This window comes from Biomphalaria glabrata, chromosome 12 (genome assembly GCF_947242115.1).
Source record: "Biomphalaria glabrata chromosome 12, xgBioGlab47.1, whole genome shotgun sequence".
In the NCBI taxonomy this organism is placed as follows: domain Eukaryota; kingdom Metazoa; phylum Mollusca; class Gastropoda; family Planorbidae; genus Biomphalaria; species Biomphalaria glabrata.
This window is the reverse complement of record NC_074722.1, coordinates 22517050-22783423: the sequence shown is the minus strand read 5'-3', so window position 1 is coordinate 22783423 and position 266374 is coordinate 22517050. Positions and strand designations below refer to the sequence as shown.

Sequence of the window (266374 nt, the reverse complement as noted above, 5' to 3'; positions counted from 1 at the left end):
ACTTAAAATTCAGGCTTAAGTAGCCTATATATTTCTTCTTCTTTTAGGCATTTTACCTTCTTTTCTGAAACTGATAGTTGACTCTTGGCGTATTGCCACCCCACGTATGTTTCTGTTTTATATTTTCTTGAATATTTTTTTACTTTCCCCTTCAAGTCATTGAAGATGTTGGAGAACATCGATGTTCAACAGGGACCTAGGGGCAGAGTTCAACAGGGACCTAAGGGCAGAGTTCCCGTTAACATAAAAGGCAGGAGGAATCAACAACGGCAGTGGAGTGCAATGTATGAAATGTGGATCATAGTTTTCTGTCGAATATGTGGTGGACGATAATTTGCCAATAATCTCAGAGAATAGCACAGTCCACAGCAGCCCTTTCAAAGCGTAAAATAATATGGAAAGACAAAGGCTTAGCTCTCGGCACCTAAATCATCATGGCCATGGCCACATTTTTATATGCTTGCGAGTCGTGGACGTTGAATGCAGATCTAGAGAGGAGGATCCTAGCAATGGAATTGAGGTGCTACAGAAGGATCCTAGGCATCACATTCAAAGACCGCATCACAAACCAAGAAATCAGAGACAGGGTTACTGCAGCGATCGGAGCCCATGACGACCTGCTAACTATTGTAAAAAGACGAAAGCTTAAAACCTATGGCCACATTACAAGATCTACGGGGCTCGCAAAGACCTTCCTTCAGGGAACAGTGCCAGTAAAAAGAAGAAGAGGCAGACAGAAAAAGCGATGGGAGGACAACATTAAAGAATGGACGGGCCTGCCTTTGAGAGAGGTTCTAAACAAGGCAAAAAAAAAAAAAAGGGACAAGCCTTGCTTGGTGCCTCAACGGTCCAACAGACTAAGGGATAGGTAAAGATAAAGGTAAAGGTAAAAGGTGATCTCAGAGAAAGAAGCGGCTAATTCAACAGCATTATAGCTTTCAGATGTTTTACATGTTTCGGATGTTACTTCAGAGTTGAAGATAGTTTCCTTCCTAATCCAAACCTCCCGCAGGACGACGGGGGATTGAATCGGGCAGGGTTTTAACCCGGGACCATCGATAAATCCGAACGATAGTCCAGCACGCAAACCGCACGACCATGCAACCATCAGAAAGATGATGCATACATGGCATACGTTTAGAAAGATTGCAATTATTATTGGGTTAAAACGTGTTCCTATGTCTATTGATGATGAGCTATTGGGGACAAAATTAGCTATGTGCCAAAGTTCGCCTCCTCAAAGAGGATAAAGATCGATGCTCGTTGGTTTGAAATATTTCTTCATTTCCATAAGAAGTCTTTGACTTAAAAATATATAACCTATAATATCGCTGAAATCCATTTTGTGCTAATCAGAAAATTCCAGAAATCGTTGGTAAAAAATGAATGACACTATATTGCAAGAACCACAACTTTTCTAGGACCTAACAGGCGGCTTTAAAACGTGACAGCCGGAGATATCCCTTACAAAAGGCCAAGGAAACACATTGGAGACCAAAAGAAAATCCACTTCCGAGGACAAAAGTAGACGGACAAAGGTTATGTCTGCATTAGATGTGGCAAAATATGTAGGTCGCAGATGAAGTTGCGTAGCGACATTTATCTATGTACTTGAAGATAAGCCTTAGTATTATTTGTATGTATTTTGTTTTGCATTTAATGTACTTTAAGCTTTCAAAGGTTTTGTATTTTTTTTATATGCTTGCTTTGTTGTACATGTTTCTTCAGAATACAGGTAATTACATCGATGGGCGTAGCCAGAGTTAAATAAATTATATAAAATTTGGGAGGGGGGGGGAAGAGGATATTTTGTGTGTGTGTGTGTGTGTTGTGTGTGTACGTAATTACTTTTTATTACATCCCGACCCTAGCCCAATAAAACTTTAATTGCCAAACCATTTAAGACAGCATGGGAACAGTAATGGTTATCTTAATAGAGCAGTTTTAAAATTTTCATTTATAAGTACTAGCATTATATATTTTTTTAAACTGAACTCCAATGCTATTTTAATAACTTAACCATTTGGGCTTGGTATTGAAATGATAACACATATTTGTGGGTTTTTTTTTTTAATACTGTTACGAATCTCACTATCCAGGCTCTCTGAAAACTGCACCATACACCACCAACTTAAAGAACTTGACAACTCAGGGCTCCAAAATAACGTAAAGGTTTAATGTCCATAAATAACAGCCAATACTGTACAATTGGCAGCACGTAGAACAGTACAAATAGCTCTCCGATAACAAATATCTTTCCGTTAATAGCCGTACCGACGTACCAACTCTTGCACTGGCCTCTCCGTCTCGTTCCGGGCTTGCACTGGGTTCAACAGTTCGGGACTGACTTCACACACTAGGCTCGTTGTGTCGGACTCGATCGCAGACCAAGATCAAGACGCAAGCCGTCTCAACTGTACTTGACAGTACTTCGCACTGAACCGTCGTAATGCTCTGTACAGAACCACACCGTTGAACTGTGCTGTAGTCGACCGTGTTCTGAGCCCCTGTCGTGAACCTCGTTTCTGAACCGTCTTGACTGCGACACTCCGCTAGGATCCCTACTGGCCTTCTAGAACCGGACAGAACGTCGCTCGACCATTCTGGGTGTCAGATGACTACAACTCTCGTGACGCTCCTGAGCTCTGTTCACGACGTCGATCGTCGTAACTCGTCACGGTTGACCGCTCGTCTAGCGCTGGCCTGGGGCGATTTGCGTCGGCTTACTACACACACACCACTACCCCCATCTGTGTTACCACCAGGTTTATAACAATACCATTTTAGAAAACAAAAAAATCATAAAGGCAGATCTGGATCTTTAAGCACCAAAAAGTTGCTTAGATCTAGTAGGTCTGTATGTCTCAGCAATTTGTTTTTTTAAGTCAATTTCAATAATTGAAATAAGATCCTGGAAATTATGTGTTGACTAAAACAATTTCTTTCATTTTTGTTTTTCTGAACTAAAGAACAGCTGTGAGATAAGTGTCACTAGCATTCATTTTGTTATACATTTCTTAAAATATATCTACAAAGTGTAAATAAAAAAAATGAAGTAATAACAAAACAGGCATTCTTTAATTTGGCAGCAAGTTTTATGAGTAGTAGTTAAGTCACATACACAGACTAACACATACACACAAATAATGCCATACATTCTTGCAACATTGATATGATTATTTGATCTGAATCAATACAGTAAATAGGAAATGCTTTACAAAAATATTCCAAGCTTGTCTTTTCTTATCAAATGTAAATGTTTGTAATGAAAACCATGAATGTAAACAACAAGTCTGGGGACTTGTATAACAAACAAGTGAACTTATTATGCAGGATTGAAAAGATTAACATCTTTTATCATAAATGCAGGGATAACAGAAGAAAATACAACTCCAACTATCTTAACAGTACAGCATGTTAATTGAGACAATAATCACACAATAAATAATAAGAACTGAACATTCAACGTTATGTATATGACCCTGAGATGAGTAAATGCACTATACAAACATATTTTACATATAAACATAGAAAGTTTAGCAGTGAAACAAATGTGCAATTGAAATAACAAATTTCAATTTAAAAACAAAATCATCAAATGAAATAGAAATTATTTAAGATCTCCAGGATCTATGTGACCAGTTCAACACAGTTTGATTAAACAATGAATTGGATTATTCCTAAGTAAGACAAACATGGAAATATAAATTACAAGGCAGAGAGAACTTGTCCAAAACTCAAAAAACTTTGGTGCCACCGGGTAAGGATGTGGCCCTGGACAGACGATAGGAGATGGTAAAAAAAAAAAATCTTGAAGAAACAGAACAATAAGGTATAAGAAAATATAAGATCCATAGAAATATACACTTTCAAAACTTAGCTACTGCTATGAAAAGAAAAATCTGAAATAATTGCACAATGTTATTACATTTGTATTGAACACTGTTTAGAACATATCTTGTAGATTATTAACATCAACACAACAACCTTTTAATGTAAATAAAAGTTGAGTCAAAATTTAAATGATTTGATCTAATACTGATTGCATTTTAGTGCTGCAGTTATTATAACTGGGATTTCTGTAAAGCATTCATAGAAAAAGGAATAGGTTCTATTAAAACACACATATACAAATCATCTGGTTATATTTAGAGACCCTTTACAATTTTCCCAGAATTCACTGAGCCTATTCTCATCATTAGCACAAAATTTTCTAAAGTCAGCTAGCATCCTATCTTGAAAGATCTCATCACCAGTGCTGGGAGAGCGCCACCGACGAGACGACATGTAGTTCCAGGACCATAGAAAGCCCACACCATTGGGAGCAGCCTCTGGCCGTCCAAGGCGAGAAATGTACAATTGGTGAAGCTCAGAGGATGATTTTTTCAGTAAGGCAGGATTTTCTGAGAGATTGTGCCTATTATTAGAAGACAGTTCTGGTTTAGCAGGCGTGCTCTCTGGAATAAGTATAAACATCCCAGCAGTACAGTGAACATACTGATGATTGATGTTGGCCTTCTCACCAGATAAAACTTCAGGATCTTCTGGCACTTTGACACTGGCAGGAAGAAACCCAAACCTAAACAGAAACAGCAAGAAAAATATGAGTCTATTTATTTCTACTTTATAGAAAAATTAACAAATTTTAAACATTAAAAAAAATATATATACAAACATGAAATTTTTTAGGTAAAATAGCCCTAAACATTTGTTTATATTTGTGATAATATATTTAGGTCAATATATCCAAAAGATTTAATAATGGCTATGTCCTCACTTCTGAAGATTAAGGATGAATGCAGTGTTTCACATATGAGAACACAAACCTGGTTGGGACCTGTATATTTTTTCACATCTGAAGCATAGTTTTAAATATTCACTAAACAACAGCTAATATTTTCTCTGGTTACTTAACTAAATATTTCAACCATTAAAATTCATGTAAACTATCATAGCTAATAAATAGTAAGAAAAATGAAGTACTGGTATGAAAAGTCATTTCCTTGTTTATTTTTCTTTATATTATGTTAGAAGTGCTGAATTTAAAATACATATTTCTTATTTACAAGATGAAAGATCATGGATTTTTAAACAAATTTTAAATACAAAGTTTAATTTTTATTTTTTCATAAAATTTTAAGAAAATGATTAAAAACTAATGACCAAAAATATTCAGACATAGCTAAATATCAAAAACTGTTTAACCATTGGAGAGTTTTTTGTTTACTTTGAAATATGTTTATAGTGATATCCATAATAATAATAATACAACAAAAGTAAAAACAGTTTGCCATCTTAATACTAGAATTACTTTCCACAAGTCTGTTAAGTCTCAAGAATTTTTTTTTTAAAATATGTAGACAGTAAGACTATGTATGTAGCAAACCTCTTGATCATAGCATCTTGGATGATAAACAACATCTCCTGTCTTCTCTCATTAGAAATATCTGGAGAAAAACATAGTAAAGGAAAATAATAGTTCTACCCAGGGTGATGACATTACATAATTCTAGTACAGAGGTTCTCAAACTTTACATAGTCAAAACATGCCATGGACCCCTAAGTGAAAACGCTACAAAAATGTATATTATATATGTAACAAATGTAATAAACAACATTTTGTTGAAGGAGTGTTTATTGAGATTATAACTTTTGTAAATCTCGACAACAACAGCAAGGTAACATTTCTCCAACGGTTCACAGGCCACATTGAATAAGAAGGCATTTAAAAACAGACTTATTGGCCAAAGATAGGAGAATGAATAAACATTCTGAAAACCCTCTCTACCCGGAAGAAATGAAAAAAAGAAAAATGAAATTGAAGAAACAAGAAATGGGCCAGCTCTCACCAAAAGTTCAAGAAAAAAAGAAGCCAAGCTGTCCTTGTACTTCAAAGCTGCATACTTTAATCAGATGTCTAAACAAGACACTAGCCCCAAACGTCACCCCCCTTTCCCTATAGAATAAAGATTAAATGGAGAGCTACCAGATCAGGAAACCTCTGTGCAGTTCATCGTATATATAGGACTACTTGTCTGAACCTTCCAGCATGTGAACAAAGAGGAAAAAGAATCTGTGATTGGGATCTGAGTTTGCTCATGTGTAAAAAGGTTCAATGCCAGAATGTTTTCAAATCTTTAGTTTAGGGTGTCATTTAATAGTGTTGTGACCTAGTTTAGCTTAGAGAGTATGTATGTAAATAAATATATTGAACATCATATTTAGGGACAGTAAAAAGTAGTGACATAGCCAGACAGATGAATGACGTTGCAGAATAGGGGTACATAAAACGGAGAATATCACTTGAAGCAAGTAGCATGGTGAAGGAACTGCTAGTCAAAACAGACGTATTTACAGACATGACAATCATCCCCATTTTGTAAATAACATCATTAGAATACCTCATAGCTGCTATCAAAAATTGTTGTTATCAAGTGTAATGTGCTTATTCTTGTGTCGAACTCATGGTTTAAATCTAAGTAATGGTATCAAGTCATCTGAGTCAGTTAACTTATGAGATCAAGTCAAGAGCAGTGAACAAACACATGCATGTATCCAGTATGAGACAAGAGTTGATTATTATTCAAATTATCCGCTCAGACAAACTGGCCTTTAACAAAGAAATTATTTAAATTGTACACAAATTTCATCCTTCTATAGACCCCTTAGGTCATCTCCTGGACCATTTGTGGTCTATGGATGCCAGTTTGAGAACCACTATTCTAGTATATTTTCTACAAAATAAATATAAATGTAATATATAGGTTGAGGTACTAAACATCAATAAATCATGTCAAATTTTTTAAAAAAGCATTGCAAGCATACATTTTTTTTTAACAAGTTTATATCAACCCACTCTATTTGTCTTGTAAAAAAGTTTGTACATGTTATTTCTCCCACAACCATTCTCAGATCACGTTGAAACTTTGCCCAATTATTCATTGGCATAGACAAGATTTGAATCAATAAAAAAAAATTAACCCATTAGTCAACTATTGTTATTTAATTACTTATATCCTGTCCAGTTGTTACCCCCCTTTTTTCTTAGTGTGACAATTGAACAATCAATATATTAAAAAATCCTGTTTTAAAAAACAAAGCTTATCTAAAGGGAGGATATTTTTGCCTTTAAATATTTTTTACTGTCTATACAGACAATTAAAATATTAACATTCTAAAAAAAAAATGATGACCCTTCATTGGGGATTTTATTAAATTTTAGTTTACAAAAATACTGTCCAGATAAAGTCATACCTAAAGTTGATTTATTTATTGTATACCCCAGACATGACTAAATAAACAGATTAATTTCAAATTATTATTCCAACAAAATATAAGCATAGTAAGTGTATATTATAAAGAAATTTAATGGCATTAGAGCTTTTTATATTACTATATATCAGTATATACATTTTGTTCAAGTAGTTTATTTTGGCATAAATTTCTGTTACACAGTTGAAGTACTACTGACTTTTGCTACATTACATTTGTATGGTGGTTTAGGTACTAAAGTATAAAAAAGAAGCTCAAACAATACCTTGAAACAAGTTGGAGTCAAATGCCTTCATGTTCAATGGAACAAAGATTGGTCCTCTAAGAGGGTCTGAGTTCTCAGTGTAGGGTAAGGCAAATGGATCACATGGTACAGGGATAAGATGAAAACCACATGAGGTGGCCCTTCTGGCATAGGTTTGGACCTGATGTAAACACAGACAGAATACTGAATGATATCTTATTCGGAGGCACAACTTTAACTATGGATAAATAATTTGCAATGCATACAGCAAGGTTAAAAATATTTCTTATTGAAATAAAGGAAGAGATGTTTCTGTGTCATAAAGAGGCTGGCACTATAGCAGATGCTGCTAGATGAACTCTGATAGCAGCTCTTTTACATGATCAGAAACTTGGTATATCTTGTGCAATCTCTCAGGCAATGGTTCAATTTCCATGAAGTGAGTGTGAGCACAGACAAATACTTATCCATACCGGTATTTGACCAGTTTGTGAAATAAATGGATAATAATAAGTTGAAGAAGTTGTTTCCAACAGGACAGGGCAAAGCAAACTTTAAGCCTGCAGCTTCTATCATTGACAGTGACATTTTACAGGGGGGGGGATCAAGTTTTACATTTTTCTTATCACCATGCACCTTTATTGCCAGTAATTTATAAATTAAGAAAATTGTTGACTACAATTACTAACATCTGTACTTTTCCCTGGGTTAATAGGTTACACCTATCTTTCCTGTCATACACACCTACACATTTAATCATTCAAATTATCAGCTTTGACAATCTGCAAGTGTATGAGTGATTTTAAACAAAATTATTGACCAACTAATGACAGCCATTCTCTTTGTCATATATCTTGTTTGCTTAAATTCCTGGATACAATAAATATGCCAACTTCATTTGGATATAAAATTCTCTCAGAACCCAACAATATATTATTTTCATACCAAGTCCCCCATAATGCAACCTGTGGCAACCATCCACTGCAGCTGGAGTTCAAAGGCACACTTGGGACTGTAATAGGCATGGTACCTGGCAATGGCGTACTCATTTCTGTCACTTTTCTTGCCTGGGTCCACCTCAACATTGGTGTATTTATGCAACAGGGTGGCTTTACAAGGAAAAGAAAAGAACTAATATTAATCAAAATGCAGAGACAACAAAACTTGTTATGATGTCACAGGAAGTAAGGACCAGTTTTTGGTATGAGCCCAATTCAATTACAGGGCAAGGGGAGTCCGATTTTCTGTTTCATTTAACTAATGTTTATTAGGGTGACAAAGGAAAGATAAAAAAACAGATGTCCCCAATACATTCTGGGTCAGCTCAAGAACTTGTAAGCTACAAGTCCTATCCTTGTCAAGGAAATAATGGACATGAGCAGCTAAATAGCTACATCACTTAAACCATTGATAATGAATTAGATGTATTATACATGCATTTTATGTGTCTATTTATGTGTACATTATAGGTGCAATATGTACTAGTAAATGGTATGTACTGTTATCAGTATAGCATTGACTATGATAAGTGATGGGATATTTAAATTCCAGATAAATACTAATTAAACATAGTTATCATTAAAAAGAAAACTTTAAAAAAAAATGACATGCTGCATCTATATTAGATACCGGTATAAATAATAAAAATTCCTTCAGTATAGAATTTCAATGAAGGTCCATAAATGATGTTGCATTAAATCCTACTAAGCATGATTCGATACAATGGACATTCAGTAACAGAGAGTAAAAAGTAAATAAATATATAGATATATAAGTATGTATGTTCAAATGTATTTGAGCAGCAATATAAGAAAGCATTTGTTTAAAAGGTAGCATGTTAGTTGTCAAAAGATTCAACCATACGATCCACCAGTCTATGACATCTATAAATCTCTATTTCTCTAGAACATGGCCAGTGGGTACAAAGCATGCCATCCTTTATGTTTCCACAATAAAAACTTCAAAACAAAATTTAAAAAAAAAACAAAGTGAAAAAATAAAAAAAATATCAGCCTAAAATCTTTAAAAAAAAAAAAATTTCAGTCTGCTATTGATTTTAGCATTTCAATGTAAATATTTAATAATACTATTAGGGGAAGATCTACAGATAAGATAAATATGAAGATTATATAAAATCAAATCAAGCCTGTTAGAACTTAGTATGTTTATAAACTAATTGTTGGATCTATCAAATTAAATTTATCTCCAATAAAACTTAATAAGAATGTCAGTGTGTTTGGGTTATCAAGACACTTAAATTAGTGTTGTTGTTTTTTACCATGACAATTAACAACCAGAATTATTAATGGCAACAAGATTTCATATACACAGTGAACAATGATCTCAGATATTTTAATGTTCAATCACCCCTCCTTCTCCAACCAAACAAAAACCATTTCTTTCTTTTTTTTTTTATAAATTAATTTTCATAAATTAATTGATGTTGAATTCAATCATTGAATGAAGAAAATGTGAAATTTATTATTAATTATTGATAACAAGCTAATCATTAGCAAATAGATATTATATATAAAAAATATTTTTGTCTCATGAAATAATAACCAAAGTAATAGCTGCAACAGAATTCCAAAAATGGACACACACATAATACTACATTAACTTTATAACCAGACAGAAGTATGAAGAGTTTTCTAATTAACTGTTGGTAAGACTCAAAGCAAGATGATGAAAATAAGTAAACTCTTCTACACCTTTGCAAGTTAACAGAATATAAACAAGTCATAACAATGTAAAATACAAATAAACTAAATCAACAGTTGAGTCTATATATAGATATTTGAACACAACATTTAGAAGCCAAGAATGTTAGAGTCAGTCTCTAAACTTAATTAACTTAGTTTTTAGTAAACAAAATGTGATGTTATGTTGCATAAAATTCAGTTTATATTATTATAAAAAAATGTTTAATTGTAATAAAATAGTTTAAATATTTTCCGAAACCAGCACCCAATTAAAATATACTTGATGAGTCTGCATAGTCCTATGAGCTACTGGTATTCAACTCTTCCCAAGACTTTGGACTCAAAGACAATTCCTCATTATTTTTATCTATACAGACTTTTTTTCAACTGATAAGCAATAGAAGCCAACTTTTTAGTCTCTAAAAGTATTTGACATAATATAGACACAATTTTGTTTTGTAATGATTATTCAGATGTTTTCTGAATCACAAGCACACGTAATTAAATGTTAAAATAACAAAGCATGCTACCACCATGTTTGCAAACAGATGTTTATGTCAGCAAATTTTAAAATAATTATATAAAATAAAGGATAGGTCTCCATTATTGACAAATCAAGAACATGTTAACAAAGTCATTTACAATATTTACAAGCCTGGTGGAAGCAGTTATCTCAACCACTGCACATAATTCAAAACAATACCAAAAAAAACAAACAAAAAAAACATGCATCCTATTCTTAAAATCTCTATTTAAAAATAATATTTGATGATCAATACGAAATCCAAAGCAATACTACTTTCTATAGAGGTTACAAAATACAATTGTTAATGGCCATCAGCAAGTATAAGTAATCAAAGCAACTAATGCAAACAATAAAAAAGCAAACTAAACAAAAAAATAAACCAGAGAGTGGCTGAAAAACATCTTAAGAATTTGTTACCTTTGTAGTAATCATTAATGCGAACACCGCCAGTATAGTAAGGGTCTCCATATCCTGTATATATAGTTTGGTGCATCAACAAAAACAAATATGATTCCAAACAACAAACATTAAAAAATGCAAAACCTTGTTCAGAAATAAAGAACCAGAACAAACAATTCCACTAAAAATGGTAGTAAAAATTAGCTGTTAGACTTCTATACAAGATTGGGGAATTCTCTTAGATGTTTACTTTTTGTACAAAATAATGACAAATTTAATACATTTGAAAGTCCTTTAAAAATAATTATAATGAACAACCACAATAAACAACAGTGAACAGCAGAGAGAGACAAATATCTTTACCAAAGAACAATAGACCTCATATTCAAAGTCCTATATAGCTAGGATGCCCCACTTTGGTGTTCTAACAGCAACAACAGGCTTTGTATTACTGGTGTATCATTGATGGAAATAGTTTGAAGGGCACAAACATCCAATAAGCTCTCTTGGCCAAAGATTCAATAATGAAGATAGCCTACTGAAGCTTAATTAGTGATTTCTAATTCCCAGCAACCCAATTTCTTATCAATGATTGCAAAAGTCATCGACTACAGATTTATTCAAAATATAATGACTGTGACACTGAGCATTGAACAGTTATTCTCCAAGTGATTGAGAAACTAAATAAAGAGCTAACTATGCAGTAATGTAGGATTTTATGTGCAGACAAGAGATCAGCAGAGCTACAACAGCTTGGGCTTCAGCAGAAAGACAAAATGGAAAGGTCTTTGACAAAGGAAGAAAAATCTTCACGTCCTGTAACATCACTGGATTATAAAAAGACTAAAACAAGACATATGTTTTTAAACAGTGAAAAAATCAAATGTAAATTTCATTGTAAGGAGAGCGGTAAAAATGAAAGTGTACTAATATTGTTCTTGTGATAAGTGAATTCATCCCTAATCTTTAGTTGTACACATGCTGAACACCCATGCTTAAGACAAACAATGCTCAACAGATTCATTAGAAATTATTAGAGCAAAACCATTACAAAGGGAAGATTAGTAAATCATTTGTATTTCTCATACACTAAATCTCACATCTCAAAATGGACCACAAAAAACAAAGATACAGGCCAATCCCAGGTGGTATCATACTGCTAATTTTACACAACAAAAGGAAGTAAATATTTGGAAAGCTGTCGATAATAACATTTTAGTAACAATTTTGTAAACTTGAAAGAAACTTTTGATATTAAAGATAGCTGTAAGTTGTCTGATGCAATTTTTAAAATGCATTCTTTGTCAATAAATGGCAGCATTAGTTATTATATGAATGAGTCCCTGATAAAGAGAAATGGTCAAGGAATGAAGCTCACCTGGTTGCTGTCCAGGTCCTTCTCTATGCCCAGTCAAAACTCTCCAATCTTCTAGCTCAGGCTGCAGCATAGAATCTGATCGCCTTCGACTCGTTTCCATCTGCACAAAGAAATGGCTCCTGCCTGGCTCCTCTCCATTTTTATTTTCTTCCAGAGCAAGGCCTACGTTGAGATAATAAGAATATCTTCATTCATAGAACAATAAATGGAGACTATACAAAAGTTAAACTTTAGATATTATTGTCTAAAGGTATATGTGGTGAAATTGTTGTAACTTGTTTATGTTTGTGTAATGTCAGTGTGAATGTGTTAAAGAAGCTGATGTAGTGTATTACTGTCTGAATATCTTTCTTCAATTCATGTAGTAACTTAATTAAATAAGTATTATGTTTCTCTTAATTCTTATTGAAATAAATTGCAAAGGCAAGAAGCTTGTTGCTTTGGAATCTGGTCCAAATATTCACTCAGTAGAAAGAAAAGATCATGTAAAGGTCAAAGATCACATAAAGTTCAAAAAGAAGATAGTGTAGGTGACACTGTATAAAATGTTTTCAGGTAGTCAATGTGTTTTTTTTGTTTGACAGTAATGTTATTCTAATGTACCAGCAAACTCATCTATGTTGACATTTTAATGTAGGGAGCAAAGTTAGTTGAGAGGGGAGACATTGAAAGTATGGTAGGCCTACTGAATGGACCAATACAAGAATAAACTTATTAATTTCATGAAACATAGTGTTTGTTAGTAACAGGGAGTAAAGCAGACAACAAAAACAATGGGAAGACAACATCAAGGAATCGATGGGCTGGTCTATGGCAAAAGACACAGAGAAACTGAGAAACACTGGTGACAATTTATGTGTGGTGTCCAATGGTCAAACAGACTAAAGGGCAGGTGAAGGTGAGTGTATATACTAGCTGACTAATACAGGCATGAATGAAAGTTATTTTAAAATGTTCTTGTGATGTTAAAAACAATCTATTTTTAAAAGGAGCATCTCTGAGTTACAGAAAACAAAATGAAATTAAATATTATTCTCTTCTATATCACAGTGTACGAAAATGTTAATATTTCTGCATAAATTATTTACTGCATTAGAATAGTGCATACAACAGAAATAAATCTAAGTAACTATACCACTGTCTTCCTCATGTATGGGTAAGATAGAAACCTCACACCACTCATTCTGAAACAGATAGTTGAATGTGGAGCCAGGAGTGCTGAAATGTAGGGCAGGGTGAGTGTTACCATCACTTGGCTGGGCTGAAGAGGGAAAGTCAATGATTTAGTCATGAAGATGCAGTAGCTACAATGTCATACAAGTCAAAATGCTTTTTAGTAAGCCAACCCATTACCACCGAAGCAAAAGCCACCTTAACCTGCACTATCTGTGGACGGGAGTGTCTCTCCAAAATAGGGCTCCACAGCCACACGAGGAAGTGTGCTCTGAGATGAACCATAGTCCTTCTACGATTGAAGGAGGCCAATGACTATAGGGCTGACAAATAAGCATTATCTTAGTAAAGTTGCTGAAATCTTAGTGTAAATTCAAGTATATTACTCAAACTGAGACAGAATTTAAAAAAAACAGTGTTTTGAAAATTTCTTTTAAAGAATGAGATTTGCATTGTTAGGGTTATCTAGATGATAAATTTAAATGATGTTTCTTTTTTCAAGAGATTTATCTTATCTTCTTATCAAATAAATCACAGACATTTCCTCAAAAGAGAAGATAATTATGTCCTGAGCATATCCACGTGTTAGTCTCTGCTAGGCCAATGTTTTTTTTTATTGCTGATTCAGACAACCTATTCAATGCTCTAATGGTACTAAGGAAGAAAGAGCACTTGTATGACTTTGTCCTAGCATATAAAATAAGAAAAAGTAATTTTACTTTTTTCTTTCTGAATATTTTATTAGGTTGTGTTTTTTTATTATTCTGTCCTGAAGTGTCTCTCAATTTAGTGATTTTACTCATGGTTTTACTATAGTCAAATGTGAATATTCATTTGTTATAAATCTCATGGTTGTATTTTGTGCCTATTCTAGTTTGTTTATGTTTTCTTGAGATGAGGAGTGCCAAACTGATGATAATATTCAAATATTGGTCTAGCCAAGGTTAAAATAGGTTATTTGTACCAATAAGAAATCCTGGAGTCATTAGATTTTAATTGTTTTCAGGAGACCAAAATGTAGAGAAATCAAATAAATGTTCAAGGTTGTAGATGTTACACTAACTTGTATTCACAAGGAGCGTGCAGAAATGTGATTTCAAAACTCTTGATTAGCTGACGGAACACTGGGAGGGATTCTAAATCTGAGCATTTCTTAAACTGAATAAATAAACTTCTTTAACAAGTAAAAGTACTGTACATAGAAACAACTTGTGTAAGATTTCATTTTTACCAATAGGAAAGCCTTAATTCATTTGATTTTAAGTTTTAAGGAGGCCGATATGGTGGGCTCTGGCAAAAATTTTTAAGAATTCCAATAAATGCATGTATTTAAATCATGAATAATAAATTAATGGTTTTGAATATTTTGAATTTAGAGCATTTGTAAAAAGTTGGATGTGGGAAAAAAATGATAAAAAAGTATATATGTCTGTGTGTGTGTGGGGGGGGGGGGGGGGTAATGTGTAAATCCTAGGTCCAGCACAAACATTATTTTACTTCAAGTTATTTTTGTATTCTAATCCAATTACAAGCATTTCGTTTGTCAAAGTATGATGACTAAGTGTAGAGATTAAAACTGTGAAGCAACTCACCTGCTTTAACTTTAGGTAAAATATAGAACAGATAGAAGCCATAAATAAATTTATGTCTGACATTTCCTGAGCAATGAAGAATATATTGATCATCAAGTAATCTCTGGAAATATAATGTATCAATAGCAGACAATAATATATGCTGGTCAATACATCACATAGAAAATATTGCTACAAAATAGATGCAAACTTTTTGTTCCTTATAATAAGTATATAGCTTAAAGATAAGATAAGATCATGATCATTTTTATTGATCCAATCAAATTCAGTTTGACTACAATTGTAAAGTGTAAAACTTTACAACTGAAAATACACTATGAAAGATATAAACTAAAATCAGAATACAATTATTTATTGAAGAAACCTCTTTTACCTGCATTAGATCTACTGCTGAAGACACTGTCTCAGCACCCACCACATTCCTTTGGCACCAATCAACAGCCTCAGCAGATATGAAGGTGTTAAGTGGTAGTCCAGCCTGACCTTGTATGAAGTTCAACCCATGGCTAAAAATACATTTATTACATTACATTAAATCCATATAAAATGTAAAACATTTCTCAAATGTTCAATGTCTAGTATGTATAGATTTATATAAAACTAAAGTGAAAGGAAGAAAAACAAAATTCATTTTTAACTTAAAACTAAATTACTTTTAGAATTTGTTATTTTAAGTTTACTTTAGATCAACTGCATGAAGACAGCACATCAAAATGTAATGAATAAAAACATACTTACACAGTATCCACTAGACCTTCCACGATTTTGACAGATGATGATGAGATACTGAGCCTGTCTTCTGTATCTTTGGTACGGAAGCTAATTTAAAAAAAAATATGTAAGATTAAAAATACAGGTTTGAAGTAAATCAATCATGTGCTTCCAAATTTAGCATTTTTCTATATATTTAATTTATACTTAAAAACATTACATTGATTTTTTTTTCCTTCTTTCAATATATTGCTAACCTTTCCTGTTCAGATTTTTTAGAACTCAAGTCCATAGGGCCACTAAAAGAAGTCAATTGAGCTCCACTTCCACTAGCTCCTGCTGAAGCACCTGAGGCAGGTACCTCACCTTTTGACTTGCGCTGAGTAGCTGCCCTTTTCAGTTTGTTCATAGTCTCTAGGAATCTTATGAATCCAGATATGAGCTGAGACAACTCTTTTGGTGATTTCTCTTCATATATGTCACACCTTGACAAATAAAGTACAGTATTATTACCATACTGTAAAGCCTAATGTAAAATAAACTTGATTCAATTCTTCTGGTAATAAGCTTTGCATAATTTATTACAAGGTCCTCAGGGCTCACAAAGAACCTCCTTCAGGGAACAGTACCAGGAAACATAAAAGAATGGACAGGTATGCCATTGAAAGAGATTCTATCAAATGCAAAAGACAGGGAGGAATGTAGAAAGAGAGTCAACAGATCTTGTGTGGAGCCTCAACCATCCAACAGACTAAGGGATAGTTGAAGGATATAAGGATAACAAATGCATCACCAAGAAATGAATTGTGAGTCTTAACAGAGTAATTTACACTCACTATTGTAATTTATAGTATTTTTTCTTTTCTTATTTTTCATCACACTTTTTATTACATGGAGTCATTATGTTGGGTGCATTACATAAAGAGTATTTTATCAAATTCATTCTCATGAGGTGATGGGGGTGCCATTGAAAGAGATTCTTCTATCAAATGCAAAAGACAGGGACAGCTCTTTAAGAGCTTAGCTCAAAATTCAAGTCAATGTGGTGGAAAACTGAAGTTTTTAGTGGCTCTTGAAAGGGGACTAGCCACTATTAGTTTTGTGTGGTATGTCTGTCTGTCTCATTTAGATCTCAAAAACTAGAAAAGATAATGAAAATCTGATATCATGATATTTTAGATCTTACAAAGTTCTGACGTAATTAATACTTTTTTTTTCTAAAAGCAAAACCGTTAAATTTTAAAATTAAATATGCAAGAAGTTTTTTCATAAAAATTCACATTTTTTTATCAAATACTTTATTATTATATTATTATTATAGTTCACAGACTTCTTGTTTAATAAATCTGGTTTCACACATTGGTACAAAGAAATGTGAATCGAAGATCACAATAACAAAAAATATTAATGGCTCATTAACAAATATTTTTTCCCTTTGTTAACAAACTTATTGAATAAAATATTCATTGGAATGTGTGTTTTTTTCAATGATTGGTTCAGTTGTAAGTATTTGAAAAACTGATTATTTTGATAATGTGCAGTCAAGACATGTTCTCATTATTCACCTGACAACATTCAAAATTAGTTGAGCATTTAATAATTTTAAGATTAAACGTGCCAGAGACACATTATAGTGATGTTATCAATCATCTGCATTCACCAAAAAACAAAACATCTTCTTCTGCTGTTAGACTTAGATTAGATCTAGAATTCTAGATAAATTCAAAAATATTACTATTTTTAATGTTACTTTCAGTTTATTTATAAGCCTTGCTTATATGTAGATCTAGTCAAGATTATATCTAGAACTAGATCTCTAGAAAAGTTCTAGATCAAATCTAGATCTTGTTACTAGACATTTTAGCATGTAACTATGGAATAGTTATTGATACAAGTATATTTGTTTTGAAAAATACAGAGGATTAGTTAGACTTCACACTAGTCGTTTAATATCTGTTTTGATGGTACAGAGATGGTTCAGAAAATGGGGTTTGTGGTTTAGTGGCATGAACTGCTTGCCTACCTATCAATGGGCTCAAGTTTGAAACCTTGCTCAAGTTGTTTGCTTTTTAATGCATTACAAAAACAAAAGTTGTATGATTAGATCAATTCAACTTATACCACTACATCTGTCAAGTACAATTTCTTTCCCTTGTTCTATACCAAAGAACTAAAAAATTACAAATAGTTAATAGACTAACAGATTTTTGTTTTAAAATTGATTCTTGTTTTGTTAGGTATAAGAAATAATTGTGCAAAATTTCAATTTGATCCGAGATTGGAAGTGACAGAAATAATGTGTACAAACTTTATATCAAACATACAGACAGAGTTAATATAAGCTTTGTATAAAATTCACCCTTTATGAATGGTATCACTACTCTTATTAGTTTATTAGAGCTTTTATCCAGCAAACTCTTAGTTTGTACAGAAATGTTCACCTGGTTTTTTCATCCTCAATGATCTTCTTGGTGGCTGGGTTGTTCAGTGGAAGAAGGAAAAACCTAGACCGCCAATATTTTAATGCCTGCATTATAGAAACAAGAAAAACATATAACATGAAATTATGTGTAAAATGTAGACGAAAAAAAACAAAAAAAACAAATAGCAATTACAAGTATTCAACAAATATTTTCAGAATTTAAAGCAATCAATATCAAACAACCTAATAATCTCAACAAAAAAAAATGCCTGCAAACCCAAAAATTACAGAAAATCATAATGAAGAAAGGAGTTTGTATTACACAAACTTGTAGGTGGCCCTATATGTCAACAACTCTCACGCATTACATCAAACACAAATCTAATTCCCAAAACAAGAGTGATCATGAATTCGTCAATGAAACTCTTTCTCAACTTAATTTTATGGACATGTTTCGGTAAATCATAAGGAGCCATTCATCAATTTTGAGCACAACGAAAATAAAAATGAAAGCAGAATTTCAACACCGAATAACCATTTCAAGATAATACTGCAAAAAAACATTTAACTGCATGTTCATTTTTTTTAAATTTAATATATGCTTATTTAATTTTATAACAGAATCACTGTTGCATGATGGCAATAGGGAAACAGACTGTTCAGCTCTAAATGTGACAGACATCCACAATGTATTTTTTGGCTTCTCCCAATGAGGGCCACTAAAAAGAAGTTCAAAATGAATATAAACATGAGATAAATAAACTTTAGTACATCAATCAAACCATATTCCCAGTCTCCTTGAGTGCAAATGTACTGATCCAAGTGGTTCCAGTTGTAGTTTTCCAGTTTTTCATTGGAGAAATTAGTCCAAGACACATCATAACTGTTAGAGTCTGGAGCCTGAAATCGATACTTGTAGCCATAGTGAAGCTGAGGTTGGGGGTGACTGAAACAAGGAAGAAAAAAAAATTTAAAAGCCAGCCTGATATGTAGTTCTGTCCCTTGTTTCTGGAGCTGAGGGACATACTGGGTGTCACACAATAAATAACCAACAGCTTTACCAGCATTTTTGGAATGTTGGTTGCTCATTGGTCTGGCTACACTCAGAGATGTCTGATAAAAAAAGAATTAAAATGCAAAGAGTTTTCTTTTTATATATTTATAGTGTCAATAAAAAAATATCTTTAATTGAATTTTAGATATTAATGTTTATCACAAATATTTGAAGAGTCCTACCGTGGCCAAAAACGCATGACCTTGATAGTCTGTCCACTTAGCGTCAGTCTGTGATATATTCTTCCAATACTCATATAGTATTCTTCCTGTGTACACATAGAAACATGAAATGAACAATTAAATATACTCTAGAGTCAACATGATGCAAACAAATTATGTTGATATAAAATATTTTCAACAATTAGAAATATTAAAGCAACTTTAAAAAAAAAAATGCTTTCCATTCAATAGTAGAAATTATGTTGTATAGATATTTACTTTAGGATCTCTGGCTAGAGTTCTCATAAACTGACTTGATGGTGACTGAGCAGATGATTCCTTAGAATCTGCTGGATTTCTGGATTTCTTTTTGGTTATGATTTGGAAGCCCTTTAAAAAGAAAATTTAAATATATAAACATAATTTTTAGCAGCTATTAAACTGCTATTGAGCTATATGTGTTGTCTTGAAAGTAATTAACTGACATTTAAATTATTTCAAACAAATCTGAAATCAAGTAATTAGATAAAAAGTTAAGAAATGAAAAAAAAAAAAACACCTTCTGACTTTCAGTATATTCTGCCCTTTTTAATACAAGTGGCATATAAATTTGGTGTGAAGGCTTTACATTAAATCTGATCTAGTTCTATCTAAATGGATAATATAGATTTTAAAAAATGTTTTAAAAATTCTATTTAGCAAGTTTAACAATTCTGTTTTATAGAAAGACTTCATTTATTTTTCATCCTTTAGTTTAATTTGTATGATTAGTGTCTACTTCTGTAAATGTCAAGAAAGAATATTTTCTGTTAACTTTTTGACTCCAGAATTATTTTCCACAGTTGGAAGGAATTAATGTTTTCGCCCTTTCGGAGTGTCAAAAATTTCTTCGATTAAACTATTTTGTTAGAAATGATATATTTGGTATAGAATATGCCCTTTTTCTGTAACACAAATTAGTACTTATAAAGCAAAAAATAATTTTAATATTAATTTATGAAAATTAGAATTGAAAACTAACCAAGTGCGCAAAAGTCTCAAAGATCTAAATCTTGACCAGATCTAGGAAAACGTTTATTATAATCCAGATTGAAAAAAAAAAAAATTTAAATCATATTTATCTATATTGTCACAAAACTTTATATATGCAACATATTTAAAACATGCAAAATGGAAATCTTGAGCTAATTATCCATGTCATAATTATAGAAACAATGAAAACTGACCAACTGTGGACAAGTGAGCTCAAGGAAATATATGTTCTAAACTGATAAAAATTATTTTATTTCATGACATTTATTCGTATTTTTACAAACTTTATACATAACAGGTTTAAAAACATAAAATAATCTAAAGAAAAATAGAGACTTTTCATGCCCCCACTCTTTACAGATATCTTTCTAGGTAAAAACAAGTGAATCATGGCTAAGAGCATCATTACAGAGACAAAAAGTTTTTAAAAATTGTTAAAAACTATTTCACAAAAAAAAAGGGAAAAAAAATAATAACAAAATGTTAACAATCAATTGAAATTTCGTAAGCTTTTCATTCAAACTTGATTTTCACTATCTATCCCTGTAAATGAACTTTAAATTGTGTCCTACTTTTAAGTCTGTCAGTGCTTGCTTAGAGTTTTTACATTACTAACCTCTCCAAGTCTTTGAGATATTAGCTCCAAGAAAACTTGACGATTGGTTAAGGGATGTCTGCGGTAGACCAGAAGTGTTTTGTCCTCAGCAGTAGGAGACCTGTCATCAGAAACACTTCATAGGGGAACAAGGTTGGTATACAGTGTGATCATTTTCATGAGCATGTTATCTACCAATTGTCTCTTCTTAGTTTATTTTTTCCTTAAATACGAAACATTATACACAGGAAAATAGAGACATTTGCTAGATAAAATAAATATATAATTTGTATACACTTATTTCTTGATGCATTTCAGAACTGAGCCTTACTCTGGAAAGTTAAAAAAAATGGAAAATAACAAGTGTGGGCAAGTATTATGAAGACACCATTTCCATGGCTACCTACAAAATGACCCATAAACTAGTTTAACTCATTATGACGATCACTCAAAACCAAATATCCTGCTGGGCTAAGAAATGCATGAACCCTGCTTCACTGGCCTCATTAACTGTCATTAATTGTCAACCTACCAACAAACAAGCTTTACATCATCTATCTGTTGTTAATTGTCAACCTATCAACACACAAGCTTTACATCATCTATCCCAAAAACCACAAGTTCTGTAAGGAGACCTTTACTTTTTACATAAGGACATTCTTTAAGAGTAAATAATTTTCATTCAGCTTAAGTTGAGTGTAATCTATTGAAAACAAGTATTTGGATAACATTAAGAAAATGAAAATCAGCTTGAGATCATCTAAAACTTTTTTCCTTTAGAAAGAATACTTTCAAATAGCCACCATTACTACCTAGGCCAAGATGACCAGATCTCTGCATTGACACATTCTGGTAACAGTTCATACTCGGCCATGACATAATCATACTGTAGACTTCTGCGGTCAGGAAAATAGTCTGTAGTTACTGGCAAGGTGGCTGGAATGGTCAATGACTTCCAATCCACAGCTGGAGAAAAAAAAATATTGCTAGTCATTAACAACAATAACAAAAAAATGAATATGAAACATTTAAGGACTTGTCCTATACAAAAATTTAAACTAAAAAATGAAATACCAAATGTTGAATTTTTTAAAATATATTTTCATTACCTAAAATAGTAAATTACCTGTATAAAATTTAAATTCTATTAACTTGGCCCACAAGTTTTAAAAGTCATTACAATTTATTTTACAATATGCAATGAATAAGAATTATTATAGACTAGTTTGTAGCTCTGCCACAGAATAAAACATAAACAGATGAAAAAAAAATGTTTTAAGAGATCATGAGATTTGAGAGGTTTTAATTACTTCTAAAATTTGTTCTTTATTTAACCATTTTTAATGGTATTTTTTTTTATTCAGCTAGATCACAAATTACAAGTTAAAGTCTTTATCATATAATACAATTTACCCAAGCATTTTTAAGTTTATTACATTTTTGGTTTTGGAATCAATCAAAAATATGTTTCCTCTGTTTAAATCTAGGGATAAATACAAAACTAGAAAAGAAAAAAAAATCTACTCCTATAAAATCATTCTGATATGACAAGAGCCAGATTTAGCCTATTTGTCTTTATTCTGGGAATGTGAATTTAATAAGCAGTTAACAACTAGCAGAATAATTTCTAGCTGACATTGCATCCACTTTTTTTCTTTTTTCATAATGCAAAGCTCAAGAACTTTGTTAAGAAATGTTTTTACTTAAATAAATACAACTGCCAATTTCATGGACTAATGCTAACCATTTCAAATTTAAATCCTATGGATAGTGTACAAGCTACCAAGCGAACATCTAAATATAATGAAAGAATAGTATTAAACAAAAATATCAAAATACTTGAAAAGTTCTAAGCATTCATGTATTGAAAAGAAAATGCTGAAAGAATGAAGTGCCCATTGTAAACGAATTTGAAATTATTGCCAAAAAAAAAGAAAAGTGTTTAAAAAAATTAGCATGTTACTAATGACTTGCATAAAGCAAAGTTAATTTAATTTAATACGATATTTAAAATTTGAAAAAAATAAGTTCAAAGTTCTTTACACTTCTTCCTATGGATTTGCAATACACAGTTATAATGATAAGCAAGCTAGACTTATGCACTAAGAGACAAAATGTCTAAATACAGACTAATATTGTTTGTGAGAACGGACCAGTGTGATGATATTATTAAAAATTAACAGTGTAGTAATTTTTAGTTCCCATTAGTTGCAGCAAGAGGAATTTAGTAACAGAAACAAAACTTAATGGACTAGGATGTGTTCCTTGGTTGAGTGAATAAAGTACATGTAACTTTTCAGTGAGCTATCATTATAACAAGCCCAAACAAAAAGCATCCTGTATTAGATAATAATAATGGCAATGTCTTCGATTCTGAAGATTAAGGATGAGTGCAGATTTTCTAATCAGTCAAATATTTAGTATAGTGAGCATTAGATTAAGAAAGGGTTTCAAAGATTTCTAAATGTATTGATGTCATATTCTTGTTGGCAGAACAAGAGAACAAGTCTAACTAGCAATACCCACTTCAAAAGAAAGTTGCTTCATTTTAGTGCTAAGTACAAAACAACCTCTTTAGCAATTCTCCCTTAAATTAAGAGGCAAACATTTAAGAGAATTTTACTAAGTACATATAAATTATATATATCATAAATCATTATATATATCATAAATCAAAGACAACTTTCTAACAAATAACCAGCTTTAGAATCTTTAAGCCATTATTATAAGAAGTGAAAAAAAATGATAAAACTGAATTGATCAAATGAACAACACAGTTAGAAATTGCTAAGTTTTTTTTTTTTAGACATTTTCATGATCAGCTCAGTGCAGACATCCCACTGTTAAATATTGATACAGTACACATGTGATTCACTACACTATAGAGCATGCCTCACACTGAGTATTAGTAGTTCAAGCTAAAGTTAGAGCTATGTGTTTGATTATATATGCAATGAACAACATTGTATTGAATACAGACAAAAGTGAATGAATGAAACAGGCAGAACTGAATGACATAGATACACAAACATACAACAAACAAAGAAACTAGTACTTGTTTCAAAAGCATTTAAAAACAAACAAACAAAAGAAGTCTTCGCCATAAATAAATAATTCAATAAATATTGTTTTCTTAGATATAGATCGAGAGAATTCAATATTCCTATTTTAGATGTGCATATCAGTGCCAAAAAATATACTATAAAGTAGAAAGTATGGCGTCTGTATGTATGTTAGGAATAGAAATAAAAACCGCTTGACCAATCTTGATAAAACTTGGCAGAAATGTTTCTTGGGTACTAACTTAGACCATAGTGTATGTATTGTAGCCCTAAAACAAACTTGAGACCCTCAAAAAAAAAAAAAAGTTGACCGACTCTATTAAAGCTATAGTATTATATGAATCTAGGCTTTGTTTACAATGTTGACATGAGAAAAGATCGAAAGGATTTAGATCTAGATCTAATTTTAAGAACTACACTTTGCACATATAGTTTTTTACTTTGACACATGAAAATACAAAATATTGATTTCATTATTTAATAAAAGTAACCTTCAAATTTGTGTTTCAGAAGCATTTTTACATAAATTCCTTCCATATATCTGCGAATTCAGAACGTCCTGATTTACTTATAATCCCATTCATTTAACAAATCGGGTAAACCCATTTTAATTGTACTTTATATCCTATTCATCTATCCCTCCTTTCGTTTTTAATATATATGAATGTATCGGCTTTGGGTAAACCCATTTTCGCAAAACTTGAAAGGATCATTAGCTAAGTTTAACATACATCTAAATCCAATCCACTAGATTAGTAAATACAAACTAAGACCGGCAGGTCGCAGGTTATGTCAGGCTAGTATATATATATATATATATATATATATATATATATATATATATATATATATATATATTACTATTCCAACCATCACAAGCCCTTATTATTTGTGTAAAGATTTCTATTAACTATGTGCTTTATTGCTTAGCACCAAGTAGGTTAGTCTTGGTCTCAGCTACTCCGTATTTATATGCAGCTTTGAAGTTCAACATAGCAGAGTTAGTGTCTGGACACAGAAAAAAAAGAGGGGGGGAGAGAGAATTTACAATGTGGAGAGTCTGTAGTTCAGGCTACCGGGTATATGAAAGTCATTGGGAACTCCATTTTTAGCGGCCCCAAAAGGGGAAAAGACGCTATTAGTTTTGTGTGAAATGTTTGTCCGTCCGTCCCGTTTAGATCTCGTAAACTAGAAAAGAAAGTGAAAATCCGACATCACAATATTTTAGACCATTCAAAGTTCTGATGCAACAGCTACTTTTTTTTTTCTGAAAGTGAAAAATCTAATTTTTAAAATCACTTATGCAAGCAGTTTTTTAAAGACAAAAAGCTATTTAGTATGCATTATAAGTTAGAACTAATTTAAAACGAATAGCAATCTTGTAAACTTTATTTTCTTGAACATTTTTTTTATTTTTCGGAATTTTTTTTTTTTTTTTTTGAGGATTCAAATAAGAGATTGAGCCTTTTCAAAACAATCCTGGTGAAGACTGGGATTTTCAACTTCGGAATCTTTGGGCCCCTCTGAGTCCACCCAGGTCTAATGGGGAAAAGTAAAGGTGGTTGGTCGTTGTGCTGGCTACATGACATCCTCGTTAACCGTAGGCCACAAAAACAGATGAACTTTACATCATCTGCCCTATAGACCTATTGGTCTATATGTCTGAAAGGGGAACTAGTTAGGCCAGGTTCACATCTAACTTTGCATTCACTTGCACCTATCCTTTGATCTGCTGTACCGTTTTGGCACTACACAAGATCTGTCAACCTTCTTTCTCCATTCTTATCTCTCATTTGTCATTGATATAATTTCATTTGAATGTTCTTTCCGAAAATATTGAAGCCTGCCTCAGTGGACCACTTTGGGGACCGATTTTGAGTTTGTGTTTCCACACAAACTATCTTTGTAGCCTTGTTAGATTATTTGACCCATTTTTTTTTCAATGCATTATATAAAGAAAAAAATTTAATTCTTTCATAACATTAAAACACAACAAACGAAAGCCACAAAAAAAAATAACAACTACAAAACAAAAGACAACAAACTATGATCTGGTGTCAATACAGAGTGAACTGATTACTGTTTGAAATAAAAAGGGTTAGCAGACCAATGCAAGACACACATAAAAATACTAAAGTTACAAAAAAAAATAAATCACTACATCAACCAAGATAAGAAGCAAAGAGCTGCTGAGTAAAGAGAAATAAAACCAGTGGGCGGGGCTTTCTTACTTATCCCTTCAACAAATGCATTGGATTGGATATCACCTCGAAAAATAGATTTTATCAACCTTGACCCCTTTTTATTTTGGAGGTCAGAGGTGATTGGACGCCAGTCATAGCCTGTTGAAAGTACAACATCCAAACATTTTAATTCATTGACAAATAAAATACATACATTGTAGAAATATGAGCAATGCAAAAATTGAAACATTTTCAAATTGAAACTGAGCAAATAGTATGGAATCTAAACACAAGTTTACTTTTTTTTATCATTATCAAATACAAATAAAATTATAGGACAAAAAAAAAAGATTAAAAACAAAAAACAAAAAAAAAAACCACAAGTTATCAGCTGCTCAAGTCTTCAGAATTAACCCCAGCTCCTTATCATAGAGATATCTTTCTACCACTTGCTGTGAGTGTTGTATTACAGATATCTTTTCAGTATTTTTAATGAAATCAAATCCTTAATGGCAAGAACAAACTTAAAATCTAGAATGTATAATTTATTGTTGCATTGTGGGCCATGCCACTATGATTTCATACTTTAATATAAATGTATTTTAAAATTTCAACAGACCTAGTTTCAGATGTAACACATAAGAATGCTATTTATATATTGTCACTAGTAAAATAGTAACCTAATTGTACATTATTATATAAATATGAATTTTTTATAATATAGAGCATGAAAGTATGCCTGTGTCAACATTATTTATGAATGACCTGATCTATGGGAGAGCAAGATTTTAATCAGTTAACCCTTTAACTCTAAAAGGCGCTCCTGCCATTGATTTTACCCAGCTATAAAGCTGGCAACATCGTTGTTTGAAAATTTCTTCTTTCTTTTTTTTTCCTGTATATGTTTTTAATTGCTTAAAATATTATCCCGAATAGTTTCCCTTTGCTAAACATCCAGAATTTCTTTTTTAAATGTGTTATTTTCAATATGGACCAAAAATTTTTTCCTAGATCAGGTCTAGATCTAGAACAGTGTTTCTCAAACTTTTTTGTCTGCCGGCACAGTAAACAAACTACAAAAATTTTGCAGCACAGTTGTTTTATAATTTAAAAAAAAAAGATTTTACCTGTTTTTAAGTATTATATTTAATGTGAAGGGTGTGCCCGTTTTTGAGAGCAAATGCGATCTAATCGAGGCTCCAAAGTCGACAAACAAACTCGCTTTTCATCGTCTATTGTAAGAAGTCTCTCTCTTTTCTTAGATTTGATTTCAGTCAATGCTGAAAATCCAAACTCACAAAACCATGAAGATGCAAATGGAAGAATTATTTTGAATGCTTTTAAACTGATTGCAGGATATAATTGTTGATTGAAATTCAAAACACATCCAGGCTTTTCTCGGCAAAACTTGACTTAAGATTTGCATCATTTTTTAAATCAATGAGCTGCTCTTTTTCTTCAGTTGTAAGATTTGTAGCTTCATTGTTTCCAAATGTAGAGCTGACCCATCCATAGTCATGACTTCCAACTGTTGGAAAGTAATGCTGCAATGCTGACTGCAGGTGTTTCAAAGTGTCCAGAATTTCGGGGGTGATTTCTTTATTTGAAGCACATTCATTGTAAGTAGGAAAGCAGTCATTTCGAGATCTTACTTTGCCACAAAGACAATCAATTTTTCACCAAATGATTTCAGTTTTGATGATGCAATGATGATGGTTTCTGATGGTCCTTGAAGACAAATTCAATGAATTTAATTTGTCAAATAAATCAGAGAGAAATGTCACCTTAACCCACCAGATCTCGTCATGAATAGAAAATCCAAAGTCTTTTTTTTCAGCCTCCAAGAATGAAATCAGCTCAGCCTTGAGTTGGATGACACGCTTTAACACTTTTCCCCTGGAGAGCCAACGAATGCTGGTGTAATACAGGAGACATTTGTAGTCTGAATCCATAGCTTCATAAAGTTCTGAGAAAAGTTGGGATGCAAGCGGTCGAGATTTGAGGAAGTTTACAACTTCAATCACTTGATCCAGAACAGACATCAAATATTTTGGCAAAGATTTGAAGGCAAGAGCTCTGTGGATCATGCAGTGAACAACTAATACATTTGGATTTTCTTGACGCACAAGAGTGACGAATCCCTTTCTATTTCCCAGCATGGAAGGACAGCCATCGGTGCAAACGCTGACACAGTTTTTCCGCTGTAGTTTGAATAGCAAAATGTTTTCGTTCACCACTTTTAAATATCTTCGCCTTTGGTCGTAGTTGGTAAGTCTTTGCAAAATAAGAATTCGTTGACACATTTTTCATCCTTTATGAACCGAATAAAAGCTAGCAGCTGGGCTTTACCGCTAACGTTAGTGGATTCATCAACTTGAAGAGACCACAGCAGAGACACTTCATCGTCACTCACGTCGAAGGGTTCACAGATTTGATCTTGTAAATCTGACAATAAGTCTTCAATTCTGTGCAAAATAGTACCATTTGACAAAGGAACTTTTTTTTTAACTTTTTCGGCGCATCGGGTCCAAGCATAGTTTCAACAACTATTGCTAAAGCTAGTGCAATGACTGATTTAGCCTCAGTGTGTGCTTTCTTGCATTTTGCTAACAACTGAGCAACCTTATAACTTACAATCAATCCCTTTTCTGGCAGATTTAGGTAGTTCGTAAGTTTCTTAGCTTGTTTATTTTGTTGAGCCATGATGTTTTCAAAGAATTCCTTCGGTTGCGCTTTTACAGCTGGATATTTTGTTTCCAAGTGTCTCTTCAATTTGATTGGAACAAGCGCCTCATTCGAAAGAGTTGCATTGCAGATCAGACAGAATGGCAATGGAGCATCTTCAGGTCCAGAAGATATAAAACCATATTCGATGTAATCTTCTTTGTACCTTCCTTTGGTTCCTTGCTTTTCATTTAAAGCTTTCTCAGTTTCATTCTTGCTAACGTATTTCTCCATGGATAACAATGAATGATGCTTATTGATAATTTGTTACTATTAGTATACACCTACACAATTTACACGAAACACATCGCTTATTATTATCGTTACCAATTCAAGAACTGCTGTTGTCTGCTAAGGCGGCCTACATTTGAGTCATTATAATAATATATGTATAAAAGAATATTTCCATAACCTGAAGAGCTAACACCCCTTTCCGTGACTATGGAGTGCTCCACTTCTATTACTGGTCATTGCAAGTGGGAATGTATGTCATCGGAACGTAAAATAAACATTTAATAGTAGGCAGACCTGTGTAACGCTGCACGTGTGGCGTTCTGAAAACTCCCACGGCACACCTGCAAATCTTCGGCGGCACACAGTTTGAGAAACACTGATCTAGATCCTGGAGGCTTTTTCGCAGTCTGTAAGTTTTTATTTTTAAATTGCAAACATTAATATAAAAATAATTTTTTGTTTTATAAAAAATTGCTGTCTGCTATATAAAAAGGGCATGCATTCCTTTTTAATTCTATACTAAATATATTATTTTCTAATAAAAAACAAAATACTATAAAAGCTTAATCAAAGCATTCTTTTCACTCCGAAAGGCAAAAAAAAAATTTATTCCGTCCAAACATAGAAAATAATTCCAGAATCAAAGAGTTAAGAAAAGTCAGTCAATCAAATAGTCATCTAGTAGTATGGCAGTCAACTTAAGAGAGAAGCCAGTAAGTTAACAAACAGTCGATCTAAAAGAGTAGAGAAGTCATATTTGAAGTTTAGGCTCAAGTCTGTATCAAGTAATTAAATCTAGTTGGATATAAATAAAATAAATATAATAATAAATTTTAAAATTATGTAATTGATGTGCACATTGTGTATTGCAAGTTGTGTGAATTTTATTTATCTATTGTATTATGTTCAAAGTGATTGGATTTACCTTACATCATTGATTCTATTTCATCCTATGTATAGCATCTAAATAAATGTGGTATTCAACATTGAGGAGTTAAGTTACTGTATACAAATAGTTCCGAATAACACTCTAAGAAGACTTACACTCCATCCTGCAATTTATCTTATGTCAACTCATTCATTGACATATATAAATGGCAAGGCATTCTGTTTAAATTTTATACAATATAAAATAGTAAGAGACACACAGTATGAAAACTATATGATTCAAATTCAAGGTCCTTTTTAGTTCTCTAATTTTAATACCTGAGAAAACAAAAAAACAGTGGTCCAACCAATAAACCAAACATACATGGAAGAAGAATGCTGGTAGCAATGCCTTATAAAAAAAAGGCCTATTACTTTCTCTCCCTTAAATTGAAAGCCTATAGTTACTGCTTTCAAATTTGTAAAACAAACAATTAAATCCATTTCTAAATCTACATTTCTAAATAAATTGGCCACCAAAAAAATCTACTAAATCCTTTGAAAAATGTATCTAAATATTCTAATATGATAAATAATAATGACACTGCAATACCATCCTAAATCTAAATTATCAGTGAACTTCCGACCAAACACACCTATATCTTTGAAAACCAAAGACTTCTAAAAAATAAATAAATGCATGCAAGTAATAGAAATTAAACACAAATATTACAACTCATAATTATGAAAAGACAAATGTTTTCTTGGTGATTTCATTTTATAGTTTATTTCATATGTTTAAAAAAAAGATTCCTGTTCAAAGTGTCAGAAAAAAAAAAAGGTTGCTATTTGCCTTCAAATGAAATAAAAAATGAGATACAACAAATACTAAACTGTGAGAAAATTTCCTTCAGCAAGTATGTCACAAAATCTGTTTATGATTTGATTCCCTCAGACACAATTCTTTCAAACTTTGATTTGATTCACTCAGACACACCTCTTTCAAACTTTGATTTGATTCCCTCAGACACACCTCTTTCAAACTATGATTTGATTCATTCAGACACACCTCTTTCAAACTTTGATTTGATTCCCTCAGACACACCTCTTTCAAACTATGATTTGATTCATTCAGACACTCAAACTTTTATTTCTTCATATGCTAGAGTTAGTCATTTAGTCTTCAAATGGATTGAGTGACAACATTGACTATATGAACCAGTAGCAATGTTTAAGATGAAAGAATGTTTGTGAATCATGAAGAAGTAAAGATAGTATTAGACGACAGAGGAAATGGGAAATGGATTTTCCTACTTTCATATTAGATCTAAACAATTTAACCACAAAAAAAAAAAGTAGGTATTAATTTAAATATCATTTCATATGTTTCTTGTTCCAAAATGTACTGTAATAAAGTTCAACTGCATGATAATGATCAAACCAATCCAACATGTATAATCATTAGAAAGCAAGGGACAAAATCCAGAAGGCTATTTGATAACAAGACAGTCACATGCTAATAAGGAACTATAAAACAAGAACTCATTGCAAACTTAAATAAAACATTTTTTTAAGTAAGGAATGCATTATTGTAAGTTTAAATTAAAATCAATAATGAACTGAAATGATTTTAGAAAACTAATATTCAAAATGAAAAGTAACACTATAAATGTGGTGTATAAAAATAAGACTAATGGTTATAAACTAAATTGAACAGCACAATTTATTATCTGTTTGGATTTTTTTCCTCCCTAAATCCTCAGGTTCTTCTCATTGTCTGGATTAAACTCATGCAAGATAACACAATGTGTTTAGTTAGACCTAGCACAATTCATTATAGCTTTCAATTACTGGATTAGTAACCATTCAGAATTTAAAGCACATTAAAATATGTGGACTTACCTGTAGTCATATCTGATGACCACTCCTGCTCACCACCCTTAGATGAGCCAAATATCTGTATTTTGTTACTCAGAGTTGACTTAGAACTTTGCTGGCGGCGCACTGAGAATGTAGAAGTCATCAGAAATGTCAACATGTAGGTGAAAGCCGTTAATTAGTTTTGTTCATTCTATCTGTCCATCTGTCATGTTAAAATCTTAAAAAGTAAAAGACCTATAAAAAATCCAATTTAACTATATTTTGTGGTATGCAAAGTTTTGCAAAGTTAGGAAGATACTTTTCAGGGAACTCCTGTAGCTGTTGATGCAGCTATTGTGACTGACTCTGATACTCAGCTTCACTTCCTGGTTGACAAACTATCTACTGCTTGACAGAAGTTTGGCTTAAATATTAGTCAAAGAAAGACTAAGATACTAGTTCAGAACACAAATACTGCACCTAACATAACTATTAATGGTCAACCACTAGAAATTGTTGACCATTTTTGCTATCTTGGCTCCAATGATATCCAATGATGCTCTACTGGATAAAGACATTAACCAAAGCCAAAGCAATGGAAACCATGTCACAGTTGCAGAAAAGAGTGTGGGACAACATCTTGCTGACTAACAATACTAAAGCCTTAGTCTACCGGACCTGTGTGATGAGCACTTGGCTCCACGGAACTGAAACATGGTCAACCTACTCATGGCAGGAAAAATAGCTGAATGTCTTCCACCTCCGATGCCTAAGTAGGATCTTTAAAAAAAGGTGACAAGGTAAAATTACCAATGAGGAAGTGCTACAAAGAGCAGGGTGTGTTAGGACATCCACTGTGTTATCAGCAGCAGATACCTTGGCTGGCTTAACCACGTTCATAGAATGCCAATAGGTCGACTCCCACAAGAATATCTGTATGACAATCTAACAGAAGGCAGGAGAGCCGCTGGTTGCCCACTTTTACCATATAGAGATGTAAAAAAATCGACACTAGAAGCTGAGAAAATGTGGCACTGGCTAGATCCACATGGAGAAAAAGAATATAAAGAAAGGGTTCCAAATAACAGATGCCATACAAAACAGTGGTAGAAAGAAGGTTGAAAATGCAATGATGCCTGGTGATTACATATGCCCAACCTGTGACTGCAACCATGTATCAAGGATTGGCCTCTTTAGTCACAAAAGAAGTCTCTCGAGACATAAAATGCCACAGTTAAGTTTTGGTGAAATGGCTACTGTCTTTACGTTTTATTTTAAAAACTAAGTATGCAAGCCATGTTTATCATAAAAATACACCTCTTTTAAAAAAATAGTATAAATTTAATTTTTAATAAAAAATAATATACAATTTGCTTATTGTAAAAAGAAAAATGCTATAAATAAGTTTATATATATATATTTTTTTTTGTTTTCTGGTAAAATAACAACTTGAAGTGGAAATAAATGTTTACTTTTTTATAAAGGCTAAGAATGCACATTGTATGTAAATATCTCACATATTTTGAAATATATTGAAAATTTTTTAGAATTGAGTTTTTAGAGTTTTTATACACCCTGGTCTGAGCAGTGGCCTGCAGTGTGTGGAGAAGGAGAACTATTTAGTTACCAAAGAGTGTCAATTTAAGAAAAGCTATGGCCTATAAGTCAGGTCTGTCAATCCATCTGTCATGTTTTTATCACAAAATACAGAAAACATAAAAATCTGATTTCACCATATTTTAAGGCTGGAAAGGTTTAGGTACAATGGCTACTTTTTAATCATGCTATTCTCATAATTGATAATAAATTGCCCCAGATTTTTTTCAATGAAAAACAAATTTACGCCACATGATTATTTAAAATCCCTCTTCTACTATATATATCAACAGTTTTTTTATGCAAAAACTTCAAAAAATTTTGAAATCAAAATAGGTTGTTCCTGTTTTGTTTTCAAAATGGCTCTTCTGCATTTCTTTTTTACATTTAATTTTCTAGTTAAAACATCACCAAGTCTCATAATCAAAAAAAAAAACTGTCTCTGATTTTTTATGAAAATCAAATTATACCAAACGATTGACTTATTTTACATTTGATTTTATTTCTAAAATGTAAAAAAAATAAAAACAACTTATTCTCAATAACAGATTGTTCCAGATTTTTTAAAGGAAAAATTCATCAACACCAAATAATTATTTGAAATTGCACTTGACACTTATATTTAATTTTCTCGCCAAAACATCCAGAAATCTCATTAACAATCATATTTTGTTCTGGATTTTTTATTTTAAAAAATCAAGTTAAAAACAAATTAACCTGAAAAAATTCCAGAAGTCTAATTATCAATAAGAACTTTGATTTCTCCCTTGTTTAAAGGATTTATTTCAAAAGCTTGAGAGATGATATTTTCAAGTTTCATAAGTTGCTTTTAGATACAATGGGGTAAAATGCTGCAAGAAATCATGTACTAATGTTTTTTTAGCCCTCATTACTCGCACTAGTTTACAGATGTTTTGGTCAAAGCAGAGCGACTTTAGCAAAATGTTTTTTCTGCATTTAATTACATAGACCCTGACAATTTCAAGAAAATAAATAAATGTCATTTTCAAAATAAAATTTATATATATCATAATAATAAGGCTTGTGTTCCAGTCCAAAGATAAAGGTGGAGTGCATTATTTCATGTGACTACACAATCCTAGCTAAGATCTACATAGTTTGCCACATCCATCACAGACATAACTGTTTGCTAGTGGTTAGTTTAAGTTCTCTTTTTACCTTCTATGTCTGCCCTCTGCAGTAAATTGCTTTTGTTGGTCTCATATTAGTAGTCCGCAGCCCACATTCAAATATATAAATATAAGTATAAAATAGGTTGTTCTGTTTGTTTTTAAGGGAATAACAAATTAATACCAAATGATTGTTTGAAATCTCTTTTCTGAATTACATATTGCATTTACTTATGGTCTAGAAGTCTCATTATCTATTCTAATTTATAAAGGCTAAGAATGTAAATGGTAAATACATACCATGCACATTTTTAGAATCTAATTGTGGTTCACCTTAGAAAAGATCTAGGACTATGTATGTTTTCATTTTTTTTCAAGCAAAACAACATTAGCTAGAATATTTCTTATCCATATCTATATATACTGCCTCTGAGTTTGTGTGATAACACAAACTGTCTTTCTAATCTTCTTCTAGCAGCTTACACAATGGTTTAAGTTTCACTAATCCATGGGAGATTTGATGACTGTATTGTAATGTCACCTACAAATGCATGAACATTATCCAAACCTTCACATTTCTATTTAGCTATACTAAATCATGGGAAATAGGCAGTATAAATACTTGACCAACTAAATAAAACAAGTGTAGTTGACAACATACAGTTCGAGTCCATGATATTTCTCCTCACATTGCTGCTGGTACCATGATCTGACCTTGACACTGGTGACTCTGGAACACTTTCCCCACTGAGAAAATAAATACATTCACTGAAAACAATCAATGGACATCAAAAATAACAGAGAAGAAACTTGTTAAGTTTTACATTTAAAAAACCATTACTTAATTTGTTGAAATAAACTAAATACTTACGCATGACCAGGTTCAGAAGAGTCCTGGCGAAGATTTTGTTTCTTTAGGCTGGTGGTCACTGTGATGACTGGACTCTTAGAGAATAAATATTTAAAAAAAAACAACAACTTTATTCTAATAGTTAAATAGGAAAAACAAAAGACCAAGATTTTATTTAATAATAATAATAATCTTTATTGTCCGTAAGGAAATTTGTCTTACAATTTGTGCATTACACCAGACAAAACATTATAACTATAAAAAAACAAAATGTACATTCACACAAGACTCACTCATAATTTACATGTGAATATATCAGATTGTTTCTATTTAATGATTTGATTGCCAGGGGAACAAAAGAGTGTTTGTTTTTACTATTGGTGTCTTGTATCTCTTTTGTGATGGTAAAATCACGAAATCCTGACCCAAAGGGTTATTTTTTATTTCTATTACTATTTTGACAGTGTCTATAATTATATATTTAATACAAAGCCAACTTGTAAATGAAGCTAATGAAATTACCTTGACCATTCCTTTCTCAGACCAAGGGAAATCATTTTCTTGCTCATTGTGTTCTACTGAATGAATGTGCCGAGCTTGCATGGCCATTCCTTTTTGATCTGTGCATGCAAAGATTGACAAGATTTTGAGGCAAATTACAAGAAAGAAAATAATTAGAGAGAAAAAAACAAACCAGTTAAAAAATTCAAAAGAAAAAAAAAGTTTTACTCATAAAGGATTGTAGGAGGTCAGAAAGAAAACCTAGCTCACTTGGAGGAAAAAAGCTGAATAAAACCTAATTTTCGTTACTTAAAGATGTCCTATCTTAAGATCTAAGTATTTATTGTCAGAAGCACCAAATACAAAAATGTATCCAAAATATCTAGTTGACCAAATTTTGATCAAGTAGAATAACCTCTAAAATATATTTTTTTTAGAATAAGAATAAGATAAAGATTTTTAGGTTTGGAAAATTAAAGTACTTTATTCAGGCAACACATCATTCTTAGGCAGCAGTTACAGTTATGAAAGGATTCTCTTAAAAGATATTAAATTGATCTACAACACAACTATCATAAGAAACAAGTCACTAACCAACAGGAAAAGCATGAGCCCATCTCCTACGATTGCTAGTCATCTTAAACTGAAGCCTCGATGGGGCAAAAGGATTAATTAGGGCTCTGTGGGGGCGATAGTTTTGGAGATGACGTGAGTGGCCCACTGGTGAACCTGCACTTCCAACAACTGGTCGCTGCAGAAGAAGCTCATCATTTTCTGAAGATTCATATGAACTTTTGCTTGCTTCCCTTCCTTTAGAATGAAACAATAAATATACAAATGTCAAACTGAAAGTACCTGGAGCAAATAAGGCTAATAGAAATAATAAAAATATTTTTAGAATATAATTTTTTCTAAAGATTTTTTAAAAAATAAATGGCATTCATCAAACCTGTTTATTGTGTCTGTCAAAATTTGTAAGTTTGCATTTAGAGAAATTGTTTCAATCCATTTTATTCAAAAACTGATTTGTCTTTTAATTAATATGAAATATGCTAGTCTAATTTTTTTTTTTTTTTTTTTTAAACGTAAAAACCAAACAAAATTTTATGGAAAAGAATTTAATAGTTTCAAGAATTATGAAGATGTGAGTTGAACTATAATTTGATTGATTACAGAACTTGCTCTATTAAAGTTACACAGCAATTAACAATATGGGGGCATGAATCTGAAAACCAACCAAAAAAAAAGGACATATCCTCAAAGGAGCTTCTTGCACTGGGAATAGTAATAGGTGGAGAGGAAGGTGGATGGTCACAAAAGTAAACAGACACATCATCTGACTGATGCCTGTCTCTTGGCTTCAACCTCTGCCTTGCTTCTTCAAAGGTCTTTGGGATGGTGCCACGCCCACTGCTATGTGAAGATGCACCTCTTTTTAAACTAACGCTAGACAAAAAAAAAAGAAAAAAGTAGAATTACAGATTAGACAAGTGTTTATATTTACTATCAAGAGTATTTAGCTATAATATAAGCTCATACAAATATTGTTGGAATGACATATTAATAGAGATTTTTAATCACAAGAACAAAGTAAAATAACTTGTACAAAATGGCTGAGTAAAAATTGGCATGGAATTCCAAGCATCACTTTTGTACTTGATTGTTAGATATTAAGTATATTAAATCTATTAAGTGAAGCCATAACAAAAAACTCCATTATAGAAGTACTGATTGTTTTGGGAGCATAAATGGTGGTTGGAAAGGATCCCCCGTAAGTTTATGTGTGTGCCAGATGCCACTAGAAATTTAGGCACACCTTAAAAACTAAAAACAAGGAGATAAAATATTGACATGGTGTATAAAAAGACACATAAGCCCCCAAGGAAAGAAGGATTTCAGATTTGATTAAAACCAACAATTTTATATAAGACAGGTTGAAGTCTACTTTTAATAAAATTGAGGATTGCTTTTTTTGTTTTGTTTTTTTCAGATATGAAAAAAATGTCTGGTAAAACAAGTTTGAAACTTAACATCTGTTGAATGAAATTAATGGAGTATGATAATAACATTTCAAGAGGAAAAGTCTAAACACCATCCAATCCTATTTCACAATATAAAATAGAATCTTAACATCAGGAGATTCTGATAAGCATTAAAACTGATGTTAACATGTTCTAAGACATTTGTGTACATTCATTAGAATGTCTGTGTATGGAAAAGACCAGACTTATTCAAGGACAAATATTTTATGTTAAGACCTCATTCTGCAAAAAGGAATTTAAAGCTTTGAATGAAGTTAGGAGAAGATGTATTATTGAGTATTAAATGAAGTAAAAATGTTGTAAGTTTTTAGAGAGTAGTGAGTGCATCTCAATCAATTAATCCATTAAGCTCTAAGAAAGATGTTTAAAAATACCTTTTCTAACTAGCTGAGGATTGAAACTAGCACTTTTCTTTAGCTGTGGCATGATACTCTAATAAAATGAAAATAATTGTGTAATTATTGTAAGCAGCTTACGTGTTTCTGGAGGCCATTCCAGATGGCAACTTGAAAACCTGAGCATCATATTCATCGTAGTCTACAAAAGGAATGTTATCATCTGAACTTTCTCTTGGTGAGAAGCAACCTTAACAAAGGTAGGAAGAGGATTAAATTAATTAAACATTTCAATAAGTCAAGAATTGTGTGCACAAAAAAAGCTTAACTCTTTATCTCCCAAGCGACGATAATAGCGTCGGTTGTTTTTGTAAAAGCCGATTAAGCGACGATTTTGGCGTCGGTGCAGTTAAACATCTTTGTTTCGTTCCTATTCTTGGTTAATAATTTTAAATGCTTATATTCTAAATCTACGTGATTTCCGCTTGCAGAAGAGTTCACTGTTTACTTCCTTCAACATGGTTTTAATATTACAGAGCGTTTTGAAAGTCATCTTTTTTTTTGTTTATGCTTGTAATGGACCCGGCCCCACCTGGAGGTCGATCTACTAAAACTTGTAGATCTAAATTATATTCGAATCAACATGTAAAAGACCTTATTGATTCAGTTAACAGTGATTTTGTTTTATCTGTTCTTAGTGATAGTTTTACTATTTAGTGTCAGTGTTAGATCTAGATTAATCTAGATCTAGATTTTAGATCTGAATCTGATAGTTCATAAGCTGATGAACGTGCCACGCCCACTCCTAAAAACTAGATGTATTAGCACAAAGAATACATCTAGATCTAGGCCTGTTTAAACTAATTTGAAAAAAGCAGAGATAAGTACTAAAACAGAAAACAATTTTAGATTTATTCCTTCCAATAAGTCTAGATCTACTTCAGCCAATGTGGTATATAGAGGTGTCAACATGAGCTTACTCAATTCTGAGTCAACTGAGCTTTACTCTACTAGATTCCGCAATTGTTGATAATCTTGTTGATGCAATAAATAGTTATGCAGTCTACATAATAAAAATAAACACTCCAGCATGCAGGGCATCCATTTTTACAAAATGGAAACCAGTTTCTAACTATGAAATTGATAAATTTCTGGCCACGACTACAATGATGGGATTTTAGAATTCTACATTATTGTAAATATTTGCTTTTAATGAGCAACCAGAATCATAGGTGTAATATAAAAAAAAACACTTACTTTTTAATGAGAAACCTTGCATATCTTCTAGCTCCTTCATCTACAAAATAATATAGTGACCAAATGTAAACAATGTTAATGGAAATCACAATAGCTGGTTTTTAAATTGAAGGTAAAAGGATGTAAAAAGTCTCATTATGAGATAAATTTAGATATTTTACCAGTGCTGGTGGCGGTTTAATCCGAGGAACAAAGGCATAGGTGGTATGTTCATGGATTTGAGGTTTGGACATGTAGAAGCTGGGGAAAAAAATGGTCTTTAAAAGAAGTCAACCAAGAAGTCAATTTACAATCAATTTAATACTGAACATTAAGACTCTCTGGTCATGTTTTAGCCCTATCCTGTTGTAACTTTCTCCAACCTGGCACAGAGACAATATGATTGTCTTTGAAAAGCTCTGGGTCTAATGAAACTCATTCCATGTTTTCATTTTAGCTTCAACAAACCCCAAAATGATTGAAGATGGGTGAGAGGAAAATGATCAATAATTACTTTGACAGGATTGGTGACAGTATGACTCAGCCAATATGGTACTGTTTATGAGTAATAAAACCAACATTAGTGAGCACAAAGACCAAGAGTTGAGCAGTGCTAAATAGCATCAATAGCTGATCTTTATGAATAATTAAATAACATGGTCTTGTTATTGATACGATGCTGTTGCAAAAATAATAATAAATACATTTAGTTTTAATCTTTTAGAGTAACAAAGCTGAGCTTACGATATATACTTTCTACTAGATAGAATGAATTAATAGATTAAACAAGAAAAACATAAAAAATACTTTGTTTAACAACAAAGCTTATACGAACTGTAGTTGTATCAATTAGTTTGGATCAGTCGTGTAATTAAATTTGTAATAGAGCTAGACAAACAACAATAAATCTGTGATTAGAAATATTTTTACCAATTGTTTTTGTTTAGAACTATTTGATGCTTTTAGTTTTCTCAATACACTATGATCCTATCACTTATCTGAACCAGTTAAGATAATGGGTAAAGGGAGGGGGGGGGGGGGAGAAAGAAAGGGATATCTGGGTGAATTTTACAATCATCGTTTTTTAAACAAATGTATTTTATTTAGAAAAAAAAAAAAGGGGGGGGGGAATATAAAGTCATGACACAAGCCTCCTCAAGCCGACATTCTAACCCCTGTTTCCAGTAATATATAAAGGGGACTAATTCAGCTTATATCACAATCTCAGTCAAGTACAATTTTTTCCCTCATTTGAGATACAAAACAAAATAAAAGTTAATTAAAAATTGGTTAACTTTTTTATTGATTCTTGAGTTGTCCAGTAAAAAAAAAAAAACAAGCAAAATTTCAGCTTGATCCAAGATTGGGTGTCGGAGAAATAATATGTACAAACTTTTTTACGAGACAGACTGATAGAGTGAAATGATATAAGCTTTGTAAAAATCTAAGCAGTATACTAACCTTACACTTAAATAATAACACTATAAAACAACACTTATTTTAAAAATTAAACTGCTTTTATCATACATTATTATCCAACATTACATGAAGCTGTTAACAGATCTGGTGATACAACACAGTTCTAAGCCAGTGCAGGCAAAAGCATTTACCTGTGATTCATCCAGTGTGGAATATTGTAGTCATCTCCTACTTCAATAGACATGTGAGTCATCTTGCTGTGAAACTGTAATACAAACACACAAAATAATCAGAGTTGTGATATTAATCAGTGTCAGATATTAAAGATTTTTTTTCCAATTAACTATGTAACTTTGGATATCAATACTTTTTTTTTTCTTTATATCTGAGAAGAAATTTTGTTTATAAAAATTGCTAAAAATTGTGTCTTCTGCTTTGGAAGATAAGAAGAAGGAAATCAAGAAGAAATAGTAAACATGAATATAACTACTGAATGTTTTATTGTATAACTAGTGCTTGTAAAAATAATTTAGCTTACAAAATATGCATCAGTGTTATTATAAATATAAACCATGAAAATGTTACTTTTTGTACAGTGCCCATACCTTAAACAAAGGGGCTGCATGTAATGGCTGCTCACCCATACACACCAAATCACTACCTACACCTTGAGAGCAAAAAAAAAGTAAATTTATTTACAATACGTTTCTATTGTGCATACCATAATATGTAAAATAATTAAAAGTTTATAATTAGAGTCTTTTTGTGTGTGACCAGCAACCACTCATTCTGAAATTGTTCATACCAAGTATACAAGAGGGCCCTATGAGAGTCCATGAAAAGATCTTTAGCTTCTTACAGAGTTATCTTTGGTTTAAAATATTATTTAAAAAAAAAGCATCAAACAAAATTGTGACAGTTGTTACTGCAGCTTACAATACGTATGCGATGAGTAGTCCACATTAACAGACAAGAAGAAATTTTTTAAGCAAAAAAATGAGAGGTGGTCAGTGAATCACTGAACACAATATTTTAGCTGCACCTGGAATAATCTAGAAGAGATGTCTTTTGTCTAGATAAGAAAAGTTTATTTATTTACCACAGTCAATGGTTCTCTGCTTGGTGATGTTGGCCAGCTGTCTATCCACCTCAAAGACCCCAGGACCAGGTGTGACCACCACAGACACCTTGCCAGTTCTGTCAAAGTTTCTATCCATATAGTAATTTTCAAATACTGCAACAAATATTTTGTTGAGTTAATTAATTAAAAAGAAATAAATACAAGTTTGAGATTTTAACTAATGTACTCAATGTACATTACAGCACAATCATATGTAGAATACATTCAATGCCTAGGTGGCAGTTTTTCAAAACATTCAATTTCCTATTGCTATAGAATACACAGATGTCTACACTGACATAGAATATGTTTGTTATAAGGTTGAAATGTTTATTTTAGAGTACAAACTATAACAGAACATTTTTAGTAGAATGCAAGACATGTACCCTGACTGGAAACTAGGGAGTTATAATTTCTTACAATTAAGTGACATGTTGAGAGTCTCCAAAAAATTTCCCTGGGCAGCAACAGAAAGACTTGCATTGGGCATTTTCCACTCTGGGAATCTCTCCTTGTGGTAGTTGAGTACCAAATCCCTGTAGCAATTACACAACGTCCGAATCTGTCTGAGTACCGACTGCCACTCTTCATAGCGCTCATTCTGTACAATAACCCTAAGAAACAATAGATCAGTATTAACACATCAGACAAGCTCAACAAAATGTATCAAGCTATTATCCACATAACAGCATTTATTACTCAACACCAAGTTTATAATGATATAAGGTGTTTAATACCACATCAAAAAATGAAATGCATTCGAATTACTCCTAAAAACTATAAGGTAGAGAAATTGCCCATTTAAACTGCAGGTTATTTTTACAACTGATAAAAAGTGTAGGGTATCTTAACTATCCATATTAAAATGGTTTTACTTTTTAAGAAATGAGATGTGCACCTATAATAGTCTTCATAGATCCTGCCTTTGTAATCTATGAAAAGACACTCTCTGATAGCTGGAGGAAATTCATCTGTTAGAATAAATAAAAATAAATTTTGACTTCATGAAAATATTTGTTAAAAAAAAAAGATAAAATTTAAAAACCTAATCATGCAACATATTTTTTTTTTATTTACACTTGAATTTGTATCAGATATTTTTTCATTTAGTCATGGGGATAATATATTATAATTTTGTTTAATTAATTTAAGAAAAGTAAACAATGTCATTAACCAATAGTAGACCATATAATTATTATATAGTTTTAAATATTAAATGAGTAATGAATGTATATTATATATATTATGTATATTAATGCACATAAACTTTAAGCTATGTACACTTGAAGGCATATTTTTCAGTCAATATTGCAGAGCAGAAGCAAGATTAATTCAATGCTGTTCAATGTGAAAGGAAGTTAATAACATTTTTTAAAAACTTGAATAAGAAGAGAGCTTTTCAAGTCTCATTAAAGTTAGAAGATCAACTTGGCTAATCTTTTTAGTTAACTGTGAAAACTGGGTAACTTTTTTTTTAATTTATTTGGTATTATAACAATTAAACACAAAAACCTCCTTTTGCTTAGAAGTAAGATTTTTAAAGCTTGAAATGCTAGTTATTGGGTAAGCCTAGCATACATCTTCAAATCTATTATAATAGTAAAAAAAATAATTACCAATAGATTTGGCATCATAAAATGTCCTGGAAAACAATACTATAGTGACATCATGTACACAGTTTTGTTCCTAAAAAAAAATGAATTCAAATTAAATGTTTAGTTTCATTGGCTATATAGTAGTTATAAAATAAATCTATTGTAAAAGTGAGCTTTAGAAATATATATGTCTTCATTTTGAAACAGCCTTTTCTAATGAAACAATTTCAATAACTCTCATATCAAAAGCCCAAACTTGAACACTCATGACCAAAGTGATAGATATTTTAGGTTGTAGAAAAAACTATAATGAGGCTAAAAGAATAACTGAGCCATTTCAAACACACTTTTAGTCTATCCATCCCTTATTAGTATTTAAAGGAAAATGTTAATTTTCAACTGGGTGCCATAGCTTTACATGTACCACCATACTTTTCATGTCAGAAGAATTGGCAAAGTTGTCAAAGATTCTGTAATGTTAGATCTGTCGTAAAGAATGAAAACCTATCTTCATGGTAATTTACTACTTACCTTCCACTTATCAAACAAATCAGTTAAGAACCCATTGACAGCCTTCTCAAGATACAAATCTCCATGGAGATCAAAGTCCCACATTTCAGTGCTCATCTGGATGAAAATCTGCACAACAGCAGTGGGAGAGCGAAACACAAACTAGAAAGGATAAAAGAGAAATGATGAAACTTTATCTAGACTCATCAGGCTTAATGTTATTAGGAGATTCTTAACTCTTTCTCTCCTAATTGACGACACCATTGTTGATTTGAGTTCATAAAATTAAATCAACATTTGATTTTAAAAACTTTATTTTGTCTTATTTAAAAAGAGCATGCATTCTTCTTTAATTCTATACCACATAAAACATTTTCTGATGAACGAAAATGTTATTGAAGCTTAATTAAAAAAGGGTAGTGAAATACTACTGAGGAAAATGAATTCCGTTGGAATGTTGAAAATAATTACGGAGAGAAAGAGTTAAACCCTCAAAAGTTGTAGACTGTACTGAGTAAGTTGTTATTATGCCCAGCCTACCCCCTCACACAATGACAAAAAATGAACAGCTAAAGGGCTAATAGATTTGAAGCTACTAAATCTCTTCACTTTAGCTTATGTGCAGTGTAAAACATTACATACCCTTGTGTCCTCAGTGATCACACCACAAGTGACATTATCTCCCCTGGCCCACAGTTCATTAATATGAACTCTTAAAAAAAAAATTAATGGTTCATTTTATTAACAAAAATACAGACGTAGTTTATTCAGTGCACATTCAGAAAAGTAATTCTTCTTTCAATCACTATTTTTATGTATTGCTAATTTAAATTCTTATTGAAAAAGTTTTTTTTTTTTTAATCTTTATGAAATGGATTTGATTAAAATTGTAAAAAAAAATTATAGCAAAATATTTCCAAAGAAAGCAGTGAAAAGTATCTTAACAATTACAACATTGTATATATAAAATATGCACATGAGGGCAATAAATAACATAGTATTATACCAACAAGTATCGGTGATAATATTTATTTAAAAAGATTTTACTATTAAGCATTTCAATGGGTATCAAGAAGGACAAAAAGAAATGAATTAAATTTGAATTAAATGTGTAACATCATTAAGTAATAGTTCAACTCTTAATACAAAGATAATACTTCTTCTTCTTCTAGCCAGCTTTATTGCTGCTGAGCTGTGAGCTCTTTGCAGACTGTGCCAGGAAAAAAAGTGTGCTGTTTTCTTCAGTTGTTCAGCACTGCCGTACAGGGTTCCAAAGGACTGTCAATGCCGGGGGTGAAAGTGGGGATAAGCACCCACTTTCCAAGAAATGCTCCCATGGCTTGCGTCTGTAAATGCCTCTGACAGTCAAATCCAGCTCCTGGCCTTCACGTGTGATTTTCCCAAAAATCCGGCAGAACCTGTTCTTACAAACTGACAGGAGAAGGGATGAAAGGCGGAACACTGGCGCCTCAAAACCAGTTTAGCTTCGTGTTGATGGGGCACGTCAGCCTAAATAACGCAACCCATCTAGGAGAGGGAAAACTCAAACTCCAAACCTCCACTCTGTGGCGATACTCCCCCATGTGGGTATTGGGGCTTGGAAATGACCAAGAGAAATAAATAACCCCACTGCCTTTCCATTTGCATTTCACTAAGTGAATAATAGTGGACCTTCCCCCCCTCTAGGTCCTTTTTGACGGAGGTCTGGATTGCACTACACCAGATGGAGGTCCTTGTCTCACTACATTCTAATACTAGATATAAACCCATCATGAAGTGTTTTTTTTCTGGATCTGGTGAATGTGATATCGTGAAGGGGCCTGGATCCAGGATGTGACAATTCCACAGGGCATACCCAGGGCACAGTCCACTTTAAGCTTTCTACTGCAGAAAAGTTCCATTTGGAGAGTTCTATGGATGGCGGAGAATGGACCATTGACCAACCCCACCTTGTCCAATGGATATTCCGGTTACAGTCTTCAGACCTAGATGTTTCTTTTTATGTCAGTATTAGAGAAAATTGCCAAGACCGAAAACTCCCTTAAAATGCGGGGACTATATATTTTTTTAAAAGCCTGAGGAAACACCCAGCCTACACTAAATGCCAAGGAATTTAACAAAGATAATACTGCTACAAACCTTTTCTCAACAAAGTCAATCTGTTTTTTAAGGTAAACACATGTGTTGGTCTGGAAAAATTAAAACATAGAATGAAACATTTTCTGATGCAACAAGAACATTAACTCTGATCATATTTACCACATTTTAGAAATGTAAAAAAAAAAAAGTGTTTGTTTCCGTAGATACATTTTGCCTTCACACTCACCAGTGCTTTACAAAGTCTCCACATATCACTACGGCCAAAGTAAAGCTCTTTGAAAAGAAGTTCAACTAGGTCCAGTCGAACTGTCTAAAGATCAATAACAGAAAAAAATGTATAAAGTGAATTTAAATGTCAAATGTTATAAATAAAAAATAACAACAACCAAACAGTAAAAATTCCAATGTCTGGTCAACAGAGAGAGTACTTTTGAATCTGTGAAATTGGACACACACACATGAACAATGATTTTCTGAGACTATAATCTGAAAAGCAAAATTTAGATGTAAAACATGAATAGAAATGAAATGATAAACCTAAATAGTAGCTAGAACAGCAGACCTTTACATAGGTTATAACTAGATGGAAGAGAAGTCGCAGTAATAATACTGTGAAGTAGCAATCAGATTTAAGATCAAGGGTTTATTTCATTGTTATAGTTTTTTTTTATCAAACCAAAAATACAATAAGAACAAACTATATTGCTGCTATGGATTATGAATAGAATGACTAAAATATTTTCTGTTATCTATTTCTCCTAAAAATAATATTTCTACTTTAGCTATAGAAAATAAATCTTTACAAATATAAACTGAACAAAAGAAAAAAAAAGAATTTTTCTTCACTCACTTCTGTCTCCACTTTATTAACCACTACATTGTGATACTGACGAAGACTGAATGCATTGGCTATAGCAGGTTCAATTATCACTGTCTCTAATTAGAAGAAATTTTTAAAAAAATTTATATTGGATTATGTTATAAGTAAATTTTATAAGTAACCATAAAATAAAATGTATTTGGATTAGGCAACTAGTTTGCAAGGAGTATGGATCAATTATGCTCCTTAAGTATAACTGTACCAAGATTTTTCTAGACCCTTTACTTTATCAATCATAGATTTTACCAGCTTCTATATTTTGACCCCACATTATGTTTATGCAAATCAAGGCTATCTGGTAGGGTCTTATAAAATCCCAGGCACAGGTCATGTGACCTGAATAATAGAGACAGTTGACTTTCTGGTGGTCCAGCAATTGTGTGCTCTCAAATGTGACATAGCTCGTTTCTTCTCTTTTGGTTTACACACCGAAGTGTGACAGTATGTGTAGATAACTTCTTTTTCTAAATAATGTCTGTAATCTATAAGATAAGAAGATATTTTTATAAATGTGTACCTTTTTGCTGAGAGTCATCTGGCAAACTTTTCACTTGTAAAAGAACACGGCTGTGAAAAACAAATATATTGTGTTTTAATGATTCTGTAGCAATCATGTTGTGAAGAATGCATCTAGTGAAATTCCACTCAAGAGTAAAGCAAAGTATATATATATATATATAATATAAAATAATGTTCAATCAAATGTTTCACTAGGATGACCTTCATTAAATTAAACAAATGAATCTTCTTGAATTTGTTTTGTTCCTTTTTTTATAATATTTTTTCATCTCAGCGCTGTTGTATAATTTCAACTAGACATGAACTGGAATTTCCTTAAATATTTTTAGACATTCTAAAAATGACTAAAAAGTAAACGATGTCATAATCATAATCTGTATCAATGTTTACAAATTCTTTGAATTTGTATTTAGTCCAGCCAAGCTGGCCAGTGAGTAAATTACATTTTCTAAAAATAATTTCGGCCACCCATTATTAATTTTAAAATTATAGATTGGAAGCATAAATCTATTATTATTATGTATCAAAAGGAATCAGTTTCATAAAAAACATCCAACATCAGCAAACAAACAGGCCTAAACTACAGCCTCTTACTTCCACTCATCTTCAGGGTGGTAGACTTCTAAGACATCACCAACTCTTACATCTGGGAAATCCTTAGCAGAAATCAAAATATCTTGATCTATAATTCACAAAAATAAAAGATTATAATTAGTTTGAATAATCTAGATGCTTATAAAATGTTGGTTATATGTTAACAAAGCATTTCATTTTCAATCAGTTAAAACAATGTAGGTGTTGCAATGCTATCATGTTATAATTAAAGAGGTGACTAGTTTTGACTAAAGATCTAGATAGATTTTTAGAGTCTAGATTCAATTTTAGAATTCAGACCTTATAAATTACAGATGCTACTTCAAAAGAGAAGACTTAGAAGGTAGACAGAATATTGCAAAGATCTGTATAATTTCAAGATAGATCTCAACTATAGTCTAATTAACAAAACACCTTGGGACAACAGAGAACTTTGCGAGGCTCTGATTCTATAGAGTCAGAAGTAGAGAAAGCAATAAATTCACTTAAAGGTGCAAGTCGCCTGGAATTGATAACATACCTACAGAACAAAAAGAATGGACCCAATTTAATTATTCCACTGCCCAAGAAAGGAAACACTTGAGTTAATGCCAAAACTATAAAACGATTAGTCAGACACCTGAGCAAGATAATGATAAGAATAATTCTCAACAGACAGAAAAGAGGCTGAGGAAATCCTTTCTGTAGAACAGACAAACTTTAGAGAAAGTAGAAGCACTATTGAAGAAACATTTTACATCATACTGTTAAATGAAAAATGTCTTCAAGACCAAAAAAATTGGTACACAACTTCATTGACTTCAAAAAAAGCTTTTGACTGGGTTTGGCATGATGGCAAGTGCTGAGAGAGTTCAACATAGATAAAAAACATCAAAGCCCTTTATAAATCAAAATGCTAATAGCACAGTTCTTCTGAACAACCAAATAGGGGACAATTTTAGGAAATCTATAGAAGTGCTGCAAGGATGCGTTCTCTCCTCAGCTCTTTTTTTACATATTTCTGGAGCATATCATGATCAAAACTCTAGAAGGATTTACTCCTAGCTGCACTAAGCCCATAACCCTTCTCCAGGAGGTAAAAAAAACATCCACACCTCTTAATATGAGTTTGACCTCATCGTGAACTTTGCGTTTAGATCTCAAGGAAAAGGAAGCAACTTGTGTTGGAAGTGAAGAAAATAGTTTTATGTCTATGTATGTGCAATGGCAGTACTTTTGTAAACATTCAAATAAAGGAAGTTTTGTTAATAATAGTTGTGAGCTGATCAAGAGCATAATACACCCTACACTTTACTTAAATTAGTCTAAGTCTAGTATCTACTGATTGATCTAGTTCTAAATTCTAGATTAGATCGTAGTCCTAGTGACTAGAATACTAGAATGACTAAGAATGACTAGATCTAGATCTACTCTAGTCCTAGACTAGTCAGCAAGTCAAAATATAACTTATACTTATACTAGTTATACTATACTTATAATATATTATAAGAACCTCCTCTACGACTAGTGTGACTTACTTTTGGGACTTTTACTGGTGTGAAATAAAAGCTTGAAAGTTTTCATGATAGCATTTCATATGCTTACTCTGACTAGAGTCTAGAAGAGCAGTCAGTTAGCAGAGCTGACCAGCTGACCAGTAAACAAATATTTACTATCAGCTGATAGTCTATAGACATAGATCTATATAGGTCTATATATATGAACTGATAAAAGTTTGTTAAGAGTCTCATCACAGGTAAAGCAGTAAAAAAACAAATCGACTATCCGAATCACAGACCTATACACTATACAGATCTTTGATCCGTTTCTATTTTAGAGATCATTACTAAATTACCTTCACCTTCAATCGGATCTAGCCATTGGTCTGTTTAACAGTTGAAGTACCAGTATGAACAGTCGAGCGTTTTTCTCCATTCCTCCCTGTCTTTTACCTTGAATAGAATCTCTTTCAATGACAGACCCATTCATTCTTTTATGTTGTCTTAGAACCCATCACTTTCTCTGTTGCCTTGAAGGATTATAAGTTACTACGTCTTTGTGAGCCATGCGAGACCTTGTGTTTATGGCACATATGGCCATACATTTTTTTTTTGACAGTGATTAGTAAGTCCTAATGGGGCCCAATCACTGGCGGATCCAAAGGAGGGGGGCGGTAGGGGTGATCACCCCCTACTCGTCTGACCCCCCAACCCTTTTTTTGGGGGGTGGGGGGGTGGCGAATTTTAGTGGAGAAATCGCATAATTACTTATGTTTATAATTAATATATAGGCCTACTAATTATTTATATTTTACCCAATTTTTAGATTATGCCCCCCCCCAGTATGTTGACCGATTCGGCGGGGTGGGGGCGATTTTATCAATCCTCCCGCCAGTCCCTATTTCGAGTGGGGGGGGGGGCGGTCCAATGTTTTTGTAGAAATCATTTTTTTTTTACAGTATTAGTTACATATCTGAAGTCGTGGGATACTGCAGTAAACCAAATAGAGACTGGTTTGATGAGAACAAAATATACCGCAATTCAAGAACTGTTAAAGAAAAAGCACAGCCACTATCGCTCTGTTCTTGCGAACCCTAATGACAACATAGCCAGAACTCTCTATAAAGCTTCTTGTCACACTCTGCAGACAAAGACCAGAGAACTAAAAAAAAAAAAAAATTGGTGGATAGAGCTGTCTGTAAACATGCAGAGACATGCTGACACTGGCGACACACGCTCTTTCTATGAGTCGCTTCGATGTGCCTATGGCCCAACTTAACAGACTATAGTGCCGCTAATTTAGATCCTCCGATGGTTCCACCATATTAACTAGCAATACAGATGTAGGCCTACTTAATCGCTGGACAGAACACTACAAAAGGCACATATCAGAGGAATCGCTTGCAAATGTTCCTCAGAAAATTATGAGAGAGGAGCTCGACACTCGCCGACTTTGAGGAAGTTGAGAGATCAATTAATAAAATCAAAAAACACTATAAGCACCTGAAATATTTAAAAAGGGTGGTGTCGCCCTAACCGAGAGGCTAACATACTTGTTCGCTCTATACTGGGAGAAGTGCGAGGTCCCACCTGACCTTCGAGACTCCGTACACGCGTACTATCGAGGTATTACACTTCTGTCAGTAGCAGGAAAGATCTTTGCACGAGTCTTGCTCGACCGACTTACCCACTCTTTAGTGGACGAGGTCTTATCTGAGAGCCAATGTGGCTTCAAAGCCGGTATAGGTACATCTAACATGCGACAATTACAAGAAAAATGCAAAGAGCAGAACCAAAACCTATACGCTGCCTTTTTGGACCTCACGGTCAGTCGCGATGGTTTGTGGAGGATTTTTGCTAGGCTCGGATGCCCACCTACGTTCCTAACCATTCTAAAGCAGTTTCATGTGGGACAAAAAGGCGAGATTAGACACAATGGTGACCTGTCTGATCAATTCCAAATAGAAAATGGCGCGAAGCAATGCTGTATACTTGCTACTACTCTATTCGCTATCTTCTTTGGCGTAATGCATTTTTGTATAATGATAATATTGGTATTGCCTTCGATTCTGAAGAATACGACTGAGTCCAGTGTTTCACATAACTACGTAAACCCAGTTTTGACCTGCATATTTTCCAGAATTTTGTGCAATCTGCTGGAGGTCTATTTAAATTTTCTTTCCGTCTTTTGCGCCTGTCTTCAATAATGGCTTTTCTTTGTCTCAAATGTTTGTTCCGTTTGTGAGAGCTCTCCAACTGTCTCTCTCAGAGGCCATACTGCTGCCAGAGAATGCTGCCAGTTAATTTCCTCTATGCCAATGAGGGCATCTTTATAGCGCTTACGGGGCATCTCTGTAACTCCGTCCTACTCTAAGCTCACCAAAGAAGATCGCCTTTGGCATGCGGTCGTCTCCTATGCGGGATAAGTGTTATTGACAGCATAAAAATTAATTAATAAATAAATGATATTTTGTTCAAATTCGCCTTCTCACGCTTCTTTATAAGTGTTTTTCTTAAAGGGGGCGCTGGCAGATTTTTTTAAAGAAAAAATACGAAAAGCTAGGGGGCCAAAAAAAGGTTGAAGACCACTGGTCTAGTCAGATGTGAATATTCCTTTGTTATGAATCTCTCTGCTCTATTTTGTGTCTGTTCCAGTTTCTTAATGTTTTCTTGAGTTGAGGGGTCTCAAACAGAGGATGCATAGGCCTATTCTATTATTGGCCTAACCAAAGTTAAATAACATTTTAGTTTTATGTTCTTATTTGATTTATAGAAATTTCTTTTAATAAACCATAATGCTTTGTTTGATTTTTTGATAGTTTCATCAATAGGGGGAGTCACTCCCTATTCTTTAATCATTAGCAATAATTATAAAATGGAGAGTAGACTTATACAATTAATTAATAGTTTTCACTCTACCGCCTCGTATAATTCCATTGCTATAGTGTCAAGATGGTGTTTGTAGAGAAAGCACGACGAGCTGTGTTGTATTTTCTCAACAATCATCTGACATATGCTGATTCAGAGGTGCCGTTAACATATAATAGTTCAATCACTCTACTTACACAATGTAAAGTCACAGTGCAGATATAATTTTCTTGAGTGTCATGTCTTCAACTCTAACATGAATTTAAGCATTTGCGAAATGTAGATACAGCGTACATATATATCCTAAAACATATTTTAAAAAACTTAAAAAAATAAAAGACAATACCACCTTTATACAATTTATATAGCTATATTATTTTTTTCTGTTAATAACTAATGAATGTTAAATGTTTAAAAAGATTGACCCCCCCCCCCCCCCCGGGAGAAAGAATCCTGGTTAAATGTATAATATTTTACCTCTACTAGTCTGTACGATGTGGCGAGCTATTGGTCTAAACTGCCCACAAACTGTGACGTTGCAGGTCAGTGTTCAGGCCTAGTCTATAATGCATGGTCTCTATACCTACCCTTAAAGTATGACAGCTAGGATCCTCCTCCCCCAGCTCCGCATTATCATCTAAGGAGACAGAAGGCTAAATACTCTATTGGGCTGCAGTCCTTGGTTCCTCCGGTCTACATAAACATATCTATCAACAATTTCAACCCTAGCGTAGCACGTTCAAAAACATCCTATTTTAAGACCTCATCACAAACGAAATTAGGATCAGGGTTACTACAGCCTTCAATCTTCTTACATGATAATGCCCCACAAATACACACATGGGCGTTGTTAATTCGATATAAAATGTATTGGACCCCACGATGACCTGCTAACTATTGTAAAAAAAAAACAACGGCCATATTACAAGATCCTCTGGACTTGCAAAGACCTTCCTCTTTAGTAACACCTTTAGTAAAATTACTAAACTTAGAAACCCTTCAGGATAGAAGACTTAAAAGTAAAGTAGCAATTATACATAAAACACTGAACCATAATATCTTGAAATAAAAAACCTAATAAAATTCTCAGAAAGACACAAAGATAAAGGCACAATCTTGTTCCATAGGCTAGGACAAATTCATACAAATGCTCCTTCTTCCCTAGTGCTATTAGAGCATAGAATGGGTTGCCTGAGTCCGTCAGAAGAACAAAATGTCTTGGCTAAATTTGTCATGGATTAAATATGCATTACTAGATTGACCTAGGACACGGGTGGGCAAATTATGAGCCGCGGGCCAAATGCGGCCCGCCGGAGTGTTTTAAGCGGTCCACGGACACTTACAGAAATCATGTGCACATAGTATACACATAAATACCACCAGCTCATCATTTAGCGCAGAAGCTGATTCAGTTCCAGAGGAAGTAACTCCAAGCAAATTATGACCTAAAAGTGAAGTTCTAGTCAGTACTTCCTACGGAGCTGTATAGCGGCCAGAAGCTGTAGTTCAGCACTTAAAAAAAAAAATTGGCCGCTAAATGTTCACATTTTTTGGGTACACATACATCTGTGAACAAACATTTCTTTTTGTGAGAACTAAACAAGTATAACCAGAGGCGCATACATATATATATATATATATGTTTGCAGTCCCCCATTCCCCAAATTTGTTAAATGCGACCCTCAATACGAACAGGTTGCCCACCCATGACCTAGGAACATGCGTAGGATGTAGTTTTCTTTTTTTGAAGTAACATCTGTATTTTATAAGATGATTAAGAATTAAGCATATTTAACTCCCACCTATTTTTGAGACTAAAAAAATAAAATAAAATAACAAACTTAGTCTCTCCCTAATGTACTCTATATTCTTTGTTCTGAGATAGAAAAATATTAGATAGGCTACAAAAGTACATTTAATCTGTAATAAAAAATCACCATATCTTGCTATGTCTAAAAGAAATAGCATATTAAGTCAAGACTTTGTTCTTGTAGTAGTTTCCTTGACTGGCCGTCGTGAAAGAATGATATATATGTGGAGGTTCTGAAAAGTTTTGGACCTAACAAGGAAAGCTGTAGGTTTTTCTTCAAAATAATGTTTATTTTTTTCTATATAATATTTGTAAAATATCTGTTCACTTCTTCCAGCAATGCACCCACTTCCAACCTATCTAAATAGAAGGACTAGGTAACTTCTTTCCTAAAATAAATGTTGCGCTCGGAGGACATCTTTTCTGTATGTTGATGCTGGTATAACCTTTGTAAACAGCATTATTTAAAGAGAAAGTCGCTTAATACTATTTAGGTATCTATTTAGGTATCATCCATAAAAAGGAATCAATAAAACATAATTAAAATTTGTTTCAAAATGCTTAATCTTCATTGGGGCAAATTGTCACAACTGTGACATATTACCCCAACCTGTGTGACAACTTGCCCCACAACAATTTTCAGAACATTTATTTTAATAACATTTTATTGGGTCGAGCTTTAAGAAAAAAACTAATTTCAATGTGTAATTAATACACAGAGACATGAAACAATGTAATGTTGGACAAACATTTCACAGTATAAGTGTTTTACAACAAAATTAAGCAAAAATAAAATTCCACTTTCAAAACAGTCAAAAACAATGATTGCTGATAACTTTGAAATATGAAAAGGTATCAGCTTCATTTTATAACTATTTGTATATGTTTCCGTAAACATCTCAAATGTAGTTTCGCATTTTTGATAGCGCATCAAATTATACCGATATAGTGTTTGTGACAACTTACTTTAGTGACATTTCACCCCATCTTCCCCTACATTCATTATGCATATAAACACTATGCAAATACAAGAATTATAACATTTGATACCACACAGACACAACTACCATCTCTAAGAAAAGTATGTTAAGGCAGAAAACTCAAAATAATTGCTCGAATTCTCAATAATACTCTACACCAGATCTAATTTGATTTCAGTGATGGTGTCAGTCCTTTCTACTGGGCTTAAAACAGTACGAGTATATGAAGTTTAAGCTTTTTTTTTGTGCAACTATATATTGTAGAAGTGTTCAAACTGTTTAGTTTAAATTTTTTTTCTTTGTACATTTTTACTATAGTATCATATAAAAAAATCAAATCAGACTATAATTTCTCATTTATTAGCATCAATAACATTCTTTCCATGTTTTATTAGGACTTCAATAATGACTTATTGTGAAAAAAAAAAAGATTACAAATTATTTAGTTTCATACTATAAATATGGTAATCATGAACAATCTATTGAATTGTTTCAACATAGCATAGTAATGAACCATTAATACATTAAATATGACAAGATCTATAAATATATAGTATTTTATGTTTACATATAATATATATATGATACACACAGAAAAACAAAAAAGCTATTTCTTTCTGCATGCTTAGGCACTGAAAGAAATGATATAAAAGAATTAAATTGCAAAATAAAAAAGTCTTAATATATAAATTTTCTGTGTAATATAAAGAAAGTATATAATATAAGAAAATGTATAATGATTACCCCTTCAGTTTCAGAAAACACAAATAAACATGCATACTCAAATGCATGGAATAAGAAATAAAAATATAAAGTATAATAGGTAATTGAAAACAAATATTCCACATGTGTTGACTACAATTATGAGTGTATAATAGTAAAATAATACTAGTGAGTTCATGCAATAAATATTACATATCACCTAAAACTTGAACACTAAAAAAATATTCGCTCAAAATCTCATTGAGTGGGATCAAAAGATTATAAGCAATACTGAATGTTTATTCTTCTTCTTCTGGGGTGAATGTGATCACAATAAAATTGAGAGTTAAAATTAAAAAATAAAATTTCTAGTTTCCGGCAAGTCAATTCTGTAAACAAATTCAGCAACACTAAAATATGCCAGATAGGCAGCATCGTCTGGAGTTGTGTCATAATGGTAATGCCCACCTTGGCCATGATGACTGAAACAATGAAAGTGTTCCTGTCGGAGATGAAGTTTCTTTGAAAGAAAAGAAAAAGTCTGAATGTAATTATAGTTTGCAATTTTAAGGTTTCTAATGACTTTTTGATAACTTAAGGTATTCTTAGTTCTTATGATAACAATAAAATGACAACAACAGGATGACTAGCCATATGTTAATTGAAATCCAATTTTTCACTTCTTACAATATAGCACTCTTTGAATTGAAATAGTGGGTACATACTACAATGTGTGATTTAGAAGTTATTAAAAAGCATTAAAATTTAAGACTAAGAAATTTTTTTTTCTAAATTTTTTTAAAATCCTGAAATAGATTTTATAAAGTGTAAATTAATGCATTCTACGTTTTTCTAGTTGTCTTTTTTTTTTCTCTCAGGTAATTCTCAACTAGACCTCTGTATTGAATTTTCCATATTTATTTATATCCTTATTATAATACTCCTCTATTAGATTTAGTGTTCGCCAATTAAAAAAAATATGTTTAAGATGTTCCTTTAGATTTGAAAATGATGGCATCTTAGCCCAAACTTCCTGTAGGGCGATGAGAGATGGCAGCGGGCAGGGTTCAAACCCAGGATCATTGAGACCAATGAATGACAACCCAGTCCAGAATGACAGAAACTCGACCAGGCAACCTTAATTTTAAAACTACCCCAGAGACACTGGGTAACAAAAAAAAGTATTGACTGTTATTCCCCCCTTCCTCTTTGTAAAGTATACTCTTAAGTACCTGAGGATCAGCAGAAACAATTTCTCCAACATGAATAAGTGGTGCATCCATTTCAAAAAATTTGAGCCAGGCATTTGTTTGTTCATCTGTGATTAAAGGTTCATCTAAAAAATCTGGCTGTAATAATATGAGAGAAGAATTTGTTCATTTTGTGGTTTTAATGCAAAGACATTTTTTGTTTAAATCAGTAGCACAATGACAATATTAATAATATAATAATAATTATAATTATTATAATAATCATCTTTATTATCCATGAGGAAACTTGTCTAACAATTTGTGAATTACACCAAACAAAATATTATAACTATAGAAAACAAAATATATGTTATCACTAGTTTCAAAAAAACAATTATATGTGAAATGTTTGTATCAGATACTAGGATTATATTTTAATGGTTTCATTGCTAGGGAAACAAATGAGTTATTGTGTCTGTCTGTTTTATGATCGGTGTCTTGATTCTCCTTTTTGATGGTGAAATATCAAAATCCTGACACAGGAATAATCTAACAGTTTTAACCTTTTCCCATGGAAAGGCTATAAAAAACACAAACTAATTCGCAGGAGCCTTTAAAAGAAATGCCATAGCAAGAAGGGTTTCACTCCTGATGTAAAAATCCACCTTTATCTAGTCAGTAAAAGCTATAAAAAGGGCAATTATGACTCCATTATACTTTGAAATGAAAGTTTAAAGACGTAAAAAAAAATACCATGACGTGTATATTGGCTTTTCCAGTTTGAAGCAAAAAGGTGCCACCTAGTCCAACTGCCTTGTCACCATAGTGAGCCGTCAATGTTTTGTGAATGCAAGAAACAAAGTTCTCAATTCCAATGCGGTTTTTGGCTTTAATCTGTAAAACCTGATTTTTTTTTTAAATGAAATTTTAATGCATGAACAATTGCTTGTTTGTTAAAAAAATTATCAATTAACATAACTTAAGAGATGCAAATTAGGTTTAATAGGATTCTTTCCTGGACAAAATATCTTTTGTTTAAACAATGTTGGCTTGAATCCGAAGGAACAAAAAAGGACATGAGAATGAAAGAAAATTTAAAGTGGTGGTTCATAAAGGAGTCTAACAGGCTGTCATGAGAGTTGCACAAAGGTGGCAAGGTATGGCTGTGACCTTTAACTCATCAGACAGTATAAGTAACACATTTTAAGCTTTTTTATTGTACAAACTAAATCGAACACTTTCAGTAAGCCATATAAATTATAATCAAGAACTTATAAGGTATATCAACAATAACATATGACAATTATTTATAAATCATTCACTAATCTATAATTTTGGATGAACTTTAAAATATAAGCTTCATTGATGATATGGCTGATTAGCAAATCAAAAAAAAAAAAAAAAGCAATACTACACCAATAGCACTAAAAATAAATGATAATCATCAGTATATTAAAAGATGATTTTTACAAAGCTTATATCAACTCACTTTGTCTGTCTAATAAAAAGTTTAACATATTTTTTCTCCCATTTCTAATTCTGGGATCAACTTTGCACAATTATTCATTGTACCTGACAAGAATCAATAAAAAAAAACTAACCAATCAGCTAATTAATTATTGGTGATTAATTCTTTTGTTTGATATCAAAATAAGGAGAATAACTGCTACTTAATAAGAGATGTGGAAATTCTAACACTTTTATTTCCCACTTTCCATTCTTGAATCATTCTTGAAATTTGGCACATTTATTCACAGACAATGACAATACATGAATCAATCCAAAAATTTAAAAAAATTGGTTAATCATTAGTACTAATCAATTAATTATGTTTTATATGGCAGAAAGGGAGCTAATTTCAGATAAATGGCAGTAATTATAGCAATTCATTCCTTTGCATAAGCTTTTTTTTTTTTCTTTTTTTTTTCTTTTGCTTGTTATTTTGTAAAATAATATTTAGTCAAGATCATTAAACTTAAAATAGAAAATATTTTAACAGAATAAAAATTTGATTACCTTTCCCTGCTTTCCTTCACTTACAAGGAAATTTCCCATCAGACTAAACTCACCAGATGTTTCTTCTTCCAGAACATAGGAACCAGTCTGAAAAGGGAAAAATGTTTTTAAAGGCTGATAATAAATATCAGAAAGTATATTTTCTTCTAATCATTTGAGTGTTTAAATCCAGTGACCTTCTCAACATAGCAAATGTACAATGATCCCCTACCATACATCTTGATAATAGTCCAAAGTTTTCTGTTCAGAAGTAATGACTGGACTTTAGATGGAACTCTTTATACTTGTTAACATTTAGCACTGCTCAACAAAGATTATGTTCTTTACAGAGAATTAAAATAAATGATCTTTGAAGCTTTGTATCATATGGTGGCCAGCAATGTCTTTACTTTCCCTTGGTATTCTTAATTTTAAAATGGAGGATCTCAAGAGCTTGAGATTATGCCTCCATCCAAAGGTATAGTCTGACTTTTTGGGATTCAAAAAGATCATTAATCTGTTTTTGAAGCTAGACTTAACAATCTGCAACAAAAGTTCCTTTCATTAAAAAAGTACTAATTAATATTTTTAAAAAAGTCTAACAGTGTTCTTAAAATCCTTTTGACATCTATAACTAGTTTAATAGAATGATTATTTTTCTTCATTTTTTAAAATTTTAAAAATCTTTTGTTACTAATGCAAAATGTTAGTCGGGGGAAACTCTAAAAGCAAATTTTCTGTATAAAACCTGTCATCATTCAGTCAGGGCTAAAAATGTACTTTGAAAAAAAAAAGTTTGGTAAATATAAATCACAACGGGAAAAGATTTGATTTTCAAAACATTCTTTATGAAAAAAGCATTGACTTATTTTTTATATTACTGACCGTTTCATCTATTTTTGCAATTCTGGTTTTATTAATAGCTCCTTCTCCAACTTTGACATTGCATATCAGCTCACAGTTAATCCCCACTTTGTGGTTAGGTCCAGCACCAGCACCTACCATCAAACAATTTGGTAGGTCAGATAATTCAGCTACTGTTTTAAAATCATAGTTCTGAGGAAGCCAATTATAAACATGCAATTATTTTTTTTTATTATAGCTTTTATATTGCGCTACTTTCATGCTTATAGCAAGCTCAGAGCGCTATAGTCCAATCTCTTTTGTGGACCAGAGGGATGAGGGGGTATCTGGGAGAAGGTTTTTCCGTGCTGCCTTTAGGCAGTAAACACAACTCTGCTCGAGTTAAGCCCCCTTCATTGGTAGCCAAGACAAGCCAAGTTCAAGCGTACTTAGCCTCTCGACCACGCTTCAATTATATAACAACATAATACTAATATTTGTTTTAACTGTTTAAAGCCTAAATAAAATTATTTTTAAACTGCTGTAGGTTTTGTCTTTTTTTTTTTTATTACAAAAATGAACATATAGCTTTACAAAATCTGAGTTGAATACTTGTTGGTGCTTGTGAAAACCCTCAATAAAGTTAACTTTATAAATGTAGAGGAACATAAAGTACCTTTTTTTTCTGAGCAAAAGGTTTAAGGTAGTCTGGCCCTCCAAGATCCACAATACGAGGTTGACCACTAATACCTTGAAAAAGCAATCAAGCAAAAGATGTTTAGTTTACAAAGTCATTGGAATGTTCATACATGTCATTGAAAAGATACTGAGTAAACTCATATATATATATTTCGTCCATCATGGTTTGATGATAACCTTTTTTGTCATCCAGTGGCTGAGGTCTTTGCACTAGGGTTTTGTGCCTTCTTATGTGACTGGTGAGATCTATGTAAGCATAGAATGTTCGACTTCAGCAATTAGTGCGTGTGCTTGTCTGCCAGGTGGCAGGGTCAATGCTGAAGATTTTTGGAGAAGCTCAAATTTTAAGGGTGTCACTGAAGTGCTTTTTATGTTCACCTTGTGATCACTTCCCTTCCCTTAATTGGCCATAAAGATTCTTCCATTCAGCAGATGTGGCCTGCTCATTGCTGCATCAGGATTGTGTGGATGCTTTGCAGGCCTGCTCTTTGAAGGACTTCAGTATCAGGTATTTTTTCTTGCCATTTAACATTCAGAATCAACTCATAACCTTATAACAAGGCTTTACTTCATTAAAACACAACAAAGACGCGTACAAAGACCAGCACAAATACAAGCACAAGAAACAGTTAAGTTCATGATCACTCCTTTCACCCATCCTTTATGTTTTCCTAGGTCATAGTCTATTCGCATGCGTAGGGCAGGGAGGATTTGGAGGAACCATAAGTGTCTGTTCATCTTCAAGCTGTCACTATCCTTTGTAACGGACTTAGTGAGTCACTGATAGCTTTAGGCAGGTTGCAGCTTTCTGGTTCCAGATTTTCATCTACTCTTGATATAGGATAAGCATCTAGATAAGTTTGTTTATAGTTTGGCTATAATCAACCATTCACTTTTTGTGCAGCTCATTGGTTGTGACCTCTAAGATGATTTTGATGGTTCAATGATACTGGTTTTTTTTTATCTTGGAAGGAGTGAGTGTGAGATTTTGTTGCATTAGGTCTGCAATCAGGAGATAAATGTGCCAACAGTAAAGGTGCCTCTACTTTAACACCATGAAGCGAACAAACATGAAATTCATTCACGACAACCGTTGAATGAATTATAAGTTCTTTGTGTAATGCGGGGAAATTGAGCTCAAGCACTTATAATCTAATAATGAAAGCTTAAATTCATTGTAATCTTCCCTTTTGTATTTTAGTAATGCAAACATGTGTCCTCCTGTGATACGTGACAGTTAAGATAACGCCAAGAAATTTTGAACTTGCCACTGACCAATTATGTTCTGTTGGTATGTTTGAAGAGATGTAGCTTTCCCAACTACCTTTGTCAATAAGGGCTTTTAAGTTCATTTACAGAGATGTTTAATGTTGATTTAGTTAAAACATGCACAGCTGAAGTAGCAATTAGTGATGTTAAATAGCTATCTTTTAGTTTGATTGCTAAGAGATGTTTAGGCTTTTGTTTTGGTTATTAGTGTGTCACTAGACCTGCATACCTTTGAAAAATTAAATTTTTTTCCCACATTAAGGCCACTGTCTTTTGCCAGGCATTTCGCTCAGAGATGACGACCATTTTATTACTCAATGTTGACTCAGAGTTCACCATTTCTTCAGTCAAGATTGCCAATGACTCTGTAATGTAAATTGAGAAGAAACCATATTGAGTGTCTTGGCCATATTACGTGTCTTGACTCTATTGAGTGTCTTGGCTATATTGAGTATCTTGGCTATATTGAGTGTCCTCTGTCTAATGACACAGGAAGGCTTTAAGTAAACAAAGGTATCACATATGGTAACCTCTTTATTTTGTCAGCACTAAAAGATGGAAGCTGAAAATCTCTGGCCATCACTCTCAGCTTGTGTACATATTGGTCAAGACTTTGATCCCCTTCTTGCTTGAATATTGTAAGCAACTGTCTGGCCAAGGTTTCTCTTCTGTGTATGTAGTTAGAAAAATACTGATATAAGGAGGGTGGCACAGAGTTGCAAAAATCATCAAACTGTTTGCTTTCACTAGCTCCTACCTTGTTAATGAAACTGTCAAAACAAGAAATCCAATGTTTCCTTGTTACAGAAGCATTAGTCGAGCTTAGATCAACATCCAGTCTATTAGGATGCAAAAACTTTTCCATTTAAAAATAGTTTTATTAGAATAGCTGATATACACTGAATCAAGTCATAAACTTATAAAAAGGCTTTATTTCAATAAAACATGAAAGAGCCTACATTAAAAAAGGTAAAGATCCCCTTTCAGACCTTGCAACCTATAGAGCAGATGATATACAGGTAATCTGTTTCTGAGTCACATGGTCAACAACATGTCATTTAGCCAGCACAACAACCAACCGCCTTTACTTTTCCTCAACTAATGTCAGGTACCCATTAGAGCTGGGTGGACTCAGAGGCGCCCAAAGATCCAGAAATAAACTGTCTCACTATTCACCAGGATTTAAACCCAGGTTTTCTGGTTCAGGCGCCAAACACTTTAATGCTCAGCCACAGCACCTCCTAATCATTATTATCAATGGACTTACTAAAACCTTCCCAATTTTATGTTCAGACAGCCATGATAAAAGCTAAGCTACTGATTGTAGCCAGCAGTAGTTAGTAAAACATTTAGATTTAGAGGTACATTAGATGTAAAAACAAAATTAAAATATTTGCTATTCACCAAGACATAAGAGTGTTTAATTATGTGGCCAACATAAGATATAAATCTACTTTCTAAATTACTTTTAAATGCCTACATTCGGAGCTAAGTAAAAACAGAATATATGATATCAAATTTCAGCTGACAGCTTATAATACTCTTTGTGGCAAAGACTCTATCCAAAAGCCATCACTATAACCCATAACTACCAGTCCTTATGAGGTTGCGTGTCAATGTGTTATGTGCCAGGTGGCCCATTGACTCCGACTTCAGCCTGCTTTTCTTTTTGGGTGTGCTCCCATAGCCTTTGATCATCCAAGATCATCTGCAAGGTAGCTGGTTTTTATTTTCGGATTTTTCTCTCCTATATGAACTGCTATCCCTAGCTAACGAGCTTTATCTACCAGGGTTTAGAGTTAGAGCACCCTATACACCCCAATAGAAAGAAAACTATATGGAGAGATCCCTGATTTGGAAACCACAGCGCAGTTCATCTCATGTATTGGTCTAGTCATCTGAACGCTCCAACATAAAAATGAGAAAGAAGAAGAAGAAACCAGTCCTTAAATATTGCTATAAAAAAATATGAATTCCTAATGTGCTTTATCTATGTTTAGATCAAGATACTTAAGTTACACTAAGCCTATATTAATTATTGTGTGCCTTATCAATGTAATAGCATTAGTGTTATAACTAGGCTATTCAAATAGCTTTCATATATTCAGTTAATAATCTTTTGGGCTGCTTTTTTCCCCATTTAAACTTGGTGTAAATATTTTTGTATAAAATAAGTGTAATAAATCTTTAAAAAGACATAACAGTTTAGCAAAATATCACATAATTATTAGATTATTCATGAACTCATTTTTTTTTTTACTAATTCCATGCAGCATAATCTGTCTATGTGAATGGAACTAAACGAAAAGGCCAATGTAATGACCTGTGTTACATGTCATTGTACCACCTATGAGTCATTGAAGAAGATTGCTATGACATTCATGCTCTTATATTTTGCAGGCTACCTGATACAAAATTGCAGTGAATTGATAACAGCACTGCATGAATAATTCTATGCAAGACAAGGTAAAATTCTGCTGATGCTCTCCTGCTTACATTCCAGACTCCTGTGAGTGCAATGATTAATTACACTGAAGTCACACTTTAATGAAATGTCTTCTACCTTTGTAAACTGATCTCTTCACATGTCCTCAAGAGAGTCACATTCTTTATACACCCATTTCCCTTGTCTCTAAAAACTTACAACCTTGCGGAATTTTCAAAACATATATGAAAGTCAAGGTTTGGAATTGCATTTCAACTTAGTCTGACTACATGCTTCACCATGCTCAAGAAGAATATTAAGATCTACCTGTTCAAAACTTATTGAAATTAGTTTGCCTTTTAAACTAGCTCTTCTGTGTTATGTATTATGTTTTTTAAAATGCCATGAGCCTACATCATGCCTGTTAAAAGCACTTTATAATGTAAACCAATATTATTTTCAATTAATAGTTATGAATGAAATTTGATTAATTCATTTTGACTTTTTGATTATCTTAAAATTATTTATTTATATTTCTAGCAATTTAGAAATAAAATCTACAAGAAACACAGATTTTCACAGTAACTATTTAGTACAACAAATGTAAAGTAAAAAAAAAGAAAAAAAAAAGATTACAATTAAAGGCCCAACAACATCCCATATCAGTCATTAAAATTATAAAGTACCGGTACCTTTATCTGCTAAATGAAATGGATCCTTAGAAAGGTCTGGACAATCAACAACATTTACTTCTGCAAAGCTGAAATTCTTTGCAAGTCCAGTCCTCAGAACTAAAAATAAAAAAGGTAATCAAAATATGTGAGCAATTAAAAATTATATTAAAAAAAAAAGATTTAGGAGCCTTTAGTAACTTTCTTCAAGTCATTCCAGGGTTAATATTTGGATTACATTAGTACAAACAAGTATGAGGATTTTCTAACTAGCACTTAGGCCTACAACTATGTTTTTCTATAGAACTGTTAGTAAATGAAGTCATCTGTTATTTTTTATCCCAGAACTACTTCCGTCCAAATAAAGTGCTATTTAAAGTCACGTTGCTCAAAGGAAATCCCTGATTAAACTAATCCCATTCTTAACCTATAACAAGATATATAATAGTATAAATATATATAATTATTAATTAATAATGCTAGGTTACCTTCTGAGACTTCCTCCAAAGGAGGCTGATGCAGTAACATTTTTTGCACAGGAAGCATTTTGTTTAGGCACTTTAAATAAAATAAAATAAAAATAATAAAGTAGTCTTTTTTTATATAAAGTACAAATTAAAAAAAAAACGACCTTGGTATGGCCTCCTTCAGTAATGAAGTGACTATGGATCATCTCATAGAAATGAGATGAATGCCTGGGGGTTAGCTATGGTCAGAATTATGTTGCCCACAGTTCCCCCCTGTCCCACACAGCTGATCTTTCCAAAGGAACAGCAAGTGCCAATACATTTGGAGTCAGTGGTGTTACAGGTTCTGCCAGTGTAGTACTGTTGTGCTGCAAACTGCCTAAGGGTCGTTGGCTCATGATTTTTCCTCAGTGTTGACTCCTGCTGCCTTTCCGATAGTTGGGTATAGGCCGTATAGCTGCTATTTGAATTCAGAGTTATACTACATTAGGGTTACAAAACATCTGGCAAAAAAAGACATGTCCTGAATTTAGAAGGTATTGGCCGAAAGTGCAAAAATGTCTGGCTTTCATTGTGTGATTTACTGCAAATGTATCCATCAATCGAAGTCATCCCTTCTAATCATCTAGTTTAACTACCCAAATCACTCATAGCAGAAAGGAACATACATTTGTTTATAGAAGGCTACTCACAAGCAAACTGTTACTCAGATCTAGAGCTACTAAAGATCTTGATTTTCTTTTACATTTTCAAGGATTTTGTTAGCACTGCCAGAGCAATTTCTATTATCAACACAAAGATTAAAGGAAAAAAATATATTTTCCATTGACTCGCAGCGTTCAATCAGAAGAAATTATAGTGCTTAAAGTTTCTACACTAAATTCTTTGCATGATAGATAAACCCTGCAAAAAGTCAATTTGTCTGAGAAACATGATGTATATACTTAATATAGCCCAGCAGTTGTATATCAACTTTGATTAACTGGCATGTTTCACTATATGTAAGTCTAATTTAGAAGTTAACATATTTATTTGTTCTCCATTGTAAGTTTTTTTCTTTTTTGTTCCCCTAAAACTGTATCTATGCAGGTGTCTGGTAAAAACTTAAATTATATATTTATATATTATTATAAGTTCTTCAATATCTTGATAGTATATCCCATATAGTAGCTATATTGCCTACAATATATACAAATATATTTATATTTTAATACAATATAATACACTTAATGTTGGACAAATTAATAATTGTATCAATGAATCATATTAAAGGTTTGATTACAATAGGGATCTCTAACTAAAACTTAATTAAGTTTATAAATCTTTTATGCAATGTTATACATTTAATAAAGTTAATAATAGCTAAATTACACAAATATATATATATATATATATATATATATATATATATATATATATATATATATATATATATATATATGCACTTACCAAACACACTTTTTTAGACCTATATAGATTATAGATCTATATTCTTTAACCTAATACAGTCACAGTTTATACTATAACTATAATAATCTCACTGAATAATTCTCAGCTGTCTCAGCCAGGCCTATATCATTATATGCAAAGCTTGATCTAGTCTTTATGATAATCTAAACTCTAGTAGTAGGACTAATAATTAATCTATCATTTAGTATCTCTAGATATACATAGGCCTATATATAGATAGATTTAGATCTTGACTATGTGTATATCATAGTGAATAGTGTATGATACTATTTAAAATAATATGTCAGTACAAGGTTCTTATTTGACTTTTGTAAGAAAATTGAAAAATGCAATAACTTTATATAGGCTATTAATTTTAGTAGAGGCAGTTAAAAATTACTAGGTCTAGAATAGTCTAGATAAGCATTTATATTATTTTATATATATATATATATATATATATATATAGAGAGAGAGAGAGAGAGAGAGAGATCTATATAATATGAGGCTTACACTTCTTAAATTTTAATGGCTAATGGCCGAATGAATGACCATGTGTTCCTTTGAATACCTTAAATTTATCTAGACTATATACTCTAGCCTAATGTTAGGCTGCTGATAGTACTGATAGTGACTAATGTGGTTTAAAAAATGGGACAAGTAAAATCAAGAAGGTCAAGGAACTTTAGTTTTATATTCTTGAGTCAAGACAAGACCTTAATTTAACTGCCTAACCCTACAGTAACAGCCCTAAGTCTCTAGTAGAGTCTAGATTATATTATATTTATTTATATTGGTATATTAACTAAGGTATATTCTAGAGCTGCTAATTTAAATCATTAAATTGATTAAATCTACACTTGACTATTCTACACTACAACTATCAATGTAGTCTATGATAGTACATTCATGATCACTACTTCACTACATGTCATGACTACACTAAAAACTACACTACAGTTCTACAAGTACAGTTGAGTCTACATCTATTTCTAGCTAGGGCCTAGATTATAGATCTATATAATTTAAATTTAGATTTATATAAATTATAATTGTACATTTTAGGTCGTCGCAAATTTATAAGTCTAGACTATTCAACTAGATCTAATTCAAGCCAAGGATTTCAACATTAGTGTCAGGTTAAATAAGTGACTAGACCATACAGCAAAAAATTCTGTACAGAAAAATTGTAAACAACGTTGACCTTTGACCGCAATTATTGTCACCGACCTAAGCAAAAGAGAAATTGAAATCATAGACTATATATGTATATGTAGTCTATGATTGAAATATAGATCTAGGCCTACAGCTCCTCCTTCGTGATCTCAATACCTAAGTCTTATCCTATGGACTCGAAATTACTGTAAAGTCCAATCCTCGCTTTGAAAGGCCAGCCGCATACTTGGTATGGTAGGTTAGGTCAGTTGCAGATAGGCCTGTTTCTTCTCTCACCTTTTTGTTGGTTTGGCGCTCTTTCACGCTGGCCACTCAGAGCATCACGCCACCAGGAGCGATCGATAGCTAGTGCGTCCTAGCCGTGATTGTCAATATCCCACTCCTTGAAAGAGCTCTTAAGGGCGTCTTTATAGCGCTTGTATTGACCCCCTCCCCCAGGAGGTTGCAAAATAATAACACTACTGTCTGTACATCCCCTCCTCTCTCTCCCTCAATTCTAATATACAGTAAGTTTTTTAACAAACCTAAAAAAAAAAAAAAAAAAAGAAATTGATAGTTTTAATTAAATCTTATTTTATAATTTAATTGATTGATTGAATAGCCGCTAATAGTTCTGCGTTCTCCGTCTTACCGTCCGTCTGTCCCGTTACATCTACAAAACTAAAAAAATATTGAAAATCCGATTTCAAGAGTTCAGACGCAATTTACTTTTTTTACAAAGCTTATATCAACTCACTCTGTCCCTCTGTCTGTGTGTTTGACTGTCTGGTCAAAAGTTAAAAGGATTAAGCTGAAATTTTGCACAATTAGCTCTTTTACCGGACATCACAAGAATCAATTTAAAAAAACCAATTAGTTAATTAACTACTGGTAATTATTTATTTTGTTTGGTATCTCAAACAAGGGAAAGAAATAGTACTTGACTGGGGTGGTCGCTGATTTAAAGTAACTTTGAAACAAACAATAGAGAACTATACAATCTTCTGTTTTCATACACACACTCACTAGTAGAGTGGTTAGCATGTCGGCTTGAGGTAACTCGAGTCATGAGTTCGAATTCAGGTGGATCCTTTTTTTTTTATATAAATGCTTTAAAAAAAAAACGAATACGCTGAGATTCACCAGATATACCTTTCTCTCCCCCCACCCCACCCATTTTCCCAACTGCTCCAGTTAAGTGATAGGATCATAGCGTATTGAGAAAGCTAAAAGCATGAAATTGTACTAAACAAAAACAATTGATAAAAATATTTATAATCGCACAGATTTATTGTTGTTGGCCTAGATCAGTGGTTCCCAAAATTTTTTGTCACGTGGACCCCTTGGCGTGTTTTACAGTTTTTGGTAGACCCCCTGTTCATCTAATTAGGCCTATGTATGTTGGAAAATTCATCAACTTCAAACGTGTTGTTTTTTTTCACTGATTGCTATGTCATATATAAATAAAATTCTAATTAAATCGAAGCAAAAAAAAATTAATATTTATTACATGAAAAACAATCCCTAGCTATTAGTGGGCTGCTTTGATGATAAAATTTCACATTTGGGCTTCAATCTATTTAGGTTTAATATTAGGACTTCTCGTTAGTGATTTTTCTTATTAGTATATATGTCAACCTTGTAAAAACTTTTCCATAATTTAGAAATTAAAATGGAAAGACACTTAGAAACTTTCTGGTGATATTCAATAATATCTAAGTATCAAGTATAATCTCTTGAAGCCAGAAGACTTGATTTCCATCTTTTAAATTGATTTTCATGAGTATTTATTCCATAGGTTTTTTAATTCTTGTAATGTTACTTCTGTCTTTTCCTGTATCACCATCACATTGATAATTAATTAATTAATCATTAATTGAGGTACTGCCATATTCAGAATATCTCAAACTCTAGCCGAAAGTTGGGATAAAGGAGGACTTTAAATGTTCACCATAAGTCAAAACATCAGCTTTCTGACACTTTAAATGTTCACCATATGTCAAAACATCAGCTTTCTGATACTTTAAATGTTCACCATATGTCAAAACATCAGCTTTCTGACACTTTAAATGTTCACCATATGTCAAAACATCAGCTTTCTGACACTTTGAATGTTCACCATAAGTCAAAACATCAGCTTTGTGACACTTTGAATGTTCACCATAAGTCAAATCATCAGCTTTCTGACACTTTGATTGTTCTAATTTGGAAATTTGAAAATTTCGCCCTGTTCAATAATTTTGATTAATTCGTTAAATTGTTACAAGAAATGATGAGATTATAATTATCAAATTTAGGTTACCACATTGTAGCCGAAATTTAATCTCATTAAATTTATAAAACAATCTGCTCCATAGACAATGATTTCAAATTAATTACTAATTTATTTTAAATTTGGATCTTAAGCATCCAAGAACTCCAAAACAGTGTTTAAAACAAACATCGTACTTCAGTGGGAAGAAGCAACTGATATAAGTTTTCGGCAAAAAGCAGTTCCTTGTGGATTGCTTGATTCATACAAAACAAAAATATACCAATAATAATGGTTCATTACCAGGCAATGTTAACTTGACCAGATTAATAGAGAAATATGTTGTTTGCAGCTTTCAAGGTCATTATTCATTTTACCAATATGCCTTTGAAATGTATTGTTGCTTACAGGAATTCGTTTTATGATATCAGATGCAGATTTGTGTAAAACAGTTCTTAAAATATTTTCAATGACTAGCAAATTCAATGTTTGCCTATGGTGTGCGGTGTTCCAGATTTTGCTATAGGTAGAGATAGTGTACGAGACTCGCAAATAGCCCGTCCCATCTTATAATGTTGAAGCAAAGATTCTGTCCCCTGTGGGTCTATTATGAGCGTTAAGTGTTCAAACGTATTTCAAATCTTCAGGCCTATGTATCTCATCAAGGTATTATCGTCTCAAATGATCCTCCAGCTGGTTTCATGACGTCTTTACTTAAAACTTTGTTGCGTATAACAGAGGAAGAAATGAAGGCCAACAATCAACACTGAACTATCTATATTTCTTTTTGGATTGTGTTTAATATTAGTTCCATGTTAATACAATGAAGATATTTAAATATTATGTTAAAATTAATAAATTAAAAAAATTCATTCAAGGTTGAAATTCATTGATTAATAAGAAAAAAATTGAGAGATTTGATCTTCTTAGTTCATCATAGACCCCATTTAAATCTGAGGTCTATGTAGACCACTTTGGGAATCACTGGCCTATATCTTAAACTTAATTGCATCCACTGATCCAAACTAAGTGACACAACTACACTTCATATAAGCTTAGTTGTTTGTTTTTTTTAAAGTATTTTTCTATGTTTGTTTTAGAAATGATTAAGAAAGAAATAGGAGGCGCGGTGGCTGAGCGGTAAAGCGCTTGACTTCCAAATCGGGGTTACCGGGTTCGAATTCTGGTGAAGAATTTTAATTTTGGAATCTTTGGATGCCTCAGAGTCCAAACAGGTCTAATGGGTACCTGACATTAGTTGGGAAAAAATAAAGGTGGCTGGTCGCTGTGCTGGCCATATGACACCCTCGTTAATCGTAGGCCACAAAAAAAAACAACAACAGATGACCTTTATATCCTCTGCCCTATAGACCACAAGATCTGAAAGAGGAATAACTTTTTTACTATACATAAATATTTGGCTATATGTGCAACCTTAAGATAGAAATATGTGGCTATATGTACAGCCTGCAACGTAAAATGCATGGTAGATATTATTCAAACATTAAATGCTTGTTCCCATTTAAAAGTTCTTATTGAGTGATCAAGCGCGTCTGATGTTATTTTTTTTTTCAACTTATTTTCAAATATGGATAATGTCGACCTGTAGTCAGGCTAGAAGACAAGTGTAAAGGCTAACGTTTTCAACATGCGGTAGGTGTTAGTCTTAGATAGGCTTCAATGAAATGTTACTGGCAATCAAGACTTCTAAAAATGTGTCTGTATTGGGGAAATACTAATGGATAGAGGAGGGATTCAGAATTGCAATTGCCAGGGGTTTATGGGAGTTAAAAATTTAGAGACGCTCTGAATGAAGTCTTTATTAAAGGATAATATTCAAATTCAACGCGCATTAATTTATGTATTGCAATTTTCAATACGCCTACTTCTGACTCATATGCATGCAAATTTTGATGTTTCTCTTTTGCCCGTTGAAGCCTACATTTTAATGTTACTTTAAACCAGCCAGACTTTGTAGCCAGTGAAGATTTAGGAACGAACATTCACAGAGGAGAAATCGTTTTGAGGTAATGTATTCATATTTTTTTTGTATATGGAAACAAAATCATTGTGTCTTTCTTTTTTTCTCAAAGTTTGCTCAATGTTTTTTTTATATTCGTAATGTGTTTAAAAAAAACAACAAGTTTGCAAATAGGCGGCCCCCCGATGGCGCTACATGAGAAATATTCTGAATGACATCCAAGGAAACATTTTTCACACAGTTTAGTTAGACTAAAAATGTCTTTTTAAATACGAGACAGTTTACAAGGGTTAATAAAATTTTTACACGTGTTCTTATAGAATTTCATTTAATGAAACAATCCGAATAACGTCAAAGGAAAAAAATCCACATCACACAGCCTAATAAATAAATTATGTCTTTTATAAAGCGCTACTTTCATTCTTATAGCATGCTCAGAGCGCTATGGTCCAATCTCATTTGTGGACCAGTTTGGGGGGGGGGGTATCTGGGAGTAGGTTTTCTGTGCTGCCTTTAGGTGCTCAGTAAGCACAACTCCGCTCGAGTCGGGTGTCGAACCTCGAGCCCCCTTCATATGTAGCGAAGCCAATCAAAGTTCAAGCATACTTGGCCTCTCGACCACGCTTCCTAATTGTAATAATAATAGCAAAGTCTTCATTTCAGAGGAAAGCATAGTTGTTGTTTTTTTCTTTGACGCCATTCGGAATATATTCTTTAAATGAAATACTACTAGAACATGTGCACCTATGTGTATTAACCCTCGACAACTCTCTCATGTTGAAAATTATTTTTTTTTACTCAAGCCTGGCCGTGTGACGTATTGGATTTTTTTTCCTTTGACGTTCATTAAATGAAATGCTATAAGAACTCGTGCGCCAACTTTAACCCTTTAGCTATCTCTTGTTGAAAAAGACATTTTTAGTCTAACTAGGCCATGGGGACAACGGCTTAGTTTGCACGATATACGTAAAAAAAAAGTACGGTTTGCTTAGTCATGCGAAACTGCACTTATCCTTAATCTTTGGAATCGAAGACACAAGTATTATTAATAGGCCGTTAAATGTAGTGGATTTTTTTCCTTAGTCGTCATTCGGAATATTTCTTATGTTTCGTCTATTGAGGGCCACCCCTGAGTTTGTGTGATAACACAAACTCTATTTGTAATTTTGTTTCTTTTGTTATTTTTAAACACAATTCACTTTCTTATATTAATTTCTGTTCTCATTGAGTTTTGCATTCCTCCAGGCATCAAATGTAGGTCGCAGAAAGAACATGACAATCTGAAGTTTAGTTAAATTTTAATTAATTCCATTTTATTCTGTAAAAAATAACGTTGAAAAGTATATCTCAGGCTATTACTTTGAGTTTCTTTTCTACACTAAACATTTATTATTATTATTATTAATGTTATTTTTATTATTGTTATCATTATTTACCAGGGGCGGACTGGCTATATGGAAAAAAGGGGCCAACGGGCTAATGCCCGGTGGGCCGGTACCAAATGAGCCGGTCTGGTCGCGACCAAAGAAAAAAAAAAATTCAATGCAGACAACTTAAAAAAAAAAGTGACAGCAGCAAGCTGGGCCTAAATTCTTATTACAATTAATTTTGTTTGAAATTCAATAAGAATGTCACTGTACGTATTATCATTTGCAAAACGTTAGACCGTACTTTCTGCTATGCACGAGCGCATGGACTGCTTTGATGTCTTCGTGATTGTGTTTGGCCTAATCATTTTGCTGGTTGGCATGGCACTCCCATTTTTTTTTTATCCTTCCCTCCCCCGTCTTTTAATTAAATTCATTCAGAAATAATTTTAGATTTAGATCCTAATAAAAACAGCAGTTTTCAACACATATGATTTTTGTTTTTAGATAAAAATGATAAATGATAAAAACCTTCAAATATTTCATTTTGTTTTCTTCAGTATTTAAGGTATTTAGTGAAAAACGAATTTTCAAAATGAATGAACACCTGGAATCTCTTACAGATAAACAAGCATCTATTTTGGTACAGGTAAGATATCTTGGTGCAATTTGTTTGTCTGTTTATAATAGGTAAAGATATGTATGTATCTATATATATATATATAATTCTCTTCTTCCCTCAACGATTTAAACGAGTAGTAAGGAGTAAAGGAAAGATCACTCTGCGGATAGTCCACGAGAAAACAAGAGGGGGGGGGGGGGAGAACACGTAGTCACAAAATAGCAGGGCAGGACCGTTGTAATATCACTCTTTTTATTTCTACCTCACGTTAAAAAAAAAGGGGGTGGGGTGTGAGTAATATACTCTGTAGTAACTATCGAAGCGACAGAGCACGCTCAAGAGTTTGGACTCAATGGAAAGATCACTCTTTTATTTTTTTTATTATTGCAACTCGGACGGAGAGAGTTATCCTAAGTAACCAAAGAGTGAAAAAAAAAAAAAAGACAATTTTCGTCTGTATATTTCAGGAGATTTGTATGAGTTTTCATTTTTTTTTTATAATTTCCGGATATTTCCAGGACTTTTTCGTTTATTTTGCAATTTCAGGAGATTTCCAGGACCTCCTGTTAAATCGACAGGAGGCCGCGGGAAATCTGTTATAAGTTATAAAATGGTTTAATTCAATAATTTATACACCTAAAATTAGCGCAGGTCCTATAAAAGTGCTGGGCCCACTGCAGTCGCATAGGTTGCAGTGGCCCTGCAAACTATCGGGGTATGCTACGCCGCCGGTCGACTAGTTCGCTATATTTTTTTAAATTTTTGTTTTGTTGAAGAGAATGGAGCTTTTTCCACTTAAAGTTGATTGCACAATGAAGTTGAAAACACAGATATAAATCTGTAGAGATGCCAAATGGATCGTAATAAAATCTTTAATTGAAACATTTGAACTATGTAACATTGATGAAGGAAGCTAAACAACAATGATGTTTTTTTTTTGTTTTTTTTTTAGTTCCGGCAAAATGTCTGCGACTTATTAAAACATCATCACAATGACAACTTCCTGTTGAGATGGTTACGAGGTCAGATTTACTTTTTACAAAGCTTCTATCAACTCACTCTGTCTGTCTATATGTCTGTCTGACTAGTCAAAAGTTTGTACACGTTACTTCTCCTATACTCAATCTCGGATCAAGTTGAAATTTCGCACATTTATTTCTTGTGCCTGACAAAACAAGAATCCATAAAAAAAAACCACAATTATTTCATTAACTATTGGTAATTAATTATATTGTTTGGTATCGAACTAGGGAAAGAAATCGTACTTGACATTTGGTGGTATAAGTTGAATTAGTTTAGACCTCTTGAGCCCTGAGCTCAAATTGAAGTCGTATATTTTTTTTTATGCATTTATTATATCCTATACTCTAATCTAAGCAATTTTTGTATGTATGTATGTATTTATGTCTATTCATGAATGCATATATTTATATAGGCCTACACATTTTATTTCGAAACGGATGTAAAGATTTTCTTGAAAATTACAAGGTCTATGCATATCTATGAGAAAAAAAAATCTTTTCTTTTTTGGCCACATTGAGAAATTTGGAGGTCAACCGTAATATTGGTTTTCAAATCTTTTAGTATCGTAAAATTAATTTTGGCTAGAATATTTTATAATGAAACATTTTCCGAATTACGTCAAAGGGAAAAGCCATGACACAGTTTACGTCACTCGGCTTACATCACTACACTTAAACATTTCTTTGCAAGCACGAAACAAATTTAATGAATCAGTAGGCCCAATTAAACATTTGCGCACCATCTTATTGTAGGTTCTATTAGACTTATCATTATAGTAAAAGTCACCGACGCGGCTCTTCGCTATTAAAATGTAAAAAAAAAAAAAAAAAAAATAATCAAAACACTTTAATCAAAAATATCTCGGCAAATTTTATTACATTATATATATTTTCTTCCCTAGAAAATCATTAAACATGAACGTCTGTAATAGCGGTGCTCGTTTAATAGAACTAAAATAATAATGCTTGTAATTATTTCTAGGTAGAAGGAGATGTGTGTAGATTTGGAAGAGTAATTCTAATCTTACTTTTTTTTATTAGAGTTTTAAAAAAGACCCACATGTTTATGAATTGCATTTACTTTCATCATGAATATCTTTTTTTACAAAGCTGATATCAACTTACGCTGTCTGTCTCTTTTTTTGTCTCCGACAATCGAGCTGAAATTTTGGAAAATGACTTCTTTTACCTGACAAAACAAGAATCAATAATAACAAAAATTCGCTTATTAGTTAATTAACTATTGGTAATTAATTATTTTGTTCGGTATCGAACAAGAGAAAGAAATCGTACTTGACTGAAGTGGTAAAATAAGCTAAATTAATCCTCTTAATAGGTCACTGCTTTAAAGTTTGAAACTAATAATTGTTAACTAAAAAAACTTTTATTTTCATAAGCACTTCACTAGTACAGTGGTTAGTAGCACTATGTCGGTTTGAGGAGATTTGAGCCCTGAGTTCAAATTCAGGTCGTTCCCCCTTTTTTAAAAAATGCTTTTAAAAAGCGATTACGGTAACATTCATCCAGATACTTCTCCTTTCTCTCCCCCCCCCCCCCTTTTTTTCTTTCCCAACTGGATAAACAAGTGATAGGATCATAGAGTATTTTATACGAACTTCGCTTTAAAAAAAACAAAACATTTTAATAGCGCGCAGTTTTTACATATCTTCATTATACGCTTGGCAACAATACAAAGTAGACTATACATAGAGGCCTGATGTAAATCTAGATTTATATTTAAATGTATTAATAATTTGAACAAAATTTACATTTGTATCTAGATTCTATATCTAGATCCTAGATCTATTCTATATCTAGTCTTGATTCTAGATCTAGTCTGGATTTTACATTTAGTTCTAAATCTAGTCTAGACCTAAATTGTCCTAAATCTAGTCTATTTTCTAGTTCTAGATCTAAATATAGTCTAGATCTTGATAGAAAGAGATATAGATTAGGGGAAAAAAAGAAAGAGAAAAAAGTAAAATATTTTTAGATGATGCCTAGAAGGATGTCTGCCTGGTCGTGCGGTTTGCGCGCTGGACTGTCGTTCGGATTTATCGACGGTCGAGGGTTCAAACCCTACCCGCTCCCATCCCCAGTCGTCCCGCGGGAGGTTTGGACTAGGAAGTAAACTATCTTCAACTCTGAAGGAACATCCGAAACATGTAAAACATTTTACAAGTCTCTACAAAAGGCTTATCTCCCCTTAGCTAGTACTGTCTCTATCTCTATCTCTATTTACAGACTGCTATAACGAAGACATGTTTATTTACAAACTGCTATGACGAAGACAGGTTTATTTACAGAGTGCTATGACGAAGACATGTTTATTTACAGACTGCTATGACGAAGACATGTTTATTTACAGACTGCTATGACGAAGACAGGTTTATTTACAGACTGCTATGACGAAGACAGGTTTATTTACAGAGTGCTATGACGAAGACAGGTTTATTTACAGACTGCTATGACGAAGACATGTTTATTTACAGACTGCTATGACGAAGACATGTTTATTTACAGACTGCTATGACGAAGACAGGTTTATTTACAGACTGCTATGACGAAGACAGGTTTATTTACAGAGTGGTTTCACTAAGACAGGTTTATTTACAGAAAACAAAAGCCAACAATAATGAATAAATGAAGTGTAAGAGTTTGTTAAATTTATGCCAAACTATTCATTGCCATTATTGCACACGTAGGCCTACATGTGTGTATCAATATTTACAATTCAGATTTTTTTTAGGAACCAACAAAATATATTGGTCTTGATTTGTCATTTGTATGCTATCACAATCCAATTCAGACTAGCCTGTTCGTCTTCTGCCCAATAAAAAAAAGTGACAAAAGACAATCACATGAATGTTTATTAAAATCTAGACCATTTGTTAAGAGACCGACACATTTATTTAGGTAACTTCAGCAGCCTCGAAGTTGTACATTGCAAGCTAAAGTAAATAGTTTGACAAGACTATCAAAAGGTGTTTTTGCTGTATGTGTATAAGACGATGATTAGATACGTATGAAGGACCTGTGGAAGTTTTTGTTAGTAACATTAACAGATACAAGAGAAATTATATCTTTTGATTAATGTATTTCATTCCATTGTCCTTTTTATTTGTTTTCGGAGATTACAAATAATATGACTGTGCTCTATTCCAAGACTTTCTAAAGTCTCTTTAAAAAATCTTTTTTTTTTTAATCAATAATGGTATTTGCATATCTCTGCATTCATCAAGAATGACAAGTCCCCCTGCACTCTGTTCGAGCAGACGAAAGACGAGTCAGAAATAGAGACTCTATGCACACTATGGTCCATGTGTTTAGTTTCAGAGTTCAGAGAGATCAATTGCCTCCTTTATTTCATGGCAGATGACCCTGTGACCCACGAGGAGCCACTATATTCCAGTTCCATTGCAGATACTGGTATTCTCCAGAGCTGAAGATTAACTTGAGAACTGTACTTACAATAAGCAAGCCTACTTGGCTGCCTTCACCAGTTCTATTGAACCCTAAAATGTGTCAAAACTGTCGCGACTCAAAACAGAGCAATAAAATGATCAACAATAATGGACCTTCACGGCAGTGGGCTTTAAAAGTAGATATTTAAATAGAATCGGAGACCAACATTACTTACGTAGGGCATCATGCACTAATCACCGTACGAGTTTGTTGAAGGTTGCACAAATTGAAACATGCAACATTATCTCCCTTCTTTAATTGATATTTAAATATTTTTTGTAGCCACAAAGTTTGATGTGAAACAGTCAGAAGCTTTGCTGAGAACAGTGAGTACATTGACTTTAATGAAACATATGTAGTCGAAATAAAAGTAGTATTTATCTATTTATTTGTCAAGGGTTAGCAATACACATAGCCCTACATTATTGGCCTCCTTCAGTCGTAGAACGATTATGGTTCATCTCAGAGCACACTTCCTCATGTAGCTGTGGAGCCCTATTTCGGAGAGACACTCCCGTTCACAGATATCACAGGTTAAGGTGGCTTTTGCTTCGGTGGTAGAGGAGCTGGCCGTTTTTCGGATTGTACGTTTTTCTTCCTGAGCTGAGACCCATGTATTTTCACTGTCCATAGCTTTCTTGGTCACTGTCTCTCTCCATCTGTTGCAGTCTAGAGCTATGTCTTCCCAATTGTCAGTATTGATGTTCACTGATTTAAGGACACGTTTTATTACATCTATGTAACGGAGTTGGGGGCGACAAGTTTTTCTTGTGCCTGTCGCGAGTTATCCATATAGGATGACTTTCGGGATGCGCTTGTCCTCCATCCGGCGAACATGTCCAAGCCACGGCGTTGTCTGAGGGCTGTAAAGATGCAGGGAATACCTGATCGCGCAAGGATCTCAGCATTGCACACTTTTTCTTTCCATGTGACATTCAAGATCCTACGGAGATATCTCAAATGGAATGAGTTCAGTTTTCTCTTTTGCTTTGCGTAGGTGGTCCATGATTCACTGCCATACAGCAGTGTACTCATAACGCATGCCTTGTAGACTTCCATTTTGGTCACCGTAGTTAGCTTATGATTTTCCCAAACTCTTGGCCTGAGTCTAGCGAAGGTCGAGGCAGCCTTCCCTATGCGATTTTTTTTTATCTCCGCTTCTAGAGACAGGTCATCTTTACTTGTGGATCCCAGATAGCAGAATTCGTTTACGGCGTCCAGCTTGTTATCGTCTATGAGGATGGAGGGTGGTGCTGTAGCAGGTGGTCCCATAACATTTGTTTTCTTCGTGCTAATAGTCAAGGCATATTCTTTACTGGCCTGAGAGAAGCGGGACATTAGTGACTGAATTAACCCTACATAACACAACATATATATAAAATGAAAAAGTATAAAAAAAAGTTTGTCTCGTGGGCGTAGTAAGGATTTTTTTCGGGGCCAAAGAATTTTATATATATATCTATTATCTCTATATCAGGGGCGGACTGGGTATCAAAATCGGCCCGGGCATTACCATATAAACCGGCCCATAAATAGCATGTCATATATTTTCGGTGTGGCGGGGGGATTTGAAACCCCCTCCGCAATTTATATATATATATTAGTGTGTGGGTGTATGTAATTAATCTTCATTACATTCTTATCTTTCATTCTTTTAAACGTTTTTTCTACCCTAGAATACTCTCTTCCTATAAAAAGTGAAAGGCAGTACACATCGCCAAGGGACAGCTAGGGAGTCTGGGGGAGCGCTCTAAGCCCCAGATCCAAGCATTATTTCCGTTATTTTAAGCTTTACAAAATGCATTTTCTGAGGTATCTACAGTGCAATTAGCCAGCGACTCTTCCGCTAAAAAAAATCAAAAACTAAATCTTCTATTAACTGGAGTCCAGCGACTGGTAGAAAATGGTAAAATGCTTTAGTTTTGTATTAAAACGGGGGGGGGGGACCACATACCCCTTTTGGCTACGCTCATGAAATTTGGTGACTGTAGTTTGCTTAAGTTGGCTGCACTGAGGAAGTAAGTAAAGTTTCCCTTTCAGACAATGAGGTCTGAGGCCAGTGATGGTTTGAACTCCTCCCCTCTCGTCTACGCCCATGTGTTTTATCATAGGTGTAAGCCTAATTCTATTCAAAATATATAAAGTTTGATAACGCATCGAAAACTGGATGTATGCTTTCGTAGGCTTATATAATGTATTCTATTTATACATGTATGTAGTCTCAAAACTATCAACACTACAATAGCAGCCTTAATGAGTTTCAAACTTTTTGGTATTACTTATAGATTACAGACGTTTCTTCAAAAAAAAAAAAATAATTAGGTCCTACATATTTCACTATGCCGATCTAGTCCTGTATGTTGATCTGTGACTTAAAATATGCTAAATCATTGGTTTTCCTGGCTGACTCAGGCAACCCATTCCTTTAAAGGGATATCACCACAAATACAAAACTAGGGGTCTATCGAGCCGTCATCCTCCCTACATTGCTCTATGCCTCAGAAACATGGATAGTGTACAGTTAACATGCAAAGAAACTGAATCACTTCCACATGACGTCTGTGAAAAATACTGAATGTCAAATGGCAAGACAAAATACCAGATACTCAAGTCCTTCAAAGAGCGGGTCTGCAAAGCATCCACACAATGCTGATGCTGTCACAGCTGCGATGGGCAGGATACGTATGCAGAATGAAAGATCACCGCATCCCTAAACGACTCTTGTATGGCCAACTAAGCGAAGGAAAGCGCTCGCAAGGTGGTCAAAGAATGCGCTTCAGGGACACCCTCAAAGCTTCTCTGAAGGCGTTCAGCATTGACCCAGCCACCTGGGAGACAGAAGCACATGACAGAGAATCATGACGTCGCGCTGTGAAAACCGGCGCACAGGTTGCTGAGGAAAAGAGAACAATGCTGGCAGAAGAAAAACGCCAGAGAAGAAAAGCAAGGCCAATGACAATAGCTCCAGCTGGAATAACCTGCCTAGTGTGCGGCCGAACATTCCGGGCTCACATAGGTCTCACCAGCCACACGAGGAGACATAAAACCCAATGCAAAGCCCTCAGCCCCCTGGATGACAAAGTGGTCATAATCGAACTACGATGGACGAACTAAATATATATATATATATATATATATATATATATATATATATATATATATATATATATATATATATATATATATATTCCTTTAAAAGGTAAGAGAAAGCAGAACGGTTAGAGAGGTACTTCTAAATGTGAAAAGCTCTTGCTTCGTCCTAGTACAGTCTCAAAAACGCGATTTGTATATGAATATATTATTTAAAATATAAATGATTCTAAATCTTCTTTCATTAAATATCGGACGTGACAGCGCTATATAAATTATTTTAATTACTGTAATAATTTTCGTTATTAATGACTTCATACTAAGCATAAGTTAGCCATTAATCATAACGGTATTGGATTGATTTAGATGTAGATTTATATTTTAATTAAATAATATTTTTTTTGTAAGCTTTAAGTGTAGTATTTTTAGATCTATGTTATTAAAAATAAACAAATAGAAACTTACTTTTTCTTTTCAAATCGCAGAAAGTAGAGCTTTATACCCATATTGAGCTATGAATAAGTTGGGTGGTTTGCAATTTCGCGGCTGTGTGTCTATTAAGTTTTGTTAAAGAGCTAATTGACTCCCCTTTTGCCGCGTTAAATCAATGTTTTCTAACTTAACCTCTCCCATCCCTCTTTTTCGTTAACTTTCATGGAACCATTAAAAAACGGGGGAGGGAAGGAGCAAAACAAAAATAGGAGTGCCATGAAAGGCCCAAGCCGACCAGCAAAATGATCAGGCCAAACACAGTCTCGAAGACATCAAAGTAGTGTTGAAGGTCATGCCGCTCGTGCATAGCAGAAAGTACGGTCTAACGTTTTAAAAATGATAATAGTTAAATACGTACACTGTATTGTGTAATTCTTAAAATTATATTCTTGTTGAATTTCAAACAAAATTAATTTTAATAATAATTTACAAAAAAAGAAAACATATTCAGGCCTTTGTGTCTTGTTACTGTCACTTTTGTTTTTAAGTTGTCTGCATTGAATTTTTTTTCTTTGGTCGCGACCAGACCGGCCCATTCGGTACCGGCCCACCGGGCATTTGCCCGTTTGCCCATATAGCCAGTCCGCCCCTGCTCTATATATAATTCTCTTCATGGCTCAACAGATTGGACATCAAGAATTACAGGAAAGATCACTCTCTTATTTCTACAAGTTGGAATAGTTACCCCACGTATTTTTAGCGGCGAAAAAAAAGAGGGGGGGGGGGGGGAAACAAGTAATCTACTCTGCATTCACCCGTCACTAAATAGCAGGGCCGGACTTAATCATTGTGGGACCTATGCCAAACCAATTTCGCGCGGCCCAGTTTGGGTAGGGATACGGATAATTAGTGAAAATTAAAAGTTTGTATTAAAATTAAATTCGTTTTTGCATTTTATTTATTCTTTACTACGTAAAGAATTACTTTACGAGCCTTACGTGTAGCGAAGTAATACAGTATGCCATAAAAAAATTTTGTCCTGTATAGATCACGCTCAATAGCAAGAATTACCAAATGTTTCAATCTGTCTTCGAGAATTATTGACTTCAAGTAATTCTTCATTGGTTTGAGGCGCGAGAAGCTTCTTTTACCAGATTCCACAATTACTGGTGTTAATTATGATCTAGGTTCACAGTCAGCAATAAACAAACAACAACCAATAGTGTCATGGCGGAGAATGATACTTTATTATATTGAACGCGTGCACCTTTGCGCACCATATCAACATCCCCTTTTCTTTAAAAAAAAATAAAAAAAAATAAAACATTTCGGGGAGTATCATAGAAAAAAAATAAAACAAAACCACAACATAAACAACTAAACATAACATACATGTATACGCTTCAATCAATATGAAACATATCACATTTAAAAATCAACATTCAATAGTTCATTAAGACACATAGTCATTGAATCTTGTCGGTTTCTTCAACTGATCCCTTGGTCGCAGGGAATGATGAGTTGATGAGTGGCGAACGTGTTGATCCTGAGTTCTATTGTCCTGTATGTTGTTATCAGTATCGGGAAATATATCTTCTTCTGTTTCTCTGTTCGGGTTAATATGCACTCTGTTTCTTTGATACACTGCACCATTGTCACCTCGAATAATGTAAGCTCTCTGATTGACTTGAGACTGGATTCTTCCACGTCTCCATGTAGGGTCATTAGGAGATTGGAAATAGACCATCTGTCCAGTTTTCAGCTGACTTAAATTTCTTGACCTCTTATCATAAGATGTTTTTACACTCATCTGACGTTTTTCTTTCCTTCTCATAATGTTCTCTTGACATGTAGAAATCTTAATGTTACTCCTTTTGTTTGGTATCAGTGTTCGAGTCATCCGACCAAAAAACATCTGAACTGGGCTTAGATTTGTGTCTTGCCTTGGAGTATTTCTAAATTCCAGAAGAGCTTCATAAGCATCTGACTTTGATTCTCTAGATTTCTTCATTATGTTCTTCAAAATTTTAACTGCTGACTCAGCCTTTCCATTGGATTGATGGTGTCCTGGAGAAGATTTCAAATGAGTCACTCCCCATTCCATCATAAATTTGGAAAAATATTCCGATGTGAACTGAGGTCCGCTATCAGATATACAAACTTTGGGCACCCCATATCTTGCAAATAAAACTTTCAGTTTCTTTATAATTGCGTGTGTTGTTGTCAACTGCATGTTTTCTACCTCTATGAAATTTGAATAATAGTCCACTATGGCTAGATATTGTTGGTCACACATTTGAAATAAATCAATTCCAATCTTGTCCCACGGATTAGAACCTATTTCGTGCTGTATTAATTCTTCTCTCTGATTTGCTGGTTTATTTTTCTGACAAATGTAGCATGAGTTGGCTATTTCCTGTATTCGAGCTGATAATCCAGGCCAGAAAACTGTTTCTTTTGCTCTTCTTTTCATTGAGTCTACTCCCAGATGTGCTGCATGGAGTTTTTCTTCTATTTCCTTGCGAAGTGATATCGGTATGATTATTTGTTCTCCTTTCAACAAGAGTCCGTCTTCGTATGTTAACATGTCTCTAAGTGAAAAATATTGTTTGAGTTCAGGTAAACTATTATGTTTGTCTGGCCATCCATTTAGGATATACTGAATAAGTGTTTGCAATGTTCTATCTTTCTCTGTCTCGATTCTGACTTTCTCCAGCACTGCATCTGGTATTGCCAGTCCCACTGTATTGACACAAACATCAGGGATATCACTCTTTTCCTCTGATGGGTCTCTACTCAAAGTATCAGCTATGAACAAATTTTTGCCTTTGACATATTGAAACTGGATATCGTAACGATAAAGACGCATCATTAGACTTTGTAGCCTTCTCGGAGAAGAACTGAGTGGTTTTTGAAGGATGTTTTCCAGTGGTTTATTGTCATTCTGAACTATAACTGTCCTGCCATACGTATACTGGTCAAAACGTTCCAAACCAACAACCACTGCTAACAATTCTTTTTCAATCTGTGCCCATCTTTTCTGAGTATCAGTTAATGATCTAGAAGCATATGCTATTGGACTGCCATCTTGTAATAACGCTGCTCCTAACCCATTTTGGCTACTATCTGCTTGTAATGTAAGCTCTTTGTTAGGGTCAAAATATATCAATGTGCCATGAGTCGATATTTTCTGTTTTATCTTGTTGAAAGCTCGTGTGCATTGATCAGACCAAACAAATGGTGTGTTCTTTCTGACCAACTCTGTTATGGGCTGTAAATCTGTCGACAAGTCTGGAACAAATCTTGCAAGATATTGAACCATGCCACAGAATCTTCGGACTGATGAAATATCTTTTGGAGCATTCAAACTCAAAATCGCAGATACTTTGTTCGGGTCTGGTTTTATTCCTGCTTCTGTAATAAAATTAATTTCAGCTGTTCTAAAAACAGACTTTTTATGGTTCAGTTTAATCTTCTTTTCTTGACATCTCTTCATCAGCTCTCTTAGGTTAATATCATGATTTCTGAGTGCTTCTTCTTTCGTTCTTCCTCTTCCTACCACTATAATATCATCAACGTAATTGAAACAGCCTTTCAGTCCTTCTAGTGCTAGATTTAATCGTCTCTGAAAAATTTCTGAACTCACTTTCAGTCCAAATGGTAATCGTTTCCATTTGTATCTACCAAAAGGGGTTATCATTGCTGTCAAATTAGATGACGCTGTGTCTAGTCTGACATGCCAGAAAGCTTCTTGCACATCCAATTTGCTGAATATTTTGGCATCGTTCAAATCTGCCAATATGTCATCTAAAGTAGCAAGATTATAGAATTCCCTTAGTAAAACTTTATTCAGGGCTTGTGGATCTCTATGCAGATCCTAATTTTTCCATTAGCTTTTTCCACAATTGCCATCTGACTCACCCACTCTGTAGGCTCTATCACTGGTTCTATGATTCCTCTCTGCACTAGGGTCTTTAACTCCTCCTTAACTCTTTCTTGTAAAGCAATAGGGATCTTTCTACACGGCAGAACCTTGGGCTTAATGCTGCTATCAATCTTTAAAGACACTTCTCCTAAGTCACCCAAATCACCAGTAAACTTTGGACTACGGTCTTCTTCTTGGTTATTCACTACTGATGCTATGAACCTATCTTTATTGACTTTGATTAACTTCATTCTTGTTAAAGTTTCATGACCTAGAAGGCATGCTAGATTATTTGGTACAACTATATATTCCACCTCAAATGTTTCGTTAGTTTTCTCATTTCTCGTCGTTAGAGTGGCTTTCCCTAAGGGTCTCATTTCAGTCTTATTCCACATTAGTAATCTTTGCGTTGCCTTTTCTAGCTGATTCTCGTCCCGAGACATGACGTTAAACTGCGCTCCTCTTTCCTTAGCACTTTTGGAGCTCAAAAGTGCCCTACTTCTTTTCTATCATTGTGTCTGCCTCCTCTTTTCCTAAGTCTGCCTTCATTGATCATCACACTGTCTCCTTAACTTTAAATTCTCACTACGTCCTAGACCAGTCCGTTTGCCGTGGACTGCGACGGGTAAGGGGGGATAAAGAGATCCTGGTGTTTGAGTGGTGGCTATCTGAGGACAAACCACAACAACACAATACTTTGGCTCCAAGTTCCCCTAGACCTGAGACCCAGATGGCCCGCTCTGGGTCAACCGGCTGGTCATGCCGAGCTACCAGCATAGGTCGTTGACCTATGCTGGAGGGCGGTGGCTGGAGGGTCAATCAGGGAGCTGCTGTATCGGACACATGTCCGATGTAGCAGCTGACTGAGTATAGCACCTGTGTAGCCCTGGCGGGCTCATTCTGGACATCCGAATGGCCCGTCCCCTTGTTGGACTCGATGGCGGGTGGGGAGCACAGGTGCCGAATTAACCAAAATATATATGGACAAAAAAACACACACAAAACTACTTGCCCCAGACCTATGTCTGGGCAAGAAACGACGAATTGACGATAAAAAAGAGGAGGTCCCAAAAAGCTGTGCCACCTGGCCATCATTTCTGGTGGTTAGATGCACAGAGGAGGGAAAAAGCCTGACCAAGTTGAGCCCTTTTATTATCTATAAGGGACTCAAGTCAGTAGTGGGAGAGCCCAAGAGTGTGTCTAAGCTACACAAAACAATGGAACTCCTTGTAGAAGTAGACAGCAAGACACACTCTGATGGGCTTTTAAGATGCAGAAGACTCTGTGATCTCCAAGTGGAAGTCATGCCACACAAGAGTCTGAACACCAGCAGAGGTGTAATCAGCTCTAGGGACCTACTGGAATGTTCCGAGAAGGAAATAGTGGAGGGCATTGAAGGAGTCACCCATGCCCGGCGCATTACCAGGCGCAGGGAGGGTGAGGAGGTCAAAACCGCCACTATTATCCTCACATTCGGAACTAGGACACCGCCAGAGTATGTGAAGGCAGGATACCTACGAGTTCCAGTGAGGCCCTACATACCTAACCCCATGAGGTGCTTCAAGTGCCAGGGTTATGGACACGGCGCGGCAGTCTGTAAGAGGAACACTGTGTGTGCCAGATGTGCTGGAGAGGGTCATGAGGACAAGGGCTGCACAGCCCAGTTCAAATGCCCAAACTGTCAAGCTGGCCACTCAGCCTACTCCAAGGACTGCCCTGTGTGGAAACAGGAGGTTGCCGTGCAGGAGTACAAGGCAAGAAACGGATGTACCTTTAGCCAGGCGAAATCGGCTGTACTGGCCCTACCCAAGGGCCAATTCGGCTTGACAAAGACCTACGCCCAGGCTGTTGCTAAGAAAGGAAGATCCATAGCCACACAGACGGACACATTGACCCCACCACCCCCTCCTCCTCCCCCAACTCAGAAGAAAACACCGCCAAAGAACACACCTCTGAAGAAACAAGAAAGCCCTGTTGTCATGCTAAAGAACAGGTTCTCTGTGCTCGCTGATGAGAGCATGGAGACTGAGCAGCATGTCAAAACCAATACTCCGGGAGAACCCGGAGACATCATGTCTGACACAGGTTCTCCTCAGAGAACCCAGCCAGACACCCCAACCTCTACTGAGTTAGAGGTTGACCAACTCCCTAAGGGGAGAAATCAAAGCGGAGAGGATGCCCGAGGTGAGAGAGGAGGAAATAACCTCCGCTCTAACCAGAGGGATCTCCCCTCTCCAGAGAGAAAGACTTCCCCCAAAAGGGGGTTGTCCTCCTCTCCATCCAAACCCAAGAATAAAAATACCAAGGTCACTGGAATAAAGGGAAACCCCTCCGGGGGCCTCCCAAGGCCAAATAGCTCCAAGTAGGTCATCTAGAATAAGCCATGGATTCCAGAATTGTACAGTGGAATTGTAGAGGCCTCAAGGCCAATTACGAGGAAATGCAGCTACTGATGGACTCTGAGACTCCTGTAGCTGTCTGCTTACAGGAAACATTTCTAAAAGATTGCATCAGCTTCCGAAGCTACCGTGCTTACACCAAGAATGTTGAGGATGCAGAGAGAGCATCAGGTGGAGTCTGTATCCTTGTGAAGGATAGCATCCCCCATGAGAGGGTAGAACTACAGACCACACTACAGGCCGTAGCAGCTAGGATAACCCTTCACAAGGTTATCACTTGCTGCAGCCTGTATTTACCACCAGGCGCTCCATTAAACCGAACAGACATGGAGGACCTATTGAAACAACTCCCCCGGCCTTATTTAATCCTTGGGGATTTCAATGCCCATAACACCATGTGGGGATCCAACAATACCGACACAAGAGGTCGTATGCTGGAGGATATCTTCCTCCAACATGATTTATGCATACTTAATGATGCATCACCGACCTACTTGCACCCAGGAACTGGATCATTCACATGCATTGACCTCACCGTATGCGTCCCCGGACTTCTGGACGATTTTAAATGGTCAGTTAGCAATGATCTACGGGGAAGTGATCACTTCCCAATCATCATTACTAACAATCTCCCTTCATTGGGACGACCTCAGCGGTGGAAACTGAATAAGGCTGATTGGGAACAATTCCAAAAAAGATGCTCTGAGGATATCACAGAAAATATCCTCCATGAACAGAACCCAGCTGATACCTTTGCTAGCAAGCTACTAAGTATAGCCAGGAAAGTTGTACCCCTAACCTCTGCAAATCCAAAACGGCCTAGCAAACCATGGTTTGATACAGCTTGCAAAAGTGCTATTGGTGATAGGAAAAAACGACTGGCTGCATTTATAAAGAATCCTTCCCAGGAAAACCTAAAGCTATTCAGGATAGCTAGAGCAAAGGCTAGACAAACCATACGGTCAGCCAAAAGGAATTCCTGGAGAAGTTTTGTCGGCAGTCTGGATGCCAAAACTTCTGCTAGAGCGGTTTGGAAGGCAGTAAGGCGAATCAAAGGGAAAGAATCAAATGCAATAGGGCATTTGAAAAACCAAGGACGAACTGTCACGTCCCCCAGAGAAATAGCTGACTGCCTTGCATCCTCAATAGCAGAAAAATCATCCACTGCACACTACACGCCAGAGTTCCAAAAAGTCAAAACCAGGGAGGAAAGACACCCCATTGATTTCAGGTCAGAGAACAATGAAGACTACAACAAACCGTTCTCGCTTGAGGAACTGAGGGAATCGCTGGACAAGTCACATGACACAGCGCCTGGAGAAGACGAAATCCATTACCAGTTCCTCAAGCACCTTCCCGAGCCCTCATTGGCAGTCCTGCTAGGGGTCTATAACTGTGTGTGGCAAACAGGCGCTTTCCCAAACAGCTGGAGGATCTCAAACTACCAGTGCGGATTCCGGCAGGGGCGGACAACAACTGACCACCTGGTAAGGCTGGAAGCTTATATTAGAAATGCATTACTCAGAAGAGAACATCTAGTAGCTGTATTCTTCGATATAGAAAAGGCCTATGACACAACCTGGAAACATGGCATTCTACGTGACCTGGCGCTTATGGGGCTTAAGGGACTCCTCCCCCGTTTTGTGGAGGAATTCCTGAAAGATCGAAAATTTCAGGTCCGAGTGGGCAACTCCGCTTCTGACACTCATGACCAGGAAATGGGTGTACCCCAGGGCAGCATTCTGTCAGTCACCCTGTTTAACATTAAAATAAATAGCATCATAAATGCGCTGTCCCCTGGCATAGAGTGCTCTTTGTATGTTGATGACTTTGTCATTCTTACTTATGGGAAAAACATGAACACCTTAGAAAGGAAATTACAGTTATGTTTAAACAAAATTCAGGGTTGGGCAAACTATAATGGTTTCAAATTCTCTGACTCCAAAACAGTTAGTATGCATTTTTGTAATCTTAGGGGGCTCCACCCAGACCCTGAACTATTTATACACAAAAAGAAGATCCCTGTCGTGAAAACTACAAAATTTTTAGGCCTCACCTTAGATTCCAAATTTAATTTTCTCCCCCACATTAAGGAACTTAAGAAGAAATGCCAAAAGTCATTAAACATACTAAGAGTACTCAGCCATACGGACTGGGGAGCTGACAGAGATACCTTGCTGCTGCTCTATCGGAGTCTAATTCGATCCAAGCTAGACTACGGATCCATAATATATGGAGCAGCAAGGAAGTCGTACCTAAAAATACTGGAACCAATACAAAATGCTGCCCTGCGTCTCTGTCTCGGCGCGTTTCGTACATCACCTATCCCAAGTCTCCATGTGGAGGCTGGAGAACTCCCCATGGATATAAGAATGAAAAAGCTTGCAATGCAGTATATAGTCAAGCTAAAATCCAACCCCACGAACCCTGCTTTTGACTCCATATTTAACCCCACAGAGGTAGAATTATACAATCGAAGGCCTAACGTCATACAGCCGTTGGGCCTTCGAATGAGAGAACCCATCCAAAATTTAACCCCACCCATTGACCAAATCTCTAAAATAGAAACCCCTCAGAATCCTCCTTGGCTAATGAATAAACCCAAATTAAATTTATCCCTCCTTAATTTCAAAAAAGAAAATACAGACCCAAGCATACTACAAGTCCACTTTAGGGAACTGCAGGAGAGCTACGGAAATTGTGGCACCATCTACACAGACGGATCCAAAATGGAGGGAAAGGTCGCGTGTGCCTGCTCCTTTCGGAACAAAACAATCTCCCGTAGACTCCCCGATGGCTGCTCCATCTTTACGGCCGAATTGCATGCAATATTGCTTGCACTTATGGCCGTAAAAGCATCAGAAAGGAGTAAATTTATAATCTGCTCCGACTCCAAATCTGCATTGCAAGCTTTGGGGCGGATGAAGACTGACATCCCATTGGTACATAAGAGCCTGAAGCTGTTGGACCTAATAACAGCCGACCGTAGGGATGTCACCTTCATCTGGGTCCCCTCCCATGTTGGCATTGAGGGAAACGAAGCCGCAGACAGAGAAGCAAAGAGAGCCCTAAATCATGCGGTGTCAGGAACCCAAATTCCCTACTCGGACCTGAGACAAAGTATTGCCTCTGCCACCTATCGAGAGTGGCAGAACCGATGGGAGGCTGAGACTCACAGTAAACTCAGGCAGATTGTGGCGGATGTCAGGTGGCGGCCCACATCTAAGGGTCTGACAAGGCGTGGTAGCACAACCATGTCCAGACTTAGGATTGGCCACACCTACATCACGCACTCTTTTGTACTGAAGAGAGAGGAGCCCCCACTTTGCGAGTACTGTGACTCTCGCCTCACCGTGGAACATATCCTCGTTGATTGCCCCAGATACCAGGATGTCAGGGCGAAACATTTTAGAGCCACTAATCTAAAAACACTATTTAATAATGTCGACCCTGGGAAGGTACTGGGCTTTATTCGGGAAGTGGGGCTATCTACGAAGATCTGATTTCTGAATTTGTGAACATGCACTATTTACATTAGATTTTTACCAAATATTTAAATTTTTACTACCTTTACTATTTTAACTGTGAATAGACCTTAATTTTAATTATATTACTGTATAGAATCTGGCCCTTGTTGTTTAGAGAGAGAGTAGTCCTTAGGGGACTGCAGGCACGACATGGCCTAAATTGTGCCGATGTGCCTCAAATCAACAAATCAACAAAAATCTATCTGATTCTTATTTACGTATTTTTCCTGGATGGTATTTACATCAGCTCCACTATCCATTTGAAACCTTACACGGTGACCATTTACTGTCATAACTGCTGTCATCCTTTTCGTTTTGTGGTTCTCCAAAGACATCACCCATTCATTTTTTACCATCATGACATCATCTCTTGTGTCCGACTGTATCTGTCTTTCATCGTTAGACATATCATCTGACACCTGCTGAATTTTCTTTTTGCACATTACAGCAAAATGATGTCTCCCCTTGCATGCTAGGCACATTTTACCCCATGCAGGGCACTTTTCTTTAATGTATTCGTGAATCTTTCCACAATACCTGCATTTACCTTTCTGAATGTTTGTTCTTGAAGGTGTTGATACTTTCTCTATGATTGGAGGGTCGGCTTGCATTTGTCTCAACTGTTTGTTGGCGGTCTCGTACGCTCTGCAAATGTCTCTTCACCTTTGCAATGTGAGACTACTATCTTGTAGCAATTTCATTTTGAGGCATTCATGTCTAATACCAAGAACTACTCTGTCTCTAATCAAGCTATCTTCCAGGCGTTCAAAACAACACGTTTTTGCTAGTCTTCTCAGATTTGTTATGTACTTTTCAATGTCCTCGCCTTCTTGCTGTTCACGCGTATTGAACACATAGCGCTCATAAGTTTCATTAGTTTTTCCAATGCAAAAACTTTCAAATTTGTTCACTATTTCTTCCATCTTTCTTTCTTTTCCCTTCTCAATTTCAAGACCTTCATATATGTCCATCGCTTTTGTCCCTATAATTGTTAGAAAGGTGGCCACTCTGACCTCCTCTGATTCTTCCGACAATTTAGTGGCTAACTCATAGTTTCGCCAGCTCCGGTGAAACTTTTGCCAATTAGCGGCCATGTTTCCTTCTACCTCGAGCGGCTCGGGTACAGGAAGGAAATTTCTAGCTGCCATTGCACGGCGTAGCCTTGAATTGTTGCCTATTTATTATTGCAAACAATAAACCTTTATATACTGATTAATGATTACCTCTGATCATTAATATACCGCTGCCACCATGTTAATTATGATCTAGGTTCACAGTCAGCAATAAACAAACAACAACCAATAGTGTCATGGCGGAGAATGATACTTTATTATATTGAACGCGTGCACCTTTGCGCACCATATCAACAACTGGTATTGCATAATGCCGTGTTTTTTTTAATCGCGCGTAGGATTGGGGTTTTCCATATTGAATGAAGTCCCAAAATGACAATTTTCGTCTATATATTTCAGGAGATTTGTATGAGTTTACAAAAGATTTTAATAATTTCCGGAGCTTTCCATGACTTTTTTGTATATCTGGGAACTTTTGGAGATTTCAAGGAGCTCTTGGTAAATCAGGAGGCTGCGGGAAATTTGTATATATATTCTTACTTACTTAGATACTCAGGCGCTGTTCGGCGCATTGGGCGGCAAACTGCTTCCACAAAAATCTGTCACTGGCAATGTCTGAAGCCTGCTCTGAGGTCCTCCACGAAAGTGTGGCGCCACGTTATACTAGGATGTAGGCTACCTGTTTGCGCTTTCCTCGTAATGGCCTCACAACTCTTATGCGAAGTTCATTTTGTCTAAGAACATGTCCTGCAAACCTAATGCGACGCTCTGTCACAACCTTACTAAGGGGTCGACTCCCAGTTTGGCATAGAATTTCCTTGATTGAGACCCGATCTCTATAACTGACTCCTAAAATCTGTCCTAGCCATCTTTGTTAAGCCACATTTAGTCTTTCTAAATTTCAGGAGATGACTATTCACTGCACTTTATTAATGGAGCCCAGTCACTGCTAGAAATTTTTATTGGAATTAGGTGACTGTAGTTTGCTTTAGATTTTATAGATTTTATATCGAAAAGGAAAGTTTTATCGTCAAAATCATTTGTTGGTGGGTTTTAAACTAAAAAATCTCTTGTGATTTTTTTTACTAAATTCAAAACCACTTTAGTTACGCTTATAGCATTTGGTGACTGTAGTTTGCTTTAGAATAAAATTGAAGAGAGAAGTTTTCAACCTCAAAACTCTCTGTATGGGTGTATTTAAATTCAAAACCATCTGGAGGTGTTTTAAACTTTAAAAAAAGCCCTCTGGAGGAGGGGGTTTAACTCAAACCCCCCCCCCTTGGCCTGGCTACGCTAATAGAATTTTGAGTATGTAATATATGTGCTTTTTTTTATATTGAAGAGGCATTTTTTAGCTTTAAACCCCGCTGAACGGGAGTTTAAACTCAAAACCCCTTTGGCTATACTCATAGATTTTTGAGTGTGAAGATTTTGAATTATAATTCACAAGTACAATGCAATACAAGGAAATAGTCAGAAAGACACAAAGATAAAGACACATTTCTTATTCAATATGCTAATATAAATTCGTGCAATTGCTCTTTCTTCCCTGGTGAAGGCTCGCAAGCTTTACCAACGTGTCTATATTCTCGAAGGCAGTGCTATATATATAATATATATGACATGGGCTTAGCCAAGGGGTGCTGCGGTGTTCAAATTCCCTCCCCCGAAATGAGATCCCCTCATTTAATTTTGATTTTAGGTGAGATTTTAAAGAGTTCACTTACCCCAGCACAGCCACAGGAGGGGGGGGGATTAAAACCTCCCCTTTAATGAAACAAAAAATGAATCAAACGACAGTCACCAAATTCAATGAGCGTAGCCAATGGGATTTTAGAGTTTGTTTTATTTTTGACGTTAGAAAAACCCTCTTCAATATAAAACTAAAACAAACTACAGTCACCAAATTCTATGAGTGTAGCCAAGGGAGATTTTGAGTTTACCCACCCCACTTTTAGATGATTTTCAGTTTACCCACCCCCACCCCAACAGATGGTTTTGACGATAAAACTCCCCTTTTCGATAACAAAAATATTTATCAAACTACTGTCACCAATTTCCATGTGAGTAGCCATGATGAGTTTTGAGGTTAACCCTTTCTCCCCTTACACGTCTGTGATTGTTGATAGTTTGTACATTGTGTCGGATATTCCTGTTGAAAATATCGAAGCTTGCCATTTTTTTTACATGCATTGCTTACCAAACAGATAACTAATTGGTCACATCTGAGTCTGTGCCATCTCTTTCCAGTTGTACTTAGTTTTTTTTTTCACAAAGGTTATGTCAATTCACTATTTCTGTCTGTCTGGTAAAAAATTTGTTCACGTGATTTCTCCGACATCTAATCTCGGATCAAGCTGAAATTTTGTTCAATTATTTCTTTTACCTGACAACACAAGAATCCATTTTTTTTAAATCAACCAAATAGTTAATTAAATATTGGTAATTAATTATTATTTTTCGTTTGGGAACGAAATTTACTTGACTGAGGTGGTGGTGTAAGCTGAATTAGTCCCTTTTATATGTCACCACTATAAAATAACTTTGAAACAATCTACAGATAACTATACTATCTTCTATTTTCAGACGCACCTCACTAACAGAGTGGTTAGAATATCGGCTTGTAGAGGCTTGAGTCATGAATTCGAATTCAGCTCGTTCCTCCTTTTTTTATAAATGCTTTTAAAAAACGATGACGGTAAAATTCTCCCAGATATCCCCTTCTGTCTCTCCCCAGTTTCCCAACTGGTCCAGTCACGTGATAGAATCTTGTCGTAGTGAGAAATCTAAAATCATAAAATAGCGTTAAACAAAAACATTTGTTACAAATATTTCTAATCGCAAAGATGTATTGTTGTTGGTCTACCTGTATTACAAACTGAATGACAGGACTGATTCGAACTCATTGATACTATGACACTTCGTAACCTTTTTTTTTTAGAAAGTATTTTTAAAAAATGTTTTTCTTGTTTAACTCTTAGCACCTCAAATGGCGTGAAGAAAATAATATCGACAGCCTTTTCACAGAATATCAACCCCCTGAAGTAATGACTAAATATTGTCCTGGTAGTTTTTATGGTCAGGATAAAGAAGGATCCATAATTTGGATTGACCCAGTTGGTGATATAGACATTCATGGTAAGTAGAAAATAAAACGTTAAAATGTTGAATTTTGTTATTTCTCTAACAAATATATAATTTTGTAAGGTAACACTTGACTTTCAACTACCCCTTAGTCTGTTGGGACACCACATATGCTGATACTATTTACTTGACTGGCTTCACTAAGAATAAAAAAAATTGATGCGTCGTAGTGGTGATGTAGTGGTGATGTAGTGGTGTAACCAAATCCCTCCACTTTTTTTCCGGTCAGCAGCGGTTCTTAGCAAGATATTAAGAGAGAGAGGCTGGTCTATTCTTTTACGTTATCCATCCAGCTTTTCTTGGGACGACCGTTTCTTTGTGCTTCCTCCACTGTACCTTGAAGAATGACTTTTGATAGTGAGTCATGTCTTACAATATGACCAACAATATCAACTATTATTTCATTCTGCGACCAATTTTGTTTAAATACTCATATTTATTTAAGGCTTGTTGATGTCTGCCAAAAGAGAGGGCTTTGTAAAATACATGATATGGAATATGGAGAAATCGTGTCAATTGTTTGAAGTTTATTCCAAAGAGGTAAAAATGAGTATGTGTTTGTGTGTATACTATATATTTTTTACAGTGAATATGTTCTTTAATTAGTTTCACTATTATAGGGGAACTACGTGGAGTTTGTGCCGATGCAAGAAAAAAGATTTTGATAACAATTGATTATTGTGACGTGTAATGCAATAGGAAATATTAAAAAATAGAAGATAGAAAAGTATCAATGTTAGGTGGTTGAGTGCAAAAGGTCTAGACTAGTGATTTGCAAACTCAAGATAAGTGAAAGGCCCAATTCGCCAATAACAATTCATAAATAAGATTTTTAAAAAAGTTTTGTATACGAGTTTATCGCTGTCAAAAGAACGGATGCAATGTTAAGATACAAAGAAAGAGTCAATTTCTTGACAATGTGTGAGACCAGCTAAAATTACTTCTCACAAATCATTCCAGGAAGCTTTAGTGCGAATTAGAAAGACTTCAAGATTGGGATATTTTGATCATAAAGTATTAAAGTTAGACCTGCAGCCTCAATTCAACTTGAAGCTAATAGTGTTGTTGGCCTCCTTCAGTCGTAGGACGACTATGGTTTATCTCACACACTTTCTCATGTGGCTGTGGAGCCCTATTTTGGAGAGACACTCCCGTCCACAAATATCGCAGGTTAAGGTGGCTTTTGCTTCGGTGGTAGAGGAGCTGGCCATTTTTCGTATTGTACGTTTTTCTTCCTGAGCTGAGACCCATGTTCTTTCACTGTCCATAGCTTTCTTGGTCACTGTCTCTCTCTATCTGGTGCGGTCTAGAGCTATGTCTTTCCATGGTCAGTATTGATGTTCACTGATTTGAGTTCCCGTTATATTACATCTATTTAACGGAGGTGGGGACGACCAGTTTTTTCTTGAGCCAGTCGAGAGTTGTCCGTAGAGGATGACTTTCGGGATGCGATTTTCCTCCATCCTGCGAACATGTCCAAGCCAGCGTAAGCGGCTTTGTCTGAGGGATCTCAGTATTGCACATTTTTTCTTTCCTTGTGATTTTCTAGATCCTATGGAGACATCGCAATCCACAACGCGTTTGACAAATCCACCGAAGGCATCTATCTCCATTCCAGATTTGATGGCAAACTCCTAAATATTGCCAGACTGAGGGCCAAAACTAAAATCAAAACCACCCTCGTAAGAGATATGTTATTCGCGGATGACGCAGTGGTAGTGGCACACACACACACACAAGAGGTGCTTCAGTCACTAATGTCTCCCAGGCCTGTAAAGAAAATGGCTTAACTATTAGCACGAAGAAAACAAATGTTATGGGACCACCTGCTACAGCATCCCCCTCCATTCTCATAGATGATAACAAGCTGGACGCCGTAAAGGAATTCTGCTACCTGCTCCACAATTCAAGATGACTTATCTCTAGAAGAGGAGATAAAAAAAAAAAAACGCATAGGGAAGGCTGCCTCGACCTTCGCTAGACTCAGGTCAAGACTCAGGTCAAGAGTTTCGGAAAACCAGAAGCTCACTACAGTGACCAAAATGGAAGTCTACAAGGCATGCGTTATGAGTACACTACTGTATGGTAGTGAATCATGGACCACCTACGCAAAGCAAGAGAGAAAATTCCATTTGCTAATCTAATAATCATCTCAAATAATATTTCTAAACAAAACCTAACTAGAAGTCAACAAAGGCTTATATAAATCCTGTTCCCCAAATTGAGTCTCTCCAGCTCAGTGAATTCGGGCAATGTTTGAATTTTCATCTAATTATACGAAATATTAGTCGACTTGGCATCGGGCGTAAACTGCCGACAGTTCGTGGGTCTAGGGCTGGGCGTCTTATTCGCCTATGGTTTAACCTAACGCAATTCAACTCAACGGATACATATCATACAGTTTCCAGGACTCTTATCTGTGTTGTTACCCCCCCCCCAACCCCAGTCATTTCTTCTACTACAGAGTTCAGCAGTTCCCTACAAAACTGTGTTCTTAACCACTCCTCACACAACAGAGGTCAGATGTCCCCATTAAAAACCTATAATTCGTGATATTACTCCTCCGGTGTCTTCAAAATGTGCTACGCCTCTGGTGACTACTTCCTCCAGTTTGCCTAAAATAATGCATTTTAACGCCAAGTCATGCAGTAACAAAGCTCTTGAGCTTACAGACACCATCACTGATAATAGCTACGACATCGCTTTCCTTTAGAGAGACATCGTTTAAAGAAGTTGGTGATGAGTCAAAAAACCATTGAGCTAACGCCACCAGGCTTTATTTTAAAGAGTCTACCTCGAAAAACAGGCAGCGGAGGGGGTCTAGCAATACTGTACAAAGATAGTATAGCCAAGTATGTAAAAATAAGACCTAACAGCTCAACGTACACCACCTTTGAGATGAGCGAGTTTCGCCTCTCCCACCGCAGTAGAACATTGACTTTTACTTTCTTGTACCGCCCACCACCAAGCAAGAGAAATAAATTGCAAACAAAAGTTTTCATCGAAGAATTTCAAGACCTCCTTGACAGTCACATAGCAACAAAAGATCTATTTGTCATAGGCGATGCGAACTTGCATTTTGACAGTGAAAATGAGACATACGCGGTGTCGCTGAAAAATGCGCTAAAGGATCGCAACTTAGACCAACTGATAAATGTTCCGACACACGTTAAAGGCCATACTCTTGACTGGATTGTTACAAATGCAAGTGAGCTTATAGCCAAACTCAATGTCTTAGACTGTGGCTTGTCAGATCATTTTCTTGTACACTTTGAAATGCGCCTATCAAAAGCAAAAAGGCCAAAGTAAAACGTGACTTCCCGTAAACTTTAAGCCTTAGATATTGCCTCCTTCAAAATGGACGTGACCTCTTTGTTGTTGCAACAGAACAACACAGACGTTCTCAGCAATTATAATTCTTGCTTGAAAAAGTTGCTGGATAGCCATGCACCTTTTATCACTCGTACAGTCTCAGTTAGGCCATCTGCACCCTGGATGACGGAAGACATAAAGACTGCCAAACTTATTCGCCGACGTGACGAACGTGGTCTGGGTACTAAACGACTTAATTCACAATTCCGACATAGGCCACATTCAATTCTTTCCATGCTGGACTTGTTCGCAGCCTTTGATACGCTAGAGCGGCTAGACCATGAAATTATGATGGCCAGATTCTCTGCCACTTTTGGTGTAGGTGGAATCGTCTAAAGTGGCTTGTATCCTACCTGACTGAACGCACCTAAAATGTCGTTGTTAACGGTACAGAATCAACAAGCTTACTCTTGAAGTACCGAGTACCCCAAGGATCAGTTCTAGGTCCAGTACTGTTCACTATGAATACATATCCACTCAGCGGTGTCATACGGCCAACCGGCATCTTATACCATTTCTTTGCCGATGACTCACAGTTATACGATTCCTCAGTACCCTCAGAGGTATCGCATCTGGCAGAGAAAATCAGTGGTACCGTTGTAAGGGTGAGCGATTGGATGGTTGAGAATAAACTCAACATGAACAGAAATAAGTCAGAAATAATTAAGATTTGCACTCGGAAGAACGTCTCAAAAGTCAAGAGCACAGATTCTTTTTTTATCACTAACTGTAAGGTTCATTATGTCCTTGTAGTGCGGAATCTTGGAGTTTTCTTCGATTCAACACTATCTTTCGACCCACACATAAGTCAGCTCTGCAAGGGTCTTTATCTGCAGCTGCGCAGATTAGGCCAGATCCGACTTATATTTAACAACGGACTCACTCCCCATTGATCTCGGACAGACGACATGCTACACCACTTTTAAGAAGAACATTAAGACCTATCTGTTTAAAACTTTTTTAGATTAATTGTCATTGTAGCTGTCGTGTTTGTGTTTGTAATGTTATTACAGCGCCTTGAGCCTACATTTTGTTTGTTAACAGCGCTTTATAAATAAAATTATTATTATTATTATTGTCTATTTGGAAAATAGATTTAGTTCAATAATGAAACTAAATACTTCGTTCACTCGAATACTACACGTAAATGAGAATTATGATAGATATTGTATTTTACATTACAAATCTCCCACTCTCTGTACGGTGTATATATATATATATATATATATATATATATATATATATATATATGTATAACTAGTCGACCGCGGCGTAGCATACGCCATTATTTTGCATGACTGTCTTAGGCCACTGCAACCAATGCGACCGCATTCAAAGGATCCGCACTTTCTTAGGACCCACGCTAATTCAAGGTGTATAAATTATTAAATTAAACCATTTTATAACTTAAAACAGATTTCTCGCGCTCTCCTGTCGATTTACCAGGAGCTCCTGGAAATCTCCGGAAATTGTGTAATCAGGTGAAAGAAGCTTCTCGCGCCTCAAACTAATGAAGAATTACTTGAGGTCAACAATTCTCAAAGATAGATTGAAACATTTGGTAATTCTTGCTATTGAGCGTGACCTATGTAGGAAACAGAATTATTATGATATACTGTATGTCTTTGCTACACGCAAGGCTCGTAAAGTAATTCTGTACGTAGTAAAGAATGAATAAAATGCATAGACGAATTGATTTTCTAATTCAAACTCTTAAATTTCACTTATTGTCCTCTTCCCTACCCAAACTTGGCCCCGCGAATTCTGTTTCGAATACTTTTTAGTCCAAACCTCCCGCATGACGAAAGGGGATGGGAGCGGGCAGGGTTTGACAGTCCAGCGCGCAGCCATCCGTAGAGACGTGTGGATGTTCTCCCCTCTTTCCCTCTTGTTATTTCGTGGGGTGACTCCGCAGAAATAAGAGAGTGAGCTTTCCTTTACTTCTTGATTCTCGTCCAAACTTTTGCGGGAAGAAGATAATTATATATATATATAGATTCTCTTCATTTGGACGAGAAAGAAGTAAGAAAAAGTAAAGGAAAGATCACTATTATTTCTGCGGATAGTCACCCCACGAAAAAACAAGAGGGGGGGGGGGGGGGAAGGACAAGTATTCACCGGTCACTACGGATGGCTGCCTGGTCGTGCGGTTTGCACGCTGGAATGTCGTTTGGATTTATCGATAGTCCCGGGTTCAAACCCTGCCCGCTCCCATCCCCCTTCGTCCTGCGGGAGGTTTGAACTAGGAAGTAAACTATCGTTTAGGAACATCCGAAACATGTAAAACATTTTACAAGCAAACATTTTGCAAACACTAAATAGCAGTGCTGGACTTAACCATTGTGACCAAGAAGTCATGGAAAGAGAACAAGTAATCTACTATGTATATTTACTGGTCACTAAATAGCAGGGCCGGACTTAACAATTGTGGGGCCCTATGCGAAACGGATTTTGGGGGCCAAGTTTGGGTAGGGAAGCGGATAATAAGTGAAATTTAGGAGTTTGAATTAGAAACTAAATTCGTCTATGCATTTTATTCAGCCTTGCGTGTAGTCATAGAGTATATCATAATAATTCTGTTTCCTACATAGATCACGCTCAATAGCAAGAATTACCAAATGTTTCAATCTATCTTTGAGAATTGTTGACCTCAAGTAATTCTTATTTGGTTTGAGGTGCGAGAAGCTTCTTTCACCAGATTACACAATTACGGCTAATGCATAATGCCGTTTTTATTTATTGCGCGTAGGATTGGCGTTTTCCATATTGAATTACACCCCAAACTGACAAATTTTGTCTATATATTCCATATATTTTAAGGACTTTTTCGTTATCTTTTGCAATTTCGGGAGATTTGAAGGAGCTCCTGGTAAATCGACAGGAGGGCGAGAGAAATCTGTTTTAAGTTATAAAATGGTTTAATTTAATAATTTATACACCTTGAATTAGCGCGGGTCCTATAAAAGTGCGGGGCCCACTGCGGTCGCATAGGTTGCAGTGGCCTAAGGTCGGCGCTGCAAAATAGCGGTGTATGCTACGCCGCCGGTCGACTAGTTTTTTTATATACTGAAAAACTATGGCCAGTCAAATTGTGCCCTTATCGGTCCGCTCTTAAAAAAGTTTGCCATTTCTGGTCTAGACAATAACATTGTAAGACAGCTTTAGCTTGCTACATCGCGATATACGTCCCTAGTGCGTGTAACCAGTGGCGTCACTAGGTGGATGCGTGGGTTCGCACCGGGTGACACCCATCAGAGCGGTGACACCCGAATGAAAAAAAAAAAGATTATTGTCAATAAGTAGAAACTAAAAAGGAACAAATGAATATCGGCAAAAACTAGCAGATTCAAAATAATAAATCTCAAGATAAATACCCAAATATGTCTAGGCATATCTACTGTACTAATCTAGATCTACATAATTTATTTTAGGCCTTAGTGTATATATTTTAATTTCTTTGGTAAACATATTCAAAAAGTTACGTGATAACAAGGGGGACGCAGTGGCAGTTTTTTTTTAAAGAACAAAAATTGTTTGTATTTGAATTGTAGATATTTTATATTTTAGTATTAATTAGGCGAAAGAGTCTTTATTACTAATTCTTAAGAAAAATTAAATTATTAATTATGTGACGTCGTTTTATCATCCAAGAAAACTTGTCTACGTTAGCAGCAAGATCGATTCAACAGGTTCTTCATGATCTAGAGTCGACCCAGATTTTACGGCAGTACGGAAGATCTGAGGACAACAAGCCCATTACACACTCGCATGAACTACTGTAGCTTTACTCAAACTGTGGTGGGGTGGCACCCCATAGGAGGGGGCCGACGTTCTCTCGTGAGGGCGCGACATCCTGAGCAATGGGGAGAGGGTGAGGCAATTGAAATTATTTTACGAGTAAAATTAACGGGCCCATCAAATTTTGAATATTAAACAAGTGAAATGACATTATCCATGTTTAAAAAGTTAAAGTAGTGTAAGATAAAGACTTCGTATCATCTACTAATAAGAATCTTTTAAAATGTATACCGTTTTGTGTGAGGCGTCTGCAAAAAATATCGATTTAAAACGTTTTGAAGAAAATTTTTACGAATGTCATTACTAACGTGGCACTTTTTGGATGGTCAGAATGGTCAAATTTCTCTCAAGTGTTTAACATCGTTAAGTTGACGACCTTTGTGGGACAAAAACTAAGAAGTCGCGGCAAGGCTTCTTACTGAACATGAAGATGATCTTAAGACATACGTGCGCTATATGTACTTCGAACATCCCTCGTATAGTATAGCATCCCAGTATTGGCCAATGCTGCCTCCTTCTTTAATAGACTTAGTTGGAGCTTTTTTTAACTAGTATAAACAGTGCTCTCAGATTCCAAGAAAATATTTCTATATCGGAACGTCCCACTTCATTTTAATTTAACATTGACATGGGCTCTTGTTACTACGGGAAGAAAAACGCGTTGAAGAAGACACAAGCAGATAACGAAGGAAAACGCCTAAAGGAGCTAACGGCGCTTCAACAGACCACCTTGCTGGATGGATAGGAAACATGACGCCTCTCTAATACTAAAATAAATATTTAGCAGGCGGGGGGTGAAAAACATTGCCTCTAATGCCTCTAAAAATGTTATAGACAATGGGATTTTCAAAAAGAATAGCCTTATTTTAATTTGTGCAAAAAACATCGATGAAATAGGTAACTAGCTTACCGTATTGGTTCAACAAAGTGAGTTTTTATTGGAAAAAGTGGATAAAGTTGATACGGGGCTTGGGGTGACACCCTGAGATAACCGCACCAGGTGACACCGACCCTAGTGACGCCACTGCTTGTAACGACGCTGCCTAACAAAGTGAACTATTCTATTTGTTTGAAATGGTCAGGGGGCAATCCGCCGACCTGTAGCTAATACAGCACATTACAATGGTTTATTTTCTTACAGCAAGACAGAAGAGTGGACCAAGTGATCATGATTTATGACTTGGAAAACTTAGGACTACGTCACCTCTGGAAACCTGGTAACTACATGAGCACCATTAAATAGATAAAGGGAAGTTACCTTAAGAAAATACTTCTGAAGAGATTATTACTTACCTGTTCTATGGATAGCGCCTCCCCCATCCAAAATATATTGTGATTTTCTATTTGTTCGTTTACTGATGCCCCAAAATTGTTATTGGTTGCAACAGTTGATTATCTTCCTTGGCTATGTATCCGTTGTGATTTACAGCCAGGCTTTTATTATTTTATTATGAACATTAGAAACTCATCAACTTTCCTCTCTGTAGGTAAGATCAGGTTGAAGCGTTAACTCTTTTAATAAGCATATAGGTGAGATAAGATAGAAGATATATATATATATATATATATATATATATATATATATATATATATATATACATATATATATATATATATATATATATATATATTGTTATAAACCTGGTGGTGGCACAGATGGGGGTAGTGGTGTGAGTGTAGTCAGCCGACGCAAATCGCCCCAGGCCAGCGCTAGACGAGCGGTCAACCGTGACGAGCTACGACGGTAAGCCGAGACGAGTGTCAACACGGCGGTTCGGGAAGGATCGACGGCGGTCCGGGAAGGATCGACGTCTTGAACAGAGCTCAGGAGCGTCACGAGAGTTGTAGTCATCTGACCACCTAGAAACGTCGAGCGGCGCTGTGTCCGGTTCGAGAAGGCCAGTAGGGACCCTATATAAGAGCGGAGGTGTCAAGTGGGTTCACGGCAGGGGTTTAGAGCCCGGTTCACTACAGTCCGGTCGACTACAGCACAGTTCAGCGGTGTGGTTCTGTACGGAGCATTACGACGGTTCAGTGCGGAGTACTATCAAGTACAGTTGAGACGAACGGCGTCTTGATCTTGGTCTGTGATCGAGTCCGACACAACGAGCCTAGTGTGTGAAGTCAGTCCTGAACTGTTGAACCCAGTGCAAGCCCGGAACGAGACGGAGAGGCCAGTGCAAGAGTTGATACGGCGGTACTTTGTTATCGGAGAGATATCTGTATAGTGTACGTGTTGCCAATTGTACAGTATTGGCTGTTATTTATTCAACTATTAAAGTGTTACGTTACTTTGGAGCCCTGAGTTGTCAAGTTCTTTAAGTTGGTGGTGTATGGTGCAGTTTGTAGAGAGCCTGGATAGTGAGATTCGTAACAACTGGTGTCAGAAGTGGGATCGGATCGGAATCGGATTGGATCGGATCTACTATGGCTCGTCTGAAACTGCTGTACGAACTTGAATTTAGAGAACTGAAGCAAGAACTCCGTGATCGAGATCTGAAAACGAGCGGAAATAAAGAAACCTTACAAGCACGCCTCCGAGAATGCATAGTTGAATAAGAGGAAGATCCAGACACGTATCTGTTTGAAGTCGCACCAGATTTTGGAGAGTTCATTCGGGCTATGAGTATGACATTGAAGAAGTCCACCGAGGAGTACTGTAGAGAGATTAAAAAGATGTGTACCTCAGTGAAAGAAGTGACGAGCCCCGTGGTGAAAACGATGGACGTGATGGAAGAAACCTTGTTCGACCAAGGAGACTTGAAAGATGAAGGAGATTCACCATCGTTGGACATTGAACTATTACCCACCCAATGCTGTGAAGCAATAAGCAGTAACAATGGCAATGCTGATGAACGTGGTGAGGCCTGTGAATCCAAAAACAAGGAGTACAAATCTGGGGAGCCGAAAGAGACAGATGAAGAGCCAAGAAAAGCTGCCTATAGTTTAACAGAAGCTTGTGCTGCCGACGTACCTAATATGAGAAGCTCAAACAGCAAGACAGGTCAAGAGAATCCAAGGAAGCCTGACGTTGGTCCAGCTGCCAAGACTGGAGAGGAAAGTCCTGATGGTGGTAAAGAGAATCCAAGGCAGTCTGACGTTGACGTTGATGGACATTTGAAAGACGAAAGTCATCGACAGGGTCTGAAACCAACAAGCGATTGGCCCGATACTGAGACGAGAGAGAGAGGTCCTGATGGTGGTGAAGAAAGTCGAATGGAGCCTGAAGCCGAAGACGAGGGACCTTTGCACGAGAAGTGTTACCAACCTGCCTGCGACGCATAATGTGCGTCTCCTGGAGGTATCGTGTCACCAACCAGGAAGTTTTGAAATGGGCCAATATGCATAGCATCTTTGCTCTCCTTCAACAGAGAAGACTACGCTGGCTCGGTCATGTCACTCTCATGCCAAATGGAAGAATCCCTAAAGACATCCTATACGCTGAACTTGCAGAAAGAGTCAGACCCAAGGCCGCCCAAGACTAACATACTGAGATGTCTGCAAGCAAGACATGAGAGCCACGGTCATCGACCAAAGTATGTGGGAGGAGAAAGCCCAAGACCGGACAGCATGGAGACAGACTGTACGTGACGGTACGAACTTCGCCGAATGCAAAAGAAACGAAGCTGCCTCAGCCAAGAGAAAGAAAAAGAAAGCTGCCCTGCTAGCTAGCCCAAACACAGATACAAATACATGCACGAACTGTTGCAGACTCCAGAATTGGCTTGATCAGTCACGCCAGATTCTGCCCCACCTCAGGACGTAACCAAAGCCAGTGACTCATCTGGGCGCATCTTTTGTCTTCCGAGACAGAAGGGTTTTGTGGTTAACCTCCCCTCCAATAAAAAACTAAAGCTAAACTCTAGTTACCAATTTCTATCAGTCACTGGGTTCCTTAATAAAGTGCAGTGAATAGCAGATTTTGTATTGGACCTATAATTTTTAAATAGAAGAGTAGCAGGTTAATATGCATTTTTAAAAAAATAAAATACCGGAAATAATGCTTATGGACCCCACTAGGGGATCTCACTTCGCTCCCCCAGTTCCCCAGCTGGCAAGGGAGGGGTGTATACTATCGTTCCACTAACCTATTCTGGGGCACAAAAAAACATCCGCACGAATGAAGGGTCAATCAGAATGTAATGAATATTAATTACACACACACACTGCTTGGTCGTGCGGTTTTCGCTCTGGACTGTCGATTGGACTTTTCGATGGTCCCGGGTTCAAAGCCTATCTGCTCCCATCCCCCGTCGTCTTGTGGGAGGTTTGGACTAGGAACTAAATTATCTTTAACTCTGAAGGAACATCAGAAACATTTAAATCATTTTATACCATATTTAAAAAATTCTCAAAATAAGCTTTTAACTTTAGTATGCACTTCATTTTAATGTTTGTTAGGGAAACCTAGAGGATCTTACATTTTTCAGAAGATGTAAGGAATTCGTGGACATAAGTGTCAATCTAGGTCACAATTGTGTTTGGATAGCTGTCAGCATTTGTTGGGGTCATGAATGGAAGTCCAGAAATCTAATGTGAAAACACAAAAGATTTATCCAAATTATTTTCCAAAATTAAATCTAATGTTAATTTTTTTTTTTAAATAGACTGACACGATCTTTTATGTCCTCTGAAGATCACAATTAGTTGAGCTCGGGGTATTTTCTAATAAAGACTTTAAAAAATACACTGTTATTCATTATGATTCGCAATAAGAAACTCGACAGAGTGGTCAAAATAGAGTGATCTTTTAATATTGTGTTTAAAATTGCCTCCATATTTTTTTTTGAAGCTCTTCTTAAAACGTAACTTGTTCACTATATAATTTTTTTTTTCAAGGGATACAAGCATTTTCAGAGGTTGTGCAAATATTTGAAGAACATTACTCTGACACAATAAAGACAATTTATATTCTTAATGGTTAGTAGTGTTTTTCATCTATGTTCCAATCAAGTTACGTAATTATGTCATGTTAACACAATTTGTTTGTCCATCCTATCTCGTTTTGTTTTTGTTTGTTTTTGTTGGTAGTTGCTTGTTGTAATTAATGAGATGAACGGGTTGGGGGGGGGGGAGAGTGTCTAGGTCAGAAAGAGTTTTGTCTATTTTAGCACCACTAAACTCTATTACGAATAAACCTTCAAAGATATACCAGTTAAACGCAATGTTTACTATAAGCTGCAAGTAAAAAAGCATTTTTATATGGCAAAAGCCTTTTTATAAAATGTATAGATAGTTAGATACATAGATAAATACATAGATAGATAAGAGCAGATATAAATAGTATTTATAGATAGATACATAGGCTAGATACAGACAAGCAGATATAAATAGATAGATAGATAGATAGATAGATAGATAGATAGATAGATAGATAGATAGATAGATAGATAGATAGATAGATAGACAGAGTTAACTTGAACAAATGTTTAAAATGTACAGAAAATAAAAGAATGACAACTTTAACCTTCATCAGTTTTACTATTTTTATCACTGACATTTATAAATTATTTTTATTTGCAGACTCTTCAGTTTTTCCATTGACATATTTCTCTCCCTATTTCAGCTCCAAAAATATTCTCAGTGATATTTAATGTGTTAAAGCGATTCTTGAGGGAAGAAACTGTTGGGAAAATCAAGTTTCTTGGCGGTCAGTTTCATTTCACATTCGAAAGAATAACCTAGTAATAAACATTATGCACTTCATTGGTTTGAGTTACATGAGAATAGAATAAAAGAATATTTCTAAAATGTATGTCTGACCATGGTCTGACGCAAAAATTTAGGCCTACATTGGAGAAAAGAAACAACTATTGTGTAGACTAAAACTATTTTTGCTGTCCGTTCGATATTAAAAGCGCTATTGAAAATCTGATTTTTTCAATCGCCTGTTTCGTGCTAAAAATAGGTGCAGGGTGCAACATGTACTTTTTGAAAGGGAAAAAGTGTTCATCATGGATTATATTTTTAAAATAAGTTATTCTTATAGGCTATCTTAATACTACTGTAAATTGGTATCAGTGATGTGACAGAAGAAAAAATAAGCATAATAATTGTTTAAACATATATGTAATGTGTAGGCGATTTTTCAAATAAATGTAATAAATAAAATAAATTAAATTATGTTTTTTATAAAGCGCTACTTTCATGTTTATAGCATGCTCAGAGCGCTATGGTCCAATCTCATTTGTGGACCAGTGGCTGGAGGGGGTATCTGGGAGAAGTTTTTCCGTGCTGCCTTAAGCAGCTCAGTAAACACAACTCTTCTCGAGTCGGGTGTCGAAACTTGAGCCCCCTTCATACGTAGCCAAGCCAAGTTTAAGCGTACTTGGCCTCTCGACCACGTTTCTTAAATATAGAGCTTTTGGTGATACAGCTACTAATGGTCCTATGAAATTGTCCTCTAATTATAAATATTGCATTCAAATATTGATAGATATGTTAATGCACGTAAAATGTGAAAGATAGTTTACTCTAATCCGAAGCCACAAGAATCGATGCACGCATCTTTATTTGCAATGACATGCATGCGTATAAGGGATCCGCAAGGTCGCCCACCAGTTTCTACGTAACGCCTTAATTATCTTGTTTTTAAATAGTTATTGTTGTAGATTGATATATTTTATTTCACAGGCTTTTGTGAAATATTTTTTCAATAAATAAGCTATTTTCCATTTTAGCCAATTATATCTGTCCAAAAGCTATTAATACACAGTCTAGCAATTAGTTTTTGCCTCTTTCATAAAAATGATAAAATAGATTGTGAACGAGATGTGCAGATCTTTCTCTCTGCTTGCTAGGTTTCCTCTTTGTAAGATACTTCTCAAACCCAAACTCTAAATTTCTGACTTTAAATTTCCATTCACATGAAGGTGCTTGGTCTTGGGGATGTAGATTGATAGAGATATTTTCTTCATCATTTAGTCAGGGTATTGATTTGTTTTGTAACTCTCCAAAGAGTGCAGATTTCTCTAGATCACTTGATCCAAATTTATTCGCTTACTTCTTGGTTGGCTGAAAGTATAGGCCTTGTTAAGAAATTTGACCTTGCCCATCACTAGCGAATGGTTAGTTACGATCCGCGCTATGGGTGTGAATCACACTTTTCAGATCCATCCTGCGAGTGATGCACATTGCAAGCTGATGCCAACTTTTTGAGCATGCGAGTCGCCAAGAGACTTTGTGACATTCTTGGCCAGAGAAGTAGGCCTATGTATTTGTTTCACACTTCATGAGAGCTACACAACTCAAGGACCCTTTGGCAGTTGTCATTTCTCTTGCCAGCACCATAAAGACCCAATTATTTAGACGTAGTTGTCATCACCATCTCGGGCATTGAAATCTCCATTCCTATGAAGGTGCTTGGTCATTGGGATGTTTTAAGTACGTCCTTCATGTTAGTCAAAGTAAGACCAAACAAACAAGCATTGCACAACATATGATAGAAGTAGTTGATCATTTTTTGGTATTTTGGCTCTATCATCTCCAACGATGTGCTACTGGATGAAGACAGCAACAACAGGATAGTCAATGCGATGGACACCATGTCACGACTTTATAAGGAGTGTGGGACAATATCTTGCTGACTCCCAATATAAAGAGTGTGGGACAATATCTTGATGACTCCCAATATAAAGAGTGTGGGACAACATCTTGCTGACTCCCAATATAAGGAGTGTGGGACAATATCTTGCTGACTCCCAATATAAAGAGTGTGGGACTATATCTTGCTGACTACTAATACCTAAGCCCTAGACTACCGGATCTGTGTGATGAGCACTCTGCTATATGGTAGTGAAACACGGTACATCTACTCTTGGTAGAGAAGCCGTTGCTTAAGGTGGATTCTTAAAATAAGGAGACAAGCTAAAATAAATAACTAGAAAGTGCTGCGAAGAGCAGGCTGCCAAGATATCGGCGCTGTTATCAGTAGCAGACGCCTTGGCTCGCTTGGACATGTTCAAATAAGGCCACAAGGTTGGCTCCCACAAGACTAAGGAGAGCTACAGTCTGCCACTTTTTAGCTATACTGATGTATGCAATCACGACATGAAGCTCTTCAAAGTCGACACCAGTAGTCAAGAAAAAGAGGCACTGGATAGATTCACATGGAGAGCAAGCATTAAAGAAGGGTCCTGTATTGCAGAAGTATAGAGAAGGGTGTAAATGCTGCAGCGACTGGTGATTAAAGCTGCCCAACTTGTTAACGCAGTTGTGTATCAAGCATTAACCTCTTAGATGAGAAGTTGTAAAGGGGAAAGATCGTTTCTTCAGACATTAGCAACAGGATAGCCAAGGCAATAGGCACCATGTCACTGCAATGAGATCTATGTATGTATATTACAAAGCCGCTCGCCCACGAGCCTCTGTGTAATGCTTTAATCATCTTGTTTTATACGGTTATTGTCGTAGATTGCCATATTTTATTTCTATAAGGCTACTAGCATTATCCACCGGCTACCCCATTGAATTGTTTCCAGGTTGTATAGTTTTTATCCTTTTTTTTTCTCTCATAACAATAATACTGCAAATGCCCATAACTAAAAGGCTCCTTTGGCTAGTGAATTCTATTATCTATTACGTTGAATTAGACCGTCCAGTAAATTCGAGTATTACTTCTCTCCCCCCCCCCCCTTTCTTTACTCTCCGCTTGAGTATATTGTCTTATTTAAACTATCTGACTATTCTTCTGCTTGTCAGTTCTTATTCGAAATATTTGATTGGCTCTTTGACATGAATTCTCCCCACCCGTTCCCTCCCCCTTTGAATGTTACTTGAATGCTAGTATCTGTTACGTGTAATAGACACGGCCCGCTTTATAAAACTCCCCTAACATAATTTTACTCCAGTAATTATTGTATATGTTTTGTTGAATTAAACCGGCCCACTTCTATTGACCACAAACACATATTTCTGGCCTGAGAATTCCAGTATCACTCTTCTCACTCTCCCCCTCCTCAGCAGCCATAAAGATTAATTCTACATACAATCACTGACGTTTCTTCAACTACTTAATTCAATATTAAAGTATTTCATAAGCTCTGTGTCTCTTTTTGGTCGGGCTCCTTTTTGTTATCACTCTGACGTCGTGACGATCTCTCACCAAGACTTCCATTCTCTCTTTTTTTACCTCCACCTTCAACAACAACAACAAGTTATAGGCCTACTTACATTTCATTATCTCTGTATACATTTGTACACACATAGATACGTATTCGACTTAAAAACAAAAAGATATACTTACATTTCATTATCTCTGTATACATTTGTACACACATAGATACGTATTCGACTTAAAAACAAAAAGATATACTTACATTTCATTATCTCTGTATACATTTGTACACACATAGATACGTATTCGACTTAAAAACAAAAAGATATACTTACATTTCATTATCTCTGTATACATTTGAACACACATAGATACGTATTTGACTTCATGTGGGCCTCTATAGTATTGTTGTTGACAAAACAAAAAGATCCTTTTATAGCAAGATGCGCTGTTGATAGGTGTACACAAAAAGAGTTTCAATAGTGCTTAAAAACGGAAGTATTATCTTGTACTTTTTGCCATGTTTAATAAAGTAAAAGAAAACCATAGACATAAATAAATGTGGACTGGCCGATTAAAGAGTTTTATGAAACGAAAATGTGTGACTTGCAATTTTGTATACTTTATTATACAGCATTTATGAGCAGTATAAAAGTTAAGTATTCATATCTATTTCAGCCACACACCCATATAAGTATTACATTATTTTCACTAGTGTTTTTTTTTAAATCTCTAAGAATAAAGATCATGTAATTTTTCATAATTCGGAAATCCGAATACAATAGATATACATGTTTTCAAGTTACATGAAGTTACTTCCTTCGACCAGTCTATATTTATTTATGTCTATGAAGAAAACATATAGTATCGAAATCGAGTAAATTTAACCGCTGCGGTTTCGATTGTGAAAAAGGCTTAGTTGTTCGAGACGCAAGGGAACTAATAACAGGTTCAAGTTTTCTTTTCTTTTTTTTTTTCGTTCACCGCAAGTGGGAGAATTAGTGTTATGTGTGTAAATGAGTGTGTAAATGAGTCAGAGCCCTTGCGTTCATAGTATAGATTGTTTCAAATGTTCAATCCCATAAATAAACTGTATTCTATTTTAGCCAATTATAAAGAGGTTCTTCTACAACAAATAGATTCTGACCAGCTTCCGGCACATTGGGGCGGAACTTGCGTTGACCCTGATGGAAACCCAAGATGTCCATCTAAGGTTGTTGTTTTTTTTTTAAATATATATTAAACATGAGCGTAGCCCACTAGCGGATCCAGAACTTTGGAGTTGGGGGGGGGGCGATTTTTTTCTAAACCCTAACCCTAATGCCCAGTAAACCCTAACCCTATGCATTAACGTGCGTATATATATATTTCTATTACAAGCTTAGGGGTCTGGGGGAGCGCTGTAAGCTTCCCCAGTGTGGTTCGGGGCGAAGCCCCGACGCAAAAAGCGTTCTCTTGCATTTTTCACTGCAGAAACGCATTCTCCTGACATCTAACCTACAGCTCATTATTTATCGCCCCGACGCCGGAAGCGTGTTTTTGCATTCTTCACTGCAGCAACGCATTCTCCTGACATCTACAGCTTATCATTCATCAGTTAGGTTCGGAGCGAAGCCCCGACGCCAAAAGCGTTTTCTTGCATTCTTCATTGCAGTAACGCATTCTCGTGACATCTACAGCTTATCATTCATCAGTTTCGCCCCGAGCCAAAAGCGTTTTTTTTTTTTGCATTCATCACTGAAAAAGCGCATTCTCCTGACCTAAAGGTCATTATTCATCGTATTATAAAGGACCTTTTGAATAATGTTGAAAAATATTCTAATATGAATTTACAGGCCCTTAATACATTGCAAATAAAACCGATTTGTTCTTTTAAAAGATAAGATATCCCACATATTTAGATTAAGGCTTTGAGGATCCCTGCCGAAAAAGAAGTTATTCGAAAAAAATATTCAGTAAAATTCAGGCATACATTGTGAGTTATAGTCCCAAATTTATTTAACTAGAGAAATATCAGATTGAGTAAAGGTTGGAAAAAGGCGACTAGGAAAAGATTATCTGGGTTTAAAACTCATCTCAATTGTGACTCTTTTACTGAAAAATTTCGTTTGAATTATAACTTTTCCAAAGAAAGTTTTTTTAAAATAATTATGATAAATTCATGTGAAATTACATAAACTCTGTCTGGAAAGGGGAGGGGCGGTAGAGTGAAAATGATTAAACCTCGCTCCTTTTTATAATTTCTGCTAATGATTGCATTTGGCATTAAAGAGTAGGGGTGGGGCGACTCGATATAAGAATTTAATTTATAGCATATATGAATTATATTAGTGAGAGATTTTTTTTTAATTTTGTAATTTCTTAACTAAAATACAAAAAGAAAAAAGTATTGGTTTGTCCGATGGGGGAAAGGTGATTGTATGTATCGCCCCTCCCACCTGGTACAACCTTTTTTCATTTTATATTTACTAATTAAAAAATTTGAGATTAGAGTGTGTGTGCAACATTATATACAATGGGTTCACATATCAATACGTAGTTTATATTATATAGATATTGAACAAATTTTGTTCACATACTATGATTTCTTCATAAAAATAGGACCGCCCCCCTCCCATTTAGAGGGCTAGAGTGGGAAGGGCAGCAGAAGCAAACATCCCCCCCCCCACACACACACACCTCACCGAATCGGCTAAGATACCAGAAGTGTATCGACATAATATAAAAATTATATTGTTATCCAACTAATTTTGTTCACAAACTATGATTTCTAATTAAAAGTAGGACCGCCACCCCCACTCAAAGGGTTTAGGTGGGAAGGGCAGTAGGGGAAAGACATAATATAAAGATCGGTTAAAATATCAATAACAAGTTTTAATCATATAGATATTTAATTGATTCTGTTAACAAGCTGTGATTTCTACAAATAAATTGGACCGCCTCCCCCACTCGAAAGTTTATGGGGGGGGGGGGGGGGCGGGATTGATGCCCTTCCGCCCCCCCCCTGGATCCGCCAGTGGCGTAGCCAGGGGAGGGTTTGGGTTTCAATCCCCCCCCCCCCCGAAATGAAATCCTTTCGGGGGGGGGGGGATCGGAATTAAGTGACTGATTTTTTTGCTCTGATTTTGTTTATTTTAGGTGAGATTTTAATACTAAACCATCACTTGCCCCAGCACAACCAAAGGGGTTTTGAGTTTAAAACCCCCTACCAGGGTTAGGGAAATAAAAAATAAAACCTTAGTTCTCATGAGAAAAATATTTTCTCCCTCATTAAACGCTTTTGTCTATTCTTTACTATTTTACATTTTTCTGAACAATCACAGATCTGTCCTGGAGGCATGGTTCCAAAATATTATTACTTACACAACATTGCAGTGGATCTGTCTGGATTCTCTGAAGTTATCATTCCTCGTGGTTCCTCTTTTCAACTGGACTTTGTCATCAATGATGTTGGCAGTGCTCTAAGGTAAAATGTGGAGCCAATGAAATTTCAATGATGTTGTAGACCAGTGCTTATCTATCCTTTACTTGTGATACACACCTCTCCCACACCAAAACGAAATTATATCTGCACCGTGTTTAAGGGTCTGGAGTAGCACTATAAGCAATTCCCTGCATTTCAACCTGCAATAAATTCTTCTTCTGACATCTACCACTAACTTAATAATAGTAACAAGCCTACAAAGAGTGTTTACGTTTTTAGACAAAGTCAGAGGGGACTCCCGAAAGGTCCACCCATGGGTTCAGTGCAGGTAACATGACAGGTTTCAATATTTCCAGCGTCAATACAATTAATAAAACCAAATTGCAATTTCCTTTTATTTTAGAGGACACAATGCCAAAATAAATGTAGTGTTGGGAATGGGAAATTAAATTGGTGCCTTCGGAAAATGCCTTTTCTCCTCTTGCCTTATAATTAAAGGATGCTAATAAAAGAAACAACTAACCAAAGGTGCTATATCTAGAATTCAAAAGCTGAAAATTGTGTGGAGGGTTCCATCAAGTGGAGGATGCTTAAAAAGTTAGGGAACGCCATTGCAATAAAAATATATACTTATTTCTTAGAAACAGTATGTTATCATTAATGGCAAAACGATTTAAAAAAAAAGAAAAACATTTTAAAAAATACTTAAATAAAAAAAAAGCGTTTAGAAATATTTTTACCAAATGTTTTGTTTAGCGCTATTTCATGCTTTTAGCTTTCTCAATACACTATAATCCTATCACTCTGACCAGTTAGGAAAATGGGTTGGGGTGGCGAAAGAATGGGATATCTGGATGAATTTTACCGTAATAAAAAAGGGGGAACAACCTGAATTCGAACTCATAGTTCACGCCTCCTCAAGCCGCCATACTAACCACTCTGCTTGTTTGTGCGTATGACTATAGAAGATTTTATAGTTATATATTGTTTGTCTGAAACTTACTTTAAAGCGACCTACAAAGTGGACTAATTTAACTTATATCACCCCTTTAGTCAAGTACAATTACGTTCCCTTCTTCGAAATACCAAACAAAATAATAAATTATCAATAGTAATTAACTAATTGTTTTTTTTTAAATTGATTCTTGTTTTGTCAGGCAAAAGAAATAATTGTGAAAATTTCAGTTTGATCCGAGATTGAGTGTGGGAGAAATCACGTGTACAACCTTGTTACCAGACAGACAGACTGAGTGAGTTGATATCTTCTTCTTCTTCTTCTAGCCAGCTTTATTGCTGCTGAGCTGTCAGCTCTTTTGCAGACTATGCCAAGGAAAAAAAGTGTGCTGTTTTCTTCAGTTGTTCAGCATTGCCGTACAGGGTGTTGGTTTGTAAAATGTTTTACATGTTTCGGATGTTCCTTCAGAGTTGAAGATAGTTTACTTCCTAGCCCAAACCTCTCGCAGGACGACGGGGGATGGGAGCGGGCAGGGTTTGAACCCGGAACCATCGATAAATTCGAACGACAGTCCAGCGTGCAAACCGCACGACCAGGCAGCCATCATGTTGGTTATGTTGGGCTGTAGTGGAAGTAGGGTCTGACTCAGGTGGATTAGGAAGGGGCATTCAAAGAGAATATAGTTTACGGTTCATAAGGGTGGGCGCAGTGTCTGCAAAGGGGGAGTTGTGTGGAGTTTATTTTGTTCAGATGGCAATTTAATAGAGGTGGGTGTCCTGTTCTTAGTTGGAAAATTGTAGATTGTTCTTTGCGGGGGAGGAAGCTAATACTGTCCAGATTGTTATGCGTAGTCATTTCTTTGTACATGGCTCTGCCTGTGTCTCCTGAGTGAGTTGATATAGGCTTTGTAAACAACTCTCATATTATCTGTCCCTTGTCTTTCGCCGTAGGGGAGTTGTGACACTTCGTATAAGCAAATCTCTCCACTTTTCCTTGTCAGAAGCTGTTCTTTGCAGGATTTCAAGAGAGGGAGGCAGGTACATTCTTTTACATTGTCCAGCCAGCTTTTCTTTGGATGACCCATTCTTCGTGCTTCTTCCAGTGTAACTGGGGAGAAAATCTAAAAATTAACAATGAACTCTAGAGCAGTTTTAGAAATTAAAGAATTCTTTCATTGCTTATTAATTTTATTTTCGTTTTTTTTTTAAATTTCTTGATGAACTAAGGTGGCAGTTTAAGACAGAAGGGTTTGATATTCGTTTTGGAATCTTCAGACGAACCAAAGATGTGAGACAAAAACTGAGAGATATGGAACCTATTGTCAACTCTAAGAGGGTTAAATGTCAATTGTTTCTTGAAGAAGGCAGTGTACATTGTACACAAATTGGAACTTGTAAGTGTTTACAGGCTGCATGACGCGAGAAATGAGTTGAGCTTTTTTAGATGTAAAATTTGAAAAAAAAATATATTAAAATATTTAAATTAATTCTCAATTTAATTATTTTGCAACAATCTTTATTTCACCATAAAGTGGGTGCTATATAAAAACATAATGTTTTGGTAGCTATGATTCTTAGCCCACTAAATTTAGGCTTCTTTGCCTAGCAGAATCAATTTTATTTTGTTCTTTGTTATTTTCTAGATATTCTTCGTTTTGACAACGCCTACAGCTTAGTGAGATCCAAGAAATTGTATTATCTGATAGAAGTATTGCGTCCAGATGAACAAGTCATACCCCTTTTGGATAATCAAGAAATTGGTCATTGAGTATCCTGAGATATTTACTTCCATCTAATATGTCTGCAAAATAAATAGGAACATTCTCATCCCAACATTTGTATTGAAAGTTTTGCCAAGAAATGAACAATTTATCATCTCTATGCTTTCTGTTTATGTGGGAGTTCAAATATTGTCACAAAAAAATGAATCTCTACTTGACGCACAAAATAAACATTATATTGTATTTGTCATTGAAAAATAAAGAGAAAAACAACAACTAGCAAGCAACTTACAAAACTATGTTAGCTAACTGTGTATAATGTCTTTTAATTCATATTTATAGGCTACTGTTTATACTGTATTATACGTTCTTTTTCACATTCCTAATTGAGAATTGAGGAATTACAACAAGAGTTATACTGAAATCATGTTTTACGATTAAAAAAAATGCTATTGCCTTTTTACATCACAACCTTTAACCCCAAATGTACAATTGTACTTAATTGTGAAGTAATTCCTGAATTGTGTAATTAGTTTACTAGTTGTTATTCTTGTGACTGCTGTCAAATTACAGTCAGTCAACATCAACCTTTGATTACACTTGTTTAGTTTCCAAAAAAAAATTCACAATGTGTTTTTCTCCAAATAATGTGAAAGTTTAGCAGGAAAGTTTTTTAAAGTGTGTAAATGCATCTTGTGGAACCCATAAAGCTCCGGTGGAAGAACTGACTAGAACTTCTCTTTCAGGTCATAATTTGTATGGAGTTATGTTCTTTGAAGCTGAATCAATATCTGCGCTAAATGGTGAGCTGATGGTATTGAGAACTGGTTCTTGGCCTCTAAAAATTTGCTTTTATAAAGTCCATAATAAGGGACTCTAAATCAGGTCTTGTACTTTTAAAAATTTCACTAGAAATACTTTCAGCATAGGAAAATGACAAACCAGTTTTCACTTGCTTGCCTGGAGCAATTGGAAAGCTTTGGAATGTAGGTTGTAACATGAAATATGTCTTGCACTCTTGATTAGAAATATTAGTAACTAAGTCATAGTCAATGTCATTCAAGAAACATAAACATTTCTTCCTTGAGATTTTAAATTCTTCTCATTGCCTTGCTCATGCTAAGCAAATGGATACATCGGAATATTTTTGTTTTAAATCTTCAAGTACTTGTCGGGACTGCCTGTGGTTGGGACTTCTAGTTCTGATAACTGTTCTAGAGATGACCATCGGGTCAATAATATGTTATTTTATGCAGCTTTGTGCAAACTATCCTGTTCAGAGTTTATGGTTGGGATATGCTGTAAAACAACAACAACAAACAAACATAATGTTTTTCTCAGTTGAAGATCGATCTCCATCAGTTGTTACACTTGTCTTCTTGTTCCAACCAAGCATAGCCAAGACTCAACACAGTTCTTCATAGCATTGAATAAATGCTGGCCTGAGATTGTGTCTTAGACTGAGTGTACTGAAGTATATTCAATTAGTAGTTTAATCTTCGTTTACTTGAAACTTTTATAATGAGACAGTTTCAATAATGTATACAGATATTTATAATTATTTTTAATATATATGCATTAAATGCATTTTTATATGTATATACTCTGGGCACACCTTATTTCTGTTGAGTTTATGTTTCCACACAAATTGTCTTTGTAACCTTGTTTTTTTAAAGTCCTGTGTGAGGTCCCCGCCAATTGTAGGCACTAGACGGCTGCCTAGTTGGTCTATGCCTATAAGTCGGCCCTGACTGGGCAACATCTCATATCGAGATCAGTATAGGCCCATGCCTCGACACGGCATGGGAGTAGCCAGGTTTTTTTGTTTCAGGAGGGGGGGGGGGGGTTTGGGGAGGATTTATTCTCCCCTCCCCCCGGCCATTATATGTATGTGTGTCTGCGTGTGTCTTTGTACGTAATTAATCTTTATTACATTACGACCCTTCATTCTTTGGGACGATGTTTCTTCTACCCTAGAATAAGTTCCTGGAGCTAGTGGAAAGACTGTAGAACCCCGCCCTTGTCAGCAAGGGTTTTGGGGAAGCTCAACAGAGGGAAAAATGCATATTCTGAGGTGCATTATCCTGCTACCCAAAAATTTTAGTTCAAAACCCTAATCAGCTATTCACTGCACTTTATAAATGTAGCCCAGCGACTGGTAGAAATTTGTAACCCTTCTTTGCTACGCTCTTGGAATTTGGTGACTGTAGTTTGCTGAAGAGGGGGGTTTTAACCTAAAACAAACGTAGGGGAAGTTTAAACTCAAAATCATCTGGGTTTAAACTTAAACTTCTGCAGGCCTACTAACTGTAGGCCTAGTGAAGGGAACTCAAAACCTCCCTTGGCTACACTCATAGAATTTTGTGACTGTAATTTGCTTTAATTTTATATTGAAAAGATGTTTTTTTTTTTTAGCTTCCAACCCCGCTGAAATGGGGTTTTAAACTCAAAACCTTCTTGATGGGGTTTTAACTTAAAGCCCTGGGGGGGGGGGGGGGGAGGGTAAAACTCAAAACCCCTCCTGGTGACTTGTATGCTTTAGTCTTATAATGAAAAGGGAAGGGGGGTATTATTTTATCGTAAAAAAAATAAATTTGGAGGGGATTTTAAACTCAGAATTTCTACGCTCAAGGAATCTGTAAGTGCGCTATGACTGCATGACAGTCGTTTGCATTATTTAAATTTTTGTTTTGTAGAAAATGGGGGTCTATAAACTAAAAAAAAAAACCTTGGCTGCGCTGGGGCAAGTGATGGTTCAACATTAAAATCTTGTCTAAAAAAAAGTAAAGCAAAAAAAATCAGCCACAAAATTCTACCCCTTCCTGTTGGGGGGGGGGGAAATTCATTTCGGGGGTGGGGGGGGGGAGGTTAACTCCGGTTAACGTGTACCCGGCTATTCCCATATGGTAGGCCTACACGGTCCTTGATTAGTTAGATACATCATGAGAATTTTTCCTCATATTTTAAGTGTCTCGTATAAATCTGTTTATAAAAATACAACAATTTTTTTAAAAAATGAGGCTTTTCCCCTTACGGGGGCCGCTAAAAAAACAACAACCCACACCTTGTTCTGGACTTTTATAATTATGCCTATTAAATCTAGATATATAGGTAGATCTATTTTTATAACCATAGATCTATAGGCCTATAGGCCTATCTCATCGTCCCATTTTGTTCATTGCAGAAGTTAATTTTGTAATTATTAATATTTTTTTTTGCATTATACGACGAGGCATTTTTTTAAAATATATTATCTCTGGGGTTAGGATCTATTAAATATAGATATAGTATTAGTGCAATCAGGGCCGGTCCTACAGATTGCGGGGCCCTATGCGAAACGGATTGCGCGGGGCCTAATTTGCGTTGTAATAATAGGTCTATAGTAAAATGTTTGTTTGTAAAATGTTTTACATGTTTCGGATTTCCTTCAGAGTTGAAGATAGTTTACTTCCTAGTCCAAACCTCCCGCAGCACGACGTGGGATGGGAGCGGGCAGGGTTTGAACCCTCGACCGTCGATAAATCCGAACGACAGTCCAGCGCACAAACCGCACGACCAGGCAGCAGTAAGTGAAAATTAAGATTTCGTATTAGAAAATAAATTGATATTTGCATTTTATTTATAGCTTACTAAGTACAAAATCACTGTCAAATTAACTTTACCAGCCATCTACAGTATATATATATATATATATATATATATAGTAGTTTTCCAACAAAAAGCCGATAAACATTCAGATCTGGATGGCTGCCTGGTCGTGCGGTTTGCACGCTAGACTGTCGTTCAGATTTATCGATGGTCCCGGGTTCAAACCCTGCCCGCTCCCATCCCCCGTCGTCTGCGGGAGGTTTGGACTAGGAAGTAATTATCTTCAACTCTGAAGGAACATCCGAAACATGTAAAACATTTTACATTTGCCTTTAAGGCCTACTAGCATAATATCGCTTTTTAGCGGCCCCCGTAAGGGGAAAAAGCCGCTATTAGGTTTGTGCAAAATGTCCGTCTGTCCGTCTGTCCGTCTGTCCGTCTGTCACACTCAGATCTCGAAAACTAGAAGAGATATGAAAAATATTATTTCATCATTAAATCCGGCTTGAAAAGTTTAGGTGCAACGGCTACTTTTGGTTTTCTAAAAGCAAACCGTTTAATTTATAAAATTAATTATGCAAGCGATTTTTTCATAAAAATACACCAATTCTAAAACAATTACGTAAATGTAAGGGAGGCAATGTTACAATATGCTAACAAAGATGGACAATTTTTGTGTATTTTCAGTATTACTAAGTCAAATATATTTTTAAAATGTACAGGAAATGTTTACAACAAATACAAATAATAGTTAAAGACGTTTTTTCTGGTCAACTAGCTGCTAAAATTAAAAGAAAACATTTCTGTTTGTTTATAAAGGCTAATAATGCACTTTGTATGTAAATATCACGCACATTTTTTTAAATGGACTTTTTATGCAGCGATTTTCGTGCAGTAGCGTAACGTCGCAACATGATCAGGTGCTAAACCTATTCCTTAAACTTTTTTTAAAAATCAGATTTTATTTATTTTTTGTTTAGTGCCCCCATCCGAATAAAAGAAGCTTATTTTTGTGCGTTTTGTCTGTTGGTCGGTCTGTCCGTCACAATTAGATTTAAAAAACTAGAACTCTAAAAGCTATTGAAAATCTGATTTACCCTTTAATGTTCCTCCCATAACATCTCAATAGTTTTAAGTATCTAAAATTGATTGTTCCTGATTTTTTTTTGCAAAACTAATCAACGCCAACAAATGTTTGTTTGCTCTTCTAACTTATATTACATTCAATTTCCATGCTTAAACGTTGCAAAAACACATTATCAATAATATGTTGTTCCGTTTTTTATGTAAATAGCATATTAATGCTAAATCATAATCTCTATACTGACTTATATTTCATTAAGTGTAAAATGTTCCGGATATTGTTTTATAAAACATGAATTATGCCTAATGATTGTTTGAAATCGCATAAGGCTTTTAAAAAAAGTAATTTACTAGAATTGATTACTGAAAATTACTTTTTAGACATTTAATTTTCTTGTAAAACATAACATAGAAGTTTTGTAATCGATAAAGAAAGTTCCGGATTTTGTTTCTTACAAATCGTCGCCAGCAATTTCCGAATTTATTTAAAAATCTACTAACGCCAAATAATTGTTTGAACTCCCTCTTCTAATTAATAAACAAATAATCTTCTCATTTACGAAATAATGTTTTTACGGATTTTTATGAAAAATATTTTAACTCACTACTCTCTTACAGTACATTTAACTTTCTACCTAAAACATTAAAAAATCTAATTATCGTTAATATTATGTTCCGATTTTTAAAGAAAACAGAATCCAAACACCAAAGTAAGGTATGAAAATCTCTCCACGTGGCTGTAGTACATCTAATTTTTATACGAGACCATCCAAAAAATTTAATTAACGGTATTACATTTATCTGAAATTCTCTTTTTCTTTTACTATTTATACAAACATCCGGAACAATCTATTATATAAACTTTTCAATTGTGTTCATACCTAAAAATTATTGCGATGTTTTGAAAGGTAAAATAAAGGTTAATCAATTTTTAATAACTTTTAGTTGTTTTTTTTATATCAAGATAACGGACAGACCGACTGACAGACAAAACGCAAAAACAATGCGGCTTTGATCCTTTTTAAATAATATCTATTAGAACTCAGTGCACCAATGTCTATGAACCCTCGTTAAATATCTCGTGTAAATAAAGACATTTTTTTTTATGGTACCGGTACTAGCCTATTGTGAGGTAATGGAATTTTTTTTCTTTGACGTCATATGAATGGACTCTTTAAATGTAATGTTAAAAGAACGCACTCGGTGCACCAATGTCTATTAACCCTCGAAAAAATTGCTTGTATTAATGAAAACATATTTTAGTCTAACTAAGCCGTGTGACGTAGTGTTTTTTTTTCCTTTGACGTCACATGGAATGAATTCTTTAAATGAAATGCTAAAAGAACGCACTCGGTGCACCAATGTCTATGAACACTCGAGAAATGGCTCGTGTTGATAAAGGTGATTTTTAGTCTAGCTAGGCCTTGTGACGTAGTGTTTTTTTTTCCTTTGACGTCATATGGAATGAATTCTTTAAATGAAATGCTAAAAGAACGCACTCGGTGCACCAATGTCTATGAACACTCGATAAAAGGCTCGTAATGATGAAGGCGATTTTTATTCTAGCTAGGCCGTGTGACGTAGTGTTTTTTTTTTCCTTTGACGTCATATGGAATGAATTCTTTAAATGAAATGCTTAAAGAACGCACTCGGTGCACCAAAGTCTATGAACACTCGATAAATGGCTCTTATAGATGAAGGCGATTTTTAGTCTAGCTAGGCCGTGTGACGTAGTGTTTTTTTTTCCCTCTGACGTTATATGGAATTAATTCTTCAAATGAAATGAAAAAAGAACTCGGTATAGTAATGTTTATTAAGCCTCGTTATGTGACTCGCGTTTAAAAAAGGAATGATATCTTGATTTAGATCTAATCTAGATTTTTTAAACTAGATCTAGATTTTTATTACAGTATATCTAGATCTGGATTTATATTCTAATTAAAATTATTTTAGAGTCTAGATCTAGAATTTCTAGATCTAGTTTAGACTAAAATAGACTAGATTAAGATGTAGAATTTCAATTTCTAAACTTAAAGTGTAAAAAAAAAGTGTAGATTTTCATTTCCAAACGTTTTGATCAATATTGTAATGTTTTAATATACTAAAACTAATCTACTATTTTTTTATTAAATTTAAATTTAAATTTACGGCAAATGAATCTTTGAAACATTATTACTTTTCACCATCGGATGGCTGCCTGGTCGTGCGGTTTGCGCGCTGGACTGTCGTTCAGATTTATGGATGGCCCAGGGTTCAAACCCTGCCCGCTCCCATCCCCCGTCGTCCTGCGGGAGGTTTGGACTAGGAAGTAATTATCTTCAACTCTGAAGGAACATCCGAAACGTGTAAAACATTTTACATCAAAATTAAATCACCTCTTGAATATTATTTGCGAATATGCAGATCCGACAGGGATCCGACTTCGACGGGGGCCGCCTCTGAGTTTGTGTAACACAAACTCTCTTTGTAATCTTGTTTTTTTTTCGAAAAGGTCGAGATAGATTATAATTTAGATCTATATAGATCTATATTTGTATGCCAGTGACTATTAAGTAAATTAAGTATTTGAACTTCTTGTTTTGGTTAAAATTCGGCTTATTATGACATTGTTGTTCATGAAAGCTAACAATTTAGGCCGTTTCGTTTTTTGTTTTTTTCAAATCGCGAGTAGGATTGGTGTTTTCTATATTGAATGACACCCCGAAATGACAATTTTGCCTGTTTTAAGGAGATATTTAATATTGCATCAATTTTCAGAAGATTTTAATAATTTCAGGAGATTTTTATGACTTTTTCTTATATTTTATAATTTCAGGAGAATTCCTTTAATAATAAGTCAAAATAGTTTAATTTAATAATTTAATAAGGGCCTACACCTAGAATTCGCATCGCGCGGGGCCTATAAAAGTGCGGAGCCCACTGAGTCCGCGTAGGTTGCAGTGGTCTAGGACCGGCTCTGAGTGCAATAGTAGCAATACTTATAACGATAAGGTGTATGCTATATTACATATGCTGACCACCCCCGACGCCCCCGTACAAAACAGATGTAGATTATATACCGGCAATTCATTCTCCGAATTCTCGTTTAGTAAAACATCACCGGTAAACTATAGGCTACGCCTATAAATAGATAGATCATGATATATCTAAAACAGAGGTTTTAGGGATTACTAGAGTAGTCTTCCCTGAAACTAAGACCGCAGCGCAGACCCATTACATCTGGAGTCTAGATCTTATAGACTATAGACCTAGATAGATCAAGATGCCGAGACTTAGACTAGATCTGGAATAGAATTCTAGATAAATATTAGAGAGACTAGATAATCTAGATTTACTTGACCGTCTATAACTTGGATCTAGATCTTGACTAGATTCTAGATCTAGATAGAGATAAACTTAAGGCAGAGGTCCAGACTGAGTTCAGTCATTTTTAATAATAATATTTAGATTCTAGATCTATAGTATATACACTTAGATCTAATTAAAATTAAAGTCTTATTACTCTGCTGACTCTACTTTTATTTTTTATAACTTTTTTTTATTAGTAAATTAGTTTGTACAGTAATACACTTTTAAGTTTTGTCTAAGTCTTAACAGTTAACACTTAACTTAATGAATCACCACTGATGTCACAATTAATTATTAAATGTGACTTACTTACATGACTTAGTCTTAGTAGAATCTTAATCTAGGACTATACTATAGACCATTATAGTATATTGTTGTAACCCTGCCTTGCACCAGTGCCTGAGGTGCGCACTAGTGAAGGTAAACAGGAAGACACTAGGAGAGAGAGAAGCACAGTGCACCAGGGATTGTGAAGAGTCTGAATGCTTGGAAACTAAGAAGCCAGCTTTTGTGCTGCCTGAAGGTTGTAGAAAGGAACCTGGAGCGAAGCGGGGAAGGCTGTCGTTGGTCCACATTCGGGTTGCTGTCTAAAGGACTGGTAAATTAGTAGCAAGACTCTGAGGAAGTTGAAGGATGTTATGTGTTTGTCCTAGTGAATAAACACCTGTCTTTATTTCCTGTTAAACTATGTTGAGTTGCCTGCCTTAACATTGAGTGCCTACCCAAGAGTTACAACAATTGGTGTCAAAAGTGGGATTTAGGTAGCTCAACGAAAGGAATGCTGAGGAAGCTAGATGAACTGAGCTACAAACAGTTAAAGGAGGAGCTCCGAGCCAGAGAGCTAAAGATCGTTGGGGCCAAAGAAAAGATAAGAGCCAGTCTTCGACAGGACTTGGTTGATGAAGGTGAGGATCCCGAGACCTACCTGTTTGAGGTAGAACCAGATATTGGTGAGGTGCTGAACACCATACAAAACTGGTTATGTGAACTTTGTACTTTCCAGGATTCGATGAATCATTCTATGGACAAACTGATACGTAACGTGCAAGGCCAGATCAATCCAGTAAGAGAGAGGAGTCCATCATTCAACAACAATGAACCGTTACTCATTCAAGACTGTGGCTGTACTGATAGTTACAAAGAATGCGTCAATCTTAACAAGAAAAACACAGATGAACAGAAAGAGACAGTCGAAGCAATAGAAGAAGTCTGCTACGCAACTGAAATTTTTGCTGTACCAGCTTTGAGTGCCACAACGACCCGGACAGAACAGGACAACTTTAGGCCTGTGTTAGAGCCTGTCACTTTGGACCTTAAGGACCCCTGTCGATCTGCCAGTGTCTACGAGGGGAACTTGAATTTTGATTGTTGCATTCAGGCGGTAAGTAACATCTGTACATGCGGTGCTTTACAAAGAGAATGCAAATGTCAAGAAACCCATCAACAGGGTCTGAAACCAGTGGACTTCGATACTTCTGTTTTCACCAACGAGAGAGGCTCTGAAGGTGGTCAGAAGAACCCTGCAGCTGATGGACTTTTGCACCTGAAACGTTGTAAAGGTGCCTTATAGACAATTCTCCCTGAGACGGCTGAGGCTGACAGTTTGTTAAACAGCGTGGCTTCATGTGGGTCTACAGCTCTTTCACGAGTCATCCTTAGAAAGGGCCTGATAAAGCGCAGTTCTGAATCAACTGCATTAACAACAACAAGAGCTGTCACTACCACTCTATGTGTCAGGTGGCTGACGCCAGCGACAACCGTCAGGATGGAGAGGCCACGTTTGCGACATCGTGTCGAAAGAAACTTGGTCAACTGGAGAAGGAGAAAACGGCACCTGCAGAGAGCAGTGTGGATCGCTTTGTGGCGAGCACGCTCCATGCAATCTGTGACTCCCACTGACCGACCTCCACCTGCATTGATCAACTGTGAACATATTTCTTTTCGGGACGAAAAGACTAAGGTGGGGGTAGTGTTGTAACCCTGCCTTGCACCAGTGCCTGAGGTGTGCACTAGTGAACGTAAACAGGAAGACACTAGGAGAGAGAGAAGCACAGTGCACCAGGGATTGTGAAGAGTCTGAATGCTTGGAAACTAAGAAGCCAACTTTTGTGCTGCCTGAAGGTTGTAGAAAGGGACCTGGAGCGAAGCGGGGAAGGCTGTCGTTGGTCCACATTCGGGTTGCTGTCTAAAGGACTGGTAAATTAGTAGCAAGACTCTGAGGAAGTTGAAGGATGTTATGTGTTTGTCCTAGTGAATAAACACCTGTCTTTATTTCCTGTTAAACTGTGTTGAGTTGCCTGCCTTAACATTGAGTGCCTACCCAAGAGTTACAACAATATGATAGATCTATAGATGTACTATCTAGTTGAGATCTAACTTATTAAATTATTCAGTTGATGAGTTATTCTTATTGTTCTAATAATTAAGTCTATATCCAACATACTATTGACACTCTAGTGTCTCTAGACTTGTACTTCTAGACTCTAAGATCTACTATATATATAATAATAGTCTTGTTTTATTAGGCTACTAATAAAGCGACCTTATCGCAAGCCCATCTTTTGTCTCCCACACCAATACCCCATATAAACTGTATTTTTATCAGTGTCTTTATTTTGATGGATTTTACAAAAATATCATGGTAGTATGGTGCGCACTACATTTTAAAAATTATTGTCTAGCACATTTAGTTTTGTATTCCTATGCAAAATATTTCTATTCAGTATCAAAGTGCACTAGCATGAAAGAATCCTTTTTTGACTTCATACTCATTTCCAGTACTAAGGCTATTGTATAATTCTATAATGATGCATCAGCTGAGTAAGACATATATATATATATATATATAAACTATAAGAAATTCACAGTTTTGGTGGATAGCAAAGGAGGTGATATAGGACAGGAAGATGTCTCATTAGATGTTTGTATGGTTCACTAGTGGCTTGAGATTAGAGTCCCTGCCAGTTAATCTCGATTCCATCTCACAACTAAGCTGAAGTTTACCAATGTGGTGGCAACGAATAACAAGGGGACCTAGTTGTGCTGATCAAAGGAAGCAGCTATGTACTGGTGTCCTTGATGCATATTGCAAGTCAAGGTGTAGATAATCTAGGTAGTGGCCACATGGCCAAAAGACAAAATGGGGATAGAGGGGAGATAACTATAAGGGAGAAATTGCCATTATTTTTTCCAACTAATGTTATTGTTTGCTAATTTTCTTCGTATTTCTCATACAGAGTGACCTGGTCATAGTGTCAATCATGAGTGGCCATGTGGGATCATTGTCAGACAAGCAAGCTGCTATTTTAGAAGAGGTTTGTTAGCATTTGAATTGTGACTCATTCTTGAATTTAAATAAGTTTTAAGAGAAGTTCATTTTTAAAAGTAACTGTCCAGATGATTTGAAGTTCTCTTTTGGACTGACTAACAGTTAGAGTGTATCCTAAAAGTAAAGTAAAGTTCCCCTTTCAGATTTTGCTATTTACTTTCCCAATTAATATCAGGAACCCATCAGACTTGGATGAGCTAAAGGGCATCCTGAAATTCCCCAGCCTTCGCCAAGATTTGAACCCAAAACCCCTTGGTTTGGAATCCAAGCACTTTACCACTCAACCATCATGCAGAGTTTATTGTTTGTAATTTTCTACACACTTTTTCCATTCCCTAGTTCACTTATGCACTAAAGCTGAGTAAGGCTCAAATTTGTCATGAGCAGTAAAATCATCAGCTTTTATATGAGAGCTTCAATTATAGTGGTCGCTTTGTCAATGCTAAATTTATCATCACATATTTTACTTCTTCTGATGCTGAATTTTCATTAACTTGACTAGGTAAAAAAAAAAAAAGATTAATTCTGTTAACACATCTATCAGGATATCAAAATAGTAACTTTCAAATTAGCTAACTTGCAACCAACAATATTTTATTATTTTATTTTAATAATTAGCTTGGATCTATGTTTTGATTTAGAATTAGAATTAGAATTTGTTTTTGTGAATGTTTTCGTATCATGCGGTTAGATGAATTATTGGGAGGGGGAAACCTTGCTGGTTCAGTAGTCCTGGTTTAGGCACCAGTTTTCTCATCTGCATTCTGGCTATTAGAAATAAAAAGTACTTTTAAAATCTGTTCTACTAATACATATTGTTATAACTGGTGGTGATGCAGATAGGGGTAATTGTGTGTGTAGCCAGCTGACACAAATTACACAGGCCGAGTGCTAGATGAATGATCAACCAAGACAGTAACGACGATCAACCTTGATGAGTGACAATACAACATTTCAGGAAGGAACTGTATTGTGAATAGTACTCGAGCCAGTCACATCGGATGTAGTCATATGATCAACCAGAATGGTTGAGCCACTTTCTGTCAGTTTCTGGATGGCCTTCGTGGATCCTGTATAAAGAGTGGAGTCATCACAGTCAAGACAGTTTGGTTTGGTTCAGTTCAGTAAGGTTCAGTGGTGTGGTTTTGAAAGGCTTATTACAGCATTTTGTTGCGGAGTAGAGTCTAAACACCTCCCGAGTACAAGACGAAGTCTTGATCTTAATCTACGATCAAGTCTGACACAACAAGCCCAGTGTGTGAAGTCAGTCCTGAACAATGGAACCTGGTGCAAGTTCTTAATGAAGTTGAGAGCCAGTAGAGTTTGATATAGTGGTACGGTTATCGATGGTACAGTCAGTATTATGTGTTGCTAAATTGTACAGTATGGGCTTTGATTTATAGGACATTAACGTCTTACTTTACTTTGGAGCCCTGAGTGTGAAGTTCTTTGAGTTGGTAGTGCCGTGTGGTGCACTTTGCAGAGAGCCTGGATAGTGATAAAGTCATTACAATATTATAATTAAAAGATTCCATGTTTGCTTGTTTTTGATGATATATTTGATGACAAGTAGAAAGAGAAACAGCGATAAGATAAGATATACCCTTGTCTTTAATCAGTTTTGTTGTTAAAGAACTCTGTTATTCCATCGTCTGTTCTAACACAACAGCTTGATTTATTGTAGAGATTTCCCAGTCTAGACAAATTGTTGTGGGATACCATATAGTCTTGCAATTTTCCAAAGTGATTCACAATGGATGCTATCTAATGCTTTTTAAAAATCTACACAACTTGTCTTGTCAGTTTTCTAGGCTTTCCTCGATGAGGTTCGCAGGATGAAGATCTGCCCAGTGCATGATCTGTCATTTCTGAAGCCTGCCAGCTTTTCTGTGTACCTTTCATCTGCATCTAAGCAAAACAGTAGTGAACACTTTGCCTGGAACTAAGAGGATGCCTCTACAATTGTTGCAATCAGCCTGGTTGCACTTTTTGGGGAGTTTTATTATTATTCCTTTTTGCCAGTCTTCTGGGACTTTGAAAAATTGCCAGCACAGACTTAGGAGATTGTCATTCTACCAACAATGTAATGTTCTCCCTGTTTTAGCAGTTCTGTTGACACCATGTCTAAATGCCTTGTTAATTTGGAAAAAATGAGATTGTGTTTTTAAATATTGCTATAACTAAGGTTCTCAAGGTAGATATTCAGTGCATTGTATAAATGTAAAATATCAGTCTGGATATTCATTTTTGCATGAATGGTTTGTCTAGCAAGATTATGTCTTACACAAATTAACTCATCAAGTAATAGTTTATTAAGATTTAAAAAAAAAAAATTTAATCTACACATATATTAAAAAAAAATTATTTCTTCAATATTGTAATTTTTAAAAATATTTTGCTTAGTTTCGACAAAATGTAAGTGATTTATTGAAGCCACATCATGATGACTACTATCTTCTAAGGTGGTTACGAGGTAAGATTTTGATTTGCTATTTTTAGTATTAAAGAAAAAAAAGGGCAACCAAGTATTGTTTGTGTTCAGTTAGAATAATATCTTTTTAATAGTAAATAGCTTTTTTTTTGTTTTAACTTTCCAAATTTTAAATTTTCTTTCACTGTATTTTCAGCTAGAAAGTTTGACCTCAAAAAATCTGAAGCCATGCTAAGAAATGTAAGAAATTAGATGTGTTTCTGTACAATATTTTACCAAGTAAATAAAATATTCTTTTACCATGTCCTGTCTGTCATTCAATAGGTGTAGGCTTTTCACAATCCTTAAATGGATTATTTTGTTTGATTATTAGAGTTTACCAAGAATAGAACAAAAAATGTGCATTCCCTGCTGTCAAGAAGTAAATGTTTGTTTTGAGCTGATTCAGTTTTTACATCTCTTTTGGAAATGCAAAAATTGCCCTTTATTCATCTCTTTATCTTAACATGAAATATTGCTATCATTTAACCTTAGCCTAACTATCTCTTTAACTTTTAACTCTGTAATCAAGGAATGCTATGATAGATGTTTGATTAGAACAAACTGTTTTATTTCAAAGTTGTTATAGTACTTCGTTTATTCCCCTTTAAACTAAGTCTCTTTACATTCTATATTTTGAACATTGAAATTAAACCTTCTGTACAGATTAAAAATTTTTTTTACAGCATTTCAGATGGCGGGAAGAAAACAATGTTGATACTATTTTAGAAGACTTTCAACCCCCAGAAGTGATGAAAAAATATTATCCTGGGGGCTTATTTGGTCAAGATAAAGAAGGATCCCTTATTTGGGTTGATCCTACAGGATACATTGACTTGAAAGGTGAAAGGAATTTTAATATCAATATTTTTTTTCAAAAAAACATTTCTAAAACATTCTCACATGCTTAAGAACAGTTTTCCTTGTGCTATTATCAGTGGAGATTTATATGATATAGAGCATACACTCTTTACTGTCTATGACATTAGACTTAGTAAAAGTGACATGTCTTTAATCCCAAATTATATTTCAGAAATCAAACTCAAAAGCCTCAGCTTGTAAGGTGTAAGGAAAGCTTTTTTTTCTTTCAGTCACCATGTTTGATTTTATGCTTTCCATGAATCACTAATTCAGCAACTTAGATTACTAATTATTAACCATACACTACTTCTAAATTGCAAAGAGAGATACACAATATAGAGAAATACTGTAATGACAATTTTTTAATATTGAATGTAAACAAAAACCCAAAAAATGATAATTGACTTTTGAAAAAAAAAGAGAAAGATAATGATATTGTAAAATATAGCTAAAGAGAGAGCATTGAAATAGTTCAAACCTTTAAGTACCTCAGATCTCTGTAGACAATAAAATTTCATTGCAAACACTTCACCTAAGAAGAAAATATAAAAAAAAAATACTTTTACAAAAAAAACAAAGCTTATATTAGGCATAGTTGTATCAATTAGTTTGGAGCAGTCATGTAATTAAATTTGCAATAGATCTAGATTATCAATAAAAAAAAGCATAAAAAAAAATTTAAAAAGGGGTAATGGCCTGATTCAAACTCATGGCTCAAGCATTCTCAGGCTTCTCAATCCAACATCGTAACCACTCTGCTAGTAGACAGCCTTTGAACATGGAATAATGTATAGTTATCTATTGTTTCTATAGTCTCGTCTTATTTTTCATGTTGTGTTCACTAAGATGACCTATAAAGGAGACTAATTCAGCTTATCAAGTACAAATTTCTTCCTTTATTTGCGATACCAAACAAAATAATTAATTACTAATAGTTAATTAACCAGTGGGTTAATTTTTTTTATTGATTAATATGTTGGGGTTAAAAGAAATAATTGTACAAAATTTCAGTTTTTATCTGAGATTGGGTGTGGGAGAAATTATGTATACAAACTTTGTACCAGACAGACAGAGTGAGTTGATTTAACCTTTGTTTTTAGGACAAAGATTAAGGCTACTAGGAAAAATATCCTCCTTTAGTGTTAGTGAGAAAGCCATGTCATTGTCTTACAATACATATGCAGTATTTTAAGCTTCAACATCAACATGCCTGGTATGGCAATTCGAACATAAAATGTTTTAATTAATATACTAATTGCTGCTAGTAAGATCAAAGGCTGCAAACAAACATCACTCGGACACCTATTTCATAAAAACGTTGCAAAGAAAGCTATAAAAATTTAAAGCATAAAAAATCTCCCTCTTGTTCATAATTTAAAACTTTTCATAAAGAAGATACAAGACACCCATCACAGTAACAATTAAATCATTGAATAAAATGTAACTTACTGTTGTAAATTTCAATTGTAATGTTTAAGAAAAACTGGGGTATGGATGTATATGTTTGTGTGCTATTGTACAAATTGTTTGTTCTAATTATGTATTGTTATTTGTAATGTACATTTGTAAAACAGATTTCACACGGATAATAGAAATAATTAAAACTTTTTATTAATAGTATTATAAATCTTTATTTTGTAATAGTGCATATGTTTTTACTTACTTTGTTTTTCAAATGTCTTTTCCACTACATGGAAGTGAGTTGAAATATAAAAAACCTATGTATCTTCTTTCTTCCATTAATAAAGTGTTTTTTTGTTTGTTTGTTGTCTTTATTTATTATTTGTTTCTTAAAGTAAATTTTGATGGTAGTCAAGTTTTTTTTCTAAAAAAAGTGTTAATTATTTGCATTAACTTTTATCATAATTTTAAGTACAATATATTTCTAAAGGATTACTGATGTCAATAAAAAAGCAAGATATCCTTAAGAGTAAAATTCAGCTATTAGAGGAGTTCTACAAATTGTTTGATATTCTATCTGAAAAGGTAAAATTCTTTTACCTTTGTACCTAAACTTTATGTAATAGATTTTGTAGAACAATAGCTCTTGAGTATTAAAAATTAATTATTTGTTTAAAAAAAATATGGCAAATAAAAGATTGCTCAAAAGTTTAAAATTGTTTTGTATTTTTTTTTTAGCAAGGTCGACGAGTGGACCAAATTGTGATATTATTTGACTTGGAGAAATTTGGTCTTAAGCATCTATGGAAACCTGGTGAGTATTTGATTCTATGAATTGAACTTTTATTTATATAGATAAGTAGGAACTTTTGTACAAAAACTTATTGTGATTAAATGTTTTGTTTTTTTAATATTTTGACAGGTATAGATGTATTTACAGATATTTTAACAATATTTGAAGACAATTATCCAGAGACACTGAAAAGAACATATGTCCTTAATGGTATGATAATATTGCCTTGAAAGATTATATCTAAAAATAAATCTTAAAACATTCACAATTTTTGAGATCAGATCAACTGTTACTAGTTCTTAGTACATACTGTTGAGCAAAATTATCTTCAATTCTTAGCTTTGCTTCTGGCAACATTCTCTCATCTCATCTGTGCTGTGACAGTTCACGTAACCGAATCCATCCTCTTTTCCCGGTCTGCAGCAGAATATTGTTATAAACCTGGTGGTGACACAGATGGGGGTAGTGGTATGTGTGTAGTCAGCTGACGCTAATCGCCCCAGGCCAGCACTAGAGGAGCAGTCAACCGTGACAAGTTACGACGGTCAGCCGAGACGAGTGTCAACATGACGGTTCGGGAAGGATCGGGGTTGTGAACAGAGATCAGGAGCGTCACGAGGGATGTAGTCATCTGACCACCCAGAATGGTCTAGCGACGTTCCGTCCGATTCTAGAAGGCCATTAGGGACCCTATATAAAGAGCGGAGGTGTCACAGTCAAAACGGTTCAGAAAAGGGTTCACTACAGTCCGGTCGACTACAGCACAGTTCAGTGAGGTTCAGCAGTGTGGTTCTGTATGGAGCATTACGACGGTTCAGTGCGGAGTACTGTCAAGTACAGTCAAGAGGAACAGCTTCTTGATCTTAGTCTGTGATCGAGTCTGACACAACGAGCCCAGTGTGTGAAGTCAGTCCTGAACTGTTGAACCCAGTGCAAGCCCGGAACGAGACCAAGAGGCCAGTGCAAGAGTTGATGCGGCTATTAACGGAGAAATATTTGTACAGTCTGTGTTACGTGTTGTCTATTGTATTTTACATTAAAGTGTTTTGTTACTTTGGAGCCCTGAGTTGTCAAGTTATTTAAGTTGGTGGTGTATGGTGCAGTTTGCAGAGAGCCTGGATAGTGAGATTCGTAACAATATCAAGAAAGTGGCCAGTCCATTCTTTTACATTATCGAGCCAGGTTTTTTTTGGACGATATTTTCTTTGTGCTCCCTCTAGTGTATCTTGAAGAACGACTTTTGATATTTAGTCATGTCTTACATTAGCTGCATAATAACAGGGAGTCAAATGGTGAAACCATTGAGTATTAAGATGTGACCCAGAAATTGGAGAAAGGGTTAAAAGTCTCTTAGTTTTACCATGACATGTAATAAGGTTATGAAAAATTATAAATATGGCTTTGCAATTCCTTGTCATGGAAGTTGTTGTGGTGTAAGATAAAAGTGTAAACAGGAAATTTATTTATGAATTGGCTTCTCAGACCTTTGAGTCTCTACACTTAAGACTAAATTAATGAAAGGGCAATAGAAATTTCCAGAAAAAGTACATTCTTGAACTTTTGGTTTGAAAACCTCTATATAGATGAGACTATCTTGTTTTAGGGTCAATAAAAAGTCATGTTCAAGCTTCATGTTAAGTTTATTACTGTGAAATTTATTGAATTCAGATTATAATCTGTATTATTGGTTAGTATATAGTGTGTGTCAATCTTTTAATGATTTCTATAAGTAGGTTTAGCTATATAATAGTTAAAGATTTTAAGAGAAATTCAAATGATAAGGGAATACAGTTTAATTTAAGCTTTCTTTACACATATTGGTGTATGTCCACATTTATTTATTTTCAGCATTCACTTTAATATAAATTCAATTTGTTTGTATTTGGGATATTAAAAAAATTGTTTTACATACACATCAGCTCCCAGAGTGTTCCCCATTGCCTTCAATTTGATTAAACCTTTTCTCAGTGAAGAGACTGTCAGGAAAGTTACCATCTGTGGTGGTAAGTTACTTCAATGTTTTTATGTTTTTGTCACTAATGAGAATCAGAAGTTTTAAGAAATGTAAATCTTATCTTATCTTATATGATACAGACATTACTTCAAAAAAGAAGATGATTACATCCTACGTGTCATGCATTTAGTCATGCATATTAACCAATGACCTAAATTCTGCCAAGTTACTGGTTTTCCTGGCTAGCTCAGGAAACCCATTTCATGCTCTAATAGTGCTAGGGAAAAAAGAGCATTTGTACAAATTTGGTCTAGCATATGGTACGAGGAATGTGTCTTTCTCTTTGTGTCTTTCTGAGTACTTTATTAAATTTTGTATTTGAAGATTATGGTTCAGTGTTTTATCTATAATTGCTACTTTACTCTAAGTCTTGTATCCTGAAGGCTTTATAAATTTAGTGATTTTACTGAAGGTGTTACTCTAGTCAAATGTTATGAATCTCACTGCTCTATTTTGTGTCTGTTAATTATCTAGGAAAATCGTAAGAGCCGTTTTTGAGATCAGCTCTATTTTGTGTCTGTTCCAGTTTCTTAATGTTTTCTTGAGTTGAGGGGTCCCAAACGGAGGATGCATATTCTATTATTGGCCTAACCAATGTTTTTAGTTTCATGTTCTTATTTGATTTATAGAAATTTCTTTTAATAAACCCTAATACTTTGTTTGATTTTTTTAATAGTTTCATCAATATGGCAGTTTTTCATTTATTATAACACCTAGGTATTTTGCATTTTTATTCTGTGTTACTAATTTACCATGAATAAGATAAGTGGAGTTAATTTGCTTTAGTTTTTTTGTTTCTCTTAATAATTGACATTTTTCTGGGTGGAAAGACATGCTTCAATTTGAATACCATTTCTGTAAATCATCTAATTCTCTTTTTAAAATTTCTGTATCTTGTCTGTTTTTATTGTTCTATATATTATGCAATCGTCTGCAAATAATCTGACTTTTGTTCCTGAACTAATGCAATTTGGTAAATCCTTTATGTAAATTAAAAATAGTAGTGGACCTAAGACTGTTCCTTGAGGTACACCTGAGTTTACCGTTATTTGTGTTGATTTAGAGCCATTTATTATAACAGTTTTTTCTCTCCCTATCAGAAAATCTTTAATCCACTGATGTAATGGACCATCAATGCCAAAATATTTTAATTTTTTAAGCAAACTATGGTGATGAACTTTGTCAAAAGCCTTGGAAAAATCTAGTAAGATAGCATCTATTTCCTCACTATCATCTAAACCTTTTGAAAAATCATCAATTAGTTCTATTAGTTGTGTTTCACATGATCTATATTTCCTAAAGCCATGTTGGTATGGAGTAAGGACATTATGTTTGTCTTATTGGTTTATGATGTTGCTACATATTATGCGTTCTAGGATTTTACTTGTGATGCTGGTAAGTGATACTGGTCTGTAGTTTCCTGGGTCAGATTTTTCTCCTTTTTTAAATAGGGGGGGGATATTAGCTTCTTTCCAGTCCCTTGGTACTCTGCTCTGGTTAAGAGATGCCTGAAAAAGTATTTTGAACACTGGTGTTGGCTCCTTGCTTAGTTCTTTGAGTTATCTAGCTGAAATAATATACCATAAATTCCAGATGCTTTATTCGGTTTGATGTTGGGTAATAGTTTTTGGATTCCCTTTTCTTGTATGTACATCTATATCTCCTATGTTGTCTACTTGGTTCAAATTAAATAATATGTCTTTGTCTCCTGGGGCTGACAGTGCTGATGCAAAGTATTTATTTAGGATGTTAGCTTTAGTTTCATTATCATTTTGTGTTAAGATATCTTCTCCTTTTAATGGCGCAATGGTGTTTTTTCCATTTTCTTAGACTTAAAAAATGACCATAGGTATTTGTTGTACATAAGCAAATTTTTTTATGTTTTTATTTTAGCTTTTTTTTTCATGGCTTTAAAACGTTTGCTTGCTTACTTTTCTAGTAATGTATCTGATTATTTAATGATTGACATCACTCATTTAGGTTGTTAGAGTATACTTTGCCTTCATTCCATTGTTTCATATGTATATATTCATTCTAACTCTTTCAGTGCGGCGTTACTCTCAGTGAGTAACTTCGCTAGCGCTGGTGAGTGCGGCATTACTCTCAGCTAGTAACTTGGTTTATAATATTAATTTCACTATCTTTTTTATGTTAAACTTTTTATTTCTCTCTTTTTTTTATATTTCCTGGATGTGGGAGTGATTGTTCTTTGTTTTGATAGTAAATTTGATGCAGTACCAACATGTTTAAAAAAAAAAAGACAACATTATGTTAATGGTTCCTCTTCTTTTTTTTAGTTTATTTCCCGGGACCCAAAAAAATGTAAATAATACTATTTCTTAGTGCATTTGCTCATCTTTTATGAAATTTAAAGTGACTAAATGCGTTTAGTATTGCGATTTTTAAAATATTTGTAGATTAAATGTTTAATTCAAAGGTTAAATCTTTAAGTATAACGATTTTGTAATGAATTTTAAAAATATTTTCTTTTTCTGTACTCAGTTTAAAATTAATGAAAAACATTTTTGTTTGAATAATTTATTTGATTTACTATACTTTTTTAGCCCATTCATTTTCCTTTAAAATCAAATCAAATATGTTAGATAATTTAATAAAATAAAAAAGTTATAGTTGTTTTAGTAACGCAACCCCTTTGAAAATTTGTGTTCGTTCCGGAAAACTCCATTTTTTTTTCGATCAAAAAAATTCGCACTGAAAGAGTTTAACTTCTATTTAGAACAGTTCTAACTAACTAAATTTGAGAATATTTTAGTTTTCGCCCACACTAAGACAATTATTTGTAAAAAATTTGATTGGCAGTGACAGCATATTAATATTATGACTGTCATTCTGCTAGTGACCTTATTGGTCTGATTGACAAAATTATCCAGTCTCCAGAGTATGATTAATTTAGTTTTTTTGGTCTATATCTCAAGCGTTTTTCCAAAACTAAAGAAATATTTCCACAAGATATAGCAGCTCATTGTGGTGGGACTTGTTTCACAGAAACACTTTATTTAAATGTTGATGTACATATATTGAAAAAATGTAAATGTACATTCAACCTGTTTTTCTTTTAGCCAACTATAAAGAGGTTCTTCTTCAGCATATAGATGCTGACCAGCTTCCGGCACACTGGGGGGGAACTTGTGTTGACCCTGATGGAAACCCAAGGTGTCCATCCAAAGTAAGTTTTGCTACTTATTATAAGTCATTGCAAATATCAATATGAATATTTTGCTTTGATGCGTTGTGCTTCATGTGTCACTTTGGCTTTTGTTTTTAGGGATTCAAAAATGAGTTAAATTTGATGTATTTAAATAACCAAAATTCATAGAAATCTATTTTATTAAGAACCTAATAACTTTAAATTAAAGATATAAGGTAATCTAGCATTATTCTTGATAAGTAATATAACTTTTAGTCTAAAACTACTCTGACTGGATTTATATCTACATGTGAATACTAATCAATTATCCAGTCAATAGTAACAATACTTATAGATCTTATACTGACCCTAGCTCTAATATTTTATTGGGAAGATAAATCAAATATCCTAAATAATAATAATAATAATCTAAGATCTAGTAGACCTATTTGATAATTCTAAGTCTTAAGTCCCTGGTGCTGCTGTTTATTTATGTTTAATATGTATGTAGTATGTAAGAGTTGATGCTAATTTACTTCCTTGTCCAAACTTCCCGCATGACAATGGGCAGGGTTTGAGCCTGAGACCATCAATAAGTCCGAACGACTGTGAGAAGCCAGACATAATTGCAGGAACAGAAACTTGGTGAAATCCTGAAATTTATAACTCAAAAATTGTAACACCGAAAATATTGAATCAACATTTTGCAAAATGAACACCACCTCAACATCCCTAATAATAGTCAGTTATAGACCACCAAATTCTAGTTAAGAACATATGCAAGAACTATGCAATCATTTAAATATAGGAAGGAAAAAATAAAAACATTTTTTTTTTGTATTATTAAATGTAAAAAAAAAACAAAGAAATGATAATCGATTTTCGAAGGGAAAAGAAGGAAAATGATATAGTTTCTGTAGCTGGAGAGACTATTGAAATAGTGCAAACCTTTAAATACCTTGGTTCTATCCTAGACAATATTTTACTGCAAATACTGATTATATCAGCAAGAAGGGCAGCTAAGATTACGATTACTAAACTGTCCTCGTTTAATGTTAGCGAAAAGGCCTTGGCTATGTACACATTTGCAATATTTTAAGTTTCAATATCACTGCCTGGTATGACAATCTGAGCATTAAAAATAAAAATAAACTTTATAGAATCCTAAATGCTGCTGGTAAAATCATTGGCAAAAAACAAACCCCATTTGGGCAGTTGTTTGAGACAAATATCTATAAAAAAGCTAACAAGATCCTCAAAATAAAGAATCACCCTTTGTGTCAGGATTTTGTGATTTTACCATCACAAAAGATATACAAGACACAGATGGCAAAGACAAACAGACACAAGCACTCTTTTATTCCCCTGGCAATCAAATCATTAAATAAGAACAATCTGATATAAACTTTGTCACATGTAAATTATGAGTGCGTCTGGTGTGAATGTACACTTTGGTTTCTTATAGTTATAATGTTTTTTGTTTGGTGTAATGCACAAATTGTAAGACAAATTTCCATACGGACAATAAAGATTATTATTATTATTATTATGGGTGACTTCAATCTACTTGATTTAAATTGGAAAACATTGTCTCTAGACCAACACAAAAACCTTATGTATATAATTTACTCTTGGGTGAAAACTGTTGTGATATTCTGTCCATAGCATAACTTATAAAAAAAAAACGCATCCTTATTGCTCATGTTTTTTTGTTTTATAAATAAATAAGTACTAAAGGAATGTGATCTAAACTTATACAAAGATATTTTTCTGACATTCTGTAATTTAATAAATCATTCCTCATGGTTATGGTTCTTACATTATCTGCATAAAAACAGATCTTTAGAATATGTATAAATTTCACAATTGAAATTTTCTATTGGACTAAAAAAATGTGATTAAAAACAAATTTTTTACTCACAATATTTTGCTTAAAAAGGCTAAAAATTAGATTTGACAATTTATAAAACATTCTGTGGACCAATGTCACATTTACTAAGGCTTGAAAGTGTTTCTTTCATCATTTAAAAGGAAAATAACCATATTTATAATTGCATAAAATAGCAGCACAGTTTCCTTCTTAAATGTTATAACTTATTAGAAACATCCATGGGATAAGACACTCTATGCAGGGATAACTTAATTTATGTTTATTTTTCATTGAACATAGATCAACCCTGGAGGTGAAGTTCCAAAATCTTACTATCAACAAAACAATATAGTCGATTTGACTGGCTTCACAGAGGCTACTGTGGGTCGAGGGTCATCTTTGCAGTTGGACTTCAGTATTGATGAAGTTGGGAGTGCACTCAGGTATGTATGAACAATATTTTTAAAAAATGTCATTGTGAAGTAAATAACCATTTATGTTTAATAATTTTTTTACCTTCAGGGAATGAAATTTTGTCAAATATTAAACTTTTAGATTCTGATATTTGGCAAATGGCTAACAAAATAATATGATATGTCATGTTTATAATAAAATTTGTAAACTTTGCTGATTCAATGATTATTTTACTGGTACCAGTTAGGTCATAAGTTAATAACTAGTCAAGCAGCTCCAATTACCAAATTCAATCTGCTACCAAAGATTTTAATATAAATTGCGAATAAAAATTGTTTTTGATTTTCGATCTTGAAAATATATTATTTTTTCTATACCTAAGGCAAATAATAAAAGTAAAAATTTTTTTTATTTTATGTGATATATGTGTAGCAATAACTACTTACAGTCTTCTGAAAGTGTGCACTCCTAAATTTTGTTTTTGTGATGAATTTTCAGGTTCATAATAAATACATAAATGACAATTTTAAAAAACATTATTTCATAGGTGGCAGTTTAAAACAGATGGTTTTGATATAGGTTTTGGAATCTACAGAAGGACAGAAGACAAAAAGCAGAAAGCTGGTGACATGGAGCCTATAATAACATCCCAAAAAGTCAACAGTCACATGTTCCCAGAGGAAGGTAGCATGCATTGTAAACATCCAGGAACTTGTAAGTGAACTCTAAACATTTATTAAAGAATATTATCATTAAACATTTTTTTTTTCATTGATTGAAATGCTACATAGTTGGATTGAATCAATGACATAACCAAATATGTACACAATATATATTATAATCTTGCAAGTCTCGATATCTTGTGATATAATTGCACCATCAAACTTTTCTAAGGTTTAAAAAAAAAAGAAATGTTAAACAGGTTTTATACCAACTAAATAGCTTAATTTCTTCCAGCTATTATTGTAACTGAAAGAAAAATGAAAAAAGAGAGAATATGCTTTTAATGAAAATAAAAGCAGTAGATGTCAGTGTGAGAAAGATAAACTGTAATTGAAATGAATTAATCATAAAAAAAACATAGTTAAAATAATAATGATAAATAGATTTGGATTTTTGTATTACCTTGTGAGAAAGTTACAAGTGGTAAATTCAAAGCCTAGTTCACAATGCTTCTGACATGTAGTTCAAGTACCCCATTCAAACCTTGTGATGGCTTTTTACGTTGGACTTTATATAGTGAATAGACACAATCATAACATTATTTCTTCTAAGGACACAATAATAACATTATTTCTTCTATGGACACAATAATTACAAAATAGTTAAGCAATGAAGAAATAATATGTCTATAATAAATGAATGCACATTGGCTGCTTAGTATTAGATGGTTAGAAAAACAACAAGTGATTATATTTTCTTTAAATAGCCAATTTTATTGTTTATGCTTCAGATATAGTGAGGTTTGACAATACTCACAGCTGGGTGAGATCAAAGAAGTTGTACTATCTTATTGAGATACTTAAGCCAGATACACAAGACTTTGTTTTGCCAAAAGTGGAATCAGATGCCAGTTTGGCCTCCAGTTTGACATAGATTCCTAATTTATTTAATTTATTATTTGTATTGTTATTGAAAAATTCTTGTTAGATAATTGTGATTGTAACATGTTTTTCAAGGGGTACAATAGTGTTTTACTGCCATGGATTTGTATCTTTGAAGTAGTGCAATGGTTAGTAACATCACATTTACAGAAATATACTTCATGAATACTTTGAATCTTATAAAAATCAAAGTTTGATTTTATAATACTTATTTAATTTAATAAAATGATTAAAACTTGAAAGGGCTTTCAGAAGATGTCATTGATTCGAATTTTTGCATTTTAAACCAAATTACTGGTATTGTCAGAAACTTGTATCTCATTTTTAGATAATACAATTTATTTAAGAATAATTATTTTTTTAAATTTTAATACTTCCTAATAGTTGAATATGTCTTTGTGGTCTATAAAAGTGCATTTAAAGCATCCAAGAGAACAAAAACACTTAAACATTGTGAAAGTGGGACAAAGGGTGAAGGGAACCAAACATTGTGTTGCTAGCCATCACTTGAAAGTGGGACAAAGGGTGAAGGGAACCAAACATTGTGTTGCTAGCCATCACTTGAAAGTGGGACAAAGGGTGAAGGGAACCAAACATTGTGTTGCTACCCATCACTTGAAAGTGGGACAAAGGGTGAAGGGAACCAAACATTGTGTTGCTAGCCATCACTTGAAAGTGGGACAAAGGGTGAAGGGAACCAAACATTGTGTTGCTACCCATCACTTGAAAGTGGGACAAAGGGTGAAGGGAACCAAACATTGTGTTGCTACCCATCACTTGAAAGTGGGACAAAGGGTGAAGGGAACCAAACATTGTGTTGCTAGCCATCACTTGAAAGTGGGACAAAGGGTGAAGGGAACCAAACATTGTGTTGCTACCCATCACTTGAAAGTGGGACAAAGGGTGAAGGGAACCAAACATTGTGTTGCTAGCCATCACTTGAAAGTGGGACAAAGGGTGAAGGGAACCAAACATTGTGTTGCTACCCATCACTTGAAAGTGGGACAAAAATGATGAAGGGAACCATTGAATTTTAATATTTTCTCTACATTTTTTTCCTTCATTTTAATATTTTCTATAAATTTTTACTCTTCTTTTTCATTTTGATTCTATTTCTATTTTTCTTTGAACTTTCATGTTCTGCTTAGACATTTGGTAGGTGGTAAAACTTCTGATCTACCTGGTAGGTTAATAAAGCTTGTTCAATTATAATGTGTATGCATGCCATGAAAGAAGAATTTAAATGAAAGCCATGACCTATGTTGATGCTGTATCAATCAAAAATAATTGTACTTAACAAAATATTTAAAAAATGGAAGAATGTTAGCAGCTTGCTTTATGTAGTGTTATATATTTATTTATAGATTACAATTTGAACACAGATGAAAACCATCAGGCTTTTCATGAACATTTTAGAGAATCATTTGTAATTCCCCAATGCAAAAACAAACATTTTTAAATTTGACTTATTGATGAATTAGAGAAAGCTAAGACTCTGAACCTGTGGATTAATTTGCTCTTCGATCATTTCTTGCATTCACTTTCTGTATGCCTTCCTCAGGTATGTTGTAATTAATATCATTTCATTATTTCCCATGCCATGAATGTACTGTGTTATTTATGTTCTACCTCCCTAGTTGCTGTATTGTGATCTACATCAGCAAACAAAATATCTGATTGGATGCTGGTTTTAGCATCTTGTTTTTAAAAAGCATTTTTTTAAAGTTTGTTATAGTGTTTCTTTATTATAAATCCTGTAGAATGTATTAATATTGATATAGTCACAGGACTCTGGAAATGTTACTTTTGAGAAAATGAATTGATTTTCATTGGATCATACATCCATTAGTTTGAATCATGTAATAATTTTAATAGATCTAGGGATTCTAGACTAACAGTAATAAATTTGTGTGATTGGAAATATTTTTTATAATTTGTTTTTGTGTAGCACAACTTTCATGCTTATAGCTTGCTTAGTGTGATATGGTCCAACTCTTTTTTTTTTGGAGCAGTTGGGGTTGGGTTGTATCTGGGAGAAGGCTTCTGAGCTTCCTTTTCAAAAGCATTATTTTTAAAAGCTGACATCAAACTTGTGGTTTCACGCCTCCACAATAGAAGGCTTAAATATTAGCCAATGAGGTATACAAGTAGTTAATTTTAGGTTTTATAATTATCTATTAGTTTCATAGTTTTTTTTTTAAGTTTAGAATGGTTTAGTCAGAATTAGTGTTTTGTTATATAAATTTAAACAGAACACGAAGCTTATTTATTCATTTCACTTATTAATAAACTTTGAGACCCAAGTGTGGTATATATGAAATAATGTTAAGTTATTTATTGTTTAAACCCTATTTTCATTTCACTGCTTTCTGATACAATTTGTCTTAACCAAATGAAAATTTATCTGATTTGCCTCCTTCAGTCGTAGACTATGGTTCATCTCGCACATTTCCTCATGTGGCTGTGGAGCCCTATTTTGGAGAGACACTCCCGTCCACAAATATCACAGGTTAAGGTGGCTTTTACTTCGGTGGTAGATGAGCTGGCCATTTTTCGTATTGTACGTTTTTCTACTTGAGCTGAGACTCATGTTCTTTCACTGTCCATAGCTTTCTTGGTCACTGTCTCTCTCCATCTGGTGCGGTCTAGAGCTATGTCTTCCCAATGGTCAGTATTGATGTTCACTGATTTGAGGTAACGTTTTATTACATCTATGTAACGGAGGTGGGAGCGACCAGTTTTTCTTGTGCCAGTCGCGAGTTGACCATAAGAGGATGACTTTCGGGATGCGCTTGTCTTCCATCCGACGAACATGTCCAAGCCAGCGCAAACGCGTTGTCTGAGATGCTGGGAAGACCTGATCGCGCAAGGATCTCAGTATTGCACACTTTTTCTTTCCATGTGACATTCAAGATCCTACGGAGACATCTCAAATGGAATGAGTTTAGTTTAGTCCATGATTCACTGCCATACAGTAGTGTACTCATAACGCATGCCTTGTAGACTTCCATTTTGGTCACTGTAGTGAGCTTCTGGTTTTCCAAAACTCTTGGCCTGAGTCTAGCGAAGGTCGAGGCATCCTACCATATGCGTTTTTTTTTTATTATTTCCTCTTCTAGAGATAAGTCATCTTGAATTGTGGATCCTAGATAGCAGAATTCATTTACGGCGTCCAGCTTGTTATCTATGAGGATGGAGGGTGGTGCTGTAGCAGGTGGTTTCATAACATTTGTTTTCTTCATGCTAATAGTTAAGCCATTTTCTTTACAAGCCTGAGAGAAGCGGGACATTAGTGACTGAAGCACCTCTTGTGTGTGTGTGCCACTACCGCTGCGTCATCAGCGAATAAAATATCTCTTACGTAAATATATATATATATATATAAATTCATTCTCAGTATTGAACCTTCCTAAAAAACTTCAGTGTTCCAGTCTTATGAAAGATATATCTCAGTATATCTTCTTCTGCTTCCTATTGATCAAGTTTGCAGATGACCAGTCTGAGAGGAACTGGACATTAGTTTCCAGGCTACTTTACATACAGTTCTCCTTCTGAAGAAATGTTTTATGTCCAGAATCTTGTAGGGGCCTCTTGCAGCTATGGAACATGGCCTGAGTTCTCAGGAGGCACTCCACAAAGGCATACTTCTCCCATTTAAAATTTTTACTCTCAATATATAATGAGTTAGTCCCATATGGGCCATGGGTTGTATTATTGTATTGATTGTTGTATTAGTCTTTTTTTTTTTTTTTTTACACATTATCATGTATACGTATCTTAAAATAGTGGACTGGATTAGGTTTTAAAACATTGACATTTTTTTTTAACTTAAAGTAATTGTAGTCTGTACACACTATTTTTATGTACTAAAATGTTTCATTCCAAGCATGTGACACAATAGTTTTTAACTAATCAACTAATATTAAGGAGTCTGTGTTACTAGTAATATTTATTTATATTTATTTAATGTTTGCTTTCCAAATAAAAGAATTTATTTACTTTTGGAGTGTTAGAAACGATTTAAAAGTCTTCGTGCTCTTACAGTACCTTCTAATTAATTTAAGACATTTGATCACCGCAAGCTGTTCTATGAGTTTGTTTCTAAAAGTTATTTGATAGCTTTCCAGTGAGTGGGGGGAGACTGGGTTACGATGACGTGATTTAGTCTCGTGATATTAAATCATTGTGATTGACAACCACTCAGCGTATTTGTCGGTTACCTCATGGAGAAAGCTTCTCAGGGAGTGAAGAAGTTACAAGACTGTTGTCTTTAGTTTCTCAACAAATGATTCTACTGGTACCATATATATATTATTTTGCGTAGCTTGTGGATAATGCTTGTCAGATACGAAGGGGAAAAAATTATAAAGAATTTAGAGCAATAGAAAAATATATTAGAAACTTGAAATGTGTCCAGTTGAAATACTGGAATGTATTTGTCGGAATAATTGATCCTGACTTTGTTCTAATACTCCCTGTCACGTGACAAGCGCCAAACGTTCAGAAAAACAAAACAATAGAAGACCTAATTAGGATGAACGATGTGAAAAGAAAGACAATCCACGCGAGCTATGATTAACTCAACATCCAATCACTTGATTTAAAATCACTGAAAGCAAGAAAGAAGGTGTTTTGAATTTCATTAATTTTCACTTAAAAGTGGTAAATGATAATTGTTTTATCATGAGCTCTCTTCTGTATATCCGTCAGTCTATCACGTTTACATCTCAAAAACTAGAAAAGATTCAAAATCTCCGATTTCGTACTTTCAAACTTGCAAAGTGCTAAGTCTGGTACAGGCGTAACAGTCTATAGTCCACCCTTTAGTTTTTTAAATTAATTCTGTAATGCAAAAATAGTTTTAAAAAAAAACCAATAACAACAACAGTGGAGCAACGAACAAACAAAAATCAAGATGAGCCTATATTTACAAAATTTGATGAATTTAAATGGTATAACATTTATGTAATGTTTTTAAAGCATTTTTAATACTACATTATGTGTTTTCTACTGTTCAAGCTTCTAAAATCGTACAAAGGCTAAAAAAAAATGATTTGCTGCTGCAGGGGCGAGGGACTGTATAGAGGATACAGTAAACATGCCTCTATGTGACCCTGCCAGACGAAGTCGAAACATGCATCTATGTGACCCTGCCAGACCAAGTCAAAACATGCATCTATGTGACCCTGCCAGACCAAGTCAAAACATGCATCTATGTGACCCTGCCAGACCAAGTCAAAACATGCATCTATGTGACTCTGCCAGACCAAGTCAAAACATGCATCTATGTGACCCTGCCAGACCAAGTCAAAACATGCATCTATGTGACTCTGCCAGACCAAGTCAAAACATGCATCTATGTGACCCTGCCAGACCAAGTCAAAACATGCATCTATGTGACCCTGCCAGACCAAGTCAAAACATGCCTCTATGTGACTCTGCCAGACGAAGTCGAAACATGCCTCTATGTGACTCTGCCAGACCAAGTCAAAACATGCATCTATGTGACCCTGCCAGACCAAGTCAAAACATGCATCTATGTGACCCTGCCAGACCAAGTCAAAACATGCATCTTTGTGACCCTGCCAGACCAAGTCAAAACATGCCTCTATGTGACTCTGCCAGACCAAGTCAAAACATGCATCTATGTGACCCTGCCAGACCAAGTCAAAACATGCATCTATGTGACTCTGCCAGACCAAGTCAAAACATGCATCTATGTGACCCTGCCAGACCAAGTCAAAACATGCATCTATGTGACTCTGCCAGACCAAGTCAAAACATGCATCTATGTGACCCTGCCAGACCAAGTCAAAACATGCATCTATGTGACCCTGCCAGACCAAGTCAAAACATGCCTCTATGTGACTCTGCCAGACGAAGTCGAAACATGCCTCTATGTGACTCTGCCAGACCAAGTCAAAACATGCATCTATGTGACCCTGCCAGACCAAGTCAAAACATGCATCTATGTGACCCTGCCAGACCAAGTCAAAACATGCATCTTTGTGACCCTGCCAGACCAAGTCAAAACATGCATCTATGTGACTCTGCCAGACCAAGTCAAAACATGCATCTATGTGACCCTGCCAGACCAAGTCAAAACATGCATCTATGTGACTCTGCCAGACCAAGTCAAAACATGCATCTATGTGACCCTGCCAGACCAAGTCAAAACATGCATCTATGTGACCCTGCCAGACCAAGTCAAAACATGCATCTATATGACCCTGCCAGACCAAGTCAGAACATGCATCTATATGACCCTGCCAGACCAAGTCAAAACATGCCTCTATATGACCCTGCCAGACCAAGTCAAAGCATGCATCTATGTGACCCTGCCAGACCAAGTCAAAACATGCATCTATGTGACCCTGCCAGACCAAGTCAAAACATGCATCTATGTGACCCTGCCAGACCAAGTCAAAACAAAACGTTTAGGCCACGAGGCCTTCATCAGCTACAAAACAGACAAACAAATTAACGTAAGCCTATTTTGTGTTAAAACGTATTGGAGTTACCCATTTCAACGTTGGATGATTTATTCTGTCGGTATTGGCGTCACCATTGACAGTGTAGTCGTCATGATTGTCAGAGTTGATGTTCTTCTTAAACTGTCAGGTAGAGTTGAGCCTTCGGCTCTTGGAACTCTAGGCCAGCAAAAGTGGACAAGAGCTCCCTATCACCGGCCAGAATGAGAACGAGTGGGTCAGACTCGCGGCAAGAGGCCGCGTACACTAAGACCCCGCCATTTTCTTTTTCTATACCAGGCTAACTGTGCGGGACACGCCATTTATGTAACAGCCCCTTGAGGAACAGCGCCTGGATTGTGACAAGGTTGTGGGAGCTTTTTTACAACTCCACACAGTGCAATGAGGATGCTCTCGCACCCCCACGGGAGTCTTGTTTCGCTACCCTTTAGCCTAATCGTTTCCTCATACGATCGTTTAGGAAAACAAATGTCCCGAGTCAAAAGTAGTGCTTCAATGTGCGGAAGTGTTTTGATTGAAAATGTGTTTGTTGTGTTCTCATCCCAACATTTAATCTAACTCCAAGAAATTGGAATACTTACTATTTGATGTATTTAACCAAAAAGGAGTGAATAGTTGTAGGCTACAATAAGCAAAGCTTTTATGTAAGAGGTTTATAATTTGTACATTTGTAATATTATCTGTTTCGAAGTTAAATTGTGTCTAGATAAATCTAGGCTACACTTAGATCTTAGTGTATGGACTATAGACAAGATCTAGATCTAGATCTACTAATATCTGGTACCGTCTACGGATCTGTGTATAACAAAAAGTGTATTTATCAAAATTTAGCACAGATCTTTAGTTATTTAAATTACTCTTACCTTTAGTAATTACTTTCACATATTAGTTTAAGATGGTGAGGGCGTAAAGCATGATTAGGGCCCAATATAGGGCCCAAACATATCAACATACGATTTCAAGACCTTCGTAAGAAAGAACATTTCTAGAAGTTAATCGCTTAAAGTTGTATCCCTTTAAAAACAAGATCTTGATCGCATGTCATGTTAACCAGACAGGTAGGCAGCAGAATCATTAGCCCGCAACGACAAGTGACCGATACAGATGGCAAACCTAAAGAGCAGATTCAGAATCTGCGGTTGTCTGTGGGAGCTCAGAGGCGGATGTCCTTGTCCTCTCAGACGCTTGTGGCAGTGCAGCAAGATGACTTGAAATCCAGTAGGTCCCCCAAGTCGGCGCAGGCCGTGCAAGACGAAAAGAAGTCGGTGAAGCAAGAGAGTAAGAAGACGCATGCTTGCACAAAGTGTAAGAATAAATGCATAGCGTTCTGGCTGGCGCTCATCTCCAACTTCCTGCTTCTGTTCCTGGTGGCAGCCTATTCAGTTATGGGAGGATTCCTTTTTCAGTTCCTGGAATTGAAGAAACATGCTCTTCCCAAAGATCAATTTCAATTTATGGAGTACAGGCGAATGACTACAGTCTATAAAGTAAGTACAATTTTCAATCTCAAACTCTTCTTCCAATGTAGCCTTATTAATGTTACAAAACTTTGAGAATGCAAGGTACACCTTTGTGTTTTTAATATTTAGTACATATCTAGTATATGTCTATTAAAGCAAACTGTATTTATGTATGCTAATAAGTTTTGCTTGATTCTCTGTGTTTAATGATTACCCACCTTCTTCCTCGTTAAGCTAGTAGTACGATGACTCTGAGCCATGAAACTTCTAAAAGGCAGATTTACGATTCAAACAATTAAATGGTCCTGCACATATCTTCACTCTGCGGGTATATAGGAATGAAAATTAATTTCAGGATATCAAATCTTTAGCATTGTAACTAAAAGAAGCACATAATAGCTTCAGTCGCTAATCCATAGCTATGAACAAATATAAAAGAACCAGCGTGTGCTTGTTCTATATTAGTAGTGCGTTGGCACTCAAGCTTAGGGGCCGCTTCTTGGGTCAAGACTAAGCACCTTAGTGGCCCAACACACGTACACCTCGCGTAGCATATAACGTTCGACGACATAAAGTACACGTCAGTCTATTCCAGATGATCAGTCTATTTCCTCCAGTTGTATTTCGATCTGAGCTTTTGATAAAAAACAAATAATTCTTTACACATAATTCCCATGAGTCCATTCACCAGGTACTGGTTACTCTCTATCATTTCTTTCTGTTGTGTTTTCTGGGCGATCCCTAGCTTCTGGGCATCTCAAGAATCAATACGAATCTGACAATGGACATTGGCTATCAGTGGGCCGAGTCTTTGGACAAGGTGCTGGAGGAGTACCAACTAATGGTCATGGAGGAGACAGGCCGTCAAATCAAGGCGGAGAAAATAGAATGGACCTTCATGTCTTCCATAATGTACAGCGTGACGCTGATCACGTCCATAGGTAAGTATCAAGTATCTTAGTGATCCAATAACTAGTGATAACATAGTGTCTTAGTGATCTAGTAGCTAGTGATAACATAGTGTCTTAGTGATCTAGTAGTTAGTGATAACATAGTGTCTTAGTGATCTAGTAGCTAGTGATAGCATAGTGTCTTAGTGATCTAATAGCTAGTGATAACATAGTGTCTTAGTGATCTAATAGCTAGTGATAACATAGTGTCTTTGTGATCTAGTAGTTAGTGATAACATAGTGTCTTAGTGATCTAGTAGTTAGTGATAACATAGTGTCTTAGTGATCTAATAGCTAGTGATAACATAGTGTCTTAGTGATCTAGTAGTTAGTGATAACATATTGTCTTAGTGATCTAATAGCTAGTGATAACATAGTGTCTTAGTGATCTAATAGCTAGTGATAACATAGTGTCTTAGTGATCTAGTAGTTAGTGATAACATAGTGTCTTAGTGATCTAATAGCTAGTGATAACATAGTGTCTTAGTGATCTAGTAGCTAGTGATAACATAGTGTCTTAGTGATCTAGTAGTTAGTGATAACATAGTGTCTTAGTGATCTAATAGCTAGTGATAACATAGTGTCTTAGTGATCTAATAGCTAGTGATAACATAGTGTCTTAGTGATCTAGTAGTTAGTGATAACATAGTGTCTTAGTGATCTAATTGCTAGTGATAACATAGTGTCTTAGTGATCTAGTAGCTAGTGATAACATAGTGTCTTAGTGATCTAGTAGCTAGTGATAACATAGTGTCTTAGTGATCTAATAGCTAGTGATAAAATAGTGTCTTAGTGATCTAGTAGTTAGTGATAACATAGTGTCTTAGTGATCTAATAGCTAGTGATAACATAGTGTCTTAGTGATCTAATAGCTAGTGATAACATAGTGTCTTAGTGATCTAGTAGTTAGTGATAACATAGTGTCTTAGTGATCTAATAGCTAGTGATAACATAGTGTCTTAGTGATCTAATAGCTAATGATAACATAGTGTCTTAGTGATCTAATAGCTAGTGATAACATAGTGTCTTAGTGATCTAGTAGCTAGTGATAACATAGTGTCTTAGTGATCTAGTAGCTAGTGATAACATAGTGTCTTAGTGATCTAATAGCTAGTGATAAAATAGTGTCTTAGTGATCTAGTAGTTAGTGATAACATAGTGTCTTAGTGATCTAATAGCTAGTGATAACATAGTGTCTTAGTGATCTAATAGCTAGTGATAACATAGTGTCTTAGTGATCTAATAGCTAATGATAACATAGTGTCTTAGTGATCTAATAGCTAGTGATAACATAGTGTCTTAGTGATCTAATAGCTAGTGATAACATATTGTCTTAGTGATCTAATAGCTAATGATAACATAGTGTCTTAGTGATCTAATAGCTAGTGATAACATAGTGTCTTAGTGATCTAGTAGCTAGCGATAACATAGTATCTTAGTGATCTATTAGCTAGCGATAACATAGTGTCTTAGTGATCTAATAGCTAATGATAACATAGTATCTTAGTGATCTAGTAGCTAGTGATAACATAGTGTCTTAGTGATCTATTAGCTAGCGATAACATAGTATCTTAGTGATCTATTAGCTAGCGATAACATAGTGTCTTAGTGATCTAATAGCTAATGATAACATAGTATCTTAGTGATTTAATAGCTAGTGATAACATGGTATCAACAAAGCTGACTGGACTACATTCCTTCTTCTAAGAATATAGGGCGAACCTATAAACAAGCATTTCTTATATATCAATAATGAGATCTAAAACTTTTAAAGGACATTTTTTTATTATTATTTCTGCCCAAATACATGAACTGAAGCAATGCAAGGGGACATCTATAGCAAAAATACTTTGATGTGCCTGATGGCAAAAATACTTCGATGTGCCTGATGACAAAAATACTTTGATGTGCCTGATGACAAAAATACTTTGATGTGCCTGATGACAAAAATACTTCGATGTGCCTGATGACAAAAATACTTCGATGTACCTGATGACAATAGAGCGTCTTAGCGCTGGTTGCGATAATTGCGTAATGCTGTGTGCTGGGCTTTCGATTTCTATAAGCATTATGCAGAACATTTATCAGCAGCTTTCAGTCACAGGGCAAGTTTTTTCATCTTTTAGTGATGAGATGAAAATCTGGTTATTAGCTTGGGTCGGAACAGCAGCGTCATTCTTTCAACGTAGGTATTGGGTCCAAAGAAACGGAGAATAACTCATTCAGTTTGGGTGTTCCGTGTTTGGGTTTATCCGCAGGAGTTTTCCTTCTTCTAGGTGGGTCGCCAACCAAACGAGCCTCTCCTTGCCCGAATCTTACTGGTCCATGTACCAGTTACTCGCTTTTTGTCTTCTCCTCTAGGTGATAACAGTTCCGCCAGAGCCAGTCTCCGAGTCCAACGTGAAGGCCAGTTTGTCAAAGTCTAATTGAGACGCAGATAATTGGAAGCATATTGCATTTAATGGATTGCTTTTAACCACTACAACTTTCGGCAATGACAATCCTGCAAAAGCTCTGTTAGCAAACATCCATCCATTTCAATAAGACAAGAATGTCACTCAATTCCTAGTGAACACCCGTCACTGCCATAACTGCTTTGAGCTTACCTAAAAACCTTAGATGGAAGGATAAAGAAAGGGGGGGGGGAGTAAGACCGAGGTTATACTGATGATGAATTTTAAATGCAGGTTGAAGAATATTGGGCATTTCAACAAACAATGTTCGTAAGCACACACATTTAGCCTAAACAAATCCATATAATAAGCCAGTTGTAAACAGACACTACTTCCTCTATAGAACCTATACTGCGTCTGTTACAAAAACAATGGAACATTTTGTACCTCTACCCACCCCGTCCTACCACTAGAAAGAATCCTGTTTCAGCGACTGTATACATCTGAAACATTTCCTACAATGAACACTCTTCCAGTGGCCGGCATTTAGATTGAGACTTAGAAGACGATGCACACCATTTCCCTGAACCTTCATTGAGTCAACTCTTCAAAGAATGCGGAAATACCTCAAGACGCCTAATATATAAGATTAATATTTTCTCGTTCTCTAGCGAAATTATTTTTTTTGTTTGATTTTATTTTGAAAAATTATAATGGCCAGGGCGCACAACGAGCTAGTAATTGTTTTCGGAGCGTTATACACCAACTGTTAAATTTCTGGGAAAATCGTTAGAGCCGTTTTCGACATTTGCGTCCATCCACCCAGAAGTTTCCAGATTTTTGTTTCCACGAACTACGAATTGAATTGAATTGACTGTAGTATAAAATTAGAAACCTTGTGCAGCTAGAAAAGAATAAGAAGCAAGTGAAATCATTTCAAGTACTACTTCTTGTACAGAGACTTTGCCATTAATAGAGTCCAATAGAAACAAATACGAATCTTTCTTAATACCTCCCCGTCCGAGTCTTGCTTTGAATGTAGGTTGTGTAATACAAATCTTTCTTAATACCTCCCCGTCCGAGCCTTGCTTTGAATGAAGGTTGTGTAATACGAATCTTTCTTAATACCTCCCCGTCCGAGCCTTGCTTTGAATGAAGGTTGTGTAATACGAATCTTTCTTAATACCTCCCCGTCCGAGCCTTGCTTTGAATGAAGGTTGTGTAATACGAATCTTTCTTAATACCTCCCCGTCCTAGCCTTGCTTTGAATGTAGGTTGTGTAATACAAATCTTTCTTAATACCTCCCCGTCCGAGCCTTGCTTTGAATGAAGGTTGTGTAATACGAATCTTTCTTAATACCTCCCCGTTTGAGCCTTGCTTTGAATGAAGGTTGTGTAATACGAATCTTTCTTAATACCTCCCCGTCCGAGCCTTGCTTTGAATGAAGGTTGTGTAATACGAATCTTTCTTAATACCTCCCCGTCCGAGCCTTGCTTTGAATGAAGGTTGTGTAATACAAATCTTTCTTAATACCTCCCCGTCCGAGCCTTGCTTTGAATGAAGGTTGTGTAATACGAATCTTTCTTAATACCTCCCCGTCCGAGCCTTGCTTTGAATGAAGGTTGTGTAATACGAATCTTTCTTAATACCTCCCCGTCCGAGCCTTGCTTTGAATGAAGGTTGTGTAATACGAATCTTTCTTAATACCTCCCCGTCCGAGCCTTGCTTTGAATGAAGTTTGTGTAATACGAATCTTTCTTAATACCTCCCCGTCCGAGCCTTGCTTTGAATGTAGGTTGTGTAATACGAATGGAAGCATGCCAAGATGAAACAGCTTTAATTCCAATTTCTTTTTATTTTATGGGACTCTCTATCTGCTACTGTTTCTGTCTCTATCCGACTATTTCTGTCTCTATCCGACTGTTTCTGTCTCTATCAGAATGTTTCTGTCACTATCAGACTGTTTCTGTCTCTATCAGACTGTTTCGGTCTCTATCCATCCGACTGTTTCTGTCTCTATCAGACTGTTTCTGTCTCTATCCGACTGTTTCTGTCTCTATCCGACTGTTTCTGTCTCTATCAGACTGTTTCTGTCTCTATCGGAATGTTTCTGTCACTATCAGACTGTTTCTGTCTCTATCAGACTGTTTCGGTCTCTATCCATCCGACTGTTTCTGTCTCTATCCGACTGTTTCTGTCTCTATCCGACTGTTTCTGTCTCTATCCGACTGTTTATAACTCTATCAGAATGTTTCTGTCTCTATCAGAATGTTTCTGTCTCTATCAGAATGTTTCTGTCACTATGAGACTATTTCTGTCTCTATCAGACTGTTTCGGTCACTATCAGACTGTTTCTGTCACTATCAGACTGTTTCTGTCTCTATCCGACTGTTTCTGTCTCTTTCCGACTATTTCTGTCTCTATCCGACTGTTTCTGTCTCTATCCGACTGTTTCTGTCTCTATCCAACTGTTTCTGTCTCTATCAGACTGTTTCTGTCTCTATCCAACTGTTTCTGTCTCTATCCGACTGTTTCTGTCTCTATCCGACTGTTTCTGTCTCTATCCGACTGTTTCTGTCTTTATAAGACTGTTTCAGTTTCTATCAGACTCTGTCTCTATCAGGTTGTTTCTATCACTATCAGACTGTTTCGGTCTCTATCCATCCGACTGTTTCTGTCTCTATCAGACTGTTTCTGTCTCTATCCGACTGTTTCTGTCTCTATCAGACTGTTTCTGTCTCTATCAGAATGTTTCTGTCACTATCAGACTGTTTCGGTCTCTATCCATCCGACTGTTTCTGTCTCTATCCGACTGTTTCTGTCTCTATCCGACTGTTTCTGTCTCTATCAGAATGTTTCTGTATCTATCCGACTGTTTATGTCTCTATCAGAATGTTTCTGTCTCTATCAGAATGTTTCTGTCACTATGAGACTATTTCTGTCTCTATCAGACTGTTTCGGTCACTATCAGACTGTTTCTGTCACTATCAGACTGTTTCTGTCTCTATGCTACTGTTTCTGTCTCTATCCGACTATTTCTGTCTCTATCCGACTGTTTCTGTCTCTATCCGACTGTTTCTGTCTCTATCCAACTGTTTTTTTCTCTATCAGACTGTTTCTGTCTCTATCCAACTGTTTCTGTCTCTATCCGACTGTTTCTGTCTCTATACGACTGTTTCTGTCTCTATCAAACTGTTTCTGTCTCTATCAGAATGTTTCTGTCACTATCAGACTGTTTCTGTCTCTATCAGACTGTTTCGGTCTCAATCCATCCGACTGTTTCTGTCTCTATCCGACTGTTTCTGTCTCTATCCGACTGTTTCTGTCTCTATCAGAATGTTTCTGTCTCTATCCGACTGTTTATGTCTCTATCAGAATGTTTCTGTCTCTATCAGAATGTTTCTGTCTCTATAAGAATGTTTCTGTCACTATGAGACTATTTCTGTCTCTATCAGACTGTTTCGGTCACTATCAGACTGTTTCTGTCACTATCAGACTGTTTCTGTCTCTATCCGACTGTTTCTGTCTCTATCCGACTATTTCTGTCTCTATCCGACTGTTTCTGTCTCTATCCCACTGTTTCTGTCTCTATCCAACTGTTTTTTTCTCTATCAGACTGTTTCTGTCTCTATCCAACTGTTTCTGTCTCTATCCGACTGTTTCTGTCTCTATACGACTGTTTCTGTCTCTATCAGACTGTTTCTGTCTCTATCAGAATGTTTCTGTCTCTATCAGACTGTTTCGGTCTCTATCCATCCGACTGTTTCTGTCTCTATCCGACTGTTTCTGTCTCTATCCGACTGTTTCTGTCTCTATCCAACTGTTTCTGTCTCTATCAGACTGTTTCTGTCTCTATCCAACTGTTTCTGTCTCTATCCGACTGTTTCTGTCTCTATCAGAATGTTTCTGTCTCTATCCGACTGTTTATAATTCTATCCGACTATTTCTGTCTCTATCCGACTGTTTCTGTCTCTATCCCACTGTTTCTGTCTCTATCCAACTGTTTCTGTCTCTATCAGACTGTTTCTGTCTCTATCCAACTGTTTCTGTCTCTATCCGACTGTTTCTGTCTCTATCCAACTGTTTCTGTCTCTATCAGACTGTTTCTGTCTCTATCCAACTGTTTCTGTCTCTATCCGACTGTTTCTGTCTCTATCCGACTGTTTCTGTCTCTATCCGACTGTTTCTGTCTTTATAAGACTGTTTCAGTTTCTATCAGACTCTGTCTCTATCAGGTTGTTTCTATCACTATCAGACTGTTTCGGTCTCTATCCATCCGACTGTTTCTGTCTCTATCAGACTGTTTCTGTCTCTATCCGACTGTTTCTGTCTCTATCAGACTGTTTCTGTCTCTATCAGAATGTTTCTGTCACTATCAGACTGTTTCGGTCTCTATCCATCCGACTGTTTCTGTCTCTATCCGACTGTTTCTGTCTCTATCCGACTGTTTCTGTCTCTATCAGAATGTTTCAGTATCTATCCGACTGTTTATGTCTCTATCAGAATGTTTCTGTCTCTATCAGAATGTTTCTGTCTCTATCAGAATGTTTCTGTCACTATGACACTATTTCTGTCTCTATCAGACTGTTTCGGTCACTATCAGACTGTTTCTGTCACTATCAGACTGTTTCTGTCTCTATCCGACTGTTTCTGTCTCTATCCGACTATTTCTGTCTCTATCCGACTGTTTCTGTCTCTATCCGACTGTTTCTGTCTCTATCCAACTGTTTTTTTCTCTATCAGACTGTTTCTTTCTCTATCCAACTGTTTCTGTCTCTATCCGACTGTTTCTGTCTCTATACGACTGTTTCTGTCTCTATCAGACTGTTTCTGTCTCTATCAGAATGTTTCTGTCACTATCAGACTGTTTCTGTCTCTATCAGACTGTTTCGGTCTCAATCCATCCGACTGTTTCTGTCTCTATCCGACTGTTTCTGTCTCTATCCGACTGTTTCTGTCTCTATCAGACTGTTTCTGTCTCTATCCAACTGTTTCTGTCTCTATCCGACTGTTTCTGTCTCTATCAGACTGTTTCTGTCTCTATCCGACTGTTTCTGTCTCTATCCGACTGTTTCTGTCTCTATCAGACTGTTTCTGTCTCTATCTATCTATTTCTGTCTCTATCAGACTATTTCGGTCACTATCAGACTGTTTCTGTCACTATCAGACTGTTTCTGTCTCTATCCGACTGTTTCTGTCTCTATCCGACTGTTTCTGTCTCTATCAGAATGTTTCTGTCACTATCAGACTGTTTCTGTCTCTATCAGACTGTTTCGGTCTCTATCCATCCGACTGTTTCTGTCTCTATCCGACTGTTTCTGTCTCTATCCGACTATTTCTGTCTCTATCCGACTGTTTCTGTCTCTATCCGACTGTTTCTGTCTCTATCCAACTGTTTCTGTCTCTATCAGACTGTTTCTGTCTCTATCCAACTGTTTCTGTCTCTATCCGACTGTTTCTGTCTCTATCCGACTGTTTCTGTCTCTATCCGACTGTTTCTGTCTTTATAAGACTGTTTCAGTTTCTATCAGACTCTGTCTCTATCAGGTTGTTTCTATCACTATCAGACTGTTTCGGTCTCTATCCATCCGACTGTTTCTGTCTCTATACGACTGTTTCTGTCTCTATCCGACTGTTTCTGTCTCTATCAGACTGTTTCTGTCTCTATCAGAATGTTTCTGTCACTATCAGACTGTTTCGGTCTCTATCCATCCGACTGTTTCTGTCTCTATCCGACTGTTTCTGTCTCTATCCGACTGTTTCTGTCTCTATCAGAATGTTTCTGTATCTATCCGACTGTTTATGTCTCTATCAGAATGTTTCTGTCTCTATCAGAATGTTTCTGTCTCTATCAGAATGTTTCTGTCACTATGAGACTATTTCTGTCTCTATCAGACTGTTTCGGTCACTATCAGACTGTTTCTGTCACTATCAGACTGTTTCTGTCTCTATCCGACTGTTTCTGTCTCTATCCGACTATTTCTGTCTCTATCCGACTGTTTCTGTCTCTATCCGACTGTTTCTGTCTCTATCCAACTGTTTTTTTCTCTATCAGACTGTTTCTTTCTCTATCCAACTGTTTCTGTCTCTATCCGACTGTTTCTGTCTCTATACGACTGTTTCTGTCTCTATCAGACTGTTTCTGTCTCTATCAGAATGTTTCTGTCACTATCAGACTGTTTCTGTCTCTATCAGACTGTTTCGGTCTCAATCCATCCGACTGTTTCTGTCTCTATCCGACTGTTTCTGTCTCTATCCGACTGTTTCTGTCTCTATCAGAATGTTTCTGTCTCTATCCGACTGTTTATGTCTCTATCAGACTGTTTCTGTCTCTATCCAACTGTTTCTGTCTCTATCCGACTGTTTCTGTCTCTATCAGACTGTTTCTGTCTCTATCCGACTGTTTCTGTCTCTATCCGACTGTTTCTGTCTCTATCAGACTGTTTCTGTCTCTATCTATCTATTTCTGTCTCTATCAGACTATTTCGGTCACTATCAGACTGTTTCTGTCACTATCAGACTGTTTCTGTCTCTATCCGACTGTTTCTGTCTCTATCCGACTGTTTCTGTCTCTATCCAACTGTTTCTGTCTCTATCAGACTGTTTCTGTCTCTATCCAACTGTTTCTGTCTCTATCCAACTGTTTCTGTCTCTATCAGACTGTTTCTGTCTCTATCCAACTGTTTCTGTCTCTATCAGAATGTTTCTGTCACTATCAGACTGTTTCTGTCTCTATCAGACTGTTTCGGTCTCTATCCATCCGACTGTTTCTGTCTCTATCCGACTGTTTCTGTCTCTATCCGACTATTTCTGTCTCTATCCGACTGTTTCTGTCTCTATCCGACTGTTTCTGTCTCTATCCAACTGTTTTTTTCTCTATCAGACTGTTTCTTTCTCTATCCAACTGTTTCTGTCTCTATCCGACTGTTTCTGTCTCTATACGACTGTTTCTGTCTCTATCAGACTGTTTCTGTCTCTATCAGAATGTTTCTGTCACTATCAGACTGTTTCTGTCTCTATCAGACTGTTTCGGTCTCAATCCATCCGACTGTTTCTGTCTCTATCCGACTGTTTCTGTCTCTATCCGACTGTTTCTGTCTCTATCAGAATGTTTCTGTCTCTATCCGACTGTTTATGTCTCTATCAGACTGTTTCTGTCTCTATCCAACTGTTTCTGTCTCTATCCGACTGTTTCTGTCTCTATCAGACTGTTTCTGTCTCTATCCGACTGTTTCTGTCTCTATCCGACTGTTTCTGTCTCTATCAGACTGTTTCTGTCTCTATCTATCTATTTCTGTCTCTATCAGACTATTTCGGTCACTATCAGACTGTTTCTGTCACTATCAGACTGTTTCTGTCTCTATCCGACTGTTTCTGTCTCTATCCGACTGTTTCTGTCTCTATCCAACTGTTTCTGTCTCTATCAGACTGTTTCTGTCTCTATCCAACTGTTTCTGTCTCTATCCAACTGTTTCTGTCTCTATCAGACTGTTTCTGTCTCTATCCAACTGTTTCTGTCTCTATCCGACTGTTTCTGTCTCTATCAGACTGTTTCGGTCTCTATCCATCCGACTGTTTCTGTCTCTATCCGACTGTTTCTGTCTCTATCCGACTATTTCTGTCTCTATCCGACTGTTTCTGTCTCTATCCGACTGTTTCTGTCTCTTTCCAACTGTTTCTGTCTCTATCAGACTGTTTCTGTCTCTATCCAACTGTTTCTGTCTCTATCCGACTGTTTCTGTCTCTATCAGAATGTTTCTGTCTCTATCCGACTGTTTATGTCTCTATCCGACAATTTCTGTCTCTATCCGACTGTTTCTGTCTCTATCCCACTGTTTCTGTCTCTATCCAACTGTTTCTGTCTCTATCAGACTGTTTCTGTCTCTATCCAACTGTTTCTGTCTCTATCCGACTGTTTCTGTCTCTATCCGACTGTTTCTGTCTCTATCAGACTGTTTCTGTCTCTATCAGAATGTTTCTGTCACTATCAGACTGTTTCTGTCTCTATCCATCCGACTGTTTCTGTCTCTATCCTACTGTTTCTGTCTCTATCCGACTGTTTCTGTCTCTATCAGAATGTTTCTGTCTCTATCAGAATGTTTCTGTCTCTATCCGACTGTTTATGTCTCTATCAGAATGTTTCTGTCTCTATCAGAATGTTTCTGTCTCTATCAGAATGTTTCTGTCACTATGAGACTATTTCTGTCTCTATCAGACTGTTTCGGTCACTATCAGACTGTTTCTGTCACTATCAGACTGTTTCTGTCACTATCAGACTGTTTCTGTCTCTATCCGACTGTTTCTGTCTCTATCCGACTATTTCTGTCTCTATCCGACTGTTTCTGTCTCTATCCGACTGTTTCTGTCTCTATCCAACTGTTTCTGTCTCTATCAGACTGTTTCTGTCTTTATCCAACTGTTTCTGTCTCTATCCGACTGTTTCTGTCTCTATCCGACTGTTTCTGTCTCTATCAGACTGTTTCTGTCTCTATCAGAATGTTTCTGTCACTATCAGACTGTTTCTGTCTCTATCAGACTGTTTCGGTCTCTATCCATCCGACTTTTTCTGTCTCTATCCGACTGTTTCTGTCTCTATCCGACTGTTTCTGTCTCTATCAGAATGTTTCTGTCTCTATCCGACTGTTTCTGTCTCTATCAGAATGTTTCTGTCTCTATCCGACTGTTTCTGTCTCTATCCGACTGTTTCATTCGCTATCAGACTGTTTCTGTCTCTATTTATCTATTTCTGTCTCTATCAGACTGTTTCTGTCACTATCAGACTGTTTCTATATCTATCCGACTGTTTCTGTCTCTATCCGACTGTTTATGTCTCTATCAGAATGTTTCTGTCTCTATCAGAATGTTTCTGTCACTATGAGACTATTTCTGTCTCTATCAGACTTTTTCGGTCACTATCAGACTGTTTCTGTCACTATCAGACTGTTTCTGTCTCTATCCGACTGTTTCTGTCTCTATCCGACTGTTTCTGTCTCTATCCAACAGATTCTGTCTCTATCAGACTGTTTCTTCTCTATCCAACTGTTTCTGTCTCTATCCGACTGTTTCTGTCTCTATCCGACTGTTTCTGTCTCTATCCGACTGTTTCTGTCTCTATCCGACTGTTTCTGTCTCTATCAGAATGTTTCTGTCTCTTTCAGACTGTTTCTGTCTCTATCAGACTGTTTCTGTCTCTATCAGAATGTTTCTGTCACTATCAGACTGTTTCTGTCTCTATCAGACTGTTTCTGTCTCTATCCAACTGTTTCTGTCTCTATCCAACTGTTTCTGTCTCTATCAGACTGTTTCTGTCTCTATCCAACTGTTTCTGTCTCTATCCGACTGTTTCTGTCTCTATCAGACTGTTTCGGTCTCTATCCATCCGACTGTTTCTGTCTCTATCCGACTGTTTCTGTCTCTATCCGACTATTTCTGTCTCTATCCGACTGTTTCTGTCTCTATCCGACTGTTTCTGTCTCTATCCAACTGTTTCTGTCTCTATCAGACTGTTTCTGTCTCTATCCAACTGTTTCTGTCTCTATCCGACTGTTTCTGTCTCTATCAGAATGTTTCTGTCTCTATCCGACTGTTTATGTCTCTATCCGACTATTTCTGTCTCTATCCGACTGTTTCTGTCTCTATCCCACTGTTTCTGTCTCTATCCAACTGTTTCTGTCTCTATCAGACTGTTTCTGTCTCTATCCAACTGTTTCTGTCTCTATCCGACTGTTTCTGTCTCTATCCGACTGTTTCTGTCTCTATCAGACTGTTTCTGTCTCTATCAGAATGTTTCTGTCACTATCAGACTGTTTCTGTCTCTATCCATCCGACTGTTTCTGTCTCTATCCTACTGTTTCTGTCTCTATCCGACTGTTTCTGTCTCTATCAGAATGTTTCTGTCTTTATCCGACTGTTTATGTCTCTATCAGAATGTTTCTGTCTCTATCAGAATGTTTCTGTCTCTATCAGAATGTTTCTGTCACTATCAGAATGTTTCTGTCACTATCCGACTGTTTATGTCTCTATCAGAATGTTTCTGTCTCTATCAGAATGTTTCTGTCTCTATCAGAATGTTTCTGTCACTATGAGACTATTTCTGTCTCTATCAGACTGTTTCGGTCACTATCAGACTGTTTCTGTCACTATCAGACTGTTTCTGTCTCTATCCGACTGTTTCTGTCTCTATCCGACTGTTTCTGTCTCTATCAGACTGTTTCTGTCTCTATCCGACTGTTTCTGTCTCTATCCGACTGTTTCATTCGCTATCAGACTGTTTCTGTCTCTATTTATCTATTTCTGTCTCTATCAGACTGTTTCTGTCACTATCAGACTGTTTCTATATCTATCCGACTGTTTCTGTCTCTATCCGACTATTTCTGTCTCTATCCGACTGTTTCTGTCTCTATCCGACTGTTTCTGTCTCTATCCAACTGTTTCTGTCTCTATCAGACTGTTTCTGTCTCTATCCAACTGTTTCTGTCTCTATCCAACTGTTTCTGTCTCTATCAGACTGTTTCTGTCTCTATCCAACTGTTTCTGTCTCTATCCGACTGTTTCTGTCTCTATCAGACTGTTTCTGTCTCTATCCGACTGTTTATGTCTCTATCAGAATGTTTCTGTCTCTATCAGAATGTTTCTGTCACTATGAGACTATTTCTGTCTCTATCAGACTTTTTCGGTCACTATCAGACTGTTTCTGTCACTATCAGACTGTTTCTGTCTCTATCCGACTGTTTCTGTCTCTATCCGACTGTTTCTGTCTCTATCCAACAGATTCTGTCTCTATCAGACTGTTTCTTCTCTATCCAACTGTTTCTGTCTCTATCCGACTGTTTCTGTCTCTATCCGACTGTTTCTGTCTCTATCCGACTGTTTCTGTCTCTATCCGACTGTTTCTGTCTCTATCAGAATGTTTCTGTCTCTTTCAGACTGTTTCTGTCTCTATCAGACTGTTTCTGTCTCTATCAGAATGTTTCTGTCACTATCAGACTGTTTCTGTCTCTATCAGACTGTTTCTGTCTCTATCCGACTCTTTCTGTCTCTATTAGACTGTTTCTGTCTCTATCAGAATGTTTCTGTCTCTATCCGACTGTTTCTGTCTCTATCAGCCTGTTTCTGTCTCTAATTGTCATTATTTCTTTCTATTTGGCTGACTCTTTAGCTTTTTTCTGTCTCTGTTTTTTTTTCCTTCTTATCCTTTTGTCTCTATCTGGCTGTTCCTCACCATTTTTTTTCTCTCTTTCTCTCTCTCTCTCTCTTTCATTCTCTTATGACGCTCTTGTTTGTTCCCAGGATACGGTCATCTAACCCCAAATACGTCAGAAGGAAGAATCGCCACCATTTTCTACTCTATTATAGGAATCCCTTTGGCTCTGCTGTATCTAACTAGTATAGGTAGGGCAATGGCTAATATCTTCAAGTTCATCTACAACAGGTTCGCTTCGTATGTCTGGCACATAGAGGCCAAGAAGTACGGCGACTCGACAATTCGCGTGCCTGTGGCGGTCACCCTGACATTGATCATCTTCTACAATGCTCTGGGTGTCTTCCTCTTCTCCGTCTGGGAGAAACAATGGACGCCCATCATAAGCGCCTACTTCTGTTTCATTACACTCAGCACCATCGGGTTGGGCGACTTCGTGTTTGGCTTCGACGACAACCACCCGGACCCCTCGAAGCAGCTTGTGGGGGCCCTGTATCTTGTTTTGGGCCTTTCCGTTATGTCCATGGGTTTCAATCTGATGAAAGATGAGATCATCATCAAATACAGGTGGGTGGTCAGACGATTGACTAAAATCAAACGTGTCAAACCAAAGGAGCCAGTCGTTGAAGTAGACTCATTGACTGAACTTTTCTGAGATGATTGACTGAACTTTTCTGAGATGATTGACTAAACTTTTCTGAGATGATTGACCACTGGCGGATCCAGGGGGGGGGGGGCGGTAGGGGCGATCGCCCCCCCCCACTCGGCCGACTCCCCCCCCCCCCCCCCCCAAGGTGGGGTCGGACGAATTTTAGTATAGAATTCACACAATTTGTATACGAAATTATTACTTTTGTTAATAATATATACTAATTATTTATATTTCAACCTATTTTTTATTATTTCGCCCCCCCTTCTAGTATGTTGGCCGATTTGGTGGGGTTGGGAGGGGGCGATGGTATCAATCCCGCCCCCCCCCCCACATACACTTTCGAGTGGGGGGGGGCGGTCCAATTTATTTGTAGAAATCACAGCTTGCTAACAGAATCAATTAAATATCTATATGATTAAAACTTGTTATTGATATTTTAACCGATCTGTATATTATGTCGTTCCCTTTTTGCCGATTGGGGGGGGGGGGGCGAATACCTCTACTGCCCTTCCCACCTTAACTTTTTGAGTGGGGGGGGCGGTCCTACTTTTATGGAGAAATCATAGTTTGGGAACAAAATTAGTTGAGTTAATATATAAATTTTATGTTATGTCGCTCCCGTTCTGGTATCTTGGCCGATTCGGTGGGGTTGGGGGGAGGGCGATTGCATGTACTGCCCTCCCCACACTAGCCCTCTGAGTGGGGGGGCGGTCCTATTTTTATGGAGAATCATAGTTTGTGAACAAAATTAGTTGAATATCTATATAATATAAGCTACGTATTGATATGTGAACCCATTGTATATTATATCGTACCACACTCTAATCTCAAATTTTATCATTAGTAAATTTAAATGAAAAAGGGTTGTACCAGGTGGAGGGGCGATACATGCAATCGCATTTCCCCCATCGGACAAACCAATACTTTTTCTTTTAGTATTATAGTTAAGAAATTACAAAATATAAAAAAATCTATCACTAATATAATTTATATATGCTATTAAAAAAATTCTTATATCTAGTCGCCCCACCCCTATTCTTTAATGCCAAATGCAATCTTTAGCAGAAATTATTAGAGGAGCGAGGATTAATCTTTTTACTCAACCGCCCCTCCCATTTCCACACAGAGTTTATGTAATTTCACATGAATTTATCATAATTATTTTAAGAAAGACTTTGCATTGGAAAAGTTAGAATTCAATCGAAATTTTTCAGTATAAGAGTCATGATTGAGATGAGTTCTAAACCCAAATGATAATTTCATAGTCGCCTTTTCCCAACCTTTACTCAATCTGATATTTTTTCTGGTTAAATAAATTTGGGACTATAACTCACAACTTACACTTATATTTTATTGTTCATCGAATAATTTTTTTTCGGCGGCGATCCTCAAAGCCAAAATCTAAATATGTGGGGTATCTTATCTTTTTAAGGAACAAATCGGTTTTATTTGCAATGTATTAAGGGCCTATAAATTCATTAGAATATTTTTCAAGTACAACATTATTCAAAAGGTCCTTTTTAATAGTATGAATAATCAGCTTTAGGTCAAGAGAATGCGTTTCTTCTGTGAAGTATGCAAGAAAACCTTTTTGGCGTCGGGGCTTCGCCCGAACCTCACTGATGAATAATGAGCTGTACTTGTCAGGAGAATGCATTTCTGTATTCAAAAATGCAAGAAAACGCTTTTGGCCTCGGGGCTTTGCCCCGAACTATATTGATGAATAATAAGCTGTAGATGTCAGGAGAATGCGTTTCTGCAGTGAAGAATGCAAGAAAACGCTTTTGGCGTCGGGGCTTCTCCCCGAACCCCACTAGCGAAACTTATAGCGCTGCCCCAGTTTTTCGCTGAATGTTGAGGAATGCTGCTTTTTTAAATTCTCATATATATATATATATATATATATATATATATATATATATATATATGTGTATGTATGTGTGCTGTACGCACGTTTATGCATAGGGTTAGGGTTTACTGGGCGTTAGGGTTAGGGTTTGGAAAAAAAATCGCCCCCCCCACTCCAAAGTTCTGGATCCGCTAGTGTGATTGACTGTACTTTTGACGTCTTGATTGATCAGCAGGTATTTGGCGATGATATTCACATTGACATAGACGAAAACAAAATCTTGTTAACATTGTCTTTTTGAGTCATTTTTAAATGTGTCTGAAATGTTGTATCCTATTACTTCTGTTAGAATTAAATAATGTCAGTGAAGTAAAATAAATAAATTATGGCTTTTATATAGCGCTAATTTCATGCTCAGAGCGCTTTGGTCCAATCTCAGTTGTGGACCAGTTGGGGGGGGGGGGATATCTGGGAGAAGGTTTTCCGTGCTGCCTTTAGGCGCTCAGTAAACACAACTATGCCCGAGTCGGGTGTCGAACCTCCAAGCCAAGCCAAGTTCAAGCGCACTTAGCCTCTCGTCCACGCTTCCCACATAGTACAAAGTACTCTTTGAAAGTGATTTGGGTCACATGGGTTATAAAGATAAAGAGGCTTATATCTGTTATAAAGTACTGGTTCATTCAAATATTTTCAACTATGGCGAATAACTATAAATACAGTAGCTAGGTTTTGTACGGTGTATCTGGTGTACAGAATAACGGAAATGTTACTGTAAGATCATTCTTAGCATTGTGGAAAAAAAACGATTATAGAATTAACATAAACCTATTTAAATATAGGCCTACTATATAGGACCGACTGAAAGATTGTGTCGGGCATATACTTTTGGCTGAAAGAGGGTTGTATTATATAGCAATTACAAGCAGTATAAAAATGGCCATAGCCTATATCTATAGTATAAGCGCGATAATTATTACAACTTTGTATAATTATACATGTAAATGTTCCTATAACAGCAGGTGGCCGTTATAAACTTTTTTTTTTGTTATAAAATTATTTTTTTAAGTTGAGCTTATTTAGATGTTCTAATGAAAACTAATATCCCTAAAAACGAACTCTAACAATTTAAAGCGATGAAACGTCGGCCATTGACCTGGGAAACCATCAACAAAAATAGACCTAGATTGACTGCAAAACTTTATTTTCAAATGGATGATCATAGATTTTAGACGCATTAACATTTGCCTGTCACCAAATGAAACCTATTCTAGTCGGCCAGTCTAGAGATTTCTGTGAGAACATTTTTTGTGTTCAATTCCTACAAGCTTCATAGGAAGGAAAAGGGTTGGCTGGATGGAAGTCTGAACATTCCTGAAACTCGCAGTGAAGTTGATAGAATGTCGCACTAGAAGTGTGTACTTCTTGGGTTGGATCGATACCATTTGTTATAGAAAGCCCGAACACTGACCTTCATTGTCACAACATGTTGGCAGTTTAGACCATGTACGACGTGGCAACGAGCTTTGATCTAAACTGCCCACATGTTGTGACGTTGAAGGTCGGTGTTCAGGCCTTCTATTAAGATTGGTCTGGGTTGTATCCCTTGACAGACTCAGGACAATACGATCCATCTGATACGATCAAATCCGATCGATTCGTTCAAATGTGGATGAGATCTTATCTTATTGGATCCGAGTAGATAAATTCCGTTTCGAACACTTGAAACGGAGCTTCTATTTGATTTGATAAGATGTGATCCGATCTAATTCCGTCCGTCAGATTTGATCTAAATTCTAATCCGAACCGATTTAGATTATTTAAATAATTACATTTTGCCTCTGACTTTGACATCCCTTGCACTTGTTACGAAAAAAAAAAGATTTGAAGTTAAAGGGTCTTCATAGACGTTCACACCATCACACAAATCTTCTGCTATGCTTCAATCAGGGATTAGTAAAGGATAATCTGATCTGTATTATCATTGGTTTATCTTATAATTTGTAGTGTTTATGATAATACTAAGTTACCAGCCATATTTGTTTAGCATAAACTTTGAAGAACTTTGTGCGATTTAGACGAGAGGGTAGGGTGAAGACATCTACAACCAACGGACGTGTCCATAGAGGGTAGGCTTTTTCTAGAACGTTCCATTCCTCTCTTTGTATTCTAGCCAATGCCAATCCACAGTTGATCCAGGCGTTTATTCTAGCCAATGCCAAGCCACAGTTGATCCAGGCGTTTATTTTAGCCAATGCCAATCCACAGTTGATCCAGGCGTTTATTCTAGCCAATGCCAATCCATAGTTGATCCAGGCGTTTATTCTAGCCAATGCCAAGCCACAGTTGATCCAGGCGTTTATTCTAGCCAATGCCAAGCCACAGTTGATCCAGGCGTTTATTCTAGCCAATGCCAAGCCACAGTTGATCCAGGCGTTTATTCTAGCCAATGCCAAGCCACAGTTGATCCAGGCGTTTATTCTAGCCAATGCCAATCCATAGTTGATCCAGGCGTTTATTCTAGCCAATGCCAAGCCACAGTTGATCCAGGCGTTTATTCTAGCCAATGCCAAGCCACAGTTGATCCAGGCGTTTATTCTAGCCAATGCCAAGCCACAGTTGATCCAGGCGTTTATTCTAGCCAATGCCAAGCCACAGCTGATCCAGGCGTTTATTCTAGCCAATGCCAATCCATAGTTGATCCAGGCGTTTATTCTAGCAAATGCCAATCCACAGCTGATCCAGGCGTTTATTCTAGCCAATGCCAAGCCACAGTTGATCCAGGCGTTTATTCTAGCCAATGCCAAGCCACAGTTGATCCAGGCGTTTATTCTAGCCAATGCCAATCCATAGTTGATCCAGGCGTTTATTCTAGCAAATGCCAATCCACAGCTGATCCAGGCGTTTATTCTAGCCAATTCCAAGCCACAGCTGATCCAGGCGTTTATTTTAGCCAATGCCAATCCACAGTTGATCCATGCGTTTATTCTAGCCAATGCCAATCCACAGTTGATCCAGGCGTTTATTCTTATGAGCTGATGACATAACGCAATCTGGATCTTGATGGTGCTGCTGGCAAAGGCATATTCATGATCTTATAGTAGGATTTTAATGAGTTTTATATACTTGTGTGTGTTATGTTCAATTATGTACTTGTATGTTTTATATCAGCCTATGACCTCAGCTGTGTATCAAGTCACACAAGAAGTTTCAAAGGGATTACAATGTTTCTCGAGACGTAAAATGGCACAGAGTTATGTGTTTTATATCTGTATGTGCTGGCTTAGTTATATGTTTTATATACTTATATGTGTTTATGCAGAGTTACGAACATTGTAAAGGGTAATAGTCTCGTCAGAATGACGAGTCACCTCCCATGAAAATAACTTCAAATGTTAACTTCGGTATTAAACAGAAACGTAAAAAGCCCCTTTAAAAAAAAGAAAAAAACATTTACTAATGATTTAGTTTCAATTATCGTACCATATTGTTTGATGTTTTGTTTATTATCCTGTGGCCTAGTCTCCTCTGCTGGACACTTATACTAACATAATCCTCTTCCTCTTTAACGCTTGTGATGGTGAGGCCTGGAGAGGGGTAAACTCTAGAAAAGATACCCTCCCCCTTTCTTCTTGTTACATCTACCAATAATTCTTGAACCTGTCAAGAATCAACTCGCTCGTTTGGTAAATTATGGAGAAGAACACAGGGGAGACAAGATTTATAAATAACAATAAATATAAGATTTTCTTCATCTCTCCCAGTTAATGCTGGCATGGCTTTGGCAGAAAATAAGTTATGATTTGTTGGTTCTAGCAGAGGCAAAGACAATTAGAAAATAAAACAACCAATAAAATATTTAAAAACCTTTAAAAAAATCATATCTTATCTAAAGGGAAGGGTCCGCACTTACAACTATATGTAAATCACTCAACAATGTAGAAGTTATCGATCTAAAAAAAATAATTACCAATAATTGATTAATTGTTACTTTTTAATTGATTCATATTTTTTAAAGTTTCAACTTGATCCGAGAATGGGTGAAAGAGAAATTTAAGGAGACAAAACCTGACATATTGAACCATAGACATAAATAAATAGAGACTGGAAGTAGGAAGTTATTTTTATTTGGGGGGAGTCAAATAGGTTTGATGTACTATATCTATGTGAAAAAAAAATGGCGGCAATTGAGCTATAAATTCTAGGACTAACATTTCAGCCAATATATAATTATGATCTTTAGTTTTGAAAAGTACAAAACTGCCATATTCCCAATATTTTGCATTTGTTTCATAATCATATATATATATGAACACAAAATAATTACAAGCCAGTAATTAATTGACTAATTGTTTTTTTTAATTGATTCATGTATTGGCTACGTCAATGAATAATTGTGCAAAGTTTCAATTTGATCCTAGAATGGGTATGGGAGACAGACAGACAGACAGACAGACAATGAAAGTAAGTTGATATACGTTTTAGACCAAGAAACATAACCTAAAAATAATAAGTACATTTATTTGAATAATTTGAAGTCAATTTGTCGAAGGCAACAAGTCAATCTCTAGGAAACATCCAGGGGAGATGTGAGCTATTATGTTCTAGTATTCCTTGAAATGTTGAAAACACTATCCACTTGTCTCTGGCAGGAAGCTATGCGAGCCATCATGTCTTGACCAATGGGATTGGTGTTCAACATTTGGTCCTGAACGTGGAAAAAAAAACCACACAGACGTGATATGAATTTACATATAACACATGCTAGACTTCTCACCCCCCCCCCCAAAAAAAAAAATAAAGTGTATGTAATATATGCTTTTACTTTATGAGAGTAGGATAAACATGCCGGTTTTAGGCCACTGCAACCTATGCGGCCGCAGGGGGCCCGCACTTTCATAGGCCCCGCGCTAATTCTAGTGTAAATTATTAAATTAAAACACTATAACATATATAATTACAGGGTTTCCGCGGCCTCCGATTTTCCAGGGCCTTCTGGAAATTTCCTGAAATTATTAACATCTCCTGAAAAGTCACACAAATCTCCTGAAAAGTCACAAAAATCTCCTGAAAAGTCACACAAATCTCCTGAAAAGTCACACAAATCTCCTGAAAAGTCACACAAATCTCCTGAAAAGTCACAAAAATCTCCTGAAAAGTCACACAAATCTCCTGAAAAGTCACACAAATCTCCTGAAAAGTCACAAAAATCTCCTGAAAAGTCACAAAAATCTCCTGAAAAGTCACAAAAATCTCCTGAAAAGTCACAAAAATCTCCTGAAAAGTCACAAAAATCTCCTGAAAGTAGTGTCATTTTGGTGTGCCCACAAAAAGCGCGATAAAAAAAAAACATCTTTGTCAGCTTTCATTTCATAAAAATTTATTGCAAAGATGAATTTTATTTTTAAATACATAATCTTAATTTTGACATTATGCTGCTTATCCCTACTCAGACTGGGCCCCGCGCAATCCGTTTTGTATAGGGCCCCGATATTGTTAGGGCCAGCCCTGAGGATAGATAGAAAGGACTTCTAGACAAGTACTCTTGATTATCAAATGTTTTAAATATTAAATAATTGTTTTAAAACATGATCCTTTCCGGTCATTAAAAAAAGCCTGTTGTTGTGACGCGTGTCTCACGTCTGCTCAGTGGTAGTCTGACTAGTGTGATCTAATCTAATCTCTTTTGTGGACGTATGTGAGGGGGGGCTCTGGGAGAAGGTTTTTGTGCTACTTTTTGGCGCTCAATAAACTAAACTCAGTTTAAAGATTCGGACTCGATCCCTCTTGATAAGCAGCCAATCGATTTATGCCTCAGCCACACATCCCACATTTATTTTTATAATCAATATACTCCATACTTTAGCTCCTCCCACCGCCTCTTTCTAAACTGGTTTTGTTGTACACGTACCTTGATAAAATCAAACAGTTCATCTTGAAAGCAAGGATCGTTCTTCTTAAGCTGGACTATAGTGTTGGTGCACTCCTCAACACAAGGACTAAACGTACGGCAGTTGTGAAGGATGTCTTGGTAGAAGTCGGCGTCCGAGAGAAAGAATGGGCTGGAGAATCTCTGCAGGTCGGAACAACCGTGGAACGTGCTGTTGTCACAGTAGCTGAGAGAAAAGAATGCAAGTTGCTTTCATTGTAACACTATCGACAGTAAGAACTAGGAGTTGCTTCAAGAGAGTCGATACCACTTCTTATTTATGTGAGTCGAAGGGGACTAGTTCATTTAGTCGTGTTAGAGACCAGATTTAAGGTTATCACCACTGGACTTACCTTTTAAGCCTGTTATCTACACCCCACATTTCAATACATATGCATTAATGTTCATTTCATAATATTTTTTGTAATCCAATTTTTGTATATTTATTTTTGTACTAAAAAAAACTTTTCCTGTTGAGTCTTGGTTTCCTCTTTCCTTCCCGTTTTAACGATCTTCCAGGAAACTACGGAAACTTTGACAGTTTTTTTTTACCGTAATTTTTTTCCATGTTTTTTTTTCCTCTCTTCTCTCTCTATCTGCCTCTCCTTTTCTTCCCCCCCCCCTCTCTCTCTCTCTTTCTTTCTCTTTCTTCCTTTTTAAAAACAAGATTTAAGTACTATTATGTTAGTCATCACTGACTTGACATCAGGTCCAAGTGTCACGCAAGAAGTTTTCAGGGCGTTTTCTTTAGGATAGTAGACCAAGAATCCGTAGCACATTTCTTCTGTAGTGGCTTCACCCCATGGCGTCGTCCAGCTCAGGTCTTGTGAGTTGTAGATGCAGGTAGTGATGATCTCATCTCCTGGATACAGTTGGAAAGGCTTCTCTTGGCTGAAGTGTTTGTTCAAGTACAAATATAAGAGGTACATTCATTCCATTTTATAAGAAAAAGATTACAGAAGAATTTATGTAGAGATCTCATGTATAAGTAAATTCTAAAATGTTATGTCCATGTTATTTTATCATGTTTTAGTCTAAAATGTCAAGTCTATCTTATTTTATCATGTTTTAGTCTAAAATGTCAAGTCTATCTTAATTTATCATGTTTTAGTCTAAAGTGTCAAGTCTATCTTATTTTATCTTTTTTAGTCTAAAATGTCAGGTCTATCTTATTTTATCATGTTTTGTTGAACAGAGTCTGTTTGTGACATTCCTTCTGAAATGAAGAGTATTATGTTCCCAGCCCTGACGTTCTACAGGACAGTAAGAGGTTGCAACGGGCAGGATTCGAACTCGAGACCATCGTAAAGACGATCTGAAGTGCATACAACACAACCAGGCAGCCCTCTAGACTTGCCTTGTCATTAGTCTCTTAACTTAGTACTCTCAATGTTTAGCTCAATGAGCATATAATTCCAAAATAAAAAGTGACGTCAATGTATTCCCTAACATCCTGGGAGACTGGGGTCGTTGAAATATCTTGTCACTACTTGATGTCGCCCATGTTTTCTCAACTTCATTACTAAATCTACAAATGAGCTCTGTACGGACTGAAACGTTCCCGTTACATCTTTATGTCCTGGATCTTCTATTTGCTTTTTTTACGCACAGTTCATTTTGAAAGTTGGCAGAAACTGTCAGAGTTGTCCTAGAGAAATTGTCAACAGATTTTTTGTTTGTTTTAGAACTTTCAGCTGTTTGAATTGACCATTTTAATTATAAATATTTTTAACAAATTATAAATCTCTCGATCTTACAATACGTGAATCTGCGGGCTATCAAAGTTGTATATTGGATCGAAAGTCAAATACTGAATGTCCGTCTTATTTCTGAGCACTTGGACTTGCATTTGTTTTCCTAGTGATTGAAAAGAAATGTGGATTCCATTATACGCAAATAATATGTAAGTAGTAAGATAACTGTAAGGTTGTTTCAAATGTGCATTTAGTAGCACAGAAATATAATGACTCCTTAGAAAATGTTTTGGCTTTAAGAGATTTTTTAGAACAAATGTTTTCAATATAATTAGACTCTGATAACTTCCTATTCTTTCAACATTAGTTGCTATTTAGTTTGATTTCTTATTACTAGTTTATAATTTATTACAGTACAAATCATATTATGTCAATCCTTGAAATGTTTGCCTGTTTTTACCTTAAATCAAATCAAGGCCTATTATCAGTTGATAATTTACTGTTATCCTATAAATCTAGTAGCCATTGTTATGATTGATTTCAGAAATTTAGCATTTTTAGAGTTGCAACAAATAGAAAATACTGAAGAAGAAATTAGAGTTGAATTTATTTAAGTCTACTCACTTACCTATATAATGCATGTGGTTCCAGGCCATGGTGACGTAGACTGTACCATTGAATAGACTTTTGGTGCATACTGAAGTACAGGTTGACTTGAAGGACACGGCCGGATGGTTTGGCGGAACCAAGAAAGACTCGTGGCCAATCTTCAGTAAACCCAGTTCATAGGGTCTCCTAGATGTTTGAGAAACAAGCATACGTGTACTGCGTGCTGGAGTTTTTTTTTACAAACAAACAAAAACAATTGTTGCTGACGAAACGCTTACGAAGATACATGCATATATTAGCGACCTTAAAACTCTTGACATATAGTATCATAGAGCAATTTAACGTTATGGGTCGTAGCAATCGTACTGGCATGTTTCCAAAAACCTTCCTCTATCAGTCTCTCTAGAACAATGTTACATTGTTGCAACATTCATTATATTCGTTTTAGAATTTAAAACAAAAGTAGATAGGAGCATAGTCAGAAAAAATGTAAAATAATCAATAAATAAACAAGCAAAATATTTTTTTTAAAATCATATCTAAGGGGAAGAACGCCGCACTTACAACTATATTACTCAAGAAATTTCCCTTTTCGATAACAAATAAAATAATTAATTAACCATAATTAATCGACTATTTGGTTAATTTTTAAATTGATTCATGTTTTGTTAGGTAGGCTCACGATAAATAATTGTTTAAAGTTTCAACTTGATCCGAGAAATGTTGTGGGAAAAATAATGTGTACAATTACTTAAGGGGACAAAACTCAACATATCTGTGAATACTAAAGGATTAATTTCCCTTGTTTGTATAAAACAAAAGAAGTGATAACCACAAATTAATTGACGAATTTAATTGTGTATTGTCTACGTCAATGAATAATTGTTCAAAGTTTAAATTTGACTCAAGAATGGGTGTGGGAGAAATAACGTGTTCCAACTATTTACAAGACACACAGACTGATTGATGTATTCTTTGTAATAATAATGAAAGAACAAACGTACAGCATGGCAAGACAGGCAAATCGAATGGAATCTAAAAAATTTAGATATTATTCGAAAGCCATCTGTCTCACTAGGAAGGCCAATCAAAGTTCCATAATAGTCCGGCTGGACTTGCAGTTTATGCACTTTGATACGTCATGAGAATTCTAAACACAATTCTATAAACATTTTTAAATGACGTCATTACATAGAATAAACTATTTTACCGTTTCTCTGTGTAGTAAATCTTGACACCAGAACTGTCTAACAAATCATCTCTACCGCTTGGATTGTTCCAGAACAGCTAAACATTGGGAAACAAAATGTGTACGTGTTCAGTTATTACATTTCATTTTAGTTAGAAAAAAAGAGTTTGAGTTTTGAGTAGGAAAAGAAGTAAAGAAGTAAAGAATGAGAGAAAAAAAAAGAGTTAAATGATAAAATAACGAAATGACGTGAAATCTTGTGAATCGACGAATTACCATATTGTAGGTAAAATCTATACTTAGTTTTTTGTCGAAAGAGAATTCTACAAATCCACACATTTAACAAAAAAATATTGTAAATACAACACGCATGATAATGGGAAAGGTAAGAGCAATCAAACTGTAAGAATAAATCATACATATGTTCTTTTCTTTAATTGAAACTTTTGGACTAGAAATAATGTCACAGTGTAAGTTTACTTGTTAAAGTTTTAGGAAGAGAAAATGTTATTTGTGAGGTTTTTTTTGGGCCTTGACCCCCGGGTGGCGAATAACTATAGAAAATATGACAAAATAGCCAAGCTGCAACGTATACAGAACAACGCCGCTCGAATAGTCCTTAAAAAAACTAGACAAGATTCTGCTACTACGCTCTTGCGCACGCTCCATTGGCTTCCCGTGAAAGCGAGAATCGATTACAAGGTCGCCACACTTTGTCATCAGTGTATATATAACAATGAGATGCCCTTGTACCTTAGCGAACTGATTACTCCATATGTCCCCCAGAGAACCCTGCGCTCAATGGACTCAACGCTTTTAGTAGTGCCACGTTTCTCCCTCAAAAGCTACGGTCTGCGTGCTTTTTCAGTTCACGGACCAAAGGTTTGGAACTCACTCCCCATTGATCTCAGACAGACAACATGCTATACCACTTTTAAGAAGAACATTAAGACCTACTTGTTTAAAACTTTTTTAGATTAACTGTTATACTAGCAGTTGTGTTTATGTTTGTAATGTTGTTACAGCGCCTTGAGCCTACATTTTGTTTGTTAACAGCGCTTTATAAATAAAATTATTATTATTATTAATAAACCGAAACTTACACACACAAAAATCTCCGAGCTTCCAAACTAATGCCAAACATCCCCCTTGAGTCCAAACTACAGCTCTGTACATTGTATTTGATCTCAAACTCAATTCCACTATTTCTATACGAAGTTATATAAGTATTGCAGCTTTAAAAATACCCCTCTCTCTCTCTCTCTCTCACACACACACACACGCACACACGTGAGCCTTTTCTTGTCCTGAGTCTCAATGCGCTGCTTCTCTTCAAACCAAACAACTCACTCGCCTGCACTGCAAACTTGGTGAATCCGCCGCTTCCAACAGAAATGCCTGTGTCTGGATGAAAACAGTCTCCCGGACTTCCAATAGTCCAGATCGTAATGAAGGTATGGCAACTGATAGATGGGAACACGCCACAATCAAACGGAGCTGGACTAGCGGGCTGCACATCTGAAAGTCAGATTAAATATGTTAAATACCAGGTCAACTCAAACGGGCACGCTAAATTAATGGTGGAGGGGGTCAATCACTCGAATTTGCACCCCAATGGAAGTTACTATTTATAATTCGATGTTTCAACCAAATCTAATGGCGACACAACATTTGATGAGGCAAATAAAGGTTAGGGTTAGTCCTTGTTGTTCTGTTCCAAACACAACCTATGGGATCCTTTTTGAAGTTTGGCCACAACAAGCAGACGAGATCACAAGAGAAGGTTTTTGTACTACACAACAGAACAAATATACGTAGGTCATCTTGTATGCTAGTATAACTGGTGTGCTGTAATACTTTATCGTTGCAAGCTTATATGCAGGGCTGGGGAGCTCAAAAAGTCTTACATCTATCGCGTGTTTTAATCAATTTTTCTTTAGAAACATTTTTGCGTTTAATTACATTTCGTCTTTATAAATTTATAAGTACATTAGATTAGACTTAGATATTGAATGATTCCGTTTGTTCTGTGCTTTAAAAAACGAAAAGAAAAAATGTGACTGCATTGTCAACACAGTAGAATCAGATTCATTCATAGATCAAACAACCTGTTAGTCTACCAACTGTTACAAAGAGAAGACAGGAAACATTCACTTGTACCATGTTCAGCCTATAGTAGATCAAACACGAATTATCCAACAATAGTAAGCTCGATTTTTTTTTTCAATTTATACACTCATTATTCATCTAGTAAAGAAAAAAAATCTGTTCGTGTTTGCGTATTTACTGCTTCCAAACTGACCATCACATCCAAACAGAGCAATATGATGAAGGACTTGGGCATTGTCAATGACCGGTTCCACGGCAATTATCTGATAGTTTCCAGGAATGGTCATGTGACTTTCCAAGTCAAATATCTGGCAGTAATACGTTTTATCCATGAAAGGAACCTGAGTTCCGTTGTCAATAGTCAGCGCCACCTGGTGTACGTCTGAAACACAGATGTAAGATTAAGCAGGGCACAAAACTAAACTATAGTAATTTCTTCTACCTAGAACTACCTACATCTCGCCAGATACTCACCCGACTCGTTCAGGCCTGGGCAAAGCAATGGACCAGCCCTACACATGTCTCGCATCCATTCCTCTTGAGTCTGGTATTTAACGCTTGTAATGTTGTTTGAGAAACAGACAGGAGAGTCCCAAGGGTCGCAGATGCCTAATGACAGGAAACAAAATTCATTCAAAATAGTTTCCTTACCACCCACAATTTTAATATATAAAGCAGAATGGAAGGCGTGTGTATATATGTATGTTCTGCATTGAAATCAAAACCGTTTGACCAATCTTGATAAAACTTGGCATAAATGTTCCTTAGATCATGGCGGAGACCTTAGTGAATGTTTGATGTCCTTTCCACAGGCGAACCGGATGGGAGGGGGGCTAAAAATAAAAGAAAATATCTAAATTTATCTCTATTAAAGAGCGAAACTCTTTTACAAATCGGGTTAACCCGCAGAGCGCGGGTCAGATCCGGCTATTAAACGATAAAACTTGGGTGTCACTGTATTACAAACGTAGACAGTAAGGACATGGCTTGAAAAGCATGCACAATTATTGGTTTCAATATATAACACTTGCCTAGTTGCTTTCTGAGCATTACTCCCGTTTCACAAAACAGTGTGGAAATGTGATGCTTATATTTTGTATATATTCCATGAGAAGCACATTTAAACTGTAATTGTCACGTCCCTAGTGACACCTCATTGTTCACAAAATGAGGACATTGCACCTATCTCAAATCAGGTCAACGTACCCACGCTTTAATGCCAGAAAGACGCCGATTAAAACTTAGTTCAAGGCTACAGCAGGGAAACATAATTAACGTAGGTTAAATTACAAAAACAATTAAAAGGAAAATTAAATGTAAACTGGTCAAGGAGTCAAGGATGGGTATTGAGATGTCACGGTTCTTTATTCTAAAGAAAGATATAAAAGGCGGAGTGTTAACTTGAGACGGGAGAGTTTTTAAAGTAAATAGTTACCCAGTTTATTGATCATTTTCACTGAATCCTGTATCTGTTATATATATTTTTGTACATACATTTATCATTTCAAGTTCAAGTTTACATTAATTAAAACTCAAGAAAAACATATCAGCACTTTGTTACTTCATTGATTATTAAAGTGTTTGAGTGTTTGAACTATAATCAAGGCACCTCCGGAGCCGCTTATGTCACAAGTTTATATCATCAAGATCTTCAAGTCAAATAAAACACGTGACAGGGATGGCACTATAACGGGCATAAAGAAGGAATTTCGTAATTTGAACTTAATTTGCCAAGTTGTCACCTGGATTGCTCAGACCAACTTGTCTACTGGGCAAGGTGTTTGGAGTCCACACGCACTCTGGGTCACCTAGCTCTTGACCGTTGGTTAGTCCATCTCCGTCAGAATCTAAATGACATAGTGATTGCGTCCAAATCTACAAGTGAAAGTAGAAATAGACAGAACAAAGTTTGAGTAAATAATTCTTTCAATGTTCAAACGTGTTTATTACTGTAGACGTTTAGTAGAATCATTTGCTGGAAACATTTAAATGAAACATTGACTAGAAACATTTCACTCACTTTGCCTTCTCTCTCAAAATCTCGTCCAAAAGCATTTCTTTCTCCTGAGCCCTGGTCGTTCTGATGCCCCACTCCTGCCCAAAAAGTGTTGGGCTTGCAGGGATGTGGCACAGAGTCTCCATTGGGTATTTGTTGTTGGTATGTCGGATAGGAAGATACTACCTGCCACAGGACAGCTGAGGTCAATAGAACGTCTGAGATCAACCTGTACTTTTTTTTGTTACACGTTACATTGGTAGTACAATAACAAAATTGAATACATCTATAGGACAAGTCTTTTACAAAATATAGTATCTAAAAACGTTTCACAAAAAGGAATAAATAAATTCGACGATTGCAATAAATGTTATCTTGGCTGCCTGTGGTCATGATGGTCCTGAATTGAAACCCTGCTCGCTTCCATCTTCTGACGTCTTGCAGGAGATTTGAACTTGGACATAATAACTCTGGTCTAACTGAATACAAGAGTGCTTCTACCCGTCCATCTTGAGAATTAATAATGATATTAATGATAAATAAATAATGAAACATTTTACCCCGCCCAAATCCCTTCCTATCCATAAAAGTAATTGCTGGTTAAAGCGTATGTATACATCTACTCAGAGTAAATACAATTCTAATGCTAGGCCTCTAAATCCAGACTTAGAAGACGGTGCGCAAAATGTATTGATTTACTGAACTCTTAAAGAAATACATTCTGGAGTACCCGCAGACGTATGTGTGTTCAACTTCAAGATATATACTACATTGTCCAGTTCAACTTTTTAAAAATTATACTTTGTAACATTACAATTGGCTGTTTCACCGTTAGTTAGTAATTTTATTTCAAAAGATATAAAAGACTGTCATGTTTTTTTTTGCTTGTTTCATAATCCGATGAAGAATGTGCAAGCTGAATAGAAGCTCGATAGAAGAACTGTAATAAAATAGTATATTTTGTAATAACTGCCTTAATGAGAGTAGCATTACCGTATTAACCTTTTTATTTGTAAAACCTAGATTGGCTTTTATTCAAAATAGAATTCAAAGTCATATCGGCAGTATTTTGTAGTACATAGAAAAAGTGTCACAAGGATGTGGCACAGAGTCTCCTTTGGGTATTTGTGGTTGGTATGCATGAATACAGTGTTTCCAAACTTTTTTAAACGTAACACTTCGTACACTTGCAGAAATTAATGGTATTTGTTTAAAATTAGAGTCAGAATTTAAATAAGTGTAAATTTCATAGTGATAGTTTCGTTACCAAGAAGAATTAATAACCTCAATTTTAATTTTATTTACTGCAATTACTTCCTAATTATTTCTCTACTAGTTAATTACTTCCTAATTATTTCTCTACTAGTTAATTACTTCCTAATTATTTCTCTACTAGTTAATTACTTCCTAATTATTTCTCTACTAGTTAATTACTTCCTAATTATTTCTCTACTAGTTAATTACTTCCTAATTATTTCTCTACTAGTTAATTACTTCCTAATTATTTCTCTACTAGTTAATTACTTCCTAATTATTTCTCTACTAGTTAATTACTTCCTAATTATTTCTCTACTAGTTAATTACTTCCTAATTATTTCTCTACTAGTTAATTACTGCACTAGTTTGTAGATCATATATTCATGTCTCGTGAAACATTAGAAAACAGTTTGGCAAACTCTTCATTAAAAACAACCATTGAGATGTATAGTTTTCATATTTAAGTTGACTGTCAAATCTGTAAAGACTTATTGACTGTCTTTACAGTAGTCACGAGTTAGAATCCTGCTGGATTATTCAGGTGAAATTCTTGTCCAGGAGTGTATAATTAACACAACAGACGGATAGCTTGAAACTTTTCTTTTAGGCGGTCGTCTGAAAATATTGTGTTTAAATAAAATCATTAACCCTTAACAGTCCATCTCTAATTAAGTCAGTTTGAAACTAGAGAGAGTGGTCCGGATCACTTTACAACTTCATTCTAAAGACTTGTTGTGTTGTCTTTAAATAAGAAAAGAGTCCCCTTGTAATCACAACAAATGTTTTAGTCTTTCTTCAAAGTGTGTCAAAGAAACGTACATGAGAATTAAAATAGCTATCACAAAGAGAGCTCGTGACATTTCTTCACCATTTACATTTGTATGGATACAAAATGGTTGAGCTCGATACACTTTACGTTTCACACTAAGTACTATGTGGCCCTACAGTCTCGATACACTCTACGTTTCACACTAAGTACTATGTGGCCCTACAGTCTCGATACACTCTACGTTTCACACTAAGTACTATGTGGCCCTACAGTCTCGATACACTCTACGTTTCACACTAAGTACTATGTGGCCCTACAGTTTCTTGTATCATTGAACTGAATCAGCACAGTAACGGATCTAAGTTCGACTTCCACTTGAAATATCTACATGTATATAATCCTAAACAATATTGACTTACCAGCGTAGCATCATTGACATTATAAAAAAAAACTAAACATTGAGTTGTTTATCTTGAACTCCGTGTTTATCTCTCCGGTGCAGATAGAGAGCTGTAGACTCATTCAAAACTTATAGTAGATAAGTCTTATCAACGTTTGCAGCTCTGACCGCAATAAACTATTGCTATAACTATACAATAATATAATAACTAACAGTTACACATGTAACACTATAGGGTTATATAGTGCCTATAAAAAGAATGCGTATGATTAAAAGAAACATCACAGAATGAAAACAACTTTTTTTTTTTACAAAGAAAGGTTTAATAATAATAATAATAATAATAATAATAATATATAATCTTCACCTTGTCCGTACTATCAGACTTCGATTCATGTCTACAACAAAATAGAAATATTTATCTCACTCTAAGGATATATTAACCATTCTGTCGCACGGGCAACGTTTGGGGTTAAACAAGATCAAGTGACATAACTCGCCCTTCGTGCCCAAAAGTTTTGCTTGCAGCCAGTTACTCACCTTTACCTCTTTTCTTGCAATGAGCTCTGCCAAGTATAGTACCTGAGCCGCATGTGATGACCAGGAGTTGGACTGTAAGGGGTGTTGGGAGTGCATGCCACTGGCTGGATTGTATAGATAATGGAGAGTTTATAGCATACTATTTCTCCTTAGTACAACTATGCAACAATAATTCCTGAGAATGACAAATACTTTTTGAGACAGTCCAGTTTTAAGAAAATCGTACAAGGGTATTCGTATATTGATTGTTATATTTAATAATAAAAACAAAGGGTTCGCTTTCAAAAGTATGAAAATATTCTATGTATTATTTTCAGAACGCAATCCTAGCTGTGATCAGCACATCCATGGCGGACATGTTGACTGTTATCTGCTGGTTCTCTTTACGCCGTCTACGTCTGTCTTCGGCAGTAGGGTTCTTTTTTTGTTGTCTCCCTCAGTCTCGTTTGGAAGTCGCCTGCTGCTGCTAATTATATCCTATATAGTGATAACTATATTTAAGAGATATATCAATTAGTTAATTACTGAACCGTTGGGTTTTTAACCCACTTAAAACTTTATTATTATTTTTAATGTCTTAAAATCGAAGTAAAAGAAATAAAGGAACTATGCAAGACAAAAATCCAATCTAACAAGAGACGGTCTGCTCTCTCTGAGCCATCTCCTGGTTGAAGTTAAGAAAATCAAAAACTTAATTGTTTTTTAAATTTTATTTTGTAATGTTATTGCTAAAAGTGAGTTACAAGTTCACACACACACAGACACTCTCGCTTTCAGACACTCGCCTCTTGGGTATCACAGTGACAGCCCCTAAAGTTTTTATTAGCACCTCCGGCTGATCGTCCCTTCAGCACACACTTTTCAGCTTTTGAATTCTATATATAGCACGTTTGGTTAGTTAGCTATGTACGGTACTAGACGCCGCAAACATTTCTTTAGACCATCAGTCTTAGGCCTAGAAGGAAAAAATGCATTTGCGAAGGCCTCAATTGAATGCTCCATTCCCGTAACCCACACCTACATTTATTTCTCTCTCTCTCTGGAACCCACATTTGTGTTCACCCTGTGCATCGACATTTCTCCGACATAGACGTTTGACTTGATTTAGAAAGATCAGCTCTAAAACGCCCCTCCAGATACACATACACACATACGCTTTTAGCCCGTGAATTCTGGTAGGTCCTATCAATTTTATTTATTTACTCCAACGTAACATAGGGTTTTATAAATATTGAATTCAGAAAGAGGACAAAAGTGAGAGATTGTACGCAGGACTCACTTTTTGTTGTTGGCGGGAGGGGGGGGGGGAGTGTATAAGTGAAATTAAAACAAAAATTCACGGGTCAAAAGCATGTGTGTGTGTGTGTGTGTGTGTGTCGTGTGTGTGTCGTGTGTGTAGGCTTTATGAATCAAGTCAAATATCTATGTCGGAGTAATCACGATGCGCAGGGTGAAAAAATAAGGAAATTTTTGTTTCAGAGAGAGAAGAGAAAGAGAACGGGCCGTTTCATTTCCTCGTAACAGATACAACGGGCCGTTTCATTTCCTCGTAACAGATACAACGGGCCGTTTCATTTCCTCGTAACAGATACAACGGGCCGTTTCATTTCCTCGTAACAGATACAACGGGCCGTTTCATTTCCTCGTAACAGATACAACGGGCCGTTTCATTTCCTCGTAACAGATACAACGGGCCGTTTCATTTCCTCGTAACAGATACAACGGGCCGTTTCATTTCCTCGTAACAGATACAATTCACGGGCTGAAAAGTATGTACGTGGGATTGTTAGCATGTGGCCAGTTTATTAAAATTTAAAAAAAAGAAAGAAAAAAAAAAAAAAGATGTTATGGTGATCGTCAACAAGATAAAGCCTGGGAATAAATCAACGGGCGTAGCCGGTGAGTGCTGCTGGTGTTCCTATAACTAGAGACACCTATGTTCAATTAAAACCATAACAATAAAGACGTGCACAAAACACAAAAACAATAATAAATAAACGTGTCCATTTGTTAGTACAATGTAGTGAATGTATTTAGTCATATCAAGCTCGCGTTTGGGATACTGTGTTTAACGTCTGGTAAACGTGTCTCTCACATGAGCTGAATCTAGCCATCAAGTCTAATCCTTCAGGAGTCTTGGCCAGCATTTCAGTCTGAAGGAGCAATAACAAAACATAAATATCTTCATTGTGTAGTTGATAATTTAAGTTTGAAAATATGCTTGCATCATTGAAAACAAAATTTAAAAAAACAATAAAAAAAACAACAACTCCTTTTCTTAGTCAATAACATTTCTAAAAAAAAATAAACCTTCAAACGACTGCTGTTGCATCAATAATGTTTATCTTTACATTTGAGATTTCTTTTGTCACAAAAAAACAAATATCACCTTGATAAAGTCAAACAGATCATCCTTGAAGCAAGGATCTGTTCTCTTTAGGGAGACTATTGTATCGACGCACTCCTGAAGACAAGGGGTGAAAGGTCGACAGTTTTTTACCAAGTCTTGATAAGCGGAAGTAGCGTTGAGCCAATCAGGATTTTTAAAGTTTGTCAAGTCTGTGCATCCTTGATAAGTGGCAGTGTCACAAGTGCTGGAATAAGAAGAGCAATAACCAATGATTGTGTTCAAGAAATGTTGGCACAATTATTGTTTTTTCTAGTAACGAAATTTAGATACATAAGAAAATGATACAAACATCTCGTTTCCATCAATCTAAAACACTAGCGTCTCTATTTAGAAGAATAAGAGAAGAAATTTAAAACTGATAAATCATTTTTTTTATCAATATCATAAAAGAAATTCAACTTTGCATAAACATAAAACTTTGATTAAACCTAATTTGTGTTAAGCCTATTAAAACTGTACCTAACATCAGGACCCGAGGGGAAGCATACAGAGTTTGTTAAATCTATTAAAACTGTACCTTACATCAGGACCCGAGGTGAAGCAAGAGTTTGTTAAATCTATTAAAACTGTACCTTACATCAGGACCCGAGGTGAAGCAAACAGAGTTCTGCACATTTTCTTTTGGAAAGTAGATCAGAAATCCGTAGCACATTTCGTCCATTGTGGCCTCTCCCCAAAATGTTGACCGGTTTCTTCTGGCTGTCGTGAAGGTACACTTTGTGATGATTTCATCTCCAGGGAAAATCTGAACAGGATTGTCTGTACTGAATACATTACACATGAGCATTAGGTACCAAGTTTTGTGTGTGAAGTCAATAAAAAAGTTCTCTTTAAGAAATAAACATAGTTGCCACATGAGGACTAGACAGAGTTCCCTGTTTCTGTAGAGAATGTCATTCAAATCTTGACTATGATATGATCAGACCTTCTCTCACAAGCTGATATCAAATACAGTAGAACGTCTATTATCCGGATTAATTGGAAGTGGGGTCTATCTTGATAATCAAATAACCGAATGCGAAATATTATAAACGTCCATTTAACAAAAAAAAAAAAAAAAACTCCTACAGTGTTATACGTAGTAGCCTACCATTGATGTGAGACATAATCATAATCGATGATCTTTCACTGCACATCAGCAACACCACCCAGTGCACCTAGCTGATACAGTACTGTAAAACTAAAGGCAGTCCGGATATTTGACGTTCCGTATAAACGACGTTTTCCTGTATTCATATAAATATGCTGCACCTTTAAACGTTTTAGTTGAGATCTATCCTACAGACATACACTCTATTACTGTAAATAAGAAAATAAATTAAACCAGATTTGATTGAAGTTGATTCACTGTCGGTCAGTGTTCAGTAAGTCACTTGGTCAGTCAAATTAAATCTCGCCATCGTGTTTCGACATCTTCTTAACCGATTCCATATAGATATTCCAGGAGACAATTTAAAAATGTAAGCCCTAGATAATGTAAATGTAAACATTATGAACATGGAATAGAACTAAATCTCAGACAATGAGCGAATTTGAAGCTTTGGAGGACAACGAATCAAACTTTAAAAAACAAAAACAGGCTTGTCTCTAAGCATCATAGATCTATATTTGTTATGCAATTGAAACACTTTAGAATGCTTTCTCTGATACCAGCAAGCACAAAAGTTGACATCCAACTATTTTTACAATAGATGTGACATACTTCATCACGATTTGAGTCTCAAATTTGAGTGTTCAGATATTTTAATGTTTTCGACCTCAAGCCCCAATCATTTCACCACTGGACAACGTATGACGCTGGGCATTGAACAAAGGTTTTACTGGAGTCAGAAATAACTTGACAATTGAGCGTCGACAGAACTTTTAACTCTATCCGACATATAGGTTGAGATAATGTAAAAAAAAAATTCACTGCTTCTAACGAAACTTAAAGCTCCACCTTTAGATGTACTGATGTAGACTGATGAAATAAAGTCATACACTCAATCTTGTCTTCTATAAGTTATACTATTAGAAAAGACAGTCTCGTTTTCAAGTGTCCTTAATGTTTTATTTGATAACGTAGATAAAGGTAAAAAGAAAAAGAAATGTCATGACATGTCATGTTAGTGTACTTACTACAACTGAACTTGGGGGCTGTCGTAGCTGTAGAAAATGTCATTGCTTAAATAGAAGGTCTCTGTTTTATTTCTGACTATTTGCACGGACATTTGTTTACCTTCAACACAGAAATAGAGAGACATTCGTTACACTGTGCATTCATACAAGAGAAACAATAGAAATACAAAAGAAACATTAGAAATACAAGAGAAACATTAGAAATACAATAGAAACAATAGAAATACAAGAGAAACAATAGAAATACAAGAGAAACATTAGAAATACAATAGAAACAATAGAAATACAAGAGAAACAAAGAGATTCATTGAGAGATATACAATAAAAATGTATTAAATCTACTTTTGCGGAACGACTTTCTAGATCTGAATCTCATGAAGATCATTTGATGAACTTTACTGAGAGCTTGCCGTATTAAAGAAAGCGAAACACCTCAGTACATACAGGTACCAATGTTAGCACTAGAATAGGTTGGTCATCCATTAGAACATACAGGTACCAATGTTAGCACTAGAATAGGTTGGTCATCCATTAGAACATACAGGTACCAATGTTAGCACTAGAATAGGTTGGTCATCCATTAGAACATACAGGTACCAATGTTAGCACTAGAATAGGTTGGTCATCCATTAGAACATACAGGTACCAATGTTAGCACTAGAATAGGTTGGTCATCCATTAGAACATACAGGTACCAATGTTAGCACTAGAATAGGTTGGTCATCCATTAGAACATACAGGTACCAATGTTAGCACTAGAATAGGTTGGTCATCCATTAGAACATACAGGTACCAATGTTAGCACTAGAATAGGTTGGTCATCCATTAGAACATACAGGTACCAATGTTAGCACTAGAATAGGTTGGTCATCCATTAGAACATACAGGTACCAATGTTAGCACTAGAATAGGTTGGTCATCCATTAGAACATACAGGTACCAATGTTAGCACTAGAATAGGTTGGTCATCCATTAGTACATACAGGTACCAATGTTAGCACTAGAATAGGTTGGTCATCCATTAGAACATACAGGTACCAATGTTAGCACTAGAATAGGTTGGTCATCCATTAGAACATACAGGTACCAATGTTAGCACTAGAATAGGTTGGTCATCCATTAGTACATACAGGTACCAATGTTAGCACTAGAATAGGTTGGTCATCCATTAGTACATACAGGTACCAATGTTAGCACTAGAATAGGTTGGTCATCCATTAGAACATACAGGTACCAATGTTAGCACTAGAATAGGTTGGTCATCCATTAGAACATACAGGTACCAATGTTAGCACTAGAATAGGTTGGTCATCCATTAGTACATACAGGTACCAATGTTAGCACTAGAATAGGTTGGTCATCCATTAGTACATACAGGTACCAATGTTAGCACTAGAATAGGTTGGTCATCCATTAGTACATACAGGTACCAATGTTAGCACTAGAATAGGTTGGTCATCCATTAGTACATACAGGTACCAATGTTAGCACTAGAATAGGTTGGTCATCCATTAGAACATACAGGTACCAATGTTAGCACTAGAATAGGTTGGTCATCCATTAGAACATACAGGTACCAATGTTAGCACTAGAATAGGTTGGTCATCCATTAGTACATACAGGTACCAATTTTAGCACTAGAATAGGTTGGTCATCCATTAAAACATACAGGTACCAATGTTAGCACTAGAATAGGTTGGTCATCCATTAGAACATACAGGTACCAATGTTAGCACTAGAATAGGTTGGTCATCCATTAGAACATACAGGTACCAATGTTAGCACTAGAATAGGTTGGTCATCCATTAGTACATACAGGTACCAATGTTAGCACTAGAATAGGTTGGTCATCCATTAGAACATACAGGTACCAATGTTAGCACTAGAATAGGTTGGTCATCCATTAGAACATACAGGTACCAATGTTAGCACTAGAATAGGTTGGTCATCCATTAGTACATACAGGTACCAATGTTAGCACTAGAATAGGTTGGTCATCCATAAGAACATACAGGTACCAATGTTAGCACTAGAATAGGTTGGTCATCCATTAGAACAAAGTGTGTAATAGAAAGTTTTGCACTGCTTGGTACTAAAAATCTTGACTCGGACATAATGCATGCACACTATCATTTCCAACACGCAAGTGATTTCCCTATACATGGGATGACTTACGTTTGATGTTACTCTTATTTAGTAAATGAGAAAAACTTATTTAAAACAACTGACCTGCATAATGCATATGATTCCAAGCGAGTGTGATGTTGAATGGTTTCCTAATGGTCTTGCTGGTACAGGCAGAAGTGCAGGTCGATGTGAATGTAACAGAGGTCTGCAGGGGAGGCAAGACGAAATGCTCATGGCCTGTGATGTAGAATCCTGCTTCATAAGGCCTCCTGAGGGATCATAGATACACCTTGTCAGGTAAGCGTTCTTTAAAACAAGAGGCTTAACTAGCTACCTAGCTACTTAAACTTCCATTCTTCAATTGAATGACCTCGTTTCATGCCCCCCCCCCCATTCTTGCTACCGGATACTTCCATACGTATTGGAACACAGACACTCCTCAATGTATTGAAAGAACACTTACACAGTTACAGAGTTTAATTCAGAGTTCCTCTTTTTTGTATTATATTAACTCACTCTATCTGTCTGTCTATCTATCTATCTGTCTGTCTGGTAAACATTTTGAAAACGTTTTTTATACATCACTCATTCTGGGATCAATTAGAAATTTTGCAAAATTATTCGTTGGCATAATCAAGAATTGAATCAATAAAAAAATATTAATTAGTCAATTACATACTAGTCAATAATTATTTTATTTGAAACCAATAATGGATATTAGCCCTTCAGAATTCAAAGATACAGCTAAATAGGTAGGGTTTCATCCCCCTTGATAATTGTAACTTTAAATAATTATTTTATTGTATCTAACAAAATATGAATCAATGAAAAAATTAACTAATTAGACAATTAATTAAAATTAACTAAAATTTTTTTTAAATATTTAATAAGGAAAAAAACTTCTACATTATTGATTCAATGGGGATATTTTTCCATTTGATAAGTTTTGATAAAAAAACAACATTTTATTTTTTATTATATTACATTATATTTTATTATTTTTTAAAGATTTTATCTTTTGCGTGTTTAAATCCTCATTTATTCTAGCATTCAAAATCTAATTTTTAGCGGCCCCCGAAAAGGGAAAAGACGCTATTAGTTTTGTGCAAAATGTCTTTATAACCGTCCCGTTTAGATCTCGTAAACTAGAAAAGATGTTGAAAATCCGACATCACAATATTTTAGACCATTCAAAGTTCTGATGCAACGGCAACTTTTTTTTTCTGAAAGCAAAAAATCTAATTTTTAAAATCAGTTATGCAAGCAGTTTTTTAAAGAGAAAAAGCTAATTAATGCGCATTATAAGTTAGACCTAAATTAAAACGAATACTAATCTTGTAAACTTTTATTTATTTTAATGCGTAAATGTTTTGGCATTCGAATAAGAGATTAAGCCTTTTCAAAACAATTAAATCAATTATAAGACTTCAGTTAGGCCAGGATAGGCGCGGTAGCTGAGCGGTAACGACTGGGATTTTCAACTTTGGAATCTTTGGGCGCCTCTGAGTCCACATAAGTTGGGGAAAAGTAAAGGCGGTTGGTAGTTGTGCTGGCTACATGACACCCTCGTTAACCGTAGGCCACAAAAACAGATGATCTTTACATCATCTGCCCTATAGACCACAAGGTCTGAAAGGGGAACTAGTTAGGCCAGGCTCACGTCTAACTTTACATTCACTTACACTTATCCTTTAATCTGCTGGACCGTTGGGGCACTACACAAGATCTGTCAACCTTCTTTCTCTATTCTTATCTCTCATTTGTCTTTGATATAATTTCATTTTGGATGTTCTTTCTGAAAATATTGAAGCCTGCCTGGGTGGACCACTTCGGGGGCAGATTTTGAGTTTGTGTGGAAAAACTGTCTTTGTAACCTTGTTTATTCTAGCATTCATCTATTTATTGAACTATCTATCATCATAACAAACAAGCAAAATTAAAAAGAAATGTTTAAAAAAACGTACCCAAAGGAAAGAGCAGTAAAATCACTGCAATATATCTTAATACTGCTGTAATAAGCTCTTTTTTTCTATACGAACAAAATTAACTAAATAGCTATTATTTTCATTCCTGTATTGTCATCAACTATGAATAATTTTGCATAATTTAAACTTAACCAAGAAATTTGAAGTGGGAGAAAAAAACGTCAATAGAACATAGTAAGGGAAATAACTCCACATAACAGCTACATCTCTAAATAAGACTAAGACTGCTTTATTGATCCTTACGGAAATTTGTTGTGATTACAAGGACTCGTTTCTCATATAAAGACAACACAACAGAAAAATACACATAAATACAACAGACAACATAAAGAGTTCATTCAGCGACTACACACAGGTATCTTGGTGCATTTCATGTTCCCTGATCAATGAGTGGCGGTGATAGAGTCTGACCGAGTGAGGTACGAACGAGTTTTTGTACCTCTCCGTTCTTGTTTTGATTGACAGCAGTCGCCCACTTCGCGACGACCTGGCGTAGTTCTGATGGATCGGGTGGCCGTTGTCTTTAAAGATTTTTTCGATTTTTCTTAGGCACGTTTGTTCAAAAAGTTCCTTTAAATGTGGTAATGTTGTGAGTGTAATTTTTGATGCTTTTTAAATGATGTTTTCTAGACGTTGCAACAGTTTAGATGAGGCGTTGCATTGCCAACAACTTATTCCGTATGTTAGCAGATTTTGTACAGTCGCGCCGTAAAATGTCTCAAGGATCTTCTTGTTTAATTTCAAACTGTTGAGTTTGTATAGAAAAAAGAGTCGCTGGGCTGTTTTCTTTGTCAGAGTTCCAAGGTGGTCTTCCCATGAAAGCTTGTTGTTGATGATAACGCCTAGATATTTATATGCCTTTACTTGTTCTATAGATGTAGTGTTTATTAGCAGTTCACGTATAGTTTGTTTTTTCTTTCTAAAATCTATTATAAGTTCTTTAGTTTTTGTTACATTCAGTTCTAGAAAGTTGTCGGTGCACCAGTTTGTAAACTCTTCTATCGAGCTTCGATACTGAGTTTCGTCTCCTGAAATAAGACCGACTATGGCAGTATCATCAGCGAATTTAATGAGTTTAACTGAGTCATAGATGCTTCTAATGTCATTAGTGTAAAGAGTGTATAGTACAGGAGAAAGTACACAACCTTGTGGAGCATCCGTACATAGTACTCAAGTTGACGATTTGGTGTTGTTGACTTTAACATACTGGGGCCGTTGGGTTAAAAAGTTTAGAACCCATGCTTGCAAGTAAGGGCTTACATTTAAGTTACTCAGTTTGTTTATCATTAGATGTGGCTGTATGGTATTGAAAGCCGAGGAGAAATCTACGAAGACATATGTTTTGGGTATATCGAGATGCTTATAAAGCTGGTCCAAAAGCAATAGAATGGCATCCTCAGTTCCTCTAGCTGCTTTGTATGCAAATTGGTGAGGGTCTAGGCTGTTATTGACTTTTGCTACAAGTTGTTTAAGGATATATTTTTCAAAACATTTCATAACAATAGGTGTTAGTGCTACTGGGCGGAAATCATTTAAGCAATCTATTTTTGGTTTCTTAGGCACTGGTATGATTTCTGAAGTTTTCCAGATGTTTGGAATTACGCACGTAGTAGTATTTATTTCCCTTATTCGATACCAAAATATTTAATTACCAATCGGCTGAGTGGTTAGACCGATTGGCTTCCGAACCTGTTGTCCTGTCTTCGAATCTCGGCGAATACTGGGATTTTGAATTTCGGGATTTTTGGAGCGCCCCTGAGTCCACCCAACTCTAAGTGATATCTGACTTCCGTTTGGTAAAGAAAAGGAGGTTGGTTTTTGTACTGGCCACAAGACACCCTGCTCGTTAACCGTTGGCCAAGAAACAGATGACCTTAACACCATCAGCCTTATAGATCGTAAGGTCTGATAGGGGAACTAAGTAACTAATTAATTCATTTGTTAATCGATTCATACTTTGTTAGGTACAACAAATAATTGTATCAAGTTCATTTAAGAATTGTCTACCAGACCGAGGAAGTTGATATTCCATTTGTAAATACAACTAGAACTTGCAACATAAGAGAAAGCTCCTACTTTTTGTTGGTGAAGTATGCCTTCATACCGGAACTGTCAGTCCAGTCTGACCTGCTGTCTGGATTATTCCAATGGAGCTGAATAAAATGTGTCAAAGAATATTATCAAACTATTTGAAGTTATATGTCAATGTTTAGTAAATGTTCAACAAACTGGCGCAAGGATATGAACTACACATGATTAAAGGCTAAACATAGGCTCTTAAATTTCCATGACGTATTCTGATAAGTTAAACAATAGCAAAGTATAAAAAAGAGGTATTTCATATATAGTACATTAAATGTATTTTATGATGTAATGTGTATACAAAACTTATGATAATTATGTGTTTACCTGTACAGCTATTCTCTTAAAGCCTTTGGTTCCAATGGTGATTCCAGCCTGGGGATGGAAGCAGTCGCCTGCTAGACCCACTGTCCAGATGCTGATGACGTGAGTACAGAAGTCGGAGGGGACCATTCCGCACTCAAATGGACCTGCAATCGCCACCTGGTTGTCTAGAATATAAGTGTGTTCATGTTTTAATACAATATTTAGCATTTAGTTGATATGCTTTTAAAATACATAATTGTTAAGCCTTTGATCTCTCTACCTTAGTCTAACACCTGTGAAATGACTTATAGAAATATTGCAAAGTTGTAGCTACCTCTACAGCCAAAAAGTACCATGTGATGGATGACGTATTTGTTGTCCAGCACAGGCTCCACGGCCACTACGTGATAGTCGTCTGCTACTGCCATTTTCTCAAAGTCAAAAATCTGACACATGTATGTAGTTTCCTTTGCAGGTACCTTGGTTCCAAGACTGACTGTAAAATTGGCTGTCTGTATGTCTGAATAAGGATGAGGCCGAGAATAATGTCTAATGTCTTTGTGAATACAACTACCATATAGGAGACCATTAAGAGCCTAGATAGTGGGGAAATTATTAAACATGAAATGAAAGAGCAAGAGGAAAATCCTCGGTGTCTATAAGGTTACAAGGAGACGGCCAGTCACTCAAACTGTTAACGGGCTTTATCCTATGTATCAATGTTGATCTCTTTAAAAAATAAATAAAAAAATGACAATTTGTCTTAGATTTGTGAAGTCTCCCTTGTCAATTTGTTCTACGGTCATACCCAGCAATATACAATCAGACAGACGGTTCTTCGCTTTGTAGTCTCTCTCATTTCGATGATTGCGTATCAAAGATTCACAGTTTGATAGAAAGCTTGTTGTTGTTGTTTTTTTCGCTATTTGCAGTGGTCAGGTTGCAAATCTGTCAAAATCGGTTCTTAACAAGCGCCTAGAAGTAAAAGAACATGTGTTCGAAATTTCATGCGGATCAATACGACAGTTTAAGAGATCTCTGGATATATATATATGAAAATAAAAATATAAATAGGTTATGGCTTTTATATAGCGCTCAGAGCACTTTGGTCCAATCTCATTTGTGAACCAGTGTGTGTGGGGGGGGGTGAGTGGGTATCTGGACGAATGTGTCCGTACTGCCTTTAGGCGCTCAGTAAACACAACTCAGATCGAGTCGGGTGTCGAACCTTGAGCCCCATTCATAGGTAGCCAAGTCAAGCCACGTTCAAGCGTACTTGGCCTCTCGACCACGCTCTAGTAGATATTCCAATGATTGTCCCTTGAGCTCTAGATGTAGAAGACTGTGTGCGCAACGTTACTGAACATTCATTTGTTGTACTAGTCTTTAAGTCTGTTTTTGTTTCATTGCGATATTACAAGGACAGCATTTAGACTTGAGAAAGCTGAACACTACACAAGATATGGGCACATTTATAATCGACCTAAGGCTTTTTTCTTCAAAATATATATGAAACATTTTTTGGGGACTTTGATTTGATTATTCCTTCTCCTTGGCGAATCCGATGGTGGCCGAATATCACACAAACTCTCTTTGTAATCTTGTTTCATTATTATTATTCCATTTTTTCGTTACGATCATTCCAACTAATTTTTTTTTTATTAATTGTCGATTTCTAAGACTTTTAAGAAGTGCCTAATGTGATGGGATACCTAATAAAAGCACTTCAAAAGTCACTGATTGTACTCGTTTGTTCAGAGTACTAAATAGTCAGTTGTTCCACATAGAAACACATGTTTGGCTAATACAGTGTACACAAGGTAAATAACTCTTAGTTCTCACCCGACGTGTTAAGGCCAGGACAAATAAACTCCTTTGGTTTACACATTTCCTTTAGCCATTCCTCCTGAGTGTGAAATCTTGGGTGAGAGAGATTCTTAGAGAAACAATCCGGAGAGTCCCACGGATCACACACACCTGAAAAACTTAAAATTATCAGAAGTGCTACATAATAGAAAATCTAGAAACTATAAACACAAACTGGTATTTTGGCAGTCTGTACATACTATAATAGTCCGTAGCAGAATTTAAAAAAAGGTCTTCTTATGTTGCATAAGAGATATACATAAAAGCAGGTTTTCTAAACAAACATAATTAAAATTAATTAATTTAAAAAAAATCCATCACACAACGAAGAAATGACTCATTCTATTCTTGGTTAGTTTTACATAATAAGTTATCAAAAAATATCTAAGGGATGGGCAATTTGTTAGCGACAAAAAGAAAATATTAAACTTATTGATACATTTGCTGAGCATTATTTTTGAAACATTCATTCAGTGACGTATTCGTGAACATGTAAACTATTTTAATTTTTAAGGGAAGTAATTTTTATTCCATTTAAAATATGGATAACATGCATGAGGATATGTAAATAAGAGTTTTGTTGCTTTTTCTTTTGGTTTCAACTAACAACATGTGTCTTAGATTCACACTAGAGTTCATAATGCTTTGACAATGTCTCCACACCACACACACACATTATAACTAAAATATTTACATTATTAAATGTGTCAATTCTTCGGTTTACCTGGGTGACTTAACCCGTTGAGTCTGCTAGGCAATGTGTTCTCTTTCCAGACACAGTCTGGATCTCCGAGTTCTTGACCGTTGGTCAGTCCATCGCCATCGGAGTCTTTACGACACAAGGCTTCCGTCCACATCTGCTTAGATAGAGAAGAGACTTGCATGATTGATAGATAAATAGATAGATAAATGGATAGATAGATACATAGATGATAGATATACTTGTTTCAAATGAAATAAACGCAGAAGCTGGAAAGGCAGCTCACTTAATACTTAAATACCAAGTTTGAATTACCGACTACTTTCAAGGTATACTGTTACCGGCATTTGAGACAGTGACGTAGCTATTTACTTTAACTCTCAACTTTACTTTAACTCTCAACTTTACTTTAACTCTCCAGTTTACTTTAACTCTCAACTTTACTTTAACTCACAACTTTACTTTAACTCTCCAGTTTACTTTAACTCTCAACTTTACTTTAACTCACAACTTTACTTTAACTCTCCATTTTACTTTAACTCTCCAGTTTACTTTAACTCACAACTTTAAACTCACAAATCTACTTTTCCTATGTCTGTGCCCATGCTCTCTATAAACTCGACAAGTCTAGAAACTACAGAATCGTATGAAAGACTGTTGACATTGAATCCAGAGGTCTCTTCTCATCTGATACTCACTTTACCTTCCTTTTCGAAATCTTCACCAAAAGGGTTCCTGAAACCTGTCCCCTGGTCGTTAAAATGCCCGACACCTTCCCACAGATTGTTGGGCTTACACGGATGGGGGACGGCGTCTCCATTAGGTATACTCTGCTGAAATATCCGGTAGGACTTCACGCAAGGTAACAGCAAGACTATCAGGAAACTGTTGTAAAAGAAAAAGAAATTGTTTTTTTTACATTTCCATGACCTCTATCAGTCAACTTATTATCTAGAAGCAAGACAAAGCACATAATGGTGAAGCATTGAATTTACAATCGAAGAAACCAAAGTCCAACTAAAGGAGAAAAACATAACATATGAATACAAGAAACAAGCCAAGTAGCAGTTCATCTTGATCCAACACAAAGTGCAAATATTTCTCTTATTTTTATTTGTCTTGGGCATTGTAAGCTGATAACGTGCTCACTCAGTGCATTATGGTCCAATCTTTTTTGTGGACCAGCCGGGGGGGGGGGAGATGGTATAAAGGAAGAAGGTTTCCGTGCCGCCTTTAGGCGCTCATCAAAAGAAACTCAGATCGAGTCAGGATTCAATCTGGAGACTCCAAGACGGGTGGCCAATATGTAAAACAGAACTCCACAAATTACTGGAACTATGATATGTTTCTGTTTCTGATAAAAAGAAAATTAGTTTCTATAAAGATTTGTGTACAAAAGAGGAGCAGGAGACAATACTTTCAAACGTACCCTACTTCAGCAATACTGTCTTGCATTGTTGTTCAACATTTACTGCTCTCAATATTGACCCATTGATTTACTGTGTCTCAATATTGAGCCAATGATTTACTGTCTCTCAATATTGACCCATTGATTTACTGTGTCTCATTATTGAGCCAATGATTTACTGTGTCTCAATATTGACCCATTGATTTACTGTGTCTCAATATTGAGCCAATGATTTACTGTGTCTCAATATTGACCCAATGATTTACTGTCTCTCAATATTGACCCAATGATTTACTGTCTCTCAATATTGACCCAATGATTTACTGTCTCTCAATATTGACCCAATGATTTACTGTGTCTCAATATTGACCCAGTGATATACTGTGTCTCGATGTTGACCCAATGATTTACTGTGTCTCAATATCGACCCAATGATTTACTGTGTCTCAATATTGACCCAGTGATTTACTGTGTCTCAATGTTGTTGTTTTTCTCCCAGCAAGATTGACTAAGTCTCAATATTTTTATTTTTTTAAAATAAAATTTACTGTGTCTCAATGTTTGTTTGTTTTTTTTCAACAAGATTGACTGCACTCTTTGGATAGAAAAATGTAAAAATCTAACCATAGTGCCCCTGTTGCAATTTCGTAGTGCAGAAAATGCTTGTCACTGGAACCGAATGTTGTTTTATTAAGAAATACGAAATGACTTTTTGTGATATCTCGCTCGATAGTGTTTCATTCTTTATCAAAGTTTCAATTTCCTATCAGAGTGTGGTATAAATATCACAAGTTTTATGCTTTATGCTTTGATGCTAGGAATTCCTAAATTTTGGTCGCAGCATCAGTCTGTCTAGCAAAGACTATCTTTAGCAAGCAAACTATTTTTTTCATCTTGTACTTTTCCAGGTTTATAAGTACTAATTGAATTCTTTGTTTCCTCATCCAAAGAATGATCTGCTACATGGGTCGTGGCTTAATGTTTATAAGTGACTGATAACCCTTGTCTTCCTTAAACGTTGTGTCGCCCTAGCATATATACATGTTATAAGATCGACTGACCGCTAGTACAATCCAAGTTACTCATTTATTTCTCATTTATTTCTTTTCATCACTAGTAAATTGTAAAAAAAAAACAACAAAAAAAAAAAAACAACAAAAAAACGAAATGGCCAATTCGTGCATCTTTACAATCAAAGCATTCTGAGAATGTACATCGACATCTATGTTTAGTCCAATTGAAGTTTATACTCAGTAAACATGGAAGTTGATACTTGGAATGAAACACACACATACATATAGCAGATAGAAAATACAATTAGTGAAAGCTATTTTTTTAAAACATCAGCAACGAAACAATATACAAATAGGAAATGATTTCCTTAGTGCATGAGATGTCCTCTGCGCTTGTATGTATTATAAGTCTAGTTTAAAAGCCTTACGTATTTTAAAGTATGGTTTTAACAAAAATAAATCAACTTACTGGATATTAATTATTGCCAACATTTTAATTTCTGTTCAACAATTTGTTTGAGTAGAAACGTAGATCGAATACACATTGATAATAATAGTGATCTGTCTTGGTAACTTAGATGTCCTTTTATAGGGTTAAGATCGCTTTGATAGTTATATGTAACTTTTAACCGCTATCATATCATTCCCACAGGTCAGGGAGCATCCTATTTCTCAAAATAAAATGCTTTTTGTCTTAGTTTTTTACTTACCATGACTAAAAGTTTCAAGGTTGACTGCTTCGTAATCTCAACTTTTAAAATTAAAATCATGATTGTAGCGTGTAAGATCTTTGGCAACCACAAAAATATATTTAAAAAAAAACAACACTTTTTAACTGTTAGCTCTTAGGGGTACGATTTTAAACGTTTAGCACAAAAATAGACACATGAAATTTTTTGTTAACAATCACTTAGCAGTTCAATTATTTCTTCAAATATACACGTGGTGTGTCTGTGAGATCAACCCTTAAAAGTAAATTTTTGTATCTGGGGTAATATTTCTTCTCGTCCTGATGTACAACTGTAAAACCAAGTCCTTCCAAGAGATTAAAGATTGTTAGTATTAAAAAAGTGAAATGTCTATTGAAACCATAACTCCTTGTCTTTTAGTCACAAAAACCTTATTTTCAGGCATTGGCAGTTTGAACTAGAGTCAAAAGGGTCAAGGTCATTAAACTGAGTGTAGGAAACAAAGTTATATTTCATTTAAACTTCAACAAATTCAACAACTCAACATGTTACAAGATTCAATGAACTTTCAAAGTTGTGGCACATAACGAAAGCTTGGATTGTAAGGGAAGTATTGGCCTGCTCTTAATTAGGAACTGTTTATACTTGAAGTTATGTTACATTATTCAATTGATGGATCATTCTTTGTACAAAATTTGTCAGACTAATGAAATAGTTTTGCCCACTTCCAGGGCAACACATTTTTTGAGCGTAGATAGTTTTGTACCCTCACATTTGTCAATGTGTCCACACAATGCAGTCCTATATTTCAAACTAAGAATAAATGTTTGCCTCTCAGCTACTGACATGCCATTACTTGCCCTTCTAATTGTAACTTTTGATTTCTCCTGAGATTAACTTGATAATGTGTACTAAATACTACATAAAATCACGGTTAGCCATATCTTATCATATTAGTCCAAAAAAAAGTTTGACGCAGGCCTATCTCTGATAATAACAACAACAATGAAGTGTTAAAGTGGCAATCACCCAGTTTTGAAAGTAATATATCTACATGTCTTTTTTTTAAAGCATGCACTTGTCTGTAAGTAATGACTAGATCTAGGACAAATTGACATCACCAGGGAACTGGTCAACTATGTACTACTTTTTGGACAAAGTTACAAATAATTAACGTGTTAGTACCTGACGAAGTTACAGTTTTCTAACTCATATATATTTGTAGGTAGAAAAAAAAGTACTCTTGACATTTTCACTTTAATTCTTCTCATATCCATTACTGTTACAAAGCTTAAACCAACGCACTCTTTCTGTCTGATAAAAAAACTGTACACATTATTTCTCCCTCACCTAATCTCAGATTAAGTTGAAATATTGCTCAATTATTTCTTGTACCTGACAAAACAAGATAAAAAATTAAGGTAATTAAATATTGACAATTAGTTATTTTGTTAAGTATCGAACAAGGGAAATAAATTGTACTTGACATATGTGGTTGTAGAAATTGAATTAGTCCCCTTGAGGAGGCTTAACGCTTAAACCCTGAGTTTGAACTCAGTCAGAATTTTTTTTTTAAACTAAATAAAAATGAATCACGATAACATTAATGCAATACCCCTCTCTTGTTTGTCCCAACTGGTCCAGACCAATGATACCGCATTCAGAAAGCTAAAAACATGAAATTGTGTTCAACACAAGCAAGTGGTAAAACTATTTCTAATCGTACACATGTATTATTGTTAGTCTAGATTTATTATAAATTGTATTACATGACTGACCCAAAATAATTGAAACAATTACACTTAATATAAGATTTGTTTTCTATAAAGTATTTTGTAAAAAAAAAATATTTTTCCTGTTTTTACTTTTGGTGTACGTGAAAACTGTACAGATGAGCTCATCTCACTTCTCTCCACACTAATGTACAATAGACACGATCTAGTACACATTTATTAAATTTGATATTTCTTAGTTAAATCTCTTAGACATGACCATGCGGGCCAAGGCTGGGGGAAAATTCATTATTAAACAAGATTACAAACAGAGTTTGTGTTATCACACAAACTCAGAGGTGGTCCCCGTTGGAGTCGGATCCCTGTCGAATTTTGATGGTCAAAAGTAATAATGTTTCAAAGTTTAATTTGCCTTTTTTTTTATAATTTTTTTTCCTTCTGTTATACATGTTTCGGATGTTCCTTCTAAGTTAAGAATAATTAACTTCTCGCTGGACGACGGAGGATGGCAGAGAGCAGGGTATTATTCCGGGACCGTCGAGATAATTAGTTCAGCACGCTAATCGCACGACCAGGCATTGCTCTTAATAACAAACTGGTTACAATCTAATAGTCTATTATTGATAAAGAGATATATTACACATTACGGCAGGGGTCTCAAACTCATTTCAGCATGTGGGCCACAGTGGAAAGTAACAACCATTCAGCGGACCGCACCACAAAAAGAGAATGTTTTTTCATTAAATTTTACGAACACTACTGTCACTGCAGTTAAATGCTAAACTAAAGTTTTTATAATTATTAATTACATTTAGTGTAGCTTATTACATGCACAGACAGTTTAGTTTACTAAAATAAGTTGACGTTGTCTCTGTCACTAATAAAAAAGCAGAAACTGTTGTTCCCCCCCCCCCAAAAAAAAAACTATAATTACTAGGCCTACTTCTGATGGCTCCCGTCACTCATATTTCTATCCTCTCAGCTGAGAGCGTTTGGCAGAGACCAGACCATCGACGTTAGGCCTGAAGTCGCGTGTAGTGGCAAGCCGCAAGGTTGCTCTCAGATGCTTATCAGTCAGTCTTGATCGCAATTCTGTTTTGTTGATCTTCATTCTGAAAAAAACTGTTCGCAAACGTACGCACTCCCAAACATCGCTAGAATTCTAGCAACTGCGCAGAATACGTTTGGAAACTTCTCTCTGGGAAGAAACTGGTAGAAATGTGGAACACCAACATCAGCTTATTTTTGCATCAGAACAGTGTCACACTGCAGGTCCAGTAGTTCCATTTGGACTTCCTCTGGAACGTTTTTCACTTCAACTGCGAACGGAGTGGCAACAAGGAAAAACTGTGGTTCGAGAGCAGTGAATTGATGACAGCGGTGTTCAAAATCTTCCAGTAGTCTGGAGAGGATGTCTACGTAGTCTTTCAGGCGCTGTGGTTCAACTGTAATGTTCAGTAGAAAAGACAAATGAGCCAGGTTTCCATCTGCCAGCTGAGTGGCCCACAAAGTCAGCTTGCATCTGAATGATTTGATGAGGTCAAACACCACTGTAATCATCTGCTTTGTGCCTTGTAGTTGTGAATTGAGTGCATTGAGATGTTGCGTGATGTCAGTAAGAAAAGCAAAATCCGACAAAACATTGGGTCACTGAGCTGAGGTATGTCTCCGTCTTTCATTGCCATGAACAATGCTATTTCCCGTCTCAGTTCAAAAAATATCTGCAGCACTTCTATACGATTCAACCATCTGACTTCCGTATGATACAGCAACTCTCCATATTCCGTTTCTAAATCAGCTAGAAATTACACAAACTGTCTGTGGTTGAGACCCCGTACACGTATGAAGTTCACCGTCTTCACGACAACATCCATCACGTTCTTCATTTGTAGACTTTTTCCACAGAGTGCTTCTCGGTGCAGAATGGCAGTGTATGGCTCCAAAAGGTCCCACCAAGCTGAGCTGATACCGTTTCTCTACCATTAATCCAAAAACACCAACCTTCTCTGAACGCATTGCTGGTGCATCTTCCGTAGCCACTGAAACAAGTTTTTTCACACGGTAGCCCACACCTGTCAATACAAGCTTCCAGTTCTTGAAACACGTCGCGTCCATTTGTCGTTCCTTTCATGGGTAGTAAGTCCAATAACTCTTCAACAATGTTCAAGTTTTCGTCGACCCCACGAATGAATACGGCACAGTATGCGGTGTCTGTTACACCAGTAGACTCGTCCAGTGCAATGGAATATACTACAAAGTCTTTTGCAGCGGCAATCAGTTGCTGTTGAACATTTGTCGCTGCCTTGGTGATCCTTCTTGCAACTGTGTTCGCAAACCAACTTATGCCTTCGAAGAGTTTCTTGCTCTCGGGGCAGATAATTTCACGCCTGTAGCATACACTCTTTTACAAACTGGCCTTCAGTGAATGGTCGTGATGCCATCTCGCTAACAACAAAGCTTCACAGAATCTTCGCTTGCAAGGGCGGACACCTCATTTACTAATTTGTGCAGTTGTAAATCATTTCACGGCTTATATGTGGTCATTGTAAATTTTATCTAATTTTTTAGAATTCGCTGACGTTGCCGCGGGCCACACAAATTTGTTTCGCGGGCCATATGTTTGACACCACTCTGCATGAAATCTACCGGATATGCACAGTATGTCAGACTAGCAATTTTAGATAATCTTTAAGCATTGATTTGTAATTGAAAACAAAAAAGAAAAGAACAGATATATCGTGGTTGTACTTCGATGTCTCAGCACAGTTATCAACAGAGCTATTGGCATTTTCATTTAAACGGAACTAGAATAAACTACCTAAACTAAACTTCTGAGTTAGCGCTCTTAAGATCTATATTTACTAGATCTAGATCTAAAATATTAATTTGGAATAATTTAGATGTAATTTAGATTAGGTCTAAACTAGACCTAGAAATTCTAGATCTAGAATCTACAATAATTTTAATTAGAATATAAATCCAGATCTAGTTTAAAAAATCTAGATATACTATAAAAAATCTAGATCTTGTGTAAAAAATCTAGATTAGATCTAAATCTATCTATTACGTCTTTTTAAAATACGAGTCAGATAACGAGGTTTAATAAACATTATTATATCGAGTTGTTTTAGCATTTCATTTAAAGAATTCATTCCATATGACGTCAAGGAAAAAAATCCACTACGTCACACGCCCTAGTTAGACTAACACATGACTTCATCACTAGGCCTGCAAGCAAGCTTTCGAGGGATCATAGACATTGGTGCACTGAGTGAGTTCTTTTAGCATTTCATTTAAAGAATTCATTCATATGACGTCAAAGAAAAAATGTATTACGTCACAATGGGCTAGAAACAATTTTTTTTATTAACACGAGATATTTAACGAGGGTTCATAGCCTTTAGTGCACTGAGTTCTAATAGAATTCATATAAAGATATATATATATATATATATATATATATATATATCATGGGCGTAGCCAGGATTTTTTTTCGGGGGGGGGGGGTTGGGGGGGATTTTTTCTCCCCCCCCCTCCGCGAAAAAAAGATATTATGTATGTGTGTATGTGTACATGATCTTTATTACATTCTGACCCTTCATTCTTTTGGAAGACGTTTATTGCGCCCTAGAATGTTTCTTCCTGGAGTTAGTGGGAAAATTGTAGACCTCCCGCCATTGACAACAAGGGGGTCTGTTAGAGCGCTTGGAGCTCCCCCAGCGCGGGGCGAAGCCCTGCCGCCAAGCACTATTTCTGGTATTGAAAGCCAACAAAATGAATATTCTGAGGTATCTACAGTACATTTTCCTGCTTTTAAAAAGTTTTATTTCAAAAACCTAAAATGCTATTCTTACTGCCTTACTGGCGCCAAGTTGTACTAGGATGTCATCGCAACCCTTAGTATGCGTAATTCATCTTGTCGGAGAACATGTCCCGCAAACCTCATGCGACGCTCTTTCACAACCTTACTAATGTGTCGACTCTCGATTCGGCAAAGGATTTCCTTGATTTAGACCAGATCTCTATAACTGACTCCTAAAATCTGTCTTAGCCATCTTTGTTGAGCCACATTTATTGTTTTTCAATTTCGGCAGATGGCTATTCAATGCACTTTATTAATGAAGCCCCGCCACTGGTAGAAATGTGTAACCTCTCTTAAATATGCTCTTGGAATTAGGTGACTGTAGCTTGCTTTAGATTTTATATCGAAAAGGGAAGTTTTATCGTCAAAATGATCTGTTGTGGATTTTAAACTAAAAAATCTCTGGAGTTATTTTTTTTTTAATTCAAAACCCCATTTAGCTACGGTCATAGAATTTGGTAACTGTAGTTTGCTTTAGAAAAATATTGAAGATTGAGGTTTTCAGCCTTAAAACTCTCTGTAGGGGGATTTTAAACTCAAAACCATCTGGAGGGGTTTTAAACTTTTAAGAAAAGCCATCAGTAAGAGAGGGCTTTAAACTCAAAATCTTCAATTGGCTTGGCTACGCTCAAATAATTTTAGTGTGTTATTTGTTTTGTTTTTTTTATTAAAGAGGTATTTTTTAGCATCAAACCCCGATGAATGGGGGTTTAAACTCAAAACCCTTTTTGGCAACTCTCATAGCATTTTTAGTGCGTAATTTGCTTTTTTTTTATATTGAAGAGTTATTTTTTTAGCTTCAAACTCCACTGGAGGGGAGTTTAAATAAAAAAAAAAACCTTTGACTACACTCATAGAATTTTGAGTGTATAATTTGCTTTGTTTTTAATATTAAAGAGGTATTTTTTACCTTCAAATCCCGCTGAAAGGGGTTTAAACTCAGAACTTAGTTAAAACCCATTTACCTATGCTCATAACATTTTGAGTGCGTAATTTGCTTTTTTTTTGGATATTGAAGAGGTATTTTTTAGCTTCAAACCCTACTGAATGGGGGGGGGGGTTTAAACTCAAAACACTTTGGCTACGCTCATAGTATTTTGAGTGTGTATTTTGCTTTATTTATATTGAATGGGGGGGGGGGGGTTTAATCAAAATCTTCCTTAACTGTGCTCTTGGAATTTGTGGATTGTCGTTTGCATTTTTTTTGGTTTAGTTTTTAGAATAGAGATTTAACTGCAAAAACCCCTGGTAGAGGGTTTTAAACTCAAAACCCCCTGGTAGGGTTTTTTTAAAACTCAAAACCCCTTGGCTGTGCTGGGGCAAGTGATGGTTTAGTATTAAAATGTCACCCAAAATAAACAAAATCAAAGCAAAAAATGAGTTACTGAACTCCGATCCCCCCCTGCGGGGGGGGGGATTTCCTTTGGGGGGTGGGGGTTTGAACCCCAAGAACCCCCCCCCTGGCTACGCCCATGATATATATATATATATATATATATATATATATATATATATATATTAGGATTAAAGCCGCATTTGTTTTGCGTTTTGTCTGTCAGTCTGTCTGTCCGTCATGTTAATATCGAAAAAACAACTTAAAGTTATTGAAAATTTGATGAACTATTACTTTTCCTTCCAAAACATCACAAAAGTTTGAAGTATCTATAACAGATTGTACGGATGTTTGTATTTATAGTGAGAGAAAAAGAGAATTCTAGATAAATCTAATACCGTTAATTTAATTTTTGGAATGGTCTCGTATGAAAATTAGATGTACCATAGCCTTGTGGAGAGATTTTCATACCATACTTTGGTGTTAGGAAGTTGTTTTCCTTAAAAATCGGAACATAATATTAACCAAAATTATATTTTAAAACATTTTAGATTGAAATTAGATGTAATGTACTACAGAAGTGCGATGTTACAGAAATAGAGTGAGAATGTTTATCATAAAAATCCGGAACAACCGATATTAGTAAATGAGAAAGATTATGTTTTTTATTTATAAGAAACGGGAATTCAAACATTTATTTGTGTTAGTAGATTTTTCATATAAAATTCGGAAAAAATTTGGAGACGATTTAAAAGAAAATTTAAGTGATATAGTTTGATTTCTTTTTTAAAACCAAATCCGGAACATTCTTTACAGATAAAAAAAAGTCTGTTGTTTATCAGCACAAAAATTCAATGATAAATTAGTCTAAAAAGTGTTTTTCAATAATCGTTTCTAGTAAATTACTTTCTTATTTTAAAATATTGTTGATATTTTTGAAAAAAAAGTCATTTAACATAAAATAAGTTGAAAATACGGATTAATTTGATATCAATAATTAAGCTATAGTGACTTATTGTCCAATATATTGTTGTAACCCTGCCTTGCACCAGTGCTTGAGGTGCGCACTAGCGCACTAGTGAACGTAAACAGGAAAACACTAGTAGAGAGAGAATAACAGTGTATCAGGGATTGTGAAGAGTCTGAATGTTTTGGAAACTAAGAAGCCAGCTTTTGGTGCTGCCTGGAGGTTGCAGAAGGGACCTGGGGCGAAGCGGGGAAGGCTGTCGTTGGTCCACATTCGGGTTGCTGTCTAAAGGACTGGTAAATTATAAAGGACTGGTAAATTAGTAGAAAGACTCTGAGGAAGCTGAAGGATGCTATGTGTTTGTCCTAGTGAATAAACACCTGTCTTTATTTCCTGTTACACTGTGTTGTGTTGCCTGCCTTTACGTTGAGTGCCTACCCAAGAGTTACAACAATATATTTATCCAATACAAGGGTAATGTAAGTCAATGATGCTATTTCAAGTAATCATTTGACATATTTTTTTTTTATAAAACAATATCCGGAACAACTTCATAGTTGATGTAATATAATTCAGTATAGAGATTTTTATTTAGCATTTATTTGCTTTATTTACTTTAAGGACGGATTTTAAATGTAATATAAGTTGGAAGAGCAAACAAACATTTTTTTTACATTGATTAATTTTTCAAAAAAAAACATCCTGCTACTTAAAACTATTGCAATATTTCGGAAGGAGCATTAAAGGGAAACTCCGATGGTTTTGACAATTTTTGATATAATATGTGTTTTGATTTACAGATAATGAATATATTCTTCTTTTTTTTTATTTGCAATAATAACATAGTAATTGATGTTTTTCCGACGTAATTTTCCTGCGCATCCAAAACAGTCAGACTTTCACCAGGTTTCTATGTGACGTCACAAAGGTGTTTTAATCTACTGACTTATTGTATAACAGGAGACCATACAGCAAAGTTTACATTCTCGTAAAAAGAAATATATCTTTGTCTATGCAGTTAGATCTAGGATTTTGTAAGCAAAGAAAAATGCGTATTAAAATAGATTTACATGCTTGACTAATCACTTCAGTGTGTATTTTCTCGCCAGACCACTCAACACACAACAAACACTATCGCTTGGTTGTCTTGTCATGACCGACTACACGTAGTCTCGACTAGCCTTACACTGACCAGCTTGTTCGAATCATTCAGACACACGATCTATTTACTTCTTGGGATAGGGAGAGGCTTAGATGAAAATGTAACTTTTTTTTCTCGAGTTGGTTATCCTAATGCTTTTGGATCTATCTATACATGTTTATATATATAACTGTATCATAGCTCTGGACTAGGCCGTCACTAAGCCTAACAGCTACTGTAAGAATGAAGCGATACGATTGGTTAAATCAAGTTTTTCTTTCAGTATTGTTTAGGGAAGTGACGCATGAAATAACTTAAAACAAAATCTCGCAGAACCCCGTTTTTTGGGGGGCGTGAAGAATTTTCTGTCTAATTTATTAAATTTTCTGAGCATTTAAATAAAAAATGATATAATGTTTACTATTACAACTTTTTACGCAGAATTTAAATAAGTCAATAACTAAAATTTGAAAAACTATCGGAGTTTCCCTTTAAAGGTTAAATCAGATTTTCAATGGCTTTTAATGTTTTTTTTTAAATCTAAACGTGACGACAGACCGACCAACAGACAAAACGCACGAAAATAAGCGTCTTTTATTCTGATGCGGGTACTAAAAAAAATAAATAAAATCTGATTATTTTAATTTTTTTAGGGAACTGATTAGTACCATGTCCTGCCGCTGCTTGTCACGCTACTGCAAGAAAGTCGCTACATTAAAAGTCCATTTAAAAAAAATGTGTGTGATATTTACATACAAAGTGCATTCTTAGAAGTTATAAACAAACATAGATGTTTTCTTTAATTTTTAACAGCTAGTTGACCAGAAAAAACATTTTTGACTAATATTTATATTTGTTATGAACATTTCTTGTACATTTTATAAATATATTTGACTTAGTGACACTTTAAAATACAAAAAAAAATGTCTTTGTTAACACATTGTAACATTACCTCCCTTACATTTATGTAATTGTTATAGAATTGGTGTATTTTTATGAAGAAAATCACTTGCATAATTAATTCTATAAACTGAACGGTTTGATTAAAAAAAAAAGTAGCCGTTGCACCTAAACTTTTCAAGTCACATCGCATGGTGAAATAATATTTTTCATTTTTCTTCTAGTTTTCGAGATCTGAGAGTGACAGACGGACAGATGGACATTTGCACAAACCTTACGGGGCCGCTAAAAATGAATGGTGAATGTACAACCTGTACTGTATTAACAACAGTACTATGGGACAAGAGTGTAATAACAGATAAAATATAATGTGTGTATATAATTCACGCTTGACACCACACAATAACGGCTGACCAGTTGTACAGCAGCAGTCTGTATTATTAGGTCACATACGTGTGCGTGAGAAAATAAAGCAGAGTCTTTAAGACAACTTTTATTTACATAAACGAAATATAGGGTCAAGGTGGAATTATGGGAAGCTGGTAGAACTTACTATCAGGGCCAGAAAAAAAAAAAAACAAGAAAGATCGATGTCCAGTACTATAAAGGAACGTGGAGGTAGCTATCGGGGGTTGGTTGGCCAATGTTCACAGTCGCTAGTCATAATTGCAAGTGGATTGTTTATTGTGCTAATTCATTGCTGGATTATTATTATAGATTGACTGTACCTTCACATTGTCATTTTTTAACTGTTATCCTTGTGCACATGACTTATATTTTGAATTAATTATTGGATTGAACGGAGTTTAAAAACATAAAACTGAAGAAAGAAATATTCAGCGCTGGGTTTCACTGAGAATATAAAAAAGCACACACATAGATTTAAAAAAAAATGTATTAATGTAGGTCATCGCCTTTTTAAAACTCTTGATTTCAGCTTTTACCCAACAACACTCGCCTAATACTTTGTTTACAGACTTCCTTAGACTTTTGGAACCAAGTTGATTTTATTTTCGTGATTAGATACATTTCAATGATTGATAGTAAGCATAATCGAAGTGTTAAAAATAGATTAAAAGACAAGATCATTCGAACATCTGTCCAGTTGGAATAACTTTGTTCAAAAGTTTGAATTTCAAGCATATTTAGGAATAAAAGTCATCCATAAGTAATTACATTAAAAGAAATCAAGAAAGGATAAAAGCTGGAAATAAAGCAAGGTGAAAGTACTACAACAAATTTTATCAAACAGTTAAAATTGTTCCACAATGAATTTTTTTTAAAGTTTCAGTTAAACAATATCAGATTTTTAATATAGTTTTGTTCTATTTAACATAAAAAAAATACATTAACAAAAGACAATATCACTATTATACAACTTAAAATTGCATTACATATACAAAAATAATTTTAAAACAATTTTTTGTAAAGTCAAGTCAGTATTGAACTCGTATTTTTGCACCGTCAAATTTGTCCTAGTATATGGAATGAGGAATGTGCCTTAATCTTTGTGTCTTTCAGAGTATTTTATTAAATTCTGTCTTTGTATTTAAAGATTTTGGTTCAGTGTTTCATGTATGCTACTTTACTTTTGCGTCTTCTGTCCTGAAGGCTTTCTAAATTTAGTGATTTTACTAAAGGTGTTACTCTAGTCAAATGTGAATATTCGTTTGTTATGAATCTCACTGCTCTATTTTGTGTCTGTTCCAGTTTCTTAATGTTTTCTTGAGTTGAGGGGTCCCAAACAGAAGATGCATATTCTATTATTGGCCTAACCAAGGTTAAATAACATTTTAGTTCTATGTTCTTATTTGATTTATAGAAATTTCTTTTAATAAACCTTAATCAGCCCACCCTCCACCCAGTTTCCAGGAGCCATGAAGTTTTGACTTGTATTATATTGTTAAAAATAAAGGTTTAAAAAATCTTATAATAAACACACTTTTACACACATACCATACATATGTACATCATTTGACTTGTTCGGTTTAATTCTCTATAACTATATACTAATATACATATCCCATTGTTCTCGTCAATTGATTCTGAGCTACTTAGGCAAAATGTATTCATTTTCTTATCATACTCCGTCATCGCTTCCCATTCTTCCTTTATTACTGAACAGAATTCATTCTTGCTATTTCCTTGCGAATGTCCTGGAGGATTATACGTTCAACGCCTGATAAACTTGTGCAGCGCAGGAGCTTAGCCTGGACAGCATATCTAAACCTTCAGCTGTTTTTTTCAACATCTCAGTCTGGAGATACATAAACATTAAAGAGGTATACAAAAATCATTTAGAAAACCAAAAAATAACATGAACAATCTAATTAGCTAGATACATTGTTATATATATATATATACAGTGCCTTTTTGAAGAAAAAATAGGTGCCGGTACTCAGTAATGCATCTCCTAACTTTTAACTACTAAGAAATTAATAATAAACGTTAAAATAAATTTTGAAAAAGGTGCCGGTACGCCGTACCGGTGCGTACCGTCACAAAAAAGCAATATATATATATATTTTACGTCGAACAAGGTTGCAAGATTAATTTGTGTGGTGTGTGGAAACGCAAACTCAGAATCCGGCCGCGAATGGGTCCATTTCGGCAATAATAATGTAAGTGGTAATTTAAATTATAAACTAAATTATAACAATAATATTAAACAACGATAACTCAACTATCAGATCACAATGTATTCAGTATGAATATCAGAAGCTATGAACTGAAAACTATCAACAACCACAAGCCTATCTCCAACAATCCATAACAACAACCCTATCTCCAACTATCAACAACCACAAGCCTATCTCCAACAATCCATAACAACAACCCTATCTCAAGTTATCAACAACCAAAACCCTATCTCAAGTTATCAACAACCAAAACCCTATCTCCAACTATCAACAACCAAAACCCTATCTCCAACTATCAACAACCAAAACCCTATCTCCAACTATCAACAACCAAAACCCTATCTCCAACTATCAACAACCCTATTTCCACTAATACGTATCGAAAGTGTTGCCGCTATGATTGTATTGTTCGGCCAACTGACGACATGATATCACAGGAGACGGAGTTTTATTAGTATTGTTATCATTACATTGTTTACATTCATATATATTCAATAAATTTATTGTTATGAAAATATGATTCAATGTGAGCTTGGCCTTATTGGTGTTGGTGAATGATTATCTAACTGATGTTTTGTTCAGTTCTATACTATGAAACGCTGCTTATTAAATGTCGTTTTCAATTATTTTCGACAAATGCATCCTTTCTCTTTGAAAACAAAAGTTAATAATTAGTCTCTAATGTAAGTAGCTTATATAAAGTAAAACATTTTCTGCCATAATACAACTATTTTCATAATAATATTTTAGAAAAAAAATATTTGTAGAAATCTTTTAGAAATATACTGAACGATTATGCCCCTTATTCCTCTAGTCTTCCATGTTGTTTTGTTTTACTAATAATAGTGTCATAACTTAAGTGAGGCAACTCAACGAGACATAGACCTTTATTTACGGTACACAAAAACAACATCTATCTTAGGCACAATCTCTCCATATTGGCTCTCTACTTGGCGGAAATCGTTCTTCTCTCCTCTCTTCCTAATGTTGACATCCTTCTCAGTCTAGTCTATCACAGTGCGCACCTTCTAGTACTAGTCTGGGTGGCGGTAAGCATGGCAGAGTTATAACATTGCCCCCTTCTTAGAGCTTTTCGTCCCGAAAAGAAACAGTGCAGTGGAGCTTTGACAGTTCAGGCGGAGGTCGATCGGTGGGAACCACAGACGGTAGGGTGCCTGTTGCCCACGAAGCCATCTGCACAGTTTTCCGCGGCCGACGCTTCCTCTTCTTCCAGTTGGCCAGTCTACGCTTGAGACGATATCGTGGTCGCTGCTTCGACCTCTTGAAGATAGTCGCTGATGCGAGCCAGCTGACACATGGAGAGTTAGTGGAGGTCAGGATTGCCAGCCACGTAACACAAATGGAGGTTGTGGCGATCACTGTAGATTCAAGGGTTGTTGTTCCAATACGCTGAGTCAGCGGACTCTTTCCATGGACGTCTCGTGACACAGTTGTAGGCCCACAGGTAGCCATGGTTTCAAGCACATAGTCTTTCTCAGCCTCATCTGTAAGGTACGCCCATGGAGCACCCTTGTAATGTTCATCCACCACTGCATCAGGTTTCGCTGGAATTATTTCCCCATCGTTCAAGTCACTCTCACTGATGTGAGCAGAAGTACACATTTCTGTTAAGTTCAGATCTTGTAGCTGGGTTTCTTGGCATGGTCACTGTCTCCGCAGGACGCACATATACAGTTCATGTCAATCGCCTGGATGCAGCTGCCAAAGTCCAATTCGTTGTTTCTGTCTCGGCCATTGTTGGGGCCCGTATTCGCCATTTCACCCAATGACATCGAAGGCAAGGAATCAGAAACCGTCTTGAGGCTTTCATGGTTCGAGTTCCCGTCAAAGGTACTGACAGATAAACAGAAGTCTTTAAGGTCCAAAGCAGCCAGCTTGGACGCAGACCCAACGTTGTCTTGATCTGTCCGGCTCATTGAGGTACTCGTTTCAGGTACACCAGGAACAAAAACTTCAGGCACATAACAGACTTCTCTTGTTTCTTCATTTGTCTCTCTCCTTTCGATTCGGCACATCCCGTTGAGATCGTCGCAGCAATCGTTGTCACGTTTCTCATCTTGAAAGTCACCCCCGCAAGACTTGTCCACAACACAGTCACAGACGGCGCTCCAATCCCCAGTGCCTCCATCACCACTGTTTGTGCAGCCACAGTCCTGACCAGATAACTGCCCTTTCACTAACGAGTTTATTTCCTCTTTCACTTGCGACACAATTTTATCACTTTGGTCTATTTGGCCTTCTACTTGCAATACACTTTCATCAACCTTGTTCAACATTATAATCCTACTCATGTTCCCCATCATGATCCTAATCGTGTTCATTTGTTCCTTAATTGCATCCCCACAGTCCTGGATCTTGCCAATGACATCAACAATCCCAGGTTCAATTTCAAATTGATAGGTCTCCGGATCTTCATCTTCATTGATCAGAGCTTGCCGCAGACGAGCCGTGAGCGTTTCCCTGCTACCGACGGGTTTTAAACCTCGGTCCCGAAGCTCTTGTCTTAGCTCTTTAATTAAGAGCTGATGTAATAGCTTCAACGATGCCATAGAGATCGAATCCTACCTCCTCTCGTTGAGTTGTCTATAATCCCACTTCTGACACCAAATGTAATAACTTAAGGGAGGCAAACTTTACGAGACATAGATGTTTATTTACATGACATCACAGTTACACAAAACAACATCTATCTTAGGCACAATATCTCCATATTGGCTCTGTACTTGGTCGGAAATCGTTCTCCTCTCTAATGTTGACATCCTTTTAGGGCTAGTCTATCACAGTGCGCACCTTCTAGCACTAGCCTGGGTGGCGGTGCGCATTGCAGAGTTATAACAATAGTATATAGATGTAAAAATGCTTTTGATGGGAAAAAAAATGCTTGCATATTAACATTCAAAAATTTTAAGTTTTGAATTGAAAAATGTAGTCGTTGAGCCAGAACTTTGCATGATCTAAAATATTATGATATCGGACATTCAAATATTTTCTAGTTTTTGCGATCTAAACTACTGTTCCCCTTTCGAATGCGATAAACATTGGAGGTGAACGTTAAGGAAGCATTAGTTTTATCTAGTTGGGACTTGTCTTAAATCAAGCCGATGTAGAACTTACCAGCTACAATAGTAGTTGAGGGAATGAAACTTAAACCTGAAACACAATTTGTGAATAAGTCAACTGTAGAAATAAGAAGAATAAATGTACACCTTGATGTAGTCGAAGATCGGATCGTTGAAGCAGGGATTAGATTTTTTTAGGTCAACTAAAGTGTCCACGCACTCTTGAAGACATGGGGCCAGAGGTCGGCAGTTTCTTTCAATGTTCTGGTAAGCAGATGTACCATTTAGCCATTCAGCTCGCCCGAAGTTGATCAAATCTGTGCATCCGTAATATGTGGCTGAATCACAGAAACTGAAAAACATTTCAATATGAATGTTAGTTCTTTCTTTTTCTTTCCTTTTTAAAAAAATTCTTCGTCTCATTCTCTTTTTTTTCAAATATTGGTTTTCTCTTCACTTTTTTTTTTTCTGTCTCTGACTCACTTTATTTCTTTTCTCTTTTGCGTATCTTTTTTCCAAAAAGCTCTATTTCTCTTTGTCTTTTAAAAAAGTTATTTAATGTGTAAAAATAGAGACGATTTACGATCAGAAGATTAAAGTAACGGGTCACGTTAACCTTGACAAGGTAGAAGATTCTATCAGGGCATCAGAGTTTTAAAAACGTTTCTATTTTTTTTTTTGAGATTTAACATTGTCAGACAGAGCACACCCTACTAATATCCTTTTTGTTCCTCTTTTGGGGACGCTAAAATGTCATATTACTTGATTATTAATGTCATCCAAAATGACACGCCCCCCCCCCCCAGCCTGAAAAAATTAAATGTAAACGTTTTGAAAAGTTATTTTTTGTTTTGCTATTTTAATGTTTCTTTGTTTCGCTCATAGACATCAATAAATATAGACTGGCCGAAAGAAGTAACTTCATGTGACTTGAAAACATGTAGAGTAGAGTCACTATTGCGGAACAGTTTGCAGCTACTTTTAGTTTTCAATTTTTTGCTCCGTAATGGTTAGACCTATGGAAAAACTAAAAGTATCTAGGCATTGCCCATCCATTTTCCGATAAAAATAGACGCATTGTTTAGTTTTTCAACAGATATTTAAATTTTACATTCAAATCGACTGAGATATGGTCAGTCACAATTACGGAACAGGATTTTTTAAGAAGTCACAATTGTGGAACACGGTAAAAATGTCGGAACAACGCCTATATAAAGCATATATTTATTAGTCTTATATAATACTTGAACTCCTTATCCTTTACATTAATTTTATTTTATTAAAGCTTAAGACAACACATTGTCACTTTTTGATTCTTTACCTCTTTAATTTAATTGACGTCACACTACCCTGATTTTCCTTTCAAGATTTTATTTTCCACTATTCTTTAATTCTTTTTTGTTATATTAATATTATATAGGCCTATATGATATTATTTGATATTATGATTTGTCCTCTTTTTGCTGGACGTCTGGTAATCATAAATTATATATTATATGTCATTTTATTCTCTAAATGTTTTTAAATTATGTATACTAATACAAACTCATATTTAAATTCCGATAATCTAAATACATATATGTAAATATTAAGCTAAATGCGCAGGTCAAATAAATGACATCTATAGTGTTCCACAGTTGTGACTATCTTTAAAAGGGTAAAAACTGGGTAAACACCACCCGATTTTTTTAAAATTAAATTACTGGTAGATGGCTATGAAATGAAGTTTTTCCACATCCATTTATAAACCGAAAATTAGGTGTATCATGCAGGTGATGTGTTATTATCATTTTTAAAAAGTCTTAAGCCCTGACCTATGCGGTTCTCCTGGTACGTGAAAAATAATGGACGATTCCACACCTGTCAACTTTAACATGGAGTCAAAATTAATTTTCTGCTGTGAAAGGAAAACCCTTATATTGGAAATGTAGAGAAATGGACCATTCGCAGTACCGTTACAGTAGTTTAGCAGAATTTTTCAAAATAAAGTAGATTTTAACTAATTTCGACGAGCTGTTCCGCAAACATGCCTGCTCCGCAATAGTGACTCTACTATATATCTTTTGTATTCGGATTTCCGAATTATGAAAAATTGCATGATCTTCATTCTTAGAGATTAAACTAATTATTCTGAATCATGGCGTGGACAAAAACAACATTGCCTTTGTCCAGCTACACTAGACTAGATATATCCTATAGTTATAGATGTCTCAAAACTTACTTGACGTCAGGACCGTAGGTAAAACAGTTCACGTTTTCCACATTTTCCTTTGGATAGTAAACTAAGAAGCCAGTGCACATCTCATCACTTGTTGATTGACCAGCCATCGTGGAACTGTTCCTCTTGCTAGTCGAGTACGTACATCGTGTCACTATCTCATCTCCTGGCCAGATTGGGAAAGGATTCTCTGTACTAGAAAAAAAGAATGTTCCTTTTAAACAATCATTGGATGTACATGTTTAAACAATCATTTGACGTACATGTTTAAACAATCATTTGACGTTCATGTTTAAACAACCATTTGACGTACATGTTTAAACAATCATTTGACGTACATGTTTAAACAATCATTTGACGTACATGTTTAAACAATCATTTGACGTACATGTTTAAACAATCATTTGACGTACATGTTTAAACAATCATTTGACGTTCATGTTTAAACAACCATTTGACGTACATGTTTAAACAATCATTAGACGTACATGTTTAAACAATCATTTGACGTACATGTTTAAACAATCATTTGACGTACATGTTTAAACAATCATTGGATGTACATGTTTAAACAATCATTTGACGTACATGTTTAAACAATCATTTGACGTACATGTTTAAATAATCATTTGACGTACATGTTTAAATAATTATTTGACGTACATGTTTAAACAATCATTTGACGTACATGTTTAAACAATCATTTGACGTACATGTTTAAACAATCATTTGACGTACATGTTTAAACAACCATTTGACGTACATGTTTAAACAACCATTTGACGTACATTTTTAAACAACCATTTGACGTACATGTTTAAATAATTATTTGACGTACATGTTTAAACAATCATTTGACGTACATGTTTAAACAATCATTTGACGTACATGTTTAAACAATCATTTGACGTACATGTTTAAACAATCATTTGACGTACATGTTTAAACAATCATTTGACGCACGTATTTGAAAGTAAATGCCACTAAATTCATTGCATATTATTCATATAATTAGAGATACCCATCGGATAAGTTTCGACAAAATGTCCCTTTCAGGATTGTCGCAACTAGTTCAGACATCATCCCACACTTCTTTGTAGGATGACTGCCTGGCCGTGTGGTACACGTTTTGGAATCTCGTCCGAATGGTCTTGATTGTCCTGGGTTCATACCCTGCCGGATGCCATCCCCAACGGGAGGGATGGTTTGGAACGAAATTATATTTAAATCTGAAGGAAAATCTAAAACAACAAACAAACGAGCATCCAACAGATGTAATTATGCCCTGGAGATCTAACGGGAATGTTTTGTGCGCGGTTGGTATGCCAACAGAAATTATAACCATTTAATCTAGCATGTGCATTGTATGTTTTTTTTTTCAAGGTAACAAATCTTCTGAAAAAGTTTAATTACATTTTAAACGTGTTCAATGATTTAAAAGGAAATATTGTAAAAATTCGCACTATTCAGGCTCTCTGCAAACTGCTTCACTCGACACTACCAACTCAAAGAACTTGACAACTCAGGGCTCCAAAGTAACGTAACAGTTCAATGTCCAATAAATCACAACCAATACTGTATAATTGGCACGTAACACAGACTGTACAAATATTTATCCGTTAGCAACCGTACCGCCGTATCAACTGGACTCTCCACCTTGTTCCGGGCTTGAATTGGGTTCAACAGTTCAGGGCTAACTTCACACACTGGGCTCGTTGTGTCTGACTCAATCGCAGATAAAGATCAAGACGCCGTCTCGTACTTGTGAGGTGTCTTGACTGTACTTGACAGTACTCCTCACCGAACGGTCGTTCTGCGCCGTACAGAACCACACCGCTGAACCACGTCGTCTGTAGTGAACCTTGCTGTAGTGAACCTTGCTGTAGTGAACCTTGCTGTAGTGAACCTTGCTGTAGTGAATAGTTTTTACTTGACACCTCCGTTCTTTATTAATGGTCTTCTAGATTCCGACGGAACGTCCCTCGACCATTCTGGTTGATCACATGGCTGGCTAGAGTAGTATTCACTTTAGATGTTTCTTGACACTTCGCCAGTCATTGCAGTTGACCGTCTCGGCTCGCCTAGTGCTGGCCTGGCTACCCCCATCTGTGTCACCCCCAGGTTTATAACACTATTCTTGAAAAAAAGCTGCCACACAAAGTGCACATAGGGTAGTGACGCGTTGTTGTTTGGTCAACATTTTGGAACTTTTCTTGAACCAAATTTCTTGAGGTCTCACAAACAAATTGTGTTCATATCTGTTTGTCATTACATCCTACTTTATGTCATGGTTTGATCTCAAGAGAGACTTTGTCTATTTCGCCTAAAATTAGCACTATAAATAGTTTGTAGTTATACAAGATTACAAATAGGTCATTGATAGTCACTGTAACACTATAAAGGGTAAAACTAAGTCAAAATCTTGTTTGTCTCTGGACTTAAACTGCTGAGTTTCATCTAAAACATATACTTGTTATAAGAAACTCAATAAGTAATGTGGCTAGTGGGAGTTTCTTTTCTTTCTAATCTCTGGAGCTCAAAATACATTTTACAGAGATGAATGTCTAAATAAAACTTTTATCGGACAAATTCGTTACTGTAAATAAAACAGAACTATTTCAATAGTGAAATGCTGGTTTGTCTTTTGGTTTGTCTTTTGATACTTAATAACTTAATGACGACGGAAACCACCTTCACTCACACACACACACACAGATAGATAGACACTGATATTTCACGTTTCGGAAATGAACATGAGGTACGTAATTCTCATGTTGCCAAGTTTTAAGTCAATGAAAAACTAATTTATTTAATGTCTCTCTTTAGTACTCTACTGTTTTTGTTTTCATAGATTCATGATTCTAATTCATATTTTGATGAGAAAATGTTTATTTTGATATCATTTTAGAAACGTTTTAAATAAAGAAAGAAAAAAATAAATGAAAGTTACTCACTAAAGCTTAAGTTCTGGGCTGTCATAATTATAGGTCATCTCATTGGTCAAATACAACACTTCCGTTTTATTTCTCACTATTGCGATGGACATTTGCTTCCCTAACAAAATATTTTCAATCAATTCCAACAAAAAATGAAGTAAACTATATCTATTGTATTGAGCATATGATAATTACCATATGTAATGATATACAGAGATCAATCAACGAGTTCATTTATAGCTCTATAGTTTGTTAAACACTTGTGGCTGGTAATAACAAACCAAATGATAAAGTCTCTTCTTCAAAGATCAACTTAAGTAACTATGACAATATGTAAATAAGAATGTCTCTGTTAAGGGCATGTCATATAAATTTCAACTTTTTCCGAGGCTGGCTAGTGACCAATGGGCCATTTAAGTTGTACTACGATATAGACCATGAGATCATAAAAATACACAGTCAGATAAAAGCAGTAGACAATACAAAACCCAAAAGAGAAATGTTATACTGGAATAAATGTAACCTAACACAACTACACCAAGCTGCATTAAACTTTCAACAAACATTCTTATTAGAAAAAGACATTAACCAACCAGTCGATGACCTCTGGAATTTCATTAAAAACCATCTTAAAAGCATTATAGAAAATCATATACCAACTAAATGTAAACGAAACAAAATAAATAAATGCTGGTTTAATAATAGACTAAAGAAACTTTATAAACAGAAGGAAAACCTATATAGAAAATTTAAAGAAACTAAGGCAGAAAGAGTTTACAAAAGTATATAAAAATTAAACACTTAACCCAAAAAGTAAGCAGACAGCTGCAGAGTGAATACATAAACAATGTAATATCTAAAGATAACAACAAAAACCTATGGTCATAATTAAGTCTAAGAAAATGGAAACAACAGGCATAGCGCCATTAAAAGATGAACATAACATAATACATAATGATAATGAAACTAAAGCAAACATCCTAAACAAATACTTTGCATCAGCATTCTCAGCCCCAGGAGACAAAGACATATTACTGAATTTGAACCAAGTAGACAACATAGAAGATATAGTAGTACAAGAAAATGGAATCCAAAAACTATTAGCCAACACCAAACCAAATAAAGCGTCTGGACCTGATGGTATTCCAGCTAGATTACTCAAAGAACTAAGCAATGAGCTAGCCCCAGTGTTCAAAATACTCTTTCAGGCTTCGCTGAACCAGGGCAGAATACCAAAGGACTGGAAAGAAGCTAATGTCACCCCCCCCCCCCCTATTTAAAAAAGGAGAAAAATCTGACCCAGGAAACTACAGACCAGTATCACTTACCAGTATCACATGTAAAATCCTAGAACACATAATCTGTAGCAACATCATAAACCACTTAGACAAACATAATGTCCTCACACCATACCAACATGCCTTTAGAAAATATAGATCATGTGAAACAAAACTAATAGGACTAATTGATGATTTTTCAAAAGGTTTAGATAATAGTGAAGAAATAGATGCTATCTTACTAGATTTTTCTAAGGCTTTTGACAAAGTTCACCACCATAGTTTGCTTAAAAAATTAAAATATTTCGGCATTAATGGTCCACTGCATCAGTGGATTAAAGATTTTCTGATAGGGAGAGAACAAACTGTAATAATAAATGGCTCTAAATCAACACCGATAACAGTAAACTCAGGTGTACCTCAATGAACAGTCTTGGGTCCACTACTATTTTTAACTTACATAAGTGATTTACCAAATTGCATTACTTCAGGAACAAAAGTCAGATTATTTGCAGACGATTGCATAATATATAGAACAATAAAAACAACACAAGACAGATATTTCACAAAGAGAATTAGATTAATTACAGAAATGGGAATCAAATTGGAGCATGCCTTTCCACCCAGAAAAATGTCAGTTGTTAAGAGTAACAAAAAAACTAAAACAAATTAATTCCACTTATCTTATTCATGGCAAACCAGTAACACAGACTAAAAATGCAAAATACCTAGGTGTTATAATACATGAAAAACTTTCATGGAATCCACATATTGATGAAACTATTAAAAAATCAAACAAAGCATTAGGATTTATTAAAAGAAATTTCTATAAATCAAATAAGAACATAAAACTAAATTGTTATTTAACCTTGGTTAGGCCAATAATAGAATATGCATCCTCCGTTTGGGACCCCTCAACTCAAGAAAACATTAAGAAACTGGAACAGACACAAAATAGAGCATTGAGATTCATAACAAACGAATATTCACATTTGACTAGAGTAACACCTTTAGTAAAATCACTAAATTTAGAAAGCCTTCAGGACAGAAGACTCAAAAGTAAAGTAGAAATTATACATAAAACACTGAACCAAAATCTTCAAGTACAAAGACAGAATTTAACAAGGTTACAAAGACAGTTTGTGTGGGAAAACAAACTTAGAATCGACCCTCGAAGTGGTCCTCCCAGGCAGGCTTCAATATTTTCAGAAAGAACATCCAAATGAAATTATATCAGAGACAAATGAGAGATAAGAATGGAGAAAGAAGGTTGACAGATCTTGTGTAGTGCCCCAACGGTGCAGCAGATCAAAGGATAGGTGCAAGTGAATGCAAAGTTAGATGTGAACCTGGCCTAACTAGTTCCCCTATTCAGACCTTGTGGTCTATAGGGCAGATGATGTAAAGTTCATCTGTTTTTTGTGGCCTACGGTTAACGAGGGTGTCATGTAGCCAGCACAACGACCAACCGCCTTTACTTTTCCCCAACTAATGTCAGGTACCCATTAGAGCTGGGTAGACTCAAAGGCGCCCAAGGATTCCGAAGTTGAAAAAAAAAAAAATCCGCAAAAAAAAGTTCTAGAAAATAAAGTTTATAAGATTACTATTCGTTTTAAGTTAGGTCTAACTTATAATGCATACTAATTAGCTTTTTCTCTTTAAAAAACTGCTTGCATAACTGATTTTAAAAATTAGATTTTTCGCTTTCAGGAAAAAAAAAAGTAGCCCTTGCATCAGAACTCCAGACTCACTCATAATTTACATGTGACAAAGTTTATACCAGATTGTTCTTATTTAATGATTTGATTGCTAGGGGAACAAAAGAGTGTTTGTGTCTGTTTGTCTTTGCTATCGGTGTCTTGTATCTCTTTTGTGATGGTAAAATCACAAAATCCTGACACAAAGGGTGATTCTTTATTTCGAGGATCTTGTTAGCTTTCTTAGAGATGTTTGTCTCAAACAACTGCCCAAATGGGGTTTGTTTTTTGCCAATGATTTTGCGAGCAGCATTTAGGATTCTATAAAGTTTATTTTTATTTTTAATGCTCAGATTGCCATACCAGGCAATGATATTGAAACTTAAAATATTGCAGATGTGAGCGTGATAAAACATAGCCAAGGCCTTTTCGCTAACATTAAACGAGGACAGTTTTCTTAGTAGTCGTAATCTTTGCTGCCCTTTTTTGCTGATATAATCAGTATTTGCAGTAAAATTTAGTTTATTGTCTAGGATAGTACCCAGGTATTTAAAGGTTTGCACAATTTCAATAGTCTCTCCAGCTACAGAAACAATATCATTTTCCTTCTTGTCCCTACGAAAATCGATTATCATTTCTTTGTTTTTTTTTACATTTAATAATAAAAAATTATCTTTACAGTATTTTTCAATGTGTTCTATTTCTTTGAAATACTCATTTACGTCTGAGCTCTTTGAGAGCAGGGCAAGAAGAGCCGCATCGTCAGCGAATTTTGTGAAGGAGCAACAAGAACTATCGGATTGAAAATCATTGGTGTACAAAATGAACCACAATGGCGATGTCACAGCCCCCTGGGGCGCCCCTGTGTTAACTATGCGTTCATTAGATATAACATTGTTTACCCTAACCCTCTGAGCTCTCTGGGTCAAAAATTCATTAGCCCATAGTATTATGTATGGGATGCAACGCTTTCATCTTTTCAATGAGTAAATGAAGTTGTATAGTGTTAAAAGCTGATGAGAAATCAATAAAGAACAATCTTACATAAGTGTTCGGTAAGTCTAGATGTTTGTAGACACAGTTTAAAATATTTAGGATGGCATCGTCTACACCTTTACCCTTTTGGTAAGCGAATTGTAATGGGTCTAACTTATTACATAGATCATTTGAATGAAACATTTTAACCAATACCTGCCAGGTGCATATGATTCCATGCTGATGTTACATTCATATAGTTCTTGATTATTGTTCTCGTACATTGCGATGGGCAAGTTGATGTAATGCTAACTGAAGGTTGCCTAGGGGGCAATACAAATTGCCAGGGTCCAACAGAGTAGGTGCCAGCCTCATAAGGTCTCCTATAGTGCGAAAGAAAAAAAAAAGGAATAGTGTTCTTGTTTAAACGGTTGCTGTTTGATAAGCTCGCGACCATTAGATGGTTTAAAATTATGGACATATTTACAAATATGTTGAAAGAAAAATAACCATTAACATTATGTATGTGTTAGCATTGCTTGTATAGTAGTGAACATTTTCTAATGCAATTAGATCATTAGAGCTATAACGTTTAATTAGTCATAAAAATAGGTTCTACTTTTTGTTAGTAAAGTATGCCATCATTCCAGAACTATCGATCCAGTCAGATCTGATATCAGGATTATTCCAATGGACCTGCAAGAAATATAATCTCGAGTAAACTACAATGCCTTTAGTCATAGTACCACAAAGACTTAAGAGTTAAACGTATTAGAAATATTTTTAACATGCCTGATTGATTTTTTTTCTGAAAGTTTATATATATCATTCTAAAACCTTAAATTCGAAATATTTTACTGTGGTACTCGTAAGGAAACTTGTGCCTAGAGCTTGTAGCCTTGTTAAAGTTTGTATTGAATTGAGACCAAATCTAACTTAACGTATAGCATTAGACTCCTATATTCATATCATTCTATAAACTCTCCAGCAGCTTACCGAAATGGCGAAAGTTTTAAATCCTTTGTTCCCTATGGTGATTCCAGTCATTGCGTGATAACAGTCTCCAGTCAAACCAACAGACCAAACACTCAACTCGGTAGTACAACTTGGTGAGGGATGAGCACCACAGATGAATGGTTGCTGGTTGACAGACACGCTGTCATCTGGGGAACATGGAGATGTGTTGAAAACATGTTGCTGTAAGAACTTTTAAAAAATGCAATTATTAAAAACAAAGAGTGAAGGGAGAGCATCGTTCTGTTTGAAAACAAAATTAATTAATTATCACTAATTGATTAACTGATTTTGGATAATTTTTTTATTGATTCATTTGTTGTTGTCAGAGCCAGCCTAATGTTATTGGAGGCCGTAGACGAAGTAACTAGGGTAGCGCTAATTGAAATAGAAAAACAAAACTTAAGACCGAACTCTACACAATGAATTAGAAACTGTCCTGCATCTATAACCAAATCAACAAATACGTTTAAGATGTTGTAACTAAAATCGATTATTGTCATTGAGCTAGAATGACATTTCGACATTAATAATAAGATTTGTCATCGAGTCCAAAGATTAATTTGAAATTCAGTATTTACCGTGCTACGCAGCCCCAGCTGTGACCTACATATTTTGTTGTAATCGAGCAAGCATAACCATTGTCCGCCAGTGGTCGATTAAGATTTTCTATTCGCCGTCTGCGTCTGTCCTCGTCTGCGGATTTGTTTTAGGTCTCAAATGTGTATCCTGCGGCCCTTGTGAGTGACCTCCAGCTGTCTCATTCTGAGACCGCATGCAACCAGGTGCTCTCTTCTATGTCAGCTAAGGCAAGTTGGCGCCTAACTGATCTTTAAAGTTTGTTTGTAGTGCGGTCTTGCCACCGTATGTTCATGATGGAGCTCAAGCATCTTTGATCTTCTTTGGTCTAACAAGTTGATCTAAACTTTCGCAAACATTGAAACACAGTAAAGAATTAGAGCTAGGCTAGTCGACGTAGAGCCATAGAGTTCTGCTATGTTTGAGAGCTAGGCTAGTCGACATAGAGCCATAGAGTTCTGCTATGTTTGAGAGCTAGGCTAGTCGACGTAGAGCCATAGAGTTCTGCTAGGTTTGAGTTTTGATCCAACTAGAGCTAGGCTAGTCGACGTAGAGCCATAGAGTTCTGCTATGTTTGAGAGCTAGGCTAGTCGACGTAGAGCCATAGAGTTCTGCTAGGTTTGAGTTTTGATCCAACTAGAGCTAGGCTAGTCGACGTAGAGCCATAGAGTTCTGCTAGGTTTGAGAGCTAGGCTAGTCGACGTAGAGCCATAGAGTTCTGCTAGGTTTGAGTTTTGATCCAACTAGAGCTAGGCTAGTCGACGTAGAGCCATAGAGTTCTGCTAGGTTTGAGAGCTAGGCTAGTCGACGTAGAGCCATAGAGTTCTGCTAGGTTTGAGTTTTGATCCAACTAGAGCTAGGCTAGTAGACGTAGAGCCATAGAGTTCTGCTAGGTTTGAGAGCGAGGCTAGCAGACGTAGAGCCATAGAGTTCTGCTATGTTTGAGAGCTAGGCTAGTCGACGTAGAGCCATAGAGTTCTGCTATGTTTGAGAGCTAGGCTAGTCGACGTAGAGCCATAGAGTTCTGCTAGGTTTGAGTTTTGATCCAACTAGAGCTAGGCTAGTAGACGTAGAGCCATAGAGTTCTGCTAGGTTTGAGTTTTGATCCAACTAGAGCTAGGCTAGTCGACGTAGAGCCAGAGAGTTCTGCTAGGTTTGAGTTTTGATCCAACTAGAGCTAGGCTAGTCGACGTAGAGCCATAGAGTTCTGCTAGGTTTGAGTTTTGATCCAACTAGAGCTAGGCTAGTCGACGTAGAGCCATAGAGTTCTGCTAGGTTTGAGTTTTGATCCAACTAGAGCTAGGCTAGTCGACGTAGAGCCATAGAGTTCTGCTAGGTTTGAGTTTTGATCCAACTAGAGCTAGGCTAGTAGACGTAGAGCCATAGAGTTCTGCTAGGTTTGAGTTTTGATCCAACTAGAGCTAGGCTAGTCGACGTAGAGCCATAGAGTTCTGCTAGGTTTGAGTTTTGATCCAACTAGAGCTAGGCTAGTCTACGTAGAGCCATAGAGTTCTGCTAGGTTTGAGAGCGAGGCTAGCAGACGTAGAGCCAGAGAGTTCTGCTATGTTTGAGAGCTAGGCTAGTCGACGAAGAGCCATAGAGTTCTGCTAGGTTTGAGAGCGAGGCTAGCAGACGTAGAGCCATAGAGTTCTGCTATGTTTGAGAGCTAGGCTAGTCGACGTAGAGCCATAGATTTCTGCTATGTTTGAGAGCTAGGCTAGTCGACGTAGAGCCATAGAGTTCTGCTAGGTTTGAGTTTTGATCCAACTAGAGCTAGGCTAGTAGACGTAGAGCCATAGAGTTCTGCTAGGTTTGAGTTTTGATCCAACTAGAGCTAGGCTAGTCGACGTAGAGCCAGAGAGTTCTGCTAGGTTTGAGTTTTGATCCAACTAGAGCTAGGCTAGTCGACGTAGAGCCATAGAGTTCTGCTAGGTTTGAGTTTTGATCCAACTAGAGCTAGGCTAGTCGACGTAGAGCCATAGAGTTCTGCTAGGTTTGAGTTTTGATCCAACTAGAGCTAGGCTAGTCGACGTAGAGCCATAGAGTTCTGCTAGGTTTGAGTTTTGATCCAACTAGAGCTAGGCTAGTCGACGTAGAGCCATAGAGTTCTGCTAGGTTTGAGTTTTGATCCAACTAGAGCTAGGCTAGTCGACGTAGAGCCATAGAGTTCTGCTAGGTTTGAGTTTTGATCCAACTAGAGCTAGGCTAGTAGACGTAGAGCCATAGAGTTCTGCTAGGTTTGAGTTTTGATCCAACTAGAGCTAGGCTAGTCGACGTAGAGCCATAGAGTTCTGCTAGGTTTGAGTTTTGATCCAACTAGAGCTAGGCTAGTCTACGTAGAGCCATAGAGTTCTGCTAGGTTTGAGAGCGAGGCTAGCAGACGTAGAGCCAGAGAGTTCTGCTATGTTTAAGAGCTAGGCTAGTCGACGAAGAGCCATAGAGTTCTGCTATGTTTGAGGGCTAGGCTAGTCGACGTAGAGCCATAGAGTTCTGCTAGGTTTGAGAGCGAGGCTAGCAGACGTAGAGCCATAGAGTTCTGCTATGTTTGAGAGCTAGGCTAGTCGACGTAGAGCCATAGATTTCTGCTATGTTTGAGAGCTAGGCTAGTCGACGTAGAGCCATAGAGTTCTGCTAGGTTTGAGTTTTGATCCAACTAGAGCTAGGCTAGTAGACGTAGAGCCATAGAGTTCTGCTAGGTTTGAGTTTTGATCCAACTAGAGCTAGGCTAGTCGACGTAGAGCCATAGAGTTCTGCTAGGTTTGAGTTTTGATCCAACTAGAGCTAGGCTAGTCTACGTAGAGCCATAGAGTTCTGCTAGGTTTGAGAGCGAGGCTAGCAGACGTAGAGCCAGAGAGTTCTGCTATGTTTGAGAGCTAGGCTAGTCGACGAAGAGCCATAGAGTTCTGCTATGTTTGAGGGCTAGGCTAGTCGACGTAGAGCCATAGAGTTCTGCTAGGTTTGAGAGCGAGGCTAGCAGACGTAGAGCCATAGAGTTCTGCTATGTTTGAGAGCTAGGCTAGTCGACGTAGAGCCATAGATTTCTGCTATGTTTGAGAGCTAGGCTAGTCGACGTAGAGCCATAGAGTTCTGCTATGTTTGAGAGCTAGGCTAGTCGACGTAGAGCCATAGAGTTCTGCTAGGTTTGAGTTTTGATCCAACTAGAGCTAGGCTAGTAGACGTAGAGCCATAGAGTTCTGCTATGTTTGAGTTTTGATCCAACTAGAGCTAGGCTAGTCGACGTAGAGCCATAGAGTTCTGCTATGTTTGAGTTTTGATCCAACTAGAGCTAGGCTAGTCGACGTAGAGCCATAGATTTCTGCTATGTTTGAGAGCTAGGCTAGTCGACGTAGAGCCATAGAGTTCTGCTATGTTTGAGTTTTGATCCAACTAGAGCTAGGCTAGTCGACGTAGAGCCATAGAGTTCTGCTATGTTTGAGTTTTGATCCAACTAGAGCTAGGCTAGTCGACGTAGAGCCATAGAGTTCTGCTATGTTTGAGTTTTGATCCAACTAGAGCTAGGCTAGTCGACGTAGAGCCATAGAGTTCTGCTAGGTTTGAGTTTTGATCCAATTAGAGCTAGGCTAGTCGACGTAGAGCCATAGAGTTCTGCTAGGTTTGAGTTTTGATCCAATTAGAGCTAGGCTAGTCGACGTAGAGCCATAGAGTTCTGCTAGGTTTGAGTTTTGATCCAACTAGAGCTAGGCTAGTCGACGTAGAGCCATAGAGTTCTGCTATGTTTGAGAGCGAGGCTAGCAGACGTAGAGCCAGAGAGTTCTGCTAGGTTTGAGTTTTGATTCAACTAGAGCTAGGCTAGTCGACGTAGAGCCATAGAGTTCTGCTAGGTTTGAGTTTTGATCCAACTAGAGCTAGGCTAGTCGACGTAGAGCCATAGAGTTCTGCTATGTTTGAGAGCTAGGCTAGTCGACGTAGAGCCATAGAGTTCTGCTAGGTTTGAGTTTTGATCCAACTAGAGCTAGGCTAGTCGACGTAGAGCCATAGAGTTCTGCTAGGTTTGAGTTTTGATCCAACTAGAGCTAGGCTAGTCGACGTAGAGCCATAGAGTTCTGCTATGTTTGAGAGCTAGGCTAGTCGACGTAGAGCCATAGAGTTCTGCTAGGTTTGAGTTTTGATCCAACTAGAGCTAGGCTAGTCGACGTAGAGCCATAGAGTTCTGCTAGGTTTGAGTTTTGATCCAACTAGAGCTAGGCTAGTCGACGTAGAGCCATAGAGTTCTGCTATGTTTGAGAGCTAGGCTAGTCGACGTAGAGCCATAGAGTTCTGCTAGGTTTGAGTTTTGATTCAACTAGAGCTAGGCTAGTCGACGTAGAGCCATAGAGTTCTGCTAGGTTTGAGTTTTGATCCAACTAGAGCTAGGCTAGTCGACGTAGAGCCATAGAGTTCTGCTAGGTTTGAGTTTTGATCCAACTAGAGCTAGGCTAGTCGACGTAGAGCCATAGAGTTCTGCTATGTTTGAGTTTTGATCCAACTAGAGCTAGGCTAGTCGACGTAGAGCCAGAGAGTTCTGCTATGTTTGAGGGCTAGGCTAGTCGACGTAGAGCCATAGAGTTCTGCTAGGTTTGAGAGCGAGGCTAGCAGACGTAGAGCCAGAGAGTTCTGCTAGGTTTGAGTTTTGATCCAACTAGAGCTAGGCTAGTCGACGTAGAGCCATAGAGTTCTGCTAGGTTTGAGTTTTGATCCAACTAGAGCTAGGCTAGTCGACGTAGAGCCATAGAGTTCTGCTATGTTTGAGAGCTAGGCTAGTCGACGTAGAGCCATAGAGTTCTGCTAGGTTTGAGTTTTGATCCAACTAGAGCTAGGCTAGTCGACGTAGAGCCATAGAGTTCTGCTAGGTTTGAGTTTTGATCCAACTAGAGCTAGGCTAGTCGACGTAGAGCCATAGAGTTCTGCTATGTTTGAGAGCTAGGCTAGTCGACGTAGAGCCATAGAGTTCTGCTAGGTTTGAGTTTTGATTCAACTAGAGCTAGGCTAGTCGACGTAGAGCCATAGAGTTCTGCTAGGTTTGAGTTTTGATCCAACTAGAGCTAGGCTAGTCGACGTAGAGCCATAGAGTTCTGCTAGGTTTGAGTTTTGATCCAACTAGAGCTAGGCTAGTCGACGTAGAGCCATAGAGTTCTGCTATGTTTGAGTTTTGATCCAACTAGAGCTAGGCTAGTCGACGTAGAGCCAGAGAGTTCTGCTATGTTTGAGGGCTAGGCTAGTCGACGTAGAGCCAGAGAGTTCTGCGAGGTTTGAGTTTTGATCCAACTAGAGCTAGGCTAGTCGACGTAGAGCCATAGAGTTCTGCTAGGTTTGAGTTTTGATCCAACTAGAGCTAGGCTAGTCGACGTAGAGCCAGAGAGTTCTGCTAGGTTTGAGTTTTGATCCAACTAGAGCTAGGCTAGTCGACGTAGAGCCATAGAGTTCTGCTAGGTTTGAGTTTTGATCCAACTAGAGCTAGGCTAGTCGACGTAGAGCCATAGAGTTCTGCTAGGTTTGAGTTTTGATCCAACTAGAGCTAGGCTAGTCGACGTAGAGCCATAGAGTTCTGCTAGGTTTGAGAGCGAGGCTAGCAGACGTAGAGCCAGAGAGTTCTGCTAGGTTTGAGTTTTGATCCAACTAGAGCTAGGCTAGTCGACGTAGAGCCATAGAGTTCTGCTAGGTTTGAGTTTTGATCCAACTAGAGCTAGGCTAGTCGACGTAGAGCCATAGAGTTCTGCTATGTTTGAGTTTTGATCCAACTAGAGCTAGGCTAGTCGACGTAGAGCCATAGAGTTCTGCTATGTTTGAGTTTTGATCCAACTAGAGCTAGGCTAGTCGACGTAGAGCCATAGAGTTCTGCTACGTTTGAGTTTTGATCCAACTAGAGCTAGGCTAGTCTACGTAGAGCCATAGAGTTCTGCTATGTTTGAGTTTTGATCCAACTAGAGCTAGGCTAGTCGACGTAGAGCCATAGAGTTCTGCTAGGTTTGAGAGCGAGGCTAGCAGACGTAGAGCCAGAGAGTTCTGCTAGGTTTGAGTTTTGATCCAACTAGAGCTAGGCTAGTCGACGTAGAGCCATAGAGTTCTGCTAGGTTTGAGAGCGAGGCTAGCAGACGTAGAGCCAGAGAGTTCTGCTAGGTTTGAGTTTTGATCCAACTAGAGCTAGGCTAGTCGACGTAGAGCCATAGAGTTCTGCTATGTTGGAGTTTTGATCCAACTAGAGCTAGGCTAGTCGACGTAGAGCCATAGAGTTCTGCTAGGTTTGAGAGCGAGGCTAGCAGACGTAGAGCCAGAGAGTTCTGCTAGGTTTGAGAGCGAGGCTAGCAGACGTAGAGCCAGAGAGTTCTGCTAGGTTTGAGAGCGAGGCTAGCAGACGTAGAGCCAGAGAGTTCTGCTAGGTTTGAGAGCGAGGCTAGCAGACGTAGAGCCAGAGAGTTCTGCTAGGCTAGTCAACGTAGAGCCAGAGAGTTCTGCTAGGTTTGAGAGCGAGGCTAGCAGACGTAGAGCCAGAGAGTTCTGCTAGGCTAGTCGACGTAGAGCCATAGAGTTCTGCTAGGTTTGAGAGCGAGGCTAGCAGACGTAGAGCCAGAGAGTTCTGCTAGGTTTGAGTTTTGATCCAACTAGAGCTAGGCTAGTCGACGTAGAGCCATAGAGTTCTGCTAGGTTTGAGAGCGAGGCTAGCAGACGTAGAGCCAGAGAGTTCTGCTAGGTTTGAGTTTTGATCCAACTAGAGCTAGGCTAGTCGACGTAGAGCCATAGAGTTCTGCTATGTTGGAGTTTTGATCCAACTAGAGCTAGGCTAGTCGACGTAGAGCCATAGAGTTCTGCTAGGTTTGAGAGCGAGGCTAGCAGACGTAGAGCCAGAGAGTTCTGCTAGGTTTGAGAGCGAGGCTAGCAGACGTAGAGCCAGAGAGTTCTGCTAGGTTTGAGAGCGAGGCTAGCAGACGTAGAGCCAGAGAGTTCTGCTAGGTTTGAGAGCGAGGCTAGCAGACGTAGAGCCAGAGAGTTCTGCTAGGCTAGTCAACGTAGAGCCAGAGAGTTCTGCTAGGTTTGAGAGCGAGGCTAGCAGACGTAGAGCCATAGAGTTCTGCTAGGTTTGAGAACGAGGCTAGCAGACGTAGAGCCATACAGTTCTGCTAGGTTTGAGAACGAGGCTAGCAGACGTAGAGCCAGAGAGTTCTGCTAGGTTTGAGTTTTGATCCATGTTTCGAAATTTTTTGTCTAAAACAATTCTTTTGAGTCCTGTGCAATCGGAAGCTGCCTAGTTTGTCTATGTTAAAGGCCTGTCCTGTTGACGTCGACACTGAATAATTGCGCAAAAATTTCATCTTGATTTGAGAAAGTGGGACGAAAAGTGTAAAAGAATCCACCCAGAATGACTTAATGTAAACTTTGTAAAACTCCTGTCACTTGCCTGTACATTTTACATTACAAGAAATCAAACAAGAAAGAGTTTCCGTAGGAGTTTGGGATCCCAGAGATATTTGATACCTAGTGCGGCATCTTCCTTTGATGTCATCCAAAAGGCACTGGCGGATCCAGAACTTTGGAGTGGGGGGGGGCGATTATTTTCCAAACCCTAACCCTAACGCCCAGTAAACCCTAACCCTATGCATAAACGTGCGTACAGCATATATGTATATTCGATATATGAGAATAAAATAAGACTGTTTCTCAATCTTCGGCAAAAAAAACAGAAAAAAAAAACAGTCTTTCTCTTGTAAGCTTGGGGGTCTGGGAGCGCGCTGTAAGCTTCTTCAGTGGGGTTCGGGGCGAAGCCCCGACGCCCAAAAGCGTTTTCTTGCATTTTTCTCTGCAGAAACGCATTCTTCTGACATCTACAGCTCATTATTTATCAGTGGGGTTCGTGGCGAAGCCCCGACGCCAAAAGCGTTTTCTTGCATTTTTCACGTCTAAAAGGTATTTTCTGACATCTACAGCTCATTATTTATCAGTGGGGTTCGGGGCGAAGCCCCGACGCCAAAAGCGTTTTCTTGCATTTTTCACTGCAGAAACGCATTCTTCTGACATCTACAGCTCATTATTTATCAGTGGGGTTCGTGGCGAAGCCCCGACGCTAAAAGCGTTTTCTTGCATTTTTCACGGCTGAAACGCCTTCTCCTGACATCTACAACTCATTACTTATTAGTGGTGTTCGGGGCATATCTCACTGCAGAAACGCATTCTCCTGATATCTACAGCTTATTATTCATCAGTGAGGTTCGGGGCGAAGCCTCGACGCTAAAAGCTTTTTCTGGCATTCTTCACTGCAATAACGCATTCTCGTGCCCTACAACTCATTATTCATTCTATTATAAAGTGCCTTTTGAATAATGAGAAAAATATACTAATATGAATTTATAGTCCCTTAATACATTGCAAATAAAACCGATTTGTTCTTTGAAAAGATTAGATACCCCACATATTTAGATTAAGGTTTTGAGGATCTCCGCCGAAAAAAAAAAATTCGATTAATAATATTCAATAAAATTCTAGCATACATTGTGAGTTATAGTCCTAAATTTATTTAACAAGAAAAATATGAGATAGAGTAAAGGTTGGAAAAAGTCGACTAGGAAAAGATTATCTGGCTTTTGAACTCATCTCAAACGTGACTGTTATATTGAAAAATTTCGTTTGAATTATAACTTTTCCAAAGCAAAGTCTTTCTTAAAATAGTTATGATAAATTCATGTCAAATTACACAAACTCTGTCTTGAAAAGGCAAGGGCGGTAAAATGAAAACTATTAATCCTCACTCCTTTTTATAATTTCTGCTATTGATTGCATTTTGCATTAAAGAATAGGGGTTGGGAGACTCGATATAAGAATTTACTTTATAGCATATATAAATTATATTAGTGACAGATTTTTTTAATTTTGTAATTTCTTACTATAATACAAAAAGAAAAAGTATTGATTTGTCCGATGGGAGGAAGGTGATTGCATGTATCGCCCTTCCACCTGTTTATATTATATAGATATTCGACTAATTTTGTTCACATACTATGATTTCTCCATAAAAGTAGGACCGCCCCCCCACTCAAAGGGTTTAGATGGGAAGGGCGGTGGAGGTATTTTCTCTTCCCCTTCCAATCGGCCAACAGGTGAACGAAATTATATAAAGACCGGTTAAAATACCAATAACAAGTTTTAATCATATAGATATTTAATTGATTCTCTTAGCAAACTGTGATTTCTACAAATAAATAGGACCGCCCCCCCACTCGAAAGTTTATGGTTGGGGGGGCGGATTGATGCCATCGCCCCCTCCCGACCCTACCAAATCGGCCAAAATACTAGAAGGGGGGGGCGAAATAATCTAAAAATAGGTTGAAACATAAATAATTAGTATATATTATTAACATAAGTAATAAATTCGCATACAAATTGTGTGAATTCTATACTATAATTCGTCCGCCCCCCCCCCTTCGGGGGGGGGGTCGGCCGAGTGGGGGGGGGGGCGATCGCCCCTACCGCCCCCCCCCCCCCCTGGATCCGCCAGTGCCAAAAGGACACATTTAACACTGGTCAATTTTTTTTTCAAACCATTTTATAAGTTTGTATTTCAGACTTGAGTGTTTCTCAAACTTTGTATTTCAGACTTGAGTGTTTCTCAAACTTTGTATTTCAGACTTGAGTGTTTCTCAAACTTTGTATTTCAGACTTGAGTGTTTCTCAAACTTTGTATTTCAGACTTGAGTGTTTCTCAAACTTTGTATTTCAGACTTGAGTGTTTCTCAAACTTTGTATTTCAGACTTGAGTGTTTCTCAAACTTTGTATTTCAGACTTGAGTATTTCTCAAACTTTGTATTTCAGACTTGAGTGTTTCTCAAACTTTGTATTTCATATCAACTATTTCCGTTCATCTCCCCTTCCCACCTATCAAGCAGCTCGGAGTTTAAAGAAGATCTGGAAACTTTAGCAGCTGAATCATGGGCCATCATCAATCTATAGTGCACAATCCACCATAGAAACGACCGGAACAGACCAATACTGAGTTGTGAACATTATTCCAAGACCAAAAGTCTCTGTCTGAAATGTAGACACTAAGGAGACGATGGGGAACTCTGAATTTGTTTATAGAAATTTTAGTTTGTAGATTTTAACATGACAACATTGACCTCTGTGTAAACGAAGAATTATCTAGTTGTGGATAAAAAGTTTGTAACTTAGATGACAAACAAGAAGGTTGACCCAAGTTAATTATTACCTACACATTTATTAAGATTGTAATTTTGCACTTTTAATATTAATATTTATACTTATTAAATGACCTCCAAAGGCCTACCTGTGCAGGCAAACAGTTTCATGTGGTGAATGACGTATTTATTGTCTTGAATCGGTTTTACTGCTATTAAATGATAATCGTCTTGGGGCGCCATCTTCCGAAAGTCAAAGTACTGACACATATACGTGGTTTCTTTGGCAGGTACTCGAGTTCCAGGAGCAATCGTGAAGTTCACTGTATGTACATCTGAAACGGAGAACATGTACAAGCTGTATCGTACATTTATCAACTAATACTTGTCCACTAACATTATGATAAGAATTTGTTTCTTTGTTAGAATTAATAGGCGCGATGGTTGAATGTAAAGCGCTTGGTTTCCGAACCGGGGTCCCAGGTTCGAATCCCGGTGAAGACTGGGATGTTTAATTTCGGGATGTATGGGCACCACTGAATCCACCCAGCTCTAATTAACATTAGTTAGGGAAAGAAAAGGTCTTTGGTCGTTGTGCTGGCCACATGACACCCTCGGTCGTTAACTGTAGGCCACAGAAACAGATGACCTTTACATCATATGCCCTATAGACCACAAGATCTGAAAGAGGAACTTTAGACTTAAGACCAAATTTTTGATTATGAAGTGGCTGGCCTAAGTCAGTTTGGTACCAGAGAGACTTTCACGTCATTTAATTATTAAAATTATTGTGTCATTGTGTCATTGTGTTGGCGACTTCAGAAATACATTTGATAGGAAGGACTCCAGGACATAAAAAAAAACTGCATCTCGATCTTCTATCAAAGAACTTTTTTTTTTAATTCATGAATTCAGTGTCATCTTTCTATTTCTCTATCCAAGTTATTTAATAAGTCTACATATGATGAATGGTAAATTGCGTGAAAATAAAAATTAAAAAATAGGAAACATTTGATGCATCAAACTGTAACATTTTTACTAAATTTATATGAGAGTCAGTGCATCTGAACAAATCTTTTTTATAAACACAAATTTGTGTATTTTTTGGTGCTATACTGTTGTGTTTTTATCTAATTGTCTTGAAAACATGGACAAAAAAAAATTAGATCAATAGACTCTTTTAGTCAACTATTGTAAAAACAAGTTTTTAATCTTCATCCTGACTAGGACACACTGACCTGTTTCATTGATTCCAGGACAGATAAACTCTCTCTGTTTACACATATCTTTCATCCATTCTTCTTGATTGTAATATCTTGAATGTGAAGTATTCTTAGACAAACAATTGGGTGAGTCCCATGGGTCACAGATACCTGAAACCAAGGAACGTTCAACGCTACTTTTAATTGCTGTAATGTAGGAACAAAATATAATAACACAACTAGAAATATAATTATCTCTTGCACCTAAAGACGTGTAAATTATAGACTTCACTTAATCAAGGAAGACAGACCGGTGTTCAGGTCTTGTATAACGTGCCTATACTTTGTAGTTCATTAGGGCTCATTTAGAAAGTTGGATATTGTTCTAATCAGATCATCAGTTGTCTATATACTTCAGTTCCTTGACATCATTTGAAAGTTCAAAGTTGCACAAACCTTTGTGTTTTTTTCTATTGTCTTTGACATTAAATTTGAGATTAACATTCATAGAGCATAGCAGATGTAATAGGTAGCTAATGACCTGGATGACTTAAACCAACAAGTCTGCTTGGCAATGTGTTTTCTCTCCAGACACAATCTGGATCTCCGAGTTCTTGACCGTTGGTCAGTCCATCGCCATCAGAGTCTCTACGACACAATGCTTGTGTCCAGATCTGAATAAAAAAAGATTTATATCCACTCCACGTTATACGCATTTATTGTCATTATGTCTCTACATTAACTAAACAATTTAAAACTGAACAAGTGATAACCATGTCACAACAATTAGACAAATACATCCAGACCAATTTGTGCATAACATGGATGTTTTCAACAAAAAAAATGTAAACAAGTAACTAATAAAAATAACATAGTCCATATCTGTATACACATATTTTAAAAGTATCGAGATCTTCATCAGCAACAACAAACGAAGAAAACAAAGAATGAACAAAATAGGTTTAGTGTTACAAATTATCATTGAAATGTTGCTTGAAATAAAACCCCTTCTGTATAAAATTTGTTCGTCTAGGGTTTTACAATAAAGTCAGTTGGACCAAACTAGTAAGTGTCTCAATGAACACAAACTGTACTCACTTTGCCTTCTCTTTCAAAGTCTTCACCAAAGACATTCCTCAAACCTGCGCCCTGGTCATTCATGTGTCCAACACCTTCCCACACATTGTTTGGTTTACAAGGATGAGGGACAGTGTCTCCATTAGGAATACGCCTTTGATAGATTCTGTAGGACGTCACGCAAGACGCCAATAGAACACCGACAAGGAATCTGTAGAAGAATTTGCTTAGATTAAGACGTGATATAATGTTCTTCATAATTAGGTTTGACAAAGTTTCTTGATAATTAGGTTTGAAAAAGTTTCTTTATAATTAGGTTTGAAAAAATTTCTTGATAATTAGTTTGGACAAAGTTTCTTGATAATTAGTTTGGACAAAGTTACTTGATAATTAGGTTTGACAAAGTTTCTTGATAATTAGTTTTGACAAGGTTACTTGATAAGTAGATTTGATAAACTTTCTTGATAATTAGTTTTGACAAAGTTACTTGATAAGTACATATGACAAAGTTACTTAAAACTTAGGTTTGACATTTTTTCTCGATATTATGTACAATATTATTAGGTTTAAAATAAAATATAATTAGTTTTAATTTATGTTCTTGATAATTAGGTTCAACAATAATTTCTTAATTATAACTCTAACATAATTACTTGATCACTATCTTTGGATTTATTTTCTCGATGAAGTGTTTTGAAATCACTTCTTCTAGATTTATTTTTAAGTTGTTTTAACAAAAGTGTTTGTCTAGATATTCGAGCGAAACAAAACCACCACAAGCTGAAACATTGCTGTCACCGTCTCTAGTAAACAAACCAAAATCTCGAAAAGAATGTAATCAGAACTTCTGAGTGTAACATGGAAATATGACATTTAGAGATGCTCAGAGTAGAAGCGGTAGGAGGCTATTAGTTTTGTGTAGTCTGTGTCTGTCCGTCTACAATAGATAAGGGAAACTTATAATTCAGTTTCATTTTTCTGTAATATTAAGTTAAAAAATCATATATATTGTTATAAACCTGGTGGTGACATAGATGGAAGTAGTGATGTGTATTTGACATTAAACTGATACGTTACTTGAAGTGTCAAGTTCTTTAAATTGGTTGTCTCGTGTGGTCGTAGTTAACAGAGAGTCTGGATAGTGAGAAACGTTACAATATCATGGTCGTAGCCAAGATTTTTTTCAGAATATAGAGTTGGGGGTGGGTGCACACACAAAGATATATACAAATAAATAAATAAATAAATAAATAAATAAATAAATATGTGTGTATGTGTGTGTGTGTTTACGTAATGAATCTTTCATTCAATTCTAACCCTTCATTCTTTCGTCGTTATTTGTTGTGTGTCCCCTAGAGATGAGACTCTTCCTTTAGTTCGTGGGGACCCCGCCCTTTCCAGCTAGGAGATCTAGGGAAGGGTTTTGAGCTCCCCCGCAAAGCATCATTTCTGGCATTTAAAACTAAAAATACAATTTCTGAGGTAACTACCTTGCATTATCCTGCTTCTCTTCTATAAAATAAATCATTGGTCAAAAACTAAATCTGTTATTCAGTGCACTATATTAATGGAGCCAAGCGAATGATAGAAAATAGTAACTAAAGTTTTTCATATATTTTTTTTTGGAGGTGGGAGGGAAACCTGAAACCCCTTTTAGCTACACTTATGAAAATTAGTTGTCGGGGGCTATTTGAGACGCATGCCATCGGAAACATTGTATAGGTAGTGGAGTGCTCCATTGCCATTTCCGGAAATAACAGCCTGACGGAACCTATGTCGACCTAATTACGCACATTTTCACAGACATCCTGCCATTATGTTCGCTTCAGTTTTTCCTCGCTCTGTGGCATATGTCAATAACAACGAGGTGACGGAGGTACTGTTTAGTAGAGCTAGTCTGTTCACTCGGTAGAGCAGCAACAAAGTTTTCCATTTCAGTTGTGTGATTAGTTGTTTTCTTTTAACTACGTGAACCAGGATGTACCTTTGTCATCTTGTCGCCATTGGGAGGGGAAATATTTAAATTTTCAGAGCTTTGTCTTTTTTTTTTTTTTGTTATGTAATAAGATGATGAGCTAATAGTCTCTCAACCAAAATCAAGAGTTTTTAAAGAAAAACAAAAATATTTGTAGTCCCTTAAGTGTCCATGGAGAAATGTTCATTTGATGCTTCAGGTCTTTAGCAATCTGTCTGGTAACAAAAACATTCTTTGGTTTGTCCAGAACCCACAGTATCTGTGTAAGTTCTTTTGTCACCGTAGGCTCAACAATGGAATATATTTCGTAGTATTATTTGATCCAAAGTCTAAAATCGCTTCAACTCACGGTCAATTTATTTCTGAACAAATTCAGATGTCAATGTTCATTATTTATACGATGATTTTGTGTTTCTTTTTCTACTTCTTTCTAATACATAAGAAATAAAAATTGTTCAATTGAACGGAAACTAGCGTTCGTTATAAGTCAGATTTTGTGAACATGTTCCGTATGTGGACAGGCTAAACACACTTGCTTTTTAACTTGATAATACTTGGCCCTTGGAAAGGCATTAGATGAAATGATTACTTACCGTAAGTTCATCCTTGTAACTAATCAAGGTAACTACAGTATGTCTTTAGAAAACTGTAAACTGTTCAATAGCTTTGAATTGCTAGTTTGTTGTTTCTTTCTTCCAAGAAAACAAACAACTTGTGAATGTTTGATGAGTTGCTTTCTATTTTATAGCTCATTCAAGGGAAATTCAAAACTTTTAAAAATAGTTTTTCTAATGTCGAGGTAGTCTTTCATGTATCTAATTTTTTTTTCAGCAGCTACTCTTGATAACTGATATACTTTTGACCTTGAACAGACCAGGAAATCAAATATGTCCTTTGAGCAACCAAAGACTATTTTATCACCATTTCATCCCATCCCTTTTTTGAAAGTAGAGGTACATTAATAGTCAATGTTTATGTTGAAGAGTTCCCAAATAAAAACTGTTATCTTTATACTAACCAGAAGAGATAAATTCAGAATCCTGTGATAAAGACTAATATACTGTATGAAGATACTTTGACCTATTACTATCAGATTTCTTGCATGGAGGAGTGCGTCACGAGCAATCATTAGATTGATCTCAATCTTTTGTCTCTTGACTATGTGCTGTCTACCTTTTGAATGTACCGTCACGTCACTAAGGAAATCCCACGATTAACCCCAACGTGTCTATCAAATGTAGACCGGTCAAACTGGTCATCGAAGCCACCCCCCCCCCTTTTTTTTTTCCGTCCAGTCGGAAAGATTTTGATTCTTAACTCTCAGTGAGACCCAAATGCTGGTGGCAAGACCAAATGTCACTGAAGGCTAATGGCAGAATGCTGATTGGAAGTTTTAAGCATTGTTGGCTAGACCATCTTACAAACATCCATGTTCTGCTGTGTGGACTCTTTACCAGTTGAAAGCTGCGCTAGGTCTGACACTTATCCCGAAAAGAGACGACCGCATGCGAAAGTTGTGTTTTTTTGGCGAGCTTTCCTGTACGCACTATAATGATCAACTTTTTTCCATCACTGGCATAGAGGGAAAATACCGCTCGAGAGCATTCACGACGGCCGCGGTACACACATTTGAGTCCAAATGAAAAGCTTTTGTAAAAGACAGTCAATAAAACTTCAATAGACACCCAGTGGACAACAGTTTTGTTTGCATCATGTGTTGAAAAATATGCAGGTCGCATCTGGGTTTTGATTAGCCTAGAGAAACACTGCCCTTATCCTTAATCTTCGGAAGAGAAGACATGGCCATTACGAGAGAAAACACAACAAGGTTATAAAGAGAGTTTGTGTGGAAACACAAACTCAAAATCGGTCCCCGAAGTTTTTTTGCTCTGGCCGGTAAAATGCAGGTTTCAATATTTTCAGAACAAATTTCAGAAACTTTGAACTATAAACTATCAATAACTACAACCCTATCTCCTATCAATAACTACAACCCTATCTCCGTCGATACCTAAAGAACAGAAGTGCTCGTGTCGAAAGTATTTCCGATACTATGTAACAATGTCAGGCTATACTACCTGCCGAGAGAGTTTACACAGTTTTGCGGGCAACACAGAGAGAGCACCAAAACATTTACTGGAGATTGTACATACAATTAGGACTATAAGTTCTGATGCTGTCAACACTTGACAACTTATAGTCTTAATTGTCAATCAAGGCATGATAAAACCTTGGACATGTGTTATAGCAACATAAAAATGGCCTACACATCCCGATCGTCATTTCCCCTCGGAGAGTCGGACCACACAATGATCCATCTTACACCCACGTACAAACGGTTTTAAAAACAACAAAACCCGAAGTACAGTCCATCCAGTCATGGTATGATGACGCTGTTTTACTGCTTCAAAGTTGTCTGGAGCAAACAGATTGGGACATGTTTGTAAGCAACTGCCCAGACGGATGAACTTACCACAACTGTTAATTCGTACATCCAGTTCTGTGAAAACATAATTATAAAGAAAAAAATTAAAAACATTCAGTAATATTAGACCCTGGATGACCAACATTAAAAATTAACATTCCGTCATGTGACAAGAGGGACAATAAGGGTGGCTACCTTTATTTTTTTAATTAGAGTTAGCCCCCTTTAGTACTTGATTTAAGTCCCTGTCAATTGTTTACGATTGCCACTCTCTCTTGAGCCTTTCAACTGACCAGTGTATTTTGAATTAAATCTATATACTGTTTAACTCATCCTTGTGTTGTACTATTGTTGTGTTACTCAAGAGGAGTGTGCCACTGTTGTGGGAAGAGTATTTTCGATAATGAGCTAAGTAGATTTTATCAATTTGTTAGTACTAAATTGATTTATGTAAATGGTATAGGTCTACTTAGTCTCTTATCCTCTTCTGTATGTTTTTTTTTTGAAAGACATATTTTGTTTAGATACGAGACAGTAGTGTGTCTCATGAATGACGTCATTTCATTGTTAATGTATGTATGATATTATTGTAAACTAATGTAAACCCTCGCTTTGGTTTTTGACATAAAATGTCTCATGAATGACGTCATTTCATTGTTAATGCATGTATGGTATTATTGTAAACCATCTTTTTGGTTTTTCGGCATAAGACATTATTGTGCCTCTATGATGGTGGTCCTTCATTATATTGACCGGAAACTGTCTTGCTACTTTGCTTAGTTTCATTATGTCATTTTCTTTTGTGAGCCTGTATTGCCATTTATATTTTTCACGATCTTTTCCTTTTGTTTGTAAATAAACTCCTTTTTTTTTGTTGCAACTGAAATCTCAGAATTATTATTTGTTTGTCTCGGTAGTATTATACATCTAGAGGCTATAGTTATTAGCCTAGATAATATAATTGGGACCACAAAGTACCACTGGACTAACTTGCTAGTACAGTACAGGTCACTGGTCTTATGACCTATCCTATTTCTAGGTCACAGTCATCATCGAGAAGTACATAGAAGTCTATTTATAAAGCACTAGTTATGAAAGTCTATGTGTTTGGGTTTTTTTTTATCGTATGTGCATGCATATTGTTATTGTACAGTAGTTAAGCTGAGGTTGTCAATTGTAGTCAAAATGAATTTCCATTTGTTTAGATCAATAAAGTTTTCTTATCTTATACTGTTCCATCTTTGCTAAACTAACGACATGCGAGATACCACTGGATAAGGAGATTTATTAATGTTATTATTATGACATTGTAAATATCCATATGAACTGATAATAATGAAGATATGGTTCAATGTGAACCTGACCTAACTGATATTACCTAATGATTATCTAATTGATATGATTGTTTTGTAAAGAAACAATCTCCCATTCAAGGCCAGAAAAAATCCTGTAATTGGTGCAATGTCAAAGAGCGTTACATGTAACATAATGCTTATTAATTTTTGTTTCCAATTATATTCTACATTAATGCATACTAAATAGTGTTTTTCTTTTGAAAACAAAAGTCAAAATTTTATTTACGATGTAAGTAGCTTGTATGATAAACAATATTTGATTTAGTAATACAGATGTTGTTTTTTGGCGGCCCCCAAAAGGGAAAAGACGCTCTTAGTTTCCTGTGGCCTGTTTGTCCGTCCGTTTAGATCTCGTAAACTAGAAAAGATATTGAAAATCCGACATCACAATATTTTAGACCATTCAAAGTTCTGATGCAAAGGCTACTTTTTTCTTATCTGAAAGAGAAAAATCTAATTTTTAAAATCATTTATGCAAGCAGTATTTTTTTCATAAAAATACACCACTTTTACAACTATTCACTATTTATAGTAACAAACTATGGAGGCTCTTTATTAGGGGAGACAACAATTTGCTATATTCTTAACACATTTATGCAAATGGTTGTAGACTTTTTGTCAAAAAATATTGTTTTTACATTTGTATTGTTAAGTTATGTAAGTTCTATTTAACTAAATATCATATTAACAAAAAAATGTTTTGTTTTTTTTTCAAGAGAAAAAATCTATTTAGTATGCATTTAAAACAACAATGAATAAGTAGTTTTATTATCGATGAACTGTACAGTCCTGCACATTAATCAAAGTACACAATCCAAAGCTTATTTTTCTTTTTGCGGAAATGTTTTCTTCTTGAGGAATATAAGATTGACCCTTTACAAAACAATTAGATGGATTAGATATTCATTATAAGACATCAGTTAGGCCAGGTTCACATCTAACGTCACCTTCACCTATTCTTTGGTCTGCTGGACCACTGGAGCAACACACAAGATCTGTTAACCTTTTTTTCTCTATTCTTCTCTGTCATTTGTCTTTGATAGAATTTCATTCTGATAATATTGAAACCTGCCTTTCTACTTGCCTGGGTAGACCACTTCGGGGGGCCGATTTTCAGTTTGTGTTTCCATACAAACTGTCTTTGTAGCACTGTTATTTTGGTATTTAGTTTAAACGTTAGTATACATTTGTTTAAAAAAATGCTAAAATCTCACCTCCCCCACTGCCAAATAGGCTCGCCCCCGAAAGAGGAATATCCGCGATTAGTTTTGTGTGGTCTATCTGTCCGTCCGTCCACCCGTCCCGTTTAGATGTCGTAAACTAGAAAATATATTGAAAATCCTTTATCATAATATTTTAGAACTGATGTCACGGCTATTTTTTTCTTTTGTCAAAGCGGAAAATTTAATTTTTAAAATCAACTATTCAAGCATTTTTTTTTTCATAAAAATACACCTATTTTACTACTATTCACTATGAATAGCAACAAAGAAAACGGTAGACTTCTTAGTAAGATAGATAGTATTCTATCATATTTTCAACACATTTATGCAACCGTTTTTAGCCTTTTTGTCAACTTTTTTTTCTAAAATTGTATTACTAAATGAAGTTATTTCTGTCATGCTAGCTACCTACATTTACTATGTTTACTTTTTTTAAAGAGGAAAAAATCTATTTAATATACATATAAGTAAAATATATTTTAATTAAATTAATTGAATTAATTATAAGTACTGTTTCATATTATATATGTGCAATAGTTACACATAATCCTGTGGGTACTATTCCCTGAAGGAAGGTCTTTGCGAACCCTGAGAACCTTGTGATGTGGCCATAGAGTTTGAGTTTCCGTTTTTTGACAGTGGTTAGCAGGTCATCGTGGGGTCCAATAGCTGTATTAATCCTGTTTCTAATTTCTTCATTCTTGATGCGTTCTTTGTGACACCTAGGATTTAACTATATATTCATAATTATCAATTCATTGAATACATATGAATATTAACAATGTAATATTTGTAATAATAATAACATTAATAAATCTCCGTATCCTGTGGTATCAAGTCTTTAATCGAACTAAACAATACAGCAGCATCGGCAACTCTTTGGACACAAGCACGTCTCTTCTTTTTGTATCGATGATTGAAGTGGTTGATAGATTATAGTTTCTGATATTCTTTCTGAAAATATTGAAACCTGCCTATTTCTACCTGCCGTAGCGGACCACTTCAGGGGCCGGTTATAGGTTCCAATATCCACATATGTTGTCTTTGTAACCTTGCTTTAAAGTATTAATAGTAAGTAGTTGTAAAATTGGTGTATTTTTATGACGAGTACTACTTGCATAGTTAATTTTTAAAATTAAACTTTTCGCTTTCATGAAAAAAAAAGTAGCCGTGACATCAGAAGTTTGAAAGGTCTAAACTATTATGCTATAGGATGTTCAATATCCTTTAGGAGATCTAAACGGGGCGAGTGGAAGGATAGACCATACAAAACTAGACCGACTAAAGATCAGATTGAAATTGGTTTGGCTATAAGGTTTTTAAAATGTGTGTGGCCCAACAAGTCTAAAATGTTGCTGACGCCTGTTTTATTACATTCAACTATCGTCTATGAGACTTAGATCACGTGATCCAGAATGTTTGGACTACATACTATTTCGGTGTTGTTTCATTACAAATACTGACAGACACCCACAAGCTTAAACAAACTCATGTTGACTGAAATATGCGTAATGTAAATAGGAGCGTCTACTTGACTTCATTATTACAAGATTTATAACTAACAACATTGAATTGAAGAGTTCTGCATGTCAACATGCTTTGATCAATTGTGTTGTAAACAGGACTTACTGACTTAGATCCTGGATGACTACAAAAATGAGGCCAAGAACTGGCGGATTTAGAATGCTCTTAGCCTGTCTAGTCTTGTTTACTTTTACAGGTGCACTAAATGTTCCATTTTCTATTTCAAGTGAACAGCGCGCTACCTTTTAGTCTTTATCTCCTCATTATCACCTGACCTAACCGTTATCATTGTTCAGGTATAGAACTTACTTTACCTTACTTTACCTTACCTTACCTTACCTTACTTTACCTTACTTAACTTACCTAACTTTACCTTGCCTTACCTTACATATTCCTTTGTCTGTTGGACCGTTGGGGTACCATGCAAGATTTGTCATTCATCTCTCCTCTTTCAGACATATAAAAAAACAACTAAATCATTCTATGGTATTCCACATAGCTAAAACATCTTTAAGCATGAGAACGTTTTCCTCTAGTTCATTACCTACTATCTGTATATTCTGTATAGATAACAAACACATGACCTACATTTTTATTCAAAGAAAATAGTTTTTCATGCTATAGTTCCATACACTAACACTAGTCTTCTAGAGAAATTAGATCAATCAATTTTTACAGGTAAAATGTAAAAATATTGGGTGAAATTGCATCAATTATTTTGAATCAATTACGGAATCAATGTTTAGTACATGTAGACTTATGATAATAGGTTTGTGTGATAGGAAACCATTTTTAGTCATTTTTTAAACACTACGTTCATGATGCCATAAAGTAAAAAAACAAAGTTACTAAGACAGTTTGTGTGGAAACACAAACTCAAAATCAGGCCCAGAAGTTGTCCACCCAGGCAGGTAAAAAAACAGGTTTCAATATTTTCAGAAAGAATATCAGAATGAAATTCTATCAAAGGCAAATCACAGAGAAGACCAATATCTCTAACATCCAACATTAGCAAAATGGCAGAAAAAATGATCAATAACCGACTTTATTGGTGGCTAGAAAGTACTTGCTCACTCCACAATGCACAAGCTGGCTTCAGGAAAGCAAGTAGAACAAAAGACCACCTCTTTCGTTTTATCCAGGACACAGTAGAAGGGTTTCATGAAAACAAGCACACTACAGCAGTATTTATAGGTTTGCAGCAAGCCTATGTGGGAAAAAGAGTCAATACCACAAGACTTTAAAGATGCCAAAATTGTTCATTTATACAAGCGAAAAGGAAACCGCCAGATCTGCGACAACCACAGAGGAATATCTCTTCTCTCTATTGCTGGGAAAATCCTTGCACGCATCCTTCTAAATCGGCTTATGCAACACATAGAATATGGTCTACTACCAGAAAGCCAGTGCGGCTTCAGAAAAGAGCGTGGAACCATTGACATGATCTTTGCAGCAAGGCAGCTCCAGGAAAAATGCCAAGAACAAAATGCTGACCTGTTCTCAATATATGTCGACTTAACAAAGGCATTCGACACTGTTAGCAGAGAAGGACTCTGGAAGATCATGTCAAAGTATGGCTGTCCACAAAAATTCATAACCATGGTGAGACTATTTCATGATGGCATGAAGGCTCGTGTCCAAGAAAGTGGAGAACCATCAGAGCCCTTCGAAGTATCAAACGGGGTAAAACAAGGCTGTGTCCTAGCACCTACACTATTCAGTATCATGTTCTCCGCTATGCTGACAGATGCATTCACAAATAGAGAAAACAACGGGATAAATATATCATACAGATTTGATGGTGGCCTATTCAACCCGAGGCGGCTTAAAGCAAAATCAAAAACAAATGCAGCAGTAATCAGAGACTTGCTATTTGCTGATGACTGTGCCCTAAATGCCTGCTCTGAAAACGATCTGCAGAGCATCGTCAGTGACTTCTCAAGAGCATGCTCAGACTTTGGCCTTACCATCAATACGAACAAGACTGAAGTCTTATATCTACCTGCTCCTGGGAAAGCCTACTCGGATCCAAGCATTACTATAAATGGACAGGATATAAACGCAGTGGACAAATTCACATATCTTGGCAGCACACTCTCCAGAAATGGAAAAATCGATAGTGAAATCGACCTGCGTATCGCCAAGGCCAGTGCATCCTATGGCAGACTGTCTACAAATGTCTGGAACAGACGTGGTATCACCACAAACACCAAGCTATGGGTCTACAGAGCCGTCATCCTCCCTACATTGCTCTATGCCTCAGAAACATGGACAGTGTACAGTAAACATGCAAAGAGACTAAACCGCTTCCACATGACATGTCTGAGAAAAATACTAAATGTCAAATGGCAAGACAAAATACCAGATACAGAAGTCCTTCGAAGAGCGTGTCTGCAAAGCATCCACACAATCCTGATGCAGTCCCAGCTGCGATGGGCAGGTCACGTCTACAGAATGGAAGACCACCGCATCCCAAAACGACTCTTGTATGGCCAACTAAGCAAAGGAAAGCGCTCGCAAGGTGGGCAAAGAAAGCGCTTCAGGGACACCCTCAAAGCTTCTCTGAAGGCGTTCAGCATAGACCCTGGCACCTGGGAGACAGAGGCACACGACAGAGCATCATGGCGTCACGCTGTGAAAACTGGCGCACAGGTTGCTGAGGAAAAACGAACAACGCAGGCAGAAGAAAAACGCCAGAAAAGAAAAGAAAGACAAACGACACTAGCTTCAGCTGGAATAACCTGCCCAGTGTGCAGCCGAACATTCCGGGCTCACATAGGTCTCACCAGCCACATGAGGAGGCATAAAACCCCAGTGCAAAGCCCTCAGCCCCCTGGATGACAAAGTGGTCATCATTGAACCACGATGGACGAACTATATATGATAGAGTGTGGAGAAAAGGTCTATTTTTGAAGATGAAAAAAATGGGCATCCATGGAAAAATGTACAGCTGGACCAGGGCATTCTTAAAAAACAGAACAATCCAAACCCGATTCGAAGGTGTAATCTCTAGTAAAAAAAAGTTTGGAAGAAGGACTACTACAAGGTTCAGCCCTTAGCTGCACTCTCTTTCTAATCTTCATGAATGACCTCCCGGACCTCATTTCGGTCAATAAGGCACTTTATGCAGACGACCTTTTAATTTGGACTACAGAGAAATATCCAGTGCTGACTAGATCCAAACTAAATAGAGCCCTCACAACTATCTCCACATATTCAAAATTATGGAAAATGGAAATAAACAAAGAAAAGTCAGTGTATTCAATCTTTAGCCACAGCAACAAAACAGCAAAAAGAAACTACATCCTAAAAATAGACTCAGCCAATAAATAAAGAAGAAAGTCCAACATATCTTGGTGTAAAACTAGACCAAAGACTGTCTCTAAAACACTTTATGGCAGATTTAAAAGAAAAGGCATCACAAAGATTAAACATAATAAAACACCTAGCAGGAACATCCTGGGGAGCTGAAAAGAAAACCTTAAGACAGTTATACACTGGATATGTCAGATCTGTAATGGATAACTGTCTCTCCATACAAGTAGCTGCCAACAAAACCTATCAATCATCATTAGATACAATCCAAAACCAAGCCTTGCGGCTAATTAGTGGAGGTATGAGAACTACTCCCACAGCAGCCTGTGAAATAGACTCCAATATTGAACCTCTTAAGTTAAGGCGCAACAGAGCAGCATTAGAAGCTATTGAGAGATACAGAAGGTTGGAGGACGATCATCCAAATAAATTACTAACACAGAGAAATAGGAAAAACAACCAAAAAAAGCAAAGGACTCTGATCCAACTTACTGACGAACTAGCCCTAAAACACCAATAACAGAGAAAAAAATTACCAGGTTTTCAAACATTACACCCGGACTAAACTAAAAACAACCAACCATCAAAACACATTTACTAAATAACACCTTAACAAAAGAATCGAATCCACTGGAGCTCAAAGTAGGCACGCTTGAAACAATCGAAAGCAATCAAAAAACAGCTATCCATATTTATACAGACGAATCGGCTTTCAAAGCCACCACCAATGCTGGTCTTGGTGCCTTCCTGGTCTTCCCTAAAAATAAACACTTTGAGATAAGTGCACCCTGTGGTGATTATTGCTCAAACTTCCAAGCCGAAATTGAGGCAATTACCATAGCACTCCAGACAGTGGAAAACAAATTATATGAAGGAGTGCAACCACCATCAAATATTGTTGTCTTTACAGACTCCCAATCTACTCTGCAAGCACTTAACAGCAGCACCTCAAACAGCCCAAGAGAGTTGACAACACTCATTGTGATAATCCACCAGATGATATCAAAATTAAATATCAATATTACACTACAGTGGATCCCTGGACAAATTTGCATCATGGGAAATGAAAAGGCAGATAAGCTATCAAAGGCAAGTTCATCTATGGAACAACCAGATAGACCTGTTAACTACCTCACCCTAAGGTCAATGTTAGTCAACAATCACAAAGAGGAGTGGCTCAACCAATGGGCATCAGGAAACACAGGCAGAGCCATGTACAGAGAAATGACTACGCCTAACAAACTGGACAGTATTAACTTCCTCCTCCGCAAAGAACAATCTACAATCTTCCAACTAAGAACAGGACACACACCACTATTAAATTACCACCTGAACAAAATAAACTCCACACAACTACCCCTTTGCAGACACTGCGTCCACCCATTTGAAACCGTAAACCATATCCTCTTTAAATGCCCTTCCCTAATCCACCTTAGGCAGACCCTACTTCCACTACAGCCCAACATAACCAACACCCTGTACGGCAGTGCTGAACAACTGAAGAAAACAGCACACTTTTTTTCCTTGGCACAGTCTGCAAAAGAGCTCACAGCTCAGCAGCAATAAAGCTGGCTAGAAGAAGAAGAAGAAGAGAAGACCAAGCAGACCAAGGGATAGGTAAAAGTGAATTTAAAGTTAGATGTGAACCTGGCCTAACTGATGTCTTATAATGAGTATCTAATTGTTTTGTAAATGGTCAATCTCTTATTCAAAACCTCAAGAAAAAAACATTTCCGCAAAAAATAAAATGCCTTTAGTTTTGTGTTCCTTCATGCTGTGTCTGCTATGCAAGTTCACGCGATAATATGAAAAACTACTTATTAATTGTTGTTTTAAATTATGTCTAACTTATGAGCATAGTCAATAGATTTTTCCTCTTTAAAAAAAAGTTAACATTTTTTTTGTAAATGTAGTATTTTGTATGACAGAACTTACATAATTCAGCAATACAATAGTAAAATAGATATCTTTTGGTCAAAAATCTAAAACCATTTGCATAAATGTATTTTAAAAAATGGTAAATAGTCATCTCCCTTACTAAAAAGCCTCCAATGTTTGTTACTATTAACAGTGAATAGTTGTAAAAATTGTGTATTTAAAAAAAAAACAACTGTTGCTTGCATAATTGATTTAAAAAATTAGATTTTTCGCTTTCAGAAAATAAAAAAAGTAGTCGTTGCAGCAGAAGTTTGAAAGATCTAAAATATCAATAATTTACGATTTTTATTTTCTCTTCTAGTTTCTGAGATCTAATCGGGACGGACGGACGGACAGACAGGCCACACAAAAGTAATTGCGTCTTTTCCTCTTTCTGGAGCCGCTAAAAATGCTGAATTCGAACTCGATCTTCCACGACGGAAGGTCGACTAGTTTGCCACTGAGCTATCCAAGTACTTAATAATGTGGAAGGTTTTATTGTTAGTTACAAAATTTTTTAGAAGGACCCAATTCTCTACAAAAGACTTAACTCCCTTTGCTTGGTAGGCCCTACTGTCTCTATAAAAACAGAAGTAATTAAATACGACTAATTGATTAAATAATTTTGTATTTTTTAAAATTGATTCACGTGTTTGTCATCGACAATAAATGATTGTGCAAAGTTTCAACTTGTTCTAAGAATGTGGAATGGGAGAAAGAACGTGTACAAGATTGTGACAGGTGGGGAGATGTGACTTGTGTTTGGCGCGTTTAATGTCTAGGGGATGATTTTTTTTTAAAGCTATCACACCCCCACTTATCAGCATATGAATCGGGAGCAGACACGCAACGAGACAAAGCAATGAAAGATAGATACAAAAGTTAAAATAAAGAATATTTATTTACATAAATATACATATAAGAATAAAAAGGGGGAGGGTTTGCATCTATCTCTAGTGGATAATATGTTTAATCATCACTCTTGCACCTAATAAGAGAGTATGTCACTTTGTCCTCTGACTTAGCTGGTATTCCTGTTGATGTTGCAGCTGGCTGTGTCCTGGCTTGAGGTTCTGCAGCTGGAGGTGGCGCTCTAGCGGATAGAGGGACGCCGGTGATATAGTTCTTGTGGAGTCTCAATCCCCAAAATCTAATATCTGTAGTGGGCACAGTAGGGCGGGTGGCCGGCTACCGTGGGCACAAGGTTACTGCGGGCAGAGCTGATCTGCCGTGGGCAGCGTAGTTGACAGGATATGTCCAGTGAGTTGCAGAGGGTTGGCGTAGCTATGACGTCTCACACAGATCTGAATCTATAGGGACGTCGCACCTAATAGCTTGACAGGTGGGCTGTCGAATAGGCGGGCAATGCCGATAGCGCCAAGTGGTAGAGTTGAGTAGATCTCAGTAGGCAAGTGCAGCGCTGGATAGCACTAAGCACAACTGCAGGTAAATAGATCGTGGATCCAATAACTAGGCAATAGGTGATTCTTGGTAGCAACTAGGCAAGTGCAGCGCTGATTAGCACTAAGCACCTAGATAGGCCAGTAGGCAAATAGGCAGACACCTGAGGGAGGCTGCGGATAAATAAAGACAAGTTAGGACATGTCTCTCATGCATCTTATCGACGCCCTCGACTGAGGTGCATTCGTCAGATTGGTAAAATTGCTTTAGAGCATAAAGGGGAGATGATGACAAAGGGGATTTGGAAAATAGATGGCAGATAGTAGCAATATAGAAATGTACATAAAAGGGGAAATAATAATATAAGAATGTACATAGAAGGGGAAATCATAAACTCAAATAAACAACACAGGTGGATAGAGAAAGAAGGGGGGGGGGGGAGAATTGGGCGGTGGTCAGCGACCCAGATGATTGTTTACATATGACCGTGGGTCGAGAACAATGGAGCGCGCTTGAATGGTGTGTCCGTTCAAGCGGCACAACTCTCGTTAGAGTAAAATGACTACAGGGGAGATAATCCCTTACAAAAAGGAGGGGGAATAATTCATATCTCTTTACTAGACGCAGTATCAGTGCGCTAGTAAAATTATCAAGGCGATCAGCCGAGATAAAGGAAATAAAATAAGATGTACAAATATATACATGGTTGCATCAACGATCAATTGAGCAACGTAGCATTAATAGAGTAATGCAATAAACAAATAAATACATAGAACATGTTTATGTTTCCTACTTACGCCAGTGAGAAATACACAGTGCACTAATTAAATATAAATGAACTAAGCAAAATACACATGATAAAATCCAATGGAAATATACACAGAGTAATTAAGATGGAACTTGTGATTAAGTTCGGCTTACCACCAGGTATTCCTCTAGGAGGGAGAATAAATGATATAGTCCAGACTCGATCGACAGCGATAGAGGAGTGAAAGGGTCTGGCTTGATTTGAATCTACTTATATACAGGCCTGGAGAATGTGGGCGGACACAGGAAATGTCCTAGGCCTAGAATTATCTTACACGTGGGTGGATTTGACTCGAGGTGGGAGCCGCACCTTGGAATATCACGCGGTGTGTCGACCAGGGTAATCTCTTAGATCAAAGAGAGACGTGAGAGAAAGGGGGGGGGGGAGAAGCATTAGCTTGCATTCAAACCAAGGCGGTGTCAACCGCGACCGTCCTTCAGACATCCGGCGGGCAAGACAAAAGAGATTGGGTGTTTACCTTTCCCCGATCAAGGGCAGATAAATGAAAGGACGCGCCTTAGCTATCTCCAATGTGGTCAACTAAGTCTAGCCTGGAGAGGAAAAGGTGGCGCGGGTGAAGAAATTGGGGTTAGGACGGGGAAATAATTAAAATAAAATAAATAAATGATGAAAAATAATAATTAATGCTGTGATAAATTTGAGTGACTCTGACAGCGAGTTTTTGACTTGTCACAAAGATTACACCCAGATTGAGTTTTATATAAGCTTTGAAAAAACACAATTTGAAATGCAGTGCTCTACATGTATTAGTGGCAAGGTTGTGTAAGGTTTATTTATTTGTTAAGATTTGGCAGGGCACATAAATGTTTGAACACATTTATTCAGGGAAGGTGTGTGGGTCCAGTGTGGGTTGTTGTGTCATTTAGTATGCTGAGTATTTTCTATTGGATGTGGTAAAAACACTGATATGCAGCCGATAATGTTGTTTATACTTACTTCATACTTCTGCAGTTAGCGTCCAAGATTCGCAAGCATATAAGAATGTGCCATGTGACTGTGCCCAGGAAGCGCATCAGTCTGATTGATAGTGTCGAGGGCTAGCCTACTGATCAAATTATTGACACTCTGCAACCCTGATTGTAGCTACATTTGAGGTCTTGACAGTATCTCTCATTTGAGGCCTCTCAAACACATTCCCATGAAAGTTCGTGACTGTGTGGACTTTTGTTAATACGTTTTTTTTACCTTCATCATTGACGTGCTTTAACTATTCTTAGATTGAATTCATAGCTGCTGCAGTCACTTGTATTCATAGCTGCAGCAGTGACTTGTATTCATAGCTGCTGCAGTGACTTGTATTCATAGCTGCTGCAGTGACTTGTATTCATAGCTGCAGCAGTGACTTGTATTCATAGCTGCAGCAGTGACTTGTATTCATAGCTGCAGCAGTGACTTATAATCAACCACCAATCGTACTTTTGTCTTTGTAATGTATGAAAAATATGAGCTTTGAGCTATGAGCTGTGCTACTGTTGAAACTACCTAATACTCCACGCATTTTCTTACCCGTAAATTCTAGAAGTAATGATAAATAAGTATATTGAAGCTTTGCTCATTCCAGCGGAACAGTTGGACAGAAGAAAGAAAACTTGTTCAGTTAGTTCACTCTTTACATGTTTTTTTTTATCCGCCCCCCCCCCCCCCCCGAAAAAAAGAAACACACACACACTCACTCCTACTCAAACTTTTATTAGGCCATTATACTAACTGTGACAATTTTAGGAATTTTTTTTGGATTAAGAATAGAGGTCTACTTGTAAAACTAGTTGTAGTCATTTTAAATGTGTACATTATCATTAACTACAATCTCTACATTTTAAATTATTGTAATTTTCTCCATACACACACACACACACGCTTTCGTGTGTTTCGTGTTCTGTGTTAAAATACATTTGAAACTACCCACCATGGATATAAGAATAATCTCTCACAGTCATTCTTACAATTATCTAGTGAGGAATTACATTTAAGATCTAGATCTGTGTAGAAATAGATGTTTAAACAAGGTTATAAAGAAAGTTTGTGTTGAAACACAAACTCAAAATCGGCCGCCGAAGTAGTCCACCCAGACAGGTAAAAAGGCAGGTTTCATATTTTCAGAAAGAATATCAGAATGAAATTCTATCAAAGGCAGATGGCAGACAAGAATGGAGAAAGAAGTTTCTTGTGTGGTGCCCCAACGGTCTAGCAGGCCAAGAAATATGTGAATGTGAATGTGAAGTTAGATGTGAACATGGTCTGACTAATGTAGTTCAGTGTTCCATTGCCCTATGGTGGAGCTGTAGTTCACGCGATAATATGAAAAACTACTTAATAATTGTTGTTTTAAATTACATTCTACTTATATGCATTCAAAATAGATTTTTTTCTCTTTAAAAATAAAAAGATAATTTGTTTGTAAATTTAGTAGTTAGTATGACAGAACTTACATAACTTAGCAATAAAATTGTAAAAAAATTTTTTTTTACAAAAAATGTAAAACTGTTCAAAATATGGTTCATTGTCATCTCCCTTACTAAATAGCCTCCCGAGTTTGTAACTAATAATAGTGAATAGTTGTAAAAATGGTGTATTTTTTAGAGATGGGAAACGAACCGAACGAACCGAACTCGAACCTCACTTATGACGAACCGAACCTGAACTTTCAAACTGCTCGGTACAAACCGAACCGAATGAACCCTCCTTATCTTAACCGAACTAATTTTGCAATTTGTACATTCTTTTTTTTTTTTTTTATTTTATTTAAATCTTAATGATTCCATTATACTTTGAAAACTTGGGAAAGAGGGGGGGGGGTATTTTGAAAACTTTAAAAAGAAAATAAAAAGCAGCGCACTGGGAATTCCCATGGGTTTTCCGTACGTGCCGTATCTCTCCTGGCCTTGAATTTTCGCGGGCTGTTTGCAATATTGGTTTTGAGTCGAATAGGCGCCCTCTAATTAGATCTAGATCTAGACTCTAGTTCTTAGTAAGTAGAAAGTCAACATTAAAATATTGTCACTTTTATTTGAGATGGCTCTTAGTTGAGAGTATAATATTTCTCCGATTAGAGAGTGTAGATATAAATCTACAATCAGTTTATTTGTGTTCTAGTTTAAAATACATTTTAATTATCTTCTATTTAGTGATTTATTTTTAGAAAATTGTGAAGCATTCCATTTTGGAGTATTATCAGTGGCGTAGCAAGGGTGGGGGAGAAACGGAAAATCCCCACTTGAGGGGGCCCGAAATGAGTGTTTTTTACAATAAATATTCAATATTACGCAAAATGCAGGGGCCCCCAAAGCACTGGCGGATCCAGGGGGGGGGGCGTTAGGGGCGATCGCCCCCCCCCCCACTCGGCCGCCCCCCCCCACCCCCCGAAGACGGACGAAGATTAGTATAGGATTCAAACAATTTGTATACGAATTTATTACTTATGTTAAAAATATATAATAATTATTTATATTTCAACCTATTTTTAGATTATTTCGCCCCCCCCCTTTTTCTAGTATGTTGGCCGATTTGGTGGGGTCGGGAGGGGGCGATCGTATCAATCCCCCTCCCCTAAACTTTCGAGTGGGGGGGCGGTCCAATTTATTTGTAGAAATCAGAGCTTGCTAACAAAATCAATTAAATATCTGTACCATTGATATTTGTTATTGATATTTAACCAATATTTATATTATGTCGTTCCCTGTTTGCCGATTGGTGGTGGGGGGGGGGCGAATACCTCTACTGCCCTTCCCACCTAAACCCTTTGAGTGGGGGGGAGGGGCGGTCCGTTTTTATGGAGAAATCCTAGTTTGTGAACACAATGAGTTGAATGAATCTCTACATTTTATATTATGTCGCTCCCTTACTGGTATTTTGGCCGATTCGGTGTGGGGGGGGGGGGCGATTGCATGTACTGCCCTCCCCACTCTAGCCCTCTGAGTGCTGGGGGGGGCGGTCCTATTTTTGTGGAGAATCATAGTTTGTGAATAAAATTAGCTTAATATCCATATAATATAAACTACGTACTGATATGTGAACCCATTGTATATTATGTCGTACACACTTGTGACAAGTCAAAAACTCGCTGTCAGAGTCACTCAAATTTATCACAGCATTAATTATTATTATTTATTATTTATTTATTTTATTTTGATTATTTGTCCATCCTACCCCTAAATCATTCACCCGCCACACCTTTTCCTCTCCAGGCTAGACTTAGTTGACCACCTTGGAGATAGCTAAGGCGCGTCCTTTCATTTATTTGCCCTTGACCGGGGCAAAGATAGACACGTTCTCTTTAGTCTTATCCGCGGATGTCCGCCGCGATTGACACCCCCCCCCCCTTTGGGTGGAATGTAGGTCACTCTTCCCCCCACGTCTCTCTTTGATCTAAGAGATTACACGGGTCAATACACCGCGTGGTACTCCAAGGTGTGACTCTTGTCGGACTTCACCCACGTGTAAGCTAATTCTTAGCCTAGGACATTTCCTGTGTCCCACATTTCCCAGGCATATATAAAGTAAATTAAATCGGGCCAGACCCTCTTTCATTCTCATACGAGCTGAGCTATCGAGTCTGGACTACTTCATACATTCTCTCTCCTAGAGGAATACCTGGTGGTAAGCCGAACTTAATCACAAGTTCCATCTTAATTACTCTGTGTATATTTCCATTGGATTTTATCATGTGTATTTTGCCTAGTTCATTTATATTTAATTAGTGCATTGTGTATTTCTCACTGGCGTAAGTAGAAAACATAAACATGTCCTATGTATTTATTTATGAATTGCATTAATCTATTAATGCTACGTTGCTCAATTGATCGTTGATGCAACCATGTATATATTTGTACATCTTATTTTATTTCCTTTATCTCGGCTGGTCGCCTTGATAATTTTACTAGCGCACTGATACTGCGTCTAGTGAAGAGATATGAATTATCCCCCCCCCCTTGTGTGTAAGGATTTGTCTCCCCTGTAGTCATTTCACTCTTACGAGAGTTGCGCCCTCTCCATTCAAGTGCGTTCCATTGTTCTCGATCGACGGTCATACGTGAACATACCGTCAGGATCGCTGACCACCGCCCAATTCAACCCCCCCCCCTTCTTTCTCTATCCACCTGTGGTGTTTATTTGAGATCATTATTCCCCTTTTATGTACATTTTATATTATTACTTTCCCCTTTTATGTACATTTCTATATTGCTACTATCCGCCATCTATTTTCCCATATCCCATTTGTCATCATCTCCCCATTGTGCTCTAAAGCAATTTTACCAATCTGACGAATGCACCTCAGTCGAGGGCATCGATAAGATGTATGAGAGACATGTCCTAACTTGTCTTTATTTATCCGCAGCCTCCCTCAGGTGTCTGCCTATTTATCGGGTTACTTACCTGCCTATTGCCTATTTAGGTGCTTAGTGCTACTAAGCACTGTATTTGCTATCAAGAATCACCTATCGCCTATTTGCCTACTGGCCTATCTATGTGCTTAGTGCTAATCAGCGCTGCACTTGCCTATTTGTTCGATATCAAGAATCACCTACTATTTATGTGCTCAGTGCTATTCAGCACTGCACTAGCTCACTGACCTGCCCATTTGTTTGTGCTTAGTGCTATCCAGCACTGCACTTTCCTATTGAGTATCATCTACCGCCTGCGGAGATCTACTCAACTCTACCACTTGGCGCTATCGGCATTGCCCGCCTATTCGACGGCCCACCTGCCAAGCTATTAAGGCGACGTCCCTATAGACCAGATCTGTGTGAGACGTCATAGCTACGCCAACCCTCTGCAACTCACTGGACATATCCTGTCAACTACGCTGCCCACGGCAGATCAGCTCTGCCCGCAGTAACCTTGTGCCCACGGTATCCGGCCACCCGCCATACTGTGCCCACTACAGATACTAGAACTTGGGACTGAAACTCCACAAGAGCTATATCGCCGGCGTCCCTCTATCCGCTAGAGCGCCACCTCCAGCTGCAGATCCTCAAGCCAGGACACAGCCAGCTACGACATCAACAGGAATACCAGCTAAGTCAGAGGACAAAGTGACATACTCTCTTATTATGTGCAAGAGTGATGATTAAACATAGAATGTACTAGAGATAGATGCAAACCCTCCCCCTTTTTATTATTATATGTATATTTATGTAAATAAATTTCCTTTATTTTAACTTTTGTATCTATCTTTCATTGCTTTGTCTCGTTGCGTGTCTGCTCCCGATTCATATGCTGATAAGTGGGGGTGTGATAGCATTAAAAATAATCATCCCCTAGACATAAAACGTGCCAAACACACGTCACATTTCCCCACCTGTCACATTTTGGCGAGCCCGTCCGGGGATTTAACCCATCTTTACAGCAGGCACGAACAGGCAGCAATAACTAAATTCCATATCAATTTTTTTCTAAGAATATTTATAAGTATCATCACTTCGCATTTTCAAGAGTGTCACTTCTGTCATATTTTATATTTTATATTTATTGCATTTTATTTGTAATATTTCATTGCAGGAATTTGTGATTAACATAGGCAGACACCACATTCCTTTAGCACTCTTTCCTATAACCGGCGACTCACTTTCGCTAACCCACTTTCTTTAATTCTAGCTCGACCCTATTATCCATTCTATCTGCCCCTCCACCATCCTAGTACCTCTCATTACCCACCCCTCATCATTATGGCCAGCGGCACTCGCTCCAAGACTGAACCTGACCGCAAGCAGCGGATAGCAGATATCATGGATGAGGCTAAATTGTTTAGCGACGCAGAGCAGAATGAATACATTAAGGGACGACTTGCTGCTCTTGATAGAGAGGAACAGGAAAAACATGCAAGGGAGCATGAGCTAGCAATGAAGGAAAAGGATAATGAAATAGCTATTGCTAGAGAAAGAAAGGAAGCTGAAATAGCCATTGCTAAAGAAGTCACAGAGCGAGAAAGAGAAAAAGAGCAACAAATTACAGCGAGAGAAAAGATAGCCGCGGACAAAGAGAACGAGGCCGCCCGCCAGGCTTCTTCCGAGTCTCGCCCGGCTAGCCCAGCATCCTTTCAAAGTTCCTTGAACGGCCTGCCCCACATGCCAATGGAGCACTTCGACGACAAGACAGAGAACATCGAAGTTTATCTTGTCCGATTTGAGGAAGTAGCACGCTTTTACGGTCTGCCAGAGGAGAAATGGTGCTTCCGGTTATCCCAATGCCTCCGAGGCAAAGCCTACGAGGTTTACTCCAAACTTCCCTCCGGCCGGCGAGAGGACTACCCAGCCCTCAAACAGGCGCTACTCGTCCAGTTCGAGTTGACCGCCGAGGCCTACCACAAAAAGTTCAGAAGTTCCCGCCTCGAACGCAGAGAGACCTACGGCAACCTCTGCGAGAGGCTGGACAAGTACCTTGTCAGGTGGCACGCTCTCAGCCAATTGCCAGAGACTTTTGATGGCCTAGCATGCCTCATACTCTCTGAGCAGCTGTTAGAATGCATGTCCCCGGAGGTCAGAGTTTATGTCAAGGAGCAACAAGCAACTGCACCCGCTGACATAGCTTCCGCCGCTGACCGGTACTTGAACGCCCGTAAGGACTTAAAAGGTAAAGCAACCGCGACAGACCAGCAAACAGACCAACCAACTTCCCCTGCTCAATCCAACCTTCCTCCTAAAACTCCCCAGCACAGCCAGGCACCAGGCCGGCAATCAGCCCCTAATAACCACAGTAACCGCCCCAACCACCTGTCTCGCTATAACCAGGCTAACTACTCTCAGCGTGACTTACGTCATAGCGCGCGTGACAGTAGACCCACTCCACAACGGCAGCAGCAGGCCCCACGGACCCTATCTACGGTGACGCCAGTCTCTCAACCCTCCGCGATCGATTCTTCTGACCAACCGGAGGAGGACACATACTTCGTCTCCACGATGGCCGTGGTTCCTCAACCCACTGCCATTGATCTCGGCCAACCAGAACTCCCACCAGTGCTACCTCACCCCATCTCATCTCCCCCGGGAGTAGAGAACATTCTGGCCAACGGTGTCGAAGTTTTGGGCCTATACGACTCAGGCTGTTCGTTCGGCGCGGTTATCAATAAGAAGCTGATTGACCCATCGGATCTCACTGGTGGAACAGTGATAATCCAGTCCATAGACCGTGGCACTCCTCCGCAGGTTCTACCTGTCGCGAGGGTACACGTGGAGTGCAGATACGTACATGGCACCATTGATGCCGCCGTCATGGACACGCCAGTGTATGATTTCATTCTAGGCTCCAAATATGTCCCTCTTGGAGTAGTCCATAAGCCATACTTCTCTCTGCCCGTCGGTAGATCGACG

General features: G+C 36.1%; 10 protein-coding genes and 1 long non-coding RNA gene across 22 annotated transcripts; 4 read left to right on the top strand and 7 right to left on the bottom strand.

The window, feature by feature from the left end:
• Positions 1-2155: 2155 nt before the first annotated feature.
• Positions 2156-50309, bottom strand: LOC106072752 (GATOR complex protein Iml1-like). Of its 3 annotated transcripts, XM_056006289.1 has the most exons (41): positions 50136-50309; positions 48619-48706; positions 48023-48072; positions 47476-47561; positions 46852-46935; positions 46665-46714; positions 45168-45237; positions 44547-44687; positions 44037-44106; positions 43319-43391; positions 42841-43034; positions 42400-42534; positions 41906-41967; positions 41492-41565; positions 40064-40142; positions 39903-39942; positions 38787-38895; positions 37506-37714; positions 36863-37078; positions 36290-36387; positions 35789-35862; positions 35579-35664; positions 32234-32335; positions 26555-26665; positions 22074-22227; positions 21283-21382; positions 19914-20024; positions 19656-19741; positions 19191-19365; positions 18439-18524; positions 16255-16482; positions 16025-16105; positions 15660-15792; positions 15287-15389; positions 13657-13782; positions 12522-12683; positions 11162-11215; positions 8462-8625; positions 7538-7697; positions 5387-5447; positions 2156-4579 (listed from the first exon to the last, which is right to left on the bottom strand). In XM_056006289.1, the coding sequence occupies exons 1-41, from the start codon at positions 50179-50181 to the stop codon at positions 4135-4137; spliced, it is 4776 nt and encodes a 1591-aa protein (XP_055862264.1). In that variant the 5' UTR covers positions 50182-50309; the 3' UTR covers positions 2156-4134. The 3 variants fall into 3 exon arrangements, with proteins under 3 accessions (XP_055862264.1, XP_055862265.1, XP_055862266.1); XM_056006290.1 differs by lacking the exon at positions 11162-11215; XM_056006291.1 differs by lacking the exon at positions 26555-26665.
• A 4502-nt stretch (positions 50310-54811) lies between these two features.
• On the bottom strand, positions 54812-68876 carry LOC106072751 (ester hydrolase C11orf54 homolog). 5 transcript variants are annotated; one of them, XM_056006302.1, is made up of 10 exons: positions 67978-68586; positions 67465-67585; positions 66037-66106; positions 65570-65668; positions 61161-61234; positions 60527-60697; positions 59663-59749; positions 58400-58549; positions 57689-57805; positions 54812-56976 (listed from the first exon to the last, which is right to left on the bottom strand). In XM_056006302.1, the coding sequence occupies exons 3-10, from the start codon at positions 66092-66094 to the stop codon at positions 56809-56811; spliced, it is 924 nt and encodes a 307-aa protein (XP_055862277.1). In that variant the 5' UTR covers positions 66095-66106; positions 67465-67585; positions 67978-68586; the 3' UTR covers positions 54812-56808. The 5 variants fall into 5 exon arrangements, with proteins under 5 accessions (XP_055862277.1, XP_055862278.1, XP_055862279.1 ...); XM_056006303.1 differs by having other exon boundaries at positions 68523-68539; XM_056006304.1 differs by lacking the exons at positions 67465-67585; positions 67978-68586 and adding an exon at positions 68797-68876.
• A 3893-nt stretch (positions 68877-72769) lies between these two features.
• LOC106072746 (SEC14-like protein 2) lies at positions 72770-119388 on the top strand. The gene is made up of 13 exons (XM_056006863.1): positions 72770-72897; positions 74779-74867; positions 75793-75862; positions 79610-79653; positions 96755-96911; positions 97363-97457; positions 105229-105304; positions 108927-109007; positions 109654-109737; positions 114249-114355; positions 116466-116608; positions 118748-118914; positions 119164-119388. The coding sequence occupies exons 2-13, from the start codon at positions 74814-74816 to the stop codon at positions 119286-119288; spliced, it is 1203 nt and encodes a 400-aa protein (XP_055862838.1). The 5' UTR covers positions 72770-72897; positions 74779-74813; the 3' UTR covers positions 119289-119388.
• LOC106072747 (uncharacterized) lies at positions 109549-113763 on the bottom strand. Its single transcript, XR_001218646.2, has 2 exons — positions 113478-113763; positions 109549-109768 (listed from the first exon to the last, which is right to left on the bottom strand). It is a non-coding gene; the product is annotated as an uncharacterized LOC106072747 (long non-coding RNA).
• Positions 119389-127087: 7699 nt separating the features above from the next.
• LOC106072750 (SEC14-like protein 2) lies at positions 127088-149163 on the top strand. 3 transcript variants are annotated; one of them, XM_013233192.2, is made up of 13 exons: positions 127088-127319; positions 130497-130574; positions 132992-133061; positions 133216-133259; positions 133745-133901; positions 135811-135905; positions 136059-136134; positions 136243-136323; positions 138033-138116; positions 141208-141314; positions 143446-143588; positions 144107-144273; positions 145013-149163. In XM_013233192.2, the coding sequence occupies exons 2-13, from the start codon at positions 130521-130523 to the stop codon at positions 145153-145155; spliced, it is 1221 nt and encodes a 406-aa protein (XP_013088646.1). In that variant the 5' UTR covers positions 127088-127319; positions 130497-130520; the 3' UTR covers positions 145156-149163. The 3 variants fall into 3 exon arrangements, with proteins under 3 accessions (XP_013088646.1, XP_013088644.1, XP_055862458.1); XM_013233190.2 differs by having other exon boundaries at positions 127088-127330; XM_056006483.1 differs by lacking the exon at positions 127088-127319 and adding an exon at positions 129296-129456.
• Positions 145608-146138, bottom strand: LOC129922139 (uncharacterized). The gene has a single exon (XM_056006836.1). It carries the CDS (start codon positions 146136-146138, stop codon positions 145608-145610), a length of 531 nt encoding a protein of 176 aa, XP_055862811.1.
• A 1098-nt stretch (positions 149164-150261) lies between the features above and the next one.
• Positions 150262-151647, top strand: LOC129922138 (sporozoite surface protein 2-like). The gene has a single exon (XM_056006835.1). The coding sequence runs from the start codon at positions 150262-150264 to the stop codon at positions 151645-151647; it is 1386 nt and encodes a 461-aa protein (XP_055862810.1).
• Positions 151648-152157: 510 nt separating this feature from the next.
• On the top strand, positions 152158-168363 carry LOC106066286 (potassium channel subfamily K member 18-like). Of its 2 annotated transcripts, none has more exons than XM_056005194.1 (3): positions 152158-153141; positions 153860-154055; positions 156426-157818. In XM_056005194.1, exons 1-3 carry the CDS (start codon positions 152698-152700, stop codon positions 156488-156490), a joined length of 705 nt encoding a protein of 234 aa, XP_055861169.1. In that variant the 5' UTR covers positions 152158-152697; the 3' UTR covers positions 156491-157818. The 2 variants fall into 2 exon arrangements, with proteins under 2 accessions (XP_055861169.1, XP_055861168.1); XM_056005193.1 differs by lacking the exon at positions 156426-157818 and adding an exon at positions 167748-168363 and having other exon boundaries at positions 152160-153141.
• Positions 168364-174493: 6130 nt separating this feature from the next.
• On the bottom strand, positions 174494-186519 carry LOC106072749 (DBH-like monooxygenase protein 1). 3 transcript variants are annotated; one of them, XM_013233188.2, is made up of 12 exons: positions 186476-186519; positions 183707-183911; positions 183429-183561; positions 182161-182295; positions 181880-182068; positions 180932-181095; positions 179599-179675; positions 178408-178574; positions 177843-177942; positions 176785-176976; positions 176068-176272; positions 174494-174864 (listed from the first exon to the last, which is right to left on the bottom strand). In XM_013233188.2, exons 1-12 carry the CDS (start codon positions 186502-186504, stop codon positions 174754-174756), a joined length of 1707 nt encoding a protein of 568 aa, XP_013088642.2. In that variant the 5' UTR covers positions 186505-186519; the 3' UTR covers positions 174494-174753. The 3 variants fall into 3 exon arrangements, with proteins under 3 accessions (XP_013088642.2, XP_055862725.1, XP_055862726.1); XM_056006750.1 differs by lacking the exon at positions 186476-186519 and adding an exon at positions 186128-186243; XM_056006751.1 differs by lacking the exon at positions 174494-174864 and adding an exon at positions 175602-175664.
• A 2135-nt stretch (positions 186520-188654) lies between these two features.
• LOC106072748 (tyramine beta-hydroxylase-like) lies at positions 188655-203279 on the bottom strand. The gene is made up of 12 exons (XM_056006559.1): positions 203133-203279; positions 200941-201127; positions 200267-200399; positions 199519-199653; positions 198011-198196; positions 197698-197861; positions 197365-197441; positions 193406-193572; positions 191177-191276; positions 189631-189822; positions 189038-189242; positions 188655-188801 (listed from the first exon to the last, which is right to left on the bottom strand). The coding sequence occupies exons 1-12, from the start codon at positions 203153-203155 to the stop codon at positions 188691-188693; spliced, it is 1680 nt and encodes a 559-aa protein (XP_055862534.1). The 5' UTR covers positions 203156-203279; the 3' UTR covers positions 188655-188690.
• A 10487-nt stretch (positions 203280-213766) lies between these two features.
• LOC106068158 (tyramine beta-hydroxylase-like) lies at positions 213767-244981 on the bottom strand. Its single transcript, XM_056005126.1, has 12 exons — positions 244673-244981; positions 242126-242315; positions 241569-241701; positions 241064-241198; positions 239975-240160; positions 229107-229273; positions 228730-228806; positions 228327-228493; positions 224180-224279; positions 221229-221420; positions 219155-219359; positions 213767-215545 (listed from the first exon to the last, which is right to left on the bottom strand). Exons 1-12 carry the CDS (start codon positions 244681-244683, stop codon positions 215453-215455), a joined length of 1656 nt encoding a protein of 551 aa, XP_055861101.1. The 5' UTR covers positions 244684-244981; the 3' UTR covers positions 213767-215452.
• Between the last annotated feature and the right edge of the window lie 21393 nt (positions 244982-266374).

What these genes read in the sequence shown, in the direction of transcription:
- LOC106072751 (XM_056006304.1), bottom strand. Translation starts at nt 66,094, where the DNA reads ATGCTTCCTGTGCAAAAAATGTTACTGCATCAGCCTCCTTTGGAGGAA. An exon ending in GTGAAGGAAAGCAGGGAAAG is followed by an intron (nt 58,550 to 59,662) that starts GTAATCAAATTT and finishes AAAAAAAATCAG; the next exon opens with GTTTTACAGATTAAAGCCAA. An exon ending in TTGTTTCTGCTGATCCTCAG is followed by an intron (nt 56,977 to 57,688) that starts GTACTTAAGAGT and finishes TTTCTTTCAAAG; the next exon opens with AAACTTCATCTCCGACAGGA.
- LOC106072749 (XM_013233188.2), bottom strand. Translation starts at nt 186,504, where the DNA reads ATGAATCGAAGTCTGATAGTACGGACAAG. An exon ending in AGCCCGCAGATTCACGTATT is followed by an intron (nt 176,977 to 177,842) that starts GTAAGATCGAGA and finishes CAAACACTTCAG; the next exon opens with CCAAGAGAAGCCTTTCCAAC. An exon ending in ACACTTGGACCTGATGTCAA is followed by an intron (nt 176,273 to 176,784) that starts GTCAGTGATGAC and finishes CTTTTCTCTCAG; the next exon opens with CTACTGTGACAACAGCACGT.
- LOC106072746 (XM_056006863.1), top strand. Translation starts at nt 74,814, where the DNA reads ATGAATGAACACCTGGAATCTCTTACAGATAAACAAGCATCTATTTTG. An exon ending in CCTGTTGAGATGGTTACGAG is followed by an intron (nt 75,863 to 79,609) that starts GTCAGATTTACT and finishes TATTTTTTGTAG; the next exon opens with CCACAAAGTTTGATGTGAAA. An exon ending in CAGAAGCTTTGCTGAGAACA is followed by an intron (nt 79,654 to 96,754) that starts GTGAGTACATTG and finishes TTTAACTCTTAG; the next exon opens with CACCTCAAATGGCGTGAAGA.
- LOC129922139 (XM_056006836.1), bottom strand. Translation starts at nt 146,138, where the DNA reads ATGTTTGGTTCCCTTCACCCTTTGTCCCACTTTCAAGTGATGGCTAGC.
- LOC106072752 (XM_056006289.1), bottom strand. Translation starts at nt 50,181, where the DNA reads ATGAAAACTTTCAAGCTTTTATTTCACACCAGTAAAAGTCCCAAAA. An exon ending in GGCTCATGCTTTTCCTGTTG is followed by an intron (nt 36,388 to 36,862) that starts GTTAGTGACTTG and finishes TTGCATGCACAG; the next exon opens with ATCAAAAAGGAATGGCCATG. An exon ending in CATACATGAGGAAGACAGTG is followed by an intron (nt 12,684 to 13,656) that starts GTATAGTTACTT and finishes ATCTCAACGTAG; the next exon opens with GCCTTGCTCTGGAAGAAAAT.
- LOC106072750 (XM_013233192.2), top strand. Translation starts at nt 130,521, where the DNA reads ATGAGTGGCCATGTGGGATCATTGTCAGACAAGCAAGCTGCTATTTTA. An exon ending in AAGCTGCTATTTTAGAAGAG is followed by an intron (nt 130,575 to 132,991) that starts GTTTGTTAGCAT and finishes TATTTTGCTTAG; the next exon opens with TTTCGACAAAATGTAAGTGA. An exon ending in TCTTCTAAGGTGGTTACGAG is followed by an intron (nt 133,062 to 133,215) that starts GTAAGATTTTGA and finishes CTGTATTTTCAG; the next exon opens with CTAGAAAGTTTGACCTCAAA.
- LOC106066286 (XM_056005193.1), top strand. Translation starts at nt 152,698, where the DNA reads ATGTTAACCAGACAGGTAGGCAGCAGAATCATTAGCCCGCAACGACAA. An exon ending in GAATGACTACAGTCTATAAA is followed by an intron (nt 153,142 to 153,859) that starts GTAAGTACAATT and finishes GGCGATCCCTAG; the next exon opens with CTTCTGGGCATCTCAAGAAT. An exon ending in GACGCTGATCACGTCCATAG is followed by an intron (nt 154,056 to 167,747) that starts GTAAGTATCAAG and finishes GTTTGTTCCCAG; the next exon opens with GATACGGTCATCTAACCCCA.
- LOC106068158 (XM_056005126.1), bottom strand. An exon ending in ACTTTGAAAGAGAAGGCAAA is followed by an intron (nt 241,702 to 242,125) that starts GTGAGTACAGTT and finishes TTTTTTATTCAG; the next exon opens with ATCTGGACACAAGCATTGTG. An exon ending in TTAAAACTTTCGCCATTTCG is followed by an intron (nt 228,807 to 229,106) that starts GTAAGCTGCTGG and finishes TATTTCTTGCAG; the next exon opens with GTCCATTGGAATAATCCTGA.
- LOC129922138 (XM_056006835.1), top strand. Translation starts at nt 150,262, where the DNA reads ATGCCTCTATGTGACCCTGCCAGACGAAGTCGAAACATGCATCTATGT.
- LOC106072748 (XM_056006559.1), bottom strand. Translation starts at nt 203,155, where the DNA reads ATGTTGGCAATAATTAATATCCA. An exon ending in ATTTCGAAAAGGAAGGTAAA is followed by an intron (nt 200,400 to 200,940) that starts GTGAGTATCAGA and finishes CTATCTAAGCAG; the next exon opens with ATGTGGACGGAAGCCTTGTG. An exon ending in GCATACTTCACCAACAAAAA is followed by an intron (nt 193,573 to 197,364) that starts GTAGGAGCTTTC and finishes ATGATCCCTCAG; the next exon opens with GAGGCCTTATGAAGCAGGAT.